General features: G+C 42.3%; 2 protein-coding genes and 1 long non-coding RNA gene across 5 annotated transcripts; 2 read left to right on the forward strand and 1 right to left on the reverse strand.

Moving 5' to 3' along the window:
* Nucleotides 1-18020: 18020 nt before the first annotated feature.
* Nucleotides 18021-173528, forward strand: CRHR2 (corticotropin releasing hormone receptor 2). Of its 3 annotated transcripts, XM_061354785.1 has the most exons (13): nt 18021-18511; nt 32204-32297; nt 68248-68367; nt 106718-106803; nt 113576-113682; nt 128231-128348; nt 132666-132819; nt 136004-136064; nt 145781-145853; nt 155707-155792; nt 158903-159038; nt 160824-160865; nt 172335-173528. In XM_061354785.1, the coding sequence occupies exons 1-13, from the start codon at nt 18446-18448 to the stop codon at nt 172473-172475; spliced, it is 1284 nt and encodes a 427-aa protein (XP_061210769.1). In that variant the 5' UTR covers nt 18021-18445; the 3' UTR covers nt 172476-173528. The 3 variants fall into 3 exon arrangements, with proteins under 3 accessions (XP_061210769.1, XP_061210770.1, XP_061210772.1); XM_061354786.1 differs by lacking the exons at nt 18021-18511; nt 32204-32297 and adding an exon at nt 67929-68106; XM_061354788.1 differs by lacking the exons at nt 18021-18511; nt 32204-32297; nt 68248-68367; nt 113576-113682.
* A 49504-nt stretch (nt 173529-223032) lies between these two features.
* Nucleotides 223033-235389, forward strand: LOC133212898 (uncharacterized). The gene is made up of 3 exons (XR_009725641.1): nt 223033-223507; nt 234778-234940; nt 235155-235389. It is a non-coding gene; the product is annotated as an uncharacterized LOC133212898 (long non-coding RNA).
* A 12161-nt stretch (nt 235390-247550) lies between these two features.
* Nucleotides 247551-276777, reverse strand: GARS1 (glycyl-tRNA synthetase 1). The gene is made up of 17 exons (XM_061354789.1): nt 276508-276777; nt 272685-272786; nt 269574-269676; nt 268347-268488; nt 267187-267275; nt 265272-265348; nt 263426-263571; nt 262306-262455; nt 260771-260933; nt 259694-259858; nt 257059-257171; nt 256367-256507; nt 254496-254581; nt 251686-251795; nt 250248-250341; nt 249129-249319; nt 247551-247888 (listed from the first exon to the last, which is right to left on the reverse strand). The coding sequence occupies exons 1-17, from the start codon at nt 276682-276684 to the stop codon at nt 247763-247765; spliced, it is 2175 nt and encodes a 724-aa protein (XP_061210773.1). The 5' UTR covers nt 276685-276777; the 3' UTR covers nt 247551-247762.
* Nucleotides 276778-288358: the final 11581 nt, after the last annotated feature.

The following is a 288358-nucleotide window of genomic DNA, read 5'->3' on the forward strand; positions in this document are numbered from 1 at the left end:
GACCAGTATTTAAGAAGTGCAATAGTTATATATATACCTAAGCAGAAATCAAGATTCCATACAGCAGCAGCAACGATGCTTCGTGCTCACTCACTTTTCACTTCTTTTTGCTCCCTTAGTGGGCTGTTATAACACTTTTTGAGCCAAGCTGCTAGCCAGATCATTAAATCAATTGAGGTGAGAAAAAAAGCACTAAACACAGGTAAACTCTTTCACTGACTATTTCTATTACTTTGCATTTTCAAAAATGACACCTGACAGCTCCTCGGGTTCACTTTTTTTCAGGAGGATGATATGTCTTTTTTTTACTATAAACTCTAAATGTTTTGGGATTTAATCTGGAAAATTCTATTGCTGTTGTTCAAGCTTATTTGGCAAACATTCTTCAGCTCCATCATCAGCTCAGCCTTTGAAGGGAAAAACCCATGAAGTTAGAGACCATAAGCTGTTCTTCCAACAAGTGTTAAGCAATTCAAGCTTCATTCATCTTGTTACAGAACTAAACAGCTGCTTATTGGAATAAGGGAATTACAGTCCTCTGTCAAGCTCACTTCTTGCATTTGCTGGATATAAAAGGATACCCAAACCTAATCAGTTCATTTAGTTAATGTATACTGGTTTAAGAAAAAGAGGGGGAAAAAGTACCTGTTAATGAATACTATATACTAAACTTCTATTTTAACCTGCTGGTAGAGTAATGCTTGGCTTAAACTTTAAAAGCTTATTGGTATCACTTTAAAGTATAGAGGTAAAAGTACTTCATAGGGGAAGTTCTAATTACTCATCTGAATATGTGCTTCTCTTCAAACTGTTCCACAATTTTGTCCTCACTGCTATCCAGTGGCACAATTTTTGTTTCCTTCATTTATAAAGATATCTCTCCCCACAGATGAGGCTTTGTCTGTGGTGGGGTTGGTCACCTTAGGGCTTTGGTGCTATGAGCTGTTTATGATGGCTGCTGATCAAGCCACTTCTCAAGTAATGAAAAATTGCTCACCACCTTGTGGGGGTTTGGCATTCTTTGCAAAGAGTTGGTGCCGTTCCAGGTTTTAGTAGACAGCTGTCATGCAACAGCACGTGCAACAGCACGAGCTATGAAATGCCTTTGTCAGGGAGTGATGGCCAGCTGCTCCCTGAGGTGCAGGAATACAGAAACTATGTCCAACTCGGGCCCCCAACATAGGAAGGACATGACCTGTTAGAGAAAATCCAGAGTCCAGAATGACAGCCTTATTCTGGGCTGCCCCACCAGCAGAATGAACAGCAGGTTGAAGGAAGGGATACTCTCTCTCTGCTCTGCTCTGGTGAGGCCCACCCTGCAGCCCTGCATTCAGCTCTGGGCCCACAAAATAAGAAGGACATAGACCTGTTAGAGTGAATCCAGAGGGGGCCACAAAGATGATCAGGTGGCTGGAGTCTCTGCCATGGAGACAGGCTGAGAGACCTGGGCTTATTAAGCCTGGAGAAGAGAAGCCTCTAGGGAGAGCATAGAGCAGCTTCCAGTGCCTAAAGGGGACAAAAAAGATGGAGAGGGGCTTTTGACAAGGGCTTGTAAAGATAGGACAAGGGGGGATGGCTTTAAACTAAAAGAGGGGGGATTTAGATTAGATATTAGGAAGAAGTTCTTCCCTGTGAGGGTGGTGAAGTCCTGGCACAGGTTGCCCAGAGAAGCTGTGGCTGCCCCATCTCTGGCACTGTTCAAGTTCAGGCTGGATGGGATTTTGAGCAACCTGGTCTTGTGAAAGGTGTCACTGCCTGTGGTATGTGGCTGGAACTAGATGAGCTTTAAGGTACCTTCCAACCCAAACTATTCCATGGGGCTAAACCAGTCAGCAGGGCTACCACCCCACTGGCCAAGATCCTGTCTCACAGCAACCCAAAGCAAGGCAAATCCAGAAATGGCACCAAGGTTCAGACAAAAGTCAAAATAGTCAGGCAAATTGATGCTGATGAGGCAAGTCCAAGGTTAGGCCAGGAAGTCAATGTTAGGATCAGGTCTAGCAATAATAACCAGAGTCATCAAGTCCTGTGATTGCCACACAGGTCCATGATGACACAGTCAGCCCAAGGTGAAGCTGGGAAGTGAGCCTGTGTGTCAGTCTTTATCTATGGCACCCATGTCCAAACACAGGTATGACATATGTGCTTCCCTGAGTTTGTCTTGATTTCTGATGTAGCAGAACCTAAAATGAAGCCCTGCTTCACAAGAAACTTTTCATCCCAGTTAGAATCAGGGCACTTTTGAAAACTGGCATTTAGGTTATTGAGTACTACTTAGTTTCCATAGGAAGAATATATGCAGAACAGAGTAACCAAATTAGGATAATGCCTCCTTAAGGTCAGATTGCTGTTACCTGAAGGACTGGAAGCAAGTTGAGTCCCCAGAAATCCAACTGGGTGCTTCTGAAATGCTAGAACCAAAGAGTCAAACAAGAAACTGTCCCCCTGAAAAGCCTAACAGGCCTTAATTATGAAGGTGGTATGAAGCCTTCCAGCATAATTTGACTCCTCAGTCTTGGATAATACAGAATTCATTGTGGTAGCTCATTCTTACTGATGACTGTAGTCTTTTTCTCTTGGTAAACCTCTATAATCTGTGCATTTATCACCTTCACGCTATGCTACAGTGACTCACTCATTGCCTGGACACCAGCAACTACAGGACAGGACTATTTGTATCCTCATGGCTCTGCCAATTCAGTGGTTCTCAAAACAGGGCATGTAAAAGCCTAGGACAAACTTCTGTGTGCCACTGGTATCTGTCTATGGGACAATCTGCTTGAGAAGTTCAAGCAGCTTCATTTCCTATTTTTCTTCAGGAAAAATTTCAACACCTCAGTTTTGGAGATCCCTCCCATTTTGAAATTATCCCACAATTTCTCTCATCACCACAAAACAACTGAGCCAAAACAACACTGTAGCCTTAAATACATTCTGAATCTAAGAAGGAGAAATGCCAGAAAATCTGTACAGTACTGCTGTTGCTCTTGATTGGATATGGAAAGGAATAACATATTATTGTGACAGTTGACAGCATCTGTCTCCAAAGCAGATAGATTATGGATATGTCTCCTGGGAAATATCTACGTTCTGCAATGTGCTGCCAAGGCTGAAATACTCGGCTAGTCTCAACTAAGCTAATTCTGGACATGGAAACAATATAGTTGTGTTAGTAGGATGTTCCACTCCGATAATTTAGCCTTTCTAGTTGACCCATCATAGCTCCATTTTTAGAGAGATATGGCCTGTGAAACAATGAGTTTCCATGACTGTCATCCAGAGCTTCCCACAGAAAGGAGAGCACACATTACTTTAGGAGACAACAATGGCAGACCCATGGGTAAAACAAACTAGCTTCAGAAGAAGTAAAATATGCTAAATTAATCAGAGATTAGTCATGGCTTCTTGCTTCATCGCTAGAATCAACCTAAGTTTATGCTGATTATTGCACTGGAGTGAGCCCTGATAACAGTACTTACCCCCTAAGATTAAAGTTCTCATGTCCATGAAGATTTGTGTGCAGTCAGCCAGATTTCCAAGGTCAGACGGAGTGTCTTTTTATTTAAAAAAATTCCATAAGTTTTTCTTATATGAATTTGCCCCTTCTATTTCAATATGCATTCCAATATTGCTTATTAATTCTGTGTATTTGTGTGTTTTCTACATTTTCCTCTTCTGAATAAATCTTTGGGAAATGCATGGTTTAATCAAAACTGGAGAAAGAAAGAGATTTTCTTTTTCACTTGAAATTCTGTCAAGTACAAAAAAAAATCAATTTTAAGTGGATAATAGAAAAAGTCCTCATGAAACAAAATTAATAATATCAAATGCTGTTCGTTTTGGGGGCACTAAAAATGTTTCATTATGATTTGTTCTCCTTTTGTTTCATGGGAAATAAAGCAAACCAAAAAGCTATTTTAAAATAGAAAACAAGACCTGCTGCTCCTGAAAGACTGACAAGAGAACATTTCTATGGATGTGTTCTATTCTGATTTTTTTCGATACAGCGTTTTATCAAACTTGACTTATTTCCGTGATACATTTTTCTTTTGACAGGTTGACATTTCCCAGTGGGAAAACATTCCTTAGGAATATTTCTGATGGGTTGTTTCAGACGATCTGCAGTTCTTAAAGTAAAGGCACAACTTGTGGGATGCTGAAAAGAGTTATAATAATTCCGTAGGGGATTTTGGAAGCAGACAGCATTTCGTGTTCTGCCTTAATGAACTGCATAAACAAATACTAGGGTTTAATGGAACAGGTGACCTGATGCCTCTTTATCATGAGAACACGGAGGCTGTAGAAAATCCTTAATGTGAGACTTAACATTTTGACTCTTAATAAGCATTCCCCTACTAATCTGTTAAGCCTCCAGATTTAAATAGCTGCTCAGAATCTCAGCAGACTGAATTTACTATTAGTGAAAACTGCTTTTACTGAAAGACATTTATTTCATGAAACAAATGAGCAAGACTGGGACTCAGCTTTTAAACAGCTATCCCTACCGAGACTGATAAGAATTACTGTCTTCTGTATATAACAATGGCAAGATCTGGCTCAGTAGTTAGACCATTTTAAAACTATGAAGCTGTATTATCACTGGTACTAGTATGAAACCAGAATAATTGTGGCAAAGCTGACTTGCTCCAGCAATAGCACATTATCTCTTTTCTTCTGATGATGATGATGTTCTCACAAAGGTCTGTATATTTTCTTTATTAAAACCAAACCAGAACAACAAACATGTACTTTTTTGTCCTCTATAAAATGATGCTTGTTGCTTGTACTGACAACATGCCTTTAGACATTGAACTTTTTATTTAAATGCATGAACCCTGAATATCATTGTGTCCTCAATTATGAGACCTTTAGAATTATTGATCTTAGACCTTGAACTATCAGAGAAAGACAGACTGTTAGCCAGTGGACTACAAACATGCATGGCAAATGCAAAAAAAAGTGGTTGCTATGTTATCCTGTTTTCATTTCATAACAGTATTCTGTGAATTTACAATGGACTATATTGCAGACACCATAGTGTCTGAAAGGCTTGGAGCCTGCAGAAGATGGTCAGAGAACATTTGTTCACTGTTTCTTTCAATTTGAAAACTAAGAGTTGTAAAACAAAACTACTAAAGTTCAGTTTCCAAACCAATAGCAGAAAATGATTCTCCACATTGCATGAACTGTTAAACTCCTTGACACAGCTTGTTGTGAAGGGGAAGAGTTTACATGGATGAAAAATACAGGGCATATATAGAAATAAATATGGAGTATGGAATGTATGTGGACTAGATAAATTCATAGATTTTTATTCTTTTTGAAAAAAGTAATAATAGCTTTAAATGCAAAGATATACCTGCTGATCTAGGAAATTGCTGGAACAGAAATTACCAGAGGCTGAGTAAATACTTCAGGACTGTACTATCTGCCTGTCACATTTACTGCTAGTTATGCAGTCCCAGCCCATGAAATGGAGCTGGGCAGTGCTTTCTTTTGACTAGGCATAACTAACTAATGTTATGTCATTATAAAGCTTATGGTACTTTTTCAACACTGTAATTTCAGGGAGGTTACTCCTCTTTTAACCTGAGGGTCACTGCTGTGCTCACACAGACCTGTCCAGCAGGCCATGGCATCTGCATTTTCTGTTCACTGCAGTTGTTTTGGGAGGTTTTTTTCATAATCATTTATGCTTTCTCACAGTTGGTGATTCAGGTACAGAATTTCAGACTTTGGTTATGGAAAGACAGTGTGTGTTTATCTGTGGTGGTTTGTGAACTTGAGGTAATTGGAGCAGATGTGCTTGAAGGATGAATCTGAGATACGAATGTTTACCCAACACAATTATCCGTATCCATTTTCCACTGCTGTGTTTCCTCAAGTTCTTGGAAAGTTTATCAACATGTTTGTCATTGAAGTTTCCACTTACTTAAAACACCACTGCCTGTCGCTACATGAAATTAATCCAAAGACTGCAGACCTATTCACCTGACTGCAGACCTATTAATAACATTCTTTGCATGCTTCAGTAATCACAGACAAGCCATACATCTAATAAGTGCTTGTGAACTCCTGTCAAGCTCCTTTTAAAACCTCATTAAGATTGGATTACCTGGTTATATTAATCCTTGTGGCCTTATGCCAGCGGTCCTCAGTCATACTGGTTATTGTAACATATTGGACATAAGAATACAGGAAATGAAAAATTCAGAACCAAGGCTGAAAGAAAAAGAAAAGCAAGAAGCTGTCCCCACAGCTCTTTTTTGTTTCATAGTGCTGTCCACAGGTCAGCTGTGCTTTTAGCATCGAATTGTTACACAGTTGAGACACAGAAACAGTTGCTTTTATTTTGCCTCCTATAAAGTCAGTAATCAGTGCACCCACTATGCGGTGGAGAGGAGCTTTCTGCCTGTCATCCAAGCACAAAAATATTTATTGTTGATATAAACACCATATGCTTCACTCTTTGCATACTAATTCTGCATTTTATGGTTAAAACATTTTGTGTTTTTCCAAATTTAGGGGTAGAGAAAACAAAGAAGAGAAGACTTGACTTAAAACACATCAACAATGGAACATGTGAGACCTTAATTCCTGGCTCTCATGCCCTTGCCCAAGCCAGCATACCATTAAAACATTTAGTTACCAGTAAACATTTAGGCCAGTAAAACATTTTATGGTTTGGTTGTTGGTGTTTGTTTGTTTGTTTGTTTTTTTCTGACTCCAAGAATCAAGATATCTGATGCTTGTTTAGTTTCTGATTATTGTGGGAACCACACATCCTGGAAAGCCTCATAGTGTTAAGTCTTACTGGATGGAGAGAGAAGTTAGAAGAGGCTGCAAATCAATGGGCTTCCTACACAGACAGACTGGCATAGTGTGAGAATTATATCCTAATGCTTGGATATGTTTTGAGATCATCTACCATTTAGCATGGTGAGTCCCCTTTACTGAGCAGAGGAAGGAGAAATGGACATTCCCAGATATTGCTCTGAGTCCCCTTGGATATCACTGAAGAGAGATGCTGTCAAAAACAAGTCCTTGTTGAAGATAGCACCACAGGGGCAAGGCACTACTGAGATGGGTCATCTGCTGCACTCGCCACCTCAGTGGCAGATTAACAAGGGAGATGTCAGGCACGTTTAAGGTTGACTTTTCCTCTTTTTAAGTTTTACTTCTGTAACCTAGAGCATTATTCTGTAAAGGATTTCCTCACTTGGCTCATTAGACTAAAGCCTGCTGTCTTTGTTTTAATCCTGATTGCTGCTTAAAGTAGATGAACGTGATTTCTCTAGGTAGAGTGATCAACGGATCAGTTATTTTTTGTCTCCCTCTGCTGCAGAAGTTATTTAGATGGCAGGTATGGTCCCCTGCCAGAAAAGGGGTGAAACCTCAAGTAGGCAGTGTTTTGTGAAGATTCACTCAGCTGTGTGAAACTCCCTGTGACATAAATGCTTTTTCTCTCTTTAAAAGTATTTTTGTCTGTGTTTCATTCTGTGTCCCTGTGATTTCTGTTTATCTTCTCCACAATTTTACACATGAGCCTGACCAGACTGCTCACTCGCTCAGCTTTCTGCTGATTCCATTTGCTTGATACCACCCTTGGCAGAGAGGGATGTTGAAAGCAAGTCTAGGTATTTGAGGAAGCAGGATTTGAAGCATGTCTGTTCTACGTCTGGCTCCTAGCACACACCACATAGGTACTGATAATAAATGAACTTCACCTTTTGCCTCCTCAGGAGTTCTACAAAGAATTTTCCCAAAGGAGAAATGCTTCCTCTATATGTAAAATAAATAGCTATGGAATACAGAATCATAGAAAAACTTGGATTGGAAGAAACCTCTGGAGATGTCTAGTGTAACTGCTGTGCAAAGCAGGGATGGCTTCAAAGTCAGGCTCAGGGACTTGTCCAGTGAGGTACAGAAAATCCCCAAACTTATTTCTTAAATAGATTAGTTGCCTGCGGCACTGCTAAGAACTCTTTGAATCTCTTTTCATTAAACAATATAAAACACATTGGAGTTCTTTGAAATCTCAGAGGAGATGTGCTAACATGGTACATGGCAATGTTGTTGCTTTCATTACTGCTGCTTGTTTTCTGCCTCCATATAAGGAAATGTCTAGATTTTTAACATATATGAAATACTATAAAACTTAGAATTCTTGTACAGCATCTGCACTCATATCTAAATTTTAATTCAAGCCTGATAAAGATGACATGATTTTGCAACCCAGCTGTGTTTTATTGTTATACCTATTGCTGATTCACAGGCTGGTATGGAGGAGCCACTGTTTTCAGGACATGTTTGTATCTGCATTGCTTCACCAGCATCCTGAATATTTTCATGTGGATTGAAAGAAAGGTCTGTGGAGCCTGCCATTCAGCCAGCATTGCAGCTGCAGGTACTCAGGCAATATTATACTGGATAGTATAATATTGCCTACCCAGATGTTTCAAAGATTTCAAATGAGAATGAATAAAGCTTTTTTTAAGTCTGTTAAACACCTTCTGTATCTGTTCTTGGAGTTGAGGAGAAATTGAACCATATTATACATTTAATTTTAGTCTTTCACAGACTAGAACTAGTATTTTTTCTGGAAAAAGTCTCAATATTCAGTCAATTGCTCTCATCAACTTACCTGGAAAAAGTTTCTTGCTCCCTTTCCACCTGGAAAAAAACAACAACAACAACAACAAAAAGACAAACACGACAGGAACTACATACCCTTAAGCATTGGAACTGCAGTGCCTTTAGCTCAATCTCTCTGCCTCTGTTTTCATTAAAGTGTAAATCGCATTAGCCCTAACAATAATCTTTTCCTTCCTTTTCATACCTCAGTGTGTAATATGGCATTTATTGACAGCCAGTACCTAGAGAACTCAATTTCTCAGCAAAAAAAAAGAAATTTTTTACTACCAGTTCTCTGATAAATGAGCATGAAACGATGCATCCTTTTCCTGCTATCATAACTTATTCTTTTATGTCTTAATAGTAGAATTAGCTACATTCACAGATACTTCAGCATGATTTTAAATTAAAAGCCAGCATAAAAATATTTTATCTTCCTTAGAGAGCTCGAAGGAGATTTCTGTAAATGCTTGGATAGCTTCATCTCTGCTAAAATAAATGAAGTGTTGGAATTTTCCAGGAATTACTTTACATTTTTATGAGATGTTTTCCTTGGTAATCTACAGGCTGGGTCCACCCACTTCCCCACCTTTTCTGCAGTGTCCGTGGAAACATCAGGGTGCAACCAGTAACAAAGTATGTAGACCCCAAAGGTCACATGTTTTTAACTGATAATGAGCACAGCCTTATCCTTTGGAGGACCCACTGCTAACTTCATCTAACCCTTCAGGTGTGAGGTTTCAATACTGATATATAGCCTGGAAAAGGCTGAACCATCCTAATTGAAGGTAGCATATGCAAGGCCATAATTTGTTTGTAAAGTATGTTGTGAGCCCTCTAAAATGACTCATAGTGAAAACAGAGACTTCTGTAGCTAAAGAGATCTGATGCAAAGAACTCTTGTAGAAAGGGACTATGACTGATCATCTGAAGGACTTGGAGGAAATGAACACAAGCATCTCGGCTGAGCCACAGTAAGCCCGCCAGCATGTATTTTAATTAGATACTGAGTGCACGAAGCATTACTCTGTAAAATTTCATACCCAAAGCTATCAAGTTTGAAACTGCTGTAGCTGATAGTTGCAATATTTAGGAGCAAATTAACATAAATAACTAAAAAGTCCTACAGCTCTTCTGCCTGTAAAAGCTTTCACATACAATAAGGCAACACATGCAGCTTTGATTCAGATTCTGGGAGACAGATGTTCATTATTGGGAAGTATTGCCAAAGGTGTCACTAATTAATTGCAGTGAACAAGATGGGCATCAGTAATCAAATTCTGTCATGCCTAAAGATGATGCCTCTCAGTAAGGATTTAAGTGTGTTGGACCAGATCTTCAGTCTTTATAAAACTATCGTAATGCTGTGGCAATGAACAGCTAAGTATATGGAAACTAATAAAACTTGCAGTGTAATTTCTTCTCTCATGAAAGATTGGCTGGAATTAATCTCATCTAACTTCAGCTATCTACAAGGTAGCTGTTCCCATATGAACTCACTGCTCTCAGCTCCTTTCATAGTCAAGAGAAGAAACAGAACTGGGGTTTGAGTCAACAGACTGTAGACATTGAATTTAAGGTGCTGTAAAGTAACGCTGGACTTCTCTGTCTAATTCTAGCATATTTTATGTATATACTTAGCCTGCTGAAGTAAGGCTGATACTTACACACAAATGCATAAGTTTACATGCCCAATATGGTTTCAATTGGCTAACTTTAGGCACCCAGAATGGAAAAAACACAGCAAGCGCAATCCAAATTAGAAGGCAGTTATTCCTGGGAAAGAGTGATGCTTTTCTTCAGGATGGCATAGTAATATTAGGCTAGAGATTAAAAGAGATAAATTATGATGACAGTTGAATTCTTCCACTCTCTGAGCCTGGTTCTTCTGTGAGTATTCCAGTATAACTTCACTGAAATCCACATGGCTACAAAGTGTAGAATTGGAGTATTATTGCTGTGACAGGCAAAAGAATATTGTAAAACTGCTTCTGATTCATTTACCTGCTGAGTCAAAATTTAGAGGCCTCTCCACTAAACCTGGCAGTGTCAGGCAACTATGCGAGGAAATGTCATGATCATTTTTTGCTTGTTTGTTTGCTCTGCTGCGAGCTTCCAAAGAGCTTGCAAACTGTTCCTGGGGGGGAAAAAAACCTAACTGATTTTCAAATATTTCATTACAAAAGCTAAATGAGCAGTGTTGTCAGATGATGGCAAGAAATAAAACAAACATTGCATTGGCAAAAAGTTTTTGCAAGGAAATTCCTGACATGCTGAGTGTGATGCTGTGATAATCACCCACAAGGAAATCCTAAAGTGACTTGGCAGTTCTGGGGTCGTAAATTGCTGACAACACAGCTACTAAAATAATTGAGACCTCAAAGAACTCAGAGCAGCCTGCTCAAGGGAAGGATCCTCTCAAAACTTCATCTGGTGAAACTACAGCAAGGAAGCTTTCAAAGGCAATGATGAAGCATGTCAAAAATGGCAGACTGAAAATCAGGGAAATCAGTGAAGACCTAATTGAATTACCATGTTCTGGATGCAGTCACCTGCCATGTGCATACACTCAATCTTCAGCAAGTAGAAGCTAAGCACCTTAGCTTGTCTGTTTCCCTGAGACTTGTGATAGGCTGAGAATACGCAAATTGTGAACCGTAGAATCACAGAATGGCTTGGGTTGGAAGGGACATTAAAGATCACCTGGTTCCAATTTCCCCCTGCCATGGGCAGGGACCCTTCCAATAGATGGGTTGTTCAAAGCCTCATCCAACCTAGCCTTGAACACTTCCAGGGATATGAATTTCTCTGCAAACCAGTAAGTCTCCCATTTGTATGCTGTATGTTCCCAAAGTATTGTAATAAGAGTTCTTACTGAGGCCTTTGCAGTAACCTATATAATCATTTCAAGTTTAAAAGATCAGGGGTTTGGGCATCAAGCTGTGTTATTTATTTTTCTTTATGATTGCTGATAGGAAAAAAAAAAATCACTCCTTGGAGAGTAAGCATTGTTGGAAGACACTGCCTGTGAAGTGGGGAAACAAACATAAAGTTTAAGAAACAACACTGAAAACTACATTCTGCAGAAAACACTGTATCAGAAAAAAGATGAGTCAGGTTTAAGTGTCATCAGTGGATTAAAGGAGGATGCAGAAAGTGTGGGCCTCAATCTTCATTTGATTGTCTACTGCCAGAACACTTTGAGCATCAGTGTGGTAAAATACAGGTTGACACTGTACTCTAAATTCAAAACAAAGAATATATTTCTGATAAGAGTGGAAGAGATATACTAAATGAGACATTTTTCTTCTGCTATTTGAAAATCCAAAATTTAGTTCCACAGAAGTAACTTGCAAGTCATCTGAAAATAAAAAAGTCATATTGAGGAACCATCAAAATGTTAGATCTACTTAAAGGGAATCAGTGTGGCTTGAATATATGAAACCAAATTAGGCAGATGCTCTCATGATATATTTTCCTCCTCCTCCATTTGTAAAAGGAAATATTTTCTGATAATACACTTAACCATATTTGAAAGTAACACTGAAGCAATTGCATCCATGGCATGTTTATAGAGGTTTCACTGCTTGGCTAAGTATGGATAGGACAAAACCACTGCAACTAAAGAATTCCTGAATGGGGATCTGTGTCATCATTTGTGTAATCAGTAGTTCCTCCTCCTTCTTCATGTGATCCAGGCAAAAAGGAACAACTTATACTTCCAGTGAGGCACAGGAATAATTTCTTGGATAACCAAAGAAACCATGGAAAGAAGACACCTTGAAAGATGAAATACAGAGATAGCTGTATCAATAAATACATGGCACAGATCTCTCAGTGTTTTTCCTGTTCTGGTAATCATCTGTCTGCAGCAGATCCTGGTCTGGCTATCTTTTTTTAGCCTGTTCCTGCCAAGTTCAACTAGCCTCCCATCACATATGATATGAACTAGCTGGGAGTATATTGACACAGGTACTTTTTCACCTAGAGAAAAGTGAAGGAAAAAGTGTTGTCCTGCAGTCAATACTCACAGATATTTGGATGAGAGATCTGACAGGTGCTGATGCCTACAGTCCCTTCCACAAGATAATGACAGAACACCCCTAGTAAGAGTGATGATTTAATGACAATTGTGATCTGTGATAGGATCTTCTCTCTCTCCCTTGCTTCAGGTGGGACACCTGATCTTAAAATCTTGCTGGGATGTATAGCCTTTGTTTTCCCTCTGGGGAAGGTCCTGGGCTGAGACGAGGCTCCATGCCTGTTCCTCTGGACAAGGAATTTGTCTTTGAAACTCCTTTGCCAGACATCTTGGGGATACCCTCAGAGCAATGGTGTCTAGGCTGCCAGTTGCTCTTCTCAGCCTGCCTGTCAGCTGGAGCAAGGCACCTGAAAGTCTGGCTGCAAGTTGCCCATATTGGCATCACCTGATGTGGCAGCTTTGTTGTCCCCCAACCAGCTAAGGAAAGAGGATCTTCTTTCTTTATGCAGCCACCAGAACACTTTGCCCAGCCCACATGGGCTTGATGGTAGCTTACATTTGTGGGGCTCTTGGGAAGCAGTAAGATGATTGCATTGCCTTGGCAATAGGATGTGCAAAACACTAAGCTGGGCATACTGTCACAAGGAAAAGCCCTGTGTTATTCCATGAGAATACAGTGTCCACATGAGTTCCACGGTAAAGAAAGCCAGAAAATCTATTTTATGCCTAAGGGGTAATACTTCCACCTCATTTTCCTCTTCTCCCCCAGTCTCAAGGTTTATACTGTGCCCCAGAGACTTCACTATTAGGAACCATTTCAAAAACTGGAACTTTCTTTAAATATCACCATTTTCTCCTCCATCCTACTTGAATTCTTCATTCAAGGGTAATTGTGAGTACTAAATGAAGAGGAAGAAACTATGTGCCTTTACTTTCTCAGAGCGATTTCTGTTATCCTGTGCAGTGCTCATTACCAACTCCAACCCACCATTACTTCAGAAGCCATTACATTCATTATTAATAAGAGCCCTCCAGCTAACTTTGCTCCCTTGCAGACATTATTCTTGTTTCAAAGGTTATCGTGGCATTCGCTCACTCTGCAAAGAGCATGTGGGACTTCTTCCATTCCTTTGCCCAGACTGACCTTTTTCAGTTCAAGTACACCTGTATCAATTCACCTGCCTCTTTGAAACAGAGCTGAAACTGATGCAGTCAAAAGGAGACAAAGCAGTACAGCACTTTCAGGGGTTTCTAGTTTTCTACTGTCACATCTCTGGAAGTAGTTTAACTTTATTAGCTTAAGGGATGAATAAAACATCTGATACATACTTAAAAATGAATCCACTTAGATCCTGCATGATGGAGCTAAAACCTTTCCAAGGTCCCCAGTGGGGACCCAGACTGTCCACCTTCCCCAAAAACCTGCATCATTTGGTTGCCCACAATATGAGTAAACCCTGCATTTTACACTGAATATCAAGAGAATCTAAGTAGAGGTTGAGACTAGGGTCAGAAACTGAACCCAGGCTCTTCAGACTGAACCCAGGCTCTTTGGATATTTCGATTCCCTGAAGGTCTAGCAAAAATTCCAAGCACCTCTCTGCATCAAACCATATGTCTGTGATCAACACATACTCATCTCTTCCTTATGCCAGAGCTTTTTCAGTCCAGGTTTAACTTCCGGAGAGGTACAGAGTGTGCTTATTCAAGATGCTCATAGGACAGATGAAGCAGCTGGAGCTCAGCCCCAAGAAACTGACCTATTGCTTAAGACGCATGGTACCCCCCTTTGCAGATGAGCAGTCCAATTATGCCATAGAATCATATCATAGAATGGTTTGGGGTGGAAGGGACCTTAAAGCCCATATAGTTTTACCCCACCTGCCACGGGCAGGGACACCTTCCACTAGAGCAGGTTGATCAAAGCCCCATCCAACCTGGCCTTGAACACTGCCAGGGATGGGGCAGCTGCAGCTTCTCTGAGCAACCTGTGCCAGTGGCTCACCACCTTCACAGGGATGAACTTCTTCCTTAGATCTAATTTTAATCCACCCTTTGCCAGTCTGAAGCCATTAGCCTCTGTCCTGTCACTACATGTCCCTGCAAAAAGTCCCTCTCCATGTTATCCCTGTCATTGCCCTTCTGTTAACACATCCATGGGACTCTGGATCTCACCTAGAGGGACATATTTGATATTTTCTATTGATTCCTGTTAATTGAAAGACATCTCATCCCACTGAGAGGTCATCCAATATTTCAGAGATACAAATTTGGCACCTGATTCAGTCTGATTTTAACCTTTGGGTACTTACACCTAGTGTGGTATTTCTGGTTATTATTAAAACTGTTTATCATGTTGCTTAGTTGTATTGTAGAAACTCTTCAAGGTTACAGACACAGCAAGGGCGTTATTGCATTTGATGTTACACCAAGAGCTGGCCATATCCTTCCTCCATTGAGGATACTTTCTGTACAGTTTCTCCACTGAGAGCAGTGGGTATACTTGCAGGCTTAGAGTTGGTAAGTCCTTTAAGGAGCTTAAAAAAGAAAAAAACACAGCACCAAAAAAAGCGAGGGTGAGTCGTCCTTGTATGGGCATGGTTGCAAGCAATATCTGGAATACATTTGGGCAAGACAAGCAATGAAGAGCTGGATCCATGCCATGATTCCATATGGAGACTCACTCTATCCAACTGATAAAAATTGTCTTGTTCTTCTCCTGCATTACTGAATCTCTGTGTATTGATCTCATTGGTCTTAGTCTGCTCCCTAAAAGAACAAGGCTTATGTTTCATATGCTATATCCACATGCACGAGTGTGTGTGGATATCTGTGTCTATATATATCTCTCTATTTTAAGTCTTTGACCAATTTCACCCATAAAGCCAGACAGTTTGATGAATGACCCTACAAGTCTTATAAAAGGAAATGACTGGGAAAAGAGTCCCCAGGCACACCATGACTGAAGGGAAAGCTGCAACACAAGCTCAGTCCTTAAAGAACATAAGGGGATCTGAAGGGGAGGGAACTTATAAGCAACACAGTCAACGAAAAGCTTTGGTTAGGCTTTGCAAACAGCTATAAGGGGAAAAGCACTGAAAATGAGATTGAGGGAGTGATTTGTTTAATCCTTAGGTAGTCACAATTGGGAGTTGTTTCATTCTGCTTCAATACAGCTTTTGACACGAGGCTCTGGTTCTGGACAGTGCAATAAACACAGATAAATCATAACAGAAAGTCATGGAGCAGCATGCTGGAAAACCTTTCTGGTTTCAGGGCAGTTGACCTATGTCTGTGCACATGCAGCTTCAGGCTTCCTTTACCAATGAGAATGAATTCATGTAATCCTGTTGCGTGTGAGTTTCCAGTCCTGGAGGTTGATGTTTAAATGCAATAAACAATTGTGCTGTATTTATTCCTCCTTTTGCATTTTCATGAAAGCATTCATCTTAATTGCAAGCATGCAACTTTGGGTTATGGTTTTGTTTTCTTTTAATAATGAAAGGAAACAAACGTTGGTGTGCAACTGACAGGGGAGGAAAACACTAGGCAAGCTCAAATATTTAAATGAATTCAGAAGTTGAATAACCCATAGAAAAAAAGAAAATAATGCTGGGTTTTGAAAACTTTATCAGTGTGCTAGGAGGATCCCAGGTCCTTCAGTGCTTATAAGTGCCCTTCTCCTTGCTGTAATACTCACCCTGTATTAAGTGGGATTCCTGCATGGAATTAGGGATGTAAGCCTCCTTGCAGATGCTTTAGACAGGATAAGAAACTGTTGGGTTTGTAACTTTTCAGCAAATGACAAAAACTTAAATAATTCAGCAGGGCCCTAAAGAAAGATGTCCAAGTACTTTTGCTTCTAAGTAAGGCTTGCTAAGCTTTTACAAACACTGAGAATTCATTGGAACTCTTTCTTCCCTGCCACCACAACCTTTATGCCAATCGATTTTGATTAAAAAAAAAACAAACAAGGAAGATGGTGGAAAGGCAGTGTCTCAGGGAGGAAAAAGCACCACCTCCCTGAAAGGCAATTGTTGGCAGCAGGTGACTGGGGCAGGCTTTGTCCATCACTTCTGATGGGCAGTGTATGACACTTCCCCCTATGGAAATTCAGCAGCTGGGCTGGGAAGGCACATGTCATGTCTGCTGCTGGTCAAGAACTGTGACTGAGGCTTGTGTGCCACAGGACACAGCTGGAGGGGACAGTCCCAGCTGTGGGCAGGTACAGACTGTGATCTGCAGCACAGCTAGCTGTCCTCTGGATAGACGGCATGGAGCAGAGTTAAAAAAGAATCTTATTAGGCTCATTGCTGGCACTGGGAGGAACAGGGGCTGGCCTGGTGCCGACAGTCACAATCAGTCACAACAATACCACAGCTGCACCCATTGTATGGAGAGGCCTGTCTGGATGCAGAAGGCAGGGAGTAGTTAGTCTCTGTTAAACCCAGGGATTTATGAGCCTCAGGAGGGTCGGAAGTCCAAATCTGTAAGACTCCAGTTCCCTTACCACCACCAACACCTAGGGCAATAGGGCAGAGAATCAGAAGCCCCTTGGGCAAGTGTGTCAATGTGAATATGGCATGAAGATACAGCGTGACCTTGTTTTGCCTTTGCTTGCATAGGGGTCTAGCCTTTCAAGTATCCATAGATTAGAAGAGCAGGACAAATGTCTCCTGTTCAGAGACCAAATGCCCATGGAACTGTCACAGAGGCTGCTTTTGGTTTGCCTGGCTAGGAGGGTGTACATGTTGTGATGTCTTACAAGGCTTGGTGCTGAGGAAAAAAAGGCTTCCCATTCCAGCCAGGGAACAGCAAAAGGGATCCCCCACAGGCTTGGAAGGTGTGCTGATGAGTTCAGTGACCAACACATTGGAACCCTTTAGCTGGCTACTCAGGAAGCCTTGGAGACTAGCTCCTTATTATCTTAGAGGTGAAGAGCCTCACTCCTAGTAACATCGCATCTAGGGCTGGGGGGATGTGGTGTGTGTGTTCCCTTGCTCCTGGAGGGTTGGTAGGGGGTTCACATTGCACACAGCGTCAGGGAGGGTTCCTCATGCCTTCTCGAGGCTTATAGAAAGTCCACAAGGCACCTTGTGCCTGGGGGAGTGGGGAAAACTTGTTGCTCCTGAAAGTTTATGGACAGTGGAGTTAACATTGCACCTAACGTCTGGTGGGAAGAGGTGGTGGTGACGGAATGCATATTGCTTCTGGAGGATTGTGTGGTACCTGCATTGCACCTAATTTTGGACAGGAGTATCCACTGCACCTAGTAACTGGGCAAGGGGAATCCTCTTATTCCCGTAAACTTTGAGGCAATCGAATCCCCAATATATGGGGGGTGGTGGAAGAGGAGGATCCCCGTCATTTCTGGAGGCTTGTGGGGAAGGTGTTCTCATTGCACCCAGTGCTTGGGAAAGGGATCTTCATTGCACTTAGTGCTTAAGGAGGGCGTTACCCCATTGATTGTAGAAGACCGTGGGCAGCGAAGTCCCTATCGCGCTCAGCGTCTGGCGAAGGCGGGAATCCCTCTTGCGTTCAGTGCAGGGGGAGAGGAAGGTCTTCCTTGCTTCTGGAAGCTTTGAGGGTCGCTCTCCCCCAGCCGCCTCCATCCCGAGGCATCCTGGGCGGAGGGCGGGCTTGGCTCCCTCCCTCCCTCACGGGGGTTTGCCCTGGGACGCGCCGGCGGCGCTGGGGCTGGCTCCTCGGCGGCGGGCAGGGGTCAAGGGCAGCAGCGGGGGGGAGATGCCAGCGCCGGGCCAGCGCGGAGACTCCGGCTGAGCGGGCAGCGCCGGCCCCGGGGAGGAACCCCCCAGCCCCGGCGGCCCCATGGCGGGGCGGGCGCCGCAGCGCAGCCTCCCGGCGGCGGTGGCCGCCGCGCTCCTGCTCCTGCCCGTAAGTGCCGAGGCCGCGAAAGGGTGGTGCGGGGCAGGGAGGGCAGGGAGGGGGGAGCGGCGGACGCCGCACGAGCGCGGGGAATCCACTCGGTGTGTGCGGAGAGATCCGTCTCGGTGGCCGTCACCCGCGCCCTCTCAGGTCCCGCTCGTTCCGGGCTCTGAGAACCCGTCCTGGCGGCCGATACCCGCTTCCTGACAGATGCTGTCCGTCCCCGGGCGCTGCGGGACGGAGATCGTTACCGCTCCCGCATGGGTCCCGCCCGCCCCGGGTGCTGAGGAATCCGTCCGGGTGACCGTTGCCTGCTCCCTTACAGGTCCCATCCGTCTCCAGGCGCAGAAACACCCTCTCCCTGTGGCCGCTCCCCTATGTGTCCCCTCAGAGCCCTTGGGCTCAACCGTGGTCCTCCTTCACTGTGATACAGACTCCTTCCTGTCCCCTTTCCTTGCCAGAAGAGGTCCAGCACGGGGTCCCCACGGGTGTTCCAGCTCCCTACCCCAGAGGAAGGGAGTTTTCCTGCCACGGTTCAGCCGAGCACTGCGTGGCCATGGCTAGTGCTCGTTGTTCCCGGCTTCTTGCAGCATGTGCTCAACATCGGTAGCTCGCTCACCGCAGGGATCAGCCAACAGCAGTGGCGAAGGGCAGGGCTCAGCCCACGCATCCATCCAAGTATTTGCTCCCAGTTTCTTCTGAGTGAAATCTAAGGGAGGCTTTTCCTCCTGGTCCTTTTTTCCTCAAAAACTTCTCTCTGGGTGATGCTGGAGATAAGATTGGCCTGTGTCAAACTGGACTTCAAGCAGCTTTCCCAGCCTGCACTCCTAAGTCAGACTAACTTCTTTGGTGGCTGGTTTGTTTTAAGTGGTAGTTTCAAGTGTGGTAAATCATACCTGAGAAACAAACGCGAGATTAAGGAGGAGGTATATTGATCCTGCACAGAATTCATAAAAGCTGTTCTCCCAGCATGAAAAAGTGGCAGTGATCCTTCTGGACTGTGGTGTCACTGGCCCATCTTTAACATTTCCTACAAAGAAAATAAATCTGTTCTATTGCCTTATGTTCTTTTTTTTGTTTTGTTTTGTTTTGTTTTGTTCTGTTTTCCTCTCTAATTTACAAAGAAAGATAGAGGGAAGCCAGGTCAGGAAAAGGCTCCAAAAGCACGCAGCAATTTAATCGTAGAAGCATTGCAGTTTCTTAGAAGACAGAGAATATTTTCTCAGCTCTGCCAATGCCTTTTTTTCCCCAGAGATCAGCACATATGGGATCAGAGTGGCATGGTCTACACACTTGCTGTTTTAAATTCCAAACCAGTTCTTCCTAATCTTTGTTTCTTAGTCCCACTTCTCCTCCAGCCTCTGTTTTCCCATATTGATTCCTTTTGGTCCATAAAAATATTTCAGTTTATGATCAGAGAGGGGGACTTCCTGTCAATGAAGCGACGAAAAGTCCCCAGGTACCAAGAGCTGCCAGACTAGTTGTTTATCAGTGAATCAGAAAATGTGCTTCCTCTGTAGATGTAATCCATGGACAGTTTTCCAGTTCTTCTGTAACTTTGCATTTGACTTATTTCTGTACATTTTGGTAGTTACGTTGCTGCTTTAAAAAGAAAACAGCTGCTTTGAACGAAAGAAGAAAAAAGGTTCAGATTAAGAATCAAAATGTCAAGTTTCCATAAAATGCTTTTGGTCTGAGCAAAATGTGTACTTTGAGTGTATTTGTCCCTGCCCATGGCAGGGGGGCTGGAACTAGGTGATCTTAAGGTCCTTTGCAACCCTAACTATTCTATGATTCTGAGTGTGCTTAGAGAGGAGCTTGCTTGGATGTAGCATACTTGTGTCTAAAAGAGACTTGTGTGTACGCCTATGCAGTACATAGAAATAATACGTTGGAAGCTGATCTTCAGCCTCTTGTATAGAACAGCTCTTGTCGCTCCAGTTGTAGCAAACAAAACCAGAGCTTTTTCTGTTTTTTTGGGGTGTGTTTTCATTCCAAAATGTTGGTAAATCTTTACCTCTGCTTTATAGCTGGACAAAACTGCACTAAGGAGCTTAAGAGCAATGTTTTTAAAGCTTTGGCTCAAGTCCAAAGCTCTTAAATTCCTGTTTAACTTGAAAACACTTGAAAGTTGACTCGAAGTCAGTGGCTTTACTCGCATTTGTGGATTTGAGAAAAGGCATAGCTGCTTATGGGGACAGGCTGTTATGTAATTAAGGAAGCTTAGTTTTTCACAGCAGCTGAGCAGTTGTGGTTGACGGGAACTGCAGGTTTGCAACACCTATGAAATGAGGCAACTTTCTAGTACAGAATTGGATCAGCCACATGAAAACGCTGGTGCAAATGACCTGTCAGATTTCACAGGACTGGTCAGCCAAAGGGTGAAGACTTGCAGAGCAGGACCTGAGATTTATGTTCTCTTTAAAGGGTTTCTGTACATAGAATACACTGGAAAATGCATTTACTTAAATGAGAAAACAAACCATAAACAAAGGCAAATTAATCTTTTGGCATTTTGATAAACTGGCCTTACTGAATTAATGTAATTTGGAGGGGGGATTATTCATCAAAACCAAAAGCAAAGCTTGCTATAATTCATATGCTTTCCTGAAGCTGTTAACACAGCCAGAGCATTTTGAGTACATCATCCAGTGGTGACAAGTTGAATAATATTCCTGGTCTGAGACTGTCAAAACTCTGTCCTACTGGGAATTAATGCAACATAAACATCTCTTCGGGAGAAGCCTTTCCTGGTGTAGTATTTTGACAGGGTTTAAACTGTAGCCATCTTGTGGTAATTCCTGGATGTTTGAAGGAGGCAGTTGCATGCATGGACGAACAGCTGATGTTGGCTGGTGGTTTAGCCATGAAACATTTCAGTGGTATTCATAGATGCTGTTAGATGGAAAGAAAGCAGCCTTTAGCTTTTGTTCCTATAAGGCATCTTCTTACATATTATTATTCTGTCAAGACTGGAGGAGAAATAATGATTAAGTCCTCTGAATGCTGTGGCCTTTATGTTACAAACCAGAGTGCAGTTGTGCCTGCCATGCTTCTTGCATGCCCCTGTTGAATCTGGTGGAGCAAGATGGTGCAGGTATCAAAGAATGTGCTCTATCAGGTCTAGTTCAATTTCAGTCTCTAGCTCTAGTACATTAAAATTGTGAGGACAGCTCTTCAGCCTTCAGGCCAAATATCACAGTGTGGCTTGTGGCTATACTGTTAAGGTCCTTCAACTTCTAAAATGGGGAGATGTTGTGCAAGTTGCCGATTAAGAATGGTCTGTGGTGCAGCCTAACTCCCAGATTGTTCTGGGAACTGTGTGAGATACTGCTACATTGCCTGGGGCAAAAATGTGGCCAGGAACCATTCTAAAAATTTAACAGTATACATGGTTAAGTACTTAAACCAGACCTTTGCACTGTTTGATTTATTAGCTTAGGTGGAGTATGCCCTACTATGCTCAGGGCTCTCACTGACTGCCTCAGGGAGGCATTTTCCTCTAAGGCAAACTCTACACTGCTTCAAATTCAGCAGTCAGCTTTCTTTGTGTTAGAGATCGCTGTGGGATCCTGCTGGTGAGGTGATGATCTAAGATGAGAAAAACAAGGTAGTAGATTATATAAAAATTTTAGGGAAGTGTGTTTCTGTTTTCTTTTTATTCTCATTTTACCCTATACATTAGTAAACCAAGTATTAAAAAAAAATTAGAACAAACATTGGCACATTTTTAGATTTTTTAAAATAGTTCACAGATTTTATTTTTTGGGGGGAGGGAGGTGAGGAAATGTGGTGGGTGGTAAAAACAGGCTGCACACACACTGCTGAATTTGTTCCTTTTTAGTTTATGTCATTTTCAGGTTTGGAGGCTTTGGGGAAAAGCTGGTTTTAGATTAAAATTTTAAACCCTAAATGAGAATTTTGCAGTAGTTTACTTTTCCAGTCTGTGTCTGTAAATTGAAGCAGATAGATCAAATCTTGATCATGCACATGTCCTTCTTTCTTTTAACCTACACCAGTTTTAATCCCAAAAGTAGTCTGCTCTCAATTAAAGCACAAACATTGATTCTTATATGTAAGGATGGAGCTGTCCAGCGAGCCACATGGCACCTTCTGGCCTCGTGTAGATATGTAGTGATATGTATCTGCATGAAGCACTGCATAAACATTGTCTTTGCCTTCTTACCCTTCTGTTTGTAACAACCAGCCTGGACAACTAAATGCTTCCTGCTGGTTTTCTGTATCAAATTATTTCTTTATGTAGAATCTAACATTTTAATTTTTTGTGTGTGTCTTAATAGCTTTGAAAATAGCTGTATTTGATTTGAGCTGGCAAGTGTCATATAGAGAGCTTTATGTGGGGTTTTGGGGGTTTCTTTTGGTTTTGATTTTGTTTTCGATTATTTATTTTTTTTCCTCTGAAAAGTTGGATAAATTCTACTTTGGCCCTTATTACAAGAGAAGACAAATAGAAACTAGTTGTTTACCATTGCAATTAGTCAGCTAACAAACACTGTCCTTAAGATGAACGGCTGCTTGAATTTAATTAATCATGTCCAAATGTATGAAAACTTAATTTCCAGTTTCTGGTGCCAGTGTGAGGATAATTGTTTGATGCTTCCTACAGTGCTCTTTGATATATAGCACATCACGCTTTCATAACTACTAATCAGTTCTTTGGGTCTGGGATTGTTTGGGTGGGCTCTCACAAGCAGATGTTCTGCCAGCCCTACATGGTCTTGACAAAGGCTGTGCCGTTTGGGAAGTGCTGCGGAAGGGACAGTGGTGTTCTGAGAAAGCCTGTTCAGCGAGCTGGGTTTCAACATCCTGTCCTGACCTCATTGCTGTGCGAGTGAGCCCACGTTTGAGAGTCAGGTGCTGGGAGTGTGCTGCTCCTGCTGGCGCATGTCTTGTTCCCCAGACTGACAGCTTTATTGTGGAGCTAAATGGGTGGAGAACTTGGAAGCTGTCCTTCTCCAGGAATGATCAGTTAAATGGCACGTGTTTGCACAGAAGTGTGGCTTGTTTTTACCAAATAAAAAAGAAAATCCATTGGCTATTTCAAGAGCTGAAAAGTACTTCTTCAACAGAGCTGTAAGAAAGTGAAACTAATTAAAGCTCTATAAACTCTTGCGTAATCCTGGCTGAATAACTTATCTACTCTAGGTTGTGTATGTGGGAAAGTAAATAGTGAGCAATGCAGATGGAGATTAAAATACATTAGCTGTCCTCACTGCAATGCTAAACCCTTGCCCTAGTAATAGTAGCTGAAGTGCCAGAGAACTGGAAAAGAGCCACCTGCCTCTGTGGGCTATGGGATAATCTCTCTTGCTGTTACCCAGGTTCTTGGGATGTGGAAGGCTTTCTGAGTGCTGTTATCTCTGTGCCACCTTAGTCTTGGGAGTGTTGTCCTTTACTGGGGTGGCTTTTCCAGTGGAGAGGAAGGAGGAAAGCAGGTAGAAGTGAATAAAAGGAAGTGTGCTGATGAGTTCCAATGGGGCTGCCAGCCAGGCTCTGTGAGCTGGCATCTCAGTACATGGACTAAAGTATCGATTCCCTTTGAGTGGCAGTAGCAGACTCCCATGGCCCAGACAGCTTGAGTTTCAGGAGGCTTATGCCAGCAGAAGCAGAGAGATGGCCTGTGAGCCAGCACCAGTGGCTGTACTTTGTATGTAGCCATCACAGGTGCAACCTTTCTGCTTTCTTAGTTCCAGTCCTCAGGGGTACTTAGAGGAATGCTGTGCTCCTGCTGTTTCCTTGTTTTGGGGGTGAGGATGTCCAGGAACCAGTTTGCTCCTTCTGTTATTGATTGACTCTTTCAAATTGGAGAGGAAGGACAGGGTTATTTCTCTGGCAAGAATGATGTCTCAGAACACATTTTGACTAGGCAAGCTCTAAATCAGATGGAGTGAGGATCTTTCCTCATCCTGCCTCACACCCTAACTGCTGGGAGATCAGCTATTCAGTCCATTTTGAACTTGAGAGACCTTCCCAGGTATAACAAACCCCTACTTTCTCAAAAACAAGTGTCTCTTTCATGAATATATTCAAATATTGTCAGACTTTAAGTATTTCTTTCAATTGAAATAAAATATTAAAAGAAAATTCCACCCCAGAATCACAGAATGGTTTGGGTTGGAAGAGACCTTATAGATCATCTAGTTACAACCTCCCTGCCATGGACAGGGGCACCTTCCACTAGACCAGGTTACTCCAAGCCCTGTCCAACCTGGCCTTGAACACTGCCAGGGATGGGGCAGCCACAGCTTCTCTGGGCAACCTGTGCCAGGGCCTCACCACCCTCACAGGGAAGAACTTCTTCCTCAGATCTAATCTAAATCTCCTCTCTTTCAGCTTATGCCCATTCCCCCTTGTCGTATCCCTATATGCCTTGTAAAATGTCCCTCTCCAGCTTTCTTATAGATCATGACTTCTCAAATATGATGCATAGTGGCTTAATCACTTCATCCACCGGTTCCCTCAGGACCTGTGGATGCATCTCATCACTCCCATGGACTTGTGCACCTTCAGGTTCTTTATATGTTCTTGAAGCTGATCTTCTACTACAATTGGCAGTTCTTCACTCTTCCAGTCCCTGCCTTTGCCTTCTGTGATTTAGGTGGTGTTGCTGGAGCATTTGCCAGTGAAAAATGGGGCAAATTGCCTTTAAATGTAAAAAAACACCTTTTCATAGTATTTTACATAATATTTTAATTATGATTATGCAAAAAGAGTCTGAAATACTAGAAACATGAGTGAAAAAAGCCCCTTCAAAGCCTCTAGACTGCTGATTATTGTTCAAGATGCAGTCTGTAACCTATTAATTACAGCATTGACAATAGAAGGGGTTTGGAAGTAACTGTTATCTATCGTTCTTTTTACCATAAGGGTCGTATGCTCTAGAATCCAGGAATTAAAAAATAATTTATGCTGGAAGGAACTGCTAGAGATCTCTTGTCCCTTCTTCTCAAACAGGGATAATTCCAAAACCAGATCATGTTGCTCAGGGCTTTATCCAGTGGACAGTGAGAGCAGATATCACTAGCCGATTGAAATCTTGATACAGAATGGAAGATAGGGTTTTGCCATTTTTTTTAGGTGGCAGCATACTGGCAGAGACTTGAAAAACAAAGGTTAGGAGCTCACGTTTGGTGAGGTAGAATTAGGAGACCCTGCAAAGGGAGGCCCTGAAGTGTAGAGGCATTGTCATAACACTGGATGGGTGAACGGTTTTTGCAGAGACCATTCAGGTAGATAAAAATTTGCCCAGGAGAGGTGGATGAGATGCCAGCATTCATTTGGGTAAACGTGACTTTTAAATTTGAGCTACTCTGTATTCCCTATATGTTTTGTCTCCAGTGCATAAATAATCTTGTCCTAGAGTACATGTTTAAAGCAGAGATGCTGGTTTGTTCCATGATAGTACTTTTTTTCTTCCATGGAGTATGGGGGAACCTAAAGCAATGTCTTCTGAAATAAGTGAGTAAGGGGAGTCACATTTGAGCTGCTGAGGGGATCCACAGTAATGTGAATTGATTGAAAAATTGGGGAAGAATTAGTCAAAGGTTTGGTCTGAAGACTTAGGCAAAGGGCAGGCATGAAGATGAGAGTGCTGTGAAGGGCTTGCTCCCCTTCCAGATTCTGAATATAATGTATATTATCCGCATATATGGGGCATGAAAACCAAAACTCTTCAAGGACCTTAAATTGAAAAGTCTTTCCATTAAACTATTTTATTTGAAGACAGCTGTAGCCTGTGATTCAAATGCTATTTTTGTTCCTTTTTAGTATCTGATGTTGTTTTGGAAGGGCGTGGAGACTTGGTTGGGCAAGTCCAGCTCATGGGTGGCCTTAGTTTTTCTTTGTATGCTGTGACTCAGGAAGTCACTTAGCACATGCATGTTTTCAGTTGATGAAGAACATCCCATCTACACCCTTATTCAGCAGGACACATGAGCAGATTCTTAATGAAGGCAGATCTCCAAGTTTCAAAGACAACAGTGAAATTCAGTGGTGGGTCTAGTGTCGCAGATGCTTGAGTTCTTTTAATTTATTTCTGAAGAAAGATGTATTTTATTTCATGCTTAGACTTGAGCATGTTTTTAGTTACTTTGTTAAACTGAGGTCCTATTTCCATTCTTGTAGACTTTATTCTCTTTCTCCACACTTCCTGGAAGAGCTGAAGAATGCATGCTGGCTGTGAAGATCGTAGAGCAGTGTCTCCTGGTTCATTTGTGGTTCACTAGCTAGTAGCAGTGTTTTATCTAGCCGCTTGGATTAGCTTAGGGGCAAGTAATGTCAAGGAGTTGAAAGAGCTAAAGGATGACTTGAAAAGGAAACTGTTTTCTTGAACTGTGCTAGCAGTCTTTTCCTTTTACTGTAACCTTAGCTGACTCAGGTTTCAGGTTGCAAGTTCCTGTGAAAACTTGTATTTAAACCTTCTATTACAAATGGAAATTATTTTTCTGGTGAAGCAGAGCCAAGTGATTGTATACTGCCAAATGCTGCCGTGCTAGCAAAGTGAAGTTACTGAGTTGAGAAAGGCTGAAGACATCTTGAAACAGAGAACTGACCTTTTAGCTTCTTCAACAAGCAAAGTATTTCCACTGTGCTGGCCCTCTTAGCTCTGTCCTTTAATAAGCATCTCTTTTGCCTACACCTTGTGTATGAAGTAACCATGCAACAGTTGAATATAAATTCATCCTGGCCACAGAGAAGACTACCTTCCCCTCTTCTCCTAGCCTGTTCTCTGTTTTTACCCTTAAGTAGCATTCTTTACCCTCCTGGTTCTGCATATTCCTTCAGGTGATTAGTAGTCAGCAAATATTCTGGTTCTCCTCATTCTTTCCCATGTATTAGCATCTCTTAGATAGAAAAAGATGCTCCAATGAGTGTTGGCATTTGTTATGAGTGCATTCCATTGAATACCTGGTTTTGTCCCAAAGAATCTGTTTTCACATGCCAGCACTGGTGATGGCAGGAACCCCCTGAAAGACTTCCCAGATGCCCACCCACTCTGGAAACTCCCTGCCTGTATTCAAACAAAGTATGGGTTTAGTCAAGGAATTGTGGGATTTACTTTGATTTGTCTCTCTCATGCTCTTTCACTAACTATATATTCATGGTGAAGTTAGATGTGTTTCTCTAAAATGAGGTTCTTGGACACAAACTTGCAGTTTTCACATTTAATTCATCACTGCTTTGAGACAATCCTTCCCAAAGGATCAGGAGAACGTTCGATCTCATTGTAGAAATGGTGCATTTGGACAGCTTAATTTAATCTGAGTATTTATCAAAATTCATTTTATTTGCATTGTCTACTTGAAGAACCGAAAATTAAATACAGATTTTCTTTTCTCTCCTTTTGTTTGTTTGGTTTGGTTTGGTTTGGTTTTGGTTCTGGGGCAAAACTACAAAGTAGCAGCGCTCTATGTGCTGAAGGCAATTTCACTGTACTGTTGATATTGAAATGAGGTAGAACTAAAGGCCTCAGCACTCACAGATGTTTTACAGAAACCACTGAGAGGTGGTGCAGCAGGAGTCTTAAAAGTAGCGCTGCTTCATGGAAATGAAGGGCAGGAATAAGCATCCTCTTCTCATGACCTATGCCATTAGCATAACTGTCCACTCAGTAGGGGAAAGTGCTTTGACTTTGTAAGAAGCACAGGTGGCTAGTTCAGACTGAAACTCCATTTTTACGTGGCAGCGGAGACATGAGATGAATCCTCCTGTCACTATGGACTGAATAAGTGTTGTTGATAACTACAAAATTGTTTGAAAAGTCCTCCAGATAATTGTATGATACGTGATGTCTTCCTGTCTTCTGAGGCCATCACCTCTAAGAATGTTTATTCATCTAAGTTACATTGTCCTTATAGTGGGTGAGTGAGACCCAGCTAATGCAGTCAGTGGAGATCAGGGACTGATTCATTTCAGCTCAGAGATTCAAAATATGGCAGATGAACTGCATCTGAAAAAAATTCTACTTCTCTTTTTGAATTGCAAAGGAATCCACAAGTGATCTCTTTTTGAAGTCTGAACACTTTGAGATAAATCCCACTGCTCTTCTGTTGAGTGGCTTTCTGATGAGATGCTGTTATAGGTTGAACTGATGCTGAACCCAGGACATAGGTCCATGGGCTAGATTTCTGTAGGACCTCATAAGTACTAGATACTGCATATTTTTAAAAGGGAGAAGTTTTGCTCTGTTACTTTGCTCAGAGGTCAGCGCCTCTCCTTTTGTTCAGCATACCACCAGCAGGTGTTTTACAGGGAGGCATAACAACTTTTTCTGAAAAGTTGGCTTTTATTAAGCAACTAGAATATTGTGTCTGGGAATTGTTATGTAAGAATGGGAAAGTGGAGCATATGTATCTGTCCATGTTTGGCAGCATTCGCTGCCTCCAAGCTTACCTCCCCTATCTTGGCAACACATCTTGAACTGTCATATGTCATCTTTTTCTACTTCCACTTTTCCCGTCGGTTTCCAGTCATGCTGACCTCTTCCTCTGTGATGCTCCTTGTTGCTAGATATTTAAACTTACAAGATGTTTTGCATCATATCTCTGTGGTAGCCCCATGCCTATATTGACAGGTTTGGATCCTATTTACACGTTTGGGGACTTGTTGATATTTCTGTAGCCATTTATTACATGTCTGAAAGAAGAAAACAACCTCTCCAATGAAGATGAACACAGTACCAGTGTTTGCTTTATGTGTTTTATCTCTATCTGTCTATCTCACCATGTAGTGGAAGGAAGTAATCTTCCAAACCAGGACTCTGTGTTAATTCTTTTTGAAGTTAAGTTACAGTTCATCTCTAATCTACATTAAATAACCACAAATTCTGGTAGGAACTGAGAGGAGGAAACACTATGATGGGTCAGATACTTGTCTATGTCCAGATCTCTCCATATGGATCTGTTGAGGCATGCTACATGTATCATATAATGTTGCATATGTATTTTTATGACTTCGTGTTAGGAATTTAGGAGAGTACCTGTGTGATGAAGAACAAATTCTGTATAAATACGTTTGCAACATTGGCACACTTCCATTTACAGGGGAACACACACTAATATTGGTGTCTTGTAACTTCTAACAGTGTAGCATAGCAATATGTTACTCTCTCAGGTTCCTGCCCTTTTTATCAGTTCTCCCCATACCTAGAGCCAATCTCATGGTAAATTCCTCTGTGTCTTATAGTTGCATGCCCTCTGACACACATGAAGACCTTTCATATATCAGTGGAGAGCAGTCACCATGGCCAAGGGGAAAAGTCTAACAAAATGACCATGAGAAATGCACTAGAACAATTAATCAATTACTTTTCTGAATGTCCTCTCAGATGTGATCAGGAAGTGGACCAAAGTCTCCATATATTGTTCTGAAGATTCTGGTACCCCTCCTTTAGAAAGTAAAGGACTCCCTCTTCACCTTAAATCTCTGGCTCAGAACATTATTTTTATTTGTTCATAAACGTCCGCAGTGGCTCAGAGAAATTAAGATAGACATTTCTGTGCATGTTTCAGGTAAATGTGCAAGAAAATGTAAAACTGATTTCGTGGGAACTGAGCATCTTAAGCTATCTTAAGAGAAACACAGTTTGAGTAAAGGAGTGCATTAGCTACACAAAGCAACTACTATTTCAAAATAGATACACAGTTACAGGCCCAATTATTTATCTTTAAAATTCTGCACTAGTTACATGTTTGGAGCTTTGGTTTCTTTTTCTTTTTTTCTGCTCTTTTTTATTTTAAAAGGGCTTTTTAGGCTTTTGGGATTTGTTGAAACCAGGACATCTGCTTTACATACAACTTTTTTAAAGTATCATGCACAAGAAAGCTGTTCGCTGTGGATAGTGGAGAGAAAATGAAAGCAAAAGTAATATAGTATGTGGAAGGTGCTTTTCCCTCCAGCCAAATGACCCTAAGCTGACCCTAAAGCAAATGTGACATTTAAGCTTTCTTGTTCCTACCCATGCTGTGCTACGCTTGACCTCTGCCTGTTCTTTCCCATCATTTTACGAAGCGGACAGCTGAACATGCAGTGTATTTACAGTACATGGAGATGGCTCAAGTTTCTTCTTTGAAGTGAGACAGTGCTTTGGCCTGTGAGGTAGCAGAGGGGTGGAAGGATAGAAGGGAAGAAATGTCTCTTCTGTGTCAACTCACGTGGCTGAGTCTGACATAAGACATGACCACTACAAAGTCTACTTTCTGGCAGGCTGGCTGCCTTGCAAGATGGCACCTGTCCTGCCTGCAGAACAGAGCCATTACCTTTCTCTATCTCCTTGATATGACCATGGATGGTCAGTACCCTGGAAGGCTTTGCTATCGGAAGTGGGAGTTCAAGTCTCCCTGGAGGAGAAACAGCAGCTTCATAGTGTTTATTTGAAAAGAGTAAAGTCTGGGAAAGGCTTTTTTCTTTTTTCTTTCTTTTCTTTTGTATTTCAAGACTTCCTATTTTGTAAAATAACAGCAAAGTGAAAAATAGGTAGAAATGGTCTTGTACAACGAACTGTTGTTCTTTAGAGACCAACACTGCTGATGAATTCTATTGTCATGATCATTTACTCCCCTTCTTCTTAAGTGACAAGGAATTCAGTGACATAAAGAGGGTCTGCAACCACTCAGTACGTCTTAAAGCACTGAATGCAATGTCAACATTCAAGGACTATGGTCGTTTCCCTAAGTAAAAGCTGCCTGTGTTATGTTAGAGTCATTCTGCATAAACAAAAAAGCAAAGCCCCTTTTTTTGTGTGTTACCACAGCTTTATACCCCCTCAGAAACAGTCCAGAAAATTTTGTTTCATAGTTTGAAAATGGAAGTTTCTATCAATGGTGTGTCATTTCTGAATTTTCTCACCACAGTTCTGCCTTTCTTAAAGGGCTTTTCAAGAGCTTCTATTGCTCCAAGCAGTATCCCAACTCAGGTGTACATTGAGATGTACAGTTCTGTGAGCTTCTCTCCACTGCATGCAGTGGGCACTAGAGTATTTTCATTTTTTAGTGTGAAAATAGTAACGTGTTCTTTGGATTCAACAGTAAATATGCATTTCTTAAAATTTACTTGTGCTATACTATTATCCTGTTCTGATCCTGCAGCTTTCTTGAAGTGCCCGTGTTGACATTAGTGCTCTTTCTCACTAGCATTTGCATTCAGTGGAGAGTTCAGCACTCTGAGTTCTGAGAGTCATAAATTTTTGTCTAGAAAAGAGACTAAAACTGGCTAAAAAGAGCCAAGGTTCACCTTAGAGGGCTGTCTATTTTACCTTTACAGTCAGTGGAAGCACTTTCCTCAAGCATTCTGAATTGTCCTTTGCCAATTGCTGTCTCTCTTGAATGTGTAAGGACCTTTAGTAGGAAATGATTCATCTCTCTTTTAGGCATCTAGTTTTGGGTAAGATAATGTTAATGCTATTAAGCTCTGTTAATGCTATTGACTAGCTCCCACAAGAAGAGGTCCAGAATAGGTGGTTCATTTGTAGATGCCTACATTTAGTCAGAGGAATGCCACCTGATGTCATGGAGCTAAGCAAATATAACTAAATTTTCTCTGTCATGAGGGGATGCCTGTTCCTGAACCAGTTTTGAATGAGAACTGCAGTGAAAGTGCTGGGGATTATTGTACTCATGAAGGAGAAAATCTATGCTATGCTGGCGCTTTACAGTTTGTTTTATTTTCTATCTGTTCACCTAGATAGTTCTCCACTGTGAATCTTCTGTGAACCTGCCCTTATCTGTTCTGCTGGAAAAGTACTGTGAAGCTTTGTCAGCCCGCACCAATGTCACAGGTATTTATTTCTCCATTTCTTGTTGGCTTCTTGTTACTGTAGGATCTGTTTTCAAAGTGTCCTTGCTCTAGGAACATCTTTTCCTGCTGAGATAAACATAGTGCTTCCAGTCTTGGCTTTTATTTGCAACAATATACGGTGGAATGACATGGAAAGAACAGTTTGAATTTTGCCCACCTGGAAGGAACTTCAGGTCAACCATTAATGACAGCCGTTTTTCGTATTTTAATCCGTTAAACTGACTATATTCTAAATGATAGTTTGATAGTTGGAAGGTTATTACAGTTAAAGGGTCTTTGTCCAGACCGGTCCAAACTCATTGCCAGAGGCTGTTTGCATTTCTCTGAGTGCAGCATGGGTCATTGAGACAGGATAGGCAGACATGTGGAGGTGGTAGTAAAATCCAGTACTTGTGTGGAATTCAGTGTTGAAACTGGGGTGCTCATTATGCTACTCTGATTTGATTGGCGATAAATTAATTTGCTCAAGTCAAGACTGTTTTGGCCATTGGTGAGTGATTTCTCCCTCTCCTTATCTTAACCCACGTGCCTTTTCTTGCATTTTTCTTTCTCCAAGGAGAGCCAAACTGAACAATATTTCTAGCTGGGAGAACAGTAAGCATTCAAGTTTTGTAATTGGTTATCTTCCCTGTTTCTTTTCCAGAAGATGCTGTTAATTAGTCCAATGTGTTAATTTCCTCCCCCTATAATAACCAACTTCACCCCCCAAATATGTTCACATTAAATATCCTAAACAGATGGCATAAAATGCTTTTGAGAATTTCATGTGTGTGTAATTTCAATGAATTGCTGAGTGAATTACATTGTAAATTCAGTTTGAAGTGATTTAAACCAAGCAATACTTTTTCAGAGCTGGAAGGCAATATAACTCACTCTCCCCTTTGGGCATTGTTTCCTTGAAAAATCCTTGGATGATGCCTTCATGATTGTTTGAGTGCAGCTTTTGAACTTAATAGGATTGTGTGCTTGTATTTGTGGACCTAAAGAAGAATTTTATTTAATTATTATTTTGCTTTCATATACAAAATAATGGGTTGAAATGGCAGGATTTTTCTACAGTGATTCAGCTTGAGAAGTTTGTGATGTTTTAATCTCCTGATATGGTTTGGCTAGAATTACAATAATATCCCTGGACAACCTATTCCAGTGCCTCACCACCCTAACAGGAAAGAATTTTCTCCTTATATCCAATCTAAACTTCCCCTGTTTAAGTTTTAACCCATTACCCTTTGTCCTATCACTACAGTCCCTAATGAAGAGTCCATCCCCAGCATCCCTATATGCCCCCTTCAGATACTGGAAGGCTGCTATGAGGTCTCCACGCAGCCTTCTCTTCTCCAGGCTGAACAGCCCCAACTTTATCAGCCTATCTTCATACACGGGAGGTGCTCCAGTCCCCTGATCATCTTCGTGGCCCTCTTCTGGACTTGTACCAACAGTTCCATGTCCTTTTTATGTTGAGGACACCAGAACTGCACACAATACTCCAAGTGAGGTCTCACGAGAGCAGAATAAAGGGGCAGGAGCACTTCCTTCCACCTGCTGGTCACACTCCTTTTGATGCAGCCCAGGATACGGTTGGCTTTCTGGGCTGCAAGCGCACTCTGAAGCCGGCTCATGTTCATTTTCTCATCGACCAGCACCCCCAAGTCCTTCTCTGCAGGGCTGCTCTGAATCTCTTCTCTGCCCAGCCTGTAGCTGTGTCTGGGATTGCTCTGACCCAGGTGTAGGACCTTGCACTTGGCATGGTTAAACTTCATGAGGTTGGCATCAGCCCACCTCACAAGCGTGTCAAGGTCCCTCTGGATGGCATTCCTTCCCTCCAGCGGATCAACCGAACCACACAGCTTGGTGTCATCGGCAAACTTGCTGAGGGTGCACTCAACCCCACTGCCCATGTCAGCGACGAAGATGTTAAACAAGACCGCTCCCAACACCGATCCCTGAGGGACACCACTCGTAAGTGGTCTCCAGTCGGACATTGAGCCATTGACCATAACTCTTTGTGTGTGGCCCTCCAGCCAGTTCTTTATCCACCAAGTGGTCCATTCATCAAAATGATGTCTCTCCAATTTAGAGACAAGAATGTCGTGTGGGACAGTGTCAAACTTTTTACACAAATCCAGGTAGATGACATCAACTGCTTTACCGTTGTCCATCAGTTCTGTAGCCCCATCATAGAAGGCCACCAAATTGGTCAGGCAGGATTCCCCCTTAGTGAAGCCATGCTGGCTGTCACCAAGCACCTTGTTGTTTTTCATGTGCCTTAGCATGCCTTCCAGGAGAATCTGCTCCAAGATTTTGCCAGGCACAGAGGTGAGACTGACTGGTCTGTAATTCCCCAGGTCATCCATTTTCCCTTTCTTGAAAATGGGGGTTATATTTCCCTTTTTCCAGCCGTTGGGAACTTCACCTGACTGCCATGATTTTTCAAATATGATGGCCAGCGGCTTAGCAACTTCATTTGCCAGCTCCTTCAGGACCCACGGATGGATTTCATCAGGACCCATGGACTTGTGCACGTTCAGATTTTTAAGATGGTCTTGAACCAATTCCTCTCCTACAGTGGGCCCAAGGTCTTCATTCTCACAGTCCCTGTGTCTGCTTTCCAAGACTTGGGTGGTGCGGTCAGAGCCTTTGCTAGAGAAGACGGAGGCAAAGAAGTCATTCAGAGCCTCAGCCTTCTCCAAATCCTATGTAACTAGTTCACCTGAGAGCTTCCTGAGGGGGCCTATGTTCTCCCTAATCTGTCTTTTATTTGCTATGTACCTGTAGAATCCCTTCCTGTTATCCTTAATATCCCTAGCCAAGTTTAATTCTAACTGGGCCTTAGCTTTCCTAACCTGGTCCCTAGCTTCCTGGACAACAACCCTGTACTCTTCCCAGGCCGCCTGTCCTTGCTTCCACTTTCTATAAAACTCTTTTTTCATTTGAATTTTCCTCAGGAGCTCCTTATCCATCCAAGGAGGTCTCCTGGCCCTCCTGCTGCACTTCCTTCTAGTTGGGATGCAACACTCCTGAGCCTGTAGCAGGTGATCCTTGAAGACCAACCAACAGTCTTGAGCCCCCCTGCCCTCTAGGGCTATATCCCATTGAACCTTAGTAAGCAGGTTCCTGAAGAGGCCAAAGTCTGCTCTTTTGAAGTCTAAGGCAGTGAGTTTGCTGCACGCTCTTCTCACTGTCCTGAGGATCTCAAATTCAACCATCTTGTGGTGGCTGCATCCAAGGCTGCCCTGGAGCGTCACATTTCCAACGAGCCCTTCCCTGTTGGTGAGCACAAGGTCAAGCATGGCACCTCTCCTTGTCGGTTCCTCTATTACTTGCAGAAGGAAGTTGTCTTCCACACAATTGAGGAACCTCCTGGATTGCTTGTGCCGGGCCGTACCGTCATTCCAACAGATGTCAGGGTGGTTGAAGTCACCCATGAGAACGAGGGCCTGTGAGCGTGAGGCTTTTCCTATCTGCCTATAGAGTGCTTCATCCGCAGATTCCTCTTGATCAGGTGGTCTATAACAGATCCCCACAGTAATGTCTCCCATCACTGTTTTCCCTTTAACCCTGACCCACAAGCTCTCTGTTAACTGCTCACCAGTCCCCAGACAGAGTTCCATACTCTCCAGCCTATCCCTAACATAAAGGGCAACTCCCCCTCTGCGCCTGCCAGGCCTGTCTTTTCTAAAGAGTCTGTAACCTTCCATTCCAACACTCCAGTCATAGGAGCCATCCCACCATGTTTCTGTGATGCCTATAATATCATACCCCCGTAGACGAGCACACATCTCTAATTCCTCTTGTTTGTTCCCCATGCTACGGGCATTTGTATAGAGGCATCTGAGCCGAGCTCCAAATGAAGCCGGCTCATTGGCTGGAGCAGCCGGAATATCTCTGCATTGCTCCGAGCATTTATTATAGGTGCTGGCAACTGACTGGGTGTGTTGGGATGGAATGATGCCCCCCTCCCCCAACACATCTAGTTTAAAGCCTCCTTGACCAGTCTGGCAAGCCTTATCGGACCAGCTCCACCAGCCCCCACTAGACCTGGCCTACAAACTTGGGTCCCAGAAATGGTGTCTCACAAGAAATTCTTGTCTCACAGAAATGCTGTAAACCTGACTCTGTGTGGTACAGAATTCAACCTGGACAAATTCTGGCTTATGCTACTCTGATGTTGTTTACTCAAGTCTCTGAAGAAGCTCTGATTTAAGGAACATGTTGGTGGGTATGGGACAAATGTATCCAGGGATGGATTCCAACATACAGCACCTCAAAGGTGCTTGTCAAGTCTCCAACTAATCTGACATCATTTGGAAATTGCCATAATTTCCTGTTACTGGGATATTGTCTTATACTAGAGGCTTCTCCAGCACTCACAATAGCACATAAATGAGAAGGCATGAAAAGTTCTTTGTTGCAAAGTTCTTCTTATTCTCTGTTGAACCTTTTTGTCATGGTAGAACCCTGGTAGTCTACTAAGCACCACACAGCCACTCACTCTCCCCTGGTAAGATGGGGAAGGGAATCAGAAGGGTAAAAGCAAAGTAAGAAAACTTGTTGGTTAATATAAGGACATTTCAATAGGTAAAGCAAAAGCCACACACAGAAGCAAAGCAAAATAAGGAATTCAATTACTGCTTCCCATCAGCAGGTGGGTGTTCAGTCATCTCCAGGAAGGCAAAGTGCCATCACTGTGAACATCCCCCACTTCCTCTTTCTTCTCCAGCTTTATATGCTGAGCATATTGTCATATAGTGTGGGATATCCCTTGGGTCAGCTGTCCCGACTGTCACCATCTTGACCTTGTGCATCCCCAGTCATTGGGGAAGAATATGTAGGTTGAAGCTAGCTGCGTTCTTGACAATTCTTTTGTTAGCTGTTAAGGTTTTAGAATCTCTTTTGGGCTGAGCCATGTATACATTGGCCCTATGCTGTCTGGCTAACTCAGGGAGACACACTTTTCTAAACAACTCAAGGAGAAATATTTACCCTACCAGTTGATCCACTTAACTGTTGGTAGGTACAAAGGCCTCCATCTGTCCCCTTTGCATTGAAATAAAGTCAGGTTTGCAACAGCTGGTGTCAGTCACAGTCATGCATTATTCTCTGAGCTTCACATGCACATCACCCTTGCCCGTCTCCTCTGAGGTTTGTTCTGTTGTAGGGGTTTATTGGTAAGTCACAACTGGCCAAAGCAAGGTTCCTTAAAGAGAAGGATTTATAAAATCTCATGCAAAATTCCTTTCCGGTCACTGTCACACTTCAGATAACTTCTTAATATGGCTATCAGTGTGGAGCTTCCAAAGACATCTTGCCTTGAGGCCTCATGCAAACCAGCTACAGACAGCCCTAGGCTATCACTTTTTGGAGGAGCTGTTCACAAGTGCGCTAGACAATAGTAAAAGCAATTTAGGAGGGGGAGGGAGAACCTGGGTACTCATGTCTTTGCAGGTTACTTTTTAAGTCCATATTAAAAGATAGTAGCTGATAGCTGTGTTTCTGGTGCGTGATCATGGAATCATAGAATCAGCCAGGTTGGAAAAGACCTTTAAGATCAAGTCCAACCATTCCTCTTCATTCAAGGAAGAAAACTTCAGAATTTGATACTATATTAGAATTAAAAGGTAATCCTTTCAATCAATGCAGAAGTGCTCCCTCCATGAAATCAAACCAAACCAGAACAAAGCCACGTATGTCAGGGTTATTTCAGACCTTGGAACACTGCGCCAATATTATAGATTTGGTTCTGTTTCCACCTATGAAAAGTACATTTGTACAAAGTGAATACATATATGTGTGTATCTTCAGGGGAGTATATGGGTGTGACTGTGTTTCTGTACAGTGGTGACAAAACCCACATAAATTGGGGAAAACTAGCATCCAAGAATGTGGATTTCTTGTTGAAATAAAAAATTTGAAAAATGTCTTTGCAGAGCCAAATACATAATTTTATCACTATTTTATAGATTACAGTTATCTTTAATTTGAAATATTCATGCATGAAAAAAGTAAAAGATTGTAAAGCTTCCTTTCAAATGTTAAAAACTGACAAGTTTATTTTTCAGAAAATTATTCCCATCATTTTGATAAGGGTTTGAAGGCTTGATGCTATGTTTCACAGCATCACAGTATCACAGTATGTTAGAGATTGGAAGGGACCTCAAAAGATCATCTAGTCCAATCCCCCTGCCAGAGCAGGAACACCTAGATAAGGTTACACAGGAACGTGTCCAGGCAGGTTTTGAATGTCTCCAAAGAAGGAGATTCCACAACCTCCCTGGGCAGCCTGTTCCAGTGTTCCGTCACCCTCACTGAGAAGAAGTTTCTTCTCAGGTTTAAGTGGAACCTCTTGTGCTCCAATTTGTACCCATTACCCCTTGTCCTCTCATTGTTTGCCACTGAGAAGAGCCTGGCTCCATCCTCGTGACACTCCCCCTTTATATATTTATATACACTAATAAGGTCACCCCTCAATCTCCTCTTCTCCAAACTATAGAGACCCAGCTCCCTCAGTCTTTCCTCATAAGGAAGATGCTCCACTCCCTTAATCATCTTAGTTGCCCTGTTTGTGCAGTGTTTCTGCCACTTTCAAGTTGACCATTTATTACAATGTTTTTATTTCCATAATTTTTTGTTTTGATATTGTCCCCAACAGATTTGCCTTTCTGATTAAAGTGCAAGTGTCTCTGAACAAGGTTTTAGAACAATTGTGAGACAATGGACCTTGCAGACTCTGTGAACAATTTCTTTTTTAAATTATTCCTGTCTTTTGGAGATTTATTAGAACAAAATGTGAGCTCTCTGTGTTTGTTTTTGGAGAATTTCTTTGTGCTACTTTACTGGAACGGGTTGCCTCATATGTGACTAGAAGACTTTCATTTCATTCCAGATTATTTTTACTGTGTTCATTTCTAACCCAGAAGCAACACAGGCTTTTTCTCAAGGCAGTCTCCATCCCTACTGCAAGGGTCATGATCCTGTGTATGACCTGTCTGTCTGTGGGAAAGATATTCAGTGTTAAGCTATTCAGTTTCTTACCAAAACTTGGTAAACAGAAATTAACTTGACTACCTGGTTAGTTTTTTTCCTTGACTCAGTCTTTGAGTCTTCTACTGATCATGAATCTCTGCAAATCAGAGAGGTATGACCATCTTGGGCTTGCAGATGTATCTGTATGGCTTTGTGTGCTTGTCATAATACTATCCTGATTTGCTGTTAATACAGGCTTGATCGGGTCATTTCTGCTTAATGTATAAACATTTAAATTACATTTAAATCACATTTAAACTTGAGCTCCCATTATTGTTAGTGGAATGGGATTTAGTTGCTCTTACATCAGTGCCCAGTGCCCTTTAAGATGCTTTAGGGTAACCAAGACCTGCAGGGCTGATAGATATGACACAGAATCCACAAGAGACTTGTGCCCTCTAGAACAGCTGATGCTGACTAGAAGGATATATCATGGCAGTTGTGGCATCAGGTGCCTATGGTTGGCCATCTGAATCCTTCCTTAGATCTCTAATGGGTGCACTAGATAAACTAGTTAAGATGAACTAGATGTTGAACTCAATCTGGACATCCTTATATAGGCATTTCCACAGAGGAGATTAATAGGTATCTGCAAATTTAACACCATATAGCATGTAGTCTGCAAGATGAGAGTTAAATCCACATTTATAGCTCAAATGAATACATGGATTCTTCTCTGACAAGTGATATAACCACAGACACTTCAGCACCAAAAAGAAGTCACGAGTGTTTTACCTTGCTGCCCATTCTGCTCAGTGCACACAGGCTGTAGATTTTGCTTGGCTGACTGTTGTTAATTCTCAGTAGTCAATTTCAATCAATCATTCTTTTAGTAGATGAAAGCTTCATGACAGACAAGCATATTTGGTAACTTGCACTGCAAAGGTGAGGCACTCATTACCCTGGGGGTTATTTATTTCTGTACATTGCTCTATTCTGTTTCTTGGAAACAGAAGTTTTGGCCTCATTACATCTCTAAGTATTCCTCCACAGTAATGGCATGGCAGCAATTTTCACTGTTTCCCTTCTGATTTTCCCAGCAGGTCACATCAATGAACACTTCCATTTATGATACTTGGACGAGCTATTCTTTTTAACATTTGCTTTGCACTCTTTTCACTCCAATCTGCTGGCTGAAGCTATATACACTGATCCTGACACTGACTTTGGGGCACTTAGGAATGTGCTTTCATCATATCCACCCAACCAAGTCACAGCTCCTGGGCATAAAGTTAACCTAGCACCATGTTTGCATGATCAAAGCTCAGGCTAGACACAAGCAATCTTCCTTATGTTTCCTATTTTCGGATGTTGCAATAACACTAAATAGAGGTGATGATGTTGGTTTACTTTCCCACTGCCTCAAATGACATACCAGGCAGTCTAGCAATGCTTTCTTATACTTCCCAAAATAAAGCTGACTGTGTTGTATGTTGTTCCACAATTTGTATGACTGTCACTGGTCCTTATAACTTAAAAAGTTGCAATTCTTAAGCTGCATTTCTGGTGCAGTTCCAAGCTGAGGGTATGGAAAAACTCTCATGATTAAAAAACTGTGTAGACAGATCAACAAGTTCTGTGGTCCACTAGAGACTATTATTTAGAATCATAGAATCATTTAGGTTAGAAAAGACTTAAGATCATCAAGTCCAGCCATTAACCTAATGCTGCCAAGTCCCCCACTAAACCATGTCCTTAAGCAACACATCTACTTTGTACATTTGCTGTACAGAGAAAATACTTACAATGCTTTTGGATTCTGTATGTTTGTATGTTTGTTTGTTTTTCCCAGTAAATGGTTTGTAGGTGGGGTATAGAAACATATCTGAAGGTTCCCACATTTACCTTACGTGTCCAGAGGGTGACAAATTCTTACAAAATGTACAGCAAAAGCCTTCTAGGCTGTGATAAATGGGGCTTTAAAGTGCCCAGGTATTATAGTGATGAGAGCCACACAGAGATTGTTTTTTCTTGGGGGGGGGAGGGCGAGGGTTTGATTTTTTTTTCACATAAGTAGCTGTTGCTTCTAGTCTGAACTTGTGCTGTTTTTCTGCATGTGAAACGTGTTACAGTAAGAAGTTGCTCCAGTGCCTTGATCCCATGAAGAGCTGCTTTTATAGTACCTTAGGAAACTGCAAAATGAGGTAATCTTGGCTTAGAAGAGGGACCAATTACTCCAAAAGCTGTGCTACTGATTTAGGATGAAATATTAACTCCCCTGATATCAATATCACTTTCCTTGGATTTTGCAGGAAGGTAACTAGCCTCTGAATATCTTAAAGCTCTCTCTCAGTGGCATCAGCTCTGAACTGACTGAAAATCTGTAGCATCTTCATCTGGAGTCACTAAGGTATTTGGTATATGGGTCTGAGGGAGATCCCATGCTCCTGTTAGGTACTAGGAACATTTACAGTGATCAACTTGATGGCATTGCCATGGCAGTTCCATGCTGCCAGCCTGGGATGCTGTGAAGAGTAAGGAAAGGGAAAAGTGAATTTTAGAGGAATGCAAATAATACAATCATGACTCATAAACAAAAACATGCAATGGAAACATGTACTGGGAACATGCCATTGAGTTTTTTTCATATTTCAGGAGAGTGGCACACCTCAGTCCTGGATCTGTCACTTCTGCATGACATGTTCTCAGCAGACTCTTGGTAATTACTGTTACAATGCCACACTTCATCAAATATACTTAAATCTTAGATTTATACAGTTGGTGCAATAAATCCCATTTGCTGAATGCAGTTTCTAATTTAGATATAATTTTTTATATACTTGGCAGATAAAAATATACTCTGTAGAACCTCTCATTTTGTCAAGTTCTACTAAACAGATGGAGTGCCTTTTCTGTTCACATGGAATCACGTCAGCGAATCTGGTCTTAAATGAAAACACCTTCTGTCTTTTAAATCAACATTTCTTTCTGGGTTTGTGGGTTGATGAGTCCTTCAAACAGTGAAATAATGCTGTGGTCAGTCTAGTGAGCACACCCAAATAACAATAGCTATACTACAAACTGCAGTATTTGGAAAGATGGCTGGTTCAAGAGGATGTCTAAAATATGTAATACTGGAGGATAATTATTACTAGGAAACAGGAGAGATGGACAAGAATGGGGAACATTTTTGATGTTGTTTCTGATTTCAATAAAACGCTTATGACCTTATGACCCCAGAACTGAGTTAGCTTCCAGTTTTGGAATAAGCCTCTAGATGTGCACTTGTTGGCAAGTAGTTGTCTGTCTTTATCTCCCTGTATCTAACAAAGTGTATGTTTCCATGCTTCTTTTGGAGGAGTGTCCCTGAGTCACACATGGAACCAGATCCACCATATAGACAGGCTAAGGTGAGACTGGGCTCCATCTGTTTCTTTGTGAATGTGTTAATTGTAAACATTGTGTGTCTTAGACCCCTGTGTACAAATTTATACCTGCCAGCACTTCCTTACTTCAGTGGCATCTAGTGAAAGTCAAAAAAGAGGGTGACTTTCTACCATCTGCTATTAACATATTGCAAGATGTGCTCAAAGCTGTTTGAGAACTCAGTGGATGGTCTGAGGAAGAGAAAGTTTGTTCCTACAGATGCTGTCATGGCCTACCGTGGACTAGAGTGCGAACGCAGTCAATGAATCAGAGGTTCAGCTTGCATAAATCACCTATTTTAAAGCTGTAACTGTCAGCTCATCTGTCCTTGTTTAGCTCTCAACAGCATCACTTGATCGAACTTTTCTGAATAAACTCTGTTATGCATGGAATTGATTTGCCTTGGCCTCCAGCCCTAAGGTGGGGGCATCTTATTGTGTAGTGCCATGTATGAAAAAATAGTTAAGCACTAAAACTAGTCAAATGCAAGCTGACCTGTAAAGCTCCAGCTCTGTATTGTTCAACTTTCTTATTCCATTGTAAAGTAAGAACTATGTGATATTTTTTTTCCTCCAGGCATTCATCTTACTCATTAAAGTGTGAAAGTGTGAAAGTTGCCTGTATAAGAAAGAGAGAATGGAAAATGTTAGCGCAGTTTATGCAAGCCACTAAGAATTGAACTGTTCAACCACTTCACCTTGTGTATATCTTTACTTGTATGAGAAGATTCATTCACTGCAGCGATACACTCCACTGAGCAATGTTACTCATATGCATAAGCATAATAGACAAAAAGATTGTTTATGGATGCAGATATTTTGAGTGCACCTACCCATAGCTAAGAGAAAGAGACAAATGAGAAACACATTCCTAAAGGGTGGTGAGGAGCTGGGACAGTTGCCCATAGAAGCTGTGATTGCTCCATCCCTGGAAGTGTTCAAGGTCAGGTTGGATGGAACTTTGAGCAACCTGGTCTAGTGGAAGCTGTCACTGCCCGTGCCACGAGGTTCAAAGTAGATGGTCTTTAAGGTCCCTTCCAACCCAAACCATTATATGATTCTAAATGCTGTGTGGTATCTCAACTCCATTAATGTGCTATGGGAACTGGATTTCATTATTCTGAATAGCACTGCAGTAAAAAAACCTGCTAGCTTATTTGTGGATTCATTTGACCTCCCTAAAACCTTGTGAAGAATACCATAAGGAACTGTACCATTGCAACGCTCTGTCTTCATCGTTTTGAAATGCATCTTGTGCAGCTGTCTCAGATACATAAAGCTAAGCATTCAGAAGCTGATCTTTTGACTGCTAACACTGTTTAATACACAGAGGTTTACCATACCAGAGAAACCTTGTTTGGTTCAGGAAATCACAGAATCATAGAATAGTCAGGATTGGAAAGGACTTTAAGATCATTTAGTTCCAACCCCCCTGCCATGGCCTCACACTAGACCATGTTGCCCAAGGCTCTCTCCAACCATGACCTTGAACGCTGCCAGGGATGGAGTGTATACCACTTCTTCCGGCAACCTGACATGAATATGGGAGGCTGAGAGAGTGCTTATGTGTCTCCAGTCCCTGTGTTCTTCCCTAAGCAGCCACACTTATGGCTAGTCTTGTAGACAGGTAGTAGGTGTAGTAGGTGGAGCTTTACTCAGAACCAATAGGGCTGTTCTGGTATCTTTAAACAAGCCTGTTTTTTTTGAAGGGAATAGGGGCTGCCAAGGCCCATTCATCTGCAGATGTCTACTTTGCAGTATCTAGAGTTACAGGAAATGAATCATACTCCTAAGGACCTTCCCTTTCTGTGAAAGCATCCCTGCCTGATGTAATTCAGCATCATGTAGATGGCTATTACTTTCTTCCTTAAATAAAGGGGAAAGAGTTAATATCAGAAGGGAGATATAGCTGCAATTTCATTATTAATCTGCTTGAGGACATTGCTTGTGAGTTCATCACTGACAGTGGGTATGGAATCTTTAGGTGAATCCTCATTGCGTAGCCACACTTCAGTGGGCATCAGGTCTTTGAAATTCATATTAGTGAGCCTAAAACCAAGATTTCTGGCTCAGATGGGCAGCTTCTTATCTGAGAAATTGGTTGTGGTTTTTATTTTTAAATAATCATATGCGTATGTATAAATCTATATACATATATGTGTATAAATATATATAAATATCTGATTACTTTAAGAATAAAAAGTGTCATTATTCTAAGGACATGGAACTGTTGGAGCAAGTCCAGAGGAGGGCCATGAGGATGTTCAGGGGACTGGAGCACCTCCCGTATAAAGATAGGCTGAGAAAGTTGGGGCTGTTCAGCCTGGAGAAGAGAAGGCTGCGTGGAGACCTCATAGCAGCCTTCCAGTATCTGAAGGGGGCCTATAGGAATGCTGGGGAAGGACTCTTCATTAGGGACTGTAGTGACAGGACAAGCGGTAATGGGTTAAAACTTAAAGAGGGGAAGTTTAGATTGGATATAAGGAGGAAATTCTTTCCTGTTAGGGTGGTGAGGCACTGGAATAGGTTGCCCAGGGACGTTGTGAATGCTCCATCCCTGGCAGTGTTCAAGGCCAGGTTGGACAGAGCCTTGGGTGACATGGTTTAATGTGAGGTGTCCCTGCCCATGGCAGCGGGGGTTGAAACTAGATGATCTTAAGGTCCTTTCCAACCCTAACTATTCTATGATTCTGTGATTCTAACATTCTTCCAGTAGCCACTGGGTGAATTTGGAAACCTTTGAGTTCTAGGACTTTTGAGTATGGTGGGTGTTTTTTACTGTCATCTATCCAGAAAAATAAAGCCTTTTCTCTTGAGTTAATTTAAAACTTGGCACAAATCTCCATTTTCTTCATGGATAAATAAACTTGGTGATTTATGTAGGATGCTTACCAATTCCCCTCCCCTTTCTTGCCTTCCCTTTTCTCCTAGAGGTTTTAAAAGTCTTGAGTTTCAGGGATGGAAATGGTTTTTTAAATGCCACAGTTGCCACGTAAATCTTGTCATTTCTGCTTGGGAGAGACTGCCCAATTCACTCAGCCCAGGCTGGTGTTGTCTCATGTTGTTTTGGTTGGTTGTTACGGTTTTACTTAATTTCTTAGGAAGCATTCTCAGACCCTAATGTGAAACTCTTACTAGCAAAAAAGATACAGTTTTCTGGGTTGCTATAAAATAGCTTGTTATGCTAGTTAGGCTGGAAATCTCTGAGAGAAGTGATACAGAAATTCACCCAGTATATGTACTTTAAAAAATATATTTTTTTTTAATATGAGAATTAATATAGCTATATACGTTATTAAACTTTTGACTACTATTTTCCTAACCTGGAGGGTATCATTATGTGACTGTTTTCAACAGGGAGACAGAGCTCAGGGGCATCAGTGGAAATATGCACAATAGAAATGATTATGCCTTCTATTTTTGTGTTATAATCATCAACATCCATAAGAAAATGAAATACGCGTTCATTTTATTTGAGAAAACAAATTAATTAAGGAAAAATATATGCAGTATTACACAGTATTACTTTGTTTTTCTGCAGTCCCTTAGTCCATGGATGAAACAGCCACAGAATACTTAGTTTTTGATCTGCACTGAAGATTTCAGAACACTTTTTAACTTTTCATCTTGTCGCAAGAGGCTTGACTGTTATGACTTATTTTACCTCAAGTCCACCATTTTCAGTTCCTTCTTGTTTCCAGTGTTGCAACGAATAGGAATATTTTGTCTTGGTTAGCTTTCCGTAGTTTAAAATTAAATAAAAATAATAGCAAAAAGGTTCTTATAGAATCCATGGATATTGAGGAGTAGATATTTTTATCTATGTTTTATATATGGTGCAAAGTTAAATGATCTGCCAAGAATTCAAAGCCAATTACTGGAGGAATATTAGAACTTGAGATGTTCTCACTCTGCAGCCTGCCTGCAGTACTTAGTTGATACTAAAAACATAGCAATTAAAAGGAAGCAGCTGACATTTTTGCATTTCAAAAGTTTTGAATATTCCACAGTAGCCTTGCAAGCCCACACGAAACATGAGGACTTTCTAACTGATTGATGTAACTGCTATTGCTTTTAGTTGGAGTTCTCATGTGTTGATATTTTCATTTAATCACCAGAAATCTTGGAGGCCCAAAGGTGAAACTCACAGTTAGAACTCCAGGGCAAAATAAGGGATTAAACTTGAATTTCGGTGGCTGGTGTGAAGTTCCAGGGAATAGAAATAATGATTCTAGGGGAGAGAGTGCTGAGATGTTCATAATGAATAATTATTCAGTGCCTATTAGGAAACGCAAGGGTGCGGAAGAAAGATCACAGCGTTAGTTTGAAGTAGATTTGAAATTCCTGTCTCTCTGCCCTATGCTCCAGTAACTACTCTTTTCCCATATGAAATGTGGCACTTGCATATTTTGATGTAGAGAAAACAGGGTATATACATGTTAGCATGACATTGGCAGTGGCTGGCATCTTTTATGCTGTAGAAACACCTTTATGCCATATTAGCCCGCAAAAGACCTGATGATATTTAAAAGGTTTGCATTTGTATGTAGCAAGGGTAAGGTGATCAGCGTAACAAAAATGCTCATCCTCTTTATCTGTTCCATGTATACACCTCACGATTGATATGTAAATGATCCTGATGGATGCTCTGAATTGTTTGGTTGTTCGAGTGTTTATTGCATAAATATATTAGCTTCATTAAATAGTGGCCAATGTAGACAAAACTGTCATGGAAAAGAATAATTATGTGGGCAAACCAGCAACTACAGAAGTTTTACCTGATCATGCCTAGCCTTCACCTGATCTACAGAATTGTCTTGGAACAATGGAAACACTTTGAACAGGTGAAAAAACCCTGACAGGAGAAAACTAAAACACAAGCCATGTGACCTTAGTTAAGGAAAGCTGTCAAGTCACTCCCATCCTTGAGGACCCCAGAGAGCTCTTGCAGGTTGTTACTGCACAAAGCCTAAGAGGGGCTCAGCTGTGGAATTTACCTTAGAGACATATGTGGCCAAACACATATGGCCTCTCCATATGTTTGTTTTTTTCTCCTATGCTTTATTATTTTCTAGGCCAATTTTAACACATTTCCTGTTTTCAATTACTATTTTTTCTTTGACCTTTGGCCCATGATTGGATTTCACATTGTGAATAACAGTTCTGCTTTGTGATTACTACCATTTGCCCAGATGAGTTACCTGGGGATGGAGGAGATGTAGCCCTATCAGCTAAATGCTACCAAAGACTCTGTGGAAGCAATGATTTTCTTCCCCAGGTTATATTATCATGATGGGTGTTTTAAAGTCAGTGTTGTTTTTATTCCTTCTTCCCAGTGCTTTCTACTTTATTTTTTGAAATCACAGAATACTAGAAGAGTTAGGGTTGGAAAGGACCTTATCATCTAGTTCCAACACCCCTGCCATGGGCAGGGACACCTCACATTAAACCACGTCACCCAAGTCCAACTTGGCCTTGAACACCCCCAGGGATGGAGCATTCACAGCTTCCTTGGGCAACCCCTTCCAGTGCGTCACCACCTTAACAGGAAAGAATTTCTTCCTTATATCCAATCTAAACTCCCCCTGTTTAAGTTTTAACCCATTACCCCTTGTCCTATCACTACAGTCCCTAATGAAGAGTCCATCCCCAGCATCCCTATAGGCCCCCTTCAGATACTGGAAGGCTGCTATGAGGTCTCCACGCAGCCTTCTCTTCTCCAGGATGAACAGCCCCAACTTTCTCAGCCTATCTTCATACGGGAGGTGCTTCAGTCCCCTGATCATCCTCGTGGCCCTCCTCTGGACTTGTTCCAACAGTTCCATGTCCTTTTAATGTTGAGGACACCAGAACTGCACACAGTACTCCAAGTGAGGTCTCACGAGAGCAGAATAAAGGGGCAGGAGCACTTCCTTCGACCTGCTGGTCACACTCCTTTTGATGCAGCCCAGGATACGGTTGGCTTTCTGGGCTGCAAGCGCACACGGCCGGCTCATGTTCATTTTCTCATTGACCAGCACCCCCAAGTCCTTCTCCGCAGGGCTGCTCTGAATCTCTTCTCTGCCCAACCTGTAGCTGTGCCTGGGATTGCTCCGACCCAGGTGTAGGACCTTGCACTTGGCTTGGTTAAACTTCATGAGGTTGGCATCAGCCCACCTCACAAGCATGTCAAGGTTCTTCTGGATGGCATTCCTTCCCTCCATGAAATCATGAGTAGTTGTGTCTGCTTGTAGGTAGGAGTCTTTGTCCCTCACAACTCTGCAGCAACTGTTACTCTAGATTGTGTGATTGTGAGACTGTGATTGACTGTGGTGAAATAAATTTGCTGTTCCTTGCAAATGAAGAGATTTGGCTGATCTGGTTCCTCATAGAGAGCAGAGTGGGTAAAGAGTCAGTGCTAATTTGGAAATTTTACTGCAGAGGAAGGGGCTGAGAAGGTGGAGTTGGGCAGACTACATATCTTTGCCCTTTTCTCCAGGCTTTTCCTTTACTTGGTCTCCTCTTTGTTCCTGCTCTTTCACGGACTCCTGAGATGCAGGACATCCTGTATGGCTCTGTTCTCCTCTGTACCCACAGATGCCCCTCTACATATCCTTTGTTGCAGGTATCTAGAAGTCACCACTTTATTCAGCTAACTGAGCCTGCTGAATGTTAGAAAGATGGGGGTGATGAACTGGAGGTACAGCAGGGTCTGGAGCTGGGCTTTGCTCTGGGCTGGGATGGATATACTAAAGTTTTCTCTCCTGCTGCCATTTCTGCACAAGCTCATTGGTTTAAGACTTAATGGAGAGGCAATTTCTATGGGATATTCCAACCAGGATTTAAAAAAAAAAAAAGTTCTTTTATAACTTATATTTGTGCTTATTGGATGCTACATCAAGGTCACAGTTTGAAATCTTTTGGTATGTCTAGAGAAGCAGTATTTTCGGTAATTTTCAGTATGGCAGTACTGAACAACAATCACTCTTCGAGAAGCACCTAAACACGATCTTGTAAGTAAATTAACTTCTAAATCTGACCTAGATTAAAAATGCAACACATTAGGAGAAAAGCAGTATAAAACTATTAGTATAAGTATGCACCTAGGTTGAGTGCCTTTTCTTTCAGTTCCCCTAATATGCTAAGGCTCCCAAACACTAAGTGTAATTACATTCAGAGTGTTTGCTCTTCCCATCTGTTTAAGAATTTCTAACACAAATTCTTAAGGCAATGATAATCTCAGATTTCCCATAGACAAAAGCAGACTTAAAAGAAAAATAATCTACTGAAAATCTTAATACTTCTGACTGCTATTAGAAGTTTAAGTGAGAATAAAACAAATTTTACCTTCAGGAAGACTTTTACTTTATAAGATTTTTGGAAATATTTTGGAAACTACTTTCAATTGTATTAAAACCTTCAGAAAATATTAAAAAAAGGTCATTCTATTAGAAAAAAAAAAAAAGAAAGTACATCAGAAAAAAACAACCCAGCAGGATGTTTACTTAGGGTACTGTCAGTTAAATACTTGTTATCACAGCCCATTTTTAAGAAGACATTTCTTCCCTCTCCTCCTTTCTTACCACTGGAAGTGATTTAGGCAAAGACAATTTGCGTTTCATTCTAGTGGATGGTGCTTTACTAGGTCTTGGAAGAGATGGAAATTTCCCAATCTGTGCTAATCTTACCATGATTGACCACATATATTTTTCAGAAGCTGATTCATCTGTTGACAGCTGAGTCCAGTGAGAGTATAAAATATACAGAGTGAAGACCAAATAACTCTCAGGGGGGATCAATAATAATCTCATGGGCTATTCATTTCAAAGGAATCATCAGGCATTGGTAGGTGGTGGAACTCCCTCCAAAGCTTACCTTTTCTGTTCTAGGACCCATTCCAGAGGAGAAATTTGCTGACTCCCAGTACCATTTAGAACAAGATGAATGTTTTCCTGCAATATTAGTTTTAACTCCAAATCATACAGATTTTGACTTTAAGAATGTATTTAATTTTAAACAATTACTGCCAGAGGAAAAAAACTACAACCGGATTTATATAAATGTAAATGTTTTCTTTTGAGCAAGTAAAATTTTTGACATGTTTGGAAAATCCATGAATTAAAAAAATAAAATTAAATCAATAAATGAAACAGTCTCCTTCAAACTAATTTCTTTAAGCTGTGACTAATCAGAAAAGGAAGGGAGAGGCTTTTCTGATTAAATTCAGATATTTGCACACTTTAAAACAATTAGGATAGAACTCACCCTCCTCTGTGGATGCCTGAAATTAGGTGAGATTAATTCTACTCCAGTTATTTGTACAATCAGGCCTTTTCTCTGCTTACATTGATTTTGGTGCTATAAAGGTATCATAAACAGTTGTCTTTTTATAGCCTTCGGCCTGCATTTTTTTTGTGTTTCTCTGATAAACTGAATAGTAATTATCCAGTGCTGATGCTGTTCTGAAGAACTACAGGGTTCAATTAGGGAAAGAGGCAAAAGCATTTCTAAGAATCATCATAGAATCATTTAGATTGGAAGAGACCCTTAATATTACTGAGTCAAACCGTTAAGCTAACACTACCAAGTCCACCACTAAACCATGTCCCAGAGTGCCACATCGACAAGTCTTTTAAACATCTCAAAGGATGGTGACTCCACCACTTCCCTAGGCAGCCTGTTCCCATGTTTGACAACCTTTTTGGAGAAGAATTTTTCCAAATATCCAATCTAAACCTCTCCTGGCACAACCTGAGGCCATTTTCTTGTCCAGTGGCTTCCTTCTTGGTCTGTAACATTTCTTTTCCACTGATATGGGGTTCTGTCCTGCTTTCACACTTTGTGTACCACTGAAGATCCTTTCCAGTGATTCATAATGAAGGAATCTAATGCTGAAAAGATGCCATTTTTTTTTACTGTCAGCACACTGTAGTGTGGCTTACGTAGTTCAGAAACATTTATTTCCGCTTGGGGTCACGAAGATAGGGACTATTTATACTTCTGGCTTCTGAGAACTGAAATGGTTGTTGAAGTGCATATAGGCTTCTTCGAAAACTTTACAAAATCCCTCTTTTATCAATAGTGAAAAGGACAATTTGAGTCACATTATAATCATGAGGGCTGGTTATATTGCTGCAGCTGGGAGAGGAGGACGTATGATGCCTGAAGGCAAGAGAATAGCCTGTATGTAACTGAAAAAGGACAGGGAAGATGCAGCATCTGTTCCTGGCCTGTTGGGCCCTTGCTCGAAACAATTCATCTTCCTGGAGAGGAGCAGTTCACTCAAGTGCCTGTCTACCTCTGAACTAGTCACTAGGCTTTACAGACCAGTGATATACAGTCAGTGTACAAAAGCACCTCCAGAGGGATAGTTGCTATTAGGAGCAAATCATACGATAAAATTCATTGATTGTGGAGACATTTGTGTTCCTCTGCTGGACATAAATGGAGGGTTATGTATTGGAAATGTTAATCTTTTTTGCCTCACTCTCTCCAAATCCAAGTACAGTCAGTATATGTAGATTCCCAAGCTTTTTCCTAGAATAACAGGTTTTCCTCTCTTTTTGTTGTTTCAGCCTGTTAGTGAAAGCTTTTAGGAAATCAGTGAGTTCTCATTTTCTGCGGCACTTCTAATCTCAGAAATGAAAAGTCAAAGTCTATGTTGTGGTTATAAATCATATTGTTATTGCTATTATTCATTTTCCTATTATGATAGTATCTAGAAGCTAAATCAGATCAGCATTTCTCTTGGGATAAACACTTGCAGGTCTCAGCGTGATCAGAAAGGAAGTTTTTTATCTTATAAACAGTAAAAGTATAGTTGCTTGTGTTCCTCCTTTCTTCCCTTTATGTTTATTCTGGAAAGCATGGGCTTCAATGAGATTTTCTACTCTTAATGCTCTTAAAATTGAATGAGTCCTCAGCTGATGGGCTGTTGTAACAGTAGAAGTGTAAACTATGAAAAATAAAAACCTGTTTTCTATGTAAATGGAATCTATTCAGCAGAAAATCCCTGAACTCAGCACTTTGCAGTAGCTGGGTATTTTTTGAGCGCTGTGTATGGATCTGGCATTTTCTTCAGCAGTGTCAGGGTCTTAGTACTGAGCAGTTTGACTCAGAAAGTAGGGCAAAATGGCTTGGTTTTGTGCAGTTGTCAAGCTGATTAGCTTATTACAGTTTCCTGCATGCTTGATCATGGACCATGAATTTGTGAAGTCATTAAGTGATTGTATGGCTATTTAACTCCTACTGCAGAAACATACGGTATAGGTCCAGCTGCCTCAGGTTTAGCCTACATTTCAAGAAGACAGCTATTGCTTCAGTTGTCACATGGTGTGTTTTACTAGGCTGGGTTGTAGCATGCGGGAGCTTTATTTCAAATTCAACTAATCTTAGGCTTAAAGCAAACCACAGAAAGGTCAGTCTCACAGGAAAAGTGCAGAACCTGCTCTAAGTCAGCATTACAGGTACTGAACACATCAAAGGTACATTTAAGACACCTTTTCATTCTGCCTGTGCTCAGACCTGGCATGAACAGTTGTCAGCTGGGTTAAATTAAAGAGTTTGCTGTCAGAAAATTCCTATGAAGAACACTAATTCTTGTACAATATAAATAATTATCTGCATGAATTATTTCCTACTTCAAAGACCCTGGTAGTTATTTTGGGGGGGACACAGGTACATATATCAGTGAAATGAAAAATTGCACTTGATCTTTTGGAGCAATGCTGGCTCTATTGCCTGGTTTGTCAGGGCCTATCCATCAGGAGACTCCAAATTTTATGGTGGCTACTTTCAGAGAATAAAAAGCCAAACTCATGCTGTTTGAATTTTGTGTAAGTAAACCCATGGAAGTTATTTCTAATTCATTTTTCACTTTTCTCTTAGTTGGTTGAAAACCAATTGGTTTGTGAAAACCAATCATTAAATAAACACACTGTGATTGGGAACAGGATTCCTATGTAGCCATAGTAAAGATCATAATACAGAATGGTACAAAAATGAAAGCAAAAGCAAAGCCCTAGTGGAAGTTTTGATTGAGGCTATTTTTACATGAAAGATTTTCTAGGCATGATTTTTTTCTTTTATTTTCCCTACAGATGAGATTCCTGTCCCTGAGTTTAGACATTCATAGTACAGACATGTCCCAGTGAGCAAGTCAGACCAGGTTGCCTTTACAGCTAATGTTAAGAGAGAGAGACTTTTAGAAGACAATTTACCTGACCCAATTTATGTATCTTCTTTATGGTAACAGAAATCATCCCATAGAATCCACTGACTGCACTAGCTAGGTCCCTCTTGACTTTTAAGGGAGCCTAGAGATTTCTCTGCCACTGACAGCTACTCTATTAAACTGAGAGAACCATCCACATCATTTACAACTCAGAGGAGAACTGGCCTGAGCCATGCTCGTAAGACAATTCTTTTGTGAGCTCCTGGTTTATATTTTCTACAGATTTTGCCAAAAGCAAAGACTTTTACGGAACATAAGCCATAAAAACTAGTACAATTCTTCTGAAGAGGAGTGGTGTTTTCTCCAAAAAAGTACAAATTGCTTCTTATTTTCAGAATTTTCTTTTAAGTTCATTGCTAGTTTTTATCTGAAGATGGTGAAATGGGCTATTCTTCAATCCCTATAATCAACTATTTCAAATTAAACCATGGCTTTCTTGGTGTGGAGAAACATTTAGCTAATCATTTCAGTGGAGACTATAATTTTAATGTTAAACTCACAGGACTGTATTGGAGGAATAACCAAATAATCTTTGCTCATAATCAGAAGTGAAAAAAAAATTCAGCTCACCTAGTGTTAGAGATACATAATGTAGGCATCTGCAATTAAGCTAAATGCTTCCGTCTCTTCTTATAGGCAGCTGCTAGTGTTGTGGCAGTTATACATTCATCTGATTTAAATGTGCACTTTATAACGAGATGTGCGTGTTTCATCCACTGGCTGTTAAGGGGAGTCCAGGTGGTTAGCTCTCAGGCAGAGACCGCTGCACATCGACATGGTCAGAGTGTTCTCACCCAGAGCTTCCAGTCGGTATTTGCAGATGACCTACTGCAGCTGCAAGCACAGGAATATTATCATTAACTGTAATACACCAATCATATCATAAAAGCCTTTAGGATAAGCTGATCAACACCTAAAATTTAAGAATCCTAACTGTTTATTTCACTCAAGAATCTGAAGATTTCAAAAAAGTCTAGGAAATGATGTAAACCCCCTCTCCAGATTATACATGTTTGTTCTTCTCTTGTTAACATTTTCTGTCACCTGGCAAACTAACATTCCCATGCAATTCAGACTACATAATTAAAATATAATTTAAATGACCCCTGGAATGTTCCCACCTAACTCCAGTTAATCTTATATTCCAAGACAGAAGCAGAGTCACAGATGCCAAGAACATCCATTTGTGCATTATCATAGGTAGTTTTTTCTGTGTTAGAGTATCTCAAAGGATCTGGGATAAAGTGATCACAGCCAGGACTCTTTAATCAAAATTATGTCTAAGTTGAGGAAAAAAAAAAATTTCTGCCATGTGTCATAGGCTGGCTGGCTTATATCTCACATTTAAATGCATTCAGGATAACTCAGGAGCAATATCAGGATAATGCTAAAATCCATATCCTTCCCCAGCTGCTTGTGACAAAATTGTAGGAGGTGACTGAAGGGTGTTTGATCCTCTTTTGAACTCTCTGGGCCTGCACTCCACTCTTTATGATTTTGGTCTTTTTTACTCAACCCACATATGGTGTATTTGGGTGAACAGTATGAAACTCATCTGAGAGGTTATATCTTGTCATTTGGCTCATTATAGCAAATTCATCTCCCACTAAGAGAAGTGAGTAATCACCAAGCTGGTGTCCTTCTGGAGGTGGACATTTTCCCGTGATGCTTGCTGTACTTTCTGCACATTAACTTTTGTGGCATCAGGAGAAAGAGAAAAGACATTTTGATTCAGGATATACCTAAGAGTTTAGTTGAGCTGTGAGTGACAAAGGTATGGGACAAAACAATGCAACAGGGCTCTACAGCTGGTTTTCCCTCATCACAATGGAAAGTTCATCTCAAATGATTATTCTGGGATGGTCTAAGCTACTTGTCTCTTATTTTGCCACTGAAAATACTGTCCTAAGAAAAGATATAGGAAACTGTTCTGCTTCCACCAGAAAATTTAGCTTTAACTAAATCAATCCTTTTGATTAAAACCAAACCAAACCAAACCAAAAAAAGAAACGATTTGTCAGTAATTCTCAGTTGGCAGTAGTCTGCAAGTACTCACAGCAGTGTAGGCACAGCATGCCTCTTCCCACAGGAGAATGGAAAACCTTATCTGATCTCCTCTTTCTGCAGAAGCAGCATTAATATGAAAAGGATAAGATGATTGACCCATCAGTGTTTCCCTCAAAAGCAAATTGAACTAGCCATGGAAATTGGTCTTGAGCTGGGGAAATAAATTGGAAATCAGGTGACAGAGGTCTGAATGCATGCTTAGTGGAAAAATGAATTCAGTTGTGCAGTGATTTTGGAGTGAAATGATGTGGTATGGGGCAGAATGGGTGATGAGGGCAGACTTTGCTGTCCATCTCAAACCCATAATCTCTTCTGCAGTTGATACTCTTGTGCATAAAAGGCTATCTTCTGCCTAGTGAAATTGTTACTATAGTGACATTTTTGCTGTTAAAGAAGAAGGGACAGTAAAATGCATTTTTTCCTCATGAAGATCGTTATATGAACTAGTTTTGGTTGTTGCTGGTTTGTATTCAGCTAACTACAAACAGGTTTTCTTTTATAACGTTTTTAAACTCAATCAAATGTTTCTCTTGCAGTAGTGGAAAATTAGGAGAGCCCTCCAGTGGCCAAGTGAAAGAAGTCAACAATGCTTTGGCAGTGAGCCAAACAGGTCTAGAAACCAGGCAGAGAAATATGTACTACATATTTCAAAGGTAGTAACTTACAGTCCTGTTAGGGATGACTTATAGCCTACTTACATCAGTCCTTTGATCCAGAAGAATTCCACAGCACTTGACAAACTCTTTATCCCTGAATGAAACAGTTATTCATTCATCATTTCTGTCTAGGAAAGGCTATTTGCATAAAGGGGAAAATATTTTAGGGATAAACTATAGGTTTTGTATTTAATAACTTTACAGGAATTGAAAATGAAGAGAGCTTCGTCCTCACTGAAGTAATTCTTAGTATTCAGACCGCAATAATGGCAGAAAAAAAGCCTCTGCAAAAATAATTATTTATTCATTAAATAGCCCCCAGAGGCAAAACTGTGATTATCAGGTGCTTGTTGTGTGCAGTATTGTATAAATAAATGATGATTCTGATGATTTTTATTAGATTGAGAAAGAGAAGAAGTGCTGAAAAATAGTATCTTTTCCAGGCATCAGTCTGCAGAGTTTGACATCTACTTAGGATCACTGCCAGTTAGCAACACTGTGAATGGCTACTCTGACTGGGAGGTCAGAGATTTTTTGAAAGGTTAATAAGATTTGATAAGTCCATAAATGAAGCAGCACTTGCTTAGCAGTGAGAAGTTATCTTCTCTTTGCTATTGAGTGTGAGAGAATATGAATGACAGAATGTTTAATTAGAGTGTTACATATTTTTCCAGTACTCTTTCTTTAATATTCATTGCAGTGAGATGTGCAGTTTACCAAATACAAAACAAATTAACACATCATGGGAAAAGAGACCCAGCTGTGCTGTCAGGTAGATCGGAAGTGTCACACTTACCAGGATTAATATTTTGCTGCAACTGTTACTAAAATATCTATCACAGTATCAGCTATTCTGTTTTACTTAATGACAGTTACATGTATTTTAATGAAATAAATTTATTTTAATGTTGGTGCTTATTTCAGTCTTTAACTGTTTTGCACTGAATTCTTGGGTTCTGATCCTTGGCTTTTATAAAAATCCACTGTAACCAATGCAGATGTAACCAGTTATAGATTGAGCTCTCCTTATCTAAACACTTGATAAGAACGGAAAAACATTGGTTCTGAGGGTTTAAACTGTTTTCCAAGGTTTATTCTTACTGTGAAAGTTCTTACCAATAAAATGGATTCAGTCAGTTTACAGGTGGCTCAAAGCGCATGTTTCAGAATAACAAGATTCTGTAAGCTTTATACAAGACCAATAAAATTTAAGGGAGAACATAATATTTGAACAAATATGTATGCATTTCAACCAAACCATCATTTAAGTCCTAGTTCAACAAATTACCTCTATTTACCAAGTCACTCAAACTCCTCCTGAGTTCCTGAAGTCAGTGAAATGTAAGTGTGGGTTTAAAGTTAGGCAATGTTTAAGCACCAGAGAGCTCTTCAGTGAAACTGACTTTGAAGAAGGAAACAACCCTTACTGAAAAGCATGTCCCCAACAACAGACGTGTTTAGAAAAAACCTAACAAAGCTAATTATAAGCCTAATGCATATTTTTCAGTATTCTGCAGTGTGTCACTATAATGTGAGCAGGGCATTTTTATTGCACAGAATTTTAAGCTGTGACCTGAATGATGTGAAAATATTTTTTCTGTTTTACAGTGCTATGGTCACACTAACAACTGTTTTCAGAAACTGCTGTATGTGAGTATGAGTGCCTGTGTGTACAGTAGAGTTCCCCAACACAATTCATAACACACAAGGCTCAGTGAAATGGAAGTGTTTCTCTGCCTTTAGTGGAATTCTTCCCCATCAAACCATCTCTATGAACAGTAGTTAATATCATTTATCTTGTAAAGATAGCTCAATGTAGGCTTTTTTTTTTTCTGCTTTGAAACTATGCTGCACTGCATGATTTTTCATCTTCAGTTTATGCCTAACATGTATCTACAGTACCAATATCTATCTCAGATACCTGATGTGTTGGCAGAGCTCTATCTAAAATACAAAGTTATCTAACCATCTCTTGGGCTGAATTCCATCCTACTAAGCAGAATATCATAAATATTATGGCTTTGAAAAAAGCATTTGTCTCCAAATTAGGTGAATCATCATTCTCTGAAAATGGCCATTTCCTTGGAGGCTGTTAGAGAGCCTAGATACCTGTCTTAGCCTGACACCCTAGTGTTAGATGGATTAAATTGGATGAGATGAATCCCTTTGCTATTATGGACCTCTCAAATATCCAGCCTCTACCTGTGTAAGCTCTGAGGTACCCTGTGCTACAGAATCAGAAATATTGATCCTGGCAATAAAAATGTCAAACAAAAGGTAGTGAGTCAAGATAGGGGAGAGGTCTGAAGGCATACCAGGAGGTATCCAAAATTATGTAGACAGCAAGGGTCACTGAATCCAGACACCCCCACAAGCTAATGCTACAGAGATAATGTCCTTTGATCCATCTGTTCTTCTGGGTCTGCCATCTCATATGGTAGCAGTTCAAAAGCACTTTGCAAATCACAAATCAGGGTGTCATCAGGTTCTTTTCCCTTGGTTATCATGGCCCTAAATAATATTGTGATAATCCATTATCATGCCTAATCATTTTAGCTTCTTTCTAATGTGCATGGACCCTACCTCACTGTCTGTTACAAAATGATGCTCTTGAGAACTACTGTCTCACTTCTTGAAGGTGATCGCGATTTCTTCCACTTAATTTCTAGGCATTCTCTGTGGTGGTTGCTGACTGTCCTGCTGGCTAGCAGATAAATTAAAATCTATTATATTATATAGAATAAAAATCTGTTACATAGAGTAGAGCCTAAGTAATAATATTGAAAGAGTCTCCCTAGTGACATCCTGATGATGGGCTTCTTCCCTTCTGTGAACAGTTTTTGCTCAGTCTATTATCCAGTAGCTGAGAGGAGGTACATACTAGAGGACCAAGTACTTAGAAGAAAATTTTCTATTGCTCCTTGCTGAGTTTGAGTGAGGCACTTGAGGGCATTTAGAGGTGCAGTGTGCACTGATATTGTACTGCTAGCTGGAATTCTGATTATGTCTTCAAGATTATGTGCCCATGCATGCAAATTTTTCAGGGAGACCTGATCAGCCCTTGTAATCAATGGACATCTGAGGTTCTATTTGGTTGCTTAGCTACTGGTGTCCCAGAACATGTGAGATGCTTGAGGACAAAATGCCTGGCAGCCAGCAGCTGCTTCAGTAGGGCTGGGTCTTTCCTAGGTCCTGTGTTTATCTGCCAGACTCCTGTGGCTATCTCGGGTATGCTAGAGTATCTCAGATGGTGTTGGACGTGTACTTTTAGACAGCTGAATCAAAATTTAGATCTTCCTTGACTATAATGGCAATTTATGTACCTCATAAAATTCAGATTCAGAGCAACCTGAATCTGCGAGCTGGCAACTCTGAAGTGTTTAAATTTGTTATGAGTCCTGGATTTTGCATCTGGGTTGGGCAGACATGCCCAAAGGAGTACAGAAGCTACTAGCCTAGGTTCTGAAAGCCAGAATGCTGATGCCTCTCAAAAATACCCAATTAAGTGCAGCAAGTTGGATGATTTAAAACTCTGAGTTGCAGTACTGTAGCTACAGTGCTGTATGCTGGGCAATGAAGGCAAGACCCATAATCCAAAGAATTCATTCTCTTACTGCATATGTTAATGTTGCTTAGGGTGCCCTGGTAATTAAATCGTGGCGATTTGGAACAGGCTGGTTTTGTTGGTGCGCTAAATCATTCTCTGTAGTATCTGATTTTGGTCACTGTCAGAGATGGGATGCTGGACAATATGACCGTATGTTATTTCTGTCTTGTTCTCTGCTTCCTGAGCAAGAGTTTGACTGGTGTGTCCTGAAGTAAGATGCAATAAATCTTGTTGCCTGATGTGTTATAAAGATGAAAGCAGTGCAATACCCTGATTCTATACATTTTATTTGTCAGTGATCCTGTTGAACAGAGAGAAAGTGGGCCAGATGAGACACACCATCACAGTCATCATTTGTTAAGATGTGACCTAACCTCCATTATGTTTTTTGTATTTGTTTATGCTGTAAACAGAGGACTGGGCCATTGCCAGGCATAAATAAATATATAAAATAGGTCCTTTGTGTTCTTGTACGTCTGTGAAGTACTGACCCTGAATTTGACCATGTATAAAATCAGAGTTATTCTGGAATGAGTGTTTCTGTGCTCTGACATGGTAGATGGTGTTCTGCACATTCATCCAAAACACCTCACTTTAAAAAAAACATTGTCAATTTTTGAGTGTGTCAAGGTTGGTTCTTTTGTGTGTTTTAATGTTTCCTTGCAATGTCTCATCATTTGTATCACGTGACATGATTCATTTGTACAGGTTTTGTAGCTGTAGAGAATGACAAATGTATTAATGTCCTGAAAGAAATATATAAATGTGTAACTATGTCATTTATTATTTATGCTGTTGCATCTTTTTACACCCACAGTAAATATTTTTTAACATCAATAAAGCTTCAAAGATTTATCACCACAGACCTGCATTTTTTAATTTTATCTTTGTTCACTACAGTCATACTTCACTTCTAGTAATAAAGGATGTCTCCTCTTTCTAACAAATGAGTCAATCATATGAAACACAGATCTGTTTTTATCTGTGTCTGATATTCCTCTCCACATACAACAGTTTGCAACTCTGTGTAAATCTCTAGCACATGCACTAAGGACCAGATTTTGGTTAGAAGTGCAGTACTCAGTTTGAGAAGTGGTTTTCTTTAGTTTACTCATTTCTCAGAGTATAATTCATTGTGAGAAGCTGTGGTGTGTGTGGCAGAGAAGATAGCCATATAGACATTCTGATGGCAGCTAAGATGTCTACTGTTGATCGTTACGTTGTCATCCATCTCTTACTGCTTGACTTGTCTTGCTCCATATGGTATGAGGCTGTCCTATTCCCACTCTGAAAAATTGTGTTTATATTCATTGCCAGCGTATCTGGAACAAGAAGGAAAGAGAAATATTTTACCAGGTAATGGTCATGCTGTCACTGTATTTGCAAGTGTAGTCAGATCAGTTTTGCAGTGTACATTGAGAAGGAAGGCCTTCGGGTTTATGGTTCAGAAGCCACTCTGCTAAATTAGCACCTTCCTGAAAGTATTCGTTCTTAAGTTCTTTACACAGCAGAATAGACCCACTAACTTTAAAGTCAGATGCTGAAAGGTCATTGCAATAATTAAGGATTACTGGGGTACGTATTTTCAAACAGAAAAAAGAGCTGAGAAAAAACTTATTGTGCCATTTGAAACTCTCCTGCCTCATAACTTAAAGGTAAAATGCAGAGGTAGATGCTAAGTCCAAATGAGAGCAGCTAGGCTGTATGGACAATTACTTGATGACTCTGTATTTCTGTCATCAAGCTTAAACATGCCTCTCGATTGTCCTCTAGGGATTTAAAGACGTCATTTCTACAAATAAGAAAGATGTTTCTTTCTCCTTCTCTTCCTTCTTCATCTTTCTCTCTGCCATGTTTCCATCAAAACCAGGGCAGATAATCTTTTCTTTCAGACTGATCTGAGTCCTTCCTCATAGAATCGTAAAATCATAGAATAGTTAGGGTTGGAAAGGACCTTAAGATCATCAAGTTCCAACCCCCCTGCCATGGGCACGGACACCTCACACTAAACCATATCACCCAAGGCTTCGTCCAACCTGGCCTTGAACACTGCCAGGGATGGAGCCTTCACAACCTCCCTGGGCAACCTATTCCAGTGCCTCACCACCCTAACAGGAAAGAATTTCTTCCTTATATCCAATTTAAACTTCCCCTGTTTGAGTTTTAACCCGTTACCCCTTGTCCTATCACTACAGTCCCTAATGAAGAGTCCCTCCCCAGCATCGTTATAGGACCCCTCGCTGAGGATGTGATAAACATCACAAAGTGTTCATGGCATTTCACGTGAACCAGCATCAACTCCACCAGGATTGGACAGATGTGAGGTTCAACCACATGGCATTGTGCTTGGGCTGCAGACCATAGCACCCTTTTGACTCAGTTATTTTGGGATGTAGCCATCTTGCGTTTCTCACACTCCTGACACAGGTCCATGGCTGTGTTAACAGACCAGTTTATAAAATCAAATGATGAATATGGATGTGGACCTACTTGAATTAAAAGGAAGAGATATAAAGAGACCATGACTCCACGTGATACTTTAATATTGGTAAGGTAAATTCCTGAAAGCCAGCAAAACTGAAGTAAGAAAATCATTAGTGTAACCAGGATGTTTGATGAATGATGTGCATTTCTTGTCCTCAACTTTGTGTTTCGTAACAGAAGAGATGGGTGACTATTGTGCCTGGAAAGTGTGAACTCCTCACATTAATGGATAGGGAACCTGGGTGATGAAACAGTCACTGCAGTGAGAAAAGAAGGCTGAATGTGATACAGTGGGCTTTTGTTTCTCTGAGGAAGGGAAATAAGAAGAGAACCGGTGCTTGTTTTTTGGGTTTGGGGTTTTTTTCTTATTTTTTCTTTCTTTGTCCTTTTTTTTTTTTCCCCTCCCCCCAGTTCCCATTGTGGGTATTGAAATACATAGTGGTCCCTTGATTTGATAGAGGACGTGTGTCTGAGGAGGAGAGGCGCCTCTAGCAGGCACAGCCAAGGAGCAGTCAGTTCTAGTAGTACTGTCACCTCACACCTCTTCTGCATAGAGGCTGGGTTTTGGTGTTGCTGGTTAAACAGTATGTCATCCTTGTTAGTCACTGTTAGTGGGGCAAACTAAAATCTATCCTCTGGCTAGTTCTACCAGCTGGGTTGGGTTGGAGACAGATTGAGAAACCAGCTGTGCAACAGTGGTGCAAGGGCTGGCATACAAAGATTTCCATTACCAGGGAATACTGTATTGCGTTTATGAGCAAAGCTCATTCGTTTACTGGAAGAGCTGTAGGTCTCTTTCCAATATCTCTTCTGTAAAAGAGGCTTGCTGAGCTGTGTGTGTGTTTACATATTTATTTGTCTGTTTTGTTCACTTCCATAACCTTACATATTCAGATGTTCTTATACAAATCATTTATGCATATGTCTTGCATATACACAGCTAGACAAACCAATGAGTACTACCACATAGGAATAAGCCCACTTTTAAGTTGACAAAGTTTTTCTGCCTGCCAAGTGCAATTACTAGTTTTCTTGGGTTGCTCAGTAATTTTTAAGGCAGATATTTTCTACCTACTGCCTGGCAAAATCTAGTAGTTATTTGTATCAAATGCATCATGAAAGGGTACTGCATCAGCACTCAATCAGTCAGCAGTGTCACCAGCTACAGTATTTCTGTCAATCTTTCATGATTCTTTTATAAAGAGAAACATTTTCATATCAAATGAGTCAAATTGACATGGTCAGGATTTTATTAGATCCAGACAGAGGGAAACTTTCACTAAGTAGTTAATTGTACTCAGGGAGAGTTGCAAAAGTAGCTTTTCAGCAAGAGGCTATAGTAGAACTGGGAAGGGACTGTTAAAGAATGGTTCTAATTTGTGGACTGAGGAATAATAAATTATTTTCTTCCTCAGACTTACTCCTGGACAATTTGTTCATCTCCTCTGTACTTATTTTTGGGGCGGTTTTTTTGGTTGTTAAATAGAGATGCAGAGCAGAGCAGAGCAAAGAAGAGAGTCCTGAGGAGAAGGACTTGGGGGTGCTGGTTGATGAGAAAATGAACATGAGCCAGCAGTGTGCGCTTGCAGCCCAGAAAGCCAACCGTATCCTGGTCTGCATCAAAAGGGCCATGACCAGCAGATCGAAGAAGGTGATCCTGCCCCTCTGCTCTGCTCTTGTGAGACCTCACCTGGAGTATTGTGTGCAGTTCTGGTGTCCTCAACATAGAAAGGACACGGAACTGTTGGAACAAGTCCAGAGGAGGGCCACGAGAATGATCAGGGGACCGGAGCACCTCCTATATGAAGATAGGCTGAGAAAGTTGGGGCTGTTCAGCCTGGAGAAGAGAAGGGTGCGTGGAGACCTCATAGCAGCCTTCCAGTATCTGAAGGGGGCCTATAGGGGTGCTGGGGAGGGACTCTTCATTAGGGACTGTAGTGATAGGACAAGGGGAAATGGGTTAAAACTTAAAGAGGGGAAGTTTAGATTGGATATAAGGAGGAAATTCTTTCCTGTTAGGGTGGTGAGGCAATGGAATGTGTTGACCAGGGAGATTGTGAATGCTCCATCCTCGGTGGTGTTCAAGACCAGGTTGGACAAGGCCTTGGGTAATATGGTTTAGTGTGAGGGGTCCCTGCCCATGGCAGGGGTGTTGGAACTTGATGATCTTAAGGTCCTTTCCAGCCCTAACTATTCTATGTTTCTATGATTCTATATGTAATGCAATAGTATTATCTATGTGATATGTACTGCTTCTGAGTTTCTAAAATTGCCCGAACTGGAAAGATGGAGAGAATAGTCACTTTAGATTGAAGATTTTCTTGCTTTTCTCACTTAAATGAAGAAATCATTCTCCTAATTCTGAAAAAAAAAAAAAAAAAGTTTATTTTGGGGCATTTATTTTGGGGTGTTAATCACTATAAAGAATAGTTTTGAAGTGAAATCCATCTTAGTGTTCAACTCTAATATTTAAACCATTTGAAAAATCTGCAAGAGTTTACACTGGAAAATACAAGGCTGTGTTTAAGAGCATGAAACATTTACCAAACTTAAAATTGGTGATTTTTATCTGTCTTTCTTTTTGTAATTTATTAAATGACGCATTCCTCCAAAGATTCAGAAAATTCTAGTGCTCAAAGCCTCCAGCCAAGTTTTTGATTCCAGTGCTGCACAAATAGTGTGAGAAAATTGACAAGGCAGACAGTAAGTGAGAAATGAAGACTTTTGGTCAGGTTATGTGATTTTTCCGCTGCAGAAGAAGAAAAAAGGTATCTTATTAGCATCCTGGACAAGTGCCCTGCTCACTGATTTGCCTCAACAGAAATGGCTGTTGGGGTCAATGATGCCATTGGGCACTTGCAAACGCTCTCTTCTGAGAAGATCTCACAGCCATCACTGAGAGGCTCTGCTTGAGGAACAAAAATACATTTTCTGAACTGAACTACTCTGTCAGGAAGAAGCAAAGAAACTTAAAAGTGTACAATTAAAGATACTTTGAGGGACAGATGTCTGTGAATTACTTAGAGGTTTAGAGCACCCTTTGTCACCCTCACTTGAAAGCTCAAGAAATAGGGTTTTCTTTGCAAAGCCCTGTTTTAAAGGCAACCAGTATATTGGTGGTGGTTGTGTGTGAATGATGCTATATAAATATTCTCTGTTGTTTTTTGAGATTAGAGATGCACTGGGTAAAGATATCTGGTGGTAATGACAAGGGTCAATTTATTGAAATGCAGATTTCTGAAGAAGGTTGAAATTTGGGAATATTCACTTGGGGATGAGATTGTCGATCCAGAGAGAGAAGTGGAGACGTATTCACTTGCCTCAGAACATAATGCTGCCTAGAGATTTAGCACACTTGTTATTTTTCGTGGGGTTTTAAATATTTAAAACAAAAAAAACCACAGTGGCTCTCTTCACCTCTCCCTCATTGTAATGTGCAAATGTTAAAAATCTCCAGATTCCAAGACAGCAAAATAGCATCCTGGCCAGTTCTCTCATCCGTGCATGTTGTTAATTTATTTGTCTTTCTGACCTAGTGATTTTTTTTTCCTTTTTCCTTTCTTTGAATAACACAATTCTTTCGGTCCTTAAGAATAAAGAATGAAACTCTTTAGTCTTAAATATGAGTAAAGAGAAAGTCCAGGCCATTGCAGGTGGGAAGATGGATTTTATAGGAAGCCCTATACCACTGCTTTGAACTCAGTGTAAGACTTATGTCCTATCTAAAGCCATGAACACAGACTGTAAAGCAGGAGTTCATTTCTGGAACACTTTCTTTTTTCTCTCTTCTTTATTTATTCTTCAAAACTTCTTTATTGTCCTTAACTTCTGTTTCTACATTGATCTCTGCTGCAGCATATATTACTTGCCTTCTTTTCTCCCTTACAAGCCAGTTTTCTATTTACTTCCTAAGAGCCTTCTGAACCCGTGATGCTAGATGATCCTCCTTGACAAGTTTTTTGACACTTTCTTGTAAAACTTTCCTTTTATCCTAATATAACAACTCAAAAAGCCTGGTTAGGTTTAAGCTGTTTTCCAGCATGTCTCAGAGTGCAGAACTTCACCCAATTCCCATTGCACTGAGTTTTTGATTTCCCAATAGATGACCAAACATCTGGGGAACTCCCTCCAAACTTCTCATCTTTCCCCTTCACCAAACCCTTTTTATCCTGTTCCATAACAACTTGTTTGTCAAGCCTTTGCTATTCTGTTCGCACACTGTGGTTTCCTTGCTCAGAAGTTCTTCCTAAGCCTTGGTGCTCCATCCTTTCTGAAATGCTTGCTCCCTCCTACCACTGGAAAATGGAAAGTGGCCATGCTTTTCTTCCTTGTCCCCTCAGTTGCTCATCCTTCACTCCAAAGGTCTCCTCCACTCTCTGTGCCTTCCCCTCTACTGTACATCCGATCCCATCAGCATGAGTGGCTGAAAGATGTGATAATTGCCTCTGTGCCTTGCTTCTCCCAGGCTGGGCTCACAACCCTTCCTTCTCTCACTCTCCTCACTCTGTTGGTCATTACTCCAGATTCCTTTGTTCTAATGCCTCCCTCATACCAGCTTTTATTATTTCTCTTTTTTCTCAAACCCTGCTCAGGATCCAGTACTGCAGCTACTGGACTGGGTCCCTTCTTCCCCCTCCCTGTCCAAGCATCTCTGCTCATCCTCAGTTCCACACAGTAAAGGCAGGAATTGCTTTGCTTTACAAAAAGCCAGAGGAGTTACGTTCGTCTGATGGCTTTTCCTTTCCTCCCTGGCTCTAGTTTGCAGCGAGTATTTTTGCAAAAAGTGCTCATCCCCGAAGCTAACAATAAAACTGTCTCTGCATGTGTGTGTGCGTGTGTGTGTGTGAGAGAGAGAGAAAAGAGAGCGAGGGAGGGAGAGAAAGCAATACAACAGTCTGGCAATGTGAGGCGGCATTGGAGAGCTGCTAGACCAGGGGAGCTGGCTAAGAGACGCAAGCCCCTTACTCTGGGCTCAGTGTGATCCCATTGGTTCCTGAGCTGCTGGTTTAAAGCAAAGAAGAGCTCGGAGGATTGAACTGCACAGCCAGACGCAGACTCTCAGCCAAGTTGTCAGCACGCTGGGAAGAAGAGAGGCTTGCACACACGAGACTGCAGGGTGTCCGCAGCTTGATATTCATTTGTTTCCAGAAAGGAGGAAAGGAGAGGGGACAAAAAAAACCCCAAACAAATCAAAGACCACCACCAGACAGAAAAGGGGCAAGGAGCCTGATCCAGTCCAGCAGTCCCAGGGTGAATAATGGATGAGACCGTATCTCAGTTCATCTTAGAAGAATTTGATGTCAACTGCAGCCTCCTGGATCATTTACAAGAGACTTTTTTAGAGAGTTCCTCTATCCCTTTCCTGGGCTTTAATGGTAGGAAACATTACCTAGCGGAGGGCTCGGGAAAGCTTTTTAGGTGCAAAGGTTCGGTTTGCTTTGTGATGCAAGTGTGTCAGTTTTGTGCTCTCTAAACTGCTTCTTTTCCCCTTTCTGTCTCCTTTTTTAATGTAAAAGGTCTGTACTGCAATGCCACCACTGATCAGATCGGGACCTGCTGGCCCAGAACCTCTGCAGGGGAGCTAGTAGAGAGACCTTGCCCCGAGTTCTTCAATGGGATCAAATACAACACTACAAGTAAGTACAAACTCCTTTCCTTCTCCCACAGATCTGGTGTTGAGAAGCTGCCTGGGGAGATCCAAAATATATTTTCCATTAATAAAAAAAAAAAAAAAAGTGTTTTCCTGGGAATCAACATTTCTTCTGCATTCCAGTCTGTATATTCAAAATTCCTGCCTGGAATGATTCAGATTTCTCAAAAGCACAGACTTTTGTACACTGATTCCTCTTTACTTAAGTGTATTTAGGTTCATCTGGGAAAAAATACCCTTTGCAGTCTAAGGAGTGTATGCTGTGCTTTGTGTGTTTACTCACATGTAGATATGCATAACTGAATGTATTTGTAGCAGTGTTTCAGACATTTGGATAATTAAAGATCCTTCGGCTTGTGAAGTACTTACTCTAAACACCTAAAAGCTGTGTTTTGGAATGATTCTCCCTTTGAGGGGCTGGCTGTGTGAACAGGGGGACAAACTGGACTGTAAGTTGTATCTGACAAACAGAAGGCTGAGATCTGGAATATGTTAAGTAACTTCATCAGCGTTGGCTTATGAGTTGGAGTGGCTGCGTCGTTACTGCAAGGGAAACAGTATAGGATGTTATGAAGCAAATAATATTCAAAGCAAGGGAGCATGGGGGCTCCTTAGAAATCTCTTGCTTTAGAGATGCTTTAGTCTTAGAGGTAAACAATCGTGATGACTCACTAAACATTTATTATTCAGGCAGTTGGACCCAGGCACTCATTTCCTTTTCCTTATCTGTCAATACTGGTTGCACTTTTTGTTGAGAGGTTTTAAGATATTAGTCCCAAATATGTGTACCCACTTGTTTGTCACTCAGTACTCAGTGTGCTTTTGACTGCAGAGACGTTTCATTGTGTGTTTTCACTCTGAACTGTTGCTCAGGTGCTAGTAGTCTAATTTTCAGGTAGTATTAATTCTGTGGGGTTAGCATTCTCAGGAAGTCATGTAAAAGAATGACCCTGTCATCTTAGATCTTGTTTTTTAACTAACTGAAAGTGAATTTATTGTTTCTCCAGCTTTAAGTGTTAAGGGTAAGAAAACCCGATGAAAGTTCAGAGTATTTGGTATGCAAAACAAAGCCCTCTTCCAGATTTGTTCTTAGGGACCAGCTTTTGTCATCCCTAACTTTGAGCTGTGTAAGGAGGGTTACTTCAGAGAACTGCAAGATCATCCTCAAACCCTGTATTCTCTGACCTAACATCCTTGCAATAAAATAGATGGGAACATGCAAAGGGCTGGGTTATGCTGTCTTTGATTATAGAAGGTAGTCCATTACGTTTATGGTCTCAGTTGAGCTCAGGATAAAATTTCTGAGAATTAAGGACGGACCAGACAAGAGCAAGTGTACCAGAATGGACCCTAAAAAATACCTCAAAGAAGTATGGTGGGGTTTTCTCCAGTCTCCTTTCTTTAGTGGGGGATGTCAGTATTTGCATTGCCTTATTTTTGTTTCTCCAAAAGGAAAGAGGGAAAAAAAAAAAAAAAGAAATGTCCTATTGATGATTTCTTATTTATATCATAATCACAGTGGAGAGAATTTAAATGTTTTTCCCATGCACGGAAGGAAAAAAGTCTTATTTTTATGAACTTTGTTAATGCTTTTAGTAGTTCATCAGTGACATCATTTAAAGTTCTTCCCTGCTCCTCTCCTTCTCAGTGGTGGCTAATGCTTGCATAGTGCTAATAAATTTTCTTAAATCCATTGCTTTTAAAAGAATGGCATGTTAACTAAAGACTGATGAAAATATATTTTCACAATCCTCATATATTATTTTATCATAGTCTGGGGAAATGGACATTTTGCTCCTTTCAACATAAAATATGAGTAGTCACATTGAGAAAATGTGCATTTGCAGGACTGATTTGTAGTGCATACTAGTGCCCAGATGTAGTAGCATATGTAGGTTGCAATAGAGAAATGAAGTACATTGAAGCCACTGTATGTATGGCTTTCAGTTGATCTTATACCCTTCTGTCTATGTAACTGCTCCGAGTTGTGGCACAGAAAAGGAAGGGAAGGACCATACTAAAATTTGAGTCAACTTGTAAAATCAGTACCTTATGGGAGTTAGCAGTTGGTGATTAAAGCTGGGCAAAGCAGTAGGACAGCAGGTTAAGATTCGAATACAGTGGTGTGAGCTCTTTTTTGATTTAGAAGACACAGCAATTAGTACATTCAGATCACATCTATAGTTTGGGATGGCCAAATACTGACATGATCTTACTCCTACTTGCATGATTTCACCACATTAGTTTGTGGGCTGACTAGAGTGCCATTTGTAATGGGACTTCATATCTTTGAAACCTAGACTGTGTACCTCATGCAGATAATAAAATAGGCACAGCCAACTGATAAAAAAATGGAAAATCGATCTTGCAAATTTCAGAGGTGAATAATACAGCTGCAAAATGAAAGTTTGATAAGGAAGGGGCTTGGATCAATATGGGATTTCTGCCTAGGACATGTTGTGTTGTTTTGCCCTGGTTTGTTCTGCATTTTAATAAGGCAAAGGGAGAAATGATGGTGTGTAATATTTTTGAGAGTGAATTCAGACAAATTTAGAAAAAGCACCATGTGATGCCTTTTTTCTACTCAGGGCTTATCCAATTCTAGGTCATAACTCAGCTATTTATTATACTGTCATGCATCCCGTGTTTGCAAGCTGACACCTTTTAGGAACTATAGCGTATCTTTAGTTTGGGTTTGTATGGGTGTGGGTGCATTTGTCGTTGGAATGTGGGTCAATTTCTATGATTATTTTTGTTTGGTTTTAGAAACAAGCTCTCAAAGATTCCAGGTTCCTATCAGTTTCATAAAAGCAGCTCATCAGCTTGAGGGAATGAACCCAGTAGCATTTCCTGTAAGCAAAAGCTTTTGCATTTTAGACACTAGAAAATCCAGATATCCAGATTGGGAAGTGCCCAAGCTATATGAAAAATTTACACCAAACTCAGTCAGGTACAAGGTATTGATCCACAGCAAACCAGGCTGCCCAAGTTCTGGTACTCACAGGGCTATTTCTGCACCTTATTGTGGTCTCTGTGCACATAGTATGTGTAATTCAAGACAAAACGCGGTAAATAGGTTGCTTCACATACCAGCTTTGGATGGACCTACCCTGGCTACATGCTTTTGCATGCATGTTAGCTCTGTCTAACTCAGAACCCCTGAGTGCTCAGGTGGGGAATGCTATCAAACCCTGCAGTATGCCAGCAAAATTTAATGGAAGAGTATTTGAGTAAAAAAAATTAAGAATAAGAACTGATGCATTAAAAAATCCTTTCTTGTTTGCTACTATAGAATAAACTGTTTGTGTAAAATATTTCCAGTCTAACTGCGAAAAATTCCCGTGGCGATTTTGTGCCTGTGTCTGTGTTTCTGTGTGTCTCTTGGGAACTGCTGAATGATTCAGATAAGTTTCAGCTGGATTCGTAAAACAAAATCTGTCAGTCTCTGAGTATTTTTCATCTCTGACACTTTGTTGTTTTGGTGGGGTTTTTTTCTCCCTCTTAGGGAAATAAAGTTGCGCTGACAAATCAAGATCTCGTGATCCTGCAATATGACTTGTGAATACAGGCAAAATGTTCTTTGACCAAGGATCCGAAAATGATGCCAAACTCTTACAACTTTGCGATTTTGCAGCAAAGCTTATGTATTATTCTCAAAAGAGAAAAAAAGAAGGCGGGGGAGGGAAACTTATGTGTTGGTGCAGTGTGTGGCTGTGCACTTGTCTCTGCTCAGGTTCTATATTTAGCTAAAGATGACAATATCATTGCTGCCCTCTAGATGTGTTTATGCTTTGACAGTGTGAAGCTTTTATTCTTATTTTAGGAAACAGATTAATTCACTTATTAGGATATCCTGAAGCTTGATTAATTCAGCAGATGTGCAGTAATGAGACTTTCTGCTGCTTGCAAAGAAGTGGTTGTACAGGTTAAGACACACAAATGCAGGTAATTCTAAGTAGGTATCAACAGCTAATTTAAGTACCTAAGATTTAATACAAGTTAGTGGAGCTCTAATTGACACAGGGGACAAAGCCTTAGGGAGTTACTCAGCTTGGTCTAAATGTACAGATCTGTTCAGTAGTCCATGCAGAAGTGCTAGTGCCAGTTGATATGTCCAGGGGTATTTTGCATGGTATCTAGTTCCTGTTCCAGAGGGCCAAGACCTTGTGAAGGTTTGTGCTTTTATCTTCCAAGCCATAAAGGTGTTTCAGATACACTAAGACAAATGATATGATGCCTGTATTTAGGCAGCTGAATTCATCCCTGGGTGTCTGTTGAGCTGAACTGAATGCACACCTGGGGATTGAGGTAAGACTGCTTTTGTGATCAACTGGAAGAAAAGGTCTCTATAGCTCTTAACTCCCTCTCTGCAAATCCTGTCACCCCCTCTTAGGACAGGAAAGCTCTTTGGTTGAGGTAGCTGCTTCAGACGAGTGGTTTGGGTATTGCAAAAAGCATCCTCATCTTCTTCAGGGACTATGCTGCCAAAACCAGGCACATAAGCACTGCTAACCTTGCACTGATGGGGATTTGGTCCCTCCTTCCCTACTCCTTGTTCTGAGGGGGTGCACACTATCTTTTCCTTGGTGGCCCTCTAACCAACTGCCTTTTTGAGGATGATTTGGAGAGGGCTGGTGACTTAGCAACTGGACTGTTGTTCACACAGATGAACATCAGAGCCACTGGAACAGGTATCACAGTTGTACCTGTTGACTTAGTTTACTCCACACTAAAAGAAAAATTCCTGCAGTTATTTGATGTCTTGTCTTGAACAGAGGCAAATAATATTTTGTGTGCTTGGGGGAAGGGTGAAGAAGTAAATTAATAGCTTTTCTGTTTTGCATCCACCACCCCTCCCCCTTTTGAAAGGGGTTAAAGAGATTATTTAATTTTCAAAAGAGCAAAAGAGCTATTTTCCATAGGTTAAACAGCCATTCTTTTATCAAGATCTAAACTCTACTGCTTTTCTTCCTGATTAATTGTTGTTCAAAGTTCTCTGGAGTGGTGGCTTCAGCTTGCATGTAAAACATGAGCCTTGCTTGGAAATCATTGCTCACCGAGTCTTATTGAAACTATATGGGTAAGGCATGTCCTGATAATTACAAAAATGTGCACTTTTATAAGCAGCTAGCCTAGAGACTCAATTAACATTTTCACTTGTGTTTTATCTTGTGTATTTTAGTGTCTTGAGCACTTCTGTTGATCACGTTCACATTACTTTTTCCTCAGAGGTTATTCTGGTTTGATTTCTAAAGGGTGCCTTTTTGAAACTAAGTCCCTTTGTAAAAGAAAGAGACCCTTTATTCTCTGGTGGCCTTTCGTCCTTATTGGAGAGAGAAAAAAGAAATTGTCCATCGACATAGCCTTGTAAACATGAGTGAAGGTGCAGCTGGATGCCTTGAGGAGATGCAGCTAAGGTGTGGGCTGGGGAAAGGACAAGGTGAGGGGAAACATCTTAGCCTGAGACGCAGCAGATGCTAAGCAGTTCTGGTGCACTGCCATTTGGATGGAAGGTCTCTTTATATATTTAAAACACATTTCTGAGAGAAGAGTTTCAAAGATCAAATACACAACTTCCTCTTTTTGCTATGCAATGCATGGGTGTTTTCAGACTCAGAAAAGTACTGTGAAGCTTTAGAACTACTACCACCTCATATCTTTTCAGTAACCTTGTTAGATGTCCAGAAGGCTTTTATTTCACTGGACTGTTTAATGATAGAAGGAGATTTGGGATAAGTAGAAAAGTTTTGTAGCCAGTTTTATTTATGGACTCATTAGAAGAAGATTTTTTCTTTAAAAAAAAAAAAAAAGCCACAAAAAGCAAACAACAAGAAACAGAAACATGCAAACAAACACAAATAAAAACCCCAAACAGTGTCTGCAGTCTTGAAGAAGCCATGTTTTAGCCACCCTGGGGTGGCCAACACATCATTTTCAGCTAAGGAGTCAGAAGTACATGACAGATGAGAAACCAAACAAACACAGCAGAAGAAAAAGGCAGCCAGAAATGGAATTCTGGGACAGGAAATAAAATACAAATTTTAAGCTCGTAAATCTTCTCTTGGAGGAGACCAAATCTGCAGTTGATTAGGCCAGCTTGACTCCAGTAGTATCCAGATAAAGATTTCAACCGTCTTTGTTCATTTTCTCTTACCAGTTTAGACTGAATTCTTCCACAAATACAGCACTGGGACGCTCTTGATTTCAGTGTATGCACAGATGGTAGAGGCTTTATTTAATTTTTTTCCTCAAGTTTTTCTTATGTTTTTCTTTTCATTGTGAAGCATAATTTGCAGTAAGAGATTGCTCTAATTTTGCAGTATGGAAGAAGAGTGTTGAAAACAATCTTTAAAAGGAGAAATGGAGAGAACTCATTTTTCTTGCTGCTGCTGCTGTCATGCTGTGAAATGTGTGATTTCTTCATTTAGCACAGAATACAAGTTAATTCCATGTAGTAAAATAAGATTATTAATGTTACTTCAGTCATGTTCAGGGACCTTTTCTCCAGGCAATTAAACATTGATTAGTATTTCTGTTCTTCACTAATAAGTTATGAGATGGGTTTGCTATGATCCTGTTGTAGCTGATTGGGCTTCTCATGAGTTTAGGCTTGACTTCTGAGGCAGACTTCCAGAGCCAGGAACTGCTGCCGACGTTCTGCACCAAGCCTATCAGATCCTCTGCCAAAGTTAATCAGACCTCACAGCAGTACCAGGAGGCTCAGTCCCAGGCTTTACCCCTCCAGGGTGGTGACCCTGAACTCGTGGCAGAGGGATCATCACCCAGAATTGCTGGGGAAAGTGACTTGTCAAAGCAAGAGAACAATGACAGGTCTTGGAGAGGGCTCGTAACCTGTGGCCTTCAGGAGGGCCAGCAAACATAGGGTTACCCACATTATTTTGGAGGCTTCTATGACTCTCTCTCTGAGGAAGCTGCCCCATCCACCTCTCCGTAACATGCATGAGATAGTGAGCTGTTGTTTAAGCTGACAGCAAGTACCAGCTGGCAAACAGATGGACTGAGGTTCAGTTTCTTCCCACAAGTTAGGAATTAGACACTAGCAAAATTGTGTGCCTCTGAGGCCAGGGGAGGAGTGGAAGAGGGAATGGCTCAGGAACATACAGGGAAGGGAAAGAATTAAATACATTACAAAGGGAGACCTAGCGGGAAATCCTCATCTCACAGTGCCAAAATGAGAGGAAAAATCTCACCCAGCTTCATCTAGTGTGGCTGGTTTCTTGTGGAAATGGGTTTTCTTGTTTTATTCTTCTCTAATACCCATTTTTGGGCCAGCCAAGCTGCAGGAGAATGAGGTCTGAAACCCTGCTGGAGAAGGTGGAATCAGATTGTTCTTTCCAGTCACTGAACACCTAACACCTGTCTGCAACTCACTAGGTTTCAGCCTCAGTGTTTAATGTCACAAAACCTTAGGGAGAGTGTCCCTGAAGGAATGGTCACCCGTAATTCCGCCTCTTAGCCACAGGGTGTCACTTAAAGTGCAGGTAAAGTGTCCACAGGCATATGCACTGAGTCACTTGGGGGTGGAAAATATGGATGGGGTAAAAGAAAACTAGTGTGAATAGTGGTCCTGCACTTTGTCCTTCTCTAATTATACACAGTGCTGCCTCTGCAGCTTCCCCATCCTGCTGGGTGGTAGAAAAGACTCACCAAAGTGAAGTGGGGACAAGGACACAGGAGGTGGAGATTGTTCTGGCAGGAACCCTGCTGTCCCTGCCTTTGTGGAGCACTTGCTTGGAAGCAGATCACTGGCTGAGGGTAGGTGGCTACTGGTGGTTTCACCAGGGCAGCTCTGAAAGTCTAAAGGTAGAGAAGTGCTAAGCTTTGTTCCGAAGTAGGTGTGTGTTATGGGAGAAGATGTGGAGCTATGCAAAACATAAAGTAGCCATTAAGGTGTGAAGCAACTCTATCAAAGCAGTCCACAAGGACTTGCATTTAGATGATACAGGGATTCCTCCTTGCTGTATACACTACATTCATTGCTGTACTGCTTCCTATTCTACCAACCTGATCTCTCCTGCCTGAGAGCAGGAGCTGTTAGAATCTCCCTGTGGACCTTTAGGTACTTGACAGATGCTGTAGGTGCTTCCACTTATCAAGACCAACAAACAGGTACATTAACAGTGTGACATTTCTCAGCTGTGACCGCTGAACTTGCCTTTTGCTCTTGGGAAGAGTGTTCTGCAGATAGGTCAGGAAGTTCATTGACCAGGTTTAGATTCTTTGTATTTTCCTCTATGTTCTTCAGTGGCACAGAATTATCTTTGCTATTCATGTAACGGTGAATCTTTGCAATTTCTGTGGCTTGGAAGAAAGCATTGTAAGCTGTGTCCTGGTCCGAGTAAAGTTCTCAGACTGAAAGTCATGCAAGACTTTGCTTGTGCTCTGCTGTTCTGTGAAAGGGGAACTTGTTTTGCACCCCAGCACTGCTTGACTTGACATCCAGGTTAGAATAGCCATTCCTACTAGCTTGGGAAGGCAATGAGAAATATGGTTTCCCATGGAACTTGGAGGGGAATGGATTTTTAGGAAAGAATTTCCTTTTTCAGTGCGGTTTCATTCCCCTCAGATGTTATTCACGGAGTTTGTAATTGATAACTCTTGGAAAAAAATTCACAAAATCAGTAAAACTCAGATTGCTTTATGCTGACTCCTTTCTCTGTAGTGCTAGGATTAACAGAGGGGCAGACCCTGCTCCGTATGAAACTTGTGCAGAGAGAAACAATACACTGAAGCAAATTATAGGAGTAGAAACTCAGTGGGTTTTTTTTTTTTTTAAATCCCAGGTCTTACGAAGAGTTTTCCCTGGGAAAACGGAAGAAGAAAGAGCCTTTCCCAATGTGGTTGCATTGTCCCAAACCCCAGGTGGTCAGAAAGCATTGACCATACAGTGACATGAGAATTAATGCAGTTTGTTATCCTCCTGAGACAGACACAGGAGCAAATAGAGATTTGGAAACCAGAAAATGTGTTATGGAAACTAGACAAAGAAGTAAGAAATTACTTTGCTAGTGCATCATCACCATTTTAACTAAACTTAGATGTGAACTCTTAGTGATTCTGTTTCTCACTGCTAAGAATTTTAGTTTAACTTAATTGTTGTATGTATTTCAAAGTACATGATGATCAGTCATTACTTTTTGCAGAATCTTCAGGCTTGCCACAGTGATTGCTGCTTTTCAACTAAAGCAGCTAATGCAGAGTTTGGAAGCGGAAGGTATCTTCTAGGATCCTAGTTTCTGTGCTGATCTTAATGAACTTGAACCACTGAATGCTTTGAGCTCACTTGGAAATCAGTAGGGACATCAGTTGTTTAGTTGCTGGAAATGGATTTGTACGTATCATAATCTATGGACACCCTGTTCCTGATCAAGAAAATAAAGTAAAAGGCAGAGGATGATAGGGATGATGAAAAGCAGGCGCATTTTGGAGACACCTCACATCGTTAGTCTTCCACAGAGAAAGCACCTAGTAGATTTCTGCATTGTGGGAGCTGCTTCTGTCCCAGAAGCTACAGGAAGGGAGAGACCCCTACGCTTGAGAAGCCTTTTCTTCAAGGACTTATGTTCCTGTTCCGAGAGCTCCTCTCCTCAAGATATCTTGGGTAGGAAGCTGCAGGGATTTGCAGAGTCAAGGCACCTGTCCTCTGAGTGGTGTAGGACTGTGTGGGAGCCAGGTAAGACTGCACCAGCTCATCAGACCTCTGCAAATATCTCTTCATTCTTTCTTGCTAACACTTTCTACTGAAGAAAGCCAGGATCCCATAGATCAACTTTAAGTTCATTTTGGTTATCTAATCTCATCTTCTGAATTTCCCACTTCACATAAACGTCATGTATAAACTCATCCACTTGCCCCATTGGTTTGCCAATATTTAACGTCTCCTTCTCTTTAGGTCTCTAAAAATGAACATTTCCACCTGTCAGCTGGCAGCACTGTGCCAAAGCTGACTGACTTAGGAAGCCTTTGCAGCACTAAAATAAGGCTTTCAGATTATTTTGTTTGAGAAGTGAGGGAACAAAGTTCTGTTTGGATCTGCTTTCTTCTTCAAAGCCCAAGTCTTAATAAAAAAAGGACAGGGAAGAATCCAAGTGCAGCTATGGTGGTGCATTGCATTATCCAGTCACAGGGAGAAAGGTTGTAGCACTACAGAGTCTGAGTTTTGCTGCTGTTCTTATTCTTTCTTGGGGGGGGGGGGGGAGCTAAAAAATCAACACAAAGGTATTATCTTGCAGTTAAGTCATCCTTACCCACCTGTAAACCCATTCTCAGCCTGGCTTTGTCTTTTTCATCCTAATTTGTTCTTAACCCCTTCATCCCTACTGTATTCACTGTACCCTTTAATCTCTCACTGTATTCAGTGTATGCTCCTGTAAAATAAATTCCTTCAGTGAGTGCTGCGGGGAATATAAGGAGAGGCAAGTATGTGAGAAGAGCACAGGCATCATAGTAGCATGTTCCAGTTTATAATATCATGGGAGTATGTAAAATGCTCTCCTGTAACTAGAAATACAATAAATAATAGTTGGATTTTTCAGCAAATGGGCATGAAGTATTTGCTAGAGAGTCATATTTTACGGATTCTCAGTTAGATCTCAGCTGCAGATCCATGACTGAGTTACTGTGATTATATCAGCACATGGACAAGCAAAGGTGGAACACCTACCTGACCACACTCATTCCAGTTACAGGGTTTCAAGAGAATTTGTGTTATTTTCTCATCACTTCTTTGACCGGTTAGATAACTGCATACCTCTTGTCTGCCTTCAGTGCACCACCTCTTCTAAGCTCTCTATTAAAACCCCAGTCTTGTTTCCCCATTCCTCACCGTAACCTAACTAGTCACAGAAAGTACCCAGAATGGGCAGAAACATAAACGAGCTACTGATGCCCTGGGAGTGTAAGGAAATTGACTGTCTGTGCTCAGCTTCTGGTAAACTTGAGCTAAAATTCAGCTTCTGAAATCTCAGGGAAACAAATTGATTTCACTGTGGTAGGTTGGTTATGTGTTCAAGTCATTAGGTTCATGGGTAGCTTTGAAAACTTTATTTTGATTTTATCAGTACCTTCTGGAAATGAAGCCTTTTTAGTGGCTTTGAACATTGAGCTGAAGAAGCCCTGGCTTTGCTAGGTGAAAATAAACATGGTGTGGCAACATCCCATACTTCAAGTTGCGCCAGATTAACCCTTACTGCTCCTTCTAATCAGCATTTCTAGAGTTTTGTGGCATTCCTAGAGATTTCAAGTGGGTCCTTCAGTGATCTCTGTCATAAATCTTTTGTTCTCCATGGGCACCTGTGACATGGCACGTAGTGGTGTTGTGTGTTTTCATTTCTAGGACACTTGAACTATAATCAGTATATGAAAAATTTGTATTACATGGCATGCAACAGAGCAATAGTAATCTCAGTCTGTTGTTTTGATTCCAAATACCTATTGATGTACAACATGTAATTCTTGTTCACCGTTTTACGCATTCATCCTTTGCTTGCTCTTAGGGGAATGAAGTGAAACTCACAGGGCACTGATCTTTGTCTAGTTGCCATGTTACCTTAATGAAAATCAGCTGGAAAAGGCAGGGCTAATTGCTTTGATTTAATCCTGAAATGTCAATGACTCATTGATGGCTCATTCAGAAGAGCTATCTGCTCAAGGTAGAAGGAAGGGCAAAAATAGCTTCCTTGAGATGAAGTTAAGCAGCTTAAGTGCTGGAAGTTTCAAATATCTAGGTCCTGGGTGCTGCATACTGCTTCCTGGAAGCTTGAACTCTGACTTTGGCATACACATCCTCTTCTACCTCAAGATAAGAGGAATAAATCTCCTGTTTAAATCTCAGAAGAAAGAGAGCACCAGTGACTTGTTTCACATGTCCCTCTGAGAAGCCTGGAATTTGCATCCAAGAAGTAAGCTAAACGTCTGGCGCAGGAGTCCTACCACACCTGAGCATCTGGGCAATATGTAGAACAGTTCTCAGGATTAGAAAATTTTTCATCTCTCTGGGACCGGCTGGTTTCCACTCCTAATTTAGTTCTCTTCTGCAGTTACAAAAGGTTGCAGGAAGAGTGGAAGTATGAGTTTAAAATGATTGAGGAAGAGCAGAGCAACAACCAAGCAGACTAGGAATGGAAAAGGAGATTACTGGTTGAAGTGGAAGTGAACAGAGAGATAGACCTTGTGCCTGCAGGAGAAGAAGTTAAAAGTCCCTGTGGGAATGGGTGACGGTGGAGTTTCTGCAGAAGGCTTTAGTGACAGGTTAAGTGATTTACAATGCAGAAATGCTATTGTGCAGGAGTAAGAGCTGGCAGTGTAGCATGGCAGGTGGTGCAGAGAAGCTCCTAGACAATTAAGGACAAAATGTTGTGAAGCTGGGTGAAGAGATGTCATAACAGAATGCAGGTGAGGAATGGCTCAGGCATTAGTGCTGTCAATGAATGCAGTGCATGAACCCTGATAGAGGGATGGGGCAAACATTAGGAGACACAGAAAGCATTTGTGGGGAAGAATTTTAGTGTCATGCGAGCTGGCTGTCAGCTCTGAGACAAGCAGAAAATCTGAGGTGCCATCCCAAAGAACAGCAGGTGAGAGGAAGAAATTGTTGGTTAAATACCAGATATAAAGAATAAGTGTGATATGTGCTGTACATCATCCAAGGCAGGCAGCATAGATTAACAGACACAATTACCAACAGCAGTGCCACCAGAGTCTTTGAGCTGATTAAAACTCAACAGAAGAGAATGTCAGAGCCTGCATATCTGGCTTGTAAATGAAAAGGTGATGTGCAGCTTGATTTTTAGCATGTTTGGCCTAAGTACTTTCCATGCTTTTATGGGAAGAGATGTCCATAGACTAGTTACCTTCATGTTCTTTTCTTGCTGTCTCTCCTTTGGCTTTCTTGTCCCCTGAGTTGGTGGGCAGGCATGTGACAGGAACATCACCTCATGTTAAAACCACTTAAGTTCTCACTATGTTGCCTTGAAAGAGCAGCTTCCAATGTGAAGGCAAAGACTTGCCTGACCACAGCTTGCATTGATCCGTCTAGGGCATCACTAATGTGTGGGGCTGTTCTGGTAACCTGCTGCAGTCTAGGGTCAGTGTTTGTGGTAGTGCCAGTTTGAAAGGGATAGGACTAAGGTAGTTTCACGCTGAATCCAGCTTGTAAATATCCTAACAGACAGTAAATGAGACCTATTTCATGCCCTGCAACTGACCTCAGGCAAGCTGCGTCAGTCTGGTGTCCTTCGATCTTGCCCTTTGTAAAGTAACTCAGATAAATCAGGAACTCTGAAGCCTTCCAACTCTATAAAAACTGCTCTCCTTTTTAGTTCAGAGTGTGAGGATTTCTCTGGTAATACACTACTTTTGTTCCTCAGTGTCATTAGCAAGTGTCCCTGAGCAGGGACAGTTTTAAGGACAGAATCTGTGTTTTGAAGTCCTTTAAGAATTCTCATACAAAGACTTTCAGATGTACAAAGTGCTTAGCAGGCAGTCGGATTTCAGTATCTTAATACTGTTGTCTCCAGGACTCTCTTTCAGCAGTAAAAATCTTCTATTCTCAGTGCAAACCCATGAGCTAAATGGAAATAATCCTTTTGTATGGTCTGGAAAAATTGACGTTATTGTAATTAACATCTTCAGAGTTATGAAGATATCCATGAGCTTAGATATTTAATCTGTGTAAGTGACGCTACATTTACCAATATATTTCTGTGTGTAACTGGATGTTTTCACAGTTCCTCTGTATCTTTTTATTCTCATTTCTTATTGTCTAGGTGCAGATCTGCTGGTCTGTAGGACCTGCAGATTTTTTGTGTGCCAAAGGAAATGCTTAGTTATCAAAATCATGTTTATTCAGCTATTCGGTGCTCCTATCTGCAATGCAGAGTTGTTTCCTAGGCTACATTTGCTAGTATAATACATATTCTGTTGTCAGGTATCCCACCCAGTTGATTTTGTATCATTCCTTGATCCAATGAAGATAAATTATTGAACTGTCCTGCTTTATAAGTGGAGATTGTCTCCATTTTCCATCAGCTGGGTTTAGTTAGTCACACTTTTTTTTTTCTGAAAATATACTTCAAATACATCGTGCAAAATTGTAGCACAAAATAAGAATAGGAATCCAAACTTTCAGGTATTTATGTGAGAAATATGGTATGTTAGAAGAAAACAGGTTCTGCATTGCCTTTTCATGCTAAAACTGAAGTAACAGTGTATTGATTTTTGGAAGGCTTATTGCCCATTTGATCAGCCACATGAATACAGTTGCAATTTGTCTGTGAACAGTACAGGTGTGTGACAGTGTCATTAGCATCTGGGTAGCTCACAAGCGTAAGAAATGGAGTGGCAGTGAAAATAAGTTGCTTAACCCCAGGTTAAAGAAAGAGCAGAATCAGGGCTTATATTTCAGTAAGTAGCAAAAGGTGAAACAAAGTTATTGTCAGGACTGGGTGGTGGTGGGAGAGAAAAGTAAAGAAAACTAGGAATTTAGAAGGATTAGTTTTTACTGTGTGTTGTAGGGCTTTGATGCATCAGTGTGTCTGACATAGCCTAATACAGAAGCTAAGGATAATGTCTCTGGCTGTTCCTCCCATGCCCCAGCTCACAGATACGAATATATCTACATGTCTGCTTCTGGTTTGCTGCAGTTTTCAGCAGATATTTGCTATAAATCAGTATCTTCTGGGTGCCTCTAGTTAATGGTCATCTCAGCTTTCTGTGCTGTGGGATAAGACGGACAACTAGAGCCAGTCAGTCCTACAGTTGGAACCCTTGTTTGAGAATGAATGCCATTAATTTTCCTCTCTGTTCAACCTGCACAGCTATTTCCATTGCCAGCAGTAACTGAGATGAGCTAATTACACAGATTAGGCAATTTTGCTGTACATAATATATATAATTTTGTAATGAAGCAGTAGTGCTATGTAATAACAACTCACATAAACCTGCCTTTGACTACAAGAGTCTGGCAGGAAGCTTTGCAAGGCAAACTTTGCATAGAAGATTTAAGTAGACGTCAGGTCACTGATAGGGAAAAAGATCTCGAGACATTTTGCTGTTCATTTGTAAGTGCTAATATATCCACAGAAAGGTTTTTAATAAGTAGGTTTCAGCTCCAGTAATAGTGTTATCCTGAATGTTTAATCTCATGAATGCACGCAAATGTAAATGATGCTTTGCAGTTTTAGAAGAACTGATTTCATTTTTTTGCAAGACCAGGCAAGAGATTTTTGTTCATTTGTTGTGATTTTGTGGTTTGTTGTTGTGGTGGTGTTTCTTGAAGTGTTTTCTTGTTTGCTTCTTACTGTATGGACAAGGTAATTGATAGTTACCTTCATCTTCCTTCCATTGTGGTGGCTATGGACCAGACTGGGTTTTGGTGGGCTCTAAACAAACTCTAGAAAATCTCTGATGCCCAAGGCAAATGGTAGGAGGCTCTAGAAGGCCAGGAAGTATGAGAGGGAAGAGAGGAAGCGTGCCTGTTTACATGGCAAGGTTTTGATATCAGGAGGGCTGCCAGAGTGGCTTCTGTGCGAAGAGGCCAGAGGCTGCCCCATGTTGAACAAAGCTAGTTTCAGCTCCTTTTTAATTAAACTGGCATTATCTTGACCCACAAGTTTTTCATCTTATTTTATTACCCCATGATGATGAGGAGAGGCAGAGAATGAGAAGAGTTCTGGTGGGCACCTGGCAGCCAGTCAAGGTCAACACACCACGGGAGAATATGAAAAAAATACATCAAAATTCATTCTGACAGATTATTAATCTTGTCTAAAAGCTTGTCATATGGTTATGGCAACTGAACGCTACAGAGCACAGGCTCTGTCCTAGGGAAGGGCTTCCAGAAAGATAACCTGGATCATTTTTATGGAATTTGCAGATTGAAATTTCTATCCGGTGTACCCCAGGTAACTTAATTTTTAGCGGCATATCCTACCTTGAATCTGGAAGGAGATCAGTTATTTCTTTGAAGAACCATGCAAAGGGATAGGTCTGCTCTGCAGTCAGTGGTGCAATTTAAGTTCTGACTGTTACAGATGCACCTTGTGTAGCTTGACTTAGTATTATTAGCAACAAAGCTCTAACAGCACAACCATCAACTTCTGATGCTTTAGCCCAACTAGGACTAAAAGGCAGAGGTGTCAATGCGTGCGTATGCTACTGCAGTCTCATGGGCCAGTTCGGCTTGGTTATATTCCCATTACTTGACTGTAAATACTCCCTGTGGTCATGATTCTCATATAGCTGTTTCAGTAGTGAATTTTGGCTGTATTTTAAGCCAGGTGTAAGTGTTTTAAATTCAACACACATTCTATAGCTAAATACACTAACTGGATTTCATTCTCAGAAAACAATTGAGATTCAGTGTTCTGACTCAAAGACATTTTTATCTCTTAATAGCTTAATGAAGTCATATGGAGAAATTCTTTCTGCCTGCAGCACATATCCTTTCCCAAAATAGAGGCAACAGACTAAATTGACTTATTTTTACCTGGAACTCTAGGTTGGTTGTCTTACTTCAAAGAGTCTCAAAATTGATCTTCTTTTGTTAAAACAAGCTCATTGATCTGTAGTAATTATTTTAATTCCCTACACATATTTTTAAGCTTTCCTGGGTTTTTTGTACCATGTCCTGTTTAACATGTTCCTTAAAATTTCACAGGGCTGTGAAAAGTGAATGTATTTTTTTACCTTCTCTAACATAGCTCAAAGTTGAGGCACTCAGTTTTCAGTCTGGTGCCATGAGCTGATTGTAAAGGAACTCTACCCTGACACCTCCAGGCTTTCCTTCACTAACTGCTCTCTATTCAACACATCTCGAGGAACTTCGGTTTCCACAGTTTCAGCAGCTTTTTTGAACCTATTTGCCTCACAGGTACCACAGGGGAAGTTGTCTTTTGCGCTGCTATTTCACAGGATATTGGAAAGGGCAAGTGGTGAAGCTCTTGGTCTTCAGCATTTTTTTTCTTTAACTTGGGCTCTAGTAAAGGCACTCTGAGTGTCACTCTGGGAATTAGCACTGACATATCATTTCATGAGCTGCTTGCTTCTCTTGAGACAGTTTTTTCATCTGGTTACAGAATGAAGAAATGTTTAGAAAGCAGCAACAGTTAAGGATGTGTTAGTGCTACTACATGGCTCACAAAATCATGGAATCATAGACTAGTTAGGGTTGGAAAGGACCTTAAGATCATCAAGTTCCAACACCCCTGCCATGGACAGGGACAGCTCACACTAAACCATGTCATCCAAGGCTCTATCCAACCTGGACTTGGAACACCACCAGGGATGGAGCATTCACAGCTTCCCTGGGCAACCCATTCCAGTGCCTCACCACCCTAACAGGAAAGAACTTCTTCCTTATATCCAACCTAAACTTCCCCTGTTTTAAGTTGTAACCCATTTCCCCTTGTCCCATCACTACAGTCCCTAATGAAGAGTCCCTCTCCAGCATCCCTATAGCCCCCCTTCAGGTACTGGAAGTCTGCTATGAGGTCTCCATGCAGGCTTCTCTTCTCCAGGCTGAACAGCCCCAACTTTCTCAGCCTATCTTTCTTCTACAAAAGTATTATTAGCTATAGAATATATAGAATTATGTTAATATGTAATATATATGTATCTTATATATTATTATTACTGGTGATATCACTTAATCAGTGTTGAATTTCTGAGATCGGTTATTTTAACAGGTCATGAACAACAGTATTTCAGGATGGAAAAATGTGTAAGTGGAAAGTGAGTGGTAAAAGAGGATAGGAAGCTTTAAAGGAGGATTTGTAAACTAGCTTTGATCACAGACAATCAATTACCAGTCACTGCAGTCTGAAGCACCCTGTGAATAGTTTTCATAAATGATTTTCAATACTAAGTTAACAGAAGCCCTTGAAATAATTGGTATACGCATACTGCACTGTAAATCTATTTAAACAGAGATAATGAGCTATATCCTTCTCTTAGAACTAAATCCTGAGTAATTCTCTGAAGCTAAATGTTTCTTCCTATTATATTCTGGATGTACAATCATGTAACAGCTAATTATAGTGATTAACTGAATTTCAGAGATGATGACCAGAAGAAACTGTTACATGATGTATATTGTATGTCCTTCATGTTTTAAAAATAATGAGAGCAAATAATAGTTAACACTTATTAGAAAGCCTGCTAAGCTTCTTCTATTGATTGATTCAAAGATAAACCCCTGTGCACAGGAAAGGAAAAGACATTTTATATTAAACACTCCTGTAATTACAAAAAAAGAATCTTCTATCTGTCTAAATAATTTGATTCTATCTTAAGAGGAGAAGAGTTAAAGGGTAGTGCATTGAATAATCTTATTTTCCATGACATAATTAAGATCAGATAGATAGATTAAAAAAAAAAAAAGAAACAAACCACAATTCTTGGTAATGATTTTCTTTAAAAAAAAGTCTTTAATGATAACTACTGCATGATGTTGTAACTGCCTAAGTGACATCAACGCTGTCTTTTACTCACTAATGTTTCGTTCGGGAAGCAATATGCAGCAATTCTCTCTTTGTAAGTTGCAGCAGGTTAAACTAAGGTTCAGCTTCAAACTCTCAAATCTGAATTTTTGTGATGGATGGGTTGAGCCTGGCTTTTATATGAGTGTCAGGAGCACTTACATAAAAGCCATCCTTCCCTTGGTGTGCTTGCTGTGGTCATTGGTTCTTTGGGATGGCAAGTTTGTCCCATGCTGTGTGGCTTTGATGGAGGCTAATGTCAAGTCTGTCCCAAACAACTGTGTTATTTCCTGTGATCTGTGACTGGTTTTTTTTTTTGTTATGCTATTTGCAGTCTTCTCACTGTCTGGTTTGGATTGTGCACCCTAGTTTCTTCTTCCTAGAGTGTTCCTTCATACCCTTAGCTCATAGAAACTTAGGAAAAGTGCTTCTATTTCATGAGTACATCTTACAACACAGTGAGGTCCTGGGTCTTTAGCTGAGGCTTCTGCTAGCATAACTGAAGTCCATGCTGTGCAAAACCTCCAGATGCCACTTCAGTAGAAAGAATCTAATTTGGAATACTCAAAATTGTTCTTTTGTGGGTATTAATTTTTCACTACTCCTGCTAAAACCACAGAGGGATCAAAGTCCAGATTCAGGAATTACTAATTTATCTCCTGTAGCTATGGCTTGCTGCATGATCTGTATGCACCCAAGATGACACTGCCACATCACACCCTTACTGAAATAATGTACAATTCCATTTATATTTCATTACTGTAGAATTCGTCTAGGTTCAATGCTAGAAATCTGCAGCATTGTACTTGCTGAACCTCATCACCCAAAGTAAATTCTTGTTTGGACTGTATGTATAAGGTGGGGTTTATCTCAATGAATTGTATCCGTCTCTGAATAATGACTAATCTAAGCCCGCCTTCTCAATTCCGTTTCTAGTCGACAGAAGAAGAGATGCATAGGCCAAATCACCCTCTGGGCATGCCCATCTTTAGTAATAACTCAGAGAGGTTCCACATCTGAGAGTTAGGGTTTTTCAGCCTGGAGAAGACTGGGAAGAGCTTAGATCAGCTTCCAGTGCCTAATGTGGTCCACAAGAAAGCTGGAGATGGATGCAGGGATAGGACAAGGGGTAAAGGATTTAAACTGACAGAGGGGAGAATTAGATTAGATCAAAGAAAGTTCTTCCCTGTGATGAGGCCCTGGCACAGGTTGCCCAGAGAAGCTGTGGCTGCCCTATCCCTGGCAGTGTTCAAAGCCACACTGAACAGGGCTTTGAGCAACCTGGTATGGTGGAAGGTGTCCCTGCCCGTGGAAGGTGGGGGTGGAACTGGGTGATCTTTAAGGTCCCTTCCAACACAAACCATTCTACTTTTCTATGATTAAAAGTAATTGAGTGGGGAAAGCCTGTTTTACCTTGGCTTTAAGAGTGACAGGCTGCTCAGATGGGCTTTGGGAGCCATCATTGCGATGGAAGCAAAAGGGGAACCTTGTGGAATTCTTTAGGCATAGTTTGTGATGGCTAGTTAGACAGCCTTGCCAGACCGGCTGAGAGTAGCTAATTAGAACTTATCACTATGGATCTTTGTACCACGTTTTGTTACTTTTTAAAAAATCTTTGTTCTTTTTCTTTCTTTGTGTCTTTCTGCCTTCTCCAGAGAGGTCTGACCCAGACATGAAGTTATATGCCTTCAGGGGCGGCAAATATGTTAATGAATGAAAAACTGCAGATCTTACAGAAGGTCTTTACCATTTTGAATTACTCTGAAAGGGAGATGATAGAGCAGCTGGAGAGAGACTGGGTCTCCTATTGTAGTATTTAAAAATAAAATTCATAGAGTAAAAATAGAAGCCAACAGTGTTACAGCTCAACAGAACAGCACTTAGTCTCTTGAGGCTCTGGTCCAAAATGAACATTTCCAGTGGAAACTGTATGTGATTTCTTATTTTTCCTTACTGAAGAGGCTTCAGGATTTGGATGCTCATTTGTGCAGCTGCAGAGGTTTTATGTGGCATTGCAGATTTTTTCTCATGTTTGCATTAAATTAACGTAGGTCCAAACTGTCAAGCTAACATGCTTTTCAATAATATTCTGTAGCTTTTCTGTACATGCACATGAATGTTGTATTGCTATGAAATGTAACTCACTGTTCTGTAAAGGCAGTCAAAGTTTCCCCCTAACTTTAAAAAAAAAACAAAACAAAACCCAGAAGCCACCTTTTAATTAATCTATCAAAGAAAACAAGCTTCATATCACCATTTCTACATTCCACATATGAGCCAGTACCCCATTGCTATTTTTGCAGATGAAGTCAAATCTGTGTTGCTTTCAAAAGCATTATAAATTTAAGACACCTTTTCATGCACTATGGGTTATTTGAAGTCCAATGCAGTTTGTTATGCTTTTTTTTTTTTCATTTATTTTTAATGTCTTTGTTTTACTTTTATGTATATATTTTTATTTTTTTTTTATTTTTTCTTCCTCTTCTACAGCACAGTTGCTCATGGCAAATTTGGGATTCAAGATTTTACAGTTTGGTACCAAGCAGAACATGAATTAAGCAGTCCTCAATGGATTCCTTGAATACCCAGTGGTTAAATAGGGCACACTCAATTTGCTCTCAAGGGGTTAATTTTGTGGTTGAAAGGGAAGTGGCACTGTGTATAAATGCTTCAATGTAAGAAAAGAATGTGTGAGTTCTCAGTAATGTTCTTTTATTCGTATGAGAAAATCTATTGCCAAAGAAGGTAATAGGTAGTTGAATGGGAGTCTCATCTAAATGGAAGTGAATGCTGAACACTGAACACTTCTTCTAGGTGAATAAGCACTTTCAAACATATTTTACCTGATCTTATTGCTCTCTTTGTTGAATGAAAATGGTAAATCTTTTTAAAACCACTTTTTTTTCTTCTATTTTCTAAAACTCTTCTCGCATTCTCACTGTGAACAAACAGTTTTGGTGTCTGCCTTCCATGTCAGCCTGACAGGAAATCTGCAACTATATACAGAGCAAGCAAATTCAGCCATTGAATGATGAGAACTTTCTACAGTATCCTTACTTACGGTTTCTCATGCTGCCTTCCTTTCCTCTTGCTTCTTTCTTTCCATCTTTTGTTTCCCTGGTGCCTCATTCATGCTTATTCATGTTTCCTTTGGAAGCCACACTAGGTTCTGAAGACTGATCTGGATTAGAAAAGCAAAAGCAAACAGACAAAAAAAAAAAAAGAAAAGAAGTTTAATACCTCGAAGCCTGCATATGCCCTACTTTTACTGGTTATTTTCAATCTGGATCCAACTTAGAGTGCTTCTTCAGAATCCCTGAAGCCAGCGTTTTCCCCAGGAAGCTAGTACCTAAACCCTGTGGCTGATGAAACCAATCAATTTTGGTTTGGAAAGCCTCAGTTCTAGAACTAAAGAGAAAGCCTTCAGCGTTAGCTCCAGAAAAAGAAAAAAAAAAGAAAAGTGAAATATAGGGAAAGAAGGTTTTCTTTCTCATTAACGTAGTCACCTTCCTTCCTTAGAACAAGCTCTTTGTAATAATCACAGAAGTGGAAGGAGAGTTTTAGCCTTCTGGGGGAAGGGAGTCGTTGTTTGGAAAACAGCGCAAATAGGCCTGGGCTATAATATTCCCTTTTAGTGTACATCCTCCAGTCTTATAGGACTGGAGAAACTAAAGAATTAACCTAAGATTAATGTCCTGTATGTAAAGTCATGCATGTAACTGTAGAGAACTGAGTGGGCTTCATTTGCATGGTGTGCCATGTTTTGTGCCAGCACGAAATGACTTAGCTTTCCATCCACTTCCTCATGGTCATGGAACTGTGTGGTGAAGTAATCAAGGGGATACTCTTCTTTGCCAATGTTGATAGTACTTAGTTTGGACATAGTTTTGGTGATACTTAGAGTGTCACCAACCTTCCTGTTTCAAGCACTTCAATACCTGCAGACTCTGGGAAGTTTCTGTGCCTATTGCACAGTTTTCTTCTGCTGGATTGAGCTAATTCCGATAGTAATCAAGGACCCACTGCAGCACTTCTTTAAAGAGCATCTTCTCTTCCAGCACGGGTTTTGGGAGCATAATTTCTGTTCTCACTGTACACAAATCCATACCCCTGTTTACTGCAATAGTTTGCAAATTTTCCATTGCCATGGAATTTCTGTGGCCTTTTGACACTAAAAGTCTGCCTAGATGCTTCTTTATCACCTTGACTAGTGCTGGGAGAGAAATACAAGGACATCTCTGAACAGTAGTCATGGTCTTTCCCTGAGGCAGGCTTCCACCAGACCTAGTTTGCATTCAGGGGGTTGAATGCACTGTACTGTTATAAGGACAGCTCTTGCCCTGATTTGAAATCCTGACCCTTTTAATGGTAGGGCTTTATGAAGAGCATCACAGACAGCAATGAGATCGCATGTACATAGGTCTTAAAAAGATGTGTGCAGTGATGCTGAAGCTGCCGCACAATGTTTGCCAGGCTGTAGTGAACCCAAAACTATGTGGAATAGCTCAGAGATGGCCTACTAGTCACTCCTAATTTAACTGAGCTCAGGTTCTTGAGATTTATCAGAGAGCTTAGCCAAGAAATGAAGCTGATACAATGCTTTTCTTAGACTGTCACAGCATGTGCTGACAGCACCCATTATACACTATAAAATTATAAGAGATTTTAAAATCCCCTTTCTCCCTTCTGTGCTATTTCAAACCCCCAAGAGACAATAATTACCAGGTGATAAGAAGGCACCTTCCCACATAACAGCAGGGTTTCCAAGTGAGTGATGCATTGTATTAATAAGGTTATGTCAGGGGAACAGCCTTTTTTCCTTTTTTTCCACCTGCCTGAGTTTTTGAAGATTATTAATGGTTTTCCTGGACAATAAGTGATCATTCAACTCCTTGAGCAGAGAGGGGATTTTTTGTGAGGAGAAAGATCACTTGTGTGTGGGCTGGAAGATGTCCCCAGAAGCTGGACTGAAATGGAGACCAAGAAGCAGTGCAGACAGTCCCATCTTGCACTCAGAATGCCAAATGCATATCTCTGCTCTGCCTTTTTGATTCATAAGGTGGTGTGTGCAGGAAAATAACCCATACAGCACAATGTGGTCCCTCACAGTTCCCTCTCAACATTAATCTCACGCTTTTTCACTTCCTTTTTGATACCATTTGCAAACCAAATTTCATGGTATCGGTCCAGTGCTAGCATATATTAGATGAAATATTATTTCTCTTAGGTTTCTGATCTAGCTTAAAGTTTTGACACATGCTGTCCTAGAGGAAAGGATTTACACATGAGTTATGTTTCATGTTACATGCAAGTGTGTCAGTGTTTACAGCATGGGAGGTAGTTACATAGAAGCATAGGAAGGGGAGCCCTGAGTGGCTTAAGCAGTTGATTGGACTTTCAAATTCAAGCTGTCACAAGCAGGTATATTCTCAATGTAGCACACAGCGTACCTATGGAGTCAGCTAATGCCTCCTGCCCTTTTTACCAGATAAAACATCTTTGGACACAGTGTTCTTCATAGAATTGCTGTGTGTGGTTTATGTTATTTATTCGTTAAAGTTTTTGGCACCAGTTTCAAGGATGGGAAAACTGATAGAGAAGGAGGCAAAACTGGAGCCCAAGCCCAGTCTTCTTTAATTTCTTTAATGAAAGTTTCCTGTTTCTCATTGTGGCCATGTAAGAAGTACGAGCTGGGTGTTGCTTTTCGCCTGCCAAGTGTTTTCATGAAGTTCTTTTTAAACTTATTCTGCTCCCCAGTGGGAGAAGGAGGGTACTTATAGGGAGAGCCAATCAACAGAAAGTGTAGCGTTGTTATTAGGTGTAATATGACTGTAAGACTTGGAATTCCTGCTGTATTTCTCGGTATCTGCAGGGACTTTACTTTCTCATGTAAACAAACCTGATTTGTGATGGGCTAAAGAATCAACAGAGGGCTAAAGAATCACAGAATCACAGAATCTCAAGGGTTGGAAGGGACCTCAAGAGATCATCTGGTCCAACCCCCCTGCAAGAGCAGGGTAACCTAGAGTACAAGTTAGTTATAACCTGTCATATCAGCAGTCATCTCCACAATCAAGATTCAGGCTCTTGATGTGGCAGAATATTTTGCTCATCCTGTAAAATAGTATGATGAGGGGGGATTTTGTGTTAAGAAGAGTCGAGTTGACTTCACGTAAATTGATAGAATTTGCCCATTTTTGTTCCCTTTTTGAAGTTACATTTTTAGAAGGAGAATTGTGGCTCAGCAAAATGTGCTCGTACCTGCCAGGAAGCATCTGGAATTTTTATGCCGTTATACCAGGTTTAGTTGGCAGCTGTGACTTTGACGCATGGTCATATGTCTTGTGCTTCCAGCCTTTTTTTTATTTTCTCTGTCTTGTAGACAGTCTGTTTCTTCCCTGCACTCCCCTGCTGAATATTTAGGTTTAAGGAAGACACGGTGCTTTCTGGCAACCAAACACAGCATATAGGCGACTATAGCGTATGTTGTGGTTTTGTCCAGGCATCCTAAGACATGCAGGTGTGTGTGACAGGATCTGTCTGAATCATTCTGTAAGACTGTAATTTTCTAAAAGGCAGTGAAAATGCTGGATCTATGATCTGGACAGGAGTTTGACATGAGGAAAATTAAAAAAGAAATCACTGTAAATCGAAACAACTGTTCTGGTTCCTAATGGAGTTATGTCAGGTGTGATGTCTTATATTCCTGACTTGCTCTTATCTTCTGAGGGCCCTTGTCTCTCAGTTTTCTCTCACAGCCTCTGCTGTTGGGCTGAGGTTTCATCCAAACTCCATGTTAAAAGGTATTTGAACCTTATCAGGCAAATACCACACGAATAGGTGCATTTTGGAATACAGTCCCATCCCTAGCCACCACCTCCTTCTTTTCTCAACCACCTTTCTCATTATTTTTGCAAAGCTCTGGGACCAGGTCAGGATTCCCAGTGAACACTGGCCGTGTGCTCCGTTATGAACCATTCATGAAGCTTTGCTTATGTGATTGCAGCTGACATTTCATAAGGTCACCAAATTCCTGAATAAATTTCAGGCAGTGCAGCCTCTGTGAGAAGAGCATTGCCTCCCCACATTCCCACTTACCTCAGAAGAAACCAGAGGGAGGATGCACACTGGGACTTATGTACCTCAGCAGGCTGCACAAATTGTCTTCTCAAGTCATTTGTCCTAGAACTCTAGCCTTGGGCTTCTTTCCTCAGTCTCCTACTACTGAATTAATCAGATCATAGTGTTTCTTAATTCCACAGTGCTTTATTACAGGTAATAAAGTACAGTTACACCTCTCATTGTCACTGCCATCTCTCTGCGTGTTCAGTAATTATGGCAAGTGACTAATTGAAATCTGAATTTCAAATAAGAGGCAATTACTAGTAAGATCAAACATCATTATCAGCCTGTGCCCTGACAGAAGGGGATTAGCCAGGGAGTTTCATAGCTCTGTGTAGTATATCTCCTCCTAGTGTATCAAATTGTGCTTCAGCCCTGGGTAATGACCTTCCTCTTCCAGTCTTAGTGTTTCACAGAAATCCACTACTACTACAGAACAGTGGGAGAATTAGTGATTTGTTGGACTAACCAGCAGTGAGAGACCTTTCTTAGGTTACGCCTTTCTCACTCACGTGTTTTTTAGGTATCCATGTAGGTGGAAATTCTGGACCATAGAATTTTTCCTAGTAATTTGCTCATGATCCATATGAACACTATGGTTGACAGCCTGTGTTTCTTAAAGCAACTGCATCATCCAGACTCAAGTGAGGGAAGTCTTTAAAATACATATAGGAGTGAGTGCTCCACTGGCCCATCCAGGCAAGCATTTTGTTTAACCCAGACACTTAAATGTAGCTATCTGTACAAAGGTGCTTATGTGCTCCAGGTGGTTAAGTAAGTTCTCCCTGTTGTCAATAGAGATGTAGTCAATGGAAGAACAATTCAGCACCGTAAAGTAAATGGCCACTGATCAGCTGAATCTGTCTGGACTGTGCTGGCCATAATAACTAGGGGTCAATTCACTTGCTTAAACTTGGGAATCTAGTACTGTTTGGGTGGCCTGGATTGAGTGGATGCAGTGGACGCCAAAGGCCATCTCAAATATTACTAGATGTCTTTAGCAGCATGTACGTTATAATCTTCCCTTACATATGACCACCTGCAACTTGACACTAGAATTTGTCTTGAGCTCAGTTTTATCAGTAGAAAGGAGTATGACAATAGGGTAAGCATGAAGAAAGACTGCTCTTGGGTGCTCTTTTAGTTTCTAGCAATCCAGGTTTCTGTGACTTGCTGAACTAAAAATGATATCTGTGCATGTTAAATGTGAAAATTAGTGTGATACATGGCCTTTCACCAACGATTAATTTCAGTAGGTGTATGTGGAAATGTTAAGCCCTTTGCAACAGGATTTTTGAGAGTCAAATGAACTCTGGTTTCTGTTCAGCTAGAATGAAAATAGGAGGTTTTTGTTTGCTTGTTTCTTTCATGTGCTGAAAACCAAGTGAAGGGAAAAGGTGGTAATCTGAGGAATAATTCAATACAGATTGCTTCCTAATCTCCCTCTTGCATCTTTCTGCTTAAAAATACATGCAGGTCTGAGTTGAATACCATTGCGTTCTGTGTGCATTCACATTTGCATCTGTGCTGTCTGAAGGAATTAGCTGCAAAGTGCAAACAGCCTTGGGAGGTTGCAGGCGTGCCCTGCATCTTCACATGTCAAGTTCAGCACAGTAACACCATACAAAAGAAAGTAACCTCCATTTGTTTTCCAAATTATGAACTTTGCATGCTGTGACAGGATATACTTTTAATTTCAGGCACTGCAGCACTTTATGATAGACACTGAAAAGGAGAGATTATTTTCCTTTTTACCCTTTCTTAGTGCTTTTGACAAATGTGGCCCAAACTCTGTCATGTCAATCAGTATGAGGGAAAATTGTGCACTTGCATGTTTATGAAAGCAGGATTAACTGAGAAGTTATCAAATATGGGTGAGCTGTTCACTTGTCTCTCTCTCCCCATCTTCTTGGTGTTCCCTCAGTTGTTTCAGCAACAGCATGAGCCTGGCATTTTAGAGGAAGATTCTCCTTAATCACAAGCTATGAAGTAGTTTCCCAGGGAAATTAATGGCATATAAGAATAATAATTATAGAAATTAATAATAATCCTCTTTTGTTGAATGATTAATGGCAGGGTTACAACAGGAGCTATAAGGAGATGTGACAAAGAGAGCAGCATCCAGGATAATTCCCAGTCATCCTTCTGAGGAGTGATTGTTTTGGGAAAAATAAACTCTTTGGGGATTGCCTGCCACAGTCCACACCTGAGTTCTGACACAATTCAAAATGAAGCTGTAAAGAAACAGAATATGCACTATCAAAGAGGTGTATTTTATGGAACAGTTTTTGTTAACCCTGGAGCAATGAAGAGTTGTATTTGTATTTCCTGAGTGAACTGTGTGGGCTTGACTTGCAAGTGATTGGAAATTCAGAAAGACTTTCTTTTGTGTATAGTTTTATGTTGACAGATATTTCATTGATCAAAGTTAAAAAGAGCTGCTTTTCTGACAGCTTTGCACAGTTCAGTCTATGGGATCTTTCTTAAGGTGCTAAAATGGCAATGCTTGCTGCCAGGCAGCCCAACCTAGGGCAAGAGTGACCTGCTGAGTGTAGTGGAGATACATCACAGTCAGAAACTTCACATTACTGAGGTTAGTCATGGCAGTGTGGAGAAAAGAGGTAGGGGCACAGAGACCAGGCTGTGGGACCTGGAATCAGCCGTTGGTAAGAAAGTGAAAGCACAGCCCAATGTCTAGCCACAGCTCAGCAGTGAGGCACGTATCAGAAATGAGAACAAGGGAACAGCTGGCTGGCCCAGGTAGGAGGTGCATGTGACATCCAGGTCTCAGTAGGGGTTGCGGTGAACTGGGCAACACATCAAGTAGGTTCGTATCCAGTCCCTTTAGGAGGCAGCTAGGGGTTGCCTGGAAAAGACTTAATAAATGTTGATTCCTGAACCTCAGCACTTACTTAGGTGAAAAATAGGAGACGGAGGGATAAAGAGGTACAGACAAACACAGCTGTATACCTGGGATGCCTTTTTATTCTCCTTAAGTCTAGCAAGCATTAAACCTCCTCAGCTTGTCTAAGGGAAGTTGTGTTCAGAAGTGGATCTGTGTAAGACAGGGCACAAAGGTGTGAACAGGATTATAGGTATGCCTAATGGAGTATGCCTTTGGATAGAAATCCAGATATATTTTTCTAAACAGAAGAAGTCTACAGGGCTTAGAAACTTCTAAAAGGTTCTGTTCCTGCCTTTGTTTTTGACATCTTATGTGACCTGGGTGAACCACTTGAGGTTTTTAGCAGGTAGGAAATCAATTCAGAAAGTGAGCATAATTAGACTGCTTGAGCTTCTCATAAAGCCTCTTAGGACTTCTTGGCAGAGCAAAACAACAGAAACCTGAGCAAAACTTTTTTTAATGTGTGTGAAAGCCTGAAAAAGCATCAGGTTGGTGAGCTAGACAGAGCAGAGGTCAGAATTTTTTTTCCTAGGATACTATTTCTTGCCTGAAGTATTATTTATCTGTCTTCCAAGACTCTCCTGTAAGTGCATTATCATTCTATAATGTAGAAGAGAAACACCAAAAACAAGCAAAAAAACCAACCAAGACATCTACGAAAATCTCTCTTTGTTGAAAGCTTGGCTTTCAGGCTGATGTTTTTTAATGTACAAAGTAATAAGCATTGATTGGATAACTGTTCTTTCCTCTATTTTATTTTTTTTTCCCTGAATACCCCTCATTCACAAATAAACTTTGTGAAGAAAGACTTTTCAATCTCATGGATGTCTGACTGCTGTTACAATTGTACCACTGTCACGATTTCTAGAAATAGTAACCAGTGTGCTGGTGCATTGTGAATCCTACCCGACTCTAGCTTGTCATTGCAACATCAGAAGAAACCCACCAAATAGGAAGGATGGCACATAAATAATTTATAGCCCCATGATTCAGCCCCTATTTTGAGAGACTTGCTGTTTTCTGAGCCTTTGAAAAATGGCTAAGAATAGCATACACATGAAATGATGTATCCTTTATGCAACACAGGTTTTTTCTGTCTCATTGATCTGACATGGCTTAGTGTGTGATGTCCCTGCCCATGGCAGGGGGGTTGAAATGAGATCATCTTAAGGTCCTTTCCAACCCTAACTATTCTATGATTCTATGAAATCTAAGCAGCCAATCTAAGGAATTCGTATCATGCAGTTCCTGTTGGATTTACTGGGGATCGTGATGGATAAGTACCCAAGAGAAAAATTTTTGCTTAATATGAAGCAAAGTGTCTTATTTTGAACATTAAGTGAATAAAGATTATTTGGAGGGACACTGGGAGAATCTCACAATATCCCATTGATTAGGACACTCTGAAAGAAAGGAATCCATTGAACTCATTTCAAGTTCCTCCTGTAGTCCAGCGGTGGAACTTGATATGGGCTGCAGTGTTCAATGCTGGAATATATTGTTTTGTTTTGGCTTGCTCCTGTGTTCTTGGAATTTTTCTAAATTTTTCTACTGGTAAACTTAGCATAAATACCTCCATGATTTGGGTTCATTTCCTGGCTGATCCACAGCCACTTTGCTGTGCCCTGAAGCCAGTGCAGGGACTGGTAAGATGTGCTGAACAAGAGTCGTTACAGCTGATACTCTAGAATTACAAGGTTGAACTCTTCCTGTGGTAAACATGCAGGCCTAACCTACCCCAGAAAAGAAGACAAGTTATTCAGCTTGGTTAGAGGGCAATACAGAGGCAAAAAGAGTTTAATAGACGTCTTAGAGGAAAAGTTATTTAGGACATCAACAAGAACATTCCCAGTGGAGAGATTTAACAGGCTGTCTGAAATGGTTTTGCAAAGCAATTACTAGAAATTCCTGGGGCTTACACTTTTTAATCTACACTGAACAAATCCGGTTGGTAGGGAGATGGACAACAGTGACCCACTGTGCTCTTGCAGTTATTTGCTGCATCTGTGATTATCTGAGATTGGCATAGTCACTGCAAAATGCACTTTTCAAAACTGCTTTCTAGGGGGTTTGTTCAGTGGAGGTTCTGGTTTTCTGTTGATGGACCCTTCCTTTCAGCTTGGCTGACATCTAACATAGATCAGCAGGTTTTCAAAACAGTCAGATACCCGTAGCTGTGCACAGCTCAGAACTTAACAGACTATTTGTTTTCCATTTGTCTCTTTATTCCATTCACTCCAGTAGCAGATGAACTTGTCTCAGGATTATAGGCCATTCTATGTGTGGGATCCAGGATGAAGGCATGTATAGTTAGAGAAGGCAAATTTCCATTTTAATGACAACTGGAAATGTAAACCTTGTCAGAAAGTCATCTACATGAGACATGGCAAGATGATTAAAATCCTTTTCAAAGCTAGCTTAGTTCCAGTTGTCAAGGACAAGATCCATTAGAGTACTGCCTGCGTGCAGTGTGGAAGGATGTGGTTAACTTCCTGCTGAGAATTACATCCACTTACCTTTACCCTGTGCTCCAGTCTCTTGCTTTTTTCATGCTTTTAATGAGCTTCTACTGACTAAACACAAGCCTGCCACCGGGTCAATCTATATAGATTGAGTTACCTCTGCCTGGAGGGCTTCATGTTCTTCAACAGTGTCAATAAAATAAAATAAAAAAACTAAAAAAAATGAAAAACACTCATCAAATACTCCTCTTTGCATATTCTGTTCAGAAATGCAACATCATCTGCTATTAGAAATGAAATTAAGGTCAAGGTTTCACCTCTCATACTGATGTAAAGCACTGAATCTAAGATGTGTTTTAAAATTGTTCCAGAGGATAATAGTGTCCTGTTAATAACAGATCACAGGTTGGTTGAGGTCAGAAGGGAGAGCTGGAGTTCATCTAATCCAAGCCTCCTGCTGCGACAGGGCCACCTAGAACCAGTTGCCCAGGACTCTGTCCAGATGGTTTTTAAATATCTCCAAGGATGGAGACTCCACAACCTCCCTCAACAACTTGTTCCAGTGCTCAGTCACCTTCATAGTAAAAATGTGTTTCCTGAGGTCCAGATGGAACCTCCTGTGTTTCAGCTTGTGCCTGTGGCCTCTGGTCACTGGGCAACACTGAAAAGAGCATGGATCCATCCTTTTTGCACTTTCCCTTCAGGTATTTGTATACATTAATAAGATTACCTCCTAAACCTTTTGTTCTCTAGGCTGAACATTTCCAGCTTTCTCAGCCTTTCCCCATATGCAAGGTGCTTCAGTCCCTTAGTCACCATGTGGCCATCTGTCAAAGCTCTTTCCAGTATGTCCATGTGTCTCTTTTACTGGGGATCCCAGAACTGGAGACAGTTCTCCAGAGGTGGCCTCATCAGGCCCTCTGGACCTTGCCATTTGGCCAATTTTCAGTACACCTATTAGTACAGCTTTTGTAGCTGCTCTGTGTTCGTGTGTACTTTTGTTGTCTGGTGTTATTGGTATCTTAAGTATAATTTTCATGAAAACACTTGCAGTTTTGAAGCAGTCAGTTATACCGAATACTAAGGCCTACCACAGTCATCTAAATTCAGTGGGTTATAACCTGCAGAAAAATCAGTTGGGATGACAAATAGTGACTGTTGCTGCTTCATTTGCTGGTTAGATGCAACACTGGGGTGTTTTTAGATGAGTTTCAAGTCTCCTCTTGCTGGGGAGGAATTAATATTACATGAGTTTAGATGGCCAAAAGTCATACTACTGTTCTGGGATGAAGGTCCTTGAGCTTATTGGTGAAAAATTGCTTGTGTCTTTGCAAATTTTCCTAGAGTGAGTGTTTTGATACCAGTATTGAGTGGCAGGGATGATGAAGAGGGTTATGGACAAAGCTGTAAACACTTTGGATGTCTCCCCCTTTATAAAACACCACCTGTCCTGAACATGCAGAGTCCCTCAAAAAGAACCAAAAACCACTCTGCAAGCTTCTCTCATGTCCTTCCATGTCAGATCAGAATTGTTACCCATTATTATTGGTTTATGGGGTGTTTGGGGATACAATTCTAAATCTGGGTTGATCCCAGATTATTTTTTTATTTTTAAATAATTAAAACATTTATTTTTAAGTAAAGGTTCTCTTTATTTAAACAACAGCTATGCTGAGGTTTCTTAACAATATTGTTTGCTGACAAGCAGACAGAGCTTTGATATCATGCTCAGTTTTTGGATAAATGCAACCCTATTTTTCTTCTTCGTTCAAGGAACTTTTGATCTCCATCTTGGATTTGCTCAGTTGTTCTTAAATGATTATACTCCACTAAGAAAAGATCAAGTTTGATATAGCAGTATGTATATGTATGTGCGTATATATCAACAAACACATATGAGCAAAACATTTCTATAGTTATTTGATTGTTTCTCTGGCTTTATTCAGAGAAGAGCCATAAGAAAATGGACTGAGCTGGGCACACCTTTCCCATAGTCTGGAGTTGAGGAGATTTGGCACCATTTTGCTACCTACAGTATCCTCACCACACCACTCATTCCTGAGTGCTTACCAGCAGGAGGTCATTTCTGAAGACCCTGTGAAATCTGCAGGGATGTAAGTTCCCTGCTCACTGCAGGGACTCTGAAGGACTGTTTAAGCTAAGAGTGAACAGTGACTTATAACAAAGACTTTATGAAGTGGGTTGAACCGGTTTTGTTCACTAGGGCTTTGCAGGAAGCATTGCTTTTAAAATAGCTTTATACCTCGAAGAGTCCCTGTTCCTGCTGTGGGTGGCTGGTTGTAAGGAACAGGGTTTCTCAGTTCCGTTCCTGCCAGTGCTTTGTTAGAGTTATGCTCAGATCTTTTACCTACCTTTCTGTGACGTGATACAAAGTTTTGTTTCAGAAAGGGAGATCCCTTTTTCATAATTTTAGAGCCCATGAGAACTGCAAATATTGGTACTTCTGTAGTCTTTGAATATGTGCATCTATATTGTGTATGGAGCTGAAATGGCTGTAGAATTAAGACCTGTCACAGCAGCCACCACTACGAAGCAGCGCAGTACACTGTCTGAGAGACTCTTAATTGCTGCATTTGACTCTGGGAATACTGCCATTGATGTCATTTGCTTTATTGATAGCATATGACTGTGATTAGCATGACTGAATCAACCCTTAGAGGAAATATGAAAATGCATATGTTATGCTGGCTGGCCTGGAGGGGATGAAATACATTTTCTGGAAGCTAGCAACCTGAGTGACAGTCCGAGCCCTACTGCATATTGCTTTCTATTCAGAGAGTTCCCTATTACCTCTTTGCCTGTCCCCTGAACTGATGGTTAAGCAGAAGCAGTCAAGAGCCATAAATGTTGCTAATAATCTACAACAAAAGAGAATCAACATTTTCAAAGTCAAAGAAGAGGCCATAGACTGAAGCAAAGAAGTGAGTATTGGGTGATGTGTCAAAATCTATGTATATAATGTCTGTGTGTTGCCTGTATCATCATGAGTCATCTACTGCTTACTGTTCACTTGCATAGAGATTAAATCTGCTGGTACAGTTGTATTATACAAGTGCAGGTGCACACACAGAACAAATAACCACAAGTTATAACCACCAAAAATCTCTATTTGTATATTTGTTCTTTAGAGTGAAATCAGTAAGGAAGGAGAAATTGTAAGAATAGAAAGCATACTGAATTCTTCACTGTGCCATTTGTCTAAGAAAATTAAAATTGTCACCTTTTTTTTTTTATTGTTTATCTAGGAAGAAAAGGAATGCTGCTAGTAGCTTTTACTAGCTATTGTTGCCCTAGAAAGATCATTTAAGTGTTCTTTTCTTCCTGGGTGATCATTGTTTCTACAGTGGAGTTCTCCATCATAACTCTTCCATTTTCTCTCTATTTTTCATGACAGTCATTAATAAAAGCTGAACTTGATCCAGTTTCTTTCTGCACACAGTGCTTTAAAGCAAAGGGCAAGAATGCTTCTAACACAAAGCACATTAAGCCCTGTTCTCATTGGAAAACTGGGTGAGAAAGAATATTCTTCAGCATGTTCAATCACAGAAGAGATCATAGAATTCTCTTAGTGAGATCACCAACTGTTGGTTTCCCTCTTCTCTTCCTTTACATACTCTGAAGCTGGGGGACATATACCTTCTATTGCTGTCTTTCATAAAACCAATGTCTCTGTCATCTTTTTGGCATCTCTCTGCTGCTTTGATCACTGCTACAACTCTGCATGTTCCAGTGACTCAGCCTGTCACTGAGTCCAGTCTGTTACTTCTTCATCTTCATTGTGTTGCTTTGACAGTAAGTAGGGATGCTATGAAGCAGCTGTTCACTGCTATGAAAAAGAACATGGTAATTATTTGAGGTTGCCATTGATTTATCTGAGGTCTTCTGTGCAGAGATATACAACCACACACGGGAAGTTCAGCACATACCAGATGTGACTTTCCTTCTCATGAGTAAAATTTCTCACTTTGAGAACAATCTGTCATTGGAATAATCTCCCCAGGGAAGTGGTGGTTTCACCAGCACTGGACACTTTTAAGATGCAGCTGGACAGGGTGCAGGGACATCTAAGTCTAGGTCATGCTTTGCCTAGAAAGGTTGGACCAGATGTCTTGACGTCCTTTCCAACCTAGTATTCTGTGATTCCATGACTGCCTCTGAATGCAGCGAGCCTCTGTCCAGTGCATATGTGATTGGCCCAGTGTGCTCAAGAAATGCTAAACTTACCCTGTGCCTTGGGATTCATCTGTGTATAAACAAAAGCTTTTCTTGCAGGTGCCTGCAGTGACTCTCACCCTCTGATATTACCCCTCTCACTAAATCATGATTCTATTCTTCTTTAAAGCACTGTGTAAGATATCTGTATTATGTTAAAATAGATATGTGAAAATATATTCAGTATGACCAGAAGCTTCTTTCCAAGTGGCTGCTAGAACTAATGCTGTAAGGCATTTGGAAAAAAGAAGACCTTTGCTTTAGGTTATAAATTACTTATGATTACTAATGTTTGGAATGAGACATTCCCAGAAGTCAGGTCTACTTGCTGCTTTTGTTTCCAAGAAGTGGCTGATACTGGAGGAGACGCTAGACTAGAGAAACTTAGAGTTTAATTTTTATCCTCCTCTTGTTCACATATTCACCATGTAAGAGCTCTGGTGAGACAGCTTGTAAACCTAGATCACTGTTTCTCAAGTAACTACTTTGATGTGCATATTGTATAGGATTCCTGAAGGAGAGCTCAGAGGCACATTTTATGGCTTCTGGTATTCTAAGTGGAAAGGTTACGTATCAAAATAGAGGTGCAAATGAATAGCATTCATGAAATTCGGTCTTGCTTTTTTTGATCATGATCTAATACTTGTTCTGGGTAATAAAAATGAAGAACATCTTTTTCTTAAAAGAAGGCTATAATGAGCAAGGAAGATGTGGTGCAGATGACAGAGGCACCAGGGTGTCGTAAGGAAAATACATGGTTTGTGATGGTTCACAGCCCTGCCATGGTCCTGACAGGTCATTTTCCAGAAGTCATGGACACAGGTTATGCTTCCATTTCTGTACTAAATAAAAATAACAAAGAAAAGAGCAGAAGAAAAAGTTAGTGTGGATAAGGGGAGCACTCCTAAAATTTACTTTCTTTCTCAACTACAAGAATTCTTTGAAGAGAGCTTTGGTATCAAATGGGTCTTGTTTCCTTAGTTTTGACACTCCCCCTCTCTTTCACCCAACTTCAAGCTATTTTCACTTTCTGTCAATTTCTCATCTAGAGAGAAATCAGAAAAAAAAGAGTGATTTTCCTTTTACATGGATAACTTAAGTGCTTGATTCAAATGCACCTCTCCCTCTCAGGTACTGATGTAGTCCCAGTTGTACATTTTAAGTGTTGACTGTGTTTATGGTCTCCACACTTGAGCTGGAAAGATATGGGGAGGGAAAGGAAGAGTCAGAATGAATAAAATAAGAGTTTCATATAATCACTATCCTGGAAGTGGTATTCAACATATGACTAAGCACCAAAGTTTCCCACTCTGTCTGGAGAGTCAGACATGCTACAGAGACCAAAATCAGCAGCCATTTGGCACAAAGATCTTCAGCACTGGCCAAATACAAGGGCTTTTAGGGATGGAGCTCAGATCCAGCCACCTGAATCCCACTCAGACCTGTTCTTAGAGAAAGAGAGTAAAAGATTCTCTGACATGCATTTAGCTTGAAATACTGAATAATAGTTAACAAAAGAGTGAGGGAAGAAATCTAGTAATCTGCTTACCCTTCAGGGCAAAATTGCATGAGAAAAATAGCATGGAAATGGCAGTTTATACCTGATTTTCCAGTAATAAAGAGAGGGAAATGTGTGAATTTGTAAACTAGTGACAGAAATGGAAACTGAAGTCCCTAACATCTAGCATGAGTTCCTGTAGTTCATATGTTACCAGTCACTTTATTTTATTATTTTGGCCTTGTCACTCCAAAAAGAAAGAGTGAAAAAATGCAAATAGACAGCATCAGTATAAAATTCATCAATCTGTATGGATATGGTATAATCTGGAGCATCTAGGTGAACTGTTACTTGTTACTTTCCATGTGGACTTTCCTTCATGTGTCCCAAGACAAAAGCACCTTTTCAAAACTATTTTTACCTTTTTCAAAGATTGTTGTCAACAGCACTTTCAGAAACATTCAATATGATGCTTTTATTTGACATCCTATTTTCCTGATGATTGGTACTGAGCTAGCACTGAATGACCATGGCAAAGGCCCAAGAAGAAGTTGGGTAAAGGGCAGCAAGCACATCAGGAAGAGCTCACTAGGAAGTTGCCTGTATGTGTCCTTTGGGGATCTTTCTGAATTTCCTGTTTTATTTTAATTCTCTTGTTTCTAAGATACAGTTCAAAATAAGCATGGAAGTAACCCTGTTGCTTGGGACTAGATGTACTTTTGATGAGTGCAGGAAGGTAGTTTGTACAGCAGTGCTGTATAGTTTTCTCTCTGAATTCCTTGGGATAAAGAGGAGTGCTTGTGAAAAACTGAATTCCCCTCCTCCCCCCAAGTATTTCTACATGCCACTCCCAGAGTTCCTCAGGGTGACGTTGCAATTGGACGTGAAATCCCTCTGCTTCAGTACAGTAGTTTGTAAAGTAACTTACTTATATTATGGGAGAGCTGGCACATTGGAAGAACATCAGAAGAGATTTGTTTTTCACAGAAAATGGGTGAACACCTCCTAACCTAGGTGTACCAGTTCCTGAAAACTTTCCAGAGACATTGTGTGGCCTTCCCCACCTGCCCACCCAGGGCTGGGCAGTGTGGTTATCTTGCTCCTTCAGGTTCTTCACAGAAGTCTTACCCATAATGTCGTTGAATAGGAAGACTCTAGAAAATCAGTATTTCCTGGATTGTTTCTTATAGTTACAGTTTATAAATGAGAGGGGAGTAGAGCAGTAACTTCACCATACACATACCATTCACCTACATGGTGCACTAAAGACCTAAATATTTCTGCTCATTTTTAATACAAAATTTAACTGCTTTTTAAAAAACTATCACATTGAGCTTTCTCTTGCAAAATTATACTCACAGCTTTGCTGTCTTCTGAACCCATATGCTGTAAGAAAACTTTATCAGTAAGTATCTTGAATACTTGTTGTATCTAGATGTGTTTAGGTCTTTTATTTCTGCTCTCCTCAGCAGGCTATTCTAATCCTCACAGAGGTGGGATAAGTTGATTTGCCTCATAAATAATCTGTTCTGTTAACATTTTCTTATAATCTATGAAATTGCTAGACTGTAAAGATCAGCACAGAGTGTTCATCTCTCTTTTATTTTGGTCTGTACCAGGAAATGCCTACAGAGAATGCTTGGGCAATGGGACATGGGCTTCCAAGATAAACTACTCTCAGTGTGAGCCTATTCTGGATGACAAGGTCTGTATTTTTCTCTTCATTCATCTTAATGACATTTCACAGCATACATGAATGCAAAGCTAAGTTTAAGGTTAACCTACTAATTTGGGATTTCTGAGGCTGATTCCATTTCTATCTGTGCAAAAAAATCCTCTCTGTGAATTCAGGCAAAACACTTATCCTCTTTCCATATCCCCTAATCACATGGTTTTTAAAAAATGGTGCTGTATTACACTCTATCCCTGATGATGTGTGCTTATGCAGATACCTCCTATCTTTTTTCAAAGCCTACAGCTGCTACAGTAAATGTTAGTAATAATAAGGCCAAAAGCTTCTTTGGCACTGAAAAACAAGCTTTCACGAGCTGATTCCACCCTGTACCAGTTCTGAGGTCTCATCAACAACTTGCCTCTCCAGATCTCAATAACATTTTTCCTTCAGCAAATATGTAACAGCACAGCAAAAGAAAAATACATAAAAAAACAGGCACAGGTCCTAGATGTCTGTTAAAAGATTGAGCTAGTCTTGCATTATATAGGAGTTTACAGAATGAAATTAGCATATAAGGTTAAACTACTTCAGAAAGGCTGGAAGCAATTATGCAAAGTCCCTTTCTTGTCAAATGTCTTAGCTTTTCTTGGAGGCATCATGAACATTAGTCCTCACACAGTTTAAACCTTCAAGCCCTCATGCCATGTTCTCTTTCTCCTGTTTTGAGTGCTATGGTGGGACATAAGCACACATGGGCTCTGTGCTACCTCCCTGCCAGGAGTGACTTTCCCCTCCAAGAACCAGGGTGGAGCCCAGCAACTCAGGCATGTTTATGTTTATGTTAATGACTCGTTCTGTCATTAGAGTTGTACCATGCCAGCTCCAAATGGAGAGGAGGAAGACTTAACCTGCTGAATACTGCTTGCAGAGCTAATCCAGATTTGGTACTTGGGAACTATCTGGACTAGTGCTGTACTCAAAGCAGTAATAATGTGCTTTGGCTGTGGCCCAGCATCCATCCTGTAAGATCCATGTTGTTGCTGAATGTGGGCTTTGACAAGTGGATCAAAAAACAGATAACTACACACCAGCTGCTGAGGAGGGCCTGTTCATGCCCACTGACAATTTGGTGGTAGGCCACCTCCCACCCCCTATTACTAGAGGCTTCTAGAAAGTAAGAAAAAATGTACCAGTACATGACTGCCATCCAGGTGGGCTGATACATGTTCAAGGTGGTATAGTGTAGTGGAGAGGCTCCCATGGCAGTTTCAGCTGATCTAAGTTGAGACCACCCCAGTGCTGCCCCTCCTTACATTTCTTTCCCACTTAGAATTAAAAACTTTTTGATGGATCATTTTTCAGATGTATCAGTTTCCTAAACTATCTATCTTATTGCATTATTGCAACAGTGCTGGGGACAGCACAAGCAAGGGGAGTGAAAATGTGGTTGCGGTTGAGCAAAACAGCAGACCATGGTGTCAGACCATCTCTGACTGAAATGGGTGTGCATTTCTGAAACCACCCTCTAAAAAATGAGCAAGATGGGGTGTGTGTAGCAGCTATTGCTGATTTGTAGAACGGGGAACAGAGATGGGTGAAAATCTTCCATGTGCTTTAACTGGTATGGGAAGCCTGAGCCTGATGGTAGCAGTCTGCTGTACCAGCTTAGGAAAATGCTACTGTGTTTTAATGACAGTCTCTATGTGTTTGTCTGCACGACTCAAACAGTTGCTATCTCTGCAGAAGCAAATACAGACGAGTTTTATTTGAAGAGGCTGGAGAAGTGTTGTGACTAGAGGACAGGATTAGTTCCTTTACTCTGTTTTTCTTTTAAAAACGTTGCAGCTATGGTGATAGATTAAAACTCTTTAAATAGCATGTTCCTTAAGCAGGTAAAAGTACAGATGTTCCCCCACCCTTGTTTGCAAAAGCTTAAAATCTAATTTCTTAGATGTTTAAAGATTTGCAACAAGCTTTGCAAATATTAATATTTGTGAATATTTTTTAAATCTCTACATAATGCTCGGTGTTATGGATAAATATTTGGCTTGCTTTGTGATCCAAAAAAGAAAAAAGACAGAAAAAGAAAACTCCTTCAAGATTTCCTAATCTTTCATTTTGATTAAAGGTGAGATACAAGCACGCATGTGGGTCCATTGTTATTTATTGACTCTTCCTAGTAGATGCTAAGCATCAGCCAGGAGGTATGCCCTGTGTTTCATGTTTGTTTTTAACAGAAAACAACACTACTTTCAGTTCTTTAGCACTCACAGGCAGAGTACTAAAGAAATACATGGTTTGACTTCAAATGCAGTGATTGATATCTGGGACAGGAACAGGACTTCTCAAGACCAACCCCATGTCCAAGGCTACATGGTTTATCACGTATTGTGTGCAGTTCTGGTGTCCTCAACATAAAAACGACATGGAACTTTTGGAATAAGTCCAGAGAAGGGCCACAAGGATGATCAGGGGACTGGAGCGCCTCCTGTATGAAGATAGGCTGAGAAAGTTGGGGCTGTTCAGCCTGGAGAAGAGAAGGCTGCGTGGAGACCTCATAGCAGCCTTCCAGTATCTGAAGGGGGCCTATAGGGATGCTAGGGGGGACTCTTCATTAGGGACTGTAGTGATAGGATAAGGGGTAATGGGTTAAAACTTAAACAGGGGAAGTTTAGGTTGGAGGATATATTGGATATATCTTTCCTGTTAGGGTGGTGAGGCACTGGAACAGGTTGCCCAAGGAGGCTGTGAATGCTCCATCCCTGGCAGTGTTCAAGACCAGGTTGGACGAGGCCTTAGGTAATATGGTTTAGTGTGAGGTGTCCCTGCCCATAGCAGGGGGGTTGGAACTAGGTAATCTTAAGGTCCTTTCCCACCCTAACTATTCTATGATTCTATAGCATTGGTAATGTAGCAAGGGAAATTTCAGTTTTCAGTTGTGGGTCAAGTCTTGGGGGACATAAAGTCCTGTAGCATGCATTCACTGAGTTACATTAGCACATCGTTGCTTTATTTGTGGTCAAGACCTGTGGCAGTAGCTGATAAAGCTGTGCTATGGGACTGCTTGGGCCCTGGGTTCCCACTTTGGCTAGGAATGTAGTTAGACAGTGTAGTTTAAAATGCTCTAGTGTGTGTCTCTGTGCATCTGGCAGGTGTGACACAAGCCTTCTGGAATACTCGTGTTCTTCAGCAGCAGCAGCAATTGGAGGTCAGTCAGCAGGAGCAACTAAGCAGTTTCCTGAGTGCACTTCAAAGGGCAATAGGTGCCTCTGTGTATGTAACTATTTCTAGCCTTTGCTTCACATATTAGTTCAGATATTGGGTACATACCCAAATGTAGATGTCCTAATGACAGACTGAATCCCATCCTTCGAACAACCAGTTAGCTCCTTCTCCAGGTACTGGAATCAGGTACAGAAATCATTTTGATCCAACTTGTTGTGTGATTGCATAATGTGTGACAAATGGAAAGCTGCTGTTCAGCCTACAAGCTCCTGTGTCAAAGGAACCTTTACTGCACCTGGCACAAATCTGTGTTCTTTTTAGAAGGAGAAGTCTCAGGCAGTAACAAATATATCTTAGCCTCCAAAAACAGCTATAAATTAGGTTCTTTGGTCTTGTCTATGTGGTCTGTGGCATCTGTATATGAATTTGGTTCTCCTAATGTTCTGAGGTGGCTTCAAGCTGTGTAGCTGAGTTAGCACCATGCTGGGCTTAAGTTAATGTATCCTACTTAGGAGCACAGTCACATTAGCCACAGATAGCCAGCTTCCAGCTGGCAAGGAGCAGGAAAGCAGTGAACTCAGAGGAATCCTGGGTGACAAAGATAGTTTCCAGTTGCTTCTGAAAATTTTTGGAAAGAGATATGGTGCTTTAAAACTCTTCTGGTGGTGAGATCATTCTGACAACAGGAAGAAATCTGAAGTGACTGATCTGGAAATGGAGTGCAGAGCCTCACAGGAAGGCATGACCTGTAAACACTGGCAGGACAGGTCAGGAAGTTCTGTTAGAAGGAGGAAGATCCTTGTCATCTGGAGAGCTAAGAGTGCTGTCATTATGCGGTTATTAGCTCAAATAACTGGCTGATTAGGTTTGAACAGGTGAACAGTCATGTCCTAGCCGAAGCAAAGGGAAAAAGTCCTCTAGGCAGGATGACTCCATCATTAGCCTGAAATCTGGCTGTAGGGAGCCCAGTGTGCTTTAGATTTTCAAAGCTGGTGCAGGTAGACATAAAGCTGGGTTTCCTCAGTTTACCTAGTAGAAGCTGGCTGGAGGATAACTCTGTGCTGCCTGATATAACACGATTGTCATGCGTAAGGTATGGCATGGAGGAGAACTTCAATGATGTGTCCTACTGTGGTCCAAGAGTAAGGTTATTACTGCTTTTCTATCTGCTTTCTAATGTAATGACCCTCCTCCTAAGCCTGAACAGGACTTAAACCTACATTTTAGTGAAGTGATACACCTTCCTGAAAGCAAAGGTATTGTGTGACAGTAAAAGGTTGTTGCCATTTCAAATGTATTGGTGTACAAGAGGGTGAGACAAAGAGTTATGCAAGTAGTTTGCATGAACTGAGCTTTGGCCACTACATGACTGATTCTGGGCATGTGGTTTTCAGCCCTGAAGGTGTTGTCTCCAGTTCTACCAGAGATGCAGATTGCACGTAGGCTGGTGGAAAGTGATCTTGCCGCCCTAACTGCTTAGTTTTTCAGAGGCATCGAGGCAGTTCTTGTTTCTATGGTATTTGAGTTTGTCTTCAGGAAACCTTGTTAGTGTCAGCAACAGAAAAAATGAAAGTTGTGTCTGTTTTTCCTTTAGCATAAGTGTGTCAAAGGGGAGCTTAATTATATTATTTTCCCATTCATTTTCTTGTGTTGTGAACCATACCTTCTTAAAATTTGAGTGAAGTTGAAATAGTGGTTAGGAGCCAAAGGAGGGAGCTGAAGGGTCAGATTCAAAGAGCAGGCTCCTTAGCCCGGGAGAAACATTGTCATCCTCCAGAAGATTTCTGGCATTATGCAAGCAATTCTGGATGACAGTCATATGGTTTAGTTTTAGTAGTCCTGTGAGAAGCAGAGAGTTCGACTCAATGTTGCTTATGTAGGTCCCTTCCAACTTGAGACATTCTGTGATTCTATGACCTGGATGGGAAAATAAAGAAGTAAAGCAGGTTGCCAGGGCACTAGCTGTACATTACAACATTGTGTTTCACGAAGGCACATCAGGTCAAGCATGTTTACTTCCCCTTTAGATGTCTGTGACTTAAGATTTAACAGAACTGAGTGGAGAATTCAGATCTTGTAGGTTTGGTTATTGTTTAGTTTGGGGTTTTTTGGTTGTTTTTTTTTTTCCTTCAGAAAATAGGCCTGTGCATGGAAAGTTTATTTTAGGGGGTTTTATAATAGACTTAAAAATACCTTGCGTAGTTGAGTTCTGTCCAGAAACAGCACATTACCACATGTGCTCAAGATATAGGCAGGTTTCATCACAGAAATTATTCCAAGATCGCTTGCTTGCTCTCTGGCAAAGTGCTGGAAGATGCTATCTTCACAAAACAATGGAACAAATTAACTACAGCTGCTGGTGGTAGTTTCATCCAAATATTCATTCACTGACAAATTCCATTGACTGGAATAAAATGTTAAGGGAAATTATTAGGAAAAAAAAAAAACAAAAAAGGAACCACAATTTTATGTGGTTAGTTTTCAAAGGTCTCATTCTTCTGAAGGAGGACAACATCCGAAAGTGGGGAAAGATCTGCTTAACCTGAAAATAAACAAATGCTAAAACTAATTAAAAAGGAAATAAAACAAAACTTTTTTCAGGGGGATTTTTCTTCAAGTATCAAACCTCTGTCAATTTTTTACCAGCTTCAGTACTTATCTGAATAGTGTTTTTCTACTTATTCCTATCCATCAGGCAGAGAGGAGATGCTTCTCTTTTCTCTGAAGCCAACAGCAGCCCACCAATAAAGAATGTTCCAGTTACTTCAAGGTCAAATTTTGGTCACATCACTTAAGTTCACCGATTTAGGTGGGAGCATTTTTGCACTTAATCTTTTGTTTACAGGATCAAGCACCTACCAATAATTTCCAGAGCATCCTAGGAAATAGATACTAATATGTGAAGTTTCACCACACACTTGAGTCACTGCTAAAACCAACAGGATCTCTGGTTTGTCAGGTTCTCTCAAAACTGAAAGGACACTACAAGATTATTCCAGCTCTTTCAGTCTACATTGATTCTGCCCTCAATTTGAAAGATAAGAATCATAGCTTGCAAGGAATGTACTTCAGAATATGGAAAGCACTTATTATTTATTCTTACTGACAACTGTTTCATTTTTGTATGAAAACCAAGCCATTTGAGTAGGAGAGTAGCATAACTTGGCTCATTAAAACCATGCACTTTCCTAAACAAAATAATTTATTATAACTTTTGACAGTGAGAAGATGTGTCTTTGGTATCTTTGTCACCTTAAAATTACAAAGTTTTAAAATAATGTAATAATAAAAATAAGAAATCCTGAGGAAATCAGATTTAAAAAAAGGGGGGGACAGCACCCTTTTTTGCTGAGATTTGTAACAAAATGTCAACAAATCCCAAACTGAAATGAAACCAAGCCTACGCTTCTGTGCCTGGGCAGCATGTTTGGCTTATACATAGGCATCAGCCCTGGGGCTATTATATAATTTTAAAGTCAAGAAAAGTAATTACTGTTTCCTAAACTGATTAACTGTTCCTTAATGTCAGTGCTTAGAGAGTCATGCTGATTTAATCATGTTATCTCTTTACCTCCAGAGGAAGTATGCGCTCCATTACAAGATTGCTCTCATCATAAACTACCTGGGGCACTGTATATCAGTAGGGGCCCTTATAGTTGCCTTTATGCTTTTCTTGTGCTTGAGGTGAGTAATCTCTTTGCATGCTTCTAACTTGGTTGGGTGTGTGACACCAGGTTACTCAAGCCCTCTTAATGACACTGTCCAGGTCATGTATGGTCTTGAAAAATGATCCTGGCTTTCATACTCGTGAGCATGTACATGGATTCATGGACTGATGCATTGGATAAGCTGTAATGGTGGCTTCTGTGCATAGGACATGCCTATTTGTATTCAGGAAGAGAACTGTACATGATTTATTGATGCAGCAAAGAATTCAGTGAACACACAGTGCTTCGTTAAGGACAACTGGGATTTGTATGTGTCAAGTTGCAAGTTTTGGGCACAAGTTTGATTTTTTTATAAGGCAGTGTATGATAACATAAGTCCTTTTGCATTCCCTGACAGGTGATGCCCAGATCTGGACCAAAGGAGGTGCAATTAAATCTTTCCATTTAGTTTTGGGTTAATTTCAATTTTTCTTCCATGGAAGAGCTCGGAAGTTTTCTTAAATAACAAGAGAAACATGTTTGGAGGAGCTTTATCTCCAGCAGTGCTCATGAAATGATGGATGCAAATCAGTGAAACTGCACAAGACGTACTTTCCCTCTCTGGTTCAGTGGTACAGAAGGGAGTTTGTCAAGTCAAATGGATATGTCAGTGAAAATCTGTGGAGAAGAGTTAGGGTTACAAGGAGGAGAGAAAGGATGGGAGGGAAGGAAACTTAGTGTAAAGTAATAGATCTGCATCAGTCATCATATGTATTGTATGTACACAGCCTGAGTCATGGAAATATATTTTAATAGGAGTGGCCTGGTTGGATATTTGTGTGTTATTTGTTGGATTACCTGGTTGATATTTCTGTGCTATTTGTGCTATCTTGTCTAGGAGCTTTCAACTTGAGCTTAGAACCCACTGCACTAAGTGCTATGCAGGGATAATCCTTGGGAAAAAGCCTTGTATGGAGTAGCTTTTATAGTAGCAGAGAAGAAACAGGTGGATTATTCACCACCACCCCTGCTGCCAGATTACAACATTATGATTGACGGTGGCCTAAATGAGAGAACCAAAGCTTTTCTAGAGTGAAGCATCCCTACAAAGTCTATTGCTAAGTCTCCCTCATGAGCCTTCTGAACAAGAGAGTCTTTCTTATTAGAAACAGGAATCTTCTTTCACCCCAGCATCCATAAACAGAATAATCTATGTTAATAGGAATGAAAAAAAGTTTAAAATATTCAGTGGGAACATTTATGGTGCGTTGCTTTAACCTTGCATTTCAGCCTTTTTACTGTATGTATAATGCTAATTCCCATAGTGGTTGGAGACCTGAATTAATTTACACTGAATAAAAAATTGCAAATTATTCATTGTAACTCTATTCCCTGCTATGTGGCTGAATCTTTTAAATGTTTGAATAAATAATACAAAAGCAATTAGATATTACGATATAAATGTGTCCACCTTCTAACACGGAAGTAGCCTAGTTATCTCTTAAATTGCTCTGATATTTCAACTTTGACTTTAAGATTTAAATTTTATAGTCAGCTTCAGCATTAAAAATGACTGCAGCAAATAAGTACTTCCCTATGCATGCTGTGAATCAAGATAATCCATCTTTTCAAATTCCCACTCTATCATGTAAAAAACATCTAGTGTCCAGCCAGCTTTAACCAGCATGAGCTACCTCAGTGTCTGTAGTATTACATCTGTTTTCAAAAGATCTAAAGATGCTCCGGTTAAGGCAGTTCAGATTCATTACAGATTCATTACAGATTTCTACTATGTAAATTTCTAGCTTATGCACATCTTCATCACACTTACTTCTTCTAAGTGTCCCAAGAACAAATCAGGTTTGATAATTGAGTTGTATTTTTTGGGATATTTTAACTGGTTTAGTTTGGATGGAAGAAGGCATCTCCTGTTTGGGTGAAATGAGAATCTAGATAATTTCTGGCAATCAATAGAAGAGCCTGAAGGCTAGACCTGATAGTACCACATCTTGGCCCAAAGTTGAAATCTGCTAGTTTCTGTGATTCGGCTCTATCAGAATCTAGAATTCAATGATCCAGTTCCTTATCCTTGCTCCACTCCATCCATCTACCTCATTCCATGAGTGCCTGCTGAAGGTGGAGATGGAGAAGGCCCCTGGGAAGGCTCAAGTTCTCTGTATTTTTATGGTTCTCACTCATCACCTGCTTGATTTTTCCTTTGCTGTCAGTGCAGATGGAGTCCCAAAGGCAGTTCTGTCTGAAGGAAGAGACTTGAGCATGCCTGCTGTATTGGAACATAACTGCTAGAAAGGCTGTGGGATCTCTCATACTGGAGTTTTTAAGAGCAGGTTAAATACCTGGTTGTCATGGCAAAGAGTGTTGCTTTGGTGATAAGCTAGTGAGATGGGTGTTCTGCTTTTACATATAAGCTTCACCATTGCTGTTGCTGCCCCGGTCCAGATAGCTGCTGTGTTGGTGGGAAGCTTAGATATCAGCTGTGCTGAAGTGGGAAGGGGAAAGTACTGTATCTAGTCCCTGTTCTTTCAAATCTATCCTGTGTTATCTTGTCCCCAGTTCTTGTCTTCCTCAGTTCCTTATACAGACCTCTGTCCTGCATTCACAACCCACCACTAGAAATGTTCTTACTGTCTTAAACTCTAAGGAACCATACAACAAAAAATAATTGAAGGTCAGAAATCTCAAATGTAGCAGCAAGTAATGAAATCACTTGCCATCTGTACTTGTGTTGCCAGGAGACCCCATCATAAGTGAGAAGTGAGAAGAGCTCAGCCAGGGACTTTCTTTTATTGTGAAGACCTATTCCACACCTGTTTTCTTCAGGTCTGTCACATGTGAACCAATCCTTCTTTCTTGGCTGTGCAATGAAAAATAAGCCAGTAAACATTTTATTTAGCACCTGAATAATAAAAGGTGAAGCCAGACTTACAGGAGAGGGCTTGATTTTTGTTGGCGTGCTGACTGAATGGCAGTGAGTCCTTGAGATAGCTCCTGAAGGAGCTATCCTAAGTCAAGGATAGTTCCCCAAGATTAAAATGTAGGTGGTCTTAAAAGTGAGAGAGCCGTGCTGTCTTTACAATGCAAAACAAAACAAGCATACAGAAAGAAATATGTTGAGAAGGAAAAATGAGAATTTGTGTATAAACCAAATGTGCTGTAGAGCTGCGTTGGTCTCCAACGCAGGATCTGGAGACACTTGCTCAGGGCACTTTGCATGGCATTGTTAAATGTAGCTACATTACTGTGAATCTCAATCTATATGTTCTCATGAGTAAAGCCATCCCTCGGGTGCACAGAGGTAGTTCCCGCTGGCAGGGCTCTCATTGTTGCACATAATCACATTCTCACACTAGTAAAGCAGAAATTTTCCAGAGGAGGAATCCTCCTATCAGTAATACCAATCAAGCTGAAGGCAGGGAAAAAAAAACCAAAAACAACAACCAAGAAAAAGGATTCAAAAACTTCTTTTGTTCTTTTAAATCATATTTTTCCATTACTGTTGCTGATAATGCAGAAATCCAAATTGCTTTGTCCTGTGTTTTCCTTTGTTAGCGTGCTATTATACCAGCCTCTGAGGTGGAATAAGAGTCCTTTGTAAAACTCCTGACTTGTGATTAAACGATGTGCTGGTAATAGACAGCAGTGACCTGACTGGATTCAATCAGAAGATGTTTTATTGGGGCAGCAGTGACTGAAGAAGTAGTATGGGAAGACAGGTATTTGTTCTGAGAAATATTTAAGTCCCTGCTGAGTTTTGAATCCAATAAGGGATGGTGCTGAAAAAAAGATAGGCTGAAGATTAAAAATAATTTGTCCTTCTGCACAGGCTGCTGGATAAGGGCAGCTCATAAAAAACCAAACCCACAAACACTGCATAACATCTTTTGTCACTTGTGTGGTGATAACAAAAGCAAATTCAGGTTTCAAGGGAAATTTTGCTTTCCTGTTAACATCTAAATTTACCTCTTTCTTCCCCACCCCATAGGTCTGAGGCAGTGTCCCCTTTCTTTATTGTTTTTACAGCCAGATTTCCTAAATATCACACATTTTTTTCTCCCAAAAGACTGAAACAGTTTTTTCTTGAAACAACATAGGCACTTTAAAATTTATCCCCCACCCCTCTCCCAGCCTCCCAGCCATCTCCAAGTGTTTAGGAGAGGAAGATCTACTTTCCTTTTTCCTCCCCTGTTCCAAACTCCTTTGAACTGCCTCTTGATCTTCAGTCTGGCATGCAGTTGGTGAGACTGTTGCTGCAGGGCCTCTTAGTAAGAATGGAAGAGTTTGATTAAATGATTTTAAGAATCCTTTCAGAAGAGATGCAGAGCATCCATGCAGAGCAGGTTTTATAGAGCAGTGATCTGATGCCTGTCAGCACCTAGGTACCGAGGATGTGTCAATGGGGTAGGTGATTTGCAAAGTTAATACCAGTTTGCAGTTAAAGATCATGTGGTATCTGGTGTGATTAAAGCAGAGCAGGGTCCAGATCTAAAGCACAGTGCCCCCATATGTGACTTCCTGTAGTGGAGCGAGAGGAAAAGGAGTAAGTCCCAGGCCACAGCATCAACTAAATTCATCAGTTTATGTCAGCGCTCCCCTTTTTCCCTTAATCTTCTGGCTTTCCACCTAGTCTATTCCATCTACCACTTAGAATAGCATAGCATTAAGTAATGATTCAGGCACATGTCATGTTTTAAACTTCGTCATAAATAACAGTAACTGCAGTGCATATTTTTTGTGGATGCAATGGCTGCAGGCTTAGACATAGCACTCTGTCCCACCCTGAAATAGTCCACAGTAAAGTTCTCAAGGCAAGGCAGGAATGGAAACAGTGGAGCCCTGTAAAGAAGCATGTATGCAAGAAGATGGTTATCTTTGAATACAAAACATCTGAAGTGCCTGAAAGCATGTGAAGTGTCTCATCTCACCAACTCTGAAAAAGGACAGAAACACATTTTCTATTGATAAATCTTAGGCCAGTGTCTTTGCTTCCCACTGACTTTACCCTCTCATCTCATATCTCAGTGCAAAACTCGTAGAGAAGAACAGAGACCTCATGAAGTCCTGAAATGACATCAGTAATAAGTGTGCCCAAAGAGCTATATTCTTAAAATGTGGGAGGTCTCATAAGCTTCATCTGAAATAGTGCTATTGTAGCCTAGCAGTATGAAGGCTGAAAAGGAGTATTAGTGTTACCTATAAATACATCACTGTTGGATAAATATTAGAAACTGAAGAGCTACTTACAGTTAAGGACAATGTCGGTGCAGGAGGAAATGGGTATAAGTAAGTGCTCTACAGATATACTTGTGAGTGGATATTGGATGATTTCCAACCCACAAAGCAGAGGCATCCAGGAGCAAGGTAACGGAGGAAAAATTTAACCTGGAGTTAATCTAGAGTTTTAGGAATTTATGAAGGGCTTTAACTCAATTATTTTCTTGACCTGAGTTTCAGAGAATCAGGAGGCCATTTCCTATCCTGTGCTTGAAATATTTTCCTATACAAATTTCTTTTATTGCCAAGATTTTAGCCATGAGGCAGTGTTTTTGGAGATGGACATTTACCCTTACATTTCCCAAACAGTAGCTGCAACCCAGATCAACCAAGATCAGCTCTCAGTCTCTGGCTTCTGAAGTTTTAACTCTGATTTGTACAATCCAGCTGCAATCCATAGAAATCCATAGAAAACATTCAGCCTTCTACAGTCAGGACTGATAACTACAACCTTTGTCAACAGGGCGATGTTTTAGATAAACCCCAGAGGACTGTACCCATGTACCATGCCCCTACTACTCAGAAGTCAGTTGGTTATGTAGTACTAAACCCTGAACTGCAAGGTAGCTTCTGCTAAAAAGGTACTTCACATCCCTGTGTTCTGATTGGCTCAGAAATAACTGACAGCTGACCTCTATTTTGTAAAGCAAATTAGAGCAGATTCCTAAATCTTTTTTCAACCAGCTAAACCATTATCTCATTCTGTACTAAATAATCTGCATCTGTCTTTGCCATCCCTGTGAAAAGAGCAGAGGAATTTTCTCCAATGGAAAAGCTGATTGCACCACCAAGGTTGGAGCCATGTTCTCAGACTGGAGTATCTAGTGACTACTTTTCAATTAGCCCATATTTAACCCCGTAGTTCTCAGGGGCAATATTTATCTTTGTACATTGACCACGAATGAAGAACAGGATAGATCAGTGCCTTATAGTTATTCACACTGTTCATGGGTGGTTTGCAGAGTGCCGTTTTTGACCCCTATTCACTGTGCTATGCAGCCAGGCAGTGCTGGGCATGGAGAGTGAGCACACTCAGTCTGGTCCTGCCCTGGAGCTGTCCTGCTGCTGGTCTTGTTCTGTGCTGTGCTGGCTGCATCCTTCCAGCCCTAGAAGCATCAGCGCTTTAACGCCTTTGTGTCTAAAGCAGGCAGAATGCCCTGTGTCCTGGAGTAAAGATTGGCTTGAAGGCAGCAGAAAGAAGCTTTTGAAAAGACACAGATCAGTCCACAATGGTTTTATTTTTAGGGTCTATGCACATCCTAGCTCTAATGGAAGCTGCTGCTTCTCCTCTTCACCTGAGTATTTCCCCTTTCTTTGTAATAAGGCTGTTATTCTTTTCCAGGCTTTCATTCTTTCTCTGCTACTGCCCCTTCCATTTCCTGTGAGAATATTTATATTCCCTTAGGCAACTGCCACCAAGAGGCTCATTTTCCCTGCCAGCCTCTCCAGCTGGTTTTCCCATCTGTAAGCATTAGGAATACCAAAATATGTGCACTGGTTGAACATGAGCATGGAGGGGAAACCATGAGGACCTCAGGGGACACCTCCATGTAAATGAAAGCACATAGGCCTCCACAGGCACAAAGCCTGGGAAACAACTTCTTGTTAGGTATTCTTCCCATTCTGTGCCATTTATGGCTTGTACATGGATGTTGCCTGCCCTATAAAAGACATTTTTAAGTATTGTCCATGATTCTTCTTCCTGCTTTTTCAGCATGGAATGGGAAGGACTCCAGCAAAGTGTACGCAGATTTCTCCTGCCAGCTGTTTTCAGACAGAGTCTTAATTGAACATCATTATTAGTGGAATACTACATGAATTAATAGAAGGTTTCTAAGCTTTTTTATTAAAGTTATGCTTTGCAGTTATTTCCATGCAAATGATTCAACTAATTCATCTAGCTTTCAACCATGCTTGCACATTCTTGGGATTGCTAATGTTGTTTGTGTCATGCTTTGAATCAGAAAATGATAGCTCTGCATATCCCAGAGGAAAAATTGGAAAAATACCACTGTATGGATAGAGGAAAAAAAAAAAACCAAAAACCACAAACACAAACAGAAAGGCTACTTAAAGTTTTAGCAATGCTATTTTAGAAACCCTTTTATAAATCTCTATTTCTGAATCAGTGAGGCCACCTGTACAGAAATAATTGATAAGATTTTCTGCCTTTTCAGATCTTAGCATTTCCCAAGTCAAAAGAATGGATTTTCTAATTCTCTGCTTTCTGCATCCAACCATACAATTTAGGTCATTTGATAGAAATAATCAGCAGTGTCCTTTCTCTACCAGCAGTCAGAAGCTCTTTCTACCCTCTTCTAACACAGGCTGCAGTCACCAGCTGCAGGGTTCTGTTAGTTGTTTTTTTTTTCCATTTGTTGCTACTGTTCCTAATGTGGAAGCTGGGTTATGACACCCTGCACACGAAGCAGTTCAGGATGTCAGTGGTGTGATTTTGAGTCAGGGAATGACATTTGGGCTTGAAACATGGTCTGTTCTCAAATCAAATAAAGAGGTCATTATGTGTAATTTCCCACCACACACCTGGCTTTTGATTTAATAATTAGGAAGGCGGACAAGAAGTATGTTTGTTTTCACCTTAATTACTTGTTTGTGTCTAACCTGCTGCAGAGAGCTGAAGCTAGTGCTTTTGTGGGGCACTCTGTGTGTGCTGTGAGTGCTCCCAGATCATCTTGTCTGGTTTTGTCCAGCATAGGGACATACTAGGGGACTCTCAACTCATTGGAACACACACATTTTCCTGTACCATTGTCCCCAAATTCCTGTATATATAAAACAAGGTACTTCATAACATAGTCTCTGAAAATATTCTGTCGTTTGCTACACTCTTCTTTCCAAAGCCTCACATCATTAGCTTTGAAGCAAGTCACTGTACTAGTGTCTTTGCTGCTGCATGGATCTCCATCCCCTGCCTCCACCGGGATAGCAGGCTGAAGGACTTTGCTAGCACATCATCACTCAAACACTGGCATGCTGCCTCCAGGCTTCTCTCTGGTGAGCCTTGTTTTATCCCTTTCCCCTTGAAATCCAGTTTAAAGCTCTTTCAATTAGCTTTGGGCTTATTGTTCACAATGAGCTCCTGTGCAAAGACCCCTTTGAGACCCTGTCTGTCACCAAAAGCCCTGGTGACATGTAAAGTGACCCATGATCAAAACCGACAAAATTCTGCTGATGGCACCAGGCTGGGAGCCAGCTATTGATCTTCTGATTATTCCTGTTTCTTCCCTCATCATTTCCTGCAACTGACAGGATCTGGCAGAACACTACTTGTGCTCCTGATCCCTTACCCAGTTGTCAGGGACATGAGGACACCTGCCAAACTAGGCAGAGTGGCACTGCAGCAGATCTCTTGTGCAGCAGTCTGTTAGTGGAAACTCTTGTCTTGTTAGAAGCAGTTGTCTGGAGATCACTCAGTAGCAGGCAAAGCACGGGTTCTTAAATCATGAAGAGCCAATAAACCCTTTCACTTACAGAACCAAGATGCTCCCAGTGTAATTATCTTTTCTCCCTCCAAGTCAGAAATTGAAAGTTCTTCTTTTCTCACCTTTTCAAGAAAATAATTTTCTTTCTGCCCATTCCTTCACTCAGTGTAACATGCACAGCTTGCATGTGGCTGTCTGACACTACTTGCTGTATTTCAGAGGGCTATTTCAGGCCCCCGACCTGCTGTCAGGCACATCCAGAAGTGAAATTGCTGAATGAGCTGTGCTACTTCAGGATACACTACCAATCACTCCTCCCAGTTTGCTCCCACAGCCCATGGGACTAGCAGTTTCCTACTGTCCAGTTCTTGGCTCTTTCTGTCCCTCCTCCCTGCAATCCCCAAGGGACAGGAGGGAATGTAGTTGTTGGAAAATGTGTCCTTATCCAGTCCTTGGGAAGGGACAGGCAAGCAGAGAAGAAGAACCAACATTGACAGATGTATTTTGCCCTAACAGCTTATGAGCTCTTCATTCCCTCATTTTAGTAGAACACACCATGACCTGACCCCCGTGAACATAAACCACAAAAGGAGTTCAGTGACTCCTGTGAGAACTTGGGCCCACCAATGGAGAGATTTAATGTCATTTTATGTGGTCTCTGCACCAGGAATATTTTAAATCCCCTGACTGCCAGAAGCAAAGAGGTAAAGGAAAAAAACAACTAAAAGTCTACATCCCCTGTTGCCAATACTGTTTTCCAGACTGTTTTTTTACTGACTGCCACTGGAAACTGGGTCACAGCCTACATGGCTCATTGGTCTGACAGAATATGGAAGTTCTTATGTCTTTATGTTGTGGCCTCAATCTCTTAAGTCTGTTCTGGCTGAACTGCTACCTCTTTTATTATTCCTTCCATCCTTGGACCCATGCACCAGGGAGGAGTTAGTAGAAGAGTCCAGCCAGGCCCTTGACCAACACTTTCATCTGAAAAAGATCAGTGCAGGAAGCAAATACAGGAAAAGGCTCCCCAAAGGAAGCCCAGAGCTGCATTCCATGGTGTCTTGTGATGTGCAAGCCTTCAGGCTCTCTGGGATGGTGACTTGTGTTGCTGTTCTTGGAAGCTGGGCTACGCTTACAACATTTAATCCACATCAGAAAGCAAGTAGAAATGTTACCTTACAAGAAGAAGAATATGAAACCTTCTATCATCTGATCTTTTGGTCCAGGGGGCTTCATATGGCTCTGTAACTCACAATGTCTTCCTAGCGATGCTGCAGTCGTGTCTGAAGTAGCATTTCAGCACCCAGTCCCCTCATCTCCCATTTTTGCCTTCTCTCACATGACTCTTTGCCCTCTTGAGAAGATAGCTCCCTGCCGACTGCTCTCTCATTTTCCTGATGTTGTCACTGCCACAATGTCCAAATTATGCTATCATCTCCCTACCAAAGTAAGAATAACTCATTTCTTAGCTTCTGAGTTGTGAGGGAATGCACTCATGCCAATCACTGTGACTGTAAGAAAGCTCAACTCACTAACTTAAAATACAGCTCAATGTGTTTCAAATTCTACCTCCTGCCAGTTGCAATGTGATGCAAATTCCTTTTCAGTGCTGTTATTGCTGTTTCTAAAATAGAATTGCTTATTTTTTCACTCCATAGAGTGAAGGCAATAATTCATTAAGGAGAAAGGAACTGTGGAGTTCATTGTCATAGAAGACTCTTATGAGTTTTCAAAAAGGGACAGGTCATTTTCACAAATAACAGGAATACTGAAATTTACATTAAGGCTGATCAATTTAAGCTAGCTTCCACCTAGAGATGAGTAAGTATGGCAAGGTTGGCTTTGTCCTTTCACCAAACATTATCTGTGCTGCAGGTCTCCTGTTACTCACTAGCTTTGTCACCCAGTTTGGGACATGTCCTTCATTCACTGTCAACCTCAAGACTCCAGGCTGCCCACACAGATAGACTTGATGCACGGGGTAAGTTCTGAGCCCAGCAGAACAGTCTCATGTGAATAGTGCCTGAAATGAAGGGACCCTTATCTCAGTCAGTACCCCTCTAGATGCTTTGCCCTTGCTAAATTACAGTAATAACAGTCACCAGCAATGCCTGTAGATAAGAACAGCTTTCTCAGGTGACTGGCAAGAGATCTTTCCCTTGTTACATCAATTGACTTAGCTGCAGTCCTCCGCTGCTGTGCCCTGCAGCCTCCACACTATATTAATCCTGCTGTTTCTCCCTCTCCACTATGAACCTGACACAGTTATTTCTCAAGCTTTTCCTGCCCTTGGCTATGAATTGCATTACTGCCACAGTGATTTCTGTGCTAGTAGCACTTAGGAGACAGAAACAAACAGAAACCATGTGCTTTGGGCTCTCTACAAACAAAACCAAGCTCGGAGTCTCCACTTTGGACTCTTACTAAAAGAAAAGGAAAGGGAAAATAGAGACAAAAAACAATCCACCAACCCCTTCCCCCCTCCAGAAGTTAAAACCATTCTGTGCCTGTTGTCACATCACTGCCTGAGCCATTGAGAAACTCTACAGCACTTTCAGATGTGTTTCTCAGCCTGACTATACTGGTGTTTCCATTAAAACCCTAACTGCTATTAACACCAGCAGAGTAGCAGCCCAGCCATCACAAAAACAAATCCTGCCCCTCACCTGTTAGTGCTGCTTTGCCAGGGCAGCAGTTTGGTGGGGAATGTGGCTAGGGAGAGACTGCAGCCAGGAAAGCAAATGCTTGCTCTACAACTCTATTAGCCCCAAAGACATGAGGCTTTTTAGCAGGTGAAAGCATCTACTTACCCTCCGTGCCACACACACAGTGTCTCAGAAAGAGAATGAGGCCATGGCAGAAGGTTGCTGGTAATCAAAGTATGGCTTTTGCTAAAGGTAGTGGAACATGGGAGCCATCTGTCCCTGTTTCATGCTCAAAGCATCATTTGACAAGGCTTCAGTAAATTCCGGATGCTGATCACATTTATGCTTTAGTTAATTTTACACCAGAAACACATCTTCTAGCAGCGAGGAGAATTTTGATCATAATTATCTGTGTAGCCTGGGAGTTCCCAATGCAGACAAGACCCTCTTGCTCTGGGTCCTGAGGAAACATCACAAAAAGTTTGTCTCTGTCCCAGGCTTCTTGCAATCCAAATAAAAGCCAGTGGCTAGATGCAGATTGTTGGGCAAAGAAGACAAAATAGTATGAATGAAGTAGTAGTATGGAGAGCAAAGATCATGTAGCCAGTAGATGCTGAGTTTGTCTTTATATTCCAAGCACAGGATGACTAGGGTCTTACTGGAAGGAAAAACTCTTATTATTGAACTGAACCAAAAACATGTTTGTTTGATCTTATTTGCCTCTGTAGCCAGTTCAGTGTTCTGCTGTAAATCTTGAGGGAGCAAGGTTTCCTCAAGTCAGATTTAGTGATGTTCATACTGGATGATTAAACTATGTCTAAATGGAGGCATGCAACAAGGATTTTTTTCCCCACTCTTTTATCTTCTCACTGTCAAGGTAGCAAATGTGCTGGATCTGTTTCGTTGTTAGAGCTCTCAGAAGCAATTAATTTCATGTCAGTAACTAGACTTTGACCTGAATTTCCTCAGTTTCTAGTCCCTTGCCTCCCTGTCCCAGTAGAAGCAGTGTTTCAAACTCCTTTCTTAATCTGCTAATCCTTAACCTAAAAGGAGTGAATAAAACATGTAGATGAAGAGCAGCCACAGGACATTTATGGGCAGGAGATCAGCAGAGAGCAGACCTTAATAGCATGTTTCAAAGTCTGTCTAGAGCCAGTTTGGTTCCTGGAGTTCAGCAGGAAAGGCTGTAGGTGTTGGTTGCCTTGTTTCTTTGACAGACTAATCGTGAACCTTTGCCTTTTGTTACCAGTGAAATTTCGAAAGTGAGACATGTCTCTGACATGTTCCCTGGTTGCAAAGGTCACACCGAGAGCAACGCTTTTGATCTTTGTGGCTTAAATAAAAGGGAATGGATCTGAGCAGCTGAAGATTTGTTTTCCAAATTGATTCCAGTCATGGGTCACTGTGGTTCTGAAAACCAAATGCCAGTTTCATACCTTGAACTGGGGTTGTTAAACACAGAGGCTTTCAACAATGACTTAGTAGGGTTATACCTGTTAGCATCTTTCCGTAAGTTGCAGCATCTCATATGTGGGAGGTCTTCTACTTGTTTGTTGTTTTTTTTTTCTGAGTTGCTGTGAAGTGTTTGAGAGATTTGTGGGGCTGAAGGACATAACACAATTGCTTCTGTCCCTAAGATTGACTAATCAAGTCCTAGGAAAAGGACAGTAAGTGTTTCATCGTAGCAAAATTGTATTTATTGTTAAGAAGGCTGGTTTGATGGGCACGAAAAACGTCTGAGGCAACAGCAAAGTTGGTTGCTGGGTTGAACTTTCTCTTTTTGCTGCCACTGGGACAAGCTACAGTCAGTTACAGCTGAGCAGGTTTGAGAACACCATTTTCTATGTTTGCCCCATGTAATTTGACAGCTTAATTTGCAAGGAGACAGACTGGTATGGAAAATGCAGAATGCTAACTCGATGATCCCAGAAAACACACTGGCTGTGTGAATCCCTGTGGAAGTGAGTTTAATAACTGGAATGTTTTAGCTGAGAAAAGATCATTTAGTTGAAGACTCTGTAACTGAAAACTGTGGCTTGGTGTTTGCCTTCTTTTACCATTTCACAAAGAATGAGAAGACAAATGCTTTTGTTTTAAATGACTGGATCTGCAATGAGTAACTCTGTCTGGCTTCACTGAGACTTTGGTTGCTGGCATCAGCACCATGCACTGGCTGCCTCCTGGAGCTTTTTTCAGCAGCAAGCGCTATGTAAGATATCCCAACTTTTGTTTTAAAGCAGCATGTCCGAACTTACTGTAGCTCATATTTTACATTATGTTCTTAGTTTACATTGCATCTGAATGGAGGCTGGGAAAGGATGAAAAACAAACACGGATATTTTCTGGTGAAGGAGAATATGCAGCTCTACCTTATTTAAGAAAGCTTGGTACAGCCAACTCAGCCCTGGACTGAAAACCAGGCAGTCCATGCTCTCCTTTTGCATTAATGGGTCTGAAAACTTTGAAGTTCAAACAGGTGAACCTGTTCAAGAGGCTGACCAAATGTAAATCCAGTTTTGGCACTCCAGTGCATATATTTATCGCCAAATCTCCTTTGTGAGCAATGCAACCGACTCTACTCCAGTCTGATTGTTTAAGGTCTTACCAGTTTTAGTTGTTCTAGCAATGGAGCAGAGAGGAGAAAAAATGATAACCAAGGATGAAATGACCATTTGAATATTTGAGTCTTTCCAGTAGATCCTGTTTCACTCGATCGAATTAAGTATTTTCAATGGGAGCTCCTCATGTTATCAAGAAAAACTCTTGTACACAGCGGTTTTGCAAACCTTATGCTGTGATTTCTAGAAGAAAGGTATGTAGCAAGGAGAAGCAGCACAGATTTGGCCATTCTTCTGTTGCTGCTTTATATTTATGTCATTTATTTGTGTTGTGAGCACACTGCAAAATCCAAGTTTTGGCTTTGGCACTGGCTGTGCAATTAATCCTGAGAGCCAGAGAATGGGACCAGACCGAGATATGTTTGCCTAGTAAAGACGTAACTCCAGACAGCCTCAAACATTGTTACTGATGGCCCATTTGGACCCATGAACCTCCTGTCTCATAGCATAAGGGAAGTTGTGGAAGGGGATAAACCATGAGGAATTTTGCAAATGAACAGAATTAGCTTGTTCATTTTGTATAGTCATTTATGTGTATGTGTATATATTGACTATATATGTTGATTTAAATGTATTTCCCTGTTTAGGAGTATCAGATGCCTGCGGAATATTATCCACTGGAACTTGATCACCACATTCATCCTGAGGAATGTGATGTGGTTTCTGCTTCAAATGATAGATCACAACATACATGAAAGCAATGAAGTAAGTGCTTGGAGGTAGTATGTCTGGCATGTAGTTTAGGAACTGGCAGGGATGCTGAATTTGTTAAACTAACAGAAATATTACAAAGGACACATCAATATGCTAAGGCTGGCTTTCATGTAATTTCAAAAAATAGAAAAAACGGAAGAAAATTAGGCTTAGATTTGCTAAATTTTTATTTATCTCTTCATTACATTGTCTCATACGTTAATATATATGTGTATATATATATTATATATATATGTATCATTATATTAATATCAAAGGTTGTTTGATTTGGGTTCTTTTTACTAAAAATCCTGCCCCAAAGCGGGAACTCTTATTTTCATTGACCATAGATACTTTCCAAATTTATGTACTGTAAGGCAAGATATTGTTCAAGACACTAAATTTGGTGTTTCTTGAACATTCTTGTCAGATCATCCTGCAGTGATCTACACCTGTGTAGTGAAAGCATTAATGCCAGAGGGCAACATCCCCATGAGCAGAAATAATTGATCGGGCTCTGAGTCAGCTACTTTGATGACAGTGGGCACCCAACTGCCTTGAGTCAGCAGGACTTCCAAGAAAATAAGAAATAGAGCCTGAAACAGTCTAATTTTTGCTTGTTGATATCTTTAAAGGTTTGTGGGTTTGTTTGTTTTTTTTTTTCACAAAATTCCACTTCCCTTCTTCACTTTTGTGCTGGTCTTGAGGATGAAGTTCTGTGCTATGGACTGCATCCAGCAGCAACTCCTTGTCATGTGAGGAATCAGTGCTCATTCCTCCAGAGATCCAAATGCTTCATTCCAGCTCCTGCTGCTTCTTTTGCATTAGCTCTGTTCCTTTTGCTCATGCCCTGGGGAGGACTGAATTCTCAGAGACTGAATTCACTACACTGATGGAAAACTAACCTAGCTGACAAAAAACCAAGAAGGACTTTTCTGCTTGCATAGCTATGTAAGTCAGCTTTCTGCTGCATGATTGAGAGAGACAGTTCAAGGGACCAGAGAGATCTGCTCAATAAAAAGCTAGAAGGCTGAAGAGGGCAAGAAGTGGCATGTCTTCTTTGCATGGCATTGAGCATTCTAGAGAAAGTGAGCATGTCACCATACTCCCATTTCTCTTACTCTCCGTGTTATTTCTTGTTCACTCAAGTAACTCCCAATTGCAAATGCTTGTCTAAGGAAGGACATTGAATCAGTCCCTGTGCAAGTACTATAACACCTTTCCCTGTTTCACAGCAGCCCAAATAATACAAGGTTTTTGGTGTGGTTTTAAAGCATTTTTTTCTTTATTTTCATGGTGAATAAACCTACATTTCCTTGGCAAGTAGTCTTTTTTGATAGTCCATTGGCAAGGTTTTTTACTATTCTGTTTCCCTTGTAATGTTCTTATAGCGCAATATTCTCCTTTTAGGGCTACCTCCTGATAATAACCTTCATAATCAAGAAGAAAGTGCACTACAAACATACATACACACCCATACACACACACCCCCCCTTCATGCTGTCTTTGGAAAGCAGGTGGATTAAAGTGCCCAGAGATTATGAGCTGGATCCGTAGCTGGTATCAGTCGTGGCTCCACTTGTGTAGGAACTGGTCCTGCAGAAATTGAAAACCACCCCAGGAGCCAGGATATTCATTCATTTTAATGTCGGCTGGGCACTTGTCATCCTTGGTTAATTTTTCAATTTTGACATCTGAACTTTAATCCCACACTTTGGGAAAACAAATAGAAAAGTCATTAGTATCCAGACAAAGAAGAACTCTATGCATAACTCTGTATTATTATTCAATCAGACGCTCCTTTGAGAAGATGTCGCTTCTATTAATTCATTGTTCACTTTGTCTGTCTTTCTGACATTTTCAGACCACAGAAGATGGTGGCATATGAGCTTTATTGTTGACAGTTTTATGCTGTGTGATTAATTCTCATGACAATACGGCTAATCTTAATACAATTTTTTACAGTTATTTAAGATAAACCCCACAGTTAGAGTCAGGCATTCAAATGCCTTTTAAAATGTGACCGTCACAAAGTGCCAAGAAAAATACAAACCTGGAAGTACAAGGAAAGATCCTCACATGCCTCAATTTTCGTTAACACATTTCTTCTCTGCAGAAGACTGCAGTCATTTTGGGAAAGTGCTTTATAAAAGCTTCGTGATAAATTTGTTATGTTCTTGTTGTGGCTCAAGTCAGAATCAAAGTAACACCACCAAAATCAGTGGGAGAAACATCATTTTTACTAGCTAATGATGTGATCTCTTCTGTGCTGATCAGCGGAGATTAAATAATACAGCTACAGAAGCATCAAGGACTCAGTGTGGAAACATTTTGCATGAAGTTATAGTGCTTGTAATAATAAATCAAGAAGGGGAATTGCTGAATATATCTGGGGTAATGGTGGACACGTGGGGATCAAGAATCCTTGGTGAAATAAATGAAAAGGTATAAATTAATGAGTTCTGCTAATTTAGTTTATTATTCAATAATAATAAATAAACAATTCCAAATGGAATTTCTCAAAATTCATTTTGTTCTGGTTTCCTACGGAAACAATGCAGAGGGAGATCTCACCACCATTATGCGTATTTTCGTGTATTTGTCCCAGTATCTTCCTAATCCAGTGGCCAGTTCCACGCAGTTCTGACACAGGAACAACAGGTTCAGATATAATTAGTTTTTACAATTCCTGTGAAAATGGGCAGCTGTGGAGAGGACAAAAACTGTGTAAGTGAGTGTTGCAAATGAGGGAGAGAGGGGAACAAGAATCTAGACATTATAACAGAGAATTTACACTAGATTGAGGCCGCAGGAAAAGATTTAATTCATGCTCATACCTTTGAAAAATTGAGGCTTAGAGTCTTCGAAAAGCCTAGTCTTGCTAGTTTGGAGTCAGTCAGGAATGGAGCCAAAGTATTTGTTAAGTGTTAGCCAAAACTAGGGGTGTTTTTTTTTTATTTATTGTGGCTTTACTTCCCTTTGCTCAAAGCTGAAAAGAGAAAAAAAATAAAATAAGTTGGTCTAAACAAATTTTTGAAAAACAAATGTTTCATCTTCTTCTGAGGTTTTTTGTTTATTTGTTTTAATCCTATCTTAAAGATGAAGCCAAGCTAAATTTCAAATCCTAATGAAATAATACCGAAATGAAAGCTTTAATACATCTGAAAGACTTCGTTTATTTCAGCTCCACAAACAGGCATGATGACAACTTGTGAATGGGCTATCAATTTGTAACTGTGTTTCTTGTCCAGTAAATTCTTAGTCCACAGAATTGTCCTGGGTTTGATAGTGCTGCTCTGTTGACTGCCTAGAGATCATCAATACCTCATGCAGTTGAAGTCTGAAATAAAATTAACCAAGGGTCAAAAGTTTCAAATACTTTAGTAGAGTTAATTAAAAGCCTGGAGAATGGTGAGACCAAAATGGCATCAATGATACCAGCTAACATAGGTAATTAATGTCATGCTTTAGGGAATATGCTGAATGCCTGCTTGGTCAGAAATAAATTTCCCCAGACTTCTGTGTGTAGCAGTATGGAAATTACCACCAGCAGTTACTTGTGATTTATTGATGTGATGTTACCATCTGCCTCTCTACAGCTATTTGTGTATTCCACAGCTGTGCTCTCACTGCACACAGCCATTAGGAGAAAATGCCTTTGCTGATATATTGAGCCTCACCAAACATTCTTTCTGAAGTTACAGCAAAATTCAGAGGTGATGTGTATAGTGACGTGACTCACAGACTGAAGCACTAATGGCAGGAATAGAGGGGATGAAGCAGCTGATAAAAGCATATCTTTAATTTAAAATATCGTTTTTCTAAATGTCAGTGGTGCTCCTTCCCTTCAGTGGAAATGAAGGAGGACTCTGACATTAACTGCTGTCTTCTGGTTTCTTTGAATTGCTCAGCAGGTGGGTTATATTGCCCAAGATATGCTTAGACTCATCTCTAGATACAGCCCTAGGCTATGGCTGCTCCTCTGAGAGATCATCTGTAGTCAAATGGCTTGCCTCCTACTGTCTTCTTTCTAAAAAGCTGCTTCTTAAACTGCTTGCAGACTTCTTGTGTGGAAGTGCCATAAGGCACATTAACTTTACAGACATGCTTAGGTATAGGAGATCCTGCTTGTTGTGGTCAAAGCCAAGCCTCAAGCAGAGTCACAGACATAGCTGTGAGTTTCCAACATCACCTAAGATATCGTGATTCCAAGTCACAGGTATAAATCTGCATCCCATGAATGAGTTCTACCATTGATTTTTTAATGTATAGAATCTTCTGTATGTTCTCATCATGATTTTAAAATATTCTATTGTGTTTCCTCTCCAGCCCTGGTGTCGATGTATTACCACTGTCTACAATTACTTTGTGGTGACCAACTTTTTCTGGATGTTTGTGGAAGGCTGCTACTTACACACTGCTATAGTGATGACTTACTCCACAGACAAGCTACGGAAATGGGTCTTTCTCTTCATAGGATGGTGTAAGTGACTTGTGTGTTTAAAATGGTGTTACGTGGTACCTGGCATTGAAGTGATAAAGACAAGAGCAGCAAGAATAAACTTTAAAAATCCAACTGGGGTGAAATCTGACATTCAGACCTAACTTTCCCAGAACAATATGAGATTAGAGTTAGTTCTTCAGTAAGCTAATAGGTTGTTGCTGGATTTATCTTTTTCATTTAGGTCCTCAGGCACCTGGTGTTAAGAAAGCTCTGAGGGCTCAGCATTTTGTGAATGAAGTAGTTCATACCATGTCCCTTTCATTTTGGTCAGCAAAGCAGTGGTCACAGCACAGCATGAGACAGAAAAATACTGTCTGTGCCCTGTGGACCACTCAGTCTCAAGAGACACTTCTAAGTGAGGAGCTGACTAGAAGAGAAGCCTAATTATCTTCCAGTCAGGCTTCACAGCTGTCTTTTGGACTGCTGAGCAATTTGTTCCTAGAAAACAGCCTTTAACAAAGTCATGTGTAATCTTTGTACAATCCTTGTGGCTACTCAAAGACAGAAAAATAGCTCATTGCACGCCCTGTAACTTCAGTTCTACTGTGTTGGCCTGAGCCAGAGCAAAGGCTGCTCCTTTTCCCTAGCTGCATCAACATAACCTGAACCATCCTGCTGTCCTGCTGAAAAGGATGTAGGGCTTGCAGTGGATGGAGGCTGAATATAAGTCATCAGTGCCTTCTCATCATGAATGCAGTAAAACTCATACTGGGCTGCACTAGAACTGTGGCCAGAAGATTGAGAGAAATTACTAGTACTTCCTACTGAGGTTTGGTGAGGCTGCCTTTCGAATAGTGTGGCCAGGTTTGGGTCTCTTAAGTCAAAAGGGATGTGTAAAAATGAGATTATCCAGTAGAAGGCTGACAGTGTGATCAAGGTTCTAGAGGACATGACCTGTGAAGTGAGGCTGAAGGAGCTGAGCTTGTTTAGTCAGGCAAAGACTAAGTTCAGGAGGGATCTGTTAGTAGCAAGAATGATTTGAATGATAACTGCAAGATGATGGAGCCAAATTCTTCTTGGTAATAGCAGCTGTTATAAGAAGGGACAATGGTCAAAAATTTCAGGCTGGGAGGTTCCAATTGGATGTTAAGAAAATAGATTTACCAAAAGCTAGCAGAACACTGGAACAGATGACTTACGAGCTGTGGAATCTCTGACCCTGGAGGTGTTGAAAATTCAGCAAAGCTAAGCCCTGGCTGAGGTGGGCTGGTGTTGATAGTTCTCCTTTGAGCAGGAGATTGGAGTGGATGTATTCAGAGGTCTTTCCAAACATGTCCGTATTTTGAACTTGGCCAGGAGAGGTTTTGCAAGAAGAGACCTGGGCAGGCAGCTTTTTTGCTTGAATGCAAAATCTGAGGTCAAACGGTACTAGTGAATTTGGCAGTTCTTTTCTGTTGAAAGGAGAAACATACAAAAAAGTCACAAGTATTTTCTTTTCTGAAAGCAGAATGCTATTTTGTTCAGAAATGCCCCCTCCTCTCAGAGCTGAGCAGAAATAATCGAATCGCAGTTGTGAAGGCAGAAATTATTTTAAAACAATGTATGTCATTTAATCCAGAATCATATAGGAGGAAAGAGGAGTTGTAGAAGAAAAAAAATGTTCATGTAGGGAGTTGATCAAATTTTTTTCCCAATATTTTTCAATTCTCTCACCAAACTTGAAACTGATGTTCACACAGCACTCAGATGCCCTCACTGGTTTGGTCCCTAGCATTTTCCCTCCATACCTCTCTCAGTGCCCTCTGGGTTTCTGATGGCTAATTGTAGGAGTGGTGTGAGCTGAATATATCTTTCCTCTCACCTTTCTGGGTGCTTTCTGTCTCTGCTTTGCCTTCCCATATACAATCCTTTAATCATCATCATTCTCAAATCCTGTTTCATAGGGAAGACTCAACTCAAAAAAATGTTGAGAATTTTGAAAATGTGCTTCATCCAAAGATCCAAATGAGTTTACAAGCTTGTTGCAGCCTGGGACATAAATATCTAACCTCCAAGTAGTCTTTAATGTTTTGCTATAGCAACTGCAAGAAAATCAAAGGGACCACAGTTGCCTTAAAGTCAACCACAATTGTTCTGATCTCTTACAGAAGTATACATGTGTGTTTCTTAATATTTTTATTAACTGTTCTTACTCTACCAGATGTTGAGATGATCTTTTTTATTTATAATTGTGATGTCTCAAGGTTACCAAGATCACTTGTATTTAGAGTCTTCAAGTGCCTTAACCAAGACTTTCCTCACACAAGTCTGAAACTACTTCAGTACCACCCATCCATCCATCCATCCATCCATCCATCCATCCATCCATCCACGCTGGAGAGTTGGGCGGGGAATAACTTGATGAAATATAACAAGGGAAAGTGTAGAGTCCTACATCTGGGCAGGAACAACCCCAGGTTCCAGTATAGGCTGGGGAACGACCTGTTAGAGAGCAGTGTAGGGGAGAGGGACCTGGGGGTCCTAGTGGACGACAGGGTGACCATGAGCCAACACTGTGCCCTTGTGGCCAAGAAGGCCAATGGCATCCTGGGGTGTATTAGAAAGGGGGTGGTTAGTCGGTCGAGAGAGGTCCTCCTTCCCCTCTACTCTGCCCTGGTGAGACCACATCTGGAATATTGTGTCCCAGTTCTGGGCCCCTCAGTTCAAGAAGGACAGGGACCTGCTGGAGAGAGTCCAGCGCAGGGCAACTAAGATGATTAAGGGAGTGGAGCATCTCCCTTATGAGGAAAGACTGAGGGAGCTGGGTCTCTATAGTTTGGAGAAGAGGAGATTGAGGGGTGACCTTATTAGTGTATATAAATATATAAAGGGGGAGTGTCACGAGGATGGAACCAGGCTCTTCTCAGTGGCAAACAATGATAGGACAAGGGGAAATGGGTACAAACTGGAACACAAGAGGTTCCACTTAAACTTGAGAAGAAACTTCTTCTCAGTGAGGGTGACAGAACACTGGAACAGGCTGCCCAGGGAGGTTGTGGAGTCTCCTTCTCTGGAGACATTCAAAACCCGCCTGGACACGTTCCTGTGTAACCTTATCTAGGTGTTCCTGCTCCGGCAGGGGGATTGGACTAGATGATCTTTTGAGGTCCCTTCCAATCTCTAACATACTGTGATACTGTGATACTGTGATACGTGATTAACTCCTGACTTTTTGCTTCTGCAGGTATTCCTTGCCCAATCATCATTGCCTGGGCCATTGGCAAGCTATATTATGAAAATGAACAGTAAGTGATGTTAACATTTGTGTTTATGTGCCTGTCTAAATTGATTAAGAAATGCCTACAGACTGAACTGGTAATTTAGAAATGAGGCTGACTGATAGGCAAGAACAAAGGTCAAATCACCTCCATTCAAGCCCAGAACATGTCAAATTTCAGAGTGCTACTTGAGTCAACTCCTGAAAATACCTTTCCCAAATATCCTTATCCAAGCCCTGAAGCTATCATTTCATAGTGCTATACATGATTAACAGTCATAGTAATGGGAATTACTTCAATGGGAATTTTGCTTGAATAAGACCTTGATAAAAACTATGGTTGAGCGCTTAAGGATTTAGCCTTCTGGGTATATAGAATTCAGTTGACAGTCTGCCAGGAATAATCCTGTGGCTGGAATTTTCACATTTCTGCTTCTGGCTTTTCCAATTAGAAGTAGTTAGTGCATGACATTGAAAAATATGGGAGCAAAATAGGCATCTGTGTTTTGGGAATGTTTTCCTAAAACATCAATACTGGTCAGATGCACTTTCCAAGTATAAGCTTAGCTTCTACTTTTCAACTAGTTAGTGTCTGGATCAATGCCTGTTGTCTGTTACAGCTCCCTTCACTAATATTAAAAAAAAATCTTTTCTCCATGAACCTGTTTTTCAAATGACCACACTGTTTGTCTGTCCATATCACATCTGATTAAATGTAAGCATGTTCTACCTTGTAGGTGTCTGCATCTCTACTAGCCTGCTGTGTCTTACAATTAATGATGGTCAGTCAAAACAGTAAATGCAGTCTGGGGTGCATTTCGTCTCGCCTCGAAGGAGGTGTCCAAAGTAGATTGGATGGATTAGACTTACATGCACTATTTCTCCTGACTACAAGGGAGATGGATAGGATGACAGGCTGAGCTTTGAGCTTCTGTGGTATAGGCATGAGAGGAATTTTACTCTGCACTAAGAAGTTCCTCTTCTCTGACCCCCACAAACTTTTGAACCCTTGACCAACCTCTCTTCTCTATTTTTAATGGTACTTTGAAGGTGATAATCTAATTCCCAGGAGTTACACATATTGGCAATCAGAGGCTCCCCTTCACTGAAGAAAAAGTATTCTGTGATTCTGTCCCTCGCTACAGTAATCATGCAGGAGAATTCATACCATAGTTTCAAAATTACCAGGAAAACTTCAGTTGGAACTTGTTTCAAGGGTGTCCAAGTCAATCAGGCCTAAAACATGACCTCAGATCACCAGATTTCACTGATTTCTGAGCTCACAGACCTTCTTGTTTCTGGATGGGTAAAGAATCACAACATTCTGGGTCTTCTTCATGGTCAGGTTCCATGTAGTTTTTACATTGCACAAGCCAGGGCAGCATGGCACCTGTCTCATTCTGCTGAAGAAGGACTTTAGACCTCAAGAAATAGAGCTGAAGGAATTAGCTTAAGCAGCACAAACCAAAATAACTAAAACTTGTGTCTTCAACACTGGAGAGGCAAAACACCACATGCTTTAATAATGGCAACGCACATTAAACATTCCTGTTGTGAATGAGTTCAACACCGAGGTTTGGACACCTGATTTTGGAAGACTGTTCATCAATCCTAAAAGAAATAATGTAAAGTAGGACCCCTGACAGAAATATGCCACAACATAGAATCACAGAATACTTAGGGTTGGAAAGGACCTTAAGATCTTCTTAAGTTCCAGCCACCCCTGCCACAGGCAGAGACACCACACACTCTCTGATCACACTGCACACAAGATGGCCAGATGGAGAAATCACTACAGCATCTGTACCTGTGCGTTCTTTCACCATCTTTGCACACCTGCAGCATGAATGTGAAGGGATCTCACCTTGATTTATCGTATAAGAAAAACATGATATGTTTATATAGGTACATGTGCTACCTCTCACCAGCAAAGGTGTAGCTGGCCCAGACCCTTCACAACAAAAGGGGGGTACAAAATACAGTCATCAGAGCAAGAAAGACAAAATTATCCTATTTCATATGCAGAATATCTAAGCTATTCATGTTGAATTTCTAGGATCAGCTCTCGTCCTTGGGTGGATTATCGAATGGAACTTGTGCTTTTAAATCCATGTCATGGACAAACTCATGCACTCTTAATTACAGTATCACAGTATGTTAGAGATTGGAAGGGACCTCAAAAGATCATCTAGTCCAATCCCCCTGCCGGAGCAGGAACACCTAGATAAGGTTACACAGGAACGTGTCCAGGCGGGTTTTGAATGTCTCCAAAGAAGGAGATTCCACAACCTCCCTGGGCAGCCTGTTCCAGTGTTCCGTCACCCTCACTGAGAAGAAGTTTCTTCTCAGGTTTAAGTGGAACCTCTTGTGCTCCAATTTGTACCCATTACCCCTTGTCCTTTCATTGTTTGCCACTGAGAAGAGCCTGGCTCCATCCTCGTGACACTCCCCCTTTATATATTTATATACACTAATAAGGTCACCCCTTAATCTCCTCTTCTCCAAACTATAGAGACCCAGCTCCCTCAGTCTTTCCTCATAAGGGAGATGCTCCACTCCCTTAATCATCTTAGTTGCCCTGCGCTGGACTCTCTCCAGCAGGTCCCTGTCCTTTTTAAACTGAGGGGCCCAGAACTGGACACAATATTCCAGATGAGGTCTCACCAGGGCTGAGTAGAGGGGAAGGAGGACCTCTCTCGACCTACTAACCACCCCCCTTCTAATACAACCCAGGATGCCATTGGCCTTCTTGGCCACAAGGGCACAGTGTTGGCTCATGGTCACCCTGTCGTCCACCAGGACCCCCAGGTCCCTCTCCCCTACACTGCTCTCTAACAGGTCGTTCCCCAGCCTATACTGGAACCTGGGGTTGTTCCTGCCCAGATGCAGGACTCTACACTTTCCCTTGTTATATTTCATCAAGTTATTCCCCGCCCAGCTCTCCAGCCTGTCCAGGTCTCTCTGGATGGCAGCACAGCCTTCTGGTGTGTCGGCCACCCCTCCCAGCTTAGTGTCATCAGCAAACTTGCTGATAGTACACTCAATTCCCTCATCTAAATCGTTGATGAATATATTAAATAATACTGGTCCCAGTACCGACCCTTGAGGCACTCCACTAGATACAGGCCTCCAACTAGACTCCGCCCCATAGACCACAACTCTCTGGCTTCTCTCCTTCAGCCAGTTCACAGTCCACCTCACTACCCGATCATCCAGACCACACTTCCTCAATTTAGCCGCAAGGATGCTGTGGGAGACCGTGTCAAACGCTTTGCTGAAGTCAAGGTAGACCACATCCACCGCTCTACCATCATCCATCCACCGTGTTATTTCCTCATAAAAGGCTACGAGATTGGTCAAGCACGACTTCCCCTTGGTGAAGCCATGTTGACTGCCCCTCATAACCCTCTTATCCTTGATATGCCTTAAGATGGCACCAAGGATAAGGTGTTCCATCACTTTCCCAGGAATGGAGGTGAGGCTAACCGGTCTATAGTTACCTGGGTCCTCCTTCTTGCCCTTTTTGAAGACAGGAGTGACATTTGCTTTCCTCCAGTCCTCAGGCACCTCTCCCGTTTCCCAAGACTTGGTAAAGATGATGGAGAGCGGTCTAGCAATGACCTCAGCCAGTTCCCTCAGCACCCGCGGGTGCATCCCATCTGGACCCATGGATTTATGGATATCCAGATTGCTCAACTGGTCTTTAACCCATTCCTCATCGACTAAGGCAGACCGCTCCGTTGACCTATCTTCATCCGAGGTCTCAGCGGTACAGGGCTCTTCAGGACTGCCTCCGGCAGAGTAGACAGAGACAAAGAAGGCATTCAGTAACTCTGCCATCTCTGTATCTTCTGTCACCAGGGCACCCGTCCCGTTCATCAGCGGGCCTACATTGCCTCTGGTGTTAGTTTTACCTGCCATGTATTTGAAAAAGCTCTTTCTGCTGTCCTTGACCCCTCTCGCCAGCTTTAATTCCAAGGAGGCCTTAGTCATCCTAGCAGCTTTCCTGCATCCTCTAGCAGCAGCCTTATATTCTTCCCAAGTGGCCAGCCCTTCCTTCCATGACCTGTAAACTCTCCTCTTCCACTTGAGCATACCGAGCAATTCCCTATTTAGCCACGCAGGTCTCCTGACCCTCTTCCTTGACTTCCTACGTGTCGGGATGCTCCGATCTTGAGCTCGGAAAAAGCAGTCCTTGAACGTCAACCAACTATCTTGGGCCCCTTTCCCTTCAAGCAGCCTAGCCCACGGGATTTCCCCTAGCAATCGCTTGAAGAGGCCAAAGTTTGCCCTGCTAAAGTCCAGGGTTGCGATTCTACTTGCTATTCTACTGACCCTACCACACAAGATCCTGAATTGTACCATCTCGTGGTCGCTGCAACCAAGGCAGCCCTCAACCTTCACTCCTTCAACCAGACTCTCCTTGTTAGTGAGGATGAGATCCAGCAGCACACCTCTCCTGGTTGGCTCCTCCACCATTTGCACGACATTTGCCTAATATGCTTGCCAATGAAGGAAGTGCCAGGTTAGTCTTGATAAATTCAGACAATAAGACCTGATGTTTTGGGGTGTTTTCACCTTTCTGTCTTTAATGCTGACGTTTGCCTTGAAGTGAAATCTTCACACACATCCTCACTGTGTATCATAGCTGCTCTAAATGTATTGTGCATTGAGAAAGTCCCTACAGCTTCAGGAGTGCAATTCCTTTGATCTAGCACATGCACCTAGACAGATAGGCAGAGCTCTTTTAAAAGAACATCTAATAAGGGCATTAAGCTGTAAGGCAAAGGCTATAAAATGAATTCTGCTTTTCATATTTGTAGTAATACTGTATGTAGGGGAGACTCAGTAAAATGAATGAACTGAAGCAAAACAAGAAATTAATAATTTGTTGAGGGCCCGTCAGTTGTCATAAATATTCAGTCGTCTTCTTGAGCGTTAAAGCGTGTAATAATTCAGAGAGCCCCTGCTCACTGACTCCTGGCCTGAGGAAAGGAGCAGATTCTGTTAAACAGTCAAACTGAAGCACATGTAGGAATGTATTTCTGGTACATGTGTGTGAGATGTTCACGTGTGTGTATTTAATTTACTTACTCTGAATTAATTTACTTACTCCTCTGAAGTCCATCAGCCATTGAGACAGTTTACACTAAATTTTGGGGCATTTACAGAACCCTTTCTCTGTGGTGGGATGATATAGAAATCATGCTTTTCACCTGGATTCTCCAAGAATGTGCAAATATAGACAAATGAGAGAAAACTGAGCCCTGGCTTTGAGAAGCAACAGCTCAGGATACTGGAGAATCTCTCACCTGAGGAGAAGCTGAGAGGGGTGGGAGTGTTCAGCCTGGAGAGGAGAAGGCTTGGGATATTCTTATCAATTTTATAAATAGCTTACAGGAGGATATGAAGACGGTGGAGCCAGACTCTTCTCAGTGGTACCCAGTCACAGGACAAGAAGTGGTGGCACAAACTGGAACACTTGAAATTATGTCTGAACATCTAGAAACACCTTTTTGCTGTGAGGGTGGTAGAATGATGGAAGAGGCTGCCCAGGGAACTCCTGGGGTCTTTAACCTTGGAGCTGCTCCAAAGCCAGCTGGGCACAGCTCTGAGCAACCTGCTGCAGCTGACTCTTGGAGCAAGGGGGTTGACTAGTCAACCTCCAGAGGTCCTGCCAACCTCAGCTGGTCTGTGAAAACATGCTGCTCTCCCCAGGAAGCCTATCTTTAAGCTCCATTTATCTTGACCACTGTGGAAATCGTGTATTCCCTCATGAGGTTAGACCTAGCAAACTGGACACATGCAGAAAACATACACTCTCCTGCAGCTTCCAAGACTGTTTGGATATCTCAGTGGACAGCCCAAAATTCAGGACAAAATGGGAAACTCCTTCATCTGAGCATGCATTTCAAGTGTAACTTGTTTGGAGGTTGAATGGGGGTTCTAGTTATGTAACTGACAGTCATTTAAAAACTCAAAATAGTACACAGGAAGAATGTTTAGAAAATGCTTCAACCAGCTTATTTTTTTCATTTTTGTCCTTACTGGAGACCATGTTCTGCATGGTGAGGCAAAATACAGTCAGTACTGTGGCAAATACCCTCCCTGGGTTTTGCAGCTCTTTAACAAAATCTGACAGCTCTGAAAAAACAGTACTGTTAAGTCTCAATTGTTAAAAATTATTGTAGTAATTTCATTGATGGACAGTTGGTAAGGGGAAGAACATTAGTAAGATCTAATTAACGCTAGTGATAAAACCAATGATGGCTTTTCTATATAAAGAAGTATCCGAGACCCATGAAGAATATTAATTAATGCTTTTCAGTAGGAGTGTTTACATATCTTAATCTAATCAGAACTGTCTTCCTAATTGTCCTCTTCAATATTCAGGGAGTGTTTGTTTATTCTTTCAGAGGTTAAAAAAAAAAAAGGGGGAGAAAAAAAAAGAAAAAAGATAGAAAATGGTGTTTATTTTGAACAGGTTGAATTAAAATTCTGATGCACTAAGTAATTTTCTGTGGATTTTGGTTTTAAAGAAATATACAGGGCTGATTTCATTGCAGAAATAATGTCTTCTGTTGGATTTAAAGTATGAGTTAAGATGACAGGAAGAAGATTTTGCAGTGTCTCAGCTAAGGTCCCAGACTGAACAGCTAGATTATAAACATGAATTACAGCTAACCAAATGCAGGCATCTGTAATGTCAGTGACAAACACTGGTCCTCCCATCCGTACTCACCTGATTTAAGGGGTATATTAGAAACATTTAGGTTACAATGTAATAGATCTGTTTTATAGCCTAATGAGCTGAGCACTGTTCTAGAAAAGCTGCCTTTTTTTCGCCACTAACTACAAAAGGAATCTGAAGCCTCCAGGTCCTCAGTTAGATAACTTGTGGAAGGCTACCGTTGGCCACAACCTTGTTGTTTGATTGTGTGTTTATACACATGATGCTTCACTCAATGCAACCTTGGTCTAATACGGGGCATCAGATAATAAGTGTCAGCATTTTGCTCTTTAGTATTGTCTTACAGTTAAACGATATTTGAATTCCAAAGAACAGTGAGCAGCCTTTGCCCTGGAACATCATGTGTGCTCTCCCAGCTCAGTTCCAAATTCTGTGCTGACATTTTCTAGGCCACTAATTCCGGCACATGCTTAAGTCTGCTTCTTATTAGTCCCTCTGATAGATTCTGCTGCTAGAACAGCCAGCTTCCCAGAAACTTCTAATAGCTCTTGGTTCTCTGCATTTCAGGCACTATATAACAGTTCTCCCAAAATGCCCTTCAAAAGCCTCTCTCAAATGTACATCCTGCAAGTTCTGGAGAGCTGTGTTTCCTGCCTTGGCACATCCCGTAACTCATTCCTCTTCATATCTTTCCATCTGCATGACAAAAAAAAACAATAAAAAAAAAATTAAATCAGTTTCATTCATTTAAGGCTGCCCTCAGAGTTCTTCTTGGATGATAACTTGGCTGGAGGAAGTACTTTATTCCGTCTTGCCCTCATCACGAAATTTTGGAATATTAGCTGCAAAATTGCCAATTTACACTAATTTGCTGTCAGTGCACCAGGGAATACAGACATGTCTATATTTATAAAATATTCAAAGCTCTCTCATTCATTTGGAATTTAAAAGATGTAGAAACTGAACCAAGAAAAGGCAAACAACTGTGTGATACTGAGTTGTGTTCCTAAATGCTTGATGCATATCTCAACATTTCCATATCATCAGTTCACTAAGAGCATTTTGCAATGGGCAAACAGCTTCTTTGGTTTTAGCAAACAGCACATTTTGGAGGAAGGCATTATGTGATTCAAAAGAATTCCACATGAAACATAGTTTTCCTTATCTCAGTTTATTTGCCTTGAACTCATGTGGTCATGTCTTACAGACTGCAACCTCTTTGAGGCAACAAGTATTATTTCTGGCATGCTTATAAAACTGCAAATCTGCACCTGTCTCCATGGTCTCCTTGGTGCAGGAATTACCCTTGGTTTCATGTCTCCAGTGGCACTAAGCTTGTCTTTTGTCACAAGGTGAACACGGAAAGCATAATTTTTCCTGTGTAGACTTGTTATGTGGTATTCACACAAGGGAAAAAAAATCTCAGATCCTTGAACTCCAAATTCCACTTCCTACAGGATCTGCAGCTCAGCTACCTAAACCTTAAGGCATTATGATAGCAAATTTGTATCTGCTTGGTGGAACCAGGATCAAGGCCATGTGGCTATGACTCTAATATTCAATTAGCTGTGTCTGGAATTGTTACTGAGGCTGGAGTCCAAATAGCATGAAGTATTTCCATCCATATTATTAAACCCTCTTGGCCTCCAAATCAGGGTAGCTGCATTATGTGGACCATTGACAATGTCCTCTGGCTCATGCTAGCTCCAGATTTGTTCTCCAGGAATACTTTTGGAGTTGGCTATTGCTTGGCCTGGGCCAAAAATGCATCAAGGAAAAATACAGTAGTTTGAATGATTGAGTTCAGACCTGAGCCCAGTTTCTGATTCATTTACTGACATAAGTATACTGACATAAGAAAGTTGGGGCTGTTCAGCCTGGAGAAGAGAAGGCTGCGTGGAGACCTCATAGCAGCCTTCCAGTATCTGAAGGGGGCCTATAGGGATGCTGGGGAGGGACTCTTCATTAGGGACTGTAGTGACAGGACAAGGGGTAATGGGTTAAGGCTTAAACGGGGGAGTTTAGATTGGATATAAGGAGGAAATTCTTTCCTTTTAGGGTGGTGAGGCACTGGAATGGGTTGCCCAAGGAGGCTGTGAATGCTCCATCCCTGGCAGTATTCAAGGCCAGGTTGGACGAAGCCTTGGGTGAGATGGTTTAGTGTGAGGTGTCCCTGCCCATGGCAGGGGGGTTGGAACTTGATGATCTTAAGGTCCTTTCCAACCCTAACTATTCTATGATTCTGACTGATTTATTACTCTCAGTTAAGAGAATGAAGTGAACAACAGAATGGGTTGCTGCAAAATCATAGGTTTAGTCTGTTGTATTACACAGCTGGGAGAAAAACACTTGCCATTAGTGGAAGTGAAGGCCAAGCCAGCACTCAGTCACTTATGACACATCCAGGCTCTCTGCTAGTTCGAGGGTTTTCAGTTTACCTGTGGTTTCACTTCACCTGAGTTGATTTCCCTTTGGTGATGTTGGATCTGGTATTTGCTAGCTTCAGATGATGTCTCTGTACTATATGCTGGATTTGGTAGTCACCAGCTTGGTTCAAAGCCAAGCCAGTATCTTATTTAGACAGCATTTCCACGCAACTTGAGACATACTTGCTTTAGGTAACAGCCCTTAATTTGTGGAATTTAAGTGTCTCTGGGCACTGCAATAGATAACAGATTATTTTTTCTTTACAAAGAATATTTCTTTCATCCCTTTTTCAGACCCAGCAAGACACACCTTCTTCATCTTTTTTTTTAGCAGGTTCTCACATTTCTTGGAAATATTTACATGGGCAGTAGCAAAAAAACATAGAAGGAACATGAATGGTCTAATGGGAGGGGAAAATCAGGGCCAGGTCTGTGTCCAAACTAAACGTGGCTTTGTAGCAAAAAACTCAGTCACTTGCTGATTGTGTATATGACTAAATAACTTGGGAAATCAGGGAATTTTTCCCTACAGTGCCCTTGAGATTACAATCTAAAAGAAGTGCATTACCCTTTATAAATTATTTTCTTACTTGTTTGTTTTTGTTTTGTGGTTTTTTTTCCTTTCAGATGCTGGTTTGGAAAAGAACCAGGGAAATACATCGACTACATATATCAAGGGCCAGTGATTCTTGTTCTTCTGGTAAGCATGTATGTGGGTGGAATTATGCTGCCATCTTCCACTGAGGGGAAATTTGATAGGCATCTGTTATGTTCCACATCTACTTTTATGTAAAATAAGATACAAACAAGGTCAAACGTCTCCAGCTGTTCTCTGAAGTTGCCACTGCAGCTAACGTTACAAGTCAAAATTACAGTGATCTAGTTTTGACTGTTTCCTTGACCTCAGGGCATTCTTTCCTTCTCCATCTGTAATGCTCTTTGCCTTAGTGCAATGTCCTGAGATGCGGCAAGTAAAAATATTCAAAACCAGAAGGTACGTACAATATCCGCTCATCCCCTTGAGGCTCTTGAGAACGAGGGCAATTCCATCATGCACAGATTAGAAAAATGTAGTCATTATGTAAGGAATTGCATCTCCTTGTACAGGTGTCTCCATCTTCTAGATCCCCATCATTGCTGTGTATTTGTTAGCTTCCCTGTTGTTAAGTTTCATTTTCAGTGCCGCCTACAGTTAACAGGCTGTTTATCTGTTTACCCAACACTGTCTCCTGTGCCAACAAAGAGTAGGCAGAGGAAGAAGGAAGCTCATTCATAAATCATTTTGAACCATCAACTAAAGCACAGTGATGCTTTCTCAGAAAATACTGGGTGTGGACGGAAAAGATCAATGCTATTAGAAAGGACAATGCTGAAAAAAATTATTCTATTCTTCCACTCCTTTGCCGTAAAAGCCACCTAGAAAGAAGGCAAATGTCCTAACAGAGGATACATAGGGCTCATTGGGCTCCCCTTTCAGGGAACCAAGACTCAGTATAGCTCTCTTATGCCACTCCAGCACTCAAATGCTCCAGAATAAGCAGCCACTGCCAGCTTTTTCAAAGCCTTGTGCTCTCACCTTGTCTATGCTGTGCCTTTCATGTGATTCAACATGAAAAAAACCTTCTCTGTTGCCTAGGAAGCTAACTACTAATCTGAATGTTTCCTAACCTGAAATCATGAGTTAATTTCTGTAATCATTAAGATGCAGCAAACAGGCAATATTGTAAGTAGCTGAAAAGAGAAAAAATGTAGTAGGAGTCTGGTTTTGTCTAAAAACTCTTTTTTTATTTTCTAAGGAGGAACATACAATTGGTGTGCACAATATAATTGTGTGTCACCAAGGGAGTCATCCCAAACCCACAAACAGCCTCACAGTAAATTGTCTCACTGATACAGACTAACGCGCAAAGGAATCCTATTTAGACAACACAAGGTAGAAGGCTTGCGATGCCTGCAGCATTTAGATTTCAAATCATTGCCTCGAAGTCTGTGAATCTATCATAACGCCTTTAGTCAACAAGATCTGTAAAGGCCTTGGATAGCATCTCTGGCAGATACCACAGGTACCTTAGAGACCTGAAAATAGCTTTGTTCTCCCAAAAACTTCACTTTATAGACCCCAAAGAGGCACAGAAAATAGAGGTATGGTTGAAGGCTGCCTCTTTATATACAGATCTACATCTAATTTAGAGCAGCCTTGAGACCCCTCTAAGCTGAGCCAGTAACTTTGTTGGCCTGAACTGACATTCTGTATTGAACCTTTCTACATTGGCCTGCGCTTGAGCCCTAATTAAAACACTAATGAGATGACAACAGTAATTGCATTGTGGGCTGGAAAGCAGCTGATACAATTTTGAAAAGTAGCATAAGGACAAGCTCTTCCTTCCCTCTCCATATGGTTACTCGCATCAAAAAGCACTTCTGGGAGAGGAAAGGAGGTTTCTGGAAATATAATCTAAAAGCCAAATCTGAAAATTCCTCTTACAATACACTCCTCATTGCAAAAATATGCCCCCCCTCCCCTTTTCTTTTCAAACTATCAGTTGGGTCTTGTGTTTATAATTAAAATATATAACTCCACAGTGTGTTAAAGCAACTTGACAAGGTCATTTTTTGATCCTTATGCAAATGAAATCAAATCGTATGCAATGACTCAAGCATCACATATTATTAAAGGAGTTACTGACCCTTTCAAGGGTGTCATGAGAAATGCTGGATTAAGAGCACTGAAGTTTGATGACCTGACATATACTCCAGGCAACACAGTCAAACACAGTCAATGCCTCTGCCTTACACAGATGGGGACAAAATGCTGCTTTCCTCTTCCCTCCAGTGAACAATGGTCACCAGAAATGGAACACACAAAGATTTAACAAATCATACAAGTCTGTGATCTCTTTCAGTCACAGCTATTGAGTTGAATTTGAACAGATGAAGATAAACATTTTTAATTGAAGTTTATGTTTTATGAAAGAAAAAACACCAATTCTAAGAGAGAATTATTATCCCTCTGTACTGGGAGCTCACACTAAAAACTCCATCAAATTACAGTCCCTATCCACATGTGACCACTTAACCCATGGCAGTTAAATAGGTTTCATCCACTTTACTTAACTAAGAGCCAAGTTACCAGTGCACAGCTCAGCTGAGTTTTGTTTCCTTGTTTGACAAAGGTAGCATCATTACGTGTTTGAGAGCATCATTGTACCAGCCAGTGGCAATATGATTTGAGTCTGCTTGTTGGTAAAATTCTTAGTTCCAGAGGATGAAACCTGCTTCAAAAGATGCCAAGTCTCTTTAAAAGATACGAGGATTTTGTGTCAAAAATTATTTCCACTCGTTTTGATTTCTCATTTTATTGCCTCTATGCATTGAACTGCTGCAGCAGAAGACAGCCTAACACCAGGAGTTCTAAGGTCATGCTGGAGTTCTAAGCCTCACTGGGAAAAAAAGATTGGCCCAAAATAAGCCCTTTGATCATGATAGTAGTCCTCAAGTCTATCTTTAAATCATATTATTTCTGTTACATCTAAGGGAACAAAAACTTTGAATGCTGTAGAGATATTTCTTTGATTGCTTTCCTACTTGTCTTTAGAATAAACCTGAATGCTGACATAGGCTGAAAACAAGAAACAATTTCTGATACAATTTCAGAGGCAAAGGAAGCTGGGTATAAATGCCGATATGCTGATCCTAAGCGTTGAGTAAGAAACTTGTATATTGACAAAAAACTATGAGAGAGAAAATGTAGGTAATCATCCTTCTTTCCTTCATTTCTGAACGGATTTTGGGCTTGAACATATTCCAGGAGAGATCTAACCATTCTGTACATTGGATGCTTTGCAGTTCAATAACACTATAAATATACACTCTGCTAGATATCTTCTCTTGAAATTAGAGGGGTTTTTTTTAATTATGGTGTCTTTCCTCAGAGTGGCATAACCAAGTTTTAACCATACATCCCTCTTGGAACTCGAAGAAGGGACAGAGGGTTCGATATACATGCCAGAGAACTGAACTTCAGCCTGATTTTATTAAGAAAAAATAACTTCTTATGTGCAATTTTAAATACAATCTCTGTCAAAGAACTGGTGAACCATTAAAACAGCAAGATCAGAGGACAAACCACAGGGGCACAGACAGGCATCAGAAGCAGCTACTTCTTTTTCAGTAACTACTGTTGTGAATTGGACTGCTCTGCAATATTTCACAGAGCTAAAACTGAATTAAAATTTCTGTTTTTCAAACAGGCAGATCAAATATTTGGTTTTTTTTTTCAAACCTTTCTTCCAGTTTTAGTTGTTTTTTTTTCCCTTGTGCTTGAGAACTGAATAGTTTTGTAACCTCTGCTTTTTGAGTCTTATTGAAAATAATTCACCACAATCAATTAACTGCTGCTGTAAGTGGGTATGTGAGCTGATAGGAAGACCTGGAGATCACTTCTCTTTCCTTCATCAGCTGCTTACTTTTGAACAAGGTAGATTGCTGCTCTAGGTCTTAGTTTCTCCAGCTATAAAGCAAGCTTAATGGCACTTATCTTCCTTTGTAAAATGCTTTGAGAACCCTGGATGGCAAGTGCTGTAGAAGAGTGAAGTGTTCTTATGAGTTGAGCTCTTCCTTGTTCCAGTGTGGAATTTTTCTCAGGAGACAGCTGACGTGTAGTGAAGTGGTCTTTATGATGTGCTAATCATTAACAACATACCATTTTTGTGGTGGCAAGATCAAAGCTTGCCCCAGTACTCAAAGTGTGACCACACAAATCAATTTTTACAGCAGCATCCTGTTCTCTGTTTTATTTTCTTTTGCTTTCTCAGCAATCCAAATATTTTTCTTTCCTTTCTTGAATCATCTCAGTTCCTCATGACTTGAACCTGCCCTGCCTGTGAAACTGCCAGGTGGACTATTCACAGCAGCCTGCCCATGCTTTAGGGTCTCATGTCGTCTTGGTAATTTTCAATGTGCTGGTTGAGTGGTGGATGAGTTTCTTATTGAGGGCCTGTTCCTCTCTTCAGGCAAGAACTTTCTGTATGCCATTGTTATTTTTGCAAGGGGTAGTTTTTCTGGTGTTGCAACATTCAACATGTTCCTGGCTTCAGGTAAAATAATTGGAGAGAAGCCTAATTGAGTCACATGTGACTAGAGACCCCATGGTAGTTGATTTTACTGGGGAGTTACCTGCAGTATGTTTCTTTAACAAAGCTTTTTGAATATAGGGTGTTTCAGGAGAGACAGAAGGACCAGCACAGTGGTAAGAGGGGGGTTATAAGACTGGAAAAGAGGCTGAGGACATGCTCATGCATGATACAGGGTTCTAGTGAGGAAATGGTGTGATCCCAACTAGGACTGGAGTAGTTTGGGCTTGAGTTTAGGTGACAGTGTGGGCAAAGAAGGGCCTGTGTGCTGATGTGTAACACACACATTAGGTAAGGAGGGTGTGTGTTCATTTACCACTTTCTCCCTCCCTCACCAAACCACACCATCCCATGCAATCTTCAGGATGGATATAGTCCTGCTGTGCTTGCCTGAAGACTCTTCCATCGTCTCCTTAATCATGACCATCAGCCACATTATGCCTCGCTCATCTTAATTGTAACTTGTTATTCCTGATCAGATCGTATTTTCCAGCACTTTGCTATATGCCAAAATGAATCATTGTGGTGCCTGTAACTCTTGAAAGGAAAAACTTTATGATAAAAAGCCCTGTTTGAGTGTGTGTCAAGACAGTATGATAGAAAAAATAAAACACGGCATTGATAAACTGTCTGACTATTCATTTGAGGTCAGGGTGACAGTATATCATGCTCCAGCTAAAATGACAGCAGTGATGCCAATTTGGGTTATTTAATCCTGGGGTGGATTTTATCTTGTTGCATAAAAATGCAAAGAAGTCTAAACAGAATAATATTTACATTTCCTGGGAGTAAAGAGAAGCAAGCATTCTAGGAAGCACAGAAGTACAAGCTTTCTGTGAAGCATAAAAGAGAAAGCCCAGCAGAAACGAGCAAAATAAATGCTAATTGCTCATTAAACTCTCAAAAGAGAAGAAGAAGAGCTTAATTACTTCCCATTTAAATTCCTGAGCTTAAGGAAAACCCTAAAGAAGCCTTCACATTCATCGTTCCCTCTTTTACACATCTTGGAATACTTTGGCTATTTCATGTCTCTAAGGGAGATAAATTTCCTCCCAAGTGGAGTTTGGATTTTATGACAGAAAATTTTTATGACCTAAATCTTTCACTGAAAAGTTTCTTTTGGTTCAAAAAAGCTTCTGGATTTGTATGTTCAGATTATAATTGATCAGTGCCAAAACAGATGGTTCAAATGCTTTTTGGATCACTGGTTTATAGCTCCATTTTGGGGCTCTGAATTTTAATCTCAATTTAGAAATGGAAACACTAAAATTCCAAGGCCCTGGGAAGATAGGAAAACTGCTTCTTTCTCATCTGTTAGTTGGAGAGAGTTTTATTCCAGCAGTAAGGATATTCTTAGCACACCATAAATAAGAGAATAAGAAGTAAGCTGGTCTATTCTGTCATCAAGACCTCACCTTCAGATTCATTTTACCTATCACTGAATATAAAGGGAAAAATCATTAGTTCTATTTTGTATTATGAAGCAGAAAACATGAATAAACAAAAATGAATAAAAACATCAAATGAGATTAAATATAAAGGATGCACTGCCTGTCATCATTACTTCTCTTAAATGTCCATTCATCAGCCTCCATGTATGGAACTAATGTGTGGGTTTTGTTACAGCTGTCTAGTTCTGAGACAAATTAATTTGTTGACACAGAGCTCCAATAATAACAAGAAAGTCCTTGACAAATAACTGTGTGCTAGATAGAGTACAGAATCTCTTTCCTAGGAGCACTCACTTTGCAGTAGTAAGATCTTTCTTACTTTGAAACACTACTGTACATACATACATAAGCAATAAACACCAGAGGCTGCATCTTCTTTGCTTGTTAATCAGAATCAATCTGTTGGTCACTAGAATTAGGTTTCATATAATATAATGTCACAGATCCTCAGTAGATACAGCCACACTCATTCAGTTGAAGCTCCCATGGGATACCCCTGGACAAGCTGAAGATCACTGGATGATTTATTTGGGCAACTGGTTCAAGTCCAAGCACTATTTATCCAAAACCTCCCATTTAAAATATGTCAAATGAACCACTGTTGAGAGGTATCTGTTTCTTTCCACTGAATATGAGTAGAACCTGGGATAACCAGCTGCCTAGAAGTAATCTAAAATGAAATTATGTCAATCCAACTCAGCTATTTGCGCTTTTACTGTGTGATAGAATCACTTTACATGCGAGGCCAAATCACTTCACTCCTAGGTAGCTAATGCAGCAACATACACCATGGCACCAAAAATGGCTCTCAGTGACTGTGTTTAGGCAACTAAACACAACCTGGTAATACAACTCTTTAATTTATGCCTTCCCAACAGGTCTGTCTATGCAGATCATATAAGCAGGCACTTCAAACTGGGGAGAGCCATCTCAGGCTGAAGTAAACATCTCAGATAGGAAGAATTATATTGTAAAACTACTTATTTTTCTTCATAGGTTATTAAAAGAGGCAGTGATAACTAGCTCAGGGGTAGTTATCTACCCTGGGGCTGTCTACAAGGCTACTGAGTTTTATTGTGGGCATGAGACCTGTAGCATCCTGTTTGGCATTTGAAGGATTGCACAGCAAAGGAGAACTCTGGGACAAAGATAGAAGGAAAACAATATAATAGTAAGATGTTTGCAAGACCATCAACCTCGTTGACAAGTACATGATTACAAACATTAATGGAAGAGGCAGGGTGACAGTCACTCTGATATGAAGACTTGGGATTGCTCAGTACATCCTCAGGTGGATTTTAGTGTCTGTCTTTGGGCTCACAGGCTTGAGCACTGCCCAAGTGACTAAGGATATTCAATGCATGAACTAGGAAGAGGACTTGCGGTGAGTGGCCTCTCTCCTAGGAAATATTACAGAAATAATGTCACTAGCAGGCTTTCCCCTGACACTGGGCAGCTTCTTAAAAGTAAACACTGATCTGTCTGCCTTCCTGTTGCTGTTCTAGACAGTTGTGGTCTCCTACCAGCCCTGTGTCACACGGACCAGTGCCACCCGTAGGCCTTCACTGTGTGAAAGTTCCTCAAATGCTGCTGTGGTCTGTGCTTGGGCAGCTGAATTGTCTCTCTGAATGTGGCCTCCATTGGGATGCTCAGATTTTGGTGGTACCCAGCACAAGAAAGCTTCGTCTGAGAGTCAGTATTACTGCTGCCAAACAGATGAGCTAGCCAGCTGTCCCAGGGATCAACACAAACATACATGAAAATTTAGGTGAGAAGTATTAATACATCCTTTCTGTATATCATCAATGTTTTCTTTCTGCAACCCTCAAATAGGGGAATCTTAGGGGAAAGAGTGGGAGAATGAAAAATTGATCTATACAGAATAAAGAGATATTTCTAGTGAAGTAACTCCCAAACTTTTCAGCTAACAATCCTCCTTCTGGACTGATGAATCACACTTCTGCAATTTAATTTCACACAAGATCAAAATTCTTAATTTTTCTGATGCAGCCTGCGGCAGTTTGAATTTCCAGTTCCCTCTTGTCACATCAAAGTAGGACTCGTGAAACTTGAAATGCTTTCTCTTGTCCAGTTCATCATGTTAACCCCATGTGATTAGTCCTACTTATATTTGGAACTTGCGCATCCCTGAGAGTGTATAATTCCATCTGGCACCTTCCATTATGATTGCAAAAGTGGCAAGTATCAGTGCCCTTTCTGCATCCTCAATAGAAATAACCCAAAGCTAGCTCTGAGCTGACAAAGAACCTTCAGATTTACTAGCAGAATTTCAGAGGCAGAAGTTTTCTTTCTGTGGGATAGACACCCCCATCCGCCTCCCCCTCAGCAGAGGTTGACTGAGCATTTTCTGAATTGAGGAATGGTGTAGTCATCAATGTGAGGAGTTAAAGTTTCAAGTCAAACCAGTGATATGAGGCTGGTTTAGTCTCTGATAAATAGAGAACCATTTAACCTCAAGCTCTTAAGTATGACAAAGACAATTCTAACAAAAAAAAAAAAATACAAACTGCACTATTTTATTTCCTATACTGCCTAAAGCTCTCCTGATAAGAAAATAATTTCAAATATGTCACATGTTAACTCCTATAGCAGCATTTTTGTAACTATCTCACATACTAAGTGTTTAATGTTCATGCTTACCAACACTGCCAGTCTGCCAGTGTCTATTCAGGTGCTTATTGTACCATTTCTTATAAATAATGTTAAAGCAACTGCAGGGGATGATCTGATGGATGCCAAGATACTGCAATCATTGAAATATACCACACTGCATGAAATAATAGCAGCCTATTTTGAGAACACCTTGAAATTGGCAGCTCTGCTACAGCTTTCATAAAGAGTTGGAGGTCAATCACAGAAACATTCCATTCATAGACTGCAAAATGCCAGGAACCCTGGCACTCTGGAAATGTGTGTGAGATAAATGTCTTCTCAAAAGCATAGGCTGTGACTTCGGTAGTCCTGAGATAACAGTTCTGTAGTTCTGACAGTGTACATCGTCAACAATTTTGAGGCAGATCAGTATGTTGTAAGCTGCACTACTTCATGAGTTGAAAGCAACCCAAAACTTGCTCCTCAGTGCCAAATCCTTCTGCTAATCACAGTCTATAATCCAGAATCTTCTTTTCAGGGTTGTTTGCTTGGTGGTTTTTTTTTTTTCTTTTGTGTTTACAGTGAGAGGAAATTTATGTAACAAGGTTGCTAGCAATGCTACAAGAACAGTAATTAGAGCAAAACTCAATTCTCAGTGCTGATATGGTAACAGAAATACTAATTACCTATCTCAGCAGATTAAAAAGGATAGTGGTAAATATAATCATCTCATCTTTAAAGACTGCAAGGAAAAATAAGGTTTTTTCAGGCATGGTTTATCTGCTCTGTTTTAAACGTCTCTTGCAAGTGTAAGGTGTAGCTTTCACTGAATAGAAAGGGAGCCTGGTGTGGCTAGCTCACATTCAGATCCCTGCAGTGCAGCCTTGTACTGTAGGCCTGTGAAGCCCTACCTAACCGTTACGGCCTCCTGTGGAACGGAAAGATGGTTTCAAATGCCTGTCATAACAACACAGCACAATGCTGCCAAATGGTCTGTGCAGGGAGCCTTGGATGTGCTCAAACAGAAACAAAGGTGAGTAGCCAAACAAATCCCACCGTTAGTTCTTTGTGGCACCCAGGAAGGGAGTAATAGAGAATAAAAATAAGTACCTTGCTGAGACCTTGAATTTTGTGCTCCATTTTCATTGCTGTTTTGAAAACATTAATAGCCTTTGGATATTTGCTGCATAGTTGGATATTGCCAGTAAACTTCCAAGTCTGTTGCAATCAGTGATAAAACCAAAAGGCTGTTTTCAGATTGGAACTACAAAATGTGCCTTTTAAGGAGTATCACATCCTTTAAGCCATTACTTGATTCAGCAGTCTTATTTTTTCCTCTCTTTTCCTTCTTTTCCAGATAAATTTTGTATTTCTATTTAATATAGTTAGGATTTTAATGACAAAGCTGAGAGCTTCAACCACTTCAGAGACAATACAGTACAGGTAAGTCAGCTGGTGCTTCTTGCTCTTTCTGGTGTTAAGAAAGTACTACCTTGCCTGTCTTGCCCTTGTCCTATCTTTGTCCTTCTGGATGACACTGTTGATCTCAGAGGGTGTCTTTATTGCCCTTTGAGCTCATACAGTTAAGTACACAGTATTTATTTTTGCAGGCTACCTATAAAAGTGTGCCTGCTTTTTGTCTGTCCACTCCATTTCAGTGTTCAAGCAAAGCAAACAGCCTAGGCTTACAGATACAGCCATGTGCCCTGCCACAGTCAGCAGCCTCTTCACCTCCATCAGGCGTGCACATGCCAACACACACATGAAATTTCCCACTTCCAGTGAAATCAGAAGGATTTGATTTCAAGTGGGGATAGGAACTTTATCAATTTCTGGATGTACACAAGCATACGTATTATATAAATATATCACAACTTCTTTCACTGATGACTAGGACATTCATGTAGCTAAGTCAGTGAAAAACTGTGTGGTCACTAGTAGGTTGCTTCTCTGTCCCAGTCTCCAGCTTTGTAGGTGCAGAACAATACAATATGAAGACTGCCCAATAAATCATGTGCATATGCATATTAAGATCCTTGTTCATACTAATATCCTAGCAGAGCGAGAAGTAAAAGAAGATCAGAGCCTGGGCTAAAACACTCATATCTGTAATCAATAGCAGTACCATTACTGATGATTACTGTGTGCATCCAGGCATTTATAGTAGGGTTTAATGTTCTTTTTAAGTGTAAGGTATGGGAATGAAGGGCAACTGTGCCCCTTCTAAGATGGTGCCAGCATTAGTGTAACCACTCAGTGGGTTGCATCACAGAACTGATCCTCAGCAAATCATTGCCTTCATATGGGGTGGCCTGTCAGGTAGATCAGTTCCCCAAGCTGGCTAACTGTGCAACCTGACAAGCACCAGTATAGCAGAAAGGAGAAGACAGGAATGTTTAGCCCAGGGCAACAGAAGGAAGGTGGCCTGGCCCCTTCCAGCAGCAGTGTGGACTTAGATCAGTCTAAACAGTCTGTTAGCGTCTGCAGTATCTTGCAAGGTTTGTAGCATTTATGGGCAGACAGGTCCTTACATTGGGAAATAGCACAGTAAGATTGGTCTCAATCCTCTAAAACACTTTGAGATAAAATTTCAGTGTATCAAGCAGATGCTTGAATCCTGGTATCCTCAATTTAGCCAGCTCTTGACTCTGGAGGCAATTCTGCTGCAATAATGGGGTTTTGTTGTTTTACCTGATTCCTTCTTTTCACTCTTGTCTGTGGTTTGAAGACAAATGTGAAGTTAATGCAGAAGTCTGATTTTCTTGTTCAAACATTTCTCTGCACGATTCCTGCAGAGAAACGAGAGGAGAAAACACCCATTTTTCTTTCTTAAACTTTATGCCGTTACACTAAAACTAGCATGGAAAAGCCCTTATTCAAATTTCAGTACATTTTTATCCCCCACAGTTTGCAGGGAGCATTAGAAATACTAGATTCTGAGGCAATCTAAAGTAACTGCCTTCATCCTTGAACAGATGATGGTGATCTTATCCCTGATACAGTCTCCGTGAGGGAAACTTCTTTTTCACAGCCTAGATAGAAACCCTTACAATTCCAGGAAAGCCTGGGGCAGGCCTTGCTGCTCTAAAGCTGAGTAGTACAAACATTTGTTAATGAGGTATTAAATGGTGTGGCAGCTATATTGTTCAGACTCTCACTCTGTCATGACACTGGTGATGTTTCTGTGCTCCCCTGCTTTCCTACCTGCCTGTCTTTACCTACCCGTTACAGCATTATACAGAGATTTTTACAAGCTTTGCAAAATTGCAGTCTTCTGTGTGTGTACAGCACCTAGCACAATGAGGTGCTGTTCTGCAACTGATATCCCAATACACTATTATAGCACCAATAATAAAGATTAGCCCTTCATAATTATGTTAATAATCACTGTGCTTCACTGTGTACAGCCTGCTTGTTGATTCTTTATAAGACAGCCCTAAGCAATTGAGTTGGGTGCGCAGGTGTTGCAGAAGGAGAGAAAACATTTACACTCCAGACAGAATCAAAAGATGGGCATAGAACAGGTTTCATGAGCACTGCATTCCTGCCCTGGTCAACAGCTAAGTTGTGCATTTATCACATCACCCTCAGATGTAACAAATCACTCACCAAACCTGCAGAGAATCTTAGGGCTTCGGCAAAATTAAAGCCTCACTGATGGAGAAGAAACTGTGTCGAGGAAGAAGAGAAAGAAAGGGAGTGATATAAAATGGTTCCCATTTGTCCCTTGGAGTTCACAGTCTGGGGACAAACAGCAGGATTTAAAGGCAAAGACTTTCTCAGAACATGTTTCTCCAAGGGGTCAGGCACTGGTCAGAAAGTGTTAACTAGCAAACTCACCTGTAGCTTCACAACCCAAGGTGGAGGCTGTCACTCTTTCCATGGTCCTCTGCTAAACTCTATCCAGCCTTTCAGATATGGTATCCCATAGGCTCCCTCTTAAATATCCTCTCCAAAGCCCTAAGAAACTGGTGTTCTTCATTGCTGAGGACCCAAGAAGCCTTCATTTTGGGTTACACAATAATCTGATGACAAACCTGTGCAGGCAGACTAAGAAGTATCTAAAATTGGATGTTCTCCTGGGAAAAAAACTGAGAAGTTTTTCGCCATTATGCAAACATAGGCTTCCACTGATATCCTCAGCAAATGCTCTAGCAGCATGCCTCGTGAGATGGAGGTACCCACAGGGAGAACTTGGCTTCCCTAACTCTTCACTAGTGACAGACTCTGGACAGAAGTTGACATGAATTTCTCTCTTAAAATGCTTCTTTCCTCCAATGACTATACATTTCAGATAGCCCTGACATGTCTTAGGCCATCCTTTTGTTTTCTTCTCACCCTGTTTGACATGTACAAGTGCTGAACTGTCTCAAGGAGACACCTCAGTTCCCTTTCTAGCGGATGTAGGTACTTCACTTCCCTCTGAATTGCTCTGAGACTCATCCCCTCTCTCCACTAAGGAGTGACTTATTTGGATTGGGTCAATCTACAGTGGTTCAGATAACACAGTTGTTTTTTCTTGTGGTCACTTGTGTTTTGTTTCCTGCCCACAGGAAGGCAGTCAAGGCAACATTAGTTCTTCTGCCTCTGCTGGGCATCACCTACATGCTTTTCTTTGTAAACCCTGGTGAAGATGACATTTCCCAGATTGTTTTCATCTATTTCAATTCCTTCCTGCAATCTTTTCAGGTAAGAGAGTATGTTTACAGCTGCTTTCAGTTACGGCTGAAAGGATCCCCAGTGCATTTCAGCCATGAAATTTATGGCAATTAAGTCCATGATAGAAATATTAGTTGAAAATAGGTCAGCTTTGTTCATGCTTACATAATAGATATATAAGCATGTCATGTGGAGTGGACATCTCTCAGGTGTGTCCTGGAGGGATTCATCTCCCTTAATATCAGTGCTATATTCAGTCTGTAGCTGCAGATTCTCACCTGGGCTCCATCTAAAGCCAATGGAGAGAGAGATGATGTTGCACCTATCCTAAACTGCCCCTGAAATCAGCCTCCCAAGGAACCTCTCTCTTCACAAAGCACACAGTGATCGGAGGCTTAGGGTAGGTGTTGCTAAAGCAAAGGGAAACAACTCCTACCAGCTGGGCTAACTTGACTAAGATGTTAGCTGTATTGCTCAGTCTCTCACTCCAGCTCTGCTGCAGTGGTAAATGCACTCAGCTACCAAGACTGTACCAACTAAGAACTCATACCTATCTCCTCCCTCCCCTTATTTAATATTTTAATAATATTAATTTTAATTATATATTAATAACATTTAATATTTTCTTAATATTATTAATAATTAATAATTTTGCTAATATTTAGATGTTTTTAATAATATTTAATAATTCTGCCAGGATAAAAGGCAGTGGAATAGAAGTAATCGTATCAGCCTTCTGGATTTGTAGATGTGTCCTATAGCTTTACCTCCACTTAAAGACCTTACTGAACTAGGGTGGAACTATGTTTGACATTAATGTTTTCTCTCTAGTATGGGCAGGAACAAGCACTCTGATACCCAGGATATTAATACAAATATACAGCACACACACTGTCAAGCCAAATCTAGGGTTATGGATTACAAAAGTTATGAGGTTTAGGTTACTGTTTTTACTGATTGCATGTTTAGCTTTGAAAGAGAACATCCCACCAGAAATCACAACTAAATATCCAAAATGGGAAATGTCCCTTTTTTTCTATGAACAGAGGAAACTTATTTTTTGTTAATTAACTGATCCACATTTTTCATTCCCTAAAATTAATTGTACTGTTTATCTGCTGATACTCAATGTCTTAAAAAACACTACACTTGTTATTTTATTGTTTGTATTATAAAGAAACATGTAAGAAAGAAAACAGGAAATCTCTCCTTTATGATGACAATAATTACAGTCAATTTCTGAAAGCAAAATGGGTAGGATTCTGTTCACAGGTTTAGAGATGAAAGATTCATCATGATGTCATCTGAGCTTCCGTTATAGTCATTATAATCTTTGCAGTCATTACAGGGATCTAGTCAATGCTGTCAGTAGATTCCACAGAGTAATTCAGCTCAAATGAACTTAAGCAACCTGATGATATGCTTGCCCACACAAGACCATCACAGGTCATTTGGCACCTCCCTGAAAGTGTCTGAGACATCCATATCGACCTGGCAGGCATACCATAGTACCTGTGAGAGGTTTGTGCTGTTTTAGAGGGGGCAGCTGGAAGCTGTAGATATGCTTTAGCACAGCTGAAGAGGCAATGCCCTCTGTTAGTAGAAGAGCTGCCTGGATTCCAGCTTTCATGTCTCACCTATGAGCTGAAAGACACTTCCTATTTTCTCATCAAGTTGTACAGTACCAATTTCATCTGTTTAAAGGTGGATGTTCTCAACAAGATTATGTTTTTGCTCAGGATGATCCCAACTCAGTCCCTGATTCTGTGTGTTGAAATTCATGCTTAATAACTGACTGTTTTCTATCCTTTACAGGGTTTCTTTGTGTCAGTATTTTACTGCTTTTTGAACGGTGAGGTAAGTAGTGTCCCCTTTTGTCAGTGTAATTAATTCTTGGGAGGTGGAACTTACTTGGATGCCTGATTGTAGAGACATGAGATGTTTTTTGCATGGGGTCATAGTCCCTTCCGTCTGTTGCTCTTGCAGAAGTTTCTGTTACTGTGCATTTGAATTTCCCAATTCTCTTTGTAGGTGTCCTTAGTTCACAAAGGTCTATCAAAATCAGGTTATTACTCAGGAAATCAGGGCAGAGGAAAAGGAGTTTTCTCAGATTTTTGTTGTTCATTTTAAGGCTTTTTTTGAAGTTTCTCATTAATTATAAATAAGATTTCTGGGCATACCTGGGCATTTCTTCTGATCTGGGCTCCTGTTAAAGATATTCTGCAGGTGATCTATTTTTGTTTCATTATGGGCATGCTGAGCTGAGTGAGTTTTTCTGTGAGCCTATCTATCTCCAAGTGATGAGTGCCCATTGCATGCAGAAAAGAGGGTTGGGCTCAGGGTCACTGGTGTTCCTAAGAATTCAAGTACTGCTACTCAGACAAGAAAGGTTTCACTAATATCCCTCAGTGTTTTACTTACACCCCAAAGTGTGAGAGATTTATATCTTTTCCCTATTTACACTGCCAGTGTCCCATTTACCTGCATTTAACTGTGTCATCTTGTCCAATCAAAATTTGTGTTTCTGCAGAAATTAATGCTATGTCTCAGTTATTCCTGCTTCATTTGGTATGTACTTGATTTGTGCTGCTTCTTAACTTCATTGTGGGTTATGAGAGAGGATGGGCATGTCTTCTCATGTAGCTGCTCTGCAGCATTTTCTACGTTTCAGCCAATGAAGAACCAAGATTACTGGTGGGGTTTTTTCTTCTTCATTTTCCCTTTTCCTCATTAATTCTGAGGTGATGTTAACAAGAAGCAACACTGCTTTCTCAGGTTAGGCACATGCTACTTTTTCATACTGGCAGGAGACTGTTCTAAGTTCTCTTTCCTACTTGCCTTCAATAAATTCCGACCACTCTGTTTGCCTCTTGATAAATAGTGAGGTGAAATCTTCCCCAAGAAGTACAGGCACCTTAACTGAGGGACTACCTTGTCATATAGCTGAGTTGCTCATGACCACGCTTTATTTTTGTGAGCTGCTGTGCTGCACAGTCTGATGAGGTTGAAGGCACCAAAAGTCTGGCATGTCCCTTCAGTATTTCTTCTCATATTCATCAGGGACTGGAACCCAAGCCATATGATTTCTTATTCAGTCAGGACTTTGTATCATCCTAGTTCACTTCCATTTTGTGCACTTGGGCTAGGGCCAGTTGGCTGTTCATACCACGCTTCCACTCTTTTGGCTGTTCTGGGATTCTTTCAGCTGCCTTGTACTGGGAGAAATACTCCCTTCACTACAGCACTCCAAGGTTCTCAGTCCAAAGCCATGAGCCAACCTGCCATTTCCTGTAACTTAAATGAGTTCAGACATAATCAAATTTGTTGAAATGCAGGATGATTCATGTCATGTACTTCTATGCCTTGATAACAAACTACTAGCAGGTCTGGAATGATGTCCGTGACTGATTTTCCCAGATACCACACTACTGTTACACTTGGAGTAGGCACTTCTGCGGGAGTCAGTAAAGGTTAACACACCCAGCTTGGGTGATGTAGGTGATCTTGACTAATTTCCCTGAACACAGATATCTGCTGCCACTTGAGAGGCTATAGAGTATGTGAGGCATCCGCATGGTTCTACCAGTTATGATATAGGATCTATAGAAGATTCATACCTTCTGACTGGGAAGTGAGAAGCCAAGCGGGATACAAGTGACTTCTAAATTGGCTATGTTACTAATTCAAGCCAGTGGAGAAGATCTTCTTCTTGTCAGCTTAGCCTACAATAGAAACTTCCATTTACGCACATGAACAACTCTAGACTTCACTGAAAGTGCGGACTGTCACTCCTTTAACTGTTATGCATGCCTAGGCACTCAGCTCACCTGTAGACACCTACAAAAAGCTGAATTTGTGAGCTAAATCTTCCCTGTAGCTGTACGTTTACATCTAACATGCAACTTCCACTTGACTACCTAAACCATGGCAGCTCCCTAAATACTTCTTTGAGGTATAATATAATTCTGAACTCCCCAAATATTGCAGCATTGACTATTTCAAAACAGTGAAAGGACTTTGGATTCATCTTAATCTGCTGTGGGAATGTTTTTGAAGTATCATAAAGGTTTAAAGGGTGAAATTCCCTGCTCTGTTTTAGCTTCAGCTTTGCACAGCTCAGAAACAAGTACAAGATTCAGTGAATTTTCAGTGCTTTCTGGGAATGCAATCATGTTTTTCAAGAAAAAAAAAAAAGCATTTTATATTATGGTATTATAAAAGCTCTCTCTTGTGTTAGTGCCTATCCTCCCTTGATCTCCATATACTCATAAATCATTCTAAAAAGAGCTTATGTTTCCCAGATTGCATCCTGAAGGCCACATCACATTGCAAAAGCTGGCAATAATGCTGTGTTTTGCCTTTTTGTGAAGTGAGAGGTCTGTACAGGCTACACTGCCAACTGAGGCATATATGAAGACCTTGCTTGTTAGCATAGCAAAAGTGTGTTTTCTTACTGCAAACTTCCATATCTAAGCAGTAAAGTCATTTACTGCTCAGTTAGATTTGCAGTACATTGTTTTCCTCAATTATTTGCTATTAAAAGGCCTGTATTTCTTAGTGCATGTGAATGGCATCACACGTGATGTATGGAAGTACCAGAATATCATTTGTTTTCTGACATCAGTTGCTCTTAGAGAGGCATCTCTACTAGAAGTGGTGATGAAGGTAATTGGATGCAGCCTTTGCATAGGCATGGTAGAATTTAATGTTCTCAGAATAAGGACAAGCTACAATTAACCCCAGCCATTTTTGAGGAAAGAAAAAGTTAGGGTTAATTAATTTGTTGCCTGTATTGCATGTATACATTGCAGTGAAACTTAGTAAATGTGATGAGAGTATTTCTCAGTCGGTTTGATGTGAGAACTACTTGGTTTGCATACAAGAGTAGCATTAATGGCAATTACCAGAATTCGAGCAAGTGGCAGAAAGATAACATAAGGCTGCATGCTGATAGAGTCAAAGAAAACAGAGCCATGTATCATGACAAACCTGTATGAACTGAAAATAAAGAGAATACTAGCTTGATAGCTATATATTATACCAGTCAGTCCAGTTGCTACAATGTCTGAGCATCTTAGTCTGTGTAACTTCAAAACTCCTATACAACTGAAATTAGCTTTAAAGATCAAAATCAACTTCTTAAAAAAAAAGTACTCAGAATGTGTTCCTAAGAAGAGTTTGCCTGCATAAGAGAGCAGAGAGTTGGTCTCAGTGATCCGTATGGGTCCCAACTCAAGATATTCTATGATTCTGTGATTCTATTCTACGATCACAGATGAAAGTAAAGTTTCTTTCTGTCATTGTTCTATCTGTGAAGTTTGGCAAATGAAACAGAAAAGAGTTTTTTTCTCTGTGACATCTTGTAGCCGCTCTTGATTTACACAAATGTGTCCTTAAGACTTTGATTCTTTCTCTTCCTGTGACCTCTTTTGCCCCAGATCAGATTTACATAGCTGTGCCTCTTGAATAGGTGTGATGATCTAGTGGAGAAGACATCACCTCAAGTGCTCTAACTGAGGATAGCATCTAGGTAATAAAGATATCACCATAAAAAGTCTTGTCCCTGATTTTGCAGTTATTTGGTCTGGCAGGTCAGCAGTGGGGTCACTGAAGGGAAAAACTTGAGTTCTTACATTGCAGTCCATGCAAAAGATTTAAAATGGGATGAGTTTATTTCCTTACATTTGACATGGGAATACAAACACATCCCTTTCCCTCATTTCCACAACACACAATGTTTCCCACTTATCTTGGACCAGCTTTGTCAGCTGCAGGGAGAATTAAGCTAATGGGCCAGGTCTTGAGAGAATGTATATAATTTGAGCCTCTCTGCTGGAGATACTGATTCTTCAGATTTTGAATAGCCACCACATTATACACAAAATCTTCCAGTGAACCTAATAAGAAGAGGCAGTTTAGATACAAAGTTGACAGTTTTTAATTTTTTTTTGCAAATGTCTTAATGCAAATTTCATTTAATCTGAGTGATAAAGAGCATCTCTGGACTTCCAAGAAAATTGATGACAAGAGGTTTCTGAGAATTTCAGATATTATGAAAAATGGTATAATAAAAAAAAGTATGTGTTTATGTTAAATGCCACTTGAAAAGAATGAATATTAAGTTGTGAACTTATTTTTCAATGACTACAAAAACACAGATGCTCGACAAAATCTCTTATATCAACTCACAGATCACAAGACTGAATTTAATTTCATGTAATACTCTGAAATCATCCTGCAAAGCATGAATTCCTACCTCAAGAAGACCTCTGGTTCTAGTATTATCTGGTCAATATTGATAATTGGCTATGAATTAACTTTTAAAATGGAAACCAATTAGCTGACTTAGAAAGAAATCATAACCAGGGTGCAATGGATCAGGTTACTTTGTTAGATGGCACTGTAAATTATTCTCACAAGAAAGTGCAAGGCAAGGATAAATATGTTTATTTTTTTGTGTGTTGATCCTAGGCACCATCTGTCTCTCAAAATCTATTAAGCTCAAAGTGGCTTACTTTGATCTGATCATCTTGGGAAGCTATTTGTTATAATTGCCAGCTATGAATCACCACCTAAATGGTCATCCACCATCCATCTAAGCAGACTTCACATTAATCATTCTGAACCCAAAGGATGTCCATTAAGAGCTCCTTCAAATCGCTGAATAAATATGAGTATGGGGGTGGACTAGAGGCCTAAAATCTAATTCCACCTCCCACAGTGATTGCTTTCTGAGTCAAGGTGCCCAACAGTGCAGTATGAGTACTACTGAGGATGCCTGGACAATATAGAGTCAACTGAAAGAGTCAAACCTTCCCTTTGGGACCACCAGGTAGCAACTAATTCCAGGACCGAGTCCCCTCTCAGTACCCAACTCCTGTATCCCCTGTTCTGTAGAAGGTTACCTTCATTGCTGCAGCTACAGTAGGTCTTCAGACCAGGGTCCTGCCAGAAAGCGAAAATTGAAAAGTCCAGGCATGGTAAAAGGCAGCAACTGGTCAGACAGTCCTTTCCTACCCCATCTTTCTTTTCACTAAAACACTGCTCTTGTGACGTGACTGCACAGCACTCCACAACAAAATCACAGAGGTTAAAGGTGGGCTGACTTCATTCACAACTCCTCTAGTGGTTAGCTCCAGTCATTTGTGGCCCAGAGGAAAGCAACAGCATTTGCTTGTACCGCGGATATGTGACAGATCTTTGTAACCAGTCAGAACTGGTTCTAGCTTCTCGAGCAGTTGTGTGTGATAACAGAATTGTACTGTTGTGATTTCAGAAACCAAACTTCAACATCCTAGTCTGGCAGGTGGTGCAAACCTGTTATCAGGCTGTATGGAACTGCTGCCAAAGACTTCAACAAACAAATTGATTACAGACCAGCTAAGCAGGCTAATTGCAGGCCAGCAGAAAAAGAAAATAATGTTACATAAAATAGTGATGTAATGTAGGCTATATAAGGAAAAGAAAAAATCCACCCAAGCTTCATTTTTGTTTCCCTTGAGCCTTGCAGATCATTTTGAGTACATCCCTTCCCTACCTTAGAAGGATTAGACAATGATATTGGCATCTTTATAGATATGTTTGGTTCAATTTTTATTGTAATGGTAACATGACCATCTTTGACCTGAGGGGTTAACTCTACTGGGAGCCTTGTAAATCCATACCACTAGGGTGAGAAGTCATGTAGGATATATGTATAGTTGCTCAGCAATGTACTTTGTTTACAAGAAATAAAGACTCACTCCTGTCTCTCAGAGAGTATTAGCATTTTAATCTGCCTATCCCCAGGTCCGTCAGTCCAGGGGTCTCGTGTGTTTAGGCTGTTTTGTTTCTTTGCTTCCATTCAGGACTGCAATTAAGCCTTCCAAGGATCTTCACCTATAGACTTCTTCAGAGCATTTAGTGTTCCTCCTCCTTTGAGGGACACCCTAACCCTTTGGAAAGCTTTCAAGGTATCATGTAAGGCATCACCTTATGTTGGTGTAAGTTCTTTTATGTAATGGATGGGATTTATCTCTCTAGGATTAGATATCTAATACATGCACATATGCAGTTCAGCTCATCATCTTCAACTTCGTTTACAGGCAGTCATTCACTCAAATATGAGTAGATTTCAAATGACGTATTTTAGTTGTCTCTTTTTGATGAACTGCTGCCAATGCCTTACAGCCTTTCCTATGTATCTGATAGAGAGAGATAAGGTCTTCAGAAACTTCATGGAAGTGGATTATGCTGCAGAGTCAGACACAGTGTCTTGAAATTTGAAGTCCACATAGCCAGTTCCCTTTTGTTGATCTGGACATTCCTTGAAAGTCCCTCTTACTCATCTGTAGCTTACAATAGGACAGAATAAATCTTCATCAACTTTTCCACAGTTTGCACTGCTGTTCAGAAGCAAAGATGCTTAAAGTTTAAAGCTATTTTCCACTTTCCTGCAAACTGCAGCTCAAGGATAAGGATCTGAAACATAGCACAAAGATGCTTAAGTGTAGTTGGAACATGATGAATTTATCACTGAAACCTGTTTTCATAGCAGAAAAATCAGTCCGTTTAAAAAGACATTGACATCTATATAAACCTTTTTCATTTATTTCATTTACCTTTGGATCAGGTTTTCTGGGAGTAAAATGTTGCATATGAGCAAAGCAAGAACTTAATTTGGGTTAGTAGTCACAGTCTACTGAACACTGGTTATTCTGTAGTCAAGAGAGTACCTGTTGTCCTCTTGCCCCTCACTCGTTAACATTTTCATGTGAGGGATGTTCTCTGGGGACAGAGTATGGCAGGGCCCCAGTAGTCTACTTCCAGCTTCCATTTCCATGACAGCTCATTTAATCCTACTCTTTTTATCAGACCCTTTCTTTCTACCTACATTACTAGTATTATATGTCAGCATTAAGTCAGAAAGCCCCAAGTAAATGGGCCCCTTTGTTCTAAGCACCATGTAAATGAATCAAGCTCTCTTCCTCTCTGCTAATAAGACATGACATTTCTTTCAAAACCTGCTTTTTAATGTTGCTAAAGGCTCTTTCTTCAGCTAATTTCTAATCGATGGCTGCAAGAAATTAGCCAGCAGCCAGCATCTAGCATAAGTAATAGCAATACAAAGTTGATGTCTATTTTATCAAAGCAAACCTATGCCTGTAGTAAATCTGATTTGACCACATGTTCAGAAACTGATTATTCGCAGTATGCAAAGTGCAAAGAGCTAAAAAGAATTATTCTGAGAGACTAACTTTGTAAGAAAAAGACAGGCCAAGGGTCAACACAGAGAACTGAGTGCTCTGCTCAGCAGCACTTTGCCATCTCAACAACCAAAGTTACATAGAGATGAAGGTTATCATCTGTATTCCTGAGGCTCTTTGTTAAGCTTTAACCACTGACAACAGCCTGTAGCATCTTTGGGCTATTACAGGCAAATGCTGTTAATTTCAGGTGATAGGTGTGCTGATGGTGACTCTAGGATATAGTACTGACTACAAATGCTTAGATAGACCTAGTTGCTCTCATGGGTATTAACAATGAGGTTTGAAGCTGTGTAATAGCTTTTTCAGGGTCTCTTTTAACATGCAGTCACAGCCAGGTTTTTGGTTGTTTTTTTTTTTGGGGGGGAGGGCGTGTTCTGTCCCAAAGTTAAGCTAACATTTTGTTTCTGAGTTCAACTGTAAGAGATAAATTTGAGCTTAATCTTTTCTGCTTGCACTCTGGTCACATCCTCATTGCAGTGAATTATTCTGTCATTAAGAAATGCCTTGCACTCACCTTTAAGTGTAGAGACTGTTTCCATGTTCCCAGTCCATTAGGAATGGCTTCAGCTGCACAAGCATTTTTCTTACTACTTTTTATCCTTTCTCAAAGCTTGTAAGCAAACCATATCATGAAAGCCATTCAGACAACTGCTTATTTAGACTGGCGTCTTTATCTCCAGATGACTGTTTTTGACTTGATTGGTTCGAAGCACAAATGGGTAAATCTAATCTGTCTTCACTGGCTGAATAAGTATCTGTTCACACCAGTTGCTCAGAATAACAAAAAGCCCACCAGGTAACTCCCCCTTTTCATGACGCAGTAGAATGCTGCTGTAGGAGTACTTGGGGTACAGGAATGCAGAGGACTGCCAATCTGCTATCAATGTCTTTAGCAAGATTGTGCTGTACCCAAAGATTGAAGACTCTCTGCTTTTGCACCAAAGGTGAAGAAATTCACCTCTTTCTTTGAAAGACTTAAGTAAATCACAGGTTCCCTGTACAAGGGTGAATTTCCAGCAGAAAGGGGAAAAAACTTTTCTAACAATATCTCAGTATTTATTGACATCTGGAGAGAAATGAGCATTCAAGAGGCAACAACCCCCTCCAGATCAAGTCGCATGTTCTTCATGGAACAATTTCCCATGGCAGTGCTTACCCTCTGACACTTCACGTGGTATTTGTACCATACTTGGATTTTAAGTGCCCAACATTTAGCTAATTTGTTTTTGTACTCAGGCAAGCAAGAATGAGCCATAATGGGTTTGAAAATAGGGGGCAACCAGGAAAGTGCAACACCATGACACATCTTTACACTGTTTCTCATATTTCAAGAAGAGGGTTCAATGAGCGAGTGAGGTCAGTTGGATTAGACAGTAAAAGTCAACATTGCAGGCTGGCTTCTACTGTAGTCATATGACTGTGGAAGCCCATCCTGACAGTGGCTATTTCATTTAACTTATTTTATAAACTGACCAAACCCCATCTTAAAACTACTGGAGTCATCTTGTACCTAGTACTTTATAATGAGAGGCTCTTCCAGAAATCCCCTGCACTGTTGTTTAACATTATTCTTATCCTTATCTCAAATTCATTTATGCTTCTGGAAGTGCTGTATTTTAATTTTAATTCCTCTTTCACTGGATATTCACTCTTCCCCTTCTCCATGCAAGCAGTCCTATTCCCTCATAATCTTTATTTTCCTAGGGTCTGCCCTACCCCTATGAAATGTAAAAATCACTATTTTATATTGAAAAAAATAATCGATTCAAAATCAGAAGAAAGAAAGTGTATGTGGCACTCTTCTAACCTTACTATAAACATCTGCACCTACTTGTCTTGAATGTCAGATCAAGCAGCACAGATCACACGTAGTTGAGAAAATAATCAAAGAAAGAGACCCTCAGGTCCCATTTGCCCAGTCTGTGCCTTCTAGAAGGGCTCTAATTGATAGAAAAGCCACATTTCCACATTTAGGACTCCCCTGAGAAGGCACCAAAGAGGGCAATTTTCAAGTGTATGGAGTGTATTTCATAGAAAAAGCTGGTAATCAGAGGGCACTGTTTGGTGCCAGATCACAGCACTTCAGAGGTTTTAAGTAGATATGCTGCAGACTATGGATCTAAGTCCCTGAAGGGCCACCAAGACCTGAGATGATTGAAACCATCTGAGAGGAGTGCAGATCCCCTCTTCCCATGACCTCCTTATGAACTGTTGTGTGGTTTAACCATCACGGTATTAATCCTGTTCATCTAGGACACCTAATACTGATAGTGTGTGTGGTTTGGTGGGAAATACCTCTGCTACTAGAGCTCATCAACTCATTTGAGCATCCATTAGACAGCATGTTGGAGCTGTTCTGAAGTGGGGTTGGGTGTTCCATATGTTTTGAGTAATCCTCACACTGCACCTGAAGACAAGAACCATGTTTTACAAGAAATGGGGAAAAGCAGTGGCTGTAGAGCTTCAGACAATTTGATTTAACACCATCTTCCCTGCAGTCCTGGTGGTGATTGAAGATAACACCCAGGATGGCTTTGCTCTACCTCACTCAAGTGCTGATAGCTGAGAACGTGTGTCAGCGTGTTTCACACAGGCTGTGTAAACTCATTCCAGGCCTTGTATAGTTGCTATGGTAGCTGAACCACATCAAGGTCTACTCTACAACAATATCACTGCTATTAATACCCAAGCATTAGCCTGCTGGTGGTAAAATGGGAATAAGAGCACTCCTTCACTTTTGAGGGATGCTGTGAAGATAAGTACATTAAAGACTGAAAAACATTCAGGATAAGATATCAATATTGTTTAAATTTAGCTAAATTTGTAATGCAGACATCTAAAACAGAGCTAGTTGTCTAGACTCACTTTAAAACTAATGAAAGGAAATAGCTATTTTTCATCTGACCACAGTATCTGGCCTACCTGGGACAATCTACTTTAGGAAGAGATGAATCATGCTCTTCAATCATATTGACTCGTGCTCTGTTGGTCAGGAAGTCAGGAAGCTGTGGGTCATTAGCTGAGGTGTAATGTCTATTTTATATTATTTATAACCCCACCTTCTAAACAATGTGGTTTTAGCAAAGCAGACCTGGCTAGATATACAGGTTACATGTAAAAATACTCTTTTTTCAAAAGTGCATTGGATTCCAGGTTGGCAGCAGAATGTTAACATCCTTTCCAAGTGTGATGAATACAATTACCCATTGACTATCTGGGAAGCTGGACTCAGATTCATCTCAACTGGTTTTGTAAGCTTACCTCGCTGCCTAGGTTAGGGGTCTCAATTGCTCTTGCCAAAAAAAAAAAAGTATCCAGAGATTGTTCTAAATGTTTCCTTCCAGATTCTGACTTTGAGTCTTCTCTGCCAGCGATTTGGCAGGAATTGGTTACAGCCTGTGTTAGGAGTATATCAAGCCTTCCCTCCCATTGTGTGTAGGCTAGGATTCTTATCACTTGTCTTTCTTTTGCTTATATACATACATATTTGAGCCATGGTTCCTGGGCTCTCTCTATGGTCCATGCAAAAAAAAAAAAAAAGAAAAGAAAAAAAGGTATTTCTAGATTTATCCGGCCTATTTGTAGCCATGTGCTTGAGGATAACCTGTTGACTGCAGAAGTAGCTCTCCACTGCCTGTAGAAAACCATCACAGGGATTAGGTCAGGTCTGTCTGTCGTAGACTCAAATGTTTAGTTAAATGATCTGTGATTATTCATATACAAGGGACACAGAGGCAACGATAGCCCCTGTGATAGGTCACTCTAAGATCTCCATCAGCTACATCCATCTTGAGGGCTTGATTCAGTTGCATAAGCTTAGACATTTATTGCCATTTGAAATGGACTAGTTAAGAGGTGAGATATGAGACATGTGAGATATGGGAAACCCATGCTGTTCCCAGAGTGCAGTACCCAAGAGAATATCAAGTGAATGCCCTTTTTTAGGCAGCTGAATCAAGCCCTGCATGTTTCAGTGTTTGCACATACCACCATTTGTCTCAATGCTGTCTAGTGCCCTTTACAGAGAACACCTGAGTATTCTAAGTGGTCATGTTCTTTTATTTTGTTTTTTCACCAGGTCCGTTCTGCTGCCAGGAAAAGATGGCACCGCTGGCAAGACCATCACTCCCTCCGAGTGCGTGTGGCACGTGCCATGTCTATCCCCACCTCTCCAACACGAATCAGCTTCCATAGCATCAAACAGACCGCAGCTGTGTGATATGCCCTCACGTACACGTGCACCTGGTGGCCTTCAGGGTTCTTCTTTCTTCACTCTCCCCAGGCCCCTTTCTTCAAACTTTCTTCCTTTATTCTTCACTGATCTCTTTTGCAATGAGGTGCCCGTCACATTTCTGTGGACTCTCATCTCCTGTATTTATGATGCTGCTTTAAGGCAACCAGGCAAAGGCCTCCTGAAGTAGGTGGTGGCGAAGCAGTTTCAAAGAAGAAAGAGATTCAACACTGACTGCACCTTGTGGAAGTTTGCAGTACAAAGTCTAAAACAGCACACTGGCTGGAACAATACCTTTTTTCAACCTTTTGTTTGTTTGTTTGTTTCTCCCTTCCGTATTGTGGTGAACAAGAACTGTTTTTAAAATACTGCCCATCTCACCCTGTACATTGATTCCCAATGTTTTCAACAGTTTTGTGTGTAGATAGCCCATGCCTTTCTTGTTTCTTTGTAAAAATTACTTCTCTGCGAAACTGTCATTTAAGAACACGTGGCAGCAGGAAAAAGAGCATCTGCAAGGTGGTGTGAAAAACCCAAGTTTATCTACCTTCCTCTTTTCTCCCTTTGATAGACAGGGAGTTGTCCAGAGCATCACTGGATTGTTCAAGACAGGGCACTTTGCCTTGCAAGAACCATGCTCTGTTCATACAGAGAATTTCAAAAAGGACAGCAATATCTCTAGATAGCTCTATAAAATATTCCTCTTAGCCACATGCTTTCAACACAATGTAAGTAGTCTTTGGACAGTCTTTGTATTTTTTCAGGTAAGAGGATTGGGGTGGGGAAGGACAACAGAACATGCTTTCTGGATTTTAAAAATATAAAAGGGAAGCACTGTAAAAATAATGAGGAGAGGATGTTTGCATTATGAGGATAGTGCTACATGCTGCACCAAGATTATCTATTGAGCATTTTCAAGTAGAGCAGATGTATCTACTAGGCTTTTTATGTGATGTTCAAAAATACTGTATATTTTCAGTAATAAACACTACTCTGGGTTGGTTTCAATAAAACAAGGTATCATTTTCTTTACTCTGGAAAGGAAGAGGAGACCTATCTTGAGAATGGTTTTGTATCTAAGATGAGGGAAAGAAATCCTGTGTGATAGTGAGCCAAGAACAACCTGATGATAAAATCTGAGCAAGAGGGTATATAATGATGCCTCCTTTCTCATCTCATGGTGTTACACTGAATCTCTGTCCTTCTGTGCTCCCCTTCTCTCCATTGGGTTTTGCAACAGCAGAAAACAAAAACGAGTTGTGTAATATATTCTCCATCACCTGTATGTTACAAGTGAGGGAGTAATTTGCTCTTTAGCATGCTTATTCTGAATTTTCTTCACATGTTTTAGAGGACTTTGCAGCACAAGCTGGATTTAAACTTTCAGATTTAAACTGATTCCTCTCTAGCTTTTAGAAGGAGTATGTGAGGCTGGAAAATATCTTGGAAAACACTGATGTTAATGCCCTCATTTTGGAGGCATCCTGTCCTAATAGCTCAATCACATTCAGCTTAGAGCTGGTTGGCGATGCACAGAAAACTTCATAGAATCATAAGATCCTAGAATGGTTTGTGTTAGAAGAGACCTTAAAGCTCATCCAGTTCCAACCCCCTGCTATGGGCAGGGACACCTTCCACTAGACCAGGCTGCTCCAAGCTCAAAAAATCCAATCTAAGCCATTCTGCCTCTACAAATTAAAATTTTGTAATGTTTGCCCCTCCTAACTCTCATTTATATTTGTGTGCTTCAGTGAGGTAACGGAGATTTGAGATTCTGTCTAGTTAAGACCTATCATCTCTGCCAGGGAGGAGGAGCAGGGAAAAGTCTTCACATAGCCTTCCATGTGGCACGCCAACTAGCATGATAGATCCCAGTGTGGCGCAGATAACAACTAAGACTGGAATTATGCCTGCCTATGCCACTCACTGCTGTCAATGTCCTTAGTTCTACAAAGTGATGCAAACCTTCAGGTGGGAAACAAAAGTGCCTGATGAGAGAGGACTGTGTCAGTGCTTTTATTCATTTTGTATGCATCACCATAGGGATGCACAGTCTCCTGGCATTTGTGTTTGAAGGGGCAGATACACATAAATACAGGTTAGAAATACGTGGATTGAGTACCTCTGCGTTTGCTCTGTCTCTAGGCCAGTCTGAAATGAGAAAGGGATTTGCAGTACAACAGAAATTGCAGATTATTGTTGCTACCAGCAGTGTAATCTCACAAAAAATAAAGTCCTTTTTCCTGTTGGCATTTGTCCAAAGCACAGATTTTCAGTCCTTTCAGCATTGGACCCTGTTTCAAACCATCATGGTGGACATAGAGCATTAATGACGTACTGCTTATGTTAATGCTGAAGTGATTGCCATTCTAACACATGCACTGCTCCTACTTGTTTTGCCATGGAAGTTTTCTGAAGTCTGTCAGGTCTGTAGTACTGGCAGCCATGGCATATTTTTTCTAGAGCACTGTGATGGAAATCAAGTTTGAATTTCTGCTATCAGCCTTGTAAAAGCAAGATTTCAGACCATCCCCCAAAAAGCAATAAGAAATTATTTTAAGGGCAGCTTTACTTTTTTGTCAGAGAGTGCAGAGCAGATAGGTGGATGGTAGAGATATGGACAGGTGTAATTCTGAAGACAGCATATCTGGGAGGGTCATAAAAGCCAGGATTTAAGAAAAAAAAGCTGAGGGTTTCCTATCTGAGATTGGACACAAGGCTCAACATATTATATAGAGTGAACTCTAGCTTTTCTGCACATGGCTGCCCTGCAGACAACCTAGGACTGGCTTGTAGGCTGCCTAACCAGTGGGCACCATACCTTCTGGTCGGCAACAAGAAATGGAATATGTGTGTTCTGGAACTCATGTTCTCATCCCTCTGGAGTCACAAGCTGAGGCACATATCAGTGAGCTCTCTTCATTCGCAGGTTGGTCACCATCAGCCTGTTTTCTAGTCCCTGGAAGGATTCCTTACCTTTGAAGTCCTGAGAAGGACTCTTACTGGTATGAGTAAAATAGATATCAGGTTCACACTTGCTCTCTCAGTGTCCTTTTCTCATTCCAAATAAAAAGGCATTTCCTATCTTTCTGTCCTCCACAACAGGGGCCAGGGAAACCTTACGGCAATCAAATTCTCCTGATGAAAGCTGCTACAGAAACGGAGTGGAAAGTAGTCTCCAAGGAAATAGTGCTTTGAACACATCAAATGATCAGTATTACCTTATTGCTTCCTTAAGTTTACTTGTCTGCCTGTATCCTTCATTTGCTTTTATGAGGTGCAGTAAGATCCTACTCAGTACCATAACTGAGTTAGTATAGCTCACGTTAGCAATGAAAACAGCCTGCCCTTCACATTTCAGGGCTGAAAAGCTAAGATCCATCCTGAGTTTTCCTCACTGCTGTGGACATGCACCCAGCTCTGAAGTACAAGAGCAGTGCAGCAACGCAGCAACACTTCCACTGGACTGCTTCCTTTCCCCTGTGGTGGAATTTGGGTTTTTTTCTCAGGAGACACAAAAGACAACTTTGTGGGCACAAGCTGCATCTGCCCTTGGAGTGCATAGCTAGAGTGACCCACTATTATCTTTGTACTGTGCAGCCTGCCCTTTGTCAGATGACACTTTGCTAGTACTGTAGGGAAGGGGTCATCTTAGTCACGTGTCTCCAGCAGTAGTCCTAATACCAACCCCTGAGGAATGCCACTGGTCTCCACCTAGACATTGAGCCATTGACCGAAGCTCTTTGAGTGTGACTATCCAGCCAAATCCTTATCCACCAAGCCCATCCATCAAATCCATGTCTCTCCAGCTTAGAGATGAGGATGTCATGCGGGACAACACCAAATGCTTTGCAGAAGTCCAGGTAGAGGACCAACTGGCTAAGCAGCAATCATCTGGAATAGAACCCAGGGACCTTGGTGGATTCTGAAATGAATGCAAGCCAGCTGTTGGCCTGACAACAAAGGTGGATAACAGCAGTCTGGGCTGTTTTGAGGGAAGTGATTATTCCCCTCTGCTTTGCACTCATTAGACCACATCTAGATGCTGTGCCCAGTTTGAGTCACCCAGTACAAGAAGACATTAATAAACTAAACCAATGTCAGCCTCAGGCCACAAAGAGGCTCAGGTCTAGAGCACTTGCCATGTGCACGTTAAGGCCAGAGCAACTCCTTCAGCACAGGGAGGAGGAGACCCAACAGCAGCCTGGCAGTACCTACAAGGAGATCACTGAGGTGACAGACCAAGGCTTTTCACAATGATGCATGGCAGGAGGACAAGAGATAACAGACTTAGACTGAAACAAGAAAGGGCCAAATCAGGTGTAAGGAGAAAGTTTTTCCTCAGAGGAACGGTCAAGCAATGGAACAGGTTGTCCAGGGAGGGTGTTCAATCTTCATCTCCAGAGATTTTGCAAGACCCAGCTGGATAAAGCCCTTAGCAACTAGGTGTGCAGTCATAGCATATGATATGGAAATACACTCATGCCTCCTACCTTCAAAAAAGGCTTCTTCATGTGGTTTCTCCTGGGAGGGATGCAAAGATGAATGAAGTCACATTTCTTTGCACAAAACTTTCTCCTTTACATTGTAATACCTTTTAAAGCCTTATGTCCCTTTCAACAAAAGTTTTTGGCAGCAGGAAAAGTCTTAGCTATGCCAGGAAAATGGTTGTGGGTATAATGGACTGACAGCCCCTCTCTCTCTGTGTATGTGTGTTTATGTACCAGTGTATGCACATGTACATACACATCCAACTGTCTGTGTATGTGTGAATATATGTCTCTGTGTGTGAAGAAAACTGGTCAAGTTCATTCCGATTTGTAGCATATTATGTATGAAGAAAACAAGACTTCATGTGTTCAGTGAATCACTATGGAAATGAACAACTATGAACACTTAAGTACTTGAAATAGAACTCATAAAAGGTCTTCCAGGAAAATGTAGTGCTGAGTGTTGCAGATAATGCATGTGCCAACTGACATCTGAGAGCAAGTATAAGCTTATTGTGGATCTGGACTAATTGCTTCCTTCTGACACAATTTATATCTTTTTTCCCTCCTCCTTTGCAATAAATCCCCAGTCTCAGCTTGCAGCAGAGACAACATGTTGCCTCATCATCCTGACTATTCCCTGTGGGAGTCAGTGATGCTGAACTTCAGTTCTTTGGATATGGGGATATCAGCTTAGGGATTTTTGAGTGCCATCATATGACATGTATCACCAGTTGATCAGGCCCAGTCACCAGGGGATTATGAAGGGCAGGTCCTGCTTGAATAACCTGATCTTCTTCTATGACAAGGTGAACTGCTCAGTGGATGAGGCTGTGGATGCTGTCTTTACTTCAATTTAAGCAGAGCTTTTGACATCATTTCCCAGTGCATTCTCCTAGAGAAACTGGCTGCTCATAGCTTGGATGGGCTTATGCTTTGCTGGGTAAAAAAAATGGCTGGGCCAAGCCGAAAGTGTGGTGGTGACTGGAGTTAAATCCGATTGGTGGTGTTTCTCAGGGCTCAGTACTGGGACTAGTTCTGTTAATGTCTTTATCAATGGTCTGGAAAAGGGAGGCAAGAGACATAGACACAAGACCTAGAGCACCCAGGCACTGGAAGAAGGGAGAATGTGCCTCCAGGGCTTGGAGGTATGGCATAAGGGCCAGACAGAAAAACGGAACCTGACTTTATGGCCAGCTGTAAGTCCAATTTCAGGTGAGGATCACTAGAAGGAACACAGTGAATAGGCAGTGTTCACTGTGAAACTCTTCCCATTGTGGGGAAAAGCTCAAAGGAGTGCAAGAAGAGTGCACAAAGATGATTATCTTCATGGCACCTTGAAAGAGTCTGCCTGACATGAGCTCAAAGATGGCTGGAGGACAGGAACAGCACAGCCCTGAATAAAATGGTGTGTAGTACATAGCTCCAACTGCCAGCAGTGTTCATCACCTTGGCTACATATCACACCACTGGTAATGTGCTCTGCCATGTAAGGTGGTGTGCACATATGAATGGGTCTTGGATTGGAAATGTGTTTTCATGCTGAGGCTGAGCCACTCAGAACAGTGTGGGGCAGGAGGATGGGCAGAGAGGAGTTGCAAAGGGATGTAGACAGCTTCTGATCACCCTGGTCTTTGGTCAGCCTCACTTTTTCTGCAGTGTTGGTACCTACTTCTGCTGCAGACAGCCATCACAAGGCTTTTCTTTTAGTCCGTGGGAGAAACAAAGCATTTTTGGGATTACAACCCTCTGTGTTCACTGCCCAGAAAATGGTATTTCCCTGTGTGGAAAGGATATTGTAGGTTCGTGAGTGTGAAGGTTTCACATAGATCCTTCAAATGTTCATAGAGTAGTTCACTTCATTCCCTTTCTCATTTAATGCCATAGAGCTGGAAGATAACAAGGATCTCAGAAGAAACTTTTGGGAAAGAAATAGACCATATCTTGAAGTTGTGTACTGATGGCAAAATACGCAGTTAAAAACATGCATCATCTGGGTAGTCCTGTTGGATTCTACATTGGTTTCTTAAGTTTCTCCACTTGCTAATAAGTGTCATAGAAAGTATTTCTGCTTAGTTTAATTACCATAGAGCAGTGTTACCGTGACCTTAAGCTATGAGAAGTCAAAGTTTTAAAAAAGAACTCATAAAACTTTAATGACTTTCCTAGATGCTAATGAATGAGACAGCTTCCAAGAAGGCGATGTGTGCTCTGCAGTCTCCAAAGGCTGTGGAATGAACCCTCTGACCCTTTTGACACATCTTTCCTCTGTGCTTCCAGGCTGCAAGGGGTCATGTCAAAGGCTGAACCAATTAATTGCACTCTGGATGTTGGCATATGTCAAATGAGTGATTCAGTCTTCTTGGGTGGAAAATTGACAAATTATAAAGCTGCTGTCAAAGTCATAAGAAACAGCATCAGGACCCTGCAGGGATGCTTTCCTCAGGGTCCAACAGTATTGTGTTTATTGGCACTGCCCAATGCAGGCTAAGCAGGGAATAGTGGTTAACCTGGGTCATCCCAACCCTGACCACTCACATCCAGCCTGAAAGCACATTTAGGCAGTAGAAATTCTGAATGTCCTTCAGCTGGCTTGTCCATGATGTAGCAGTTGACTTGTTTTGACCTTGAGGATGCTCACTGATAGCTGTTTTACAGCTCAGCAGTTCAGCCAGAGGCCAACTGATCCGCTGCCAGGTCAGCTCGTGGGTGCTGACCACTTATGTCTGAAATTGCTTCTTCCCTAGAACAAGGGTGAAGCAACATCTAAGCCTCACCCTTGTACTCAGGAGCAGTATGCAACCAAAGTAATGCAAGCCACAAGGTCAACACAACTGCTTGTTTGTGAGATCTGGTGATTGCCATGTTTTTATATCTCCCAGGGATTCCTGCAAGTCTCCTTGCCCAGCAACCAGATGGGGATTGGCCTCAATTCTGTAAATCATAGAATTATAGAATAGTTTGAATTGTAAAGGACCTTTAAAGGTCATCTAGTCCAACCACCCTGCAATGAACAGGGACATCTTCAGCTAGATCAGGTTGCTCAGAGTTGTGAGCAGGTACCTGTGTGCAAGTATTTCAGATAAGTCATCAGGTGTAGGGCAGCCTTTCTTTAACAAAAGGATTGTATAAGCTTTTGGGGAAAAAAAAACAACCAACCACAAATCTAGTCATCCTATGCTGTTTTGCCACAGTAACAACTCAAGTGAAAGCTGAAGTTCACTTTGAATATCTAGTGACGGCTTTTAATAGCCTTCTCTTTATTTGCATGTATGTATATGAGCACACATGGTTTTTCGATCCTTCTGTTTACTTAAGATGTCTCATGGCTAAAACATGACTCCTAGAGCAAGCAACACTCAGCAACCAAATCAAGTGTTGGATTGGGAGTAGGACCCTTACGCACTCTTCCCACTTCTGTTGTAGACTTCCCGAGTGGCTTCAAGAAAGTTTCTTTCCATATCTGCTTGTATTAATTTCTCTCTGCTCTTGTCTAGCTTGAGCACTTAGACTGGAAGCCCATTGGGGTACAGACTTTTCTCAGTGGCTGTCCATATAGCATCTAGCACAGTGTGGGCTTTTTTTCAATGTGCAACACTAGAATACAAAAAAAAAACCCAACCCATTTATTATGGATAGAGGTTTACAGTTCAATCCACGTGTGAAACGTATCATTCAACAATGGGTCGATATTGCGCATCTGTGATGGAGCGCAGGCATCAGAATTGTGAACTGTTGTGCTAATAGGAAGCCCCTATTAGAGGTGGTATGGTAATAAACACAGTCATCCAGTAGCAATGTGCATTTTCCATGCTATTGGCCAAATGTGTAGTGGGCTCTAAGCATGCAGATAGACACCTAAAGGGATTTTCAGACATTCTAGTATAGATTGAGTAGTTAATTCTCATTGATTTCTGGTGGAGTTGAATGCATATCAGAGTGAATTGACTTGCAGTAAATATCCTTGTAGGTGCTCATCTATTTTTCAGTGTATAAGTGCTCTTTTGAAACACATCTGAAAGTTCTTGTGAAAATATCCTTTGAACTGGAGGGGTGGGCTCTCCTGGACCTCAGCAGGCTTTGGCTAGATACATCTGTGTCCCAGTGAACAAAACCAGCCATGACAGCACAGTGCCCAGCTGCCGAGTGCAACCACTGGTGATGAGTTCCCCATGCACTCAGAAATCTCCATTGTTTCATCAATGCAAAAGCATTCATCAGAGTCACCAGTTGGTTTCTTTTGTTTTGCTAAATTAAATCTGATCTACTTAGAGCTATGAAGAAAAAGATCAAGCTTTTGAACCCAGTATCACATACTTTGGGAAAAGAACAAGTGGGAGGAACAGCACTGCTCCTTTTCCTGAAGCTGTTTTAGGTTTCTTTGATGGTGGTATATATGAACATACAAAGAGGAAAAATCTCTGTTATTTTTCACTTGCTCTTTTTAATTTAGGTGAGTGGGCTTCTTTTTTTTTCTCCTCAGATTTTTTTTGCAGGCAGCGTTTCCATTTTGCATAGATAAATACGTGCAAGTAGTACCATTTTTATATTCAGCAACATCACCAACTCAGTTTAGGTCACTGAACCAAAACATGATGTTTTTCCAATAGATAGCAAATTCATGTCTCTAGCCTAGAAGGGAATTTCACAGGAATGGAAGATATTTGCAAAACTGGGTTAAATGAGGCAATAAATTCTGTTGAAGGAAAAGAGGTTGCTCAAAATGCTGTTACTCGTGACTAAGAACTGTATTTTACATTATTTAAAACTATCTTTCTTATTTAAAAATTGACCAAATTCTTAATAAAATAAAGTAAAATCCAAACCCCAAAACAACTCTTATGTTAAATCACAAGAAGCTCTTTGCATGGTGCTTCCTTCTGTTTTTCCTAATTTCTCTAGCATTTGTGGGTCAGCAGAAGAGGCTGAGAGTACTTCTGCAAATGTCTACAGACTCTAGTCCTACCATGAGCACCTTGCAAAGATGGGCTTGTAAAAATGGAATATTCATATCTTAGACTCATAGAATGGTTTGGGTTGGAAGGGACCTTAAAGACCATATGTTTCCAACCCCCTGCCACAGGCAGGGACATCTTCCACTAGACCAGGTTACCCAAAGCCCCCTCCAGGCTGGTCTTAAACACTTCAGGGATGAAGCAGCTTCTCTGGGCAACCTGTGCCAGGGCCACACCACTCTCACAGGAAAGAACTTCTTCCTAATATCTAATCTAAATCTTCCCTCTGACCGTTTAAAGCCATTCCCCCTTGTCCTATCAGTACCTGCCCTTGTCAAGAGCTCCTCTCCAGCTTTCTTGTCAGCCCCTTTGGGCACTGGAAGCTGCTCTGAGGTCTCCCCAGAGACTTCTCTACTCCAGGCTGAATAAGCCCAGCTCTCAGCCTGCCTTCATAGCAGAGATGCTCCAGCCACCTGATCATCTTTGTGGCCTCCTCTGAACTCACTCCAACAGGTCCATGTCCTTCTTATGTTGTGGGCCCCAGAGCTGGAAGCAGGACTGCAGGGGGGGGTCTCAGCAAAGCAGAGTAGAGGGAGAGAATCCCCTCCCCACAACCTGCTGGCCATGTTTCTTTTGATACAGCCTAGCATACTGTTGTCTTTCTGGGCTGCATCAATTCAGAGGTTAGAACAATAAGGACCAACCTACTGGGTAAGACAATTTAGTGAACAACCTGCCTAGAGGAGGGGAGAGACGGTTGATCTGAGGAAAGGCTTGTTAAGACAAAAACAAGAGCTGGATGCAGAAACAGTATAGATCACCTGCTACCCTCAGCAAGTAAATGCTGCAATGACTAAATGTTTTGAAGGCATAGGACTCTGCAGGGAAAACCATCAGTCCTGGGGTTCGAGTAGGAAAGTGAGATGTGCTGTGCACAAGTTACTGCCTGAATAAGCAGCACATGACAATGACACAAATATCCAATGCTGTACTCAGTAAGGTTGCTTGAAGTTCTTATTTCAGCTGTGCTGCTTTGCATTTTCTCATTTTGAGCTACTCCCTTTGCATGTTCTACATGCTCACTGATAAAGATCTGTGACTAGTAATATGTCTTCCCGTTTGTGCTGTTCTTCAGGTTAATCTTGACCTTGTTAACAGCATCTGGCAGGCTCATCCTCCTCCTTTCCCCCACTTGGTATACACAGGCTTTAAAATCATTTTTGCTTTGGTCAGCACTGACAAGTATTGGGAAGTTGCTTTCAAAGCAATAAAGAGAAAAAGTTGCATAAAAATGTTTTCTCAAAGTTGCCAACATCATAATTCTTCTAGGAAGCATGTAGTTCCCTCTCCTGCTGAACTCATAAAGGCAGACATCCAGATCCAATCTACCACCCCCTCCAACTCTCTGTGCTCCTAAGGATTGAAAGGAAAGCCTCAGGCTCGTGCAGACCTAAAACTCGTCATGTGACTCCACCAATAAATCATCCCTTCCCACACTTTCTGAAATGACATTAGCTTCTAGCCACAAGACATTTATGATTCATATGGGACGGGCTTCTTGCAAAATGATTGCAAGCAGTCCCATCTGCAGCATAAAACCAAAAGAGTATGCAGCCAAAGACAATTAAAAAACAAATACATCAGACCTCCAGGTCCCTGTTTCAGCAAGGAAGACTTACATGCTTTTCCCTGTCCATTACTCATCAGCATAAATCTGAATGGCGTTATTTATTAGTTGTTCCTATCTGAATCAACAATCCAAACAATCAAACTATCTCAGCACAGTTCTTTCACTCTCTACATATAATTTGTTGGCATGAGAGTGTCTGTATACCCCTCAAGTATGCTATATATATCCCATCTGGGCCCATATTGAAATGAGAATCTTTTGTTTGCCAGGGCCAGAGTAACATCTGTATCCAGAATCACATGAACAACTCACCTTGTCATGCTGAATATCTGTAGCTGCTGTCATACAAAGGGTATTCACTACATGGGATTCAAAACAGGCTTTCAAAAGTGTTGCCATTTCCCAAGTATCTTTTTGCTGTATGACAATGCAGCAGGCTTCCTGGCTCACCCGTGTCCCAGCCTACAGAGACATCTCAAGTCCACAGGAGGAGCAGCATACCAAGCACCCCGATTCCTTCCTGTCTCTGAGGGCAGATCAAGCTCACAGCTCTCCACTGGAATTCACCTCCCTGGGAAGAACACCTAGGCTGAGGTGTCAGTGAAGTTATGTCCAAGCAGCTGGTGCCTTTATCCTCATGGTAAGTAGTTGAAGTCTCATCCATGGAGCAAACATAGCCCAGAGGGTTGTTTATCCTGTGCACATGTAGGTGTTTGCTTTTGGGTGACCCCAATAGCCCCCACAGGCTGCATTAACAATATTACCAGAGGCTGTGAGAGGGGTTGGAGGCTGGTTTAGACTCCTGTGGGTTAAAAAGAGGTATCGTCTGAGCTAACCCTCAGAACTTGCTTGACTGACTTGTCTAAACATACCTGCTAAGTATCACCTGATGGCCTAGGATGCCTGAGACACCTACATAGGGTGGCAGGGTAAGAAACTAAATGAGGGAGGGTTCTGAAGGTGCTAGCCACTAGTAGGTGAATCACTTGTGTGGGGATCTTCTGTATCACAAGTACCACATCACATTGCTGTTTAAATGAGAACATATTAAAAAGCTACCAAGCTAAGCTTGTAACTTACTTCTATCTACCTTCTCATTCACCATAATGTCTTTCTAGAGATAAATATACTGGTTAGAGCACTGACTAATTTACCCACTAAAGTTGACTAGCTTCATTTGTGTTGGATCTGAATTGCTCCATTGCAGAAACCATTTTAGGATTAGTGACTTTTTTATCTGTTAGATATTTTAGTTTTTAAAAGGAAAGTTGTAATGGACTTTATGTGCTTACCTTTGGTAGCTCCACCTGAGGATTCTGTCACTAGACTATCCTGCTCTACAATAAAATGTAGCACAGTCAATATGAAAAATTCCTTCCACTGGAAGAAGCTGCATTCAGTACTAGAAATTGATTGCCTCTCGAATGTTGGAGGAAAACCCCCTCCTACTCAGGCTACTTAGTACCTTTGACAAGAATACATTAATAGTTTCATTGTTCTAAGAACAACTGCACTTTCCAGACTTACACAGAGCAAGACATCACCCTACTTTGATGAGGTAAACAAGGGCATGCTTGCATATTTTCTTTGTGATACTGCAAGAGCACCAGCAAAGCAAAAGCCAGAAGCTGAATTCTGAAACGTATGTACTGAAGTGAATAATGACATCACCATGATCAGATTGCAGATTACTTTTGTATTTATCAATAAATTCTACACAGACTGTCCTCCTGCAGCTCATAGGCATGAATATTATTGTTAGCTCCCTACTACTTTCTCCTACCAAAGTAAGTGAAAAAGTTAAAGGGGGCCTAGAAGGATGCTTCATTAGGGACTGTAGTGATAGGACAAGGGGTAATATGTTCAGACTTAAACAGGGGAAGTTTAGATTGGATATAAGGAAGAAGCTCTTTACTGTGAGGGTGGTGAGGCACTACAATGGGTTGCCCAAAGAAGCTGTGAATGCTCCATCCCTGGCAGTGTTCAAGGCCAGGTTGGACAGAGCCTTGGCTGACACGATCTAGTGTGAGGTGTCCCTGCCCATGGCAGCAGGGGTTGTAACTAGATGATCTTAAGGTCCTTTCCCACCCTAACTATTCTATGATTCTATGATTATCATTTTATATCAAGCCAAAGAAAACTGCTTTGCATTTACTTAACCTCTCCTGTACCTCCCTCTCTTCATTTGAAGTTGAAATGCTCTGACTATTGTGCATTAGTCACCCGGTTTTCTTCTCTTTGCCATTTCCTAAATTAAGACTTTTATTTATTTTGTTCTTTTAGCTCAGCATTGGACAGCACTAGTTAAAAAGAGAGAGAAAGCCCATGTTGTTATGTCCCTTTCCGCTGTGATGACTGAATCAGCACAGTGCAGTCAGCAGAGACCAGCACACTTGCAGACCAAGATAGATGAAGGTTTGGTGCTGGAACAAGACAAGCTGGCTTGAGCTTCATTTCACAGACTGGCAGTGTAAGGAGAAGAGGTAGCAGCAAAGAACAATGACTGTGAGGTAACAAAGGGATGGACAAAGAGGAGCTCGCTGTTACATTTTCTGTAGTACAAGCAGGAGTCACAAGCTGAGATCTCAGTCCTCAACCCTCAGCACTCCTACAGGCAACATAAAATGGCATTGTCTGGGGGTCACTGTCATCAAATTATTTATCAGGAATGGAAAACAATATGTGTATTTCTTTGGAAAGAGCCAAAGAAAGTGGTGACCACTTGAGTGTGGGGATTTTTGTTGTTTGCTTTCTATGCCCTCTGCTTTTATAGTATGATTAAGCTGTACGATTTTTTTTAAGAAAAAATAAGTATGACTTTTTTAAGAAAAAAAGAAAGAGAATGAAAGTTATGAAATAGTTATAACTCATACACAAGGCCAAGGAAAATGTTGCAAAGTTACAGAGCAGTTTTCCATTGTAAAGCCACTGGCTTTGGCTGGAGACCTGATGCAAAAACTGCATTAAAAGCAACTCTGAGCCTTTATCTAACTCAGGTTTTGGGCTGTATACATCAATCTCTGGATCAGACATATGCCTGGTAGGCAAGTTAGAAGACAGTATCCCTTGTGAAAATGGAGACAAGAGAAGGCAGTGGTCTCCCTGTGGGTTCAAGCAATATGTAGATGTAGCTGAGACATGGCTCCATCTGCCCAGCCCAGGAAATCACCAGTGCTTGCACAAAGCCTCCTTTAGGGCAATCAGCAAGGGCATCATGGACATTTCCTCTTGGGTGATCCTTTGTACTGGATCCCACCATTCTTATGTGGGGAAAGGAGTCTGAAGTGTCCTGCTGTGCAATCTATAACTCCATATATATCCCCCATGATGTTTCCATTTCCCCTACACATATATATTCCCTGGGGCTTCCATTCTGGGGCTACCTCTGCACCTAACTGTGTTTTTGGATACAGCTAGAATCTCCCTTATACTCAGGTAATATATTTCAATGCTTAGCCCTGTTAGTGAAAAAGTACAATGGCTTATGTCTCAGCTAAGTTATAGTTTCTTCCTAAGTAGACTGGGGGATTTAACTGAATGTAAATGCTGGTTTGTACAGTCTGTGGAGTCCAGGCTCCAGAAGTAAGTAACTAACAGTCTCTGCTTATGCAGAAAGCTTAAAAGTCAGGTCTCAGATGAGGACAGCAAACTGCCATTTGTCCATCCCTTCATTACTTTGCATTCTGTTTTGCCACTACTGCCTCTCCTTACACTGCCAGCCTGTGAGATGCTCTTGTCTCATTACAGCACAGAATCCAGATATCTCTAGACAATGGCCATGACAATCCCCATCTAACTTCAGTGAATTTCTCTGCTTCTTTCATGTACGAGAAGGTGCACAAAGCCTTCATTCACATTATGCCTAACATAGGATTTACCTGCAGTCCCCTCTTACAGGTGTATTAGCTAAACACAGCGGACTCATGGTGTCCGAGCACAAATTCACCGTGAGTAAAGCAAATTTAGTCAGTCATATTAATGCTCAGCAGAAAACTGGGAGTTGTTCAAGGTTTGATATGATGCACAGACAGTGCCATTATAGAGTCAGACACAGGAAAGTGAAAAAAACCCTCTTTTTCACACATCCATATTTAACCTGTAGCTCTCTGGAGAAATCAGTTTGTTTAACCATCTCCAGCCATACTATATTGCTGGAAACTACTTGTCTAATTTCATAATAATGTCATCAGGAGCCATCAGTGAGTGCCCAGCTATGAGATGGAAAAGATAGAGGATCCTCACAGCTCAATACTAGAGCTTTTCCAGATTTTTTTCACTTCTCCCTGATCAAGAATATATTATTATATAACTATATATAACTGATCCATCACAAGGTTTTGCAGGTAGTGACAGGTGGCAGTAAGTGCACTCTTCCACCACTTTAATTGTTCTTGTCTATTCATTGCTCCAGCAGGTATCTGAGAGCTAAAAGGTGTTTTTGCTTTGGGGAAGTGGATCAGAGCAAGGGATAGAGAGACTCCATGCCTCACCTGTCCATAATCTGAAAACATAAATCTCACCATGACATAGAAAGATTTGAATCTTTCTTTTGTCCCAAAGCCAGGACAAAAAAAATAAAAAATAAAAAAAAAAAAATGGAAAAATGAAAATATGCATGAGGTTATGAGATTGGACCTAATAAAGTACATGGCTTTTTGGTGTGCACATGACTACCAGAGTCCAAGGACACAATGATGTTTGCTTTCATTTCGTTATATCTTTCCAATTTCATTCATGACCATGACTATAATAACTAGTAATGAAACAGGCATTAATCAAACTAATGTCTTGCACATGTATTTCCTTTTGGTGTTCCTGGCAGAGGGGGTGTGAGTGCATGTGTGTATGCATGCAGGTAACAGTGGGTTATTTTTAAGTAAAGTATAAGCACTTCCGTATCTTTGAGGTTGAAAGCAGCCTGGGCAGAAGGTGGTGAGGCTTGTGAAGGCAATTAGTTCTTGCAGAAAGTTCATCCCAGAGCTACAAACTAGCTCCCTCCAATGCTTACTTTTCCAGAAAACTTTACTCTTATTATGGAAAGTTCTCCTTTGCCAAAAGTTAACTGTAGCATGAGGTCTGAGAGATCAGAAATGTGGATGCTTTGGGGACCAGACAAAGACTACTAACCTTCCAAAACAGCTTTTTTCAGATCTTTACCTGGTCAGGCCCAACTTTGTTGTTGAACTAGACCAAATCCTAGCACCTTACAATCAAAACTTGACACATTGTTTCCACTTACTGCAAATAGTGGCATTGGTACTAATAACACTGATCTTGCTTTTATGCTAATTTTTGAGTTTGAACTGACTTAGCTTCAGTTCCCAGGCTGCAGATCTGCCTTTGCTTGTGTCTACTTTGCTGGGGAGTCCTGTACTATCAGAAATCTTTCGTTTGCAAATTTTTCTCTAGGCCACGAACAGCTCTTCCTTTATCCTCTTCCTCTGACTAAGCAGATTGAACATCCAGCTGGCATTCCTCTGAGCAGCTGTGGTTGTGCGTTTTACAATGACAGTGTTCCTTGACTTTATTATGTTGGGTTACTCTTCATTCCCTGTAATGGTCACATAGACCTCTTGCACGGACATTCATAATGTAGGCACCTGGGGTTTTCCTGCTGCTGGTCAAGGGCAGCTCAGGCATTTTAGGTTGCTAAGCACACCCATCACATACGCTGTTCTAAATTCAGCTGTCTGATGGTATCAGACAGATCAGACAGATCAACATCTCAAATGTTGAAGCAACCACATCAAGAACTGAGAGTTAGTTTTAATTAATGTGACACACCTGCTGCATTATTTGACCAAAATCTCACACATTTCTTTAGTCTTTCCTTACCTCTTTCTAAGTCTGTTTCAGATGCAGCTGGTAGGTCTTCACACTGACATAGTTTTCTGTGGCTTCCTCTGTTCATTTTACAAAGGAAGATGCATGCCAGGTGACAATATACCTGCAATTTTTCTGCAGATTTCCTCTCTGACCTGAATAGCTGATAGAAACTTCATTTAGGTCCAAAGGGTCTTTGTCCCTGTGGAGTCCAACCCAGATTTCTCCATGAATCTCAGAGTAAAATTGTCTGGAGGCCAGTAAGAATAAGAAAATAATTGCTTAAGGCACTATCAGCAGATCTACAGGTGGGTCATAATATTTAGAGACAAAGCAGATGCTGCTCTAGCTCCTTTCAGATCTAAGAAATATCCTGATCCAGACCCTAAATAGGCATGTCTCCCGTTTGCCCACATCCTCTGTCCTACCTCAGGAGAAAAGGATGCTGGTGTGAAAAAGAGAGGGAATATAACCGATAAACATTTGAAACATGCACAGAATCTGAAGGGGATATCTGGACTGGGTTTATGGAAAGCTTTTTTTTTTTTTTACCTTTTAACAGCGCCTTTTTGCTGCCTTTTGCACTTAGTACATGAAAAACTTATAACTGAGCTGTCAAGTTTCAATATTTGAATATCAAACAGAAGATTTGGTGTAAGCTGCATCTTGAACAAATAACGAATATGAAACAACCCTTAGGAAAGTCTTTACTGCTTTCTGTTATTATATGCTTATTTCACTAATTTTCCTAACCATACTCTTTAATAGCAGCAAGACAAACCAAGCCAGGACAACTTTTATGTTTGGTTTTAAGTTAAAGGCTGGAGACGATCGTACCCCCCATAGACAAACAACCTGACCTCCTCTGAGATTGAAGAGACATATGGGTATAATTTGATTTCATAACTCTATGAGCTCTACAATAAAACCTATGAAAACCCAGCCTAAGAGAAATATTTATCTAACACAAACATGGCATTGGCAATTTTCTACTATAGCTCTAAGGAAACTGTAGGTCTTCACCCATGTTGATGGCAGTATCATTTATGCTACCACATAGGGTGGATTTTCACTCCAGATCTGTCTATCAGGACTTCACAGGATGTCTCTCATTTCCTCATAATGCAAATGAACTTGACTAGGACTATCTCAAAGGAAGAAAAAAAGTGGAAGGGAAAAAAAAAAAAAATTTGCAAAATGTCATGAACTTACTGGAAAAAGAAATTAATTTTGATGTCAGCCTTCTAAAACTATTGTTTTAATGGATATTAATTCAGACTTCTGAGCTAAGATTTTCAAGAGAAAAGAATAATGCAAAAATGGTCAATGTCAGGAATGTCATAACAAATTATCTTTTGCCATTAATTGCTTTTATCTCTTGAGAATCTTCAAAACTAATGACTTCCAACATCACCTCTTTTTCTCGATGGCTTGTTATTTTCTAGAGACCAATAGTTTGATCAGAAAATTCAAAGTCTTCTTTTTAATCCATGGTTACTTTGTTATTTAGACCTTTCTTAATTTAAGCTTTTGCCAGAAGAATCTGGTTAAAGCTGAAATAAAACCCGAAATAAATTTGTTTTACTCACTCAACCCGAGACACATAAGTATTTGTTGTGATCCTTTCCCGTTGCACATCAGATGCCTTAAATATTCAGCTCTTACTGTTCTGGGATAAGAAATGTCAATTAATGCACACTAATATCAGGGCTCAAATCATGTAAAAAGCAGACTCTCTCTAACCTCAAATTCAGTCTCTAAGTTATGTTGCCAAAATATCAGTGTGCTTCTTAAGATTTTATTAGCCAATGCTCCCACTTCAGCTTGGGTTTTCTTGGTGTGAATATTTATTTTTTTAGAAAATTTAGTTTACTGGTTGATTGGTTTTCAGCAGAAAGACCTGTTTCGGGGCTATGTGCCTTGATGTGGGTATCCAAGCAGGGAGGAGTTCATCCTCGCATCTATCTCAGCTAAAGCAAAGGCTGCACCTTCATCAAAGCTCAAATATTTCTCTAGCAACTGCTGATGTCTCACAAAACTTTCCTAAAGATTTGTCAGGTGGAAAATATCTTGTGCTTTCTGAGGATGAGTAGCAAACTCCAGGTAAATGCACAACAATTAAACAAAGCATGGTGACATCTTTCCAGAGCCCAGGAAGTCGGGGATAAACCTTGAACCAGTGCTGCACATCATACAGTCTTCATGCAAAAAGTCTTAGCTCCCTCCAAAGGCCCAGTACCTCAATTTCCTCTTTCTTTTCACCCCTTAAGGATAGGATAAACTAAAATCAGTAACTTTAGCCCAATTTCGTGCTGGTTTAGGATGTGTTTGTGCCCTGTATATGACAAACTCCAACAATTCCTGCAGGTACAATGAGGACAAGTATCCTACAGGTACTGTAGACAAAGATGCTGGATAGAAGGCTTTATCTCAGCTCATGTGGGATGTCCATAATGTAGAAACCTATCTTTGAGCTGCTCACTCAAGGATGTGGAGAGGAATGAGCACCCTGAGGCTATGACCCACCTGTCCTCTTACAGACCTCTTCCCTAGGCACAGTGGATTCTACTTACTATACCATCAACTTCTCTGCTTACTGTAAAGAGAACCTTGGTGACTAGCAAGGTGAATTTATATTTTATGCACAGAAATGACCAATATTCTGAACCTGCTTAAATCCACCAGGATTGATTCACTGATGTAACACTTTGCTTTTATATTAGTATAATGTAATGGTGAATCACATCTACTGTTTTATATGGAGCTCCTTTTGATACAGAGTGGCATAAATGGGAGGAGAAAACTACTGATTATATCATTACCCTTCTAGAGGAAAACATCTCCCGAATCAAACTGTCACTACAAATTGATTTTGCAAAGCTGAACATTAAAATTTTAGTAATGCAGTAATAAGAATATTTCACACAGACAAAAGTACACAGAAAAAAACAAACCCTATCATTAAAAGAAAGAGCAGGGGTAAAACAACCACTAGGTAAAAAGAAAACAAAATCCAAGATACTCAAAAAATCTTATTGTTTACTGTCCTTTTTCATTCCATTTTTACAAAAGCTTACAGCAGGAAACATTGTTCATTCCTGTAAATACACAGTTCCTTCTGTCTTTTTCTGCCAAAACAGGGGTTCTATTGTCATAAGAGACACCCCAGAGCATCAGAGACATAGTCCTGGCTGGCTGACTGATATGACATGGGACTTGTATGTGGAAGCAGCCAGAAGCCACAAGGAGTACCTTAGGAGGATCTTAAATGGCAGGAGATCCCTTTGTGCTGGTAAGCAAATGAAGTCCTTCCATTTGAACAGCTCTTGATACCATTCACAGTGTGAAATAAATCTGTACAGGTGACAACGGGAGCTGGAAGTCCCCACTGGAGGCAAGTATCACTCTCATATTCTAGCCTTTTATACAGCTTTACTCCATTATAATCCTGATGAATCGTCCTACTCTTATTATCAGTGTACACCCAAAACGTTACCTGAAAACCCATGGGATTATTTCCAAATCATGCTGGTATGAATCACAGGCGAATTTGGTTGTGGAATTAGATCCAATTTAAAAAAACCCCCATGGGACTAGAATAAAATCTAGCACAAATAATGCTCACTCTGCCCTTTTTCTGTACTTCAACCCCATGCTTCAGTAATACAAAGCAGTACTGTACTCTTATTTTTGTATGCTTTTTTTTTTTTGTATCAGTTTACCAGAGGCACCAAAGAAACGTAGTGCACATAGGCATCCTCTGTAGGGGATGTACAGAGAGATGCCATAAGAAAATGCAGATTTTTCCTGGTTGCCTGACCCACTGGCAACCTAAGAATGCAAAGGTTGTCAGCCTGTGCATTCATCCATTTGTGTGTGGACACAGGGAAGCTATGGAGATGGTGGTGCCAGCTTTGTCAGCATAAAGCATGATTGAGGTATTCAAGTCACACAATATTACTGCCATGTAATCATGCTCTGAACATTGCATCAATACTGTTGAAACTAAACACGAAATGGTCCCACTGCAGAAATTCCTCTCTGCATGATATCTTCTTCTGGGCTTGAAGTGAGCACTGTAGCAATTCAAGCAGCTTTATTTTATTTTATTCTCAATAAAGAAGCAATTGTCTGTGGAGTGAAGGTAAATTAAATAAAGGAAGTTAATCAGAACAAAGAGGTGACCTTGTATTTCATCTCTAATTAATAAAGGTTATTGTTAAATAACACCACTAAAAACTATACTTTGTGTTTAAAGGTACTATTCTGCCTATAAATAGACAGTGCTCAAGGCTGTTAAAAAATATTAAAAAATGCAGAAATAAATTGTCTCGATAGTCTATGTTTTGGACAGATTAATCTTGGAGTGCTTTCTACCGAAATAGAGGTCATGGAAGAGAAAGTCGACACGTGTGATCTGCTATTTTAGACATCTGCTTTAGGATGGGTTGCAGCCTAGATCCCATCCTATGCAATGTCTTCATCTGCACTGATGCAAAAATGCTTGGAGCCCCACAATAAAAAAGCATTAATAACACAGTTCTGAAGACAAGACAGACCAAACCATGGTGAGCAAAGGATGTGATCACAGCTTTCCTACTTTATGGTCACTCACAAATCAGCAGCACACCGCTGCTGGCCTCAACTCTTTCCCACAAAGTGTTATCCTGGTCAAACACAGCTTTTCATTTGCAGGTCAGGTTGGTTAAAAGTAAGAACATGAGGTGACCATTCATCAGTTGAACCTTACTACTGGGTGACCACTTTCAACCCTGCAATCACAGCCAACAGACAGCTATGCTCTGCAGTGGCATGTGGAACAGCTATAGATGACTGAATAACTGGCAGCAAGGCTTTATTTATTACTAAAGGTTGCTTGAATGGTTTAACTGGAAACCCAGCTTCTGCCAAAAGTCAGTCATTTCTACCACTCCAGAGACAAGATATCTTTGCCATGAAATACTGCACAAGCATCCACAGCATCCAGCTTCTGACACATTTAGTAGAAAAGTCTCTTATAGTTAATAGACCTATGCCCCTTCAGTGGTCAACAAAGAGCTAGTTAACATCAAGAGTCCAGAACATGACTTACCTCATTTTAAATGAGGCATCAAAACAGCTTTTTAAGCCTCTACAAGTGGTTCTCTCTGTTGGCAACAAATGGAGCTGAAGGAGACTGTTCCAGCTTTAGACATCTGAGGTTGTCAGATAAATCATGCCTGATCTATCTTTTTGATGTGGTTGTGTGCAGCCTGCATGAGAACTGCTCTGCACACAGCTGAGGATCCAAGACACTGACTGAGAACCAATCTGTGATAACAGCAGCAAACACCACTAGGACATAGCCTAATGTAAAACTGCATAGCTGTAACACACAAGTACTGCATGCCAAAAAACTGTAAGTAGCAGCAACTTGCTTGTACTGAAATGCTTTGCTGGCTTCAAGCTTCAGTAAAGGGGGAAAAATAGCCTTGAAGACTTCTTTTTGTCAGTTCAAGGTTTTATTAAATACTCTCAGTTCAATAAAGCCTCAATGCCGCCAGGAAACTGGTCCTAAAAAAAACCCAATACATTTCCCCTGGAGCATCAGCATAGTGTGGTCTAAAGAAAGGGAGCAAGAGTTCTCAGCAAAAATCCCAGTCTCTTTGGGTGTGACAGGTATGTGCAATTTAAAATCCATTACCCACCAATGTATAAGCTGTGCTTCTTCCACTACTTTTTCAAACAGAAATTTTATATTAAAGGCTGGCAGCTGTCGTAATACTTGGATCCATGTTCAAATTGCTATTCTGAATTTAATATGAAATTGCTAGCAGAGTCAAAGCGAGAGAAATTTCCCTAACTCCACCATTTAACAACCTTTCTGCCTGCTAGCCATCTACAGAAAGAGAAACGGGGACAGTCATGCTACAGTCTACACTTGGATCAATGTTCCCATGCTCTGCAATAGACACTGGCCTAATCTTTATGTTTCAGGAAGAAAAGTAAACCCACAATACAAGCTCCCCATCCTTTAGTGAGTCGGTTCCCTGATTCACTTTTCGAAAATAAGAGATAAATAGCTTTGACAATCCTCTTCAACACAACAGAAGGAGCTGTTTATCCAGTAGCTGATGAAGCCAGAGCCAGCTTGTCTGAAATAAGCTATTTGACACCAACATCCAGTACAGAGAGGTCTACAGTGTAGTGATAGCACTGTACCTTCTGACACCAGCAGCATTATAATGTTTGATGTGTGCATTTTCCATGACATTTTCCCTGTGAAGGAGGAATTAGGAGCCCTGAATTAGATTTGTGGAAGTATTGAATAATATAACTCAATGCACTCACATGCACACCAGTCCTAAGACAAAACAGCCCTACAGTTTGCAGGGCAAAACCTTGGCAATCCCAGCAGAAACATTTTGGTTTCAACAAGTAACTCAACAAAATCAGCAAACTCACTCCCTACTCTCAGTGGTCCAAGCTGTGAGTGCATTTTTGTAGTAAAGTAATATTTGAGTAGCTTGCAACTACCTCAAACACAGCACAGAAAAAAACTGCTTATTCTAACACCTTCTTCTGATGTATAAAAATACATCGTGTAACTATGTTATCATTCCATGTAGGTGAACAGCATAGAAAACAGATTGTGCAAGGAGTTTATGGAGGAATTGTGCTTTCAGTCCTTAGAACAGCTTCAGCTGGGACACCAGCTAGCCTGACTGTGAAGCCACAGCAGGAACGTGGATGTTCCCTGGAAACTACAAGTGAAGGATGGGTCAAGATTCCCCTTGCAGACATATTCAAACTGGTTTCCTCAGATGTATCCACGAGTCAGTGCGAAGGAAGGCACATAGAAATCAGGGATGTGATGAAGTCATCCATTAAAGTTAAGGACTGAGATTTCTTGATGCTTAGCTACTAAGAGACAATAGGAAGGGAATAAAGAGGGAAAGGGTTACTGGCTCCTCTGTTTTTTACAGCTGACAAATATCACCCATTTAGCTGTCTGGAGCAAGTACCAAAACATCAGAATGGAGCATAAATTAGTCTGGCAAGTCTCTAAAAGGAATCAAGGTTAAAGGACAAAAATTAATGCACTGAACTGCTAAGCACCAAGTGAAAACTGCAAAATGCTAAACACAAATTACAGATACGTAAGGAAACCAGACATTTCCCTACACTTTTCTGTTCCATCAGAAATGCCTCAGTAACAGTAAGACATCCCCTATAACATAACTTTCCCAAGCTTGATTTGTTACACTCTTGACTCCTTGCCATCCAAGAGCTGTTAATTACCATTGCAAAGGCCCCAGAACAAAGCAGGACAGTCGTAGATTCCACAGTCAGGCTGGTTTCACCCAGAATGCCACAGCTTTGTCTCCTTCTGATACTCCACTTACATCTTCTGGGAGACAGTAGCCTACTATAAGAAGCTAGGAAATGCAAAGATGAGAAAAAATCCATCCTACCTAGGGTAGGTTTACACCATGAAAGCTTAGAGAAACAAAACCACTCTCATTCTATTACTGAGTTTGAAATCCTTGCAGGATTTGCAGAATTTAGCATATGGCAAGATCTGTGCTCAAGGAGCCATCAGCTGCATTGGACCAGTGGGGACTGGAGCCTTTTGTTCTCTCCCTATTTGTTTGAGGGCATGGAAGCCAAAGTTCTGCAAACTAGCTCAAGCAGGCATCGGTCTTCCTGTTCTTGGCCCATTCCCCTTTTAGCCTGTCCAAAAGGACAGCTGTAAGACCTCCTTAAGGATAATCCTTGGCATCTGCTCAAAACACCTCGAGAAGCCCTTGAAGGGATCGGAGAGTCCAGATCACTAAGAAAGCACCAAGGGGAAAATGCCACAGCTCTTGGGACAGACATCTTCTTGCAGACCAAATAGCTCCTTGATCCACCTGCTGCTCTCCTGAGGGACTGTCGTTACCCACGCAGCAGTGCTGGGACATTTGCTGAGCCATTTATTAACTGTTACTGCTGTTTATAGAGAGGGAAAGCCTGTCTCTCCCCTAGCTCCATGTGCTATGCCTGATCTACTTCCAGAATGTTTACAATGTCTCTGCTGCCTGCCCCTGCTCCAGGAACCCTGAACCCTGGCATCTCCCACTGCATTTTCAAGCCTTCCTCTTAAACTAGGACCTTCTGCCGGTCAAGCTGGCTCCATTTTTTTCCCTTTCTAGTGAACTATTTCCTTCTTCATGTCTCTAAGGTCTCCTGAGAAGCTCTCCAAGGAGTTTGCAATGTCAAAACACACTCATAAATCAGTTATCTGCAGCTTTCCCAAGAACAAGCACACAGGCGCCGCCATGTCCCTCTGACTAATTTCCCACTGCTCTGTTTAAGAGACACAAAGCTGCTCAGTGGATTCTCAGCCCCCAAAAATTCTTTCAATTCTTTCTCATTGCATTACAGAGTGCACAAGTAGGTGTTTGCAAACAAGCCCAGCCAAACACTAAGCCCCATGTTCCCCCCCATCCTGACTCAAAGCAGACATCAACAGGGAGTTTGACAAGCTGTGCAATGTGTTATCACAACCCTGCAGTAGCTTTCACCCACGATCTCAGAAAAGGATGCTCAAAAATATCTCATTGCTGTATAGAATCTTATGTTGCTCATAACTCTTTTCAGCAAGTTTTTTTAGATTGTTTCAGCATATTGGCAGTTCAGCTTGCCCTATAAAACTAAGCCATCAGCTAAGTAGTCAACAGCAATGAAACATCATCTCTAAACTTGTCTTCCCAGTCTCCAGGGCCCGATAGCTGTTGGTAGCAAAGTGATACCTCACACCCACACAGCTGAAGTCAACTAATAATTTCCTGCTGGGCTATTGCTTTATCTCCCATTGCACTGTTCCAGCAGCAATACTACTAACTCCATCCCAAAATAAATGCCACTGAGAACTGTATATGTCCTTCCCTGGACTTTTCAGCAAAGGGTGCCCTGAACAAAAAAATAAAATGGCATCAGCAGTGGAAAGGAAGCTGGTAAAAAGCTCACCTCTGACATTGTAATTGCATTGAGTCTTTTGTAACACATAGGGAAGACATTTGACACTAGAGAAGACAAGGAGGAAAGGGGGACCATATGCCTCACCTCCATGGCTGCCAGCACATTTCTGACTCATTAGCAGACCTGGTTGTTATTCAAGATGCTCTCTGTTGTCACATTTCTGAGGAAGACCTAGAGGGCACATCCCTGCACTGGTAGGTCTTGGTTGTATGTGACATCTGTGCTGATGCCACAGACAGCAATAAATGTCCTCAAGAAGTGCAATCAAAGGAGGCAGGCAGCTTGGAGTTGCTTTGATAATAGAGTAACCCACTGAAAAATTCTCAGAAATCTCAGCAATGTCTTTGCATTCATTCCTCTATTGTCTAAACGTATCTCAGAATTTAGCACAACAGGATGCCTCATACAGAACATGTGTTCCCCTGTATTTTCATTCTGGAAAAACTTAACTCAGACTTGATATGGGATGTTGCAAAATGGCTGGTCTGCCACCCATGCCCCCAGTCTCTTCTAAATGTCAGATGTCCTGGGGAAAGTCAAAACCTCACTCTCCTGTGAGGCCGAACAAAAACATAAAAGCTCTCTTCAAAATTCCATGTCCTGAGGAAACCCTTTTTATACAGCTGCACAGGAGAGACTCATAAACCTTTCAGTGAGGTAATCCCACCCCTGATTACTTATGATGAGGCTGAAGTTGGTGCACCTGCTGTGGCTTCACAGGAGAATCCCTTTATCGCTAGCTGTGCAGCCTGTATCCTAGCTTTGCTTTCCCTCACTTGTGCTCCATGGCTTGGTGCCAGCATCTGCTTTATTGCCCCTCTGCTTCTGTCATTCATGCACACTGTCCATGCTTCTAAGCAGCCTCTTAGCACCTTATGTGTATTGTCAAATATCCTGTAGTCTGTAAGAAACCCTGTTTTTCCTTCACGAGACCACAAATAAGTGCCTTCCTGAAGCCATTTCTATCTTGCTCATCATATCAGGAATAAACCACACAGAAGTCCTCCCTCTTTCACTCCCATCTGTCTGCTTTTCTTTCCCCTGTACCCATTACATTACACAAACCTGCTACAGCAACAGCTTTGGAGCTGGTTCGTGTGATGAATGCACAAAGCCTAAACAAAATCCATGAGATGAAGCTAAGGGCCTGTGCACTCGATCCTTCTTTTTTATCCCCGTTGAAAAGCCAGGAGCTATAGGTGCTCTTTAGCCAGCCAAAATATAAAGAAACAGATTTCCCTGGCCAAAAAGCGCTTTTAAACATAACCTGAGGTAATAAGTGAATGCAAGTCACATTGCCTGGGCTGTAAGCTGTGGCTTTGTATGCCCTGTTAGTACAGGTAATAAGCTTCCTGCTAACTCTAGACTGGCCTTCAGATATTGAAAAGAGGTCCCTGAACTAGGCTGAATGTCTGTTAGGACAGCCCATACTTCATAGACAAACACTGTCTAATGTTAACACTTGGAACCACAGAATGACTCTCATGAATAAAGTTCATAGTCCAGAGGAGCTGTAAGTAGAAACAGTATCTTTTATTTAACTGGTGCATATAGAGAAAGTAGATAGGCTGTTGGGTATGCAAGCTGCTTGATCTTTAAGCAGATGCCTTCAACCTGCTATTGAGCCTTCAAAACTGAACATGATTTTGAGCAATCACACAGATTGTAACCAATTGCTAAATCTGGCAGAAAAATAGAGTTTCCTTGTTTTCCCAAGTTCATATGAAATTCAGGATGCTTGCCAGGGAAGGGAGTATATATGTCTGTGAGTGTGATGTGTTGGAGTGACAGGGAGAAAGCAAAATGTTTCATGTTTATTTTTATCTGGGGTCAGTGTTGACTCAGAAGGAAGTCAATAGAAACTTAGGCAAACAAACAAAAACATAATCAGTGTTTCTGGTGGCCTGGAATTCCCTGTGTCTGTAGGTGTTGAAGGAAGCTGGCACGCTCATTGGTCTCATTCATCATCTAGAGGTTGTGAGGGCCCAGTGCCCTTGGCCCACTATCTGCAAACCAGCATGGGGCTGGGAAAATCAGAGCTTCCAGTACCTAAGGCTGCTTGGAGCTAAGACCCTAGGGAAAGTTCATTGAAACATAGGTGAAATACTTAGACTGAAGACATTTTTAGACTGAACTTTGTTTCACTGTAAATTTTCCCACAACTTCTTAGCTTGAATAGCTGCATTAAAGAATCTTCCTTTGAAGCCACCAAAAGAGAAAAGGCAGATAAAAAGCTCCCTACAGGGTTTTTAAAGCAATGTCCATATAGTTCTGCACAAGGCTGAACTGCTTAGACATACCCAGACCAATGATGAAAAAACAAGAAAGCACACAACTGGGCAGCTTATCCTAGCCTACATATCATAGAATCATGGAACACCAGGTTGGAAGAGACTTCAAGGATCATCTGGTCCAACCTTTCTAGGCAAAGCATGAACTGCACTAGATAGCCTGGCACCCTCTCCACTCAAATCTTAAAAGTGTCCATTGCTGGGGAACCCACCACTTCCTTGGGGAGATCATTCCAATGACAGATTGTTCCCAAAGTGAAAAACTTTCCACTTGTGTCCAGTCGGAATCTCTCTGGGAGCAACTTGTGCCCATGACGCCTCATCTTTTCTATGTGGTTCCTTTAAAAGGGAATCTCCATTTTCTTTGTAGTCACACTTTAAATACTGGAACATGGTGAGAAGGTCTCCCCTGAGCCTTCTTTTCTCAGGGCTGAACAGACCTAGTTCTCTTGGCCTTTCCTCATATGGCTTCCCAGTCCTTGCAACATCCTTGTGACCCTTATCTGGACCCTCTCCAGCCCATCCACATCTTTTTTTTGTATATTTGGAATCAAAACTGAACACAGTATTCCAGGTATGGCCCAACAAGCACTGAATAGAGCAGAATGGTAACTCTTTTACGTCTGGTGGTGGTGCCTTTGTTGATGTAACCCAGCCTCCTGTTGGCTTTCTTTGCTGCAGCGGCACACACTATTCACTCATACTGAGCTTCTGCCTACCAGGATGCCAGGTCACTTTCCACAGAGCTGCTGCCCAGCCAGGTCTCTTAGCCTGTGCTGCACTCCTGGATTTTGTTTTTCCAGGTGTTGTCCTTACTGAACTTCATAAGGTTCTTGTTAGCCCACTTTTCCAACCCATCCAGCTCTTCCTGAAGGGTGGCTCTCCCTTCCAAAGTGTCCACTTCCCCACTCAGTTTGGTGTCATCAGCAAACTTCATCAGGGTACACCTGATCCCATTTAAGAAGATCCTATGCAGTGTTGGGCCCAAAATCTATCCCTTGGGGGACCACATATAGAGCCCTGAGAAGACCTTGATTCATTACATTTAGTTCCATGCAAACTGACACAGTGCTTTGCTCTGATATGTCTGTGTAACCCAGGTCCAGAGCAATAAAGACACAACCATGAAGAAAGGTAAATCAGCCTGGGAAGTGCTGAGTCCATATTGCTGCTGGGACCTGAGCTTGTTTATTCAGACCTGGCTGGCCTCTCTCTTTTCCTCCTCTGGATATACAGTGTTTTCCAGGCTGTTCTGCTGTGTTCTAGACTGCAAAAGATTTCCCCTTAGAGGAGGCCCCAGGGAAAAAGAAATCCATGTTCACCTGCTCGTGCAAGGCCTGGAGACATCTCCTTGGCAGGCAAGCAGAAGTCCAAAGGTAAAATATAATCCCTATTGTAATTTTTCAATTAATCACTTCATCTGCAATTAGGCTAAAGCAGACCTATCAGCTATCTGGGTCAGACCTCCCAGTTCCACTTCCATCTACCAGGCTTCATCTTAATCAGATACAGCAAGTGATAAGGGTTAGTCTGTAGTGAAGGGAACTCATTTCTATATGGTAATTAGTGATATCTGCATTAAAAATGCCTTTGTACTTCCTCTCACAAGCTTATTGCTTCAAGTGACAATTCGAGTGAACCCAATACAATCTAGTGTGTTCATTAGTTTACATGATGATTTTTCAGAGCTGTGGCTGTGCATGAAGCTCTTCTATCTGCACATTTACATTGTATTTATCTCTGATGTGAAAGCATGTGAAAGCAACGCACATGACCACAGCACTGCAGGACTAGAGAGAGCTCCAGACGATGCCAGATCTGTTTATTTCTATTGCACCTTCAGAGGGTTCTGGGATCAGAGCTGTGCTGTGCTATGAATCATGCGTGAAAGCAGAACATGGAGAGCCCAGAGGCAGAGAGATTGCAAGGCAGGATATGATAAGGTCCAGTAGGTGGATAAACAAGGCGGGATGGGAAAATAATAAGGATACAGCACTTGAGTATAAAAACTTCTCCAGGGGGAAAGGAAAAATATTTCAGGGGGTCAGCAATGTAAACTCTGCCTCTCCAGTCACCACATCATCAGGGCTGTGGATCTGGGACCATTATATTTTAGGGAAGTTTCTGGTAGACTCCCTGCAGAACTGAGCTTCCCATGTTTCCAGAGCTGCTTCAGAGAGCTGGAGAGAATGTCACTCTTACACAGGGAAACTTTGAGGCTCCTGTGGGAGGGAGTTTGCCTGGTCTCCACCTCTCTGTACTGGGAGGACATGCTCTAAAGGAGAGCAGAGCAGGTAAGGGATGCACCTTGCACAAATTCTCTCATGAGCATAGAGATCGGGGCACTGGAGCTGCTGGGAAGCCACCTGGTTCAAACTCTGTTGCCAAAGGGCAGGTGATTCAGAGGAGAAAACAGCAGATCACACATGCACCTGTAGCACATCTCACCCAAGATGAGGAATATGACAAAATATTCATCATTACTGGTTGTTGTATGGATTGGTCAGTGACAATTTGGCTCTCTAGTTCTTATATACCACATATGCCTATATATAGTTTATTACATATGTCCAGAACATACAGCATTATATATTTTATGTTTGGTTTGTTATTTTATTGGGGGTTTTTTGTTTGTTTGTTTTTTATTATATGCACTCAGAACACCTAAATATCAGAACAGCCCAAATAAACTCTAATCCAAGGACCCATGAGTATCACTACTGGCACTGGTAGAGGTGGCAGGCACCTAGCTTGGCAACAGCAGTTTACAGCTCAGTGCTAAGCCATGCACCTCTCTGAGTCATCTTACAGAATATTAGCTAATGGTACACACCTTATTCTTTGAAATGCTTTGCATAGGCTGTCCATGCTGAAAACAGGGATGAATCTAACAATGTCACTATTTAGGATAAAATTACGTAGGTTTGACGAGAACAGAAGATATGCCAGCTCTGAGATTGCCCTCCTGCTGTCACAATGAAATCTACGTGGAAAGACAATTTTAAGAAAATAACAGACTAACGTAAATTGCTGCAAGTGTGATAGTAGAGAAGGAAATATTTAAATAGAAATATTCTCTGTAAAAATATCCAACCACATTTGTGTAAGTCCCAGTCAGCTCTTCCAAACCACACACAGCTCATGTGAGTCTGCTGAGAAGCACCAGCTGGAAGTGTATCAAAGGAATAAAGTCTGGGTAAAGCACCCTGGAAAACTTCAAGTTCCACCTCCCCAGGCTTTGCAGCAAGCATGGGTCAGCTTGCTCTTCCCCACAAACTCCCAGACACCATTTGGAGGTTAGCACAAGGTGGGACACATGCCCGGTAGATAGCTTGAACACAGTCATCCTCTTCAGGAGAACAAAAGAGTTTAGCAAGACATACATATGTCAGAACATGCCAGAGGGTGTCAGAGCTACAAAGCAGCCTCTAGCCCATTTTTCTTGCTAGCTCAGCCTTGGGGACACTAACTCTGCAGTGTTATTGTCCATCTTCATGAGAAGGGGGTAGTCCACCTCTCCTAAGGGCACAATGTATTCTGCATTCGCCAGATTAGACTAGGGTGATGTTAAGATAGTGAGAAGGTTTGGGGACCAGATGTAAGCAAATAGTACATCCTGCATTGCTGGTTAAAGAACTGGAAAGTTAAATACCTAATGGGACAAATTTCAGCACTAGAAAAGTGAGCCTGGTTCTTTGATAATACAGCTCCTGGGGACATTGTCTTCAAAAGGAACCCTAAACAAGAGTAAAGATTTTTAATATAAACACTAAGTATATATAGTGTTGAGGACATGAGCAGATGAAAAGCAATCCCTGTGTATTTCCAGTAATGCTGAACCATGAGAAGTAATTCAAACATGGTATTTTCTTGCAAATTCCCTGCTATTGCAGAATTAGTGCTTGAGAAAGCAAACTTCTGGCCCGGCAGAGCCAGGTCTGGCTGGACCCCAACAGAAACAACAAAAAAATCCATCCACACAACGTATGATGACTGAAATTACATAGAACAATAGATGTTTTCTACTAGTCAGGATTTTGCACAGTAAGACTTTGGGAAGGAAAATAGTGATTCTCTGCTATGCCAAATGGGGGAGTGGGGAAGGGGAAAGAAAGAAAAGAAAGAAAGAAAGAAAGAAAGAAAGAAAGAAAGGAAGAAAGGAAGGAAGGAAGGAAGGAAGGAAGGAAGGAAGGAAGGAAGGAAGGAAGGAAGGAAGGAAGGAAGGAAGGAAGGAAGGAAGGAAGGAAGGAAGGAAGGAAGGAAGGAAGGAAGGAAGGAAGGAAGGAAGGAAGGAAGGAAGGAAGGAAGGAAGGAAGGAAGGAAGGAAGGAAGGAAGGAAGGAAGGAAGGAAGGAAGGAAGGAAGGAAGGAAGGAAGGAAGGAAGGAAGGAAGGAAGGAAGGAAGGAAGGAAGGAAGGAAGGAAGGAAGGAAGGAAGGAAGGAAGGAAGGAAGGAAGGAAGGAAGGAAGGAAGGAAGGAAGGAAGGAAGGAAGGAAGGAAGGAAGGAAGGAAGGAAGGAAGGATATATTCCATTTAGGCTTCTATTGAGAGAGATTATGAAAAAGAATCTCTTTTTAAATGTAATCATATTACTCAGTTCATTTGAACTATTGTGAATTGATATTAACAACTGAAGAGCATGGCTCCTTTTTTCTCCCCTTTCTTCCTGTGCATTTATACTTTTGTCAAGGCCAAAGCAATTAAGCTTTTCTCTTCTGACATGACCAGCTGCTTGGAAGCCCAGAAGAGGAGCAGGTTGGCAAGACAGTGTGATTTCAATGGCGAGATTGCCGAGGAGAGAGCAAAGAAAAAGCATTCAGGTGCTATTTGTTCCAATGACATTGTATGCTGGGAGATGTTCAGCCTTTGCTCCCTGCAGAACTGTGTATGAAAACTGGTGAAACTGATAAGCCTTTATTGATTACTTTTAGTGACCATTATTTGATCAGCACAGCCATGACTGGGCTGGAGACCTTCAGCACACTGGAGCATTTATGGCACATTCTCTGTGAGACTTGAGTTCAAGACTGTGACTGTCTACAGTCTACAGAATGGTTCATAACCAACATTGCCTTAGAAGTGGATTCACCTCACCTGAGTGCAGTGGACTGAGTGTCCATGGCTCACTTTCCTACCCATGGAGGATTAGGGATCATCTCTCTGAAGATAGGTTTAGGGTGCTATTTGAGATGACTTAGAGCATCCTGCCTGACTTCTGATCCGGAAGGTCATATGTCTCCCAGGGGCAAATGTCATGAATGCCAGCCTCATACAAATGTTTCAGACACCTTTATTAATATTTATCATCACCTTATTCCTTCATTAAGATGACTGAATCAAGCCCTCAGGCTCCAGAGACTATAACAGGCTCTTTGACACTGAACTAATGAATAAACTGCATTTGGCCTTTGAAATCTCTTGATCTCTCCAACAAGCACAGACAGTTTCAGCTGAGTCAAACACCTCCAGTCCCCATTGGTAGTCATCAGAAAGAAATAAGCTCTTCTAGAGCATGAATTATTTAGCCTGGTTTTGGATGAGCGAGATCTTCTGAATGTCTAATCCAGAAAATAAAAGCTTATGAGTCATTGCCTCTAGCTATATGAAAACTGCACATTCTCATCCCCTTTCCAGCTGTCATGAATGATTTAGGCAGACCTTTCTGAGATTTCTTTCCCTAATGGAAGGGTTCATTTGTACCTTTTATCCAGGGCTTGGTATTTCTTAACTCAGAAGACCTGTAAATCACAAGCCAGGGTTTCCTCCAACTCATAATTGCTTCTTTCTGCATGTACGAGGTGCCTCAGAGGTAAGCTGAATGGCAACACCAGGCCAAGGTAGTGAAAGAAGGGATTCAACATGATGCTTTAGAAAGCACTCTAAGCTCCCCACCATAAACTGGAGGTATAAGGGAAGGAGAACACATGAGGCAGGGACTGGAACTGCCCTTCTGGGTTTTGCTGGCCTTCAGCATTATATTGTTGGGGCCTTCTCTGTTAATTTGCTTCCCTTCCTTCCCAGACAAGCTGTGTTTCCTGGGAGGAGAGTGGTTTTCTCTCACTGAGGTCTGCATCCCTTGCTGTGGTAGTCCTAGCTCTCAGCTGGAACCTATACATTTTATGCCACTAAAATAATAAAAGCATGCTAAAAAGTCACAGAAGACTGACATATTATCTGAGCACACAGACTCCTCAAAGCATAATGCAGAAACCTTCCCCAAGTAATTCCACCCACTGCCTTCTTCTCTATCACTTCTTAATATCTCAATTTTTCAGCAAAACTTTCCATTTGCCTAAAATCACGGCTCTCACATCTTAATTAATTCTATAGCAGTGGATCTCATTTGTATGAAAAATATAGTAAGTGATGTACCATTGTTTTTAAAGAAGCTTGCTGTTTTCACCCCAGCAATTTTTTCCTCCTACTGTCAGGCAGCTATTATTGTCACAGTTGTTTAATGTAAGAATAAGAAGTGCTGATAGATGGAAGAAAGCCTGTGAAACTGCCTGCCAAAACCAAAAAACTTGAAGTTTTCCCTTCCCCCAAAACTGCTGCAGACACAGTGGTTTCTCCCATAGTGATAAAGCACTAATTTAAAGGATTTAGTGGAACACCATAGGAGGTTTCCCCTGCTGTAGAAGAGCAGCTAGCCAGCACAGGAACAGGCTTTTCAGTCAAACACAAATAGAAAGTCATCTCAACTAACTTGGGACATCTGTGGTATGTGTTTGAGCATTAAATGACTTGTCTATTCTCACCTTTGCAATAGTATGGAGATAAATAGGCATTTGTACAGCATGTGTTTGTTTTTTGAGATCTACCTTCAGGTGAGAGGAACTGTGCCCTAGAAATATTTGAGGGGAGTCACTATAAGGGTATTCACACATGTGCTCTGTAGATGTTTCATTCCCATCCTGACATGTCATTCAGGCACCTACCATAAGCACCTCTATCCTCATACAACAAATCCTGGCAGAGGCAGGTGAGCTGGGAACATACCATGAAGTGCTTAGGGTCCTTCTCTACTCAGAGAGGTCTCTAGCAATAGAGAGCATAAGAGGTATGTAGAGGCATTTCAGTAATACCGGGGAGGAAAGGAATAGAGGCCATGGATAGGGAAACACCGGGACAAACATGAGATGGGAAAGAGCCCCTCAACACTCCATGTGCTGCTGGTCTGGGAGTCGCTGATCACCAGGAATCACAGGAAAAGCTTGTCTAAAATGTTGCCCCTTTCTTCCAAATTAAGCACATAAGTCATGATGAAATTTCCTCAGTGATGCATCCCTTGAAATGTGAACGATCTTTTAAGGCAAAATATGAGAATTTTCTCTGAAAGCAGCTGGTTAATGTTTTGCTGTTCTCCTAAGTGCGTGTTAACTTTCCCGTTAAGCAGCTAGTTCTAAAATTATACTCACTAACATCTTTTTTCTGAGTCAGATAAAATTGTTTCCCAAATGATGTAGATCCCTAACAAATCCCCACAATAAATAACATCTTCTAATATTAATTATAAATTGGGCTTTTTCCTGAGAACAGCACAGATGCTTTTAACTGGAGACTGTTACACCCTGCATACAACAGTAAATATACCCATCATTCAGATACATTCACTCTTTGAACTCTTTCATTATGTTTGTGAGCTGGAAAGATTGATTCTTTCTACAAATATCCCTGCCAGGAGAGACAAAACCTGGCAACCAACTGCAGTTGTCAATTGGGTCCTGTTGTGTTCGCTGCCTGGGGATCTTGCAGACAAAACCTGATAAACTGAACAGCATTCTGTCTTACCATAATGCCAAGATTCCACAAGGTTTGCCTTCCATGCTTTCACCCTCCTGTATTACACGGTATAACTACTTCATGTCTTGGGAACTCAGCTCCTCCTCTGGAGATTCCTGAGCTTCGGTAATGGTAAAAATCTAGTAAATTGTGTGCCTGCTACTATGGGCCACATATCTTGGCTGATGTCAAGGCCATGATGCTTCAGCTGCTGTTGTCAGAGGACAGTTGGGATGTGGAATTTTTTCAGGCATTTGTATGGAAATCATACTGTGATTTCCTGATGCTAATTATCTCTTAAATTGGAATCTGTTAAATTTGCAGATTAAATTTTAAATTTGATCATCACTCTTAGGCATTCAAAGGGGACAATTCTGAAGCAGGATTTTATCAAGACCTTACATAAAATCTTGAGACTGATCCTATGCCGTACAATGGATACCTAGCTAAAAAAGGACAGCTAACAATGTGGGCTTGATTGCTTGGGAAGAGGAGTTGAAGATTATGTCTTCCTCTGGTTTACATAATTGCCATTGGCTATGGCAAGGCAGATGACTGATTTCTAGAATGTATGGGTGTAAAACTTGATAAAAAACTGACCGATTAAAGGCACTTCTCAGCTAATGACTGTCAATTAATGCTAATCTCCAATGAGCAGCAAAGAAAATAATGGATTCCTGCTGGCTACACTGTGCTGTCTACACAGATCAAATCACTTTCCTCTCTGCACTGCTGCATAAAGCAAAGAGTGAAGTGTCAGAGCATAATTCAGAGACAAGGCTGCCAAATTTGGAGCATCCTATTTGTTTTTACCATGAGACACTGTGCAAACCTGGTCCTGCTGCTTGCTCACCCTCTGGCAATTAGGACCCAACACTTCAGTCTTCCCACATCACTGGTCATCATTGGAAAAATATCTTGGCATTACCTTCTTCCCTGCAGCATGTAACATAGAGCTGGCTATGACCTTGTTATCTCCTGGGTTGGTGGACTTCAGATTTTAACCTGAACAAAGCTACTACTTTTTTTAGTAAGTCTCGGACTCCCATTAGACACTCACAGACAATCACATCCAAATACCATCCAGGAGGATGTCTGTGGCACAGCAGAACTGCTCTCTACTGGGCTAAGGAACAGCTGTTTCATGGTTCTTCTTCATCCCCTCTGAAAGACAGACAGGCAAAGCTTCAAGTAAGCAATACTACCTGCCCTTGGGGCAGGCAATGGTAGGACCCTTCTGAGAAGGGAACCACAACACCATTTCCTACTTGGCATTGGTCATGCAGGGTTGGTGCTGCTGGAATGTTTCAGAAGTGGATCCAGAGGTCCCCAACAGCCCCTAAAGCTGGACACTGGCAGGAGACTCCGACACTCAATATCCAGTACACAATGCAAGGGCGCACACTGAGTCCTCCAGAAGCTACCCTCCTCCACTGGAGTTACTATGAGCAAAGCTTGTCATGAACAGTCCTTAGCTCTCACGCTGCCTGGACTTTCAGAAGGGAGGAGGCAAGAGTTTGGCATGTTTTCCCTAAAAAGACCTCTCTCCACAGACATGATGTCACTAGTGCTGAGAAATTTCCTCAGAAGTTTCTGGGAGAACTTCTGAAGACTTGTTGGCTGTGAGCTCGGGAAGCCTATAAACCGTAATGTCTGCACCATCAGTTCACTGTCCAGGCTTGATTCAACAGGGCATCACCTTGCTCCGTCTGGTGGCTCTGGGTGGGCCAGCTCTGTGATGTGCCACTTTTCCAGAAGCCAGCTTGCTCCAGGATCAGGTGTCTTGTCAGCTGCTGGGGAAAAAAACAATGTGCTACTCCCAGCTGGGATCAGGTGAAATGTCAGTGTGTGTGTTGTATAGCACTAATCAGGAAGCAATTATTCCTAATGCTATGTTGAGCATGTCAGCTGTGATCACCACCTTTTTGGAGGGTAGACAGTGAACCCACAAAGTTTAACAAACAGCCTTTTCTTATACAAACTGGCCGGCACATGCCATTTGAAGTGAGGACAGAGCTGAACAGAGATCTCTTTCTGAGAGCATGTTAGGTGTATAAAGGAGGCTAGGTGGAATGATAAAACACAGAAGATCTGAGCTTTCATATACTTGGGAGCTTCTTAAAGGAATCTTTTAGTATCATGGAAATTAAAAATCATGGTTTAGCAAGGTCTTTTCTACTTGTTGATCACACATCCTCCAAGCAGACAGCAAAAATAGTGGGGAAAAGCGTTACATTTCTTGGTCATTGCCAAACAAATACAGATAACCAGAATTGCTCCTCTGGAAAGATTAGCACTGCACAACCCCTCCCTGTATTTTCAGCCTACTAATTAACAACATTTTTCTCCCTGTCAACTCAGAAGAATATTCATTACCATGGGACACGGATTTTGTTGCACGGTGTTAGCACATGAATTGCCATCCAAGACTTGGCAAGATCATGCTCCCCTCCCACACTCCTGCAATTACTGCGGGTCAGATAAAGAAATAGGAAGCAGTTGCAAACATGGTAAATGTGGCTTGCAAATGCAGAAACAGACATGTAGGACTTCTGTGCAAAATGTCCAATGCACAAAGTCTGGGACACCTGGAGGGAGGAATATTCAGTTGAAATTATATATCTGGCAAGCAGCTGTCTCCATCTGAATTTGCCACCTTCAGACCTTCTGGAGTCAGCAGAGATCTAGTCAATTTGGTCAGGGGGTCCTGAGGCACAGTTCAGGCGTGAGCCAAAATAGGCCAGATGAATCATGATGTGAAAGTGACTATATTCTCTTTTGATGACAAGGGAGTCTACAGTGATTAACTCAGCTGGAGGCTTTATTTGAATGAACAATTGCTTCTTATATATTGCCTTTATTTCGCTACAGTCTTGATTTTTATCACTATCTTGACTACTTGGTTCCTCCATGAAGTGTGACTAACCACTTCTGATGTTCCTGAGAACCTTGGTTTTTCTGTTCCACTCACTGCTACACCACTCGAAATCATTATTATGGGAATCTCAAATTTCTTTTTAATCTATTTTAACGTATTTCATGATTTTAGGAGGAAGTTTAACTTGAGCTTTTAAACTTCGGCATGATCAACCAGCATCTCTAGAGTAGCCGACATGAGCTGATTGATTTCACAGGTCCTGTTATCTTTGCTTTGGAAAAAAAAGAAGTTTGCCACCTACTGATAAAAGTATACTGAAAAATTCTAAATCCTGACAAGTATGTTCATTCCTGACTGATTTTTTTTTTTTTTTAAAGAGGCCAAAGTCTACAAGCTACTGAAAGAACCAGGTTGTCAGGCTCTCGGCAGAACCAATGTCTTCACTTGGGTCATCCAGCAATTCCCCACAAAAGTGCTCTCTTCTAAACCTCCATCAGTCAGCAGAGAGGCCAGCTGAGTGACCCTGTGAAAATAGCCAACTGTCAGAACGTTTGGATGATGCAGAAGTAATTGTCCTAAATTTTGTATATGCATACCAGGTCAACATGTACTCTTTCACTCATATGAAAGAAGATTCAAATTAGCTGTCTAAATGTAGGTGTTTATCGCCTTTTGTGCAGCCTTGAGTTATTCAGGATTCCCACACAGGTGAGACAGAGCCTTTAGAGACTTGTGCTACCCTAGTGCAAAAGTTGGAAGCTGCATTTCAAAAGTCATTAGATATTTATGTTTAATTCACTGAGGCAAGGCCACACTACATTTCCACACCAGCCTCACAGACATCAATGATAACCTTTGCAGACCAAAGCTAGGATTTAATTTTACCTCCCTTTGGTGAACTAGGTATCTAACCTAAGTCAGATGTCCAGGGTCCTCTCAGCTGGCTTATTTCAAAACATTATCATAGGGTGGGGTAAGTCATTATATCTTTTATTGACAACAAGAAATAAATAAATAAATATGTAAAATTGGCCATGTTGGATGGGGCTTTGAGCAATCTGGTCTAGCGGAAGGTGTCCCTGCCCATGGCAGGGGGGTTGGAACTAGATGATCTTAAAGATTCCTTCTAACCCAAACCATTCCATGATTATGATTCTATAGACAACAGAGGAACCCTAATAATTAATTAAAGCAAGCATGCCTCAGAAGTCTGAAGTTAGGTCAGATGATCTGTATCCCAATGTGCTGCTCAGGATAAGCAAAGTTATCAGGATCTGCTCGGTAGCAAGACACAGAAGAGCTGGAAGGAGAAGCCAAGGCAGAAGAGGGAGAAATGTGGAGGCAAAACTTGGAAAAAGTCTACAGGCACATGGCTGGGATTGTGCCACCTCTGTGGATTGCTGTTGGATAAACAACCCCATTTGTTTTGGAAACACCATGTTTCTTCTTTGCAAAAGCACACTGAAACACACTCTACTAAATAGACATCCCTCAGAAAGAGAAACTTTAGGAGCTCATTACCAAGCAAAGTCTCTGCATGTGATTGCCAGCCTCTTTGCTTTGGAATTAACTTTGATTACCCAGCCCCTGATACACCATCAAAGTATGAAGAGCACTGCCCAGTGTGATTACACCAGGCACTCTCACAAATAAAGTCACACACTGTGAGATGCTGTAGAGGCTGGTGAGGTTGTTTTCATCAGGAGCAACAACAGAAAAAGGGCTGCACTGGGCAGCTAACCACACCATAGGATCAGAAGGACAGGATTAATTATGAAAGAAGCATCTTCTCCACCACTGGAGGTTTTTCAGAAGGTGTTAGACAACCCAGAATAATGTGAGCCTTTAATGCAAGAAATATTTAAAGGTAGGCTCATTTGTATAAAGCTATCTTCAGGGAAAAAAAATGGAGGCAAAAGAAATGTAGTGTCAGTGCTTCCTGTGTCGGATTAAGCCAAGGTAACGTAAAAGAGAGGAATGCTCCTGGCCAAGATGAGTCACTGATTTTTATTTAGCCTTTCAGAAAGAACTGGTCACCGTCAACACATAAAAGTGCTTTAAAATCGTTCCTGAAGTGAATTAAAGCCTACCTGTCCTACACACACCTAGAAAAGTGAATGGGAACTTGGGTTTAATTTCCAGGGGTATATTAGTGCTTTATAACACAGTAACATAGAGAAAAATTGCTCTGGGCCTTGGTTTTCCTAGTGGTGAAACCGGAGATACTGACACTGACCTCAGCTTCCCAATCCTCTGCCAGGGAGCAGCAAGAGTGGGGCATCCATGGAAGAGCCTCATAGAGAATTCAAAGCTGACTGAGGACTGCAATGGTTTGTAGTACCACCACTTTAGTACCTCCCTTAAGGCTACCTAAGGAACACTGAGAAGAGGGCAAGCCCACAGGGATGTTTTCTCAGACTCCATTGATCTGCAGTGCTGGGATGCCTGAGGGCTCCTCTATTATGCAGCGGCTCTGGCTCATGCAACAGCAAGATCTCACCCTCCTGGGCCACTGTCCTGTACAAGCAGATCAGACATGGGTACTGAACCAACTCCTGTTGCAAGGATGGCACAACCACTCAGCCACTGCTGTGCTGACTCCAGGGGTTGGTCCCTGGGTCAGGTATCTCTGGATCTGGAGGCTGAACAGCCTACTACTCAAGGAGGATGCCCTATAACTCTCTTCAGCCTCTGACACCATGCTGGGTGGAGGACTCAGCATGGGTTGGCACTTCGCAGACACTTGTGCAATTGGAGGCTACCTGAATCACAGCCCAGACACCCACACAAATTATTATGACAGAAGAGCTCTGACCTAAGCACACCTGGGAGACTGGAAGATCAGAGATCTTCTGCCTAACTATATGCTTCAAGATCAATGGAGACAACCTAGATCCACTCCAGCGGAAGCCAGTATTAAAGTTCTCATCGACTTCAACAGTAGAACAACAAAGCTCTGGCACTTCAAAGGTTTCTTTTTATGATGCTTTATCCTGCTAATAAGCACCATCTATTCCTTTCAACATGGGAGCCATCCACTGATTTGCTAACAGCACTTTGTTGTGCTTTATATAATCACGGATGTCCTATGAAAGCAGAGAAGGGACTGACAGCTTCCCACTGCACAGAAGGAGCTCCTGAGAAACAAGGATTTAGTTTCCAACAAAGGCGTTGTGCTTGTGCTGAAAGCCCTCACATTTTCAGTTCTGCAACACAAACCGCTAATGCAGCCCAGTCCCCAGAGCAGGAGGTAAGTGCTTGGTTTCACATTCAATGAGACTTAGTATCAGACAATTAGCATGTATCACTTAGGGAGTTAGAGAAGTCCTCTGTGAACCCCAGAATAGAGTACCTGAAGAGCATCCATTCTCACCATTTTTAAAGCTGAGACAACTCTTAGAGTGCAACATTAATTTTTTTGACTTATAACTGTCAAAACTGAAAGGTATTCAAAAGTCATCTGGACATGGTCCTGGGCAATCACTTTTAGGTGGCCCTGTTTGTCATGGGGCTTGGACCAGATACCAACCACAACCTCCCAACCAAGCAGACCAACCTCCCTTCCAATCTCAACCATCCTGATTCTGTGAAATCCCTTTAAGTACAGGAATAAACTATCTGTTGAACTTCAGATTTTACTGGAGAACAAATTTGATATCACCATGGACACCCCAGGGTTTTATATATAGACACACACAAACCAAACCTACATATGACCTATGAAAGAAATTAAAGAGAGAGAAAAACAAATCTTGCTCCAAATTCCCATCTCAGCCCAGAGCAATACCAGACTCCTAGGGAAGTGAGATGTGCTCAGGTGCAGCACTACTTTACAGAGCTTCTCTTCAAATGAAAGGGAAGAAATACTCTCAGTACTTGCTATCATTGAGCAATGACCACTCACAGCTGCAGAATCACACTGCTGTGTTCTAACATATCCAAAAGAGCAGATCCAAGCACAGGGAAACAAGTCTGATGCATCAGACTTTTCCCTAAAGGAAAGGTTTTTCCTGACGCCTCACCTATATTTCACAAGCTGCAGTTTGTGGTCATCACCACTAGTTATAACATCTACCATTGCTGAGAAGAGTGGCTCCAGCATCTTTGTCACTCCCCTGCAAACAGTTGCAGGTTGCTGTTAGTTTCAGCCTCACTTCACCTGGCTAGGTTAGCTCAAATCCCTCAGTTTCTCTGCAGGCTTCCTAAGGTCCCTCGAAATTGCAGTTCTACCAGGCACTTACATGCTACCTGGTGATTTTCTGAGAGTAACTCCAACATTACCTAGGTCATAGGATCTTAGGATCACAAGATAGCTCAGGTGGGAAGGCATCTCAGGAGGTGCATAGCCCAACCCCCTGCTCACAGCAAGCTCAGCTATGAGGGCAGAGCAGGTTGCTCAGGGCTTTATCCAGCTGGATCTTGAAAACTGCATGGATGGACACTGCACTACTTCATGGGACAGCCTGTTCCTCCTCTTAACTGAAAACCATGAACATACAGGATTTAGTGGAGAACCTTGGTGCACTTATCAGTAGCTTATCAGTACCTACTGTTTGGACACCAAGCCATCCATACCCTTGGCTTATGATGTATGACATCTCAGTGCAGATTAGTACTAAAAAATCTTTTTTTTTATCTTGCTGGTGCTGGTTGATAACAAGTCTCCTGCCCTACTCTGATGCTTGCAAACAAGATGATTCCGAGAGCTTCAAACTAATTGCATAGAGAATGAAATCACACATTCAAAGAGCAATGGTACTCAGGTTGTTTTCACATCCATTCTGCTCCTACAATCAGTGCTGAGTGTCAGCATTTTGTTAATTTGAAAGCTAGGGCTTGCTCAAGGATTTTCCTTCAAACAAAGGATTTGGCTTGTTCTAAAGAAAATGGGGAGAGCATGAGATGAGTGAAGGTGTATTTAATGCTATGCAGAGCTGCAGCTGCCTGACAGCGTGTCATAGCCCACACTGGCTGAACAGCTAACAAGGAAACAGCACTTTTTTTCATTCCCAGCTTTGTTTTCTGACCTTTAAAAGCATCCTCTCTTTGAAGTAGCATATGAAATACAAGCACCAGGATGCCACTCATTTTCTCCACCTCTAAAAGAAGTGCAAGAAAACAAAATGACAAACCCTTAAATGTCAAAAATCTTTTCTGAGCCGGTACCCAACAAATCCTCATGACTACTGTTAGCTTGTGCTGCAAACTCCTGCTCACTGCAAACATGGGATCTTTACCATGGCTACTCACCTGGGCAAGACACTAAATATTTATAAACAGCTGTCAAGAGCCTTCCTTTCTATGTCTCTGACAATGGCTAACAATGCTGTGAAGCCCTGGGGATGCTGAAGTACTAATAATGCTCTGAGTGTCTCCTTTCAGAGTGGTGACTGAATCACTAGGAGCATGAGTGCTACTGGTCCTAAACGTCCTTGAGCAGGAGGACTCTCAGAGAGTATTCTTAAAATATTGGCTTCCACATCCTGCTGTAACTCCACAAGACCCTGTTTCTTCATCTGCCAGTTTGGCTTTTAGGGCTGCTTGTTTTTAATTCAAAGGGTTTTCTGGCTGTGTTGGCTAAAAGCACACTAAACATGAGAGTGGATAGGATCTGAAGGACGAATACAAAGACTTTCATTCCACTGGCCTTTCATATCATTTAAAAGAGATAAATTTGTGAACTAGGCTCTCTAGGCCTTTGAGGAAGTCACTAAAACTGATGGAAGGTCTTGCTTGGATTTTTCTCTTCACCGGATAATTGGTCCTCAGTAGATAAAACTACATTGAACTTTTATTTCTACCCTCTAAAACTGACTTCGTTGTCCTTATTAAGTCTTGTAGGCTTTACATATAGAAATCCTGACTCTCTTAAGTGAAGGAGAGAGAATGAGTCTGAGAAGGGTGATATAGAGGATCAGAGATTAAATCAAACTGTAGCAGAAAGAAGAAATAACTGCTCCATGCAAAGGAAGCCCATCCTTTAAGCATAGATTGAGCAATTCAGTATCTAGGAAGCAATGCAAGGAGGAAGTAAACATTCTCTACACTAAAAGGCAAAGAAAGAAAGATCAGTGCAGCAGGGCAGCCTAGGGGATTTAATCTTACATTTACTAGAAGCTCTTCCACAGCTGTTCACAGCTTTCAGGGCTGTATATGGCTCAGGGGGTTCCCCTGTGCCCTTCATCTTGTGACATGGGCAGCATCAGAAGAGGCATAACATCTCCTTGGCTTCCTGATGTGTAAATTCACACCTGCCTCTTTCCTTTAGTCTCTGTTGACAAATCCTAGAGAGGAGGGGTGTGAGCAAGAATCAGGAGAGGGGAGCCAACATATCAGGTTTGGTCCCTCTGGCAGGCCACTGACAACAGGATTTACACAGCAATATGTGCACATCTGTGCCTGAGCCAGGCTTCCTAGGTAGCATGGAGAAACCAAGTCAGGGAGGCCCAGAAGTGATTCACCTCAGCCTGAGGCAGGTATCTAAATTAGAGCAGATGAATCATGCTCTCCAAATTCCTCCACTAAATATAAGCTCCGCTCACTACCAGGGAGCCTAGCTCTGCTGCACGTGTTTGAAAGCAAAGACTTCGCCTTCTCAGTAATGCCTACAGCTCGGTTTAACCACACTGCCCTCCAGGCAAGGAAACTGAGGCACCAGCACAGGCCACATTCATGCCCGGACTTCACTTTTATCACGTGGGCTTGGAAAATACCTAACAGTCTGGATTCCCTCTCAGTAGAATGTGAGGAATGAAAGACACTAGAAGGCAAGCAGCACTCACTGCTCAAGTCAACTTTACTGATTACAGCAGGGAGGATGTATGGTGTTTTTCTATAGAGAAAGGATGAGGTCAGGAGAGTAAGACCATTGAGTAGAAGCTGTTGTGTTAGAAAGGGACTGGGAAGGGTACTCTACTAAGCAGCAGAGCTGTGATGCCTTACATCAGCTTCTGAGATGCTTCTCTGCTCTGCTGCTGCTGTGCTGTTCAACCTTGGGCATGTCATTTGGACTTTACTAGGCTTTTTAAGTTATCCTATGATGGGGTTGTTGTTTTGGGAAAGAAAGTTGCAACCAAGGGTGAAGAGCGTAGGACTCCAGGGATGAAAGAGTGACTAGTGCAGGGCTAGGTCACAAGGTCCTTGTAGCACCCCAGTTCCCTGCTCACCAAGTAGAAGACCTCATGATGTTTGATCCATCCGAAAATGCTGACAGTCCCAGGGGCAGAGCAGGGCAAGGAGGCGTTTCCAATTTGGGTGCATTACAGCCATAAACCTTCCTTCTCACTCCTGATAGAAGCCCTGCAGTCACCAGTCCTGACTGCAGCTCTCCCCAGGAAAACAAAATCAAACAACTGAGTCTTCAAGAACGAGAAGCCTGTTGCTTGTAGGGCAGAAAAGCAAATATATCGTTGTTATCTGGCCAGGCTGGAATCAGTGCCAGGCCCATTTGTGTGTAAACCAGCTATTAATTTCAAGCTCTTATCAGATGAGTGTGGTGGATATGGAAACAGCCACAGACACCACAATTATGTTCATGGCAGCAGGACAGGAAACTGTAGGCTTGAGCTACACAATGAAGCTGTAGGAGATATGGGCCAAAAAGAAAAACAAAAGCTTTCTTTGCTAATTAGATGTTCAAAAGCAATTAAAGAAAACCAGGGGGACTGGAAAAGCATAGAAAGTTAGTTGTCAATTAAACATTTTATTCTCCTTTATCACTTTGCCTTACTGTGAAAGTTATTTCTTAAATTAATAAAAAAAAATCTATAGTGTAGCATGGCAGCTAGGGGTTCTCTCAGGCTCGGCTGGCACCTATCATGTTTGCAAATCTCAGAAACAACCACAGACTCACCTGAACAAATAACTGGGCTTCTTGCTCCCTTATCTCTCCGTGTCACGTTGTTCAGTTTTCCAGTATTGTGTGCACCCAGCACAACAAGCCACGTCGTGCCCTCAAGCTTCCTGATATGATTAACTGTGGCATCTTTAATAAAACCTGCAGCAATATTTCCTTCTAAAGCACAGTGAAAATTTCATTTACCCCTCCTCCTTTATTTTGCCAAATTCCATTTTTATTTCATTGTATAATTAATCAGGCACTGGAGCATATGACAGCTCAGCTTAAATTTAGTTCTCACTTCTCCTGTGCAGCCTTGTCAGATACAGTTGGCTGGTTAAACACAAAGTTAGATTCATCTGAAAAAGCAACATAGAAATTGCCAATCTGGATCAGACCTTTACTCCATCTAGTCCAACATCTTGTCTCCAATGGCAACCAGCATCAGGAGAGCAAGAGGTGCACTGGGCACTGGAGGAAAACGCTACACCAAAGGGGAAGATGTTCCTAAGCCTAGTGGTCTTCTGCCATGAGAGGGTGGCTGCATCAGGCACATGAAGGACACACACACAGGCACACACCCCTCCTGCATCCTGGGTAGCTGCTGAGCTTTGTGTCCACTCTGAGTGCCTGTGAGATAGTCCAATCTACTTGGATTTTGACCAAACAGGTGGGAAAAAATGGTGCGTGCAAAGCCTGGAGGCTGCTCAAGGACTTAGAGCTTGTGAAAACATCAGTGGGTAAAATGGGACAGATTATGTTCTGCAACATGCAGTGCTCCAGGCACTAGAAGATAAAATGTGAGATCATTTCAGTCCTGTACTGATCTCTACAGCAGGGAAGCGCAGCATAGAGCTTGCTGCTGTACAGGACTGTGAGCTTTATTTGTTATTTTACCCATCTCCCATGTAGGGTTTCTTTCCTAGTACTACAGCATCTACAAGTTTCATTCGGTTCACCTTTCCACTAAATACCAAACACATGCAAAATGATTCTCAGCACCCGTGCACTAGCCTGCTTCTACTCGGCAATCCCCTGCCCTTGCCTATGGAGGTCTGTTCCAGCAGGCTGTTATTCCCATAGCTGGACAAGCTGAACTTACATCTTGCCTCTTGGTGACCTGATATAGAATCATAGAATAGTTAGGGTTGGAAAGGACCTTAAGATCACCAACTTCCAACCCCCCTGCCATGGGCAGGGACACCTCATATTAAACCATATCACCCAAGGCCTCGTCCAACCTGGCCTTGAACACTGCCAGGGGTGGAGAATTCACAGCCTCCTTGGGCAACCTATTCCAGTGCCTCACCACCCTAACAGGAAAGAATTTCCTCCTTATATCCAATCTAAACTTCCCCTGTTTAAGTTTTAACCCATTACCCCTTGTCCATCACTACAGTCCCTAATGAAGAGTCCTTCCCCAGCATCCCTATATGCCCCCTTCAGATACTGGAAGGCTGCTATGAGGTCTCCACGCAGACTTCTCTTCTCCAGGTTGAACAGCCCCAACATTCTCAGCCTATCTTCATCTGGGAGGTGCTCCAGTCCCCTGATCATCCTCGTGGCCCTCCTCTGCACTTGTTCCAACAGTTCCATGTCCTTTTTATGTTGACGACACCAGAACTGCACACAATACGAGGAATCATTTCCCAGAGCAGGACAGGGCTTGTACATGCCATGCCAGCACCTATGTTTCTTGGCCCAACTCTCCATGTCAGAACATCAAGTCACAATGCAATGTCTAGAAGATTTGGCAGGTGAAGGTCCTGGGGAACTGGGGTGCTTGATAGGAGGTGGGATGAGAAAAGGAGCTTAGGAGTAAATTCTGGTCTGGGGAGACATTGAGAAAAAGTTCTCATCTAAATAGTAGCAATCAAAGGCAAATACATCTGTATTTGAAAAACAGAAACTGAGAGAGAAACAGAGAGGAGGTATGCAAAACATTCACACACATACTACACAAGGCAAGGAGGCCTTATTAGATCAAAAGTGAAGGATTACCTTTTGAAAAATACAATAAAACAAATTAAATTGCAGAAAGTGTGACATTTTCAAAGCACGAGCAGGCTGGAAAGAGCTTTCACTGGCATCTAGTGGTATGTTGCAGAGTCACTGCCACTGATGGCACAGCTTCACTTCCAAAATGGGTTTCCCTGGGACGGCAGAAGCTCTTCAGACTGGCAGGTCACCACTTCCAAACTGGGCTTAGAAGAGGCATTTTTGTACATAGCCTAACCCTGCCCTGACAGCTCGCTCTAAGAAGTCCATTTGGGCATGAGCATAACGTACTCTGAGTCTATTTTTGACTGCACAGGCAAAACCTTGAGGTCATACCAAGGCATATTTGATCTCTTATTTTCTTGGACTTTGGGGCTCTATAAGAGTCTGAGAGACAGCAGGCAGATCTGGTCTGTTTGAAGAAGAGGGTGAGCTATGGAGGCACTCACCTGCAAAGATGCAGATATCAATGGAGGGAAACAGGATCTCTGAGAACACAAGTCATCTGCCCTGCTAGAAGCATCCACTTTAGAATAAGCTAAATTGTGTCCCAGTGGACAAACGGACACTGACACAGCTGAAATGGTATGATCCTACCACCTTACTCCAGATCCCTCTGGCAGAAAAGGAGTCACACAAATGGTCCCCACTAGCTTCTCTGTGTGTCTCCCTCATCCATGACTGTCTCAATCTCATTTCCTCCATGGTGTCACACACCAAGATGGGGCTGGCTGATGGAACTGCTGACTGGCACCATCCACAGTGTTGGTATTATGGAAACAGGAAGGATGGAAAAGCACAGACATGTTCCCTAAAGGCATCCTGCACATGAGGAATCTCCCCTCAGCATGCCTGGGGTCTACTGTTGCTTAACACCATGGTCCCCGTTGTCTGTCTGGGGCTGTGGCATCTTCATGCATCAAAGCAGAAGACCTTCAGTAAGGCAAAATGAATAAGGCTTGGGTATCCTCTGCTGTGCATGTACTGCTATAAAGGTGGTTAGATTTATGTAGCTTTTTCCTTCACTGGGCTGGGATACAAGCTGGACGGTAGGTGCACCCTAGTGCTGGTGCTGCTGCCCCATACTGCTGGCTTGTATTGGGGTAGGAAATACATCAGCAGACTTTATCCAAGACAGATACAGTGTGTAAACTAGATCTGAACTCCAGCAACCCTGTAACCTTGAACTTCCTTGCATGATTTGAGCCAGGCATCTGACCATCTCCTGCCTCAGTTTACCTGAATCAAAGTGGAGGAGAACATCATGTTTGCAGCCTTGTGTCATATTTAGGACACGATAGGAGGTGCTGGATTATGCAGGAATGAGTGTTATTATCCTACCTCAGAGGCATGGGACAGCCCTAATCCCTGCCCCAGGAAAGACGTATGCAGAAGCAGCTTTCCACCATGCACATGCTCCTAAAACTCCCTCAGAGAAGCATCCTGAGCTGGAGCTTCATGCTGAGTCTCTAAGCCTCATTGTACAGGGCAGATCCAGCAAGTTCTTGCTGCACTCTATGAGGTCCTGCTGGGACACAGCCTCTCCCAGGTGGTGCTCAATCACTGCTAAATCAAGTCCATATGCTTCAGTGTCCACCCTTGTCAAATCTGCACACCAATTTTGTGCTTTCACTGAGCAGTAAAAGGGATCCTTTCCCGGTATCTAGGCACCATCCTTGGTTGCTGCCTCCCCTCAAGGGGGCTGCAAGCTGCTGCAGACACAGAAATATTCCCTGAAATGCATCTTTCCTCTCATGACTGTTCCTGGAGGAAGTCCCAGGCAATCAGCCTGGGAGGGAAGAAGGATGCTTGCAGCACTGTGGGATAGTTTCCTGCCCACAACAGTAAAAAGAAAACGATTTCGGCTGGCACAGGCAGAAATGGCCTGATCCTGACCTACCGTCTGCCAGGGCAGAGAGGGCACTGTGGGGGACCAGAACTGCTGGGGAGAACTACAATTCCCAGCAGGCAGTGCGAGCCGGGGACCCTTCCAGCTTCCCACCAATATAGCGGTGCAGAAGAAAGGGACATCAGGGAGAAAATCCCTTCCTCTTTTTTCTTGCGCTCCCGCTAACACCTTGGCAGTGGCGTGAAAATCCTTCCCGCTGGCATGAGCTGCTGAGAGCATCTCCCCTGCCCCTTCAACCTTTGCTCTTTGTCTTTGTTTCGCTTCACCCTTCCTCCGGTAGCTCTCACTGCACTGGTCACAGACTTCCTTCAGGTCAGACCAGCTGCGGCTGCAGCACGACTCGCAGCTGAGTCGCAAACGCTGTTGTGCCACTGAGACTGCCCCGGAGGAGAGCAATGCCAGACAGAGGTTGATGGCCTGCTCAGGTAAGATGCTTTCGGCCAACTGCCTTTCATTTGTCTGTGTAGCCCAAAGAAAAGACAACGCAACCCCCTGCGATCTGGTTCTGCCCTTGATTGAATCGCTGAGCCCAGGGGGATTGCGGAGCTGGAAGTACAGGCAGGATTTGGATCTGTAGAATCTGGATACTTTTAAAAACACAATAAAATAAAAGGAATAATGTAAGCAGGAATTTCTCCTTTTACTCTGACCTGAATTCAGAGATTTGTTGCTTATTGCCAAAATCCAGAGGCAACTGAAATGCTGCTGCTGGTGAGATGTGTTCCCTGAGGGACTGGCGTGAGCATCTGTGGTGAGGAGAGAGGCTGTGGACAGGGCAGCAAGCCCACTACCCCTCTACCTGCAGCTGCACCTGAATATACTCCCCAGTGAGGGAGTTATGACCTCTCTCAATTAAAAATACACCGTTGAACTTTACTGAGTCCTCTTTCCAGCCTGGCTGCAGCTGAGGCTTTGCCTGCTGAATTAAAACCTGCTCTAGATGTCACACAGCTGCTCTCCCACCCAGGGAGAAGTCCTGGCCCCCCTCAGAGTCCCTCCTTGCTCTAGCAAACATTAAACCCTGTTGCTGCTCCAAGTGGGTGTGTATTGTCCTTCCTGGCTCAGTATAACTTTGCAGGTACTTGTTTGGGGGCGCTTTTTAATAGTTGGTTTTGTTTTCCTGTGGTACCTCTGTACTAGCATAGAGAGTTTAGCACCCTTGTGCTTCAATGGTGGCTCTTACCTACATCAGTGGGGATAGAGGTGGCTTAGCTGAAGGGGAAACACAAGCATCATGACTAAATCTGAAGTAAATTTCCCCATTATAACTGTCTCCTGGGTTAGCTGACCACGTCATTTACCACTCTGACCACTCTCCTCTGAGGAGCATGTAACGCACTCTGAAAGTTGTGTTTGGATGTTTATACTCCACATCTCTCATTGCTCGTCCCCTGACCCATGGCATCCTCCTTCCCCACTTCCCTTACACATCAGTGGCAGGCTCCCCAGGGACTCATCAGGCCACAGCCTTCTCAGCCACCCAGACCTCCAGGGACAAGTTTCATTGAGACTTTGTGTCCTTGCTGGCAGCCAGCCCCAGAACTGGTGATTTTGTCAGCCTCACCTTCACCTATCAGTACCATAAGTAAAAGCCTACACTTGCTGACAGTCGTTTTCAGCACCTCTGTCTTCCCTCAGTCTTTCTTGATCTTTCCCTACTGCAGTTCACAGTCTTGATAAAAGCTCACATCTCTGTTGGCACTGATTTATTCCGCAATGCAAATGTAAATACATAGAACCCAGACCTTGCTGTCAACTGGACCTTATTGAGGAGGACAAAGTCACTTTATCTTCCCATGTTTCACGTCTCCAGCTGTCCCCTGAGGACACCACTAACCTGTCTTCTACTGTACATGGAGGTTTGTCAGGAAAAAGCAGAACACTTCAGGTTTGCAGTGGTACCAAGCTTGGTTTTCTTTTAGGTTTGGGGGGTTTTGTTTGGTGAACAATCAGTCATCAAAAATGTTCATTAATTAAATATTTACTTATAAATCTTCTTGGACAAAGAACAGAGGACTATTCTGAGAGTAAATCAATAGTGCAGCAATAGAAGAGTCAAAACCTCATTGCAGCAGCAAGTACATCAGAGACCCCCACCCCAGTGGCAGGGAAAATGAGGCTGTTCCTAGTCCAGCCAAGCCCGTGGCTTCAAAGGTCTCAGGTTCAGCCTCCCATGGAGCTATCAAGGTGCCACCTGTGGTGTTTACATAGGGAACACAGGAGGTGGAGAAGAAATAACGACCTAACTATTTTCACTTTTATTTTTTCAGTCCAGTAGTCTCAAGTCTCCAGCAATGACAGGGAAGCCTCTCCAGGAGATCAGAGTAGCCAGGAAATGGAGTTACAAATATTGCTTCTTCAAGCTGAGTTGGAAGGAGGCTGAGAAATGAAGAAGACCACATGCTCCTTGTTGCCCCAGAGCTGGCGTTCAGCAGCAGCACCCTTTCCCCTACAGGGAATAAAGTGCATCCATTAAAGTACACTTTGATGTGTGTGTCCTGATGGTTTTTTTATCCTCCCAGACAGTCCATCCCCATAATGCTGTGGCTTTTTGTACCTGACATCTGCTTGGCAGCTCCACCACCGCACACCACTGGGTACATGGCACTGCTGCCATGAAGGACTTGTTTAAGCTTGTGGCACTGAAGACCCACGTGTGTCAGGACTGTGGCAAATCCTTCAGCAGGAAGGGGAACCTGAAGAGACACCAGCGGATCCACACAGCAGAGGAGCTCTTCACTTGTGGGGAGCATGGGAGGCGCTTCACCACCCAAGGGCACCTCATGACCCACCAGAGCATCCACACAGGAGGGAGACCTTTCTGCTGTGGAGAGTGCGGGCAATGCTTCCATCTGGAGATATGCCTGGCTGCCCACCAGAAGACACACACCAAAGGTGGTCCCTACCTCTGCACCCACTGTGGCAAGAGCCTGAGCACAAAGAGCTACTTCAGTATCCACATGCGGACCCACACGGAGAAGAGGCCATTCGCCTGCACAGAGTGTGGGAAGAGCTTTGTGAAGAAGGGCACCCTCACCACCCATAGAGAGATCCACAAGAGGGAGAAGCCCTTCAAATGCCCTGACTGCAGTAGGTGCTTTGGGCAAAGTGCCACACTGGTGGCCCACCAGAAGATACACCTCCGCGGGGGGCCTTTCATTTGTACCGAGTGTGGGAAGAGCTTGAGCACCAAAAGGTATTTCGGTGTCCACCAGAGGAACCATGCTAAGCAAAAGCAAAAGCTGCTAGAGGGACATATTAATGGTGTGTCTCTCCAGGTCATGCAGGTTAAAGAGGAGCCTGATCTTTCCTTCAGGTCAGAGGAGACTGTGTCAAAAGATATGTCCCATGAAGGAAATTCCCAGAGATGTAGCATACCTAGAATTCCATTTAATCTGAAAAGTCCTCCTTGGAAAATCCAGGTGAAGGAGGATCCAGGACCACCCACTGATGACACGGCAAACATTTCTGCAATAGCCTGCCAAAAACTTTACATCAAGGAAGAGCCACCAGAAAATCTGGACTATGGAAAGATCCCACTGATGGCTTTACAGGAGAGGCTGCTTAAAAAGGAAGAAAATGCTGATGGCCAGCATGAGCAGGAAGTCCCCATAGCCAGTAACCTGGTGCTTCATGTGAAGGAAGAACCACAGGAAAGCATTGAGTTTGGGATTCATTATGGGCAGGAGCCAAACCTCAATGCTATCCAGAGGATCCACATTAAAGAGGAACCTCATATGGAGGCCAGTCACCAGGAGGGCCAGAGCCCAAAGAGGAAGCAGAAGAGCTATTTGTTCACCAAAGAGAGGATGCTGGAGAACCAGGAGAAATCCACGTCCAAAGACCCCTCAGTGAAAGGAGCTCCCAGGGGTGAACGGATTTTCCCCTGTCCTGAGTGTGGGAAGAGTTTCAACCAGAAATCAAACCTGACCAGGCACAGGAAGATCCACACGAGTGAGGGGCCATACAAGTGCAGTGAGTGTGGGGAGAGCTTCCGCATGAACCGCAAGCTGATCCGCCACCAGCGAGTCCACATGAGCGAGCCCTTCAAATGCACCGAGTGCGGGAAGAGCTTCACCCAGCGGTCAAATCTGGTCCGGCATCAGAAGATTCACACCAAGGAGGAGCCCTACCAGTGCCCTGAGTGCGAGAAGACCTTCAACCAGAAGGCCAACCTCTTCCGTCACCAAACCATCCATGTCCGCATGGGGCCATGCAAGTGCACCAAGTGTGGGAAATGCTTCCCCCATAAGCGCCACCTGATCAAACACCAGCTGCTCCACTCCCGAGGTGGGGCCTACAAGTGTGGGGTCTGTGCGAAGCGTTATCGGCTGAAGAAGTACCTGAGGAGGCACCAGAAGATCCATGAACGGGAAGGAGCTGCTCCCTGCTTAAAACAGGGGGAGGCCACAGGGACCAGCAGTGGACCCCACCACAACAAACATAGAGTGTTGTACCCCATGAATAGCAAAGAGGAACGCTGAGAGGACGTGGTGCTTGGCCTGTGGGAGTCCTTTGGGAAAGGGGAGGGATGGAGACAAACTCTACTCGCCTTATGTGTGCAGTATGTGGGCACTGGGAGGTCAACTTGAGGGTCCAGTGGTGACAATGGGGCAGAGCACTGCTGGAAACAAGTCCTCTGCAGCTTTTCTGAGGACAACCCCCAGAGCATCATTTGCCTACAGGGGTGGGATGGGGCTGGAGAGCCAGGTCTCCTCAGAACGCTTAGAGATGGAGGGATAAAAGCTTGGCATCCTTTGTAATGGTATGGTTGTGCTTCTAAAGAGTGCCAAAGTTGTGGATGCTAAAATTGTCTTGGGTGGGCAGTCTGGCTAGGGGGACCAGGCAGGATTTATATTTGTCAGAATACTGTGTTTCTGAGAATGCTGAAGGAACCTCTCCCATCTAGTCAAGGGTTTAAAGCAAGGGCCAGTTCCCATGTAGCTCTGATCCACACCTTGATCTTACTGGGCTGATGGACCTTAGTAAACCAGGTGTACATATCTGGAGTAAACTATTGCCAGCCAGAGTGGGGTTTTAAGCCCTGAATCCCACAAACCAGGTTCCCAAATTGGCTTAAACCAGGTCCATAAAATTAATGACTGTTTTTGCAAAGCTAGCCCAGAGACCAACAGATTATGATTTGTGCCCCCACAGGCCCACTGCATGGATGTAAATGGGGACAGCTTTTCTTAGCACTGAGTTTTACATCTCTGATGAACAGGTGGCTTTGTCACCACAAAGTCTCAGAGGCATCAGTGACTTCACCAGCTGGAGCAACACCAGGGCTGGTTCTCAGCCACCTGCTTCCCTACCTGTTACTGTGAAGCTCTTGGTAGGATATTGACTTCATTGGGCAGGATTTAGGGAATTCAAAGCAAGCAGAAGGAATAGCTGGAAGTGTCTTCAGTCTTTAAGGACTGAAGAGCTAGAAAATATTTCCCTGTCAGGGTGTTTTCCTTTCCTGTCCCTGGTGTAAAGGGGAATGTGCAGCTATTCAAAAGCATGTACAGTTCAGCAGTCTTCGTTGCTCACTGGTGATGATTTTGTGTGAGTGTTCCCTAGTCAGAGGAATCTTTGTGTCTTGAAAACCCCTAGTGGAGCAGAGATGTGGAGGGAATCCACAATCCCCTGAGCATCTCCCCAGGGTTTCTCTGCAGCACTGCTGCATGGCCAGCTGGGCACTGCCAAGCGGAGACACATACTGGGTTTGTTGTGTTGCTGTAATACGTACAGTCCAAGAGGCAAGTGGAAGAGTGCTCCATGGTGAAATAGTAGCTCTGCCTCCCTGGTTTTGTGCAAGAAAAGAAGCCCCCTTCCTACCCCCAAGGCACATACCATTCTCACAGGACATGCTGCAGATAGCATCCTCTTAGAGGCCCCTGAAAGTCATGCATCATGACTTTGGGCAACTACCTGCTGTAATGCTTCAGACCCAAACTGCTTGTTATCCTCACTGCCCGCCCTGGAGCAGCTTGCCTCTCTAGGCAGGGAAACTGAGGCATGAAGAGAAGGAAAGGAACAGGACGAACTGTTCTTGAGCTTTGCCTTTACCAGCTACTTGGACACTGGTGTGTTGCATTGAGGCACTTTATTGTGGTGACTCAAGCACAAAGCTGAGAACAGCTGCCAAACCCCAAAAGCACAGGGTAATTTTTGTGTTTAGATTCTCTCATCCTTTGATACAGTCAGGCCCAGAACATGATTTTGAACAGCAGAGGAAGCTCTGACAGCCTCTGAAGAAGACAATCTCAGTTCCCTCACCTGCAAAGTGTAGCCAAACTGATTGATAACGAAGCTCCTCTTCAAATGCCTGTGACCTGGTGCAGATTCGTTTCTAGGACAGAAAAGGCAGAGGCATAGGGGAAAAAATAAGTTTAGGATGTTCTAGAGGAGACTAAGGAGCATCCTTGTTAAAAAAATGGGTCTGGGCCATATGATGGATAAATACTTCACAGCAGGGCTGGGAAACTGTGTTCCTTGGAAAGAATATGGCTGAGCCAAGCTAGTGAAGCAAAACAGCCTCTGTTAGGCTTGCTGAGGGGCAAGGGTACAGCAGAGGCCTTCAGTGGGGGGAAATTAATCACCAGATGGATGGCATTTATTTCATTTTCATTAGCATAGTGTAGGACTGTAGAGGCTTTTACCAGGAAGAGGAGCTGGTATGAGAGGTTTGCCAGTTGTATTACTGTGTCCGTGCACACAGACAGGACAGAGTCAATGTCAGTAGCTTTCCTGGAAGTCACTGGGTCTTTTGCTGTTGACCATTGCCAGTGTGGGTGTCCTAAATTCTGGGAATAGTTGGGGCTGGTAGTTTGTAATATCTCCTCAATAAAGAAACTATTTAAAGAAAAAAAGAAACAAAAATAAGCCTCTTCTCTGGTTTTTGACTTTTAAGAAGAAATCTTGTCTTGCACAGTGGGTCAGGTAAGGCTTGTCTTGAGACAATTGCTGTCCTATCTCCAGCCATGTACATTGTTTCTGTGGATTTCAGGAGGAATTTGGCTGTGGGATTATTTTTTATCACCTCATTGACTATCTGTGTCCATAATCTCAGCATCAGTTCTAATATTCAGCATGACTTGTCTGGAAGAAAGATGGAGACAGGCTCTTATGCAAGAGTGCTTATTTTATGCTTCAATTGAATGCATGGAGCTGATTGGTGCTCAGCATGTTCTGGTATGGTGGGAACGAGAGGGTCTCTGGGGCCAGAGCTAACATCTGCTCCAACACAAGTACCCTGGGATGTTTACTTGCCTTTTGAGAATATGATAGTTCCCATGAGAACTTCTTCACAAATCCCGGGCTGCAGGGAGCCTAGTGTCCATACAGATGGGGAGTGAGAAAAGGAAAAACACCAGGATGAAAACTGGGTGAGCAACAGAACACTCAGTATCACATACTTCTACACAGGCTTTATCTGTTCACTTGTGACTGGCAGCCTCCGTGGGGTATGAGTACTTACAACCAGCACTTTAGCTACCCCTCATCCCATCCAGAGCCAAAGTGTTGCAACCAGGTAGCACTACATGGGACCAGGTTATCAAGCTGAACCTCCTGTAGCCAAGGCACGCTTAGAGTCACTGCCTCCATCTCCTGACCCAAAGCACAGTTTCTCCCTTGAAAGTGATTTCTTGTGCTGGAACAAAGCCAAGGTGAGAGATTTCCATCAAAGGACCAAAGCTTCTGACTAGTCTGCAGCTGCAGATACTCTGAACAAGGTCAATAAAATCTGTGATCTCCTTTTCTAGGATCAGGGTTAGCCTGGAAGCAGGAGCAGCCCCTGCAATGGGGTAGGTGAGTTGGGCAGTGCTGGCCAGTGGCTCTCTGCAGGAGTTGATTACAGCCCATTGCCATCCTTTGTAAAAAGGACTGCTGTCCCATGGGGGACACTGCAGAGCCCCACTGCTCACTCTTTTTTCCCACCCCGAGCTGACTTCTGCCTCTTCTGCTTCTGTCTGGCCTCTTCCCTGGGGAGCTGCTGTTTCAAAGGGCACCAACCTCCTCCAAGTCACTGTAAACCAAAGGCAGAAGTAAAAAGCAGAGGTCTGGAAATCCTTCTCTACCAAGTCACGAGATTTTCTCCTTTTTCATTATCTGAAAAATAGGATAAGATGCTTTGCAAATAAATAAGGTACAAACTGTACTCATTTCTACATGTGCACTGGCCTCCGAGAAACAAAATAGATTGAACAGTGAGTGTCTGAATGTAGAAGACAACTTCTGCTAGGAGACTAACAGGGTTTTGGAGTCATGCAAGAGTAAGCCATCATTATACTGTGCTGAAGTTCACTTTCCATTAGAAATGCCTGCAGAGCAGAAAACCAGTCCCTGCAGGAGATCTTGGAACAGCACTGCTGTGAGCTCACTTAGGGGAAAAAGGGCTTAGGAAACTGAATCTTGTGAACTACAAGCTAAGCAACCCTGAAAACTGGTTACTCCTAGTCATAGCTCAGAGTGTTGGCTTAGGATGCAGGCAGAGATCGCTAATACCCTTTTGCTGCACCACTGAGCTGCAGCTCATTGTGCATAGTCAAGGGCACATTCTTATTTAGCCAGTATTGCAGGGCCCAGAACTTCCCCATCAGAGTGGATGGGCAAAGAAGCAGAAAAGCTCTTGTGACAAATAATGTCTTACTTTGATCAAGTTAATTTATTATAACTTTAACTAGCTTAGGTTAGGTTGAAGAGCAGAGAGAAGAGTGGGGAATGTGAAGCGTGGAAAAGGGAACTGTAAAGCCTCTGACCAGATGGCAGAAATGAGTTGTGGATCAGATCTAACATGAAGAAATGCTGTGGAGCCTGGGAAACATCACGAAAATCTGGGCTTCCCTGGGGGAAGGTGTTAGATCCAGATCAAACCTCACTTACAGCTTTGCCTGTTTGTATTGACTCGCTATCAGTGACTTCAGGGTACATTAAAGCCCCATGTTAGCTGATGCCACTGATGACTCCATTTGCTACTTATGGTGGGGTGAATGAGAAATGAGCTTATGGATGTTCCTGCACCTTCCTGGGTTCTCGCTCCTCTCTTCGAAGCATCATCTGCTGTTGTTTTCCTAGGCTGAACATCCTTGTGCACAAGAGCTGAAGTGCAGGAAGGAAAGATACATCACAAGAGCTCATTTCCTGAGCATGAGCCCACATGAAGTCATTGCTGCAAGGTGATCTTTATGTTGCAAAACGCTCTAACCAGGCCTGCATGCCTACCTTTGTCCCCACCTAAGGGGTCAGGTGTGATCAGAAACTAAGGAGCTTGTGATTAATTTCCTGGGATGGACCACCCCAAACTGGGTATCTTATGCACACACATAAACACACACCCCTACCCCAGCCCTATGAATGTGACTGGAAAGATAGGAAAACAGGTCACAGATCAGCACTCCTTTGCTCACTCTGCAGGCAGCAGCATCTGAGCTGCACAGGTTGAGCACATGTGGTCTCTCTGAGACTTATCTCCATAAAGTGGTGTACGGTAGAAATTACACCAGACCCTCTAGGTGTTCCTTACTGCTTGCCTTTACAGAGGGATAGAGCATGAGGAGCTCCTGTTCCAAGCAGGACCTGCAGAGGTTCAGCCTTTGCTTCCCCAGCCCCTTCTCTGTCTTATGGCTGAGGGGAAGAGGGATGCTCTGAGTGGTGACAGTCACACCTAGCCCAGATGGTCTAGGAGCCCAATTCCTGCAGCACTATATGACTCCCTTTGAGCCCCTTTCTATCCTCTTTTTCTGGGTAGTTTTTGCAGACCTTTGACATAGGCTTCCTGTGTCTCAGCACTTCAGTCCCACAGAGGATAAAGCTGGGGAAGAGGCAATCCTGGATGTCTGCACTCTCGGGGAAGATAGGCCTGGATTACCTTCACTAACAAGACCTTGCCTGCCTGAGGAACAGACAGCTAAACCTTAGTGAATGTAAGGTAAATGGGGCTGAAAGGAGGTTGTCCTTACAGCTGGGACATTCACTGACTGGCTGTCCTTTGCTACACTGATGCAGGGATTCAGCAGAGGAGAAAGGGGAGGGAGAGATTCTTTGATGTCTGGAAATATTTCTCATTAATAGGAGAGCATATTCCCAGCAATTTTCATGGGGTATTTCCCAGCCTGCATCAAATGCTTCTTGAGTGTACTACTCAGTTTGCTTTTTATGCTGTGCACAGATGTTTCACAGGGCTGAATTATCAAGGATGTGCTGTGATTAGTTGTCTGTCATAACAATTTCTTTTATCTCCTAAAGGCATTCTCTGCTACAAAGTATGTAGCAGAGAAAATAAGTCTACTTTTCATCTTAACATCTCCATGCAAATAATAAGCCTGATCCATCTTTAGCTCAGCATTAAGGGAGCCTGTTTCTACTCACCAAATCACTTTCAGATGCCAGGGGCTCAGAGCAGCTCAGCCACTAATGCACAGCCTAACATTGCTTAACTCCACTCTGCTTGCTTTTCACAAACTGATTGCCAAGCACCCAGCATGGAAAGTGGAACAGGGCTGTGAAGGTCTGTGGCTATTGTTGCATCCCAGCATGGTCAGCCAGATGCTGGGTTGGAGCACAGAAGGCATCCTGCTGCCCTTAGCAACACAATGCCTAGGGTTTAGCCCCAGTCTGCAGGGGAATTTTGAAAAGCAGGCATGTAACTGTATCATTATACATCTGTGCAGCCTGAATATGCCCTCCCTACCCACATGCTTCGGTGTGTAGCTTTGCCAATATGAATGAGGGAGAAGTGAGAACTTCCCCAACAAAAGAACCCCAAAGATTCTCAACAAAGCTGAATAATCACAGACTCACAGAGTGGTTTAAGTTGGAAGGGACCTTAAAACTCATCCAATTCCAACCCCCTGCCATGGGCAGGGACACCTTCCACCTTCTAGGTTGCTCCAAGCCCTGTAAAACCTGGCCTGGAAGACTGGCAGGGATGGGGCAGCCACAGCTTCTCTGGGCAACTGGTTCCAGCTTGCTACCTGCTACAGAGCATCCAGGAACAGGCAGTCCAACCTCCTCTGGGAGATGGAGACTTAAAAGGGGACTCACAGCCACACAGACAAAACCATTTTCTTGGTCTCACTGATTGAGACTCCTCCACCATGTCTAGTAGAGGATGCAGACCTGAGCTCTGCCACTGCCTCACCAGACCTTCTCTTTCAAGTCACATCCCTGCATTTCCCATTTGCAAAGTGTTTTGAGATCCACAGACTAAAAGGTCAGGGAAGAGGAGAGTAGGGTGGCTTTAATTGCTTGCACAGCTCCAAGGGAGTCATCCACGCAAACAGAGAGTGAAAGCATCCACATGGACAGCTTGGAACTACGTGGGGGCTTCTAATGCAAAGCAGTTCAGCTGCCTAAAAATAGCAATTAAAGAAGAGAACTAATGTAAATCAAAAGCTATTTCCAGCCTGCTGCAGCATGGGCACTGTGTTTCCCTGTAACAACCCAGAGCCACCAAATGTAGGCATCCTCCAAAGCAACCTAGCAAGCAGCATCCCTGCGGAGGACTACAGCTCCCAGGAGCCTGCAGCCCAGGCAGTGCCTGTGGAGGGACCAGGCACTGGGCAGCCAGGCAGGAGTGCAGTCAGGGAGGCAGCATTGGCTGGAGATCTCCCCCACCATAAACTGAGGTATTTTAGGGCTGCTGTTTCCTACCCCAAGCCCCTTCTCTCACTGACCCAATTCCTCTGTTTCTCCTCCCTCTCGGTAGTTTTTACATCACTGACAGAGACTTCCTGTGAGTCAGCACCAGCAGATGTGAATGAAGTAGCTGAAGGTGAAGAAGAGCTCAAAGTGGGTAGAAATAAGAAAATCTGGCCAGTAACACTTGGATACTTCCAGACCTACGTACTGCTGAGGGAGATGGGAGACAGGTCAGTAAATAGCTGAGCTGGGATGTCTGGGCCAGGATGGGATGCTGAGGACTGAACCCCTTCGTGGTGTCTGCATGTGTCCCACAGCATCCCAGAGCAGCAGTAGGATACATCTGGGAGTTGGGGTCACTGCTGCAAAGCCAGTTTGTCAGGGTTGTTTGTGGTGGAGTAGACTGCCCCAGCTGGGATAAATTGCTTCCCTTGTCTTTCTCAGCCTGAATCCTGCCTGAGAGACCTAGCTTGTTCCCCTGGATGGAAGTGACCGGTGAGGTCAGAGATATGGTTAGTCCGGGAGCAGGCAGCTTGGCTAAACATAGGGAGCAGGAACACCAGCACAACACGGGAAGGGGCAGCCATCCTTTAAAATCTGCCTAAAATTGATGCTTCTGGTACGTCTGTGCAACAAGTGCTTTCAGGAGTGAGGGAGGCATGGGCAGGAATGAGTTAATACACAGCCTGCTTGTGCCTGTGTGTGTGCTGGAGGGTGGAGGGGGTGTTATTCCCAGTAAAAGGAGCAGAGCAACAGTAGAGGAGCTTTTCTGTTCATGTGTTTCACAAGCATAACTCAAGCAGCTGTGCTGACAGGCAGCCATCACTGGGAAAAACATCCCAGCAAATGGAACAGCAAGGGAGAACAGTTTGCCTGGAATCATCTCTGGGCACTGAGAAGCTGGTGACCATAGAGAGTAAAAACAACCTCCATTTCTCAGCCTAACTGAAAGGTCCACAAAGAACATCTCACCCAACACCTATCCTTTCTGTTGGTGAGAAAGGAGCAGATGTGCTGCAAATGCCCCTGGATGGAAGCCTGCTGGGATGCATCAGGCTGCTGAGCCTGATGGATCAGGGCTCCCTTTGCCCAGGTGAGGGGTTGGGCAAAGGCTTCTCAGGGCACCTTGGGGCACTTGGGAAAAGCAGCAAGGGAGGAGAGAGTTTTAGTTGGCTGCTCCACTCAGCCAGGAGCTGCCCCGGGTAAGTTCCTGGGACAGTTTGGTACTGTTTCTCCCATGAAGAAAGTCTGTGGCAAATAGGTTCTTCTTCAGCCTGGACTTGTAATGCAATTGGGTTAATAATGCTGGTGGTGGTGTTGTGGCTGCACCCTTCATGGGTCACCTGTGACAACCTGCAAATTTGCATCAAGGCAAAGCTGGACCTTTGGCAGTTCAACTGCAGGAAAGGGGGCAGGAAAAGGAGTTGATTCCTTGCTGCCCTGGACACCAGGATGACAACTGTCTCCATTCAGTTGTTTTCCTGGCCACCAGCTCCAGCAGCCTTGCACAGCCTCTGGTGTCTGCCCTGGTCCTGCACAGAGAAATGAGGACACTGGTGTGAGATTCATTTCTGCCTCCAGCCTGTCTGGCTGCAGCCATGACCCAGATGTCATTGTCCCATCACCAAGTTGGATGTGACACAAAGTCCCTATAGAAATAGACGTGCACCTGCTGAGGACATGAGCCCCATAGGGTTTGCACAGCCAGATGAGCCTTAGACAATGCTTGGCAGTTCCATTCCACAGGTGTGATATTTCAGTGCTGGGAGTACAACGTGAGACATCCCAGAGACAAGCAGCTGTTTGCTCATCCTTAACACTTACCCTTGTGATCCCAGAAGGTCCCTCTCTGCCAGTGCACTGAAAGAGGTGCAGATGATCTCGGTGACTACTCTTTGCATGGGTTCCTGGCCCTGGCCCCTGGTCCTGGTCTGGTCATCCTGACTCACGACCCCAGGAATGCTCCAGAAATGGGTCTATGTGTGCCTGCTAACAAAGGGGATTTACTTCTGAAGGTGCTGATGACTGTGAGTTGGTCCCTGATGGTTGTGACCATCAGCCATTAACACCTCTCTGAAGGAAATAGAGTTTGGTGTTTGTTCTTGCTCAGAGATCAGCTCAGCACAAGGAGCCACCATACCACCGGTTTCTTCTTGTGAATACTTGGAGATGTGGAGAACCTCCAGCCTGTGCCAGGCAGTTCCAGCAATGACCTTCAATCCCTTCCTAGATTTTACAGTCTCTTGGCCTTTGGTTTTACTAGAATTAACTAAGCTTGGCTGGGCTTTTATTTACAATTTTCTTTTTCACCATGTCTGCTTGCTATACTAAAAGCAGTTGGTTTGTTGTTTTTTTTTCCTCTTGGCCTTGACAATAACACCTGCCTTGGTTTCTTCTCAGGTTCAGCCTCCATGAGGAAAACATAAGCTTTCACCTAAAGAAGAGTAACTCAAACCAGTGCAGAAGCTTTCCCATCCATGTTTGCTACCTCCCAGCAGCCCTGGCAGGCAGGAAAAGCCTGTAGCAACAGCCAGGAGGACTCCCAGCAATGCCTGTCCTAGTGAACACTGCCCAGGCCCCACCTCTGAAGAAGGAGGTGGTGGAACAGCCAGCCATGACGATGCTGAGCTCTTGTAGGTAGAGGATTTTCTCAGCTACACTCGCAAGAAGTTGTACTCTTGCATGAGTTGTGGGGACAGTTTTAACCACAAGGGCAACCTTGCAACCCACCAGAGATACCATAAGAAGGAGATAGAGGCTGAAGGCTGTGAGAACAAGAGTGATAATGACTGGGCTTCAGAGCTGCATGACTGAGACGGCATCAAAGCTGGAGGGAGGCCAGTGGGGAAGACCCTACCAAGCACAGCACACAGAGTTATCCTGAGAGAAGGAAGAAGCCCCTTGCCTTCACTGAGTGCAGGAAGACCTTCAAGGTGGAGGTGGACCTCACCAAGCACCTCCAGAATCACACGGGGAAGAGATCATTTTCCTGCGCTGACTGCAAAAGGTTCATCACCAAATCAAGGAGCACCAGAGGATCCACATGGGTCAGCAGAAGTACAAGTGCCTGGACTATGGGAAGAACCTCACCTAGAATTTGCAGCATATTGTGCACCACGATATCCACACAGGTGAGATGACCATGAGCTTCTAAGGATCCCATGATAGAAAGGATTAAGCACTCAACAAGAGAAGGACTGATGCCTGCTCACTTGGGAATGTTGTGTCTGCCCCCAAAGTCCACAGTCCTAGTGGAGCTGCTCTCCTGGGAACATCTCACAGTATTTGGTGGGAGCCTGGAGTGGAAAACCTGGGAGGATCTGGACTTTGCCACAGAGCGATCTTAAACCTCAGTCAAAACTGGCTGACACAATGGGACATTTGGAGATGAGGGATGGCTATAAATACCTTATTTTGGCTTCTTCTTTATATCTTATGTAAGAGTCCTCATTTCAAGAAGGTTGGGGTTCTTTTGCTAACAAGAGGGATGAGATGTTTTTTAATGTAAGTAAATGAAATCTGTGATTTCAGATATATTCATGTGATTCTAAGAGCTGGAGCTTTAAGAAAAAAAGAAAAGTACCAAAAATCTCACCAAACATAGTAAGGCTTTCCATCATCAGCTTCCTGGCAGGAGTAGGAGCAAGCCATTGCTGGTCCCTAGCCTTCCAGCAGCTGATGCCAGCACTGGCTGTCCTGCAGTCATGTGAGGCAGTGAGGGGTCTGCTACCATAGACAAATTGCAGCCAGAAGTAAGGGAGGATGCTGTTCTGCTGACAGGCAGGGTACACAACAAAGTGACCACAGACTAGCTGTATAATATGCACAGTTTATTAAACAAGCACACTAAAGTAAATAAGCACGTGAAAGCAAACAAGCACACTAACAGAGCTGGTATGTGTGTATATATATATATAGTAAGTAAGTACAGTGAAGCAAATTAGAGTCCTATATATATAAAGTACAGAGGAAAATTAGCAATGCCTCAAATTGTTACTGCATAGAGAGAGCAGAGACTAAGAAGAAATACACTCCAATTACCATTGAATCACCATCCAGGCCCACATTTCCAGCTTGGAAGCCCCATTGCAGCCGATGCCAGGAGTCTCAGGTAATTGGAAAAATTCCTGCATGGTGCATCCACCCTTAGGTGAGGATTCAGATTCTGCTCCAAGAGGGCCCTGCTCTTATACCCTTAGAAAAACAACTGGGTTTATACCAGATCTGCAATTGTTTACTCTTGGGGCTGTTTCTTATGATCTCACTGTTGTCCATGCTGAGAGCATTGGCCAGGTGCCCTAGCATGGCCAAGTATGAAGGTGTGAACTTGCACACCTGTTTTCCTCCTCCTTCCAATAGTCACAATGAGCAAAAACATATATACTCTACTGAATACACTTGGACAAAAAGCATCCTTTGTTATGCCTGTCTTGAGAGGGAATCAGCTCTCAGCAAGGTTCGCATCCATTACGGATGCCAAGGCCAAAGGACTAGGGGATGGAGACACAAAAGGTGTGTTTAACTGTTCTGCCAAGAAAAGGAAGCATGAGGTTGATCCCAGTGCTCCACCGACTCAGGTGGAGTTGGGAGTTTGCAGAGGCTGTTTCCACCACAAGCATGGATTGAGCCTCCCCACATCTGACATGGAAGCTCTGGCCTATGAGCTGTGTTGTCCCATAAGACGCCCCTGACCCAGCTTAGTAACATGGAGGATACCTTCAAGGTGAACCTCCAAAGCTACCGGGCCAAGCCAACTTGCTGTTTAGAGTGATCTGTGGGCAGAAGAAGGAAGGGCTTTGCTGGGCAATGACTGCAAGTGCCACTTCAGACTTGCCCAGGGGGTTCAGTTGATTTTGCATCCTGGCATTACTACCAGCGACAGCAAAAAGGAGGTTCACGACTCCCTCCCCAGAGCTGGGTGCTCTCCTTGCCCAGAGCAGCACTCTATCCTCCTGCTCCCTCCTTAGCCACCAGGTTTTGCCTTTGAGGTTGCACAAACATGGCAAGACATGAGACTGCATCCATACAATGATGACTTTCAATACTTGGCCATGCCTTTGGAGCTCAACCAGCCTCTCCATCAAAACTACCCACTGTGAAATTATCCCCCTCCCTCTGTGCTTTTAGCAGTGCTCACCACTGATGGATTCTGCATGCACCCAGTGCTCCATTCTCCAGCCGCTGCTGCTCTGTGTCCTGGCCATTACATTACTATCCTGCTGTTAACAATGGCAAAGAGCTCTATCTAATGCCACAAAGCGATGACAGGAGCCGAAGGAAGAATCAATAAACCAGTGTTAGCTTGCAAAAACTGAGACAGCTTGTCTTCAAACTCCATGTGGTCACCAGACAAGCCAAATGGATACTTACACAAAGTTAAGGGCCATTTTCATTTTAGTCTTTTATGCCCCCAATAGTTCTGTTTGATTTTAAAGATTTCCTTCAGCATTTCTGTTATTTTCATAGGGCTTTTTTCCCTTCTTTTTTTTTTTTTTTTTTTTTTTGCTGGCATGAAATTCATCAGCCCTAAATATGTAGACTGATAACAGACTGTGATAATAGTAGACTAAACTATTACGCGAAAAGCAGGGAATTAAACCATTCACTGGAAAACAGGCCATAGTGGAAGACTGCTGCTTTCTGCAAGCTTTACATCCTTTTAAGCTTGCTTTTTTTGTACAAGATGTTACTGCTCCAGGAATCTTTGCTGAGCTCTGTCCTATTTCTGCAAGAGAAAGAGACAGTGAGCTGGTGTGCAGGCTCAGCCTCACCAGTTGTCCCAGCCTTGTCCCTTGTTTGCAGATTTTCTCTCAGGAATTAAAAGACAGCGAGGAATAAATTATCCAGGTCCTCTTTTCTAACTGGGAATGATTTCTTTAACTGACATGATGTCTTGCTAATAATCCCACTCACAGAAACGAACTTGAGTTGGGGATGATCGGAAAGCAGCTACGTACATGACATGCCAAGACTTCTGCACTGATAAAGTGACTGCTTTTCCAGGCAAGGTGATTGTGAGTGATGAGTTGCAGACTGTGTTACTGGAGCATGGATACAAGGAGAAAAGGCTTTGCCTAAGCGTCTTTCTAGTAAGATCCAAGACAAACAGTAAAGCATGAGTGTGGCCCAGTTGGACCCTCCTTTGGTGAACAGGAAAAGTTTTGTGCTTACAAGCTGTGGTTGAGCAGTTTTCCATTGGCTGTCTAGAAAAGTTTTGCTGCTGTGGGGTAAAGGAAGGTGAATTCTTAGTCTAACAGAGTTTCTCACCTGCAAATCTTCCTAAAGTCTAATAATAATAATAGAAAAACAGTAATAATAGTAATAATAACAGGAATGTATCTATTTGTCTCTCAGTGGTTGCAGGTCGACCATGCTCTGGGGCTGGCTTTATCTCACCTGAATTCATGTCTCTGCAGCTCAGATATAAACATCTGAGCTGGTCATCCACTATTTAAAATCAAAAGAAAGAAAGAGGGAGATGGAGAAAGTGATTTTTCTGCCCTAATAGATGTTTGCTCTAGGGTGAGACCCCAGGACTCCTACTGGCTTCATCTTCTTGGCTGCAAGGGGGAGCTGGGTTCCAAGTGAGACATCCCTATTAGTTCATGGTGGTTTTACCCCATAGGAGCCAGTCTCTTCAGGAAAAGAGCAGGAGCTGTAGGAACACAGGCTGCAACGGCCAGCAGCTATTAGACACCATTGGCACACAGAGTCAGCACTGCAGAAGCCTCTGATGCAGAAACATTCCAGCCCTTAACAATTTGCCTGCTGGGGTGCACTGATGACACTCTGCCTTCAAACAGTCCTGGCTGCGTGCAGACACCCGAGGGAGTGAGCTGGTGCAGACAGGGATGTGGAAAGGCTGCCAGAATTCACACTGAAGGAGATGGTTATTTTTCAGCCATTTTTCATGACTTTTTATTTATTGGTAGGCAGAAGCTAGTCATGCAAGAGACGGGAGAGCTAGCAGGAGTCATGAACACCCAGTGAAATACTAATGTACCATCCAACATTATCTGCTGCTCTTCCCTACATTTCTTTTTACAAAGCAAAATAAATTACATTTTGCAGTTGTGCTTTTTTCTTAGTACCATGTCCCGACATACTTCTGTCGTATAGGATCCTTCAGCTATGAGGTTCATCTCTTTTCCCTGGATTTTTTCTGTATTTCCCTGATAGTTTGCCTCTATTTTCTAATAAAAAGCTGTACTAAAAAAAGCTGCTCTTTATTCCTGTTGTATTCAAATCACCCCAAGAAAGATGGAGGTGGGGGAGGTGAGAACCTGGGATGGAAACATCTGCCTTGCTCCATGACATTAGCATCCTCATCTCTATTCAACCCTTCATCCCATGGCAGGTCTGAAGACCCAGATTTTCCTGTAGGAATACCTGAGAAGGAACTTAACTTTCCATGTCTCCCTATCAGCATTTGGAAAAGTATATGCAAGCTCCTCACTCATCTTGGTGTAAATCAGTCTGCAAAAATCAGTCATAAACAGAAGCAAAATACTGGTGACTGGTGAGAAATCTTGTCTCCAGGAATTCAGTGCATCCTGGTTTTCTGCTCAGATCATTGCTGTTTGCTGGTGATCGTAGTTTTGCAGACAGGACCTCATCAATGGGGAAAGAGCAGCAGGGCGGGAAGCGAGAATGAGACTTCTTTCATTAGCATTCACACCTTGCATCATGAGCATCCCAAAACCACTCTTCATGCCAGCGCTACCGTGCGTCCTGGGGCAGGAGAACACCCTTTTTTAAGAAGCAGGAAGCAGATGTGGTGCAAGAGATACAAACCACTTTCATTTAACAGATCCCCTGCTGTGCTCAGCTAAAATGCTGCTCCCTCTGTGCTTCTGCTCCCTTCCTACCATTTGACCCAGACCTTAATCTTGCTCTGTGGTTTGTGATGGCACCTACGCTATACATTTGGAGACCTCTCTGAGCCAACGTGTGTCATAGGCCATTCGTTGACATAACAGGATGCTCCTTCCCAGTGTCCCTTAGCTATTTTCCAAGGAGCTCTCACTGACCAGGTGAGTTTCCATATCCTGCAACCTCCAACAATCCCCGTTTCTGTTTGCACCAAACAACCAGTCAAGAGAGCAGACTTCCTCTTCCCTCCTACAGAGGGACATCTGTTATTCAGAACAAAATATGATGCTGTTGTGTTATTTAATCAAGACAAAATTCATAGGCAGCATCTGTGCAGAAGATAAAATGTTTTGGGACAGTTTAGTCCTTTTCTTATCTGAGCGTCTGAGTGATTACGGTTATGTAAAGACTTCTCTTTCAAACACAGAGATGGAGTTTCATAAGCAAAGGACCAAAATAGCATCAAGTAGCCAACCATCTCCCCTTGATCGCACTGGATTAGTACAATTAATCTGCAGGTATTAGTGACCAGCAGAGTTTTGACTGGAAAATATATATTTATTATTTCATATCTGGTTTCCCCCAAGAGGCAGAAAATTCAATCCTGGCCTTTTCATCATTACATTTTGTAAAGAGGGTTGTGCGATTTGGAAAATTACTGAGGGGCTCCTGGTGAGGGGGGGAGAGTTAGCAACGGGAGGAATGAGACCTCTGCCCATTTCTTAAGTCTTCTGAGAATAAGGCAATTGGAAATTGCTCGATGGGTGAGTGCAAACTGGTGTGGGACCTCAGCCAGGACCTGCTGGGGTTGGTGGGAGGGCAGCAAATATCCGTCAGTATAACCAGCCCTAAGGGCACTTTCAATACTGCTATTGCTGCCTAACCCTGGAAGAAATCAGAGCTCAAAAATATGGAATTATTTACCTGGGAGACCAGGAATCCTTATTCTTATACTCCTGTCCAGTTACTGTAACAGTGTGTCTCATAGAAATACCCTTTTCATTACTACAAGCCCTTTGAAGAAAGAGAAGAGCTTTGCTTTGTTCCCAAAGGAAAGTCCTGACAAGCTTTCTTTGCTTTGGCTTTTGGGAATAGGTGCTGAGGGTTTCCCACTTATCTTGCTGCAAAGCAGCTGCATTTCTCATCAATTTATACATGAAGACATAGAGGCCTGGTCTGAAGCAGCAGCTGTATAACACTGTTACAGATCAACTGGTTTAAATGCTGCCCTTAGCACTCCCCGTTAAAGGCTGGCATAGATGGATTTAGCTTGTGTGGGTTGATTTGTGTGCTGACCGTTAGGAATACAAGTGATTCTGACTCTGGCTCTTCCCATACCTCCAAGTCCTCACAGACCAGCCAACAGCAACCAGGAGATGCAAAGCAAAGAGAGGAAGAACAGCACAAATACCCTGTGATCTTTCCTCTGAGGACCTATTTCAAAGCCGTCACCTGCTAATTTTATCAATTATTCACCAGTTCTTGTACTAGAAAAGAAAATCTTCACACACTTCCTTAAAGTGGGGGTGATCCTAAATAGTGCCTGAACCCACAGCTAGAGCCCCAACAATGCAAGCTGAGATACTACTTTAAAAAGGCCCATGAGCATTGCCAGTGCTTCTCGGTTTTTGTAGCTTTATAAAATGAACAAGCAATGTTTTCCCATCCCCTTGCAGGGGAGATAGCTGCAGATTACAGCACAAAGCAGAGTGTTACATGATCAGCTCAGATAGGAACATGGAAATGAGTGTGGCAGAGGGATGTGGAGTTAGATGGAGGTTCAGCAGCCCTCGCTTATAAATACTAAACTCTGCCTATCTGGCTCAGAAGGTGAATTGCAGGTCACAGAAAAGATAGGAATCAAAAAGCTTTGAGCTGAATTTCCAAAGTACATCTGTTGGAGCTGTCTTTGCTAGGCCAGGCCTGTCACCTTCAGGGTTTTTTGTTATCGGGGGGGATTTTTGCAATGGACAGACTAGGTAAGGTTCATGTCACTACCTTCAGGCGTTGGGTGGCCTACCTTTCCCAACATCCCCTCCATCAGCGGAGCAAAACCCAGTGTTCTCCTGATGTCTGTTTGCAGTGCCAATTTATGACTGAGACAAATCATACCCTAGACTCCACCAGTCGCAGGGGCTACCCAGAGGGTGCAACCATCCATGCTGTATATAATTGCATTTAATAGGTGGGTCCCCACAACTCCATAAGGTCTTGTCAGGGGAATCCAAACTCCACTCTTACACACCAGCTGTGCACTCCCCTAAAGATGAATTACTGTGAACTACATTTTGAAGACTTTCTTAGGATTGTTGCCTCACTTGCATTAAAATCTAGGCTGCAACAGCATCTTTCAGTCATCGAATTAACAAAGAGCATTAGAGCAGTGCAGTGCTAGAGGTCCAGGGCTGCAGCACAACTGAAATATCAGCAAGGCTTAAAATTAATACATACGGTTTCAGTGCATAGCTTCCTTACGACTGCGATTTCCTGCCTGACAGCACCCTCTTCTGGGTGCTGCTCGCTGAATCATGCAATCACAGAATGGTCTGGATTGGAAAGGACCTTAAAGCTCATCCAGTTCCAACCCCCTGCCACGGGCAGGAACACCTTCCCCTAGACCAGGTTGCTCCAACATGGCCTTGAACACTGCTAGGGATGGGGCAGCCACAGCGTCCCTGGGCAACCTGTGCCAGTGTCTCACCACAGTCACTCTGCTCAGGTCCTTGTCTGAGCACCAGCAACCAAAAAGGGCAGAGCCCTCCCAGAGTGCATTTAAGCAGAATGGTATTAGGTAGTCTCTTCTGAGCTGTTTTTTCCCCTTTGAGGAAACCCCTTAAAGTAGTTTGAAGATTGTTCCTTGAATGATAAGCGGTAATCAAAGTCACAGCACCCAATTATTCAGTAGCTACTAGCTGATGGTAAAAAATTACTGAGGAGCCCCCGATCAGAGGGAGGGGGCACAGTCAGCGAAGAGGGGAATGAAACCTCTGCCCATTTCTTATGTCTTCGGTGAATGATACAATTGGGAATTACCTGCTGGATGAGCATACACTGCTGTGGGACCTCAGACAGGACCAGCTGCAGTTGGTGACAGGGCAGCAAATATCCACACGTATAGTCAGCTTTTTTACACTGCTATTGTTGCCTAACACTGGAAGAAACCACAGCTCAGAAATAGGAATTACTGACCTAGGAGAGGAGCAGGAATCCTTATTTTCATACTTGAGTTGCTGTAACAACTTGTCCCACAGAGCAACAGACACCTGTAAAAGCCTGGGAAATTGCTGCTTTGCATTGCTGGAGCAGCAGGTAAGACCTGCCCTTTGCTAGGGAGGACTGCCCTCAGATTTTGAATCATGTCCTCAGACATGTACCAGCCTTTTTGTTTGCTTGAAATGCAGGTGAGCAAACACCTTTCTGCACAGCACGTACAGATTAGTCAGGACGAGGACAGGCATGTTCAGCTGGCTACATCTCACAGCAACGTGTGGTGTGAGCTAAGAAGGGGGTGAGCAGCTGCCCAGGGATGCTGCCCAGGGCTAGGGCAGCCACAAGTAGCATCCATCTGGTCAGGCAGCAGATTCCACCTCTAACTTGCCCTCTGCAATGGCAGGAGCGCCTCGCTTGTGGCTGGCATCGGTCAGTCTCCACCTGAAAGGATTTAACATAGTGCAGCTGGTTCCAGGGCTTGTTTGCATTTTAAATAACAAGGCCTTTAACTACAAACCTCATGCAGGGCTTACCTGCATCCTGTTCTAACACTCCTCTCTGAAGCCAAGACACAATTTGCTGGTTAATTAGCTCCCTGGTGATGGTTTCCCACTCACTGCTGCAAACTTCATCCATTCTTACATGACAGATATAGTACTGCTACATTTGTTGGCAGTGTGTGGGTGCTTAATTGCCTTTTTCAAGCACAAGTAGCAGCAAGGGCTGGGAAGATGAATGTAGTTGACCTGGCTTTCCAGCCACTGCTCAAAAAGCGGCAGTGAGAGACAAGAATGGCTGGCAGGGCCAGGGTCTGACACTTTCTTAGGGGCAGGAAGGGCCTCCAATGCAGCTCAAAACCCAAATAATTTCAGAGTACGCTTGGATCCTACAAAACAAGGACACCCCAAAGTACTGTTTTGGAAAGCCCTTCCATATACCCCTCTCTCTGCATGCTGGTTTGTACAGTGCCCGGCACATAGGCCCCTTAGCTTGCCTAGTCCTTCTTACCAGGTTTAATTTATTACTTTAGTTCTGTGTATCTTGGAGTATTTGCCAAAGATGATAACCCCCACTCAAAACAGCACAGGGGAAACTGAGGCTAGAAAAGCCTCCCAGCAGGGATCCACAGGTGTGCATCTCCACCATTAAGATTACTTTAAGCAGCCCAGACAGAAGAAAGACCTGGTGCTTTTGCCTTGCTTCAGGGCAGACACCTCTTTGAAGCATAAGACAGACTCATAAAAGTGCAGTTTAACTCAAGGCCAGGTTGGATGGGGCTTTGAGCAATCTAGTCTAGTGGAAGGTGTCCCTGCCCATAGCTGAGGGGTTGGAACTGGATGAGCTTTAAGGTCCGTTCCAATCCAAAACATTCTGTGATTTGATGATTCTGACTACAGCTCTCAAGTCACCATTTGATTTCACTGCCCAGAATTGCCTGCACTCATGCTTTAAAGAGAGCTCCTGCAAACATACAGAAGACTTGGTCAGTGCAATGATTTCATGCTCAGCTGCCCCTGCAGCCACATGGTGGTGGCAGAAACAGGACTAGTTCCATCCTGCATGAGAGGCCGAGGTGATGTGAATCCAGATGGAAGGATGTATGGTCCCTCGCTTCTTGAGGGGCTGTCACAAACCTGAAATACCAAAAGCGCTAAGCAGGAAAAGGAAAAAAATGAGGAGGAAAATAAAAAAAAAAAGCCAAAACCCCCAGACATTACTGAAGAAAGCACAAAGCTGCATGAACACAGAGAAGCAGGCATATTAATGGTGTTTTTATTTGTAACACCTTGGACTGCAATTCTTTCTGTTTTTAAAGTTAAATTCGGGCAGCAATTGCGGAAAAAACCAAACAAATAGTCCCTGTGTGCACAAACAATGCAGCTTTGAATAATACATTATAAGTTTATTTCATATTAACATAAACAGTAAAAAGTGGACATTTGACAGGATTTTACTTCAGGTCCTTTTCTTTATTCCTCTATTGTGTCCTTTTTGCCAGTCTCTTGTCCCTCAAATTGTGGATACTTTGCCTCAACATCAGCCCAAGTCAGATAACCATTGGCCAGGTCACGAATGATGGCAGGAAGCTCAGAAATCTGCAGGCAAAATCACAAAGATGTATGAAACACAAATAAGTCACTGGAATAAAGCTGCTCTGTTGGATGCTTGGAGAACATGGGTAATTTTTACATCAGTAACAGAACATGTGCAAGGTATCTTCCTACAAGATCATTTTTGGGGAGAAAAACCATTAACTAGGAGGAGATCTTCAATTACTCTGTGTCATCTCAGCAGACTGAGATGTCCCCTGAGGGAAATGCAGCTGTCATTCTCGTAGACCACAACAAGGTTCATACCTGGTAGTGTTATGTTACAGTTTTGGAAGTGAAAGAAAACCTCACACACATCCAAAGGATGCTGTAAGCCAGGATTTAGCTGGCCCTATTTACTAGACCAGCACAAACACCAGCTGCCTTTTCTTTGCTCCTCACAGCACACTGTCATGGTGTGAAGGATCAGCTAGGCAAAACGAGAAAACATGCAGAAATTTTAGGATAACAAAGTTTAGTCTCTGCTGCTCAGCAGTGAGACGTCATCCAGGTGACAGACACAGCTGGCTGCCCTGAGGAATGGGCACTATCTGTCACACTGAATCAAATCCACAGCTGGCTCAGCAGCCCCAGCAATACGGCACCAGTGCTTATGTACAGAGTGAAGCTACATCTCATCTTTGCAGACGGGCACTAACCACCATAGGAAGGTTTGCTATTCCAGTCTCTATTATGGCCCTACTAGCAGAGCATGCTTAGGGCCAGCATGGCTTTTGGGCAGTGGTTCACCAGCTTCTCTGATGCTGCATAAGCAACACTGACAGGAAGCAAAAGCTTTAAGGAGCTATGTCTGAGCCATGCTCTGCCAGCCAGCCAGCCTGAAGCAGTCAAAAATCTCCTGCCTTTTGGTGTCTGTGGATTCAGAGCTCTGCCTTTGAAAGCCAGACACAACCTGTGCATTTACTCAGCAGTCTTCACTTGGTAGGAGGCACTCCGAAAAGCAGTGCAATCAACACAAGGCACTGCACAAGGCATGGCTTTCAAGTAAGATCAACACCTCTGTATCCAAGAAAAACAAAAGCCTCTTCTCACTTCAGCAGCAGGGCCAGCATCTCTCTTCCCTGGGGATTTCTCAGAATAGCTAAATTGCCTGCGAGAGCTGGAGACAGCTCCCGCATACACCAGAGCCACTGCTGGGTCAGAAATAGCAGTTAATGCTCTCCCCTAGCCCGTATGAATCAGGCTCAGCTTCATCAGCAGCCAAACTCATTTGCCTGCCCTTTACCTCGGCTCGGATCTGGCGCATTGAGTCGCGGTCCCTCAGGGTGGCAGTGTGAGGTGTCCGATTAACAGTGTCGAAGTCGATCGTGATCCCGAAGGCCACACCAATCTCGTCAGTCCTGGCATAGCGCCGGCCAATGGATCCAGAGGAATCATCCACCTTGTGAGAGATGCCATTCCTAGTGAGAGCTTCAGCTGCAAAAAGCAGAAAAGGGGGGACCACAAGGGCTTGTTACATACTCAGCAGGCAACACAATCCTAGCAGAGGCCTCCCATATATATTCGCATGGCACACCCTGAAGTGAGGCACCTGCATCCTGGTTTTGAGCAGCACCAGACTCTCAATTTTATTTTGACAAAAGATCCAGTGCTCCAGTCCCTGACAAGACTACAAGCTCAAGCCCACCACATAGGTACCCCGTTACTCTCACTGGATCATGCAACCCTCACCCAAAGAGCAAAGCCATTGACTTCTTAATGACTTCAACCTGTCATTACAGTCCCATGACTCTGCTTTAACTCAAAAACTTGCCAGCCACACACATGGCATATCCAGCATGGGGAAGTGAGGTTCCAAGCAGAACTGATGCCAACAGCAAAAGACACTGCCTGACATACAGCCTATGTTCCTGTCCTTCAGACATGCACTTTCAGATGGTACCACTGGGCATTTTGGATGCTTGGAGGCTCAACAGCTCTGGGACTGGCTCAGTAAATTAGTTGGCCAACAAGAACAAAGAAAAAAAACTTTAATCAAAAAAACCCAAACAATTGTCCTCACCTCCCCCCTCCCAAAAAGAGAAAAGGAACCAAAAAATTACCCCACCCCACCCCCCCTTCTGACAGCTTCTCCTAAGCAGCGGGAAAGATTTCTTTATGACACAGAAGGAAAAAAAGTCTTTTACACTGCAAACCAACATGGGGAAAGGCAGGGAACTGGGGTTTTTGAGACTAGACTGAAGAGATTGATGGATACCCAAGGCTGACTGATAACAACAAACTCAGCTGCTTTGTTTAGTGAGAGCCAGGGGATCCCAATGCCATTTTCTTCCTATAGCACTGAGAAGAAACCTTTCTTCACAGCGTGCATCCCCATCAGGCCCACAGTGCTCAGTACACTTACATAAGTCCTTGACAAAAGGCATGAATTCCTGATTCTGGCTTAGAGGAAGAACGGAGCACTTGAAAGGTGCTACAACAGCTGGGAAGCTGAAGAACTAAGGAAAAAAGGAAAAGCAGAAATTAATACAAGTTTAATGGTTAGACCAGATTCTTAAGAGCTAAGAATATGCTCTGAGGCTGGAGGAAGGGTGACTGATCCAGGGGAGTCACTGGCCTTATATAAGACATTAGGGCAGTAGCACACCAACACCACTGAAGAAAGACTCATTTTCTCCGGCTGTGCTCCATTCCCCCTTCCCTCCATAGAGCTAAACATTATCTTCCACCTGAAGAGGCCTACCAGAACACTGCCTGAAGTAAGTGAACCTCACTTGAATTACAGGAAAATGAAGCGTAGAAGGGACTTCCCAGGAGAACTAGTCTTACGCACAGTCTAAGCCAAACTCGCTGTAAGATTCCCAGAGAAACCCCAAACACATGGAGCATACGCAGCTCAAAGGTTTTCAGAACCCTCCACAGACACCCTCAGATAAATGTGCAAAAAAGGGAGGTAGGGGGAACTGGAAATCTTTCCTGGCAATCAGCAAGGCCTGTAAGGGTACAGAAGCAATGAACTGAGATGCACCACAATAGAGAGGTGCCCAGGCTATGCAGAAAGCAAATGGCTACTAGAAGGAAGTCTGGTATAGATTTCATAAGCATTTTGTGATAGAAAGTCAACTGTGTCCCAACTCTGGGCTCCTGAATCCTGTTCCCTCCACTCATAACTGTATCACATCCTGCGGTAACCAGAAATGCTAAGGAGCATCATTATTTTTCTTTTCAATAAACACAGTCTAGCAGCCAGAAACAACAAACAGGAACCAGCATCAAGTTTACAGCCAGCTTCCCATGGACCAGCAGCAATGGTGCAGAACATGACAGTGTGGGCACTGGCTGGAACAGGCTGTACTCTGTATGTAACACAAAATTCCTTCTGGCCACTGCCACAACAAAGTTCAGGCCAAGATTTTAGGGGTGTCCAGAATCAGAGAAGGTTAAATTTCATTGGGGGACTGAGGAAACAATCAGTCTATTGTCTGTCTTGCTGCAGAGCTGTGGTTCCAGGAAAAGCAACAGAGAAAAAGGAAATACAACACAGAAGAGATGCCTTTCTCTGAGCCATGGGACACTGCCAAGTGTGAATCCAGAAGGAGGAATTTCTCACCCTCCTGCCAGTAGTACAGCGAGAGCCTCATTCACATGCAGCCCCAGAATGTTCTCAGCACGCATGTACGAATGACACGTACGCAGGCAAAACCAGCAATTCAACAGCCCACCTGGGTCTTCCCCTCTCTACTGTGTATTGTGCAGTCCTATTTCAGCCCTGCCCCTGGATGTTAGGGAAAGGCAAATGCCTGCAGCCAGTTAAACTGAGGCCCAGCCATAGTAAAGCTCACCGTTCTCTGCTCGTCTCCTTCCCGGATGTGGAAGGTGTGTTCAAACACGGTGTACATGATCCTCCCAATACCAAATGAGGGTTCAATTACATTTGGGATGATTTCTTCCACTGGAACACAAAAGAATGCACGTCATCATTTAAAAGGAATTTATACACACACACATGCAAAAAAAAAAAAAAGAAATAGGTGTTTACTGAAGCTGCCTTTGTGCTCACAAGCTCCGATTACATAAATATTCCATTCACGTGGAATTAAAAGGTTAAGCGTTTCCCTTCTAAATGCAAATACCTGAAGTAGAGGTTTGGACATAGTCCATGTACAGAATGTATTTAGGCTGTAGAATACAAGTCAAGGCCCCTTCTCTGGCACTGAGAGCAAACAACACTGCAGAACTTCCATACATGCTCAGAAACCCTCTTCCACTTCACAACAGTGAAGCCTCATCTAAACTGTTCACTAGAACAGCTGCTTGCTCCACACCACACCACAAACTAGGTCCAGGCATTGTCTCGAAGCGTGCTCTTTGGCATAGACCAAAAGTGTTCCAAGGAATATGACAGCAATTAAACAGCCTGCATAATGGCAGGGTAATGCTACATCCCTGGCCCACTTTGGTTTAATGTACAGACATAGCCTCAGTATCCAGGAGTCTGAGTAGAGAACTGTGGAGCTTTAGATAAAACTCAAATTACAAAGACTCCCTCTGTATTCTTGAGTCGTTTTTCTGCCTGCTTCAGTGCTGCTAACTGCCCTATTCTCAATCAGTCTGCAACGTATCACAAGAGTGAGAAAGAATAAGGATCAACTATTTAGTGTTTGCAGAAAATTCTCAGAAGATGTAATGTGCTGTGCTGTTATATACCCATCATTCTCTCCAGTACTTGGCATGTATCTGTCAAAGAGGCTTCTTCCTCTTCCTCTCTTCTGTGTATGAAAGGAGCTCAATGGACAGCTGCCTTACTCAGGGCAGCTTTTTAGAAAAAACTCAGATAGATAATGTGGAAGAAACAACAGTTACAGGCATTAGCTGCTTTTGAAAATCAAAGGCAGCATCCATCTCTCCAGCACAAGTGGGTCATGCTTCCCACCCTGTGTGCCTAGGAAGCCAATCCTTCTCAATTAAGTACCTAACCTGGGGTGAGGCTTTACCTACCAAAAGAATCACAAAATTGTTGGGGTTGGAAGGGACCTTAAAGCTCATCAAGTTCCAACCCCTCTGCCACAGGCAGAGTCACCTTCTACTAGACCAGGTTGCTCCAAGCCCCCTCCAATATGGCCTTGAGCACTGCCAGGGATGGGGCAGCCACAGCCTCTCTGGGCAACCTGTGCCAGGGCCTCACCACCCTCACAGTAAAGAACTTCTTCCTAAAATCTAATCTAAATCTCCCCTCTTTCAATTTAAAGCCATTCCTCTTTGCCCCATCCCCTACATGCCCTTGCCAAAAGCCACTCTTCAACTTTCTTCTTGGTCCCTTTGGGTACTGGAAGCTGCTCTAAAGTCTCCCTGGACCCCTCTCTTCTCCAGATTGAACAACCCCAACTCTTTCAGCCTGTCTCCATAGAAAAAGTGCTCCAGGCCTCAAACCACCTTTGGACTTGCTATACCAGGTCCACGTCCTTCTTATATTGGAGGCCTCAGAGCTGGACAAAGTAGAAGATGGTCTTGTTTTATTTGCACTGAGCAACCAGTTTGCAAGAGAAGAGAGGGAAACTATAAGCTTTGCCTTCTGCTTGCAGACAGAAGCCAAATCGCCAAACGTACCAACTTCAAGGAAAACCAGCAATGAGATTCTGCGTACTGGTGCCCAGCAATACTACAATCACTGCAAGTTACAACTCTGATTTATTCTTTGAAGTGACAAAGCAAAGCCTTGCACAGCAGCAGCACATGCTGACTTAAAGATACCTGGACATCTTAAAGGCTCAGAAGCTGCAAGAACAAATATATTCTGCACATGCTGTAAGTTGCTTTACTCCATCCTAGGAGCATTTATCATGTTCTCAAACTAGGGCAGGATGATTCACTAGTTACAGTACGAACTCGGGAAAAAACTACCTCAGTCTCCAGCTCTGTCAAAGACTTCCCAAACGACCTTGGGTGAGGCGCTTACAGAGCTGGCTGGAAAGACAAGACTTATTTGAGGAACTAAATCCATGCAATATGGCAAGTTACCTTTCTAGCCCCATTTCCCGTATGAGGACAAAAACTCTATGGAGATGCAGTCACTGACCAAAGCTGATGTGATTACTAACAAAGGAACTGACTGGACTTCTCACCTTAAAGAGCCTGGTCTTTAAGCTGATGAGCTGGCAGTTGCCAGAAGATCTGGCTCCAGGTGGCAAAGTGACAACAGGAGCTCTGAGCACAGAGAGCTGCCCACAGCCTGACCAACAGACTGCCACAACCCAGCTGCTGCACTGTAATGGACTTAGATGGAAGTTCCCAAAGCTGGTGGACCTTCCCCAGCTCCTCCATCACGACAGCAGCTGGGTCTTAGCACCCCGTAGAGCCTTACAAATCCTAGAATATTCAACTGAAGCAGCATCAATAATATGCTACCCGAAGCCTACTGAATGAGTTACTGAGCAGATCAGGCAAGAAGCAGGCAGACAGGCCTGCATCAATGGTCACTGAAATGCCACTGCTGTGTGAAAGCTTTACAACTCTCTTAAATTGTCAGATTTCAAGGAAATAACATATGGCATTTTTCCTGTGCCCTGGTACAATGCTAATAAAGTTCACTTTAAAAGTGTATCCCAAGCTGCCTCGTATTTTTAATGATCAAACAACAAAGACACAAATTTACCGTGTAATGTTTTCTGAAATCTCTTCACAGTAACCATGTCCTTTGTTAACTTAAAAGTTTTCCCTTCAGTTTCAACAGTGAATTCCCTGCAAAGGAAAAAGAAGTCACTTAAAAGCTGCAGCAATAAATAAAAAAGTTACATTTCCTTAACTGCTTTGGTTGGTTGACTTTTAAGAGTGGGACAACAGAAGCCAGAACAAACCTCAAAGACCAAAGAAACATGTGGCATACCTATTCAAAGAAATCTTTGTTAACAATAAATGTACATTTACATTAAAAGCAGCCATTTTCATAATCACAGTGAATTTAATTGTGGTTAACAGCCTGACAGAAACTCAGGTGGGAAATGGAATAATCTCAGAATGAAGCAGATACACCAAAAGAAAAAAGGGAGACGCACAAAATGGGCACTTGCTTGCACACTGTACATCTTGTTTAGTGACTTCTCATGAAAACTGAGCTATGTCAGAAGGTATCCTGCATTTTCACAGACACCAGACTAAGGGGAGGATACAGCAGTTATTTTATTGCTTATTTCTAAAGCTTCTGATAGTACGGTCTTCATACTACTTCTTGCCGCTTGCTAGCTTGCAACTAGCACACACTCCTTGCTAAGGAGAATTTAGGCTGTATTAACCCATCCACTTATAGGAAGCAAACGTCTGTTATTATCCATGCTAACGGAAAACTACCACCAGTGGATTTATGCAAACACGGTCATACAAAAGGCAAGTCTAGCATGCTGACACAGTCAGCATGTGTAATCAGGAATGGTAACCTTGCTGAAGCACTCAGATAGGTGTTATATAAAAAAACACATTTAAAAATAAAGTGTGTGCTAATCACCTGCATTCTGACCCACTATTAAATGAGATGAAGGCTTTGCTCTGAATACAGCTACAACTAGATGCTGAATTTAAACAACAGGTATGATTTCCAGTCCACTATCAATTCAAACCTGAGATACTGCTTGTAACTCATCTATTGAATAATTTCAATGGGATTCTGGATGCATTACGTTCACTTTGTTCCGGCTTTGATGTGTGTACACATCATCATCTTCTGCAGCAGTTTCTCTCCCTGTTCTGAGTGATGCTATTTCTTCTACACTTTCAAATTTATAGAAATGTAAAAGAAATCCTAGCTCAGAGAAAAAAAAAAAAAAGTAAATATTAACCACTCTGGAATGTATTCACTGTACCGTTTCAAACAGGAAATGAAGTTAGTTTTTCATTACTGCACCATTAGCCTTCTCATAACATACAGTTGTTGGCCTGCTTTAGTCAAATGTAACAGCTGTAGAGACATCTTACATTGTTCCTACGTGTGTTAGGAATACACACAGACAGGTGAAAGAAAAACCTACGAATTGCTGCCCGAAGAAACCAAAGGCTTGTAACAGGTCCTAAAGCATATCACTAAACACTGGAGAACACTCACGTAAGTTTTGGTTCTCATTAAACTATTTTGTTCCACCATTCACAGAATTTATTAATTTTTAAATTAAGCTCAAAACCATCTGCCAGTCCTGGTCAACTCTCAAACCAGAGCAGGGAAGGAGGTAACCACTTCTCATTTCCCTGAAGAATCTCTCTTATGTGATGATCCTACTAAATCCAGAAGCTCATTCCCTTACAAGTAAGTATTTGAATACCATGGTTACTCATCTACAAGTGTATATCAAGAAATATGTTGATGGATGGCAAGCAATGACTTGGTGGAAGGGACAACACTAAAACATTTCAGCTAATCCACTCAGCCTGCTCTCAAGAGGAAGCTGGTTTCAGGAGACTCAAATCAATCCAGCAGCTTTTTTGGGATCCTCAACAGAGGTGTCAGAGAAGGGTAACAAACACACACAGCTAGCTCACCCTTTCTCGTTAAGCAGTTGCTCCATCTCAGTGACGTAACACTCATCACAGACTGAAAGGTATTCCATCACCACCTTTGCATCCTTCTTATAAGCTTTGCCAATGGCTCCCTTATTTGCCTCAAACTGAACAATGTTGACTGTTCTGTACAAGGTAGTCAAGGAGTTTGAGATGACAGAAAGCAGGGCCTGGTTCTGGTCCTAGTTAAAGCTAATTGCTACACAACACAAAGAAATCTCCTCCATTACTGGATTAAGGAACTTCACAACAAGAGAGGAAAGGAATAATAAAAAATCCTGAAGGGCAGAAGGTCACAAATTTTTAAAGAAAGCAATTTGTTTTTACAAGTACAGTTAGCAGCAAAACCATGGAATGATGTGGAATAACCTGGGATAGTAATCCTATTTTCACATTTAAACCATGCAAACAAGCAGACTGTGAACAGTGAAAACAGGGCATAGCATTAAGCTAGAAAAAACTAAGCACAATAGTAAATCCCCTTTGTTGACCTGAGTAAAGTCACCCACAAGCTCAATTCTTTGAAAGTTACTTCCCGCAGTCATGCTGGTCCATAGCTCTAGGTTTCCCTGTTAAATTTACAGATGTAACTTAAAATAGAGCTACACAGCTCTCCAAGACATCTCACTGGTAAATCACTTTTCACTTTAAGAGAATTTGGCTTATTCTGAAAGGATATAGGTTCTTTGAGATGCTTCTCAGCTACAAGAGGAACTTTGGTGGCACGGGCATGGCAGGAGAGGTCATAGCAGGAACGATCAGCACACCCAACGATCTCAATCCAACCCTGAAAAAACAAAATCATAAGCTTTCACTAACTCACATTTTTGTTCACTTAACCATCAAATATGTTTATACACCCTTAAGCCCTCCTGCTGCTACGACTGTTTTTTCTACATAATTAGCTCTGTTACAGTAAGCAGCCTCACTCACTGCTCCTTCATTTAAATGATTTCATTCATTTCCAGAGGAAATGATCAGTTATCTAACCAGTGTCTGTGTTCAGGGGCAGGTTTTCCACATGGCTTGACAGAACACACAACTGTGCCAACAGCTTGGGGCTGGGACTAGGGCAGATAGTTCCATCACTCACATGCTATAGGCACCGAGACATCATGCCTTCAGGGTGCTGGTGCTCTGCAAGTATGGAACAGCCAGCAGGCAATCAGCCACATCAGAATGGCCAAGAGCCTGGCTTATGAGACACAGACCATATGCAAGGGAAGTACTTCTTCTGACATTTGGCCAAGTTGGACAGGATTTGGAGCAACCTGGTCTAGTGGAAGTTGTCCCTTCCTGGTAGGGGAATTAGAACTAGATGATCCTTAAGGTCCCTTCCAACCCAAACCATTCTGTAATTCTATGATTTCAGTAGGTATGGCAACAAGGAATCTCAAAACACCATTCATGGACATGGAACTGATGAAGCCTTCTAAAACTTGCAGCAAACCTGGATTTTCTAAAAGGCAATCCTGTATAAGAAAAGACACATCCATTCACTCTGTCACGTGGACACACAAGCAGTCAGATAACTGTGTGGTTTTCCAGTCTGCGGTGATATAGCAGGGTATCAGAAAAGGTACGTGAAAGGAAGAAATCCCTGTGCTTGAAAAATTATGGTGTTCCAGAACATACTGGGGAATTTTTATGCCGTTAGGGTACTGCAGCTACTTCTCAGGAAACACAAAATACAAGTTTATATAATTAACTTTATATAATGGATTTTAAGTTATTCAGAGCAGTTAACTACTTACTACTGAGTGCTGCACATTGCTATAAACATTTTTGGTCAGTGTTGAGTGACAAACCAAAGCATGAGTGTAACTCATGAGGTGTTTTTGTCTTACCCCTGATATTGCTGTCTTCAATTCTGGGTTAGGCTGTATGTCAGGACATACTGCTTTGTGTGTGTTGTCCTGACCCGTGACAAGGCTTGCCAAGTCTATTAGTCATACCTACATAGTGTGGCCCACACATGTCCAGCCTTCTTTGGGCTGGCTGGGAAGAGAGACTGTGCATTTATGGAAGTCAGCTATCTAGATTCAGAGGAAGCCATTTCTACAGATCTTTTATCTATGAAGACAAAACACTCATCTGAGCTGCAGGAATTTGTTTTCTAGTCTAAGTTTGATAGAATTTTACTGGCTGCTATTCTTCTATACAGCTGTAATGAAACATCACTATCAGTAAGTCTGCTCCAGCTCCTCAGATGAAGTGGGGGGAGTGTGCATGAACAACCCAACAAAAATCTGACACAAAGCCCACCAACCACACAGAACCTCACCCCTAGGTTGTAGAAGATTCTTCCTGGCCATAAATAAGGCTGTCTGAACCACTTGAACCTTTGTGCCCTGTGTGGGCACTTTTGGGCTGAACATGCTACCATTTTGGCTACCAATCCAGTCAGGACCATGGATGGCGTCACCCATGTAAGGGTCCCTGCAATGTCACAGGCTAGCCCCACAGACTTCAGCAAAATCCCTTCAGTCTTCCAACCCTTACTGGAACCAGGCCCCCCAGAGTTCTCTAGACATTTTCAGAAACCTGCAGGTACCCCAGAACCCTTGGAAAGGCTAACCAGGCAGAAGAACATATGCTGCCTATACATATCCTTTTTCTTTTTTAACTCAGATTTGACCGAAAAAGTAGATTCAGTGCCCTTGAAGAAGGGAATGACTTCATAATCAATGAAGCCTAGTTATCATACCTTCTAAGACATTCCTTATTGCAAACAAATCACTAAAGGTGTGAACAGCCCTTAAGGACTCAGCAGGAAGATAAAAAATCCTTGGGAATTTTTTCTCCCAGCACCAGCTGTCTGAACTGGCAGGAGTGAACTCATTTCTCACAGCTTGGAAATAGGAAAGGAAAAGCAAGCATTCAAGCAGGAAGGAATCTATCTTGCAATAACACCTATAGCAAAACAAATCCTTCTCCACTGCTATTACAGGGGTTATACTCTTTGGAAAGCACCAGGAATTGGTTTCTTTTAATTCCAAATAAAATTAAACCATTGAAAAGCCCCCAGGCAACTTCAGGCTCCAGCAAAAGGGTCTGAATCATGGACCTACAAAGAAGTGTGAACAGTTCATGAACTGTGTAAGCTCACTGCGGGGAGCTGACCTGTCCTCTTAGCCCTGGATTCAGAATATTTCCACTGCAGTAAGCGTGTTCATACCAACGTGGGACTGGACAGAAACATCACTCGCAGTCCTAGCTTTTAAAATCAAGAAATATAACAGAGCCCCTTCCTAAACTATCAAGAGATCTGACAGGGAGTGCTGCTTGCTGCCTCACTTTATCACTTACATATGACGTTTTGGACTCTGCATCCCAGCAGTCACAGGCATAATGAGCCATTTCATTCTCCATATGCTGTCGGAAGCGCAGCTTCTCAGGGGATACACCGACCTTTGTAAGGAAGAGGTAGATTCTGCCAATGAAGTAACCCAGAACAGAGTTATTGATCACACCCTGGAAAGGGAAAAAGCAAGAAAAAAAAACAACAAACCAAACAAATATTAATTCCTAAGGAAGCAAAGTCATGTTTTGTTTTACTTCTGCAGACAACCTGACATGTTACAGAGAGAACTTCTTGCCTGTGATAAAGTAATATGTATCCCCTGAAATTATTACATCTTTTCAAATTCACCTACTGCCACTGGCAGTTATCTCTGCCTGAACAGAATAGTAAATTCTTAAGGATTCATCACTATCTCTGAAAAATCTACTTGAAAATACCCTGCTGTATGCAACAACACAGTCACTGATATTGTGACAGTCCATGGGAACTGCAGTTATGACTCAAGACTCCACAACAATTGTACCCTACAGTTCACAGCTGCAATATAACAGAGGAGTGGTATTCTCTCTTGTTATTGCTGGTTTGATTTTTTGTTTGTTTTGTTCTTTTGGGTTTTTTTTAATTTATTTTAAATTAGGCTTTTTTTGGAGGGGATGTTGTTTTTGTGTTTCTTTTTTATTTTGGCATTTTGAGGGGAACGGGGTGGAGAGGGCCGGTAAACCAACTCATAATTTGCATACATGAAGAATTAGGTAGTGAAACCCCAACCTGCAAGCCATGTACTGATGGCAGTCAGCAGCTGAGTGTTAGGTTCCCAGCCACTGCTGAGCCTTTGGCAGAGTATTCCTTACTATTCTTCTCCCACTAGGTAAGTGTGAAGCTTAACCTCTAACCCCTATCCCATCACCACCTGCAGCCTTTCATTACTGGTAACAAGGGCTAGGCTTGGATTGCAGTCACTGAATTCACTGGAGAGAACTGGGAGCAAGTCCCAGCTGGCACCAACACAACAGTTTGTAATTTAGCCATCAGAGCCATTTTCAAAAGAGCAAGCTCCATGTGCTTGCAAAAAGAATAGTTACCTGTTGGACCGCATCTCCCAGCCGCATTAAATGGGCAGACTGCCCGCTGACCTGGGCCTTGGAAGAGTACAGAAGGATGTTGAGATCTGCCACATTCTGAAACTTGGGATGATTCTTCTCACTGGGATCCACAAAGTGCTCAATTTCTGCCATGGTGAATTCCCTAACAGAAACACAAACAAACATATGTATTAAATACGTTATATGTTAGCACAGCCCCTCTAAGAAATGATTATGCTTTAGCCTCTCACAAGCAAGTCAGTAAAGACATATGCAAACCCAGGGCCAAGACAATGTATATAGACTGGAACATGAACCAGTCTCAACACTGGACTTAAGTTTCATCTTCAAATTCCTAATAAAACTTTCTACAAATTCACCTAGAGATCTCCAGACCACAGTTATCACCACTGTGATTCAGAGCAGGCAACACCACCTTCAGAAATGCTTCCAGAAGTTCTCTGGAATTTTTCCAGACTGCTGTGATGCCCGTATTAGAAGGATACATTTCCTACAGGGTCAATGGAGACTAATCCACTGATTAATTCAGTAGCTTTAATGCATATCAGAGATGCCCAAAATAGCCCAGATGAGGTGATAATTTCTTGAAGACAACAGTGATTCAGCAATGGTGTACATTCTGGTTTAAGACTTGCCTTTAATATATCTATACTCATACATTGAATCTTGGTCTTCTTGTTTGAAATCACTTTACATTGAATTAGCTTGTTACCAAGAACCTTTAAAAAAGCTCTAGGTAATCATTAATTTTAAATCATGGGCATCAGGATGTAATTTTCTATGATAGTATAATAACAGTCTCCAGTAAATGTGTCACAAGCATATAATTTATATTTGACTGCAAATGCATTTCAATGAGAAAAGTTCCCATTTCCAGATGTGCAAAAGAGAACAGGACTCTTTGGGAAAATTCCAGAGTTCCCTTAGTGCTAATGAGGCCACGGCCTCTCAGTGACATTTACGGCACCATATTAATCAATTACCAAGTTTGCAGCACATACTGCCTGTGTGAACAGAAGAACCACACTGACTGTGCACAGGAGTTCTTGCTCCAAATTACAGTGCTGTTCAGAACAGTTCAGTTAAAACACAGACATTATCCTTAACCAAATACTGCTGAAAGGTCGATCATGTTTTGCGTCCAGGTTTTGGTTTTAAAATAAATCACATGAATGTAATTAAATAAGCAAAGCTACATGTCCTGTTGAGAACAAAGATATCCTTTAATATGATTCATTTAGACTATGATGGAAGCCCGATTTTGGTAGTAAAACTGAGTTTAATCTAGGTGGTTTTAACACAACAGCTATTTCAGAGACCTTACTTCTCAAGCTTACACAGAATTCTGTCGTTAAAACCTTATGTATATGAGCTCGTCTGTGAATCCAAGACTCACTAGACACATTTTCAGGAGCCTTCTGAGAGATGGCACCAAAGGGAAACACTCATATACAAACACTGGAACAAAATGGAGGTGATACCTGCTCCCAGGTAACAGAGGAAATTTGCAGTACCTCACTCTGATAAGGCCGGAGCGGGGTGATATTTCATTTCTGAAGGAGTTTCCAATCTGAGCAGCAGCAAAAGGAAGTTTGCCTTGGTTAAACTCCAGAAGACGTTTGAAGTTAAGGAATATTCCCTGTGCAGTTTCTGGCCTCAGATAGCTAAAAAGGAGATGGGGGAGATTTAAAAATCAGGAAGGTGAAAGGGTCGGGAAACAGTGAGAGAAACAAAACCACAGCTACTACAAAGCTTGAAGATAGTATTTTTGTTTTCAAATCTTTTAACTCCAGACATGAAACAATGAAGTAATAGACTTCGGGGGGAAATAAACAAGCATCATCTGCAGCCTGAACACAGCATTCCATAGCTGCTCCCATAAGTAAACTGGATGACTTGGCTGCTTCTGAGATGCAAGCACGGAATGCAAAAAGGTGTCTGAATAAAATACAGTGACCTGTGACAAATGTGGATTTTGGAGGCAAACCACGACTGCAGCTCTGCTCTTAAACAAATTGTGAAATGGCTTTAGTGTAAGGCCCTTACAACCCTTACAGTGATTTAAGATTTCCACAGAGAATACTACCTACACAGACTATTTCATGTACTACACTGGAGATCACATACTACATGTATCTCAGATGCCATCGAAAAGCACACACAAGAATCAGATTCTTCACTCTTCAGGGGAGTTTAGTTTCAAGACCCCAACTCAAGACAACAGTGTCTACATTCTCACACTAACCATAGACACTTAGTAAATGATGCTACCACTAGATCACACTGCTAGGTAACTTCATCTTGAAACAGGTACAATGAAGCAGGTTCCCTACTGCCACTGACAATGGCAGACCCAGTGTTAACTGTTTCTATGGAAACTACTCCAGCCACCAAGGGCACAGCTGTGATCTACACAATCTGGCTGCTTCAAGTATTCTCATGATTCTGCAACAGCTCCTTGCTTCTCCTGCCTTTCACCAAGAGCACAGGGAATGCTAACCTGCCAGAGGACTGGGACTGAAAGGCAGGAAAGGCTACTCAAGAAGAAATTTCCTATTTCCGTCCTGCTGAGACTTCATTTTTATTCCGAGGGATCTAGGAAAAAGGAAGGGTGTGAGCAGCATGAGTACCTACCCAGGCATGTTTCCTCCAGGACCAATGGAGGTCTTGAACATCAGATTGAAAGAAACAGGAGGGGACAGGTCATTCCCAGTGATAGGTGATTTCACATTGTAGTTCACAAAGAGATCTGCAAGTTCTTGCTGGCCATAATTGTCCAACTAGTATCAAAACACAGGAGAATTATTTTAATTACTGGACAAAATAACAAATTAATTATGTCCTCTTCCTCTTTTGCTTAGCATGATCCACAGCTCTGAATCACCTGCCCAAAATATTCCCTTTTAACCTAAATTTTCAAGTTTGAACCAGTAATAGAAGAACACAGGGCACATCTGTAAACCCATTTTAGTAACACAGGTCCACGACTCAGTCATACCACAGGAACTCGGAAACCTAGATAGAAATGCAAACAGCAAGCATAACAGTGGGAGTAAAGCAGAAGAAAAGTCATGGGGACTACACCACCACCCACCAGTAGCTTCTTTTGAACAGTTTCAGCTAAAACATGAGGAGCACTGTGCTGGGAATGAAAAAAAAATAAAATAGAGCAGTAAGAGCAGAAAGCAGAAATTTCTGCAGCGCTTTGTCTGCATTCATTTCTCTTTCAGCTGCTGCATGAAATACAATATTCAAGCTATGTTTTAGAGGTGTTCTGCATTTTAGTTGAATAGAGCAAATCTGCAGCACAGGGCTTCTTAGTGAAAGATTTTTCCATTTGTTCTGAAAACAACTTGATAATGACTTCGATGCTTTCACAAGCGGGATAATGTCAGCCCATCCCAGCAACCTACTTTCCCCTTTTTCTGGAAGATGGGAATCAAGCAGTAGTAGAATCACAGATCTAACTGCAACCTAACCACACAACAGCCATGATTTCTGGCACTGTTCTGTGCATTTATGTACTAACCTTTCGCGTAATACATTTAGATGTTATTTCTAGACTTAAGTACCATAAAGGATCTATACTGAATAGTACAGCAATGATTTAACACTCGAAGTTAAAATTAAATAAGCTGTTTCTAGCACTAATTGTCATAATCTTTTATGTATCAGAGAAAACTCAAGACAGGAGACAAACGGAGTTTATTAATAGAGAGAAACCCCTGAAGGATGGTCTAAGTTCAGTTTTGTAGTGTGGAAAACCTAATGACAGCTACTCAGCAATATGATACAGTGAAAAATATAAGTTGCTCTTTCTGGAAGGAAACATTCTGGAAGCATTTATCCTAGAAGTCATGATGACAAATATTAAAAACAAAGAAAAAAAAAAAGGCAAATATCTGTATAGCTGCTCAGGAATGTCAGCCTGGAGCACCAGCTATTCTCATAGGTAAACACAGGAAAAGCTGTGCGGGGTGCTCAAGACAGAGGGACAAATCTCAAGTGCTTCAAAGCCAAGACAACTTTAAAACACAGCAATTCACTGCTAAGCTGATTCAGGAGAACCCTGACAAAACTTCTTATCCATCTCTCTTCCTTTGTATCATAATACTGCAGTGAGGGATTTACAAAGGTAAAGGGGGTACTCAGAAGAAACAGGCCTTTTTCCAGGGTGTGAATCTCCAAGGACAGAGGTTCGGCCCTACCAATCCAACATTCAAGAGACAATTATGATAGCAATAACTCTCCAGAACAGCAGAAGGAAGGACATGTGATTACCCAGCAAGTTTACAGTATTTATTAATGAGCAAGTTTTCAGTATTTAGGAGCATGTACAGCCCAAAATGTCTTTCTGAGGTAAAGACTTCTGAGCACCTTCAGAGACACAGAAGGGACACTACCTCTGGACTTGGCATATTACGCTTCCTCTGCTACACACACATCCCTGAAGCATTCACCTCCCCATGCAAGCACCTACCTGTGTTAGAACATTTTCCATTTCTGCCTTTTTCTCTGCTGTGCACTTCTTGTCAGACATAAGCTTTTGCAGGTGAGCTGCAAGCAAGAAACATATGTAGTGAGTTTATACTGCAACCCCATCACTGACCCCAATTGAAAGCTTGACAAATCAGGAAGCTCTTCCAGTGTAAGTGTATGTCTACCAGTTGTCACTAGTGTCTGTCAAGGTAATTTCACTCATGTCCTCAGGGCAAGGCTCATCAGCAGTTCACTGTAGGTGTGCCACAAGGAAAACAACAGGTCTTTAGTTTCTTTCCAATACTTCTTCCTCTAAAGCCAAACATTGTCTTTGTAGTCCCTTTCTCCTTTTCTTTCTATACAGACTGGAAATTAAAAGCAACATCTGATCCTGAGCTAGCAAGGCTAATTTTATCCAAATGCACTCAAAGGCACATACTGAGTTGGTACAGTAAGGTTAGACGGCATCCCACTTTAAAGCACAACATCCTCCCTGAGATACAAATGCCAAGACTTCCCACTTTCATTTGCAAAACACAGACTTTTTAGTGACAGCAGCTGCAGGTGGCTGCTCACCAGTGATGGGCTGCAGATGAGACAAGGACACTCTTGTTTCTAATGCTGTTCAGCGTGCAAAGCAGGAAGAAGTTAGATGGGCTTCTGGGTTGTGTTTTTTTTAATGAAGCAAAAAATTAAACTGAATATTATGAAAGCAGCTTTATGCTAATATAGACTGTTCTACATACTTAAGTTCCAAGGAAAAGGCTAGAAAACTGGAGAGCACAACCCACTTAAACCTAGGACAGAACAACCCTTTCACAATGGAGCTGTACAGGAGAAAGTTTTCTAATAGGTTTCTTACTTAGAATCATAGAGTAGTTAGGGCTGGAAAGGACCTTAAGATCATCTAGTTCCAACCCCCCTGCCATGAGCAGGGACACCTCACACAAAACCATGACACCCAAGGCTTTGTTCAACCTGGCCTTGAACACCAACAGGGATGGAGCATTCACAACCTCCCTGGGCAACCCATTCCAGTGCTTCACCACCCTCACAGTAAAGGATCTCTTCCTTATATCCAATCTAAACTTCCCGTTTTAAGTTTTAACCCGTTACCCATTGTCCCATCACTACAGTCCCTAATGAAGAGTCCCTCCCCAGCATCCCTATAAGCCCCCTTCAGATACTGGAAGGCTGCTATGAGGTCTCCACGCAGCCTTCTCTTCTCCAGGCTGAACAGCCCCAACTTTCTCAGCCTGTCTTCATACGGGAGGTGCTCCAGTCCCCTGATCATCCTCATGGCCCTCCTCTGGACTTGTTCCAACAGTTCCATGTCCTTTTCTTCATGTGATTTTTCTTTGTTTAACAAATTTTAATCAATAACCAGAAGGAAGTCTTAGGACTTTGCAAACCTAAGGAATGCCTGAAGTCTACTTAGTGTTCCCAAAAGCCAGCTGAATTCCAAAGTATAAGAATGTCAGCAGCTGCCTTGTAACTAACTTCTGCATAGGGAAAGCATGCTCTGCCCCTTCATATTATCATTAAATCATTTATCAATTCTGAACAAAAAGCAACTGAAACTCAAGAAAAACAAGACTAGAATATGGCAGAGAACAAGAACCTTGTTACATAGGCAGTCCTCAACTTAAATACAGTGATCTTTTATGGCCTGATAACACAAGATAAAAAGGGACCTATTTTCTAGAAATGCTGTACCTTGCTGAAGACATTACACAACATTTGGGTGGAACTGAGAACTTAGGGGGCCATTGGTATGGTATGATTAATGAACTACAAACACAAATATAAAAGACTGGCTACACCATCTGGCCTTTCTTGAGAAAGACACTCTTTTCCCATGTTTGTACCACTGCAAGAAATCCCCAAGCCCACCCAGCCTTGGAACAAAACCAAACCTTTTAAGAGATGATCAGCACGGAAACATTCCCCATTTTTCACATCTTTCACCATGAAGTCAGCAAACTTTTCTACATGGCCAGAAGTCCTAGAAAAGACAACACAAAAAAGGAACATGAAAGCTGCCACTAGACATCTGTGGGTACTATGTGATCCCAGTGGACAGACCATTGTCAAAGAGAAGTCCTTCAATCTGCACACTCAAACTGCAGGCTTGCTCTTGTTTCAGATCACAGATTCATATTAAGCAGTACCATCCCACAGAAAATCTGATCTGGGAGAAGTATCAATGTATCTAAAAATCTTCAAATGTCTCATTAAGATGACTCTTAGTGCTTCTAGAAACTGAACTGTGATTGAAGCAAGACATAGATGCAGTTGTGAAGAGTAACCAGTAATTCAGGTGGACAGATTGCCACTACTTTACACCAGTGATCCATGAAAGCTGCCCATTATGCTGTGACCCACAGAAAGTAATGCAGTTGACTCAGCTCAGGCTCTCTGTTTGAGAGCTCCTGACATACTTAACAAACCTGTGGGTAGCGTTAGCAGAGGCACATGGAAGTGAAAGGGTTCAGAGTCTGAACTATGCTCTCACTCTGGAAGACGGTCCCTCTACCTGGTCAATAGTCCCTCTACCTGGTCTGTGGATAAAAGATGGCTTTAATCCCCAGAACTACAAAGTATCGTATGGATTCAGAGCTCAATTAACACATTGCATATTGCCAACCCTCCACAAAGAAGGGAAGGATGGCCAAGCAACCTGGCCACCATCCTAAATTACAACCAAGGTGTCCCAGATTTAGGAAAGTCACATAATCCTTTTGTCTTCTTGATCTTTCAGAAAGAGGCAATTATTTTAGGTAAGAAAAGAGGTAGTAATTCAATTAGGTAAGAAATGGCAATTTCTTACCTAGTGGAACTACTAGGTGACAACAAGACATTAGACTTGCAGACACAAGTCCCACTGTCCTCCCTGATTTATGGAACAACAGCTTCGCACGCTGACCTATGCACTGCAGTCTAATTATTTTGCACTGCAGCAAGGCATGAAATCGGGTGACCCAGTCACAAAATCTCTGTGGGTATTTTACAGAAGACTGTAAAAATCAACTATGACCAGAAATTACATGCTGCAGAACAAAAGACTCATACTTACTTCAGAACCGGCTCTGGTGTGAGCATGGTACAGTCAATCTCCAGGATTTGCTCTTCCTGAATAAAGTGCTGTCTCCATGCTTGGATGATGTTATTCTTCAAAGCACACCCAACGGGCCCAAAGTCATACAAACCACTGACACCTGCAGAGAGAAAAAGGTAAAAAAAAAAATAAAATGTGGTAGGTGTAAGATTGCATGAATCAATATTGTTTAGAGGAAATGTCCTCCCTTTTCAGCATTTCCGTCAGCTGCTTTAAGGCTGAGGTCATTTTCTGAGCATGAAGCATCAGCTTCCCTTAACTCACGACATAAAGGCTGTAAGTAAACTCTGTGAAGCACCTAGACAGACAATGCCTTATTGAGTAAACAGTACAGTTCAGCTGCAGAGCACACTGTGGCATCAGATAGTGGTAGAAGCTGAAACTGTTAAATAACTGCAATAAACAACTCTAAAAGCCACAGTCCATCCACCAATGGATTTTTTTTTTGTGGTGAGTTTTGTGGGAGCAATCTATCTGAAGGAGGAATCTGAATAATAAAAAAAAGATAAGAAATGGGCCAAAGCAGTATGTTATTGTCAGTAATAACACATACCTGCCAATCACTAATTTAGGCACAAAGATGAAAAAAAAAAAAAAAAGAAAAATCCAACAAAACAACCCAGAGTTTTTATTTCAGCATCTTAGGTAAAAAGCAGTAACCACACACGCATTGTGCTGCACTCCTGAGATGCTCAAATCAGTTCTGTGAGGAGGTTTAAGAGCCATGTGTGTTCACCTGCACCACAGAGTTCACTAAGGTAACAGGTTCTAAAGTTCACAGCAGTTTTGAGCATTACTGTGCCAAGAGAAATTCAGATAGAGATAGAATGGTCACAAGGATATAAGCTGATCACCCCCTTAAATGCCAAAACACTCTACCCTTTTGCAAAGAAACCTTCTTCTGCAATGTAATGAATGGAACACACATCCTGAAGTCCTCTCATTTATGTTCAGAAAGCAAAAGACAAAATTTGAACTCCCTCCCCACTGAAACACTTTAGGAAGGAAGAACTTTTGAAGGGCCTACAGACACAAGCAGGAAAGTCTGATGTCAACTTAAAAAAAAAACAAAACACTTTTATGTTGCATTAATATAACATTGCAAGAGTACAGCGTTTCACACAGCTAGAAGGACGAGAACATTAGCCTAAAGGGATTAAAACGTAAATTTCTTCAAAGCCGTACCTCCATAAATAGAAAAGGCTTGATCATAGAAAAACCTCCTTTTCAGAGTGTCTTCCATTTTAACTCTGTCCACAATGTCATCTTTGGGCTGTAAGGCCAGCTCCTGTAATTGAAGCAAACTGAAAGCAGTTAATAGCTCCCAATTACGGTAGGAGCAGAAATCCTCTCTATTCACCACTATAAGTCAAAAGTCTGCAAAGACCATTCTGAAACAAAGGTATCCTGCCAACATGCTCATTTTTCCAAAGAGCATGAGATTCCAAAGCAGTCACACTGAGATTCAAGCACTCAATAATGAACATTACTGTCTGAATGCAGCATTTCAGACACTTGAGGTGGACTCATCTGCCCTAACTTTCAGATAACTAAGCCTGAGCTAGCTATCCTCAGCTTTTCTTAGAATCATGGGAAAGAAATGCCAATTCCCAAAACCATTCTTCTGACTATAAACAGCTTGAAGTGACTAGACTACAAACACCTAACTCTTGGCATATATGAAGCTTTCAATCAAGTGTTACTTCCATGAAAGAATTTTGACAATGAAGATTATAAACATCATCCCTGAACTCTCCAAAGTTGCATATTTAGTTATTTGTACAAAGAATACCTATTCGCAAAATGTAGGCTTTCACAAATATGGCCCCTGCACTCAGAAAATTTAGTCAAAGAGTGTCTAAATGCCCTGATTAGATTCTGTGAAAGCGTTTTACAGCAGACCCACTATTTCACCTGAAAAACTTTGATTTCTGCAACCAATTCTGTTAGTGAACTCAAGACACTTGAAAGCTTTTCTTCAAGAAATATGTTTTGATAATTAAAGCAGGGTTAGGCCAAGAAGTTCAGCAAATTAATTCAGATCCTTGTGGCTAACGATATCATTCTGAACAGTGTTTTGGTAACAAAAAGTACTGCACAACCATTAATTTCAAACTTTTTTTTAGCACGTGCAAAGATATATAAACATAGTGTAATTTTAAAAGCACTGAACCTCTGCTGCTCCCATAACCTAGCATAAGCTAGGTTATGGATAACTGCACGAGAGACAGAGAGCACATGTGACAGCAAACACCAGAACAGTATTTTTAAAGCATGAAGAGTTAATCTATTTGGTACGCTCTGCCTAAAAACACAGCATCGCATTTCAGTGACCAGAGTCCAATAACAGAGACAATGGCTTTTGCACAGAGATGGACCGAAGGAGAACAGTGACACAAGCCAATTCTGAACTGGCAAGGAGAAATGGCCAGCAGCACAGGAGTAAACTGGAGTAGGTACAGAATCCTTTAGAGCCCCTATTACCTAAAAGAGAATAGTTAAACTGGTGGAGAAGAAACAGTCTCTTCCATCTGGCGTACGTTCATTAACGTAAATATAAGGCAGAAAAGTGCCTGTGTTTGGCTTCAAGGAGGATAAAGACCTTGTATAGGAGAAGAATCATCTATTGATTCATGATACGGTTTGAGGACATAAAGATGAGGAATTTTAAACACTCAACTGCTCTGCCTTGTTTAAAGCTTCAAATTCAGAACCACTCTGCTATCTTTAGGTAGGAATCACAGGACCTGAAAACTGTACCAGCAGCTGTTAAAACTAACGAGCATTCACACTGCTGCCTTCTGCAAACGTGCAAGTGACTGTGATGCATTGCTGGAAACACCATCACACCATCAAGATCCCTGGCAGTGTTCAAGGCTAGGTTGGACGAGGCCTTGGGTAATATGGTTTAGAGCGAGGTGTCCCTGCCCATGGCAGGGGGGTTGGAACTTGATGATCTTAAGGTCCTTTCCAACCCTAACTATTCTATGATTCTATGATTCTAAGATGGAAAGACTACATTGGAGCGCTGCATTCACAAGGGCAGATGCTGAATTTGCAAGGTCATTCTTGTATAGACTGGGATACAGCCCACACAAATTGTGTAACTGGTAAGCATGTCTCTACTCTGAAGCTTACAGGCACTCTTCCAACAGAAAAGTGGGACTCTCAGAGATACCATAGCTCCTAACTTGCCTTGCTACATGTCTCTACGTCAAGCTTCAAGGGCTATGAAATAGGACTGTGAAAACATTTATACACTACTTACTCCAGGACAACCTGGCTATCAATACAGGGTTCATGCAATGGTTTCAAACCACAGTTCTATGCTAAATACTAAGTAAAAATGACATCTTTTTACTTGGATTAAATGTATGCAAACAGGCAGCTATAACACCAGGCCTGACAGAGAATGCTGTTTGCCTCACTTGACTCTGTAGAATAAATAGGGTCAACAATTCAGGTATACTCACGTTCTCACAGTAAGTTAGTTGAAAGCAGAGGTGTGTTTATTGATTTATTCATATATTTTTAAGACTATGGCCAAATTACAATTTTTATATGGAATACAAATTAGAAAGAACCTCACAGTTTCCTGGGTGAATCTGCACACCTGACTGTTTTTATGCTTCAGGTATTTCTTTTTGTTATTTTAGCTCGAGAAGGGGAGGGAAGCTTGCAGAGTAAGGAGGTATATTTTCACTTCCTTGTTGATTTAGAAACAAAAACTTGGAATTCCATCATTCCATTTGCAGAAAGACTTTTCAGAGCCCAAACTGCCTTTAAAAAAAAAGGACACAATTTCAATACATCCCTTCCTTTAAGGCTAGAAAAACCACAGGCTACTTGAAGTGTCTCCAAAACTTTGTTTAAACTGTAACAAAGAAAATGGTTCCTAAGGAAATATAATCTATGCCACTCTGGGAATTTCAATGCTGCACAAAAGATCTGAAGATGAGACTCACTACCATGAACAGCATGTCCTCTCACTGTACACAAAAAAAATCTATACAGTAAACAAAGATCAGTGCCATATAGACTGAATTTCAACTTTGACTATGAACCACCTGAACCCATATTTATTTGTTCGCTCACTGCGATTTAATGCTAACAGACACTAGGATAATAGATGAAATTGCCACTAGTTGGAAAATGTAAAGTATTTCAGAAGTTATTCAAACAGTCCACCCTGCTGTGACTGTTTAGCCAAAATCAATATTATAAAAAAGCATGAAGTAGAGATTTCAAGGCTTTTCAGACAAATCCGTAGAACTCAAATTTAATTTTCAGACTCACCTTTGCTTCTAGGACCCTCTTCCGAGCTTTGAGCTCTGCTACAGCTTTGTCTATATCCACCTGGGGAGCTTTCTCTTCCTTCAGTTTCCGTACCAACTCTCCCTAGAAAAAAGAAGAAAAAGCGTATGACATAGTTTCTTTCTTTGAACACCACAGACAAGAGCTCGCCTCCTTTCAGCTCCTCCAGCAACCCAAAGGGAGGGTTTTGTCCTGCCTCCTCACTCTCCACAGAGGTCTCAAGAGGCTGCTTCAATTGGTAGAAGTGAGAAATACGCATTTAGTGTTAGAACAAGACATCATTGAAGAAATTCAACCCCCACACACTATTGTTAAATCCCAGACCTGTTATTAAATCTGTGTGCAAATACACTCCTGTATGTAACACTTCACAACATCAGATTTCCACGCATCCTAGTTTTCCATCTTTGAGGATGCGCTAAGTGGATTCTCAAACAGTTAACACAGGCTTTGTGCTGTTCTTCTCAGTAATAAAGCTTGTCTTCTTTCTACCCCTTTTCTTCGAAGTTTATGACCATTTTAGACTTCTTTTTCTCTATCATATCCATTCAAAACTAGACAGCAAGTACACAATTTTTAGGAGGTCTCACAGAAGACAGACATTTTCAGCCTAAGTGAAAAAAGCATTGCATTATCTGTAAAAACATTAGCTCTTAAAACTTGTCCTGTAACGTTCAGAAAGAATGGAGTGGTGGTGGTGGTGAGGTGGGAAATAAGATAAAAAAAAACACCAAAAAAAAACCCAAAGCCTAAATTTTTCAGAGCAGCAAAACCTTACAGTAGACTTACACAGAGGTCTTAACCTGAGTCAAACCACCATCACCTTGTCGTGTTTCCACAAAGGTCTGTTTGCCCTGTGGGGACAATTCTCCCCTTTCATGCCAGCAAGGTAATGCTCAACCCCTGAACACCCAACAGCATGCTCCTCTGAACATGATCCTCAGCAGTCATGCCCAGCTTGCTCTTGGAGATAAATTAAGTAAAAGTCTTCCTTTGAGTCCAGTCTTCTTCAGTCAGACCCGAGGTCTATCTTCAATTATTGAGAAGGACAAAGAAGCTGACCCAGGAAGAAAAGGCAGAGAGATGTCAATGCCTTCTCAAGTGGTATATTCTAAGAAAGGGATGCTCCGAGTTCAACATTTTACTTTCATCCTACACTTGTGTACTAAACAAAAATGAAAAAAAAAAAAAAAAGAAAAAGGAAGAAAACCCCTCCCCCCAAACAATCCAAAGATATTGCAACATTTCCACTATACCAGCTTCTGCATAAATTCTGAGCTTTTCTGACATTAGTATTACAGGCACTGAGAAACCGAAGAGAAGAGAATGCCATTCAGTAATCAGATCAGTAGAGCTAAAAGAGGTTCAGAGACTAAGGAACTCAAAGGCTAATTTTATTAATAAAACCAGGAAGACTCAAAAGACTGCATTAAAACAAACATACACAATGTAAAGAAAGAAAAATAAGAAACCTGTCAGGCTCCCTAACCCCACTGGCTACAAGAATAAACCAAATTTGCTGTTTCCTTCCTGTTAACTAGTTATACCAAAATGTGAAACTTTCACTGTCAGGCTGAGGACTTCAACTGCCATTCCCGGGTAACGTGGCAGAGGGAGGGATCTGATCTGTTTTCTTTTTTTTTTTTTTTTTTCCTCTTTTAAAGTAGTAAGTTCAAATTGCCTTTGTTGAGCGAGGGGGTCGGCAGTGGAAAAACATCAAGGCAGTTAGCAGCAAAACAGCAACTGCTGACTCAACAGAGCTTGCACCCTGCTCATTGCTGAGCATCTAAAAGCAGTGTGCAGTAACTCTTTGTCCTGATCTAGGAGAGTGCTCAGACATACACAAGGAGAAAAAAAAAAATTAATCAGAACTGCAGCGAATAATGATGTTTGCTGACAGGACTCAGTCTAATTAAAGCTACTGTCTTGAGCCCAACCCAGAGGAGGAGTACACAGCAGCACTCGATGTGGCAAATTTTGCTGCAGCTTTGTCCCATACACCAGTAAAGCAGAGAGAGGGATCCACCCCTGGATCACGGCAGCTTATTGCATCAGGCACTGCTGCAGGAAGATACGCTGCTCACTCCATAGGTTAAGAGTCCCTGAGGTTTAATTAAACATGCCTCTCCATGAGCTGATAGCCAGGGTTCACCTGCATCATAAAGTATCAACTACCCCAATTTCATTACTCCCTCCCTTTCCTCTTGTGCAAATACCTCAATGAATTGCTGCTGTCAGCTGTAAGACAAGTATCTGTGGTCCCAGCTATTCAAATTTACCCACAAACCTTTCCCTGCTACCTCACACTGATCTTTCAATCCCAAAGGCAGCCTGAAAGAAGTGGCACATTGGTACTTCAAAGGCAAATGAGAGCACCCAAGATACAGGATTTTAAAATAAATTGGCTACTTCTAGAGATCATAATTTTATTTACAGGCCCTCCTGCCAAAGCATTATGCTATACAATGATTCATAATAAAAACTCATTGAAGAACTGGTATAATTACAGAGCCATAAATCTACTCATTTAATGAGAAAACACATGCACAAACCTATGAATACATGGGACACACGCAGCTATATGTGCAGCTAAGCAGAAGACTATGGATTCAGCCACTTAAAGGAGGTATGTGGGGAACCCACACCCACAGGTCTGCTAAAGCAGGGAGGGGAACTCCCACATTCTGTGAGCAAGCTCCACTGCCATTAGCCCCACAGCAAGGGTAATAAGATCAAGATTTGCTTAGGAAGTAAAGCCAATCAAATCCTTCTCAGGTAAGAAGGAAGCTAAAGATAATAGTGAAGGAGATGGGAAAATAATGTTATGCAGCCCCAGCTAACAGGAGACAGGTACATACCTAGACAAGTAAGAATGATGAAATGGAAAATGTGCAAAGCAAATACTATTCCTTACTGCATCAGGCAAACATGCAGCTCTAAAGAATATCGTTTAGCTCCAAAACCCAGCTCTAAAGGGAAGTCACTGTGTGACCCTATGGGATAATAAACCCTATGCAGGCTGTTTTCTGAAGAAAACGTGAAGAGCCAGCCACGGGGTCCTAAGAGCATGGCAAAGTCAGCCCAAGCTCGGGCACAGAAGGAAGACACATCAAGCCCGGGAGAGGAATGCCAGGTAGACTGACGCACAGATCCAGTTCTGCAGGACAGCTCTTAACACCCTCCATCACCACGGGGAGGAGAAAGGGCAGTCCACGGGAAACCCACACACGCTCTCTTTGCCAGCCCACTCCCCCGTGATAGAGCAAGACCCACCCGAAGGGAGACACCTGCACACCCGAGGGCCAGAAGCCATTGGCAGACCCACAGTGACCCCTCTACTCATGGCTAGCGCCCAGAGGGCACCACAGTACCCCAGGGCGCGCAACTCGAGGGTCGAAAACCCGGCCCCGGGGGGCTGAGGGGCAACACCTCGTTCACTCCGCAAGTAGGGCAAACCCACCCTACGCAAGCCGGCATGGCTCTAAGGGGGGACGTTTCTCCACAGACCCGAGCCGAGGCACCGGCCAGCCGCAGTGGGGCCGGAGCTCCAGGCGGGTCTGTCACATACCCGGCCCCTCAGGGAGAATCAGGAACCCCCCCGCTTCAGGAAGATCCATCGGGTGGGTTCCCCTGGGTGGGTGTCGCCACCTCAGGCAGGTCCCCCTGGGCGAGCGTTCCCCCTTCAGGCGGGTCCTCCCCGCCGGGTGTTCCGTGTCCAACCCCGGCAGCCGTCAGCCACCATCCGCCGCAGCGGGACTCCCCTCAGCCGCGTTCCCCCCAGGTCAGCGGGGCCAAGGCGGGTTACCTGGTGCCGCACCGCCTGCCGCAGGGGCGCGAGGAGCGCCTCGGCTTGCGGACCGTCCATGGGGGTCGCGGCCGGGGCGTGCCGAGAGCGAAGCGGGCCGGCAGCAGCGGGCGGGCAGGCGATGCGGCGCAGGAGGCGCAGCAGGGCGGGCAGGACGCTACGGGGCGGCAGCGGCATGGAGAGGCGCGGCACGCCGCCCTGCCCCCCGCCGCATGATGAAATCCCGTCCGGCGTAAAGCCGGCCCGCGCACGGCCGCCGCACTTTCAGCACAGCCAGCAGCAGCCGCCAGCGGCAGCAGCACCCCAACGCAGATTCGGCACAGCAGAGCGCGGTGCAGCCAGCGGGCCGGCAGGGGGCGCGCGGGAATGCCCCCCCGCGCGGGCTCCGGGACCAGGCTGCTCATGCGCAGCAACACTGGCCCCGTACACCCCTCTCCGCGGCGTGTTGCGGAGTGGGGGTACGGAGTGCGCGTGCTCCAGGGGGTACTGCTCCCTATCCCCCCTGCGGTGACACTTGTCCCTGGGAGGCACATACCCTGCCGTAGACCCCCCCCACAGTCCGCCCCGCACGAAGGCTCTGCAGGGCACCATCGCCCCTATCCAGGCCACCTCACCCGCCCTGTGTACCCTTGTGCAGGAGCTGGGTCCCCAGCATGTGCCCCTGCCGCAGGGTAGGGAAGCACTGGACACTGGGTGTTATTCTTTCAATCTGCTGCAGCAGTTGAGCTGCAAAGGCTTTGTAGGTTTTGGGCTTGGCTGTGTTTTGGTTTGCACTGATCCGTAGTCTTTCCATAGACAGGCAGCACCCGTGCACTGGGTATTGGGCAGCAGGCAGGAGGCCAAGACCTGCTTTGCCCTGCAGGCGTGAGTGTGGTGGGTCTTCATGGGTGGAAGGAAATCCTCATAGCAGAAAAGAGCCCCAGTGAGCACCAGTGCCACACAGAATCATAGAATGGTTTGGGTTGGAAAGGACCTTAAGATACCCAGTTCCAACCCCCTGCCATGGACAAGGACACCTTTCACTAGATAAGGTTGTTCAAGGCTCCATCCAACGCGGCTTTCAACACTGTCAGGGATGGTGCAGCAACAATTTCCTTGGACAACCTGTGCCAGCGCCTCACCACTTTCACAGTAAAGAATTTCTTCTGTATTATCTGACCTAAATCTCCCATTTGAGTTTGAACCCATTACACCTTGTCCTGTTGCTACAGCCCCTGAAGAATAGTCCCTCCTCAGCATTCCTATAGGCCCCCTTCAGATACTGGAAGGCTGCTGTGAGGTCTCCACGCAGCCTTCTCCAGGCTGAACAGTCCCAACTTTCTCAGCCTATCTTCATACAGAAGTCCTCTGATCATCCTCGTGGCCCTCCTCTGGACTTGTTCCAACAGTTCCATGTCCTTTTTATGTTGAGGACACCAGAACTGCACACAGTACTCCAAGTGGGGTCTCACAAGAGCAGAGCACAGGGGCAGGATCACCTCCTTCAACCTCCTGGCCACGCTCCTTTTGATGCAGCCCAGGATACGGTTGGCTTTCTGGGCTGCAAGCGCACACTGAAGCTGGTTCATGTTAAGTTTCTCATCGACCAACACCCCCAAGTCCTTCTTCTCAGGGCTGCTCTGAATCACTTCTCTGCCCAGTCTGTAACTGTGAACATGAGAACACCCCATCCCTGGGAATTAAAGCCCTACAAGAAGGAGAATCCAAACACTGGTTCCATAAAACAAAATTTAAGGCAAATTAAGTAAAAAAAAAAAAAAAAAAAAAAGAATTTTCCACACATGCTTTCCCTGCTGCCCCTATCCTTCTCCTCATTTCCCTTTTGCCTGGGGCCAGGAGTGTCAGAGCTGCTGCAATGTTGGCTAATTGGAGTATTCAGGCTGCTATTTTGTACCTGTCTGTTTATTTGAGAGACAGCCTCAACCTCATAATGAACGCAGCTGAATATTTATCTGCTTGTTCTGAATGGTGTATTTGTATTTCAAATGCTTAACTGTTATTTTTATTTAGCTGCAAATTGCTGTTTTTATTTCACTGGCGTACCTACTTGGAAAGTGCTTTAGCATGAGGTTAATGCTGAGCTTTTCTCTAGTCCTGATTATTACTTTCTTTAATTAAACCAGTACTGATTAAGAGCATAAGGCCTCTGCAGCCTCCTTCTAGCTTGTCATGGCAATCTAAGATGTGAAGACACTAGAATCAGCCCCAGAAAAAAATCACTCATGTGGACACATGAGAGGGCAAACTTACTGCAAACATGGAGGAAACATGGAAGGAAACATGGGCAGGACCCAGGGAGATGGGAAAACCCAGTGATAAGCAACATCTCAGTTCTCCTGTGCTGAACCTGAAGAATCAGGTAGCAGCACATCTCAAAAATGCCCTTTTTACCCCCTCCTAGATTTCCTTCTATACTTGGTGGCCAAGCACACTCGGTCCCCAGGGCAGCACCTTGCTGCCTTCCATCAGGAGGATGGAGATGGGCCAGACTAGTGCTTTGAGCCTTTTTTCCTCAATAAAATGCCTTGCACCCTCTACTGATCCCAGCAACGTCTCTCCTTGCAAATGAAACATGCCTGGAACTGGTTCCCAGTGCTGTGGCTGGCTGGTACAGGACAGCCTCAACACAAAGGCCAAAAAGACATTCTCCCTGCCTGTTCATCTCGCTGGGAGGGCAGCTCTTTCCCCAGAGGACTTTAAAAAGCATCTGTTTGAGAGCACCTATGGAGCAGGACCGAGATGTAAGACCTGTCCTTTTGAATAAATCCTTCACGACACATTTGATTGCTTGTGCTCTGGGCTTGCACAAGGATTGGTCTGTACAGTCAACTTGAACTTTAAAAGTCATGTCGTGTTGTTTTTTTTAGATAAAGGAACAAAGCAATAAAAGAAAAATGAGGGTGGACACATTTCCTGAGCAAGGTTAGAGGAGGGTGGATAGGGTGTGCAGTAGGAAATCCCGACTGCCTCTTTTGCCATGAGACTGATGGCATGATTGAGACTGCTGGCACGATTTAGGGTCCTTGGTCCCAAGGCATACAGATGGATCCTTGCTAGGTTGAGCAGGAAGGGAGGAAAAAGAGGCAGTGTTTTGCACCAAACTATAGCAGCCAATAAGAGGTTGTGAGCAAACTGCGCCCCCAGAACTGGGGCATGCCCAGGGTTGGCTGGACCCCATCTCCAAGCTGTGTGTAGGGCTGAATATTTCTGGGAATTATCAAGAAGCTATCAGAGCTAAAAATAAAGCTTTACATCAGTGTGGAGCTGCTTGGGCGGGCCTCGTGTATCCAGGGCTGACAGAGGGTCTGTGCACTGGGACATTAATATGTGCCAGTACCACCTCCCCCATCTGTCTGGGTCCTGGGGTGCCACCAAACTGCTCACACTCACTCCAGTGCAGAGGATCTGATGCTGCAGAGAGCTTTGTCCTTTGTGCTGGTTTGCAAGGAGGACCCAGCACTAGCTTCATTTTTAGCACCCTGGTAACCACGAGCACTCCTGGGCACACCAGTGCCACTGGTTAACATCTCACAACTGCCCAGAGCCCAGCTTTTCCCCTCCTTTTAAATTTGATTCCAGCTCTGTGGCTCTTTGCATTTGATAAGCAGCTTGAGGGGGCTTGTTTGAGGAAGTCCATGTTGGGTCTGTGATGTGCACACCCCCATAAGGACTCCCCACAGGGCTGTGGGGGAGGATGGGATCTTTGGCCTCTGAAAAGCCATCTCAATTTACTTCTCTGGGTATGAGGCTATGCTGTGGGGATGAATCCTATAATGGTTTGGGTTGGAAGGGACCTCAAAGCTCATTTAGTTGCAGCCCTCTGCCATAGGCAGGGGGACCTTCCACTAGATCAGGCTGCTCCAAGACCTTTCCAACCTAGCCTTGAACATTGCAGGGATGGGACAGCCACAGCTTCTCTGGGCAACCTGCAGGCAACAGGAAAGAATTTCTCCTTAACATCTAAATCTCTCAGTCTAAAACCATCCTCTTGTCCTATCCCTACCTCTTCTCCAAGCTGAACAACCCCAGCTCTCTCAACCCGTCTTCATAGAACACAAAAAGTGACAGGTCAGCCTGTAGCACTGGGGATCGATCCCCCAGCACAAGCGGGGTTGGATTTATTGCATAAGGGAATTTGCAGGAAGAGGGAAAGGAAGGGTGGGGTGTGTTCAGGCATCCCCTCCTTCAGCTTGCAGACTCCTGGTGCAGAAACAGAGAGGTACAAGCACCCCCTCAAAGTTCTGCACTGTGTCATGGAGATATGAGGCCACCACAGGGAGAACAGAAATGTGGCTGTGTCCCCCTGCTCCCCCTCTCTAGGTCCCCATCAGAGACAGCAGCAGCGTCGGAGCAGCGAGGCCACAAAATGGAAGGCAGATGGGACGCTGTGGGAGATGGAAAGGGATGGAGAGGAGGGGGGAGCCCTGCTCCGGACACGGGGACTTGTTTTAACGGAGGGAAAGGAGGAAAAAAAGCCTCGCAGGGGTGTAGGGAGGCAGGAAGGAGCCGTGCAAGAAGGTGGGGAGCTCGTCAGTCTGCAAAACCATTTCTGCTCCACCGCACTTACGTCTCGGTGTACTTTCCTGGCAGATGCACAAGACCCCGCTGGCACAAGCCCCTCCGAACACCCGCAGAACACAACCCCCTCCCTCTGCGTGCGGAGGGGCGGGGGTTTGTGCTCGGCCTCGGAGTGCCTCTCCCGGTGCCGCTAGATGGCAGGCGGCCTCTCCCTCCGCTGTTCCCGGCCCCGCCGCAGTTCCCGGCCCCGGCGCGGGGCCTCCCGGCTTTCCAGCATTCCCGCTGGGTTTTGGGGACGTGCAGCGTGGGCCAGAGTTTCCGTGTCGGGATGCTTTGCAAAACCGAGGGGCACCCCAACCCAGTCAAAAGGGGCTTTCGCAATGCGGAACGACGGCGGAGACGGCCCTCCGAGGTTCCGACGCCTCTGGGCTGCTTTTCCCTGAGACAGAACCCTCAAACCCTCCCTTTCCCTTCCCTCCCGCCCCCGCTTTTGGTTTCTTTCTGGTTTTGGTTTTTTTCTTTATTTTTTTTTCTTTCCCTCTCCGAAAGGCTGCCTGCTTTTCCGCAGCTAATTTCAAGCATCAAGGTAGCAAAATCAGGCAGATGCATCCCTCTGAACACAAGCTGAGCCTTAGCGATGTGTAGACAAGTTTCAAGATGATTTCCCAGCACCGGCAGATTTTTAGGCTGGCAGTAAACTAAGCAGAGCCTGAGGCAGGCACATAAATGGCTTAACCTGACATTCCTCTATAGGGCTGCATTTGTTTAGCCTTCAGAATAGGGTGGCTGCATCCAGCCTGCTTCTAGGTTCCAGCCCCCAGTTCCTGCTTTCCCCCAAGCTATGTTAGGGGGAGAACTAGCAGGGGCACATCCAACACCATGGCACACAATATGCGAATTACCATGGCGTAAAACTGTTCCCAGGCCCTGTTTTCATCTCTGACCTGCAACAACCATCTCTGCTGCTTTTGGTGCATCCCTGCTCCTATGAGCCATTCAAAGTTGTGAGGGAATTTCAAGAGGGGAAAGCATGAGGGGAGTTCGAGAGGGGCAGTCATGAGGAGTGTTCATGGGGGCAGTAGTGAGGGGAGTTCAAGAGGGGCAGCCGAAAGAGGAGGTCATGAGGAGCAGCCGTGAGGGGAGTTCATGAGGGGCAGTCCTGAGGTGAGCTCATGGGAGCAGTCTTGAGGGGCAGTCATGAGGAGAGTTCATGAGAGGCAGTAATGAGGGGAGTTAATGAGGTTCAGTGGTGAGGGGAGTTCATGAGGGGCAGTCAAGAGAGTATTTCCTGACTGGCAATCAAGAGGGGAGTTCATGGGGGCAGTCAAGAGGGGAGTTCATGAGGGGCAGTCGTGAGGGGAGTTCATGAGGGGCAGTAATGAGGTGACTTCATGGGGGCAGTCAAGAGGGGAGTTCATGAGGGGAAGTCTTGAGGTGAGTTCATGAGGGGCAGTAATGAGGGGTGTTCATGAGGGGCAGTCGAGAGATGAGCTCATGGGGGCAGTCTTGAGGTGAGTTCAAGAGGGGCAGTCATGAGGGGACTTCATGAAGGGCAGTTGTGAGGTGAGCTCATGGGGGCAGTTATGAGGGGAGTTCGTGAGGGGCAGTCATGAAGGGAGTTCATGGGGGCAGTCAAGAGGGGAGCTTATTAGGGGCATTCGAGAGAGGAGTTCATGAGGGGCAGTCGTGAGGGGAGTTCAAGAGGGGCAGTCATGAGGGGACTTCATGAGGGGCAGTCAAGAGAGGAGCTTATGAGGGCAGTTGTGAGGGGAGTTCCTGAGGGGCAGTCGTGAGATGAGTTCATGGGGGCAGTCAAGAGGGGAGTTCATGAGGGGCAGTCGTGAATGTAGTTCAAGAGGGGCAGTCGTGAGCTGAGTTCAAGAGGGGCAGTCAAGAGGGGAGTTCAAGAGGGGCATTTGTGAGATGAGTTCATGAGGTGCAGTCATGAGGTGAGCTCCTGGGGGCAGTCGTGAGGAGAGTTCATGGAGGCAGTTGTGATAGGAATTCAGAGAGGGACAGTTGTGAGCAGGGAGGAGAAGATGCCATGAGAGGTTGAAGTAAGTTGGTGAGGAGGGTGTCCAAGAGAGATGAGGGTAAATCATGAGGGGACACTGTGAGGGGACAGGAGGGTGCCCATGAAGGGTGAGAGTAAATCATGAGGAGACATTGTGAGAGAGCAGGAGCGGTCATGAGTTGTGTGAGGGGAGTTCATGAAAGGAGAGCAGGGGCAGCCATGGACAGTGACTGGTGGCCATGATGGGAGACCTTCAGGGGAGATACTGAGGGGAGATGAGTGGTGGCTGTGAGGGGTAGGGGTGGCAGCTATGCAGAGTGGGCCTCTACGGCAGATAGATGAGGAGTGACTGTGAGTGGAGATCATGAGTGGCAGCCCTGAGGGGAATGTTGAGGGGATATCAGTCTGCCCTTAGTGACATGGTTTAGTGATGGGCTTGGCAGCACTGGGGTAATGATTAGACTCAGTCTTAAGAAGTCTTCTCCAACCTAGTTGATCCTATGATTCTGTGATGCTGCTCTGCTGACTACAGGGAAGGATGCTCTGAGGTTGCATCTGCATTGTGGGGCTTCCACCTGCTTTGTTTTCTCACCCCTATTCTGGATACAAAGGATCAAGCTACCTGGTTATGGGGCAGACACATTGGATGTTTCTGAACCTCAACTCCTCCTGGGACAGGGCTTTTTTTAAGACTGAAATAGGAAGCACAAACCTCACCCTTAAGCTTCCTCTAGGGTTTGGTTCTTCCTAGAGTTTTCTCCTTGCTGGAAATTTCTTTTTTGCACCTCTGGCCCTGATCCAGACAAATGCTTAAGCACACACTTAGCTTCAGACCCTAGCCCCCTGCAGCCCCACAAGTGACTTCTTGGATGAGTCTACATGTCCCTTCCTGCCTTGGGAAAGCACGTGCCTCTCGATACTCCTGCTATGAGATGATGCCACCATGGCAAGGGGGTTGGAACTAGATGATCTTGAGGTCCTTTCAAACCCAAACCATTCTATGATTCTATGATGCGTCTCCTCGCCAGTAGCAGCAGGAGGCAGGAGCATCACCTTCTTTTGCTATGCATCTGCCACAAAACTAGCCCCATACCTATGCAGGGAGAAAGTTATCAAATCTCTGGTGAGGGCATGTGAATGCTGCACCTGAAGACCTGGTGTCCCCAGGAATTGAACACCTGCAGCTCTGAGAGCTAATGTCTGTGGGCCAGCCCATCCTTATCCTGCCTACTCTTCTCACCAGGGCATGACAAGGTAATGCTTAAATTGCCAGTAGTGCCTGTAACTATTCGATGCTGGCTGAGATGGCCAACCAAAATCCCAGCTGTTCTCACCAGCAAGGACTCAAAAAGTTGCCTCCATGTCAGTGATGTGCCCGAAGACCCATTCTCCAGGGACTGGGACCACCAGTTCATTTTGGCACAGGCCACCAAAAACAGTCTGATCCATTTGGTCACATGAACCCAACAGCTTGGATACAGGTAGTCTCCCAGTTTTGGCTGTGCAAGAGCTCTGATAGAAATTCAGGTTGGTTTCCCTACCCTTCCACTTCTGTGAATTTAAATTCTGTAAACCCTAATGCAAGGAAGTGAAATGCATATTGATTAATGGCCTTTTATGGATGCCTTGTAGAGCATATAAAAAATTATTTAAAACTTGCATTCTAGTATTAACGACTCTTGTCTCATGGCACTTTGCAGTGATTCAGTCTTGACTTTTAATTGAAATGCTTTAGTTAATATGAATTCCTTCAGCCAGAGAAGATGAAGTGCCCCTTCAAGTGTGTGCCGCAGAGGAGCTTTTGACTTCAAGGTTCCCAAATTGAAGCAGCTGTGACACTACTGAAGAGGAGCTTCTGTCCTTCAAGTGGGTGCATGTGGCTTGTGCTCCGAGGAGCCATTTCTTTGGACTTCCCCTCTGGGTGCTGCTCATTTGATCACAGGGGGCTGCAGGACAAGCATTTCACTGCTCTGGCACTCAAGGCAATCACATGGTAAAGATTAATAACGTCCCTCAGCAGAGCAGTAACTGCGCTTATGGCGCAGCACTCAGAAAATGGTGACACCTCAGGTGATGCTATTACAGCCGACATCTGACAGACCCAGTGCATATAGGAGACAAAATTACCGTTACCAGGTTGAACACCTCATGCCTCCTTACTCAAGTTTTCTTCTGTCTCTACATCTGATCCCAGGAGGCTTGTTCCTAGCCTTGAAGCTCAGGTCTGAAAGGGCACCTTGACTTGAAAACATTCCCTGGAGAGGATGTGGCATTTTGTAGGAGCATAAAGAGGTGGGAGTTTGGAGCTGCGAAGACGAATATGGCCCAGCTTGGTGGAGGCAGCAGTTTATTTAGTATTTGCTGGCTCCTTGTGGCCAGTGTGAGAGACAGGGGTCTGCCTTGTAGTTTGGTGAAGAAGACCAAGATCTTGCATGTTACGGAGACTTATTTCAGTGTTATCCTCCTGCTTTGTGACTTAAGCCTTCAATATGGCATGGAGAGGATTTGTCTTTGTATTCTCTTTGCCTCCAAGGGAAAACAAGCCCACAAATAAGCACAAGGCCCCAGATGGGTGGTGCAATGCCGGATCCAGTGCTCAACCCACCTAGGCCAATGCCTGTATGGAAAGCTTGGTCCCAGCATTCCTCATTCCCACTGTTTTTGAACTGAGAGACAACTGCCTCTGTGAATCCGCCCGTCTGAGCTTTTAAAGGAAATCAGGATTTTCCATCCAGTCTCTGATGGGTCAGGATGTTGCACAACAATCAGTGCCTCAAGCCGGGGGGAATAGGGGTTTCCAGGTGTCATGGTGTTGGCACAGGATAAGAGAGTCCCCCTGTGTGTTACAGTGGACCTGTGACTGTGAGAGCTAGAGATGAGTAACTGGTCTTGACCTATTATGATTCAGGTTTAAAAAAGTGTTACTCCATCTGCTGATTGCATGCTAAATGATTATTTGATTTTTTATGACTACATATAAAACATGAACCAGCAGGGATCTGAAGTGCTTCTCACCACCACGAGTGGCTTTCCTATAGGTCTCATCAAAGCCACCAGTAACTAGATACTTCCTCTAAGACTAGTTGTCCATCCAGGTCATCATACATACAGTAAGCAGCACTTTACATGTAGATCCTGAGAAGAGTCACAATCACCAGCATAATTCAGGTGATGAGTAACCATTAACCAACAGAAGGATATAAAAAGAAAGTATTTTGCCAGATGCTGCAATTACATTTTTCCTTAAATATTAATTTTGTTCCTTCTTTGCTTTTAGTTTCTTAATGACTTCTTTATGGTAACATACCCATCATGAAGAAAGCCCCTCAGCTTGTCAATCAAAAATTTCTTGATGACATCTGGAATGAGCACATAGCTCTGCTGTCTTGCTTCTCACAGGGACTCTCCTGTGGCAATGCAAGCCCCGCTGCTCTGTGAGTGGACTCAACCTGGTCCAGTAGAGAAGCTCCTTACAGGGCAGCATGGAACCCCCAAATTTGAAGATAAGCTCCAGTTCGCTTTAGGCTGCATCTGCTAGAAATAAGCAGTGGGTTTTTTTCATATCCAAAGAAGGTCCATGTCTCCTTTCCTCACAGGTGGTAAAAATACCACTCTATATCTGATTGTGCCATTGTGGCATTTTAGGGGTCAACTGAGTCAGACTGTGTTTCCAAGGCTTTTTGTTGTTGAGGTTGTTGATTTTACCTTGTGAGTCAGACAGTAATGGGCTTGACTCTCTAAGTCAAATGCTTAGCTGGAAACCATGGGGCTTGTTAGACAGCAAGGTAGTTCTTTGCCACTGTGAAGTAAAGGAGTTAAAAATCATGAGCTAAATCTCCAAAACCCAAGCTGAGACATCCTTTAGATCCAATGTCATTGCACTTGCCTAATTCATTTTTTTTTTTAACCAACTCTAACTGCTGCAAACTCTAAGAGTAGGCAAAAGTGCATTCACACATCTTGGCTATCTTAAGGAGTGTGTGTGGTGGTGTAGTTTGGGTGTACGAGGAGTACCTTGCAAAAGACTCCAGACTTTCCAAATTGCAGTGCTTAGTGCACATGGGTAGATCTGAATGTAGCCCTCATGAAAGAGTCTGTCAAATAACTAACCACATCCTACCCTGCTTACAGATGACAACAACATTACTGTGGGGCCTTCAGCAAGCAGTAAGTTATGATTAGAAATGATGGGGGTTTGTAATAAATAAATGGAGCATTCAGGCGGAAAAGTCTGAGTTACTTCTCTAATCATGCCCTAGAGTTGCTGTGTGCTTAAGGAAGCCCTCCCCTCACTGTTGTACCATGGCAATGTACATCGTCTTTCAAAGTCACTTCAAAATGCAGTGGGTTCAGTTTTCTTTTGCTTGGAATCAAAGAGTTTTGCTGTTCAAGGAGAAAGCAAGACTCTGACACCACCACCACTTCTTTTTTTTCCTTGTCTTTTTTGAAGGTAGTGCTCAGAGTTGCTTTTCTGTGCACAAAATGAGGATGCTGGCGGTAGCTATCTGGAGTTTGTTCACACTAAAATCAGAGTGAAATGTCCTAACAGTATAGTCCGTAATTCATGACTGTTGATTCCTCTCCTAGGCTACAGTGACATCAGTAAATAACAAAAGACTGGATCCTGTCAAAGAATTCGAGGAGGAGATATTAGAGGTATTGGGCAAATGCTCTCCAAAGGACATAGAAACTGTAGCAGCCTGCCATCCCCCGCAAGAAAAATGGAGTGAAATCACATGAGATTTAAGTAATAAAAAATGTGAGTTTAATGCAGATTTGTATTTATATATTGTAGCATCTGGAGTTTCCAATGAGTGTGACCACATCCTCCTAGAGTTCAGCAAGCCTTTACAAGTGAACCACAAGGAAACACATAAATTATTTGCTTAGGGAGAAAAAAAAACTTTTGTTTTCTGTTATTTTACAGAATGCCCTTCTGACACAACCCTGTTTCTTCTGGGACCTGTGCTATGCAAGCACATCGTTGTTGTCCCAAAGGACATATCCCAGTCTCCCATCTTTAAGACACATTCCACTCTCCTGACTTTAAGACAAGGTAATAATATTTTCCTGACAACCAGAATAAAGAGGAAAGCTTAATAAATAGTTGTGTTATTGTATTGCTAGAGCATCTGAATAGTGTGGCAGAACTGGATCTCATCCGCTTTTTTCCTTTCAAGCTAGGGACAGACCATGTCAGGGCAGCTTCTTTGATTTACCATCTTTGAGTCTCCAACAGCATCTATTAGCAACCCATCTGTTGGAGAGAAAACCCATCTAGTTCCACTCTGTAGTTATTTTAGGAAAGGGACCACAAAT

The sequence above is a fragment of the Neopsephotus bourkii genome, unplaced genomic scaffold (assembly GCF_033783945.1).
Source record: "Neopsephotus bourkii isolate Nb327-2 ecotype Australia unplaced genomic scaffold, CSIRO-AGI_Nbou_v1 NB_745, whole genome shotgun sequence".
Classification (NCBI taxonomy): domain Eukaryota; kingdom Metazoa; phylum Chordata; class Aves; order Psittaciformes; family Psittacidae; genus Neopsephotus; species Neopsephotus bourkii.

What these genes read in the sequence shown, in the direction of transcription:
- GARS1 (XM_061354789.1), bottom strand. Translation starts at nt 276,684, where the DNA reads ATGCCGCTGCCGCCCCGTAGCGTCCTGCCCGCCCTGCTGCGCCTCCTG. An exon ending in AGAGGGTCCTAGAAGCAAAG is followed by an intron (nt 269,677 to 272,684) that starts GTGAGTCTGAAA and finishes CTTCAATTACAG; the next exon opens with GAGCTGGCCTTACAGCCCAA. An exon ending in TGGAAAATGTTCTAACACAG is followed by an intron (nt 263,572 to 265,271) that starts GTAGGTGCTTGC and finishes TTTTGATACTAG; the next exon opens with TTGGACAATTATGGCCAGCA.
- CRHR2 (XM_061354785.1), top strand. Translation starts at nt 18,446, where the DNA reads ATGGCGGGGCGGGCGCCGCAGCGCAGCCTCCCGGCGGCGGTGGCCGCC. An exon ending in CTATATTATGAAAATGAACA is followed by an intron (nt 136,065 to 145,780) that starts GTAAGTGATGTT and finishes TTTTCCTTTCAG; the next exon opens with ATGCTGGTTTGGAAAAGAAC. An exon ending in CAGTGATTCTTGTTCTTCTG is followed by an intron (nt 145,854 to 155,706) that starts GTAAGCATGTAT and finishes CTTCTTTTCCAG; the next exon opens with ATAAATTTTGTATTTCTATT.